The sequence below is a fragment of the Zosterops lateralis genome (genome assembly GCF_965231275.1).
Source record: "Zosterops lateralis genome assembly, chromosome: 6".
NCBI classification, from domain to species: domain Eukaryota; kingdom Metazoa; phylum Chordata; class Aves; order Passeriformes; family Zosteropidae; genus Zosterops; species Zosterops lateralis.
The window spans coordinates 34,359,136-34,645,409 of record NC_139761.1 but is presented as its reverse complement, the minus strand read 5'-3'; the positions used below and the strand labels follow the sequence as shown (position 1 = coordinate 34,645,409).

At 43.6% G+C, this 286,274-nt stretch overlaps 2 protein-coding genes and 1 long non-coding RNA gene across 7 annotated transcripts; 1 reads left to right on the top strand and 2 right to left on the bottom strand.

The window, feature by feature from the left end:
• Nucleotides 1-52,774: 52,774 nt before the first annotated feature.
• SLC8A3 (solute carrier family 8 member A3) lies at nucleotides 52,775-142,178 on the top strand (the record flags this gene model as incomplete). Of its 5 annotated transcripts, none has more annotated exons than XM_083864018.1 (7): nucleotides 52,775-54,540; nucleotides 118,608-118,711; nucleotides 128,005-128,022; nucleotides 136,689-136,813; nucleotides 137,355-137,454; nucleotides 138,527-138,799; nucleotides 139,121-142,178. In XM_083864018.1, 7 exons carry the CDS (start codon nucleotides 52,775-52,777, stop codon nucleotides 139,495-139,497), a joined length of 2,763 nt encoding a protein of 920 aa, XP_083720144.1. In that variant the 3' UTR covers nucleotides 139,498-142,178. The 5 variants fall into 5 exon arrangements, with proteins under 5 accessions (XP_083720144.1, XP_083720142.1, XP_083720143.1 ...); XM_083864016.1 differs by having other exon boundaries at nucleotides 138,524-138,799; XM_083864017.1 differs by lacking the exon at nucleotides 118,608-118,711 and adding an exon at nucleotides 117,167-117,273.
• Nucleotides 75,290-104,886, bottom strand: LOC310910938. The gene is made up of 3 exons (XR_014590429.1): nucleotides 104,777-104,886; nucleotides 79,861-79,962; nucleotides 75,290-77,448 (listed from the first exon to the last, which is right to left on the bottom strand). It is a non-coding gene; the product is annotated as an uncharacterized lncRNA (long non-coding RNA).
• Nucleotides 142,179-150,347: 8,169 nt separating the features above from the next.
• Nucleotides 150,348-281,027, bottom strand: SMOC1 (SPARC related modular calcium binding 1; the record flags this gene model as incomplete). The annotated part of the gene is made up of 13 exons (XM_083862605.1): nucleotides 150,348-153,307; nucleotides 155,016-155,066; nucleotides 161,598-161,845; nucleotides 172,349-172,454; nucleotides 176,824-176,906; nucleotides 177,805-177,997; nucleotides 194,082-194,162; nucleotides 199,019-199,075; nucleotides 218,465-218,512; nucleotides 221,052-221,151; nucleotides 231,130-231,242; nucleotides 239,181-239,352; nucleotides 280,926-281,027. The coding sequence occupies 13 exons, from the start codon at nucleotides 281,025-281,027 to the stop codon at nucleotides 153,291-153,293; spliced, it is 1,371 nt and encodes a 456-aa protein (XP_083718731.1). The 3' UTR covers nucleotides 150,348-153,290.
• Nucleotides 281,028-286,274: the final 5,247 nt, after the last annotated feature.

The following is a 286,274-nucleotide window of genomic DNA, read 5'->3' as shown; positions in this document are numbered from 1 at the left end:
CACTGGAAGCTCTCAGTTTAAACTGGATGAACTCTTCCTCGCAAAGAGCTGTGCTGCTTCTCTGTGAGTAAATATTGTAGCGGAATCTTCTTGAACTGCTACAAAGTGGCAAAGCTCATCTTACATGTATTATTACATGTATATTTGTGCATGTGCATAGAAATGTTTTATGTTCCAGTCAATTCTTCTGAAATGCTTGTCTTTTTATATTCGTCTGTGTGCTAAATATTTGCTGTTAGAGGACGTTGTGCCAACATTCAGGACCCTTCTGCTGAGAGAATTCAATGATGAAGCATCTACTCAATTTTTCAAATGAAATGACACTTTTGATAGGTGTTGCAACAGACTTGTGAAACTCTTCATCAGAGGAATGGAGCAGTAAAGTGCACATTAACAGCAGATTGTTGTTTCAAAACTCTCAGTGATACCTAGATGCAAATCCTTTTGGAACTGTCTTTGGAAAAGGTGTGGCCTTACTCCCCTCTGCAGGATGTGTCAAATGTAATCTGAATGTCCTTTTGGACACTTTTTTAAGGTAGCCTCCTTGCCCTCATGAAATCCTCTCTCAGCACTTCATTTTCTTTAGACTGTCAGTGGTGAGCCCCAGTCTTTCACTCAGGAGAAAGAATTAACATTGATTTTTAGGGAGTTATAGAGGAATTCATAAAGCATCACATGAAATATCTTAGGCATGTTTTGTGCATGTTTTCTTCTGATAGAGTTGTGAGAACCATCAGAAAGTGATGGTTGAAATCTGGAACAAAGTTGGAGCTGTGTATTTGTGTATTTCCCTGTTCAATATCATAGATATCTCTGCTTCTAAGTCAAAGTACGAACAAATTAAACCATCCAGGAGAGCAATAAGAGGAACAATGCAAGAGTAGGTAATAATAAATGCTATAGGGAAACCAGTGAAAAACTAGAATACAGAGGCATTAAGTTGTACTAGACCTACACAAGAAGGAAATTGGTTTATTTGTTTTGTCATAGGCTAATAAAATATAAAAATTACAAATAAGGAGTAATTAGTACTGCATAACTTGTTAAGGACTTTTTCAACTCAAATTCAGGTCCAGGTGCAGTTGCACTGACTTCAAGATTGATCAGTCAAAGGACATCAGAGCTTTGGCTACACTGACAGTGTTCTCAGTTAGGACTCTTGCTGCATCACGGCTACTATTACAGTGAGAACTGGACCATTGGAAATTTTTACATTCCCCATTGGTGTGGACTCTACAAATTCACTGCCTTTTTGAGAGAATGCATATCTTCCTTTTCCCTGCTTTGATTGAAGGAGATGGGAAGCTGCCATTGCTTTGCATATGGAGAGGCGTGCTCAGCTCCCAGGCTGGTGTGATGGCTCACAATATGGACTAGCGCTGCTCCTGAAATAAACACATGGCTTTCTAAGAACAGTATGTGTAGGAGAAGCAGCCCCTTCCCCCAGGGGAAGAAGCAAAGATATTTCTCTAGCATGAAGCCCTTAAGCTTATCAGTTTTCTTGATGAACAAAACACTCACTGAAATATCCTGTGTATTTTAGTAATTTGATATTCTGCAAAAACTGTTTTGGCAATGGTCATCTTATTTCAGCAGGTTTGGAATGTAGTTGTAAATAATTACTTATATGGAGCAATTTCTTATGTCCTAACTTAGGACCCAGTCTTAGTTCATTGTTTGCTGGTTGTGGGGTCCCCTGCCTTTCCCTTTTTCTTAGGCACTAAATCCTGTCATTTCTGAGGGCATATTTGTAACTGCCTTTGAAGTGGCCTCTCTGGAAAGTAATGGATTTATCTAAGCATCTCTGAGAAAAAATGATATGCAGTTGGAAAACTTTCCAACTTGCCTTCTCTTCAACTTCTATTTTAGCAGACAGCCTGTGTCTATTCGTTGTCCATTAAAATAAAAACCCCGCATATTTTCTAATGCTGACTTATTTTAATTATTTTTAAAATGTTGACTCATTTATGAATTATAAAAAAGCTCTGAACCAACAATAGCTGGTACAGAAGCTGTACTTTTCTATGTTATGTACTTCCATAAAATGGGAAGAGCCATTTAAGCAATTCATCTTTATTGCCATGCACTTGAACAATGGCTTGATGTTTTATGCTGTGCTTTTCTTACCCATTGAGTTGGAAGTAATACTTTTGAAAGGCGTGTTGAGAGCCAATTAAGTCTCTTAAGTTGTTATGCAACCTAGAGTAGAAGGCACTCCAGAAATGTGGAGAATTGTAGTGCATAACAGTAGCAGGAGAGGCAACCTTCAATTAGTTCAGAATTCATGCTCAGTTTGGCTGCTTATTTGAACTATCCTTTTGAAAGCCAGTTAGTCCTCTTCTAGTTATCTCTAAGGCTCCTGAAGACAACTTTGTTCAGCTCCCGAATCATAATTCCAAGTATCTGTGAGTGGAGGGGATCAGAGGTGATTAAGTACAATTGTCCATCTGAGACACTGATTGACATGAGAATCAGAATGCAGAGAGCAATCTTGCTCATAGTGATCTTCCAAGGTCTTGAAAAGGGTCCAGTACCCAAAAAAGATAAGTCATGGTGTACTAAGACATGAGTGATGGGAGTTTTAGATCAGAATATAGAACGCAGAAACTTCTGAAAAGCAACTTAAGTCTATTCCCATCATCAGCTGGTGATCAGTCCCAAAAAGCAGAGGAGGAAATCCATTTCTTCACAAAGAAGCAGCAATTTAGAGAAATTTGAAGGTTCGTTCAAATTGGGTGTTTGACATGGACACTTCAGTTTCACTGTGCTTTCCTGTGTATAGGTGAAACTCAAAACAGTAGTTTTCACTGTGTCAAATAACTACACAGACCCTTGTACTTCTTGATGATCTTGCATTTGCTCTGACTTGCTATGTTTGCATTTCCAGCTTGAATCCAGGGCAAGTTTCATTTTATATTCTGTATTTTCCAGAGGCACTTACTTCTGCAAAAAAATGGGAAAGGCTAATATTATCCTTTGCTACTAACTATGCCCACTTGAAAAAAATACTTTAAAACAAATAAGGAAAGAAGGGCATGATTTGAATTCTTAGGAAAGCAGAATAACTATTTTTACATGAAGTTGGTCAAAGAATTTTCCTTAAAGCTTTTATGGTTAGAAGGGCTGCTTATTGCCAGTGTTTTCAGTGGAAAACCACCTTTCATCCTTCAGTGGAGTAAGGTTCACAAAAAATTTCCACTCTTATTTTAGACTAGTTAAGTAGAAGCCTTTAATCGAAGGAAGGCAATTGCTTAGTTTTAGGTCTTCATTTCTTACAAGGGCTTACCAGACTCAGCCAACACATAAACAGTCTCTAGACTTAGAAACAAAAGCTCCATACAGATGTTTTTCTTAAAACTTGTACTCTCCCCAGCCAAAAGCAGTCTTTCATACCACAGGAATCAGACCCGACCATATTTTCATGTTAAACATGTGTTTTAACCACATGTATAACTGTCTTGCTTAACACAGGCAAAGAAGGTTTCACCCTCACTGTTTCCATGCTGCTTGGGATGTGTTAAAAATCAAATGCAACCAAAGCAGCAGGTGGTAGTGCTGCAGAAAGAACATGTGAAATATGCTTATACATGGCAAATGTGAATAGTATATGTGTCATAGTCATAGGTTCCTTAAGAAAGGAAAAAAAACACATCCAAAAATTTCCCCAGAAATAAGGGCGTATTATACATTGCCAGTGCCTCTGTAGAAGAAATTCACGCCCTTTCACCTGGCATATATGGAGCCTGGCATGATGGGCCTCAGCTGGTGGAAAAAATGACTATAGGTTTTTAGCATGTCTATTTCAAGGTAGTCGATGAGGTCCTTGATGTTCAATCCCAACTCTATTGTGTGTGTTCAGTATCAAATCCATTGTGGTATCACCCTCAAGGAGGCCTGGTGGCTCCCAGGATGATCCCTTGAGGATCAGGGGCAAACCCATCTCTCTGCCTTACAGATCCATTCTCTCTCCTTTCTGCCTTGTCTTCCAGTGTTCCTCCCAAAAGGTAACAAGCCATTCTCTGAGCTGCTTTTTCCTAATGGAACTGGCTGTAAAATGTCACCCTCTTTTTTTAAAGTTCAGTGTCTACCATGAATTGAAGAATAGTTGTTTCTAAATTAATTTGAATTTAAAGCTCAATGTAAGCTCAGAACACAGCCAAGTATTATATCTCTGTAAGGACAGCACCCAGCATACACTGAGATCTCTTTTTATCTTCAGATACACAATGCTGTGCTCTCTATTTTATGTACAAAGGAAATTAAATGTACTTTTTTCTTTAAAAGATGAGATCTTCATCTATCTCCAGCTGTCAGTTCCTAATAATGTTGCCCAGAGAAGTGTTATCTGTGATTTAGTGGCTTTAGTGGACTAGCTTTTGTTCAACAGAGAACAGCAGAATAAAATTTCAGCTTAATATAGCTCTTTTCTTACTCCTTCTGAATAAACACAGGGAAAGAGGAGAGCAAGAGCAAAGAATCTTGGGTTCCAGACTCATTTTTTTTCAGCTTTTTAGTAGATAGGACATTTTAAGAAAGAAAAGAAAAGAAAGTAGAAAAAAAAAAACCCCAAAAAACCCGCAGAAAGCAAAAATGCTTAGGGACAAAAATAGTAATAGAAAACAGTATTTTATTTTTTTTTCTGACTGGTCCCTCTGGATAGAATAGAAAGGAAAATTATTTTTGTCTCAGGAAAAACATGTAAGCTCAGAAAATACTCAGGTTCAAGTGAAAAGTCAGATATAGTATTTTGCAAGTTAGTAGTTTTAGAAATACTTTTATTTGGGTGAAGTACAATGTTTTATTTTGTTTTTCATGTTTTTCCATTCTTAATTCTTCTTTGTCGGGTACCTTAGCTCTGGAAATTAAAAACCACCACTGATCTTAAAAATGTAGTTTTGACTTAAAAGATTGACAGCACAAAATGCTTCAACAGTTTTCAGAACTTTTCACAAAAAATGTTCTCAATAAGAGTAAATCCATCAAAAATAGGTCTTTCTCAATGAACAGACTGCAAAATGTCAATCAACCAGATTTTTTAAAAAATTGTAAAAGATCTTTTTTCAGAGTTAACCAGTCAGTTCCTCTGTTAGTTGGTGAGTGCTGATGCTCTTTACTGACGAGGATGTGACTGCACAGCACCGTGGTTGGGCATGCCAGCCTTCTCCCCACCAGACGTGCACACCTGCCTTCAGAAAGCGGCACTCTTGCAATTCAACAAAGCACTTCTCTGCTCAGTAACTCTTAAGAAAAGACCTCCCCTATATTGCATTCAATATCCTGCTATGGCAGGTAAGGACAATGTAAGTTTTAAAGTTTTACACCAACTGATGAAGTTTCCTCGAAGACCAGTTCCTTTTCCTCCCTGCTTTTGTTAATTCCACAGCCTAAATTTATTTGTTCAGTTCCTGTTAAATTATGTCACTTTTAGATACTCAAACAGCATGCTCATATGTCATGATACATTAAGAAGAAACCGAAGATTTTTCCCAGTGTAAAAAAAGACATCACTGCTGCTTACATGCTTGGTTCAGGGTTTCCATAATTTTAAGTTACCTGTCTAGCAACAAATTGGCAATCAAAGATGGAAATACTTCAGTCCTACTCATGTTCATGTGTATTTGAAGTCCATACAGTTCCAGACTCATGTCTCAACATTACCTGGTTATCCACCCTGCCACCACAGACTGCTCTTTTGCCTTTCAAACATCCCAACTTAGATATAATTAAAGATGTGATTAAAGATAAATGCATATTTTCAGCACAAAAATCCGAGATTGCACATTCCCTATAACAGGCCTTTTGGGCTGAAACATCATAATTGGCTATGCTGGAATCATAGCAAAAATTGTAGGTTTTGTTTTTATCATTCCTTAAATCAAGTTGAACTTGAATACAGTTTGATCAAATTTTTTAAAGTTCACTTTAGCCCTGATACAGGTTTCTTGGGAAGATTTAAAAGAGAGTTGTGACAAGACAGTGTTTTGCAACTTAGCTAAGAGAAGTCATTGCTGAGAAACAGCTGGGAATATTCACAATATGTTTCTGTTAATGTAAAACACCTGGTATTTTAAATAATCAGAAATTGAAACGTCTTAAATATTTCTTTGAATGTTTGAATTTTAGTGTATCTTCCAGGATCAGTGGGCGGAAGTTTCTGACTTTGCAAGAAAAAGCTGGATATGTATATGGATACTTGTACTTTGTATGGACAGACCCAGTTAGCTGGGCAGTGATTTGGAATATGAATAGGAGAAGGAGACCTTTATCTCCTATCTTTCATCTATTCAAGAAGATTTCTTACCCCTGTAATGAATTATTCACAACAGAAATTAAAAATTGAGCAGTCTTTGTCCCTTGAAGCTACACAGGGTTGTGCAGTGTTACCTGACAGGTCCATTTTTCTCATACATACAGCAGTATGATCTTAAAAGTTCTGTCACTGATGTGCACTCTCCACTTTAACAGCCACATACTCCATACAGTTTTTATCTATTTCCCTTTCTGTGTGTTCAAGTAGGTACCAAGAAACTAGGAGGAGAACAGGTGTTAGTTCTGTGCTCTGTGCCTGGAGATGATGTGATCTAGGAACTGCTGCAGCAGTCAATGAAGGTGTTTCTGTGCCTTGTTCTTTTGCCCTTGGAGAAGTTTCTTTTGCCCCTAGAGGATACATGACTCTGCTTTCTTTGCATAAGCGGTGTAGCAGAATATCTGAAATTTGGAAAATACATTATACCCTAAAGTCTCCTATGGGTTGCCATATGACTGTAAACCTGTTTTTTAGAGGGCCTGCCTTATATATCAAATATATGTGTAGATAGAAACACACATATTTAGGCAGTCCCAAAGAATGTATGTTCCTCTCTGTACATGTACATTCGAGGAGGAGGGCTGGAGAATATTATCCCATCAATGCCCTGCCAAGGTGGGGGCTTGCAGGGATCACCTCTGAGGGATGAGGATGGTTGCCTTATCAGAGCTGGCTCTGTGCAGTGATTGCCTGCCCAGGTTACACAGAAGGGACTTCATTTTCCCACTGACATGTGGTAGCTTCATAGAAGTCACATACCTATGCAAACATTTACATTGTTATGTGCAGTGATCACCTCATTCAGGGGTAGATGTCTCACAGGATGGATGTTGAACTGTGCTCTGCTGCTTCCCCCCTTCCACTGATCTTGGAAAGCACTTGAATGATGAGTTTTGATCACTTTGCCTTTATAAGTCTTGTTTTGAGTGAGCTGAATCCCAAGAAGTCTCCTTGTTTGCCATTCGTGGATGTTAAAGACCAAACTTTGGGATGAGTGCTTTACAAAACAGCAAAGGCCTGTGTATCTCTCCAAGTGCTTTTGGCCTGTCTCCCTTGACTCTCTGGTAACAGGATTACCAGCTCTGAAAAAGTCACTTAAAAAAAAAAATATTCTTCTTTTTCTTGAAATTTTGATATGTTTCTTGATAGCTTAAAAAAAGATTCTCTCAGCAAATTCTTATTACAATGATCAATAAATATCTTAGTATGTCACACTGGTGTTTAGATAGAAATTGCAATCCTAGCATTGCCTAGTACAGAGGCAGGGTATGTAAGCTACCTTTCTGACAATAACTGGAAAAACATGGTATGGACAAGAGTAAGTCATATTATAGGCTGGACTGAATGCAGTCCTGTCTGTGGGGTGAAATAAGATAAGGAAATACATCTTTCCTACTTCAAAAGCAAAGTTTTTCTTAGACCATCCTTCAGCCAAAGCTCATGTTGTATGGGCAATAAGGTCAGAGGATCCAAAGCCTCCTCTAAGTCATCAGGGAGCACTAAAAAAATACTTTTTGTCATTAAAAATAACCTTGTGTACAGCAGAGACACAGAGTGTCAGCAAACTGGCCCTGTGAGACTACTTTATTGATGCTCCTTCAGGTTTCTTGTAACATGCAAAACAGCATTATTATTACAGTAGATAACTGCAACAGACCTTTCAGGATTATGTATTAAGAGCAGCAAGTCAAATACCATCTGCTTAACATGATAAATTCTAAGCATTATTCCAGAGAGGTGTGCCTGCATCTCCTCTGCAGAGCACATAGAGACAGCTCTAAGTCACTTTTGTCCTCAGCCCCTTCCCTATCATCACTTATTGACCCTTGGCTAAGATCAATTGTAATATCAGTTGGAGTCTTGGCTTGAACTGTCTTTGGGGATTCTACCTGGCCTGGCAGCCGGCTGGGCTCAGACCTCCTAACTTGTACCCATCTGTAACTGCTATCATTCCCGCTCTTTAAGAGACCTGTCAGCTTTTAGAAGTCAAGTCCCGTTTAACATGCTTTACAAGTACAGCTGAAATGCATTGCCCTGAATTATTTCTGTTTCAAAAGGCAGGTGGGTCTCAGTGTTCTGGGAGTGGGAGAAATTGTAGTGTAGCTTGATTCCCTTCTGTTGAAAGTCACTAAAAATATTTATCTGCAACAGCAGATTCTTTACTTTTTAAAGATTGCTTTAATGCTTTGAGGACATAAAACCCCAACATTTTTTGGATGATAACCACAGGTAAGTCCTTTGAGAGCTTTTTACCCTTGCATGAATGGGGTTCTGGGGCTAGGCAAAAACATCTCTGATGTAGGAAGACCTTAAAATACTGTGATAATATGTTTGTATCTGTCTAGGTTTGTAAACTTCCTAAATCCAGAGCTAAGTATCCACAAGGAACACAGTAATTGCCAGCCAGACTTAGTGCCTGAAAACCTTATCTAATCTTGGCTTTTATACACAGATCTATTAACTTGATATGGGTGGTTTTGTGTTTTTCCCCAACTCACTTGTGGAACCAGAAATATGTATTATCTCCAGAAGAGACCATAAAATGATATACTGGAACCTCGTGTGTAACTCAATTAAAGGTATTTCTCTCCAGCATTCCTACATCAAACGCTATGGTAACTACAGGACATCTTCCAGTCTTTGTGTCAGCAGAGATCACTAAAAACTCTACCTCTGTCTCTGCAGCTGTCCTTTGTAGAGGAGGTACATGTAGGATGCTGTAAATTTGCCTTTCACCTAAGGAGGGCTGGCCATGTGCCCTTCAAAGCCACTTTCTGGGGCAGCACCAGCCAGCTCCTTGCATAGAGAGGGATGTAGAGGATTTCTGCTGCAAAAACCTCTACTGCAGCCCCTCTGGCTGGCTTTTGTATCTGCAATGTCTTCCACAGTGTTGGTCTCTCAGCTGATTTTATCTCAAAGATCTGTCTAGTCTAATGACACAAATTGTGGGAAGCCAGGTTTTTTTCACTGTCTCTTGCTATTTTTGGGATGTGATTTTTCTATTTTGGTTGCCTGGGTGTGGAGGGAGTGTTGCTATGCTTTAGGGAACACTGCAATTAGATTCCCTCAAAACAATCATGATTAATCAATTATGACTGGTTTGTTACTAAAAAAGGAAAAGGTAGAAACAAATAATAAGCCCCAGTTAATTTGAAGACAATCTCTGTCTCTTTGAAGAGCTTTGAGCAGACCTAGGAGCACTTGGGCTCTCCTTAGGGGATAGGAAAGCCCTCATTTCTGTATGTGGCAGTGAGCCTTGCTCCAGTGTAAGTAATTCGACGAGTTCTCTAATGGAAGAGCCTCATTTACCAGTCGGTGACTCTTGTTAGGTGAGTCCCAGTTAACTGCAGCATCTGGGCAAATCTTAGCTGCGTTTCAAATAATGAGCAGAAGTATTTGACTCCTTAATGGCAGGGAAGCCCATGAAACAGCTTTCCCAAAACAAATCGGTGAGCAAACACTGCAGATTTTCAGTCCAAGTGAAATCTGTTTACGAGGATAGCTTCTTTCTTCTGTGAGTACATGGCCTCAGGCCTGCGATGTGGAGTAGGAGCTGTTACTACCTGAAATCGCACTTCATTTTCCCATTAGAAGCTGAATAGAGAAGTGTCACAGTAGCCTGCGGTCGCTTGCCCCTCCTGATGTCGAGGCCAGAGGATAGCTCCCTGTCAGGGAATAGAGCTGAGCTGGAAAACTGCTGCCTTGGTGCAGAGCCTGGGGCAGGAGCGGGTAAGCGATGGAGGCAGAACAGTGACTGCCGGCTGCTCGGTGGCGGGGGAACACGGCATTTCTGTAGAAATGGGAAATAGCATGCAGCAAGGGCCTGGCAGCGTTGCTGTCAGCCCCACAGATGCTGCAGCTGGGTCTTGGCAGCACTCGGACAAGCAGGCTGTTCAGGGGATGGAGGTGCAGGCTGTGCTGTTCTTGTGGCAGCAGCCCCGCAGGATGTCTTTGGAGCTTTTTGAAACTATCTTAGTTTTTATTTATATATGCACACACACGTATTATTATATAGTTGCTTCACTTTTGACTTTGTTTCATAGGAGCTGAAAAACTGTTTCGGTTGGTTCAAGCACATGTGAAAGTTCTTTAAATAAAGTAATCCCTTAAAGTAATGAATTCTTCTTCATTATCATTCTTACTCATTACCATTCTTTCTGCTTGATTTTTCTGTAGAGAGAATTTTTGCTTCTGATTTTACTAAGGAACTTGCTTCTGTGTTCCCAAAGGAGTGATTCTTTAACCCTTGATACAAATTCTATACTTAAACGATCTCTTGATCAATAACTACAACATAAAATGAATGTGCTGGGTTTGTACATAAAGATGTCTTTACTATGAAGTTGTTATATGAGGCTTACGTGCTGCTACAAAATGTCCACCTCAAAAAGCTTTTCTCATGTGTAAGAGTAAATGTCTGATTTTAAGATAATCAAAAACTTGGGGACAAGTAAAAATACTTTCAGTCACGTTTTTCTTCTATGACATTTTGAAAATTTTGGAGTGTGTATTTAAACAAGTACCTTTGAATATTCCTGTGCTTTTGTCTGTACAAATCAAAGACATAAAGACATTTTCTTTTGAAAAGACAACATAAAGCCAATGTCAGTCTCTGAGTTGTGGGATACTGACAGTGATTCTGAGTAGAAATGTTTGTATTTTCTTAATTGTCCTAATACAGAAGTATTTAATAAAATCTGTCACTTGAGGGGAAAATATTCTCTCTAACAACTGAGGTTTTGTACCAGACTCATGTGTCCTGGTTTTAGATAAAACCAACAGTATTACTGGGTATTCTTTCTTTTTGATCCCCTGTTGAGATTTATTGCCTGCCATTTATAGCATTTGCAGCTTGCAATTAAGGCTTCTATTTTAAATACCTAATGCATAAGCAGGAATTACCATAACTTAGTATTTTGATATGTCTTTCAAACCACAGCAAAAAACCCCCCACATGTTTCTGATGCTACATAAAAGCATTTAAAGCTAGATAAAGTTTTTAGTGACCTACTGTTATATGAATAAACTGTAATTTTATTAAATTCTTTCCTAGCCTTTAGAAGATTTCCCCTGCAAAAAAAAAAATCTGTCTGATATCATCCATAGGCTGGTTTTAATTTTTTTTTTCCCCAAAGAATTGCAAATGCATTGAGCATTTGCAGCAAGTGAAGTTTAATGTTGGTATAGTTAACTATTTCCTAAACCCTCTTGGTTTTAAATGCTTAGCTGGCTTTGTGAAGCTGGGAATTCATCTCTGGTCTGGAATGAATCTTGGTGCATCTGATCTGTGCATCCATGTGCCCTATTCCATCAGGAAGGGCAACTTACCCAGCCTGTGAACCAGCCCCCAGGGCCTCCTAGGGGTGTTGGGCAGCTGGCAGGACTTCCGTGGTGCCCAGCTACTGGGAGTAGCTGTGTTCTGGGGGAGTGTCTGGCTGCTGCACCTGTGATGAGCCTGGGCTCTGTGTGTCTGCTGTATCCTCAGCCTTATAGCAAGGAAAGGGCTGTGAGAACCTTGGAGAGCAGCAGAAGTGGACAATAGCAAGGGCAATTTGGATACTACTGGGCTAGAGTACCCTTTAATCACGCTGAAGGGCTGGAAGATTGAAGGATGGGGAGGAGGAAGGTTTTCTCCCCTTTGGCTGGACTGAGAGAGAGTGCTAACTAATGATCATCCAAACAACTTGACTGGGCTCCTAAGTCTGAGCCTTGGCTGATGGTGTTGCATAAAAGGAGGAGATAATGAAAATAAAGCAAAAAGTCTTGTTCCCTCACATGCCTTTCAGATTAAATCGCTGTTTGTGGCTAACAGGAAAGCTGGAAGTTATGTTCCACCAGCGACGGGGGTGTGGAATGAAAGCCCATGTGTATTTTTAGCATTCCTTGTTATCATGTCACCTTTTGAAATGAAAGCATCAGTGCATTAGAGCGGAGAAAGTGGGGAGAGGACATCTCCTACCAAGAGAAATGTCAAGCCCAGGGTGGATTGACTGAGTCACACATTGACTGAGTGATATTTGTGCTGGCCAGGACAGACCCATTTCCTTGCTGCTGCACGCTTCCTCCCCCTTCCAGCTCCTCAGTTTTGTGTGGCTTCCTCCTTCATGCTTCTCTGCTGGTTTTCTCCTCATGCATCTCTTTCTGGGTGATTCTACCCACCGAATTGTATCCAGCTGGAATAAAAACCAGCACATGGAACATGCTTTGGGATGTTCACCCAGTTTCCTGCCTAAAGGGTCAGCAGTCCTGGCAAGGTGATGTTACATGCCTTAATGGAAGCTACTTAGCAATGTCTTTTTCTTTTATTTTTTTTTTTTTCTTTTGCCTATGAAAAAAGTCATATCTAACACAAGGAAGAGAACAGGGTATCTGCTCAGCTATGAATGTTTACTTGCTGTTCACCTCTGAAATGCCAATGAGCATTTGTGCTGTCTAGTTTGAACTGACTGTTGGCCTTGGAGAAATTACTGATGTTGCTCTTGAATGAAATTGTTTCTTACTTTCTAAGGAGGTAGAAAAAGTCTGTCAGTGTCTCCATTTGTAATTAGACACATCATCTCTTTGCTCTGCTACATCCAGGAAAAGGAAGTAACTCCTTCTTATTCCTAACCTTTGCCTAGCCTTCATGCACTGGTAAGAAGACAAAACTTAATTCACACTACCCAGAACAACAATCCTCTGCAGTGGATAAATTCCTTGGTGCTGTTAGCAGGCAGCTCAAGTGGTTAGAGGTCTCTTGTAGCTGTTCGCTCTCTGCCCCCTGACTCAGCTTTGGCAGGGAAATGGGGACACCAGCTGTGATAATTAGAGGAGTGGTTGGCACTAGCTTTTAGCACATTATTCAGTGCTGGGTATTTGCCCCTGCAAGATAAAGAAGCTTGAGGAGGGTGGCTGCCACATGCCCAGGCCATTTACTGCACTTCTCTGTGCTTTGGTGAATGTGTCATCTGTGGTTCAGGTGACCTTCCTTACTGAACAATGTGGATGTGCAATTAGTGCTGTAATCCTTTAAGCAGGCCCTGTTGTTACAGAGCTTCCTGTAGATGCCCAAAAGTGCCAGGCAATCCTGATCTCTTCCCCCTTCCTCCCTCCACTTCTTCCCTTGTGTATTGTATTAAGTCCCTTCTCCAATGTATTGGCAACAGAAATGTGTTGTTTCTGCAGTGTGCCAACACTTTGGTCTCATGTTTACACTTCTTCCTGCTGCATGGCAGCCACACATAAGATTAATTAAGCCATGATACTGGCTTTCTCCTCTTTCTTGTATATTTTCATGTGATATCCAGCTTCATGACTTGACTGAAGGTAGAAATGGAAACTTCATGCTAAGAGTATGGAGACTCCCTGAGAGCAGCCAGGCCATGAGTCCAGCACTCAGGCACCAGTGAAGGGGGCTGGGCTGGGAAGCAGCATGGTCCCCCAATCTCTGTGCTGCCCCTGGAGCTGCTGCTGGAACCATGCTAGCAAGTGGAGAGTGCAGAGTTGGTGGGGAGGCTTTAGGGCTACCCTCTGCAGTGTATGAATGGGACTGGATAACTTTCCTCAGCCTGCATCTGACCCCCACCTCCCTTCTTCCAGTAAAAGTGGGTTATTTTCACCCTGAGTTGCTCTCTTGGTGACTTGGGTTCATGGTACAAATTTGGGGCATGGTTTTGTGTACTTGTGTGCACATCAGTTTGGTAGCCCACTAAAGCATCCCCAGTGCCACCCAAGCGAGGCCTCTCTGGCTCCCCAGTGAGTCTTGGCTGAGTTAGGGAGCAGTCCTGTGTACACATAAGCATTTGCTTTAGGGACACACCCACGAGTTAAAGTGGAATTACATGCTTAACTTACTAAATTACTCTAGGCCTTGCTTAAGTATATAATTAAGAATTATGCACTCAAAGATAACTATTGCAGGGTTGGGGTTTGCTGTCCTGCTTCCATTTCCCTAAAACCACAGGCAAGTTACTTGTGTTCTTGTCTTGTTCTGCCTGGGCGATGTTTCCAGCTGCTGGGATTGGAGTGTTATGGAGACAGGAGGAGAGACAGAGCATACAGACTCACAGGAACACTTCATTGTTCTGGGAAGCCATCTTAAAACATGGAAGTATTTCAGAGGTCCAAATATAGCCGAAGAAATTTATTTAAATTATGCACACGGCCAAATCCCAGCTATCCTCCAATTCAAAGTCTTTATTCGAGGCATCTTTCCCTCTGTGGGTGGGTTGGGAAGGAACTGGCAGGCATGGTTGCCCTCAGCCAAGCTGCTGGCAGGGCTGTGTCCCAGCACTGCCACCTGCCCAAGGACTCTGTGGTTTTTAGCAAGCTCAGCTTTGCAGACCCAAGCCCTTGTGCACCTCCCCTGCCAGTGGTTTCTCCCACTTCTGTCAGCATCCCAGGGGACAGCACTGGGACAGGGCAAGCTGCTCCTCCCTTGTGGTTAAACCAACATTGAAGACTCTGAACAAAGAGGGCTGACTGGGCACTGTGACCACAGCCTCCTCCTGGAGACACCCATCTGCAGAATGAGCCCAGGAAGGCCATTTTGCTTGGGCACCCAGACAGCAGCCAGCAAAGAGCTCCCGAGTAAGAACGGGTCTGAACCAGTAACCGTCACAAGCAATGCCCTGTAGCCATCAGCTCCTACATGCTGCTGTCTCCCAACAGTGCTTTTCAGAGGGAGAGGTTCCCTAGTCCCTCTGATTTTTGGCAAGCTTTGGGTATGGCATGATACTTGTCAGAGGAAAGCTATATTGCCTCCTCAGGAAAGGAGTGTACTTTGGTGATGCCCACTGCTGTCCTTCTTTGTCACTCTTCTCATCTTTCTCATTTTATCTGCATGATCTGTATTTGTAAAGATGGAGAATGCAGATTAAGGAGCTAAAACCCATCTAGTGTTAATGTGATTTTTAAATACAGGAGGCAGTTTGGAGGGTAGTTTTTCCTTATCTTCTAATCGTTTGCACTGCTTTTCCAGGGCCAATTTACCACAGGTCAGAAATTGTCTGCTTTGCTTTTTTTGTTGTTGTTTGTTTGTGGGTTTGCTTTTGGGTTTTAAACCCCTTCAATTATATTTGCTTGCTCTCTGCTTTTTTTCTCCATTGCCCAGACTGGACCTGATACTTCGTGGTGCCTCTTGCACCATCATCTTCCCCTTTGGGCTCCTCAAGGTGTTACTGCAGGTGGGATGTGGTGGTAGGCAAGCACTACTGCATGGTTTCTGTGGGCAGCTCTTCCTCTGCTGACACTGCAGGAGCAGAAAGATGTGCAACCACCTGAGCAGAGCTGAAAGAGGTATCTTCCTGTGCATGTGCTGTGCAAACAAATAGCAGGAGTTGTCAGAAGTTGTTTCTTCTGAAGTCCTCTCTTCTAATATTGGCATTGTCACAAAACCTTGGCAAAGTGTTGTACCTCCTCCAGGCTGCCTCCTTATACAAGCCACACTATCTAAACACATTGAGTAATCCCTGCCTCAGGCTCAAAAATTTCTGCTTGAAATAGTGTAGATCAGTTAAAAATATAAGATATTAATTTTAACATGTTAAGTTACTCAAAGCTAGCCATGTTCCAGAATGCACTGTATCACAGGGTGGTTGCTCACATAACTCAACATTTGGGACCTAACTCTATCCAGTTCTTGCTGTCAAATGTCACTTGTCTATGCAGATGCTTCCAGGTTTAAAATCCCATGGTTCCCTAGAAGCTTTCCCCATGACAACTCCAGTGATGGTGACTTCCCTTTATCTGCAGAAACATATTCCCCAGAGGTATTTGAATGCTGCCTTCTCTGTGGTGGCATGTCTATGGCTAATGAAGTCTTTGCTGTGCTCCTTCAGACCTCTTAATTTCTGTGGTGGAAGAACTGATTCTGCGTGGTTTGTGTAGTTTTATGAAGCTTTTTCTTTGACTCTTGGACTGCATCATGGCTGGTGTCTTGTTTCTGCAGCAACAAGCTGTTTACAGTTTATTTTCTCTGTACTAAAGTGCTAACCAGCTTGAACAATAATTAAATGGTGTAATCTACAATATGTCTGGTATCTAAGGAGAATCAAACCATCTATCTAAAAATATGTCTTTGGAGCAGGCACTCACTAAAGCCTAAATTGGAAGGAAAGATCCTGGCCCACAAATGAGTGCTATGTTCAGTGCCATTGGACTAATCTGGTTCTCAAAGTAAATCTAAAAATGCAGCTTCCACTATTAAAAGAGGATTACCTGCCCACATGGAGTAATTTCCACTTTTTTTTTTTTCAGTACAGAGATCTCAGTGACAAACTTTGTGTTGCTTCATTGTTATTTTTCATCCTATGCACTCAATTCAGTCTTCCACAGCTTTTAGCAGTGCTGTTTGAACGCTGCTTCATCCCACATCTCCTTCCTGCATAACTCCTCTGTGAAAAAAAGCCAGGGAAAGGCAGGTTTGTGTGTCTTTGAATGAGAAGCAGCTTTTTCCAAATTCCTGCCCATCACACAGCTGTTCAGCAGCCATTCAAGTGTTGTTTTTTTTTCCAGAGGCGCCTCCTTGTCTCTGATCTGATAGCAAATGTCTCCTTTCATGTCCTACATCAAGGCTGCTACTTTGGCCTCCTATTCCATTTACTCCTCTTTTTTTAATGTCGTGCCAAACATATTAATATCAGGCAGAGCTATCCTGGATCCCTCGGCATAATTCCAAATGCAAAGCCCTCCTTTTGCCCACACGGCCAGGGCTGCACAGGGCCGGCTCCCCCCCAGCCCCCCGTGTGGGCGGTAATGGTGGCACCATCCAAAGCACGGCCTGTGCATTGTCCTGTTTATTGCTCTCAGGCATCCCGAGGGCCGGATGCCTTTTGGCAGCATCCATCTCTAAATGCATCCTGCTGCCCTCTAGTGAGGGCTGCCCGAGGGCCGGGCCCGGCGGGTGGGAGCAGGAGGAGAAGGGGCTGCGGGGCCGGGCCTGTGGGGCGGACATGTCGGGCGGTGCTGTCAGGGCAGGGCGCTGAGGCGGCTCCCGCTGCTCCGCTCCTCTGGGTGTCCCTGCCGCCTCCTGCTCCAGCCTCTGTGGGGACTGCTGCCTCCAGTTCACCTCCCCAGCTCTATCCCCAGGCTAAACAGCCTGCACACCCTCCGAAATTCAAGAGCGGGCTGACAGGGAGTGGGGGGAAGGGGTGAGATATTTGACAGGCGATTATGGTTAGGGATTTTCTTCCTATTTATCCGGGTGTAGCTGCATGCGAGCCAGTTGGAACGCTCACTACGCGCCCTGGTGAAACCGAATTTTGCTGCATTGCCCCACTGCAATACAGGAGAAGCTCCACATCACCCACACTTGTAGTGCACAGGAGGGGTTTATCCACCCTGCACACACGGGCGATGCCCCAGTTGTTGAGGCAGGGGAGGATCCGGTCACTGCTTTACTGACAGTCCCCCTGGGCAGCCGGAGCCCTGCGCACTGTGACAGCTCTTGCTGGCTCCGGCTTAGCTGGGGATGAGTCACCTTGAGTGCCTGACTTCTTGATAAATCCTGGGGAAAACAGGGCAGTTAAATGTCAGCCAATGGGGAAAATTTCAGCTGGGATAAGTTAAACTAGCTCTTTAGCTGACAGGGACCCTTGGCCACCAACCACCCACCTGCAGACGTGGCTGGCTCTACAGCACTCATCTGCCATGAGTCTGCTGGGAGGAGGCTGGTTCTCGGGTTTTCTCACCGGAGATTCAAGTTGTTTAAAGTCCTTGCCCTCTAAAAGCCCCGAGTCGCGTTGGTACAAAGAAGCGGAGTCTTCAAGGCCTTGTTTTCTGGTTTCTTGAGTTGTTTATTATTTGATATCACAGAGTTTTTCTCTGCTCCCAGCCGAGGTCCGGACAGCGGCTGGGACACGAGGCGACTGCCCACCGATGGGACGTCACCTCACATTTATACAGATAATTACGTATAGGATATTTACTATTTCACACCAATGCCTAGTGCTTACACTAAGAGGGTCACTTCTGCTTTGACCCAATCCACTCTCACTACCTTATATCATCACCACCCCAGAAGATGGAGGACGAGAAAGTAGGAGAGGGACACGAGGTACCACCCAAATTCCACCATCTTGTCCCCCATTTACCTCTATTCTAAGAATCCTAAAACTACTAAATTTTGCATGTTTTACTGTGCTAAACTACTATTTTCACTTCCTGGTGATTTGCAATTCCTCTCCTTGTGCTGGAAGTTTCTCCCATGGGCTAAGATCAAACTCAGTGTCTTCCTGGGCTCTGTGCCAAGGTCTCCAATCCCCCTGGACCAGCTCCACACCCCCCTGTCCAGGGCTCAAATTCTCTTTCCCGGGTCCCAGGTCATCCAAAGGGATGTCCTGGACTCCAACAGCTGGTCAGGTGTCAGGTGGGCCACAATTTTTAAGGAAACCCTGAGATGCTGCTGTGGTTTTCACTCTCCTGAGGCAACAGTTTGTCTTATTTTTGAGGCTGTGTAGGTAAAGAAAGATGCTTTGTCTTACCTTCCTTCTCAGGAATGTAGACAAAGGTAAAAGGAGAAAATGTCTCTGTTTTTGCCTAATGTATGGTTCTTTCCAGGTTCTCAGCTGTCTTTTAGTCACTTTGAAAGCTGATGGGAATTATTGACTCATTTACCCTCCTTAGAGCTTGACTGTTTCTTTATTTGGAAACTGGAGTCTTGAGATACAAAGAAAAAGCAAAGCTCATCTGGTGGACTGGAACAAAAATGCACTTTAGAGTATCTGAAATCTGTCAGGTGGTTTTGTGTTTCTATGGGTTGTGTTGAAATACCGAGTTCCAAGAAGCAAGGGGACCGTGACCCACTTCTGTGCTGTGGAGAGGACTCTGACCTCCTGGTCCTCTAGAGAGAGGCTCTTTTGCTACTGCCCTTGTGTGCTTTTCCTCAGCTTCCCTGAACTCGCATCTCTGGGGAATGACAGCTTATGCTAGGAGAAAAGGAGGAAAGCTGCAGCACCCTTCCTGCCTCTGCCCAGACAGCTCTTGCCCTTTAGGGTTGGTGTTCTTTGGTGTAGGAGACCGACCTAGCCCTTCATTCCCTTTCTTTCTGCAAAGTTAGCTTTGCACAAGTTTTCCTCAGAGCTGTAGCTCTCATTTTTAGGTCTTTTAAGTGGGCTTGATGGTCAGTCATAAGAGCACTGTGGGAAAGCTCAATAAAGAATATGGTTGATTCTTTAATGCTAGGAGAAGTGAGAGCCACCTTTTCCAAAAGCTGTGCTCAACACCGAGAAGTTTCAGATGACTCACCTGCTGGAAAGAAAAAAAAAAAAAAAGTAAAGTAATTCTTAATTCTGGACACTTCTTGACCTACTTCCAAGCCATGTTCCTTCCCCACCACCACCCACTGTGAGAGCACAAGCTTTGCAAGGAATATTGCTGTGTGACTGTTAATGGTTAAATGCAATTTTGTTTATTGGATGTTTTGGAAAACATAAAAATGGCTAAGTGCACAGACAGACTGTTGCATCCAAAATGATTTACTGCTTTGCCTTTTATAGCTCTTGATTGCATCAGGTTGCTGCATCAATATCTTGTCTGTACAGTCCAGCCTGGTGGGGCAGCAAGGCAAAGAATATTGTTGCTGGGTAGTTTTCCAGGTGGTGTGACATTAAAATAGCTTTCCTGGGGAACATGGGGCAAATCACCCAAAGCTGGGAAGCAATTTAAACTTATGCATGTTCAGATGCTTGTCCAGCCCATAGACCTAAAATAAAAATAGTAGTTTAATGAAATATTTTGGCCTTTTGCTTTGGATTGCCTGGCTGTACTTGAGCAAAAACCTTGCCTGGGTATTAACTCTCTCTTTGTTCAGGTTGCAGTCTAGAAGTACAAAAAAGCTGTCCATAGCAAGGGATGAGTGAAGGCTATGAACCCAGCTTTGCACTTTGAAGCCTCTACAATATAAAGCTGTTTCAATCTAATTCAGAAATAGGCACCAGTAGCAATATCTTCCCCCAGTCTGGGATTCACAGGCTTTATCTCCTTCAAAGTATCAGTAGGGTAGGATCCAGAACTTAGTGCCCAATGCCATGTCATGGCTGTCTTTGCACCTGCAAGTCTCATGGTCCTTGTAGAAAAGTGTCCTCCTCACTGCACAACAACTGAGGAAGCAAGGGAGGGGATTTGACTTTGAGGATCCAGCAAAGCCCACAACAGGAACAGATTCCCCGTGTTCTCATCTCTCTTGCAAGGCCAGATCTGAATCTAAAGGAGATTTTTTTCCCCTTTTATTAGAAAATCCCCCCCTGCTCTGTTGTGGTCCACTCCCTTCAGCAGACAAACCGGCTTTTCCTTTAGGATCCAGGAGGCAGCAGAGTAAAGGTGACTAAGGTGGTGTGCTCAGTCTATTACCTCCACAGTGGCCCAGAGCAGCTGGGACAGGAGGGAAGAGGGAGTGAAAGGGGCTCAGTGCACTGAAAGAGCTTTCCTCACACTGGACAGAAAAAGTAGGGCTAGAAAACCAAATACTAGAGCAGTTCTCTTGGTGAAAGAGACAGTAGTTGTGATCTTAAGCCCCAGACAATACAGAATGGAGAAGGCTGTGAGAGGACAAGGAGACTCCCTGGTGAAAACCATTTTCATCAAGAGTTCAATTTCCTACTGTAGCCAGAGCTTGTGCCTGATGAGTGTGTGTCTTAAAATCAGATACACTTCATACTCCTGTTCTTTGGCTGTGCACTAGACACAAGGAGTGATGGCAGGAAATTGAACACAGGGACTGCATGTCTGCAGCTGTGGGGAATGTGATGGCATTAGCAAGCCGACCAAGGGTCTCTTTCTGGTGGCTCCAGAACTCACGGAAATACAGTACAGAGCTTCAAATCCAATTTCCTGCTCCTCTTTATCCTGGGTGTCCATGTCAGTCAGAGTGACCTCCTGTCATTATCAAGTGATCCATCATATTAAAAACAAGGGGGAAGGAAAAACCACAGCAGAAAGGAAAATTAATGTGTTGCAGACTTTGAAGTACTTCTCCTTTCATCCTAGCCCATAAAACTTTGATTTAGTTTTGTATCCTGCCTCAAGGGTTTCTCTCTGTCCCAGTGTTCTGATCTGATCACTCTGATTTGAACACTGGTGAAAACCAAGCACTACCTGCACCTGCATGTGCTAACCTGGCCCAAGCTACCCTTCACTTCTGGACTGGGTCAAGGCAAGTGCCCTGGGGGACTGTCACTTCATTCATGCTGGCTAACACCATTGCATGCCAGGGAAGCAGGTTCATTGTTGCTGCCCCAGGTTTGTGTCCCTTCCCCTCCAGGTTTATTAAACAACTAACTGTCAGAATAATGCCAGGGAGGACAGTGACTGTGTGCCAGGCTGTTGTGTCAAGGAGAAGGACCTGCAGCATACAAGGGGGATGTAGGCTGTGTCAGGAAATCTCCATGCATGTTGCACTCTTCTTGTTGAGAGGGTCAGGCACTGCTAGTGAGACTGCAATAATTTCCAGTCCAGTTCAAGGTCAGGAGCAAACCAATGACCTCTTTGTCTATGACCTTGCCTTTTAGTAGCAGGTATCAACTAAGCAGTTGTTATTGAAGGTCTGTTATGCACCATGAGGAGACTGGTGGCTGACATTCTGATCAGAGTACAAATTTCAGTCTGCTTCTGTGAATTCCCCTTGGAAGGTGTTGGATGCAGCATGCTTTGCTTTCTGCCCTTCACCATTCTGCACTGCTTCTCCTGGCTCTTCAGCAGCTCTCATAGAGTGGTGTGGACTATACTTCTCACAGTGAAAAAGTTCCAGCTGATTTCCTTAGGATCAGGATTTGGCTTGATCTCATATGTACTCTGCTTCAGGGACTAGAAGCTCCCTGCACCACCCTCCATGCACTGCAGTAGCACCAAGCTGGTTGGAACCTTGTTGCACTTGTCCCTGTAAATGCGGAGGGTGACAGAGAGGTCTCACATTGGCAGCTGTGGATGTGGGTGAGGATGGATTAGCTGCAGATCCTCCAGCTGCCCAAAGTTCATGAGTTTGTGTTTCCTGAATTGGTCTTATAGGATGTGGGGACCCTTGACCTAGCCAAGAGCAGTGAATGCTCAGACAATTCAGACAGTACCTGGAGGCTGAGTCTGGGTGCTTAATGCTCCACAGCTGGAGCACCCAGACTCAGAGCTCTGCCCTCACTCTTGCTGAGAGGTGCAAGAGACAGAGGAAATGTGAATGTGTCTTATTTACTGTGTGCTGTTGAGAAATCTGTGAACAAAACTTCCTCTGTTCAGTATCTCAAGCACCCTGAGACATTTCTATAGCCAGGACTTGTCTGCCTGTTTCCATCAAAGAAAAACAGTGACCTGGTTTGGACAGCTGGATACCCCAGTGGTAACGGAGAACACTTGGTAGCTGAGGATGAACCCACAGCTGCAATTGCATTCAGAAGGTGGTTTCACATCCCCACCTTCTGTGATGAAAACCTAAGTCATAAAATTAATCGGTGATTTCACACTTCCCGATATACTATGAAAATGATTAGACACAGCAGCAGCTGGGGAAGTGATGGGACTCATTGAGGCATTGCTCCTTTTAATAACATCATCGCTTCTATTTTTTCCCTTTTTTGAGCACACATTCATTGTTCATGGAAACTGACAAAGGACTTAAAATCACAATATACCTACCAAACAAGTCCAACAAGGGAGCTGCTCCTGCAGCCTGTCCATACCACATGGCAACAGCTCTGTCTCATCAAGGCAATAAAGAACTGTAAAGCCACCAATAAAGAAATGAGGAGGAAGCTGTCTATGCAGGGGCTAGACAAAAGGTGTTTTCTGGTTTTTGCCTTTCTGAAGGTGTGATGAAATAAGTGTCATCTCATGGCTCCATGAGATGCTTTTGTCACTGCTTGCTGTAACAGGGATGGGATTGTAATCCTTACAGCATGTGAAGTGGAGGCTATGCCCCTCACCTCCCCTTGAGAGCACAGTGGGTCTGTCACTGACCTGAGCCAGTAAGCTGCTGCCAGGCTTCTGAGGGTAGCAGGTGACAGGTGGCAGCCTGGATGCCTAGAGGCATGGTGATCCATGGGATAGTGTTGGGCAAAGGGGAGATGCCAAGGGGAAGATGCTCTCCCAGGCAGTGGAGAAGAGGGGAATATTGGTTTTTCCCCAGGGATGGCTGTGGCAGCTGATGGCTTTTCTTTCCCTAGTTCCCCAGCAGCAGTCACACTACTGTCTGTGCCCTGAAGGACATGGAGCCATCCCTACACTCTCCTTCTCAAGGAAGTACTTAAGGCAGCCCTAGAAAGATATTCAATAGAATACCATAGGAATATAGCCATATAGAGTACGTGAGGGCTCAGTCCATTTCTAGATACAGCTGAAACCAGTGAGATGATGACAGTAGGCTCAGCAGCTGAAAGGGGGAGTACAGTGGCTCATAGCAGAACCAAATGAAAGGGAATCTAAGCACTGCAGGGTTTACTGGTCTTGCAGTGTGACCAAAATCACACAATGCTGGGGAAGAAGGCTGCTTGGTAATGCTGCCACTCCTGGGATGCCATTTCCCTTGCCAGTAAATACTGTTTCTGGAATAATGAGTGTGGCTGAACCACACCTTCATCTCCTGGACAGCATTGCAACAAGAGTCAAGCAATCAGCCCTTGTAGTGCCTTTGGGCGATCAGTAATGCCTCCCCTTGCACTTGAGGAGTTGCCTGGTGCTGCTGAAGCTCCTCGAGTAAGCCAGGGCAGGGCTGGGACCAGCAGGTCCCTCCCATAGCTCTGGGACTTGCTAACCTACGGCAGGGAAATTTGGTAGCCAGGTAGCAGTTTCAAAATTCCTGGTTTCCCAGTTGTGAGCAATTAGGCAGGTGGAAGGAGAGGCTTAGAATTCCCAGTCTGTGGGAAGTACATGGTGTGTTAGGGCTCTACTCTAAGACAGTCAGTGCTGCTAACTGGGTCTTGTCTGCTGTCAGCTTTGCTGAGTGATGCTGGGTCACTCCTGTTGTGTGTGGCTCAGGTGGCTGGTGCAGTGGTGAGCCCTGACAAACCTCTTAGTGGCATGTAGAGATGAGGTGGGTTTTTCTACCTTGTTTCTGCTCCTGGCCTTTGGGGTGAGGTTGGTGTATTTGGTAAACAGTGCTATGAACTACTAGTGTGACTAGGATTTCTGGAAGCTGTTGCTCTGTAGCTGCAAGATGGTCAGCAGTGCAAAAATGAATGTGAGAAACCACACAGACCAGAGCCTGTACAAAATGGCCACAGCCAGAGATAGGCAGCCCAAGACTCTCCAGGCTGAAGTGCTTCAGCCATTCCAAGTTATTCCCCCTGTTATCTCCAGAGCAAAGCTTGTTCTGCACATTCTGGGATGCAAATCAGTTATCAGGGAGAGTCATTCCAAGTTTGGAGTTTATGTGAAGTGTTGGCAAAGAGCAACAGCTCTTTGTCCCCACAGGAAGCACATAAAGAGGGACTTAAAAAGGGTGTTTAGTGAGAGGAGCACGGGCAGGAAATACGTGTAGGTGGGAGACAGTGCACAGAATGGGACAGAGGAGAGGGTAGAGGCTGAATGTAGGACTCTGTGCAAAGTACAGGACAAAATACACATTGTGTGTACAAGAAACCTCTTTAGAAAGAAACCTCAGGTTATGAAAGACCACCCTATTTTTTTGCACACATTTGTGTCTTTCTCCACAAATTAACTTCTTTCTATCTGAATTCTTTTGACTCTTCTGAAGGTGGGATCCTGTTGTTGGAGCAATCCTGTGGCACTCCTTCAGGTTGTGGTGGCATGTGTAGGGCAGGTGGACTGTGTTCAGCAGGATGTAAGCATGTATAGGTATACAGATGTTCTAGAAGAATCACCCTGCTTGAGCAGGGAGGTTGGACCAAATAACCCACTGTGGTCCCTTCCAATCTGACCCGTTCTGTGATAGGTGTATGTTGCATGTGCCAAAGTCCTTTTATGGCTGTGCAGTTTTTAAAAATAAGAGATAATATTCTTGTAAATTCAACTTTTAGGAGAGTCTGAATAAATTAATATTTAAAGGGATAACCAGTGTTTTATCACTCACTTAATCCCAAAACATGACACACATCAGAAGGATGATCTTGCAACACAACTAGATATTTAAAGTCAAGTCTTCAGTGCTGAGGGAGGTGGCAGGCCTTGTGTGGTGTCATGATGACAGGCCTCTTCCCAGGGAGACTGTCTGTCTTATCACTACTGTCAGAGAAGTCTGGGGTCAGACTTTGCACCAGAAGCACTCATCCCATATGTGTTTCCTGGATCCTGCCAGATCTGGACAGAAGCCACATGTATCCTAGAGACGGATGCATCTCTCCATGCACAAGCTGCTCACTCTTTTAATTAAACTGCTGACTTTCATTAACGGCTGATCTTAATTTACTTTATAGTTCTTTTTCACACATACACCTTTCCCTCCCTGCCCCCAATTTTTATAAACCAGGATCAGATTCTCCTGGAGGGAAGCACAGCTTTCTTCTAACTGCTCAGGGGGAAGAGACAATCTGGCACTCTTCACTTTGTCCCAGATTTGTAAAGGAGGAGACACTATTCCACAAGAGACTTTATTTTAAGTAGATCTCAGCTGTTTTGCTAAGAAAACTATCACTCAGACCTTAGGGGAATTGTAGAATTTTTGCCGTGGAAGGCCCTTATAAAGTGAAAGCCAATACAGGGGATTGATTACATGCTCCTGCTACTGATGTGCTATCCACAATGTAACAGAACCCCAAACACTTCTCATTACAGCACAGCTTTAACCTGTTAGCAAACACACTGATCAGGGAGTAACTTACCCAGAATGTGAAGGCAAAGGATTCAGAAGTAAGGGTTTGAAAGAGGTGTAAGAAAAATAGCCTGTGTGCAGTGCATGGCTGAAGCATCAGCTACTGCTCTAGAATCACTGTGAATCGTCCTCTCCATGAAGCACCTGCTTAGTTTCAGAAATATGGATTTTTTTTCTTTTCATGCAACTAGCCAGCACATGGTGCAGGAAGCTGAAAAAAACCACCTTGGTACCAGTGTTTAACAGGGAAACCAGAGTGGTGGTGGTACAATTGATTTTTGTCTTTGTTGGTTTTCAAAATCAATGAAATATGAACTTTTCCCATCGATTTTGTTTGAATTCAAAATTATTTTGGGAAGCTGTTAAATGAATTGACAACTTTGTGAGCTAAATCCTCTTCTACGCTTTGTAAGATGCGTGTGGGAATCCATCAAAACGTGCTGATGTGCTTACAGGCCTCTTGCCACGTTACTATTTGTTGCTGTCTTCTGTCATACCAAACCTCTTTCTCTGAGGCCGTGGTCCTTGATCAGCATCTTCTCGCCCAGGCACCACGGCAATCGAGGTGTGATTCAGTGTCCTGGGACACCTGCACAACCCTGGGCGTCTTGGCTCGTCAGGAAGCAGAGCGCAACCGTGGCAGGAATGAAGAGGAGACTCCGGAGAGGGTGCAACCAACTGAGTTTATTGGAACCCCTGACCAGGGAGACCTCAACCTCAGAGTGCAGGCACTCTCACCAGAGACCAGGAGCACCCCATTACAGTGACTTTTATGGGGTGGTGGGACAAGGCGATGGGTTCTGCTCTGGACCAGTTGGGAACAACGGGGGAATGGCTCAGAACATAATGGGCATACACAATGATAAATCACAAGGGAGTGAGAGGAGGATGCTAGGATCCTGCCCAGTCACTCGAGGCTCTGCCTGGAACTTTCCAGATGCAGGGAGAGGCCCCGGAGTGACAGACAGGACCCAGGGGTTACATAACACAAGATTGACAGATAACTGTAACTAGGGTAGAACCAAGTAGGGGAGGAACACAGGAGGTACATGGAATGAACCATTTTACATACAACAATATAAAGGTAAATCATGAATACAAACATTAAACTGATGGAATCAAAAATGCACCGCCACACTTGGTCCTCAGTGAGAGTGGGGTAGGAGCAGATCCAACCCACTACTGTAATCTGAGCCTCGGGTTCTTGTTCTGCAGCTGAGAAAATGGGTGTATCTTTAGCAGTGTTGGTGCTGGTCGCTCATTAGTAGTCACTGCAGTTGAAATGGCCTTTTTGAATGTGCCCCTTGTCCTGGCACAGAGCCTGGTGCTGTAAGCCCCAGAGTCCCATTGGTCCTTCCTGGAAAAAAAAGCCCTTAAAAAAAACATATAACCTAGCTTATAATAGAATTGCTATTAAGCTATTGCTCTAAGACACCAAAACTAAGGAAAGTCTTAGGGCTCCTCAACTTGGGAAGGTCTCCCAACCACCACCCAGGCATTCCAGTTAAGATGCTTAAAAAAATCCCCTTTGAATGAGTCTTGTTTCCTGCCCCAAGACACACTGGCTTGCCAGACCAAGCCCCAGAGTGTTTGCCCTGAGCAGAGGGTGTGTTCCACTACAGATGTCCATGTCTCTGTAACATGCAGTGGTCAATCCATGGACCATGGATCAACACAGTTTTGAAGCCAATGCTAAAATGGAAAACTTTGGAATTAGCATGTGTCCTGCATTCCTCCATGATCAAAATCTGGTTGTGGGGTGTATCCATTTTCCATGGGATAGATAGATCAGGTAGATTCTTTGGAAGACATCACTTCTCATCAGAAGTTTCCAAGGGTTTGACTTGCCCTGAACTTCCAGTAACTGGTTGCTGTACTTAGTTAGGTTTTTTATTTTTTGAGGGTTTCTTCATGGTGTCTGATTGCTGCCTAAAGTTTCTTTGCACAGAAAACCCTTGGCAAGCCCAGGCCAGGACATGTTTGTGTTATCAGTCACCGGCATGCGGGCTTGTCTCTACATTACTCTGAAATAATTAGTGAAGATGACCACACAAAGAATTGCCCTTCCTTATAAGCCAGACCTAAGGAAGGTGGCCTCTGACCTCAGATGTAACTTCTTGGCAAGCTCTGCAATGAGACCAGAGGATCTTATTGCATTCTACAGCTATCACAGACACATCTGTGAGTCAGAAAGTTTAAACGCATAATTTGCTCCTTTCTGAGCAGTGTACAAAGGATACACAAAGAATCCTTACCCATCTGTGGCAAGTCCTCTGTCTGCTAGGACCTGTGGAGGAATCCCCTGGTTATGGGGAAGTGCCATGAAAAGTGCATGGACTGTCCCAGGTGTCTCATGAGTTGTTTGATAAGAATTTGCACACTGTTGTGTGTGTAAAGCCTAGCTTGGCTTTCAGAGCTCTAACTATGTTTGCAAAACAGGCTTTAATGGGAGGAAAAAATAAAAACCAGAATTTTACATTTGAACTGGGCTCATTTGCTCTGTAATCATGGATAGGCTTGAACTTCCTTCTACATTGTGGCTCCTTTCCTCCTTTGCCTAGAAAGTAATTTTTTCACAGATTTAAAACTTCATTTCAAGGCTCTGCAAATGCATCATACTAATAAAATGTCACATTATCTCATCCCTTCTGACACAAATGTGAGCAGGCACCTGATGAAAGCTGATGAGGGAGGAAAAGCAAAGCTATGGAAAAAAACCCCAGAATATAACACAGGTTCAACAAGATGAGATCTTGAATGCAAAGGGGGCTGTGCCAGGCTCTTTCATACAAACTTGAGGTCAGGAGCAGTCAGTCTGCTTGTATTCAAGGAAAAAGGGCTGATATGGTGTTTGTTTCTTTCTTATATCTAGTCTAAATCAAATTCTTGGGTCATTAGGCCAAGGGTCAAAAGGTTGCAGGAGGACAGCAATAGCCTAAAGTCTTGCTTAGCTAGAAATTTTTCAAGGAGGAGTCAAACCTACAGCTCATCCTGTCTGTCATAATAAAACAATAATCTGGGCCTATCCAGCTGATATCTTGGGTGGTAATTGTGTGAAATTTTTATCTGTATGTTGAAGTGTATAGCTGGTGAATTAAGAGGAAAGAACAGGTCCTTTCAGACTCAGTTAACACACTCCCAGAGTTTTCTCTGGAACTTGTAGGACACTGGCAAGTTTTTATGTCAATAGATGCGGTTGGCCTGGCAGAGCAAGTCAATGCCTGTTATGCACATTGTCTTTAACAACAGCACTGCTGTTGAGTACATTCTGCTGTCAGCATCTTTATTATCAGCATGGTTGCCAGCAGAAGGCTGAAGTCATGGGATGTCGAATCTATGGATTAAGTAAAAAAACCTTCTCTAGTTATAGGTGGACAAGGAAAGGAAGAGCAAAGCCTCCATTTCTTGTTCTGCTTCAAATCTCAAGAGCTTGGAGACAGGTTTGAGAGAAGTATCAAGGTCCTGATTTTTCATGGGAAAAGTCCCCACACTTTTATGAAGAACTTCTTTACTGTGCAGGTGACTGATCACTGGATCAGTTTCCCGGAGAGTTTGTGGAGATATCCAAAAGCCATCTGTACTCAGTCTTGAGTAATGTGCTCTAAGGGACCAGATGACCTCCAGTGATCCATTCATACCCTACTCATTCTGTGTTCTTTTAATATGTTTGGTAGAATTGCAGTGATTTTGGGTTAGAATCATACAATAGTTTAAGTTGGAAGGGATCTTTCATCTTGTTCCAGCCCTCTGCAATGAGCAAGGACATCTTCAACTAGATCAGGTTGCTCAGAGCTCCATCCAACCTGACCTTTAATGTTTTCAGGGATGGGAGGCCTACCATCTCTCTGGGCAACTTGGGCTAGTATTTCACTACCCTCTTTGTAAATTACTTCTTTCTTATATCTAATCGAAATCTGCCCTCTGTCAATTTAAAACTATTAGCTCTGGTCCTTAGGTGAGGTAACACTTGAAACATCAAACAATCTTGGTAGTTGTTAAAAACTAGTATCTATGCTTGTTAGTAAGATTGTGCTAAACAGGCCAGGAATTTGAACACCCTGTATTTTAATTGTTAAACCTAATATAAACAAGAAGTGGTTGTTTTTTTGTGAAGTTTGGGGGGTTTTTTTTAAAAAAAATTAAATAGTATTTTTATATAAACAGTTTGGTTGCTTTCATCTCAGGTTAGTACTTTGCAAGCACACCTTTCAGACTAAGGAGATAAAAAAATTCCATATACTCCCTCTTGTGATGAAAAATTTCTGCCTGAGCTGAGCAACCCAAGATCAGGCCCATATGGAAGGGAACGAAAGAGAGAAATGCCTGGGAGCATTTCTTAAATGTATTAGGCATGATTTTATGTACTGGGATGAGGTGAAATGAAACATCTGTGTACCATAAAGAGCTCTGTCTATCTTTAGTTATTGTCAACTCTAAATTTGTGTATTGCCCCCAGGGCTTGCTCCTGCTGACGAGCATTTTGTACTGCACTTCCTCAGCTCCAGACCCACTCTTGCTGAGCCTTAAACCACAAGCATTTGTTTGGAAATGCATGATGATGAACCGTGGGTTGGGAGAGTTTCCCTGTGCCAACTGGGGCAATTTCCTTTGCTTGGGGGAGGTGACTGGAGAGCTGCCACCCTTTGAGTGGTGGCATCTGCCAGGGGTGTGAGGTTTGGAGGTGGCCACCTGGAGATCGGGTGACACTGGCCAGTGCCAGAGTCCCTGCATCCACACAGTCTTGGGTTTCAGCCACTGATGCTGTGCTGCTGATTTTGTATTCATGTCAGTAAGGGTTCTTCTGCAGCTTGGGTGAGACTGCTGGGCCCTTAAATGCTATGGGCTGCATATGCACACTTGCCTGTGTTCCCCCAAGCACTGGGAAGCCCCTTCCCTCCCTGACATCATTCAGGAGCATCATTCAGGGTTGCAGCCCTGTGCAGGGCTGGCCAGCTCCCTGAGGTAAGGCACTTCCACATATGTTGGATCTTGCCATGTCTCCTGGCCCATGTGCATCTCGTACCATGTTCCTACCTGGTAAGCTGCTTTGCTGGGTTATTTGAGGACACCAGGAGTGGCGGGTGGCATTTGGGAAGATAAAAGGCTGAGTCTGGGACCCACAAAGTGTTCTGCCACCATCTTTTGTACTGCCATCTTGTACTTACTTGCAGCAACTCTGTCCCCTTGTGGCCTCCTCCTGCTGTCCATCCATCCTGGACTTCCATGCCCTGCTCTCACTAATAACAGTGATGAGAATGGATAATTGCTCTTACAGGTCTATGTGTTTTTCTTGTGCTGAGGTGTAGGGCCTGGGGCTGCTCTTATTATGGAGCCATAACTAGAATGTACCAGCTGACTTTCAGGGCCTTAGTGGTCTGTACTGTCCTGCAGGGGACCACAGCTCATTTGCAGATTTTCTTACCCACTTCTGGCAGCCTGAAGCCTGTGCAACTCTCTGACATGTCACCCTCCCAGTAACTGTTCTGCCCTTTCCTCATCCATCTTTGTATGTCTGCTGCCTGTGCCTGGCTGAGGTAAAAGTTCTTGCCCAGCGCAGGACTTGGGCTCAGGTTTCTCGTGGCAGTTTATTCAGCTGCTTTTGACAGGGATGGTTTGCACTTGCACTTGTGCTTGGGTCTCACCAGAAAGCTTCTGGGCCTTCATCACCTCAGGGGGTGTTGGAAGTCACTGGGGACAAACAGACTGGGGACTGCTTCTCTCTTTGGCAGGATAGCCTGGTGTCAGGGATTGTTACCTTGTAGTACCTGGGCTTTAAAGAAGTGAGAAGCCATGCCAGAAGGTAAATCTCCTGGAGGCACACGTCTGCCCATAGCTGCTGGGGCAAAGACAGAGGGATCCTAAGGGGAGACAAACATGTGTGGAAATACCATGGTGTGTCTTGTGTGAGGCATAAATGTACTGCTTTGTTCCATGGTCCTGGAAACCAGACCCCAGCAGTCTTCTGCCAAAGTCAAATAGCAACTTTGAAGGCAATGTGTATTTTTAACCTTAAAATGCCTTGCTGTCTCACAACTTATTTGACTTTGGTTAAAAAAAAAAAAATAACTGGGTGGTTTCTGCAAGCACAAACTAAAGCATGCAGCTTCAAATGGATACCAGGACCAACTCTGGCTGTGTAATTATATTGCCTGTATTTAATCTCTCAGAAGTGTTTGGCAGATGCTTTAAATTTCAGATATGCAATCAATACCTTTTTCTCTGAGGCTCAGCTACCGTGTTTTTCCCCTCATTTGCTTGAAATACACAAAATCAAGTGTATTTGGATGGCACAGGACTGATCTCCACACAGTGAGTGTATATCTCTATCTGTATATATCGAAGGAGACCTCGTAGAGGTGTATGTGCTCGTGTTACATGCAAGACGTGCTCTGCCTTTATTTATTTTGGAAAGGGTTTGCCTTGTTTTCACCGTGCCTCGCTTTAAACGATCCGAAAATCCCCCCCTGGATCCAGAGGAATAAATATGCATGGCTTGTAATTCTGTTGCAGCGCTCGCTCCCAGCTGATAGGTGACGTGGAGTTTGGAGGCTCGCAGATTGGCTTTTTGATTTGGCTTCTTGCTGCAGTTGTGCAAACCTCGCTGGCTCCCAGGAATCAGGCTCAGCGCTTTGCCGTGCGCCGTAATGCCAGGAGAGCTGCACCGAGCCCCGGCGGTGTGAGCGCGGGAGCGGGGGAAGCCCGGCACATTCACTGCCAATCTGGGGTACAGTCCATTTTCTCTTCCCCTCTCCCTCGACCCCCATTCATCTCCGTCCTCCTCGCCCTCCTCCTTCTCTGCCAGACCTCCCTTCCCTCCCCAAACTCCACCGCACGGAGCTGAAGATCAAGGCTGGTGGATTTATCAACATTTTACCTCCACCCCCCACCCCCTTTTCCAGATGCACCTCCCCGCTCTCCCTGACAGCTGCAAAAGGGAGCACAGGTTTTGTAGCGAGAGAGGCAACTTGGACTGACATGCCAAGGCGAACCCCCCCGTACCCGCACACACCGTCGGTGAATCACCGGGAGATGCCATGAGCTCCCTTTAGGAACCGGAAGGATTTGTCTTGGGGAGCCGGTGGAGCCCCCCCTCCCCATCCCCCCAGCCCGACCCTCCAAAAAAAAGTCAGGAAAGCCGCCAGAAAGGGTAAGTAAGGGGGTGGGAGAGGCGAGGCTGGCGGGCAGGTGTCCTGCTGCCCATGGGGCTCCATGCCTTGCACGGGAATGGCCGTGGGGCGGGGGGTGCTGGGGCTGGGGGGACTGGAGCTCTTTGCAGGCTCATCTCCCGGGATAGCGGGGGAATCAGCATTGCCCAGGCGCGGGGAGCTCGCTCCATTCCCGCTGTCGCCGTGGCGGCTGGGTGCTCGTTTCTGTGTGTGTGTGTGTGTGTGTGTGTGTGTGTGTGTGCGCGCTGCGGAGGGAGGGCTCTGCCCACGGCGCGGAGCGGGCGCTGCGGGGGGATGCGCGCCGGGGAGGGGGCGCCGGGCCGGGCCGGGCTGAGCCGGGCGCTGCGGGGCCGTGGCCGGGGCCTGCCCGAGCGGGGTCCCGCGGCCGCCCCGGGATCCCTCCCGCCGCCGGGCGGGCGGGGGTGCCCCGGTTCGGCGGCGCGGCGCGGCCCGCAGGGATGCCGGGGAGCCCGGGGCGGGGGGGGGTGGCTCTGCCCGGGGCTGGCAGGCGGGGGAAGCGGCTCTTATGCAGTGCTATAAATTTCGGTTTTTAAAATCCATCCCCCCCACCCCCTCCTTTAAATTTCCTTTTTATTTTTAATTTTTTTTTTTTTTTTTTCTTCCGCCGGGAGAGGCCGGGCCGGGCCATCCCCGGTCCTGGGCAGCTGTCGCGCTCCGTCCGCCGGGCCGGGGCCGCCTTGTTTACCCCGGGTGTCAAATATCGCCGCCGCTGCGCCAGGCGCTGCCCTAAATAGGGCACGGGGCCGCCGGCAGCCCCGCAGCCCCCCATGGCAGGAAGACTCTGCACACGCACAGAGAGAGCTGACCTAAATGTGGGCTAGTGTTGTACTCTACCCTTCTCCCAGCCTTGCCTCAGGGCTTTGTGTTTTTTCACCTGTGTCTGAAGTATTGATCACCCTGGGTGAGGGGGGAAACCATTGCAGCTGGTTTGGGGGTTTTTTGCTGTTATTCTGACATGTGAGCCCATGGCCGTTTCCCCCTTTGCCCCCTCCAGTGGAGCTGTAGTTTAAGGGTTGGGTTCCTGACTTCTTGGCTTGTTCTGGGGATTTCACTCTAAAAATCTGTTTCAGATTTAGGGGGAAATGCTGTAGGGACAGTCCAGGTGAGAAGGGGTGTCTTACACACATCTCCCCTCTCTTCGTGCTTATATGTATATGTATCTTTAATTCCACAGATCTCTTTATAAAGCAAAAAGGGTGATTTTGTTCAGCTGTTTTTTTATTTTTATTTCTGGAGGTGGCAGGACTGAAAGACTTAGGTAACAGTCAGTAGCACCTTCCCATTCAGTAGCACTCATCCCGTGGTCCCTGGGACACTGGTGGGAGGCCCAGGACAGCAGAGCTGCCTTGGGGGGACACAAGACACAGAGTGGGGACACACAGGCCTTGAAGGTGCTCTGTAGATTCAGTGCAGTGAGGAGAGGAATCACTCCCCTCGTGGCACAAACATTTCTAGGGAGTCCCTAATCCTGCTCCATCCACTGCTGTTGGAAGCATTTGTTTACCCTGATCGTGGTTTAGCTGAGAAAGTCACGTTTGGTGCTCGTGTTCGTGCTTCTGTGTTCAACTGGAACGAGACTTGCTTCCTAAACAGAAGTAGTGATGTTGGAAAAGAGCATGTCCAGCTACTGCCGAGGACTGGCTGGGAGGAGTGGGAGCAGCCCAGGAGCCCTCAGTTCTGCCATGAGTGTGCAACCTGAGGCAAATTGGCTACCCTGTGTTGTAAATAGAAACGTGTAGCATCAACCAGTGTGGGGAAGAAGATGGCTGGTGGATATAGAGAGTCTTAGGCAAAAGTGCAGAACAACAGTCTGGTTTCTTTTCCTTAAAGCCAAATATGGGTCCTGCTCTAATAAGTGGGTAGTTTAAGCATTGCTCAAATGCCCAAGGTAGGACAGACTGTAGTAATCCCACTGCTGAGGTCTTAAGTGAGGGCAGTGGAAATGCAGGTAAGCTTCTGGTGTTTTGCATACCTCCAGTGTGCTGCTAGGCACATTTCAGGCCCTGGGTCTCATTTGTATCATTAATGGTATTTTTCTTCCTGGATGGGGATTTGGTAAGGATATAGTTGCAGTAACTAGTGGGTGACGGTGTGAGAGGGAAGGCAGATATAACACCCCTCTGCACTGCACTTGTTTTTGCAGAGATCCTGCTCTTGCTCTGCAAAGTTGCCACCTGACAGGTGCACGTGATGATGGCAGATGCCATCATCAGGTGGGCTAGTCCTTTCCATTGCCCTGGGCAGTGTGGGAAGCAGTCTTCAACACCAGCACCCAGAACAGGAGAGCACATGTGGAGCAGTACCAAGCACAGCCTGGGTCATGCATCATTCTGTGCTCCATAGGCTCTTGCTGGGCCAGTGTAGGGCAGGAGCTGCCCTGTCTGATCCAGTCAGACTGGAGCACATCTCTGTTGTTGGGAATCATGGGCAGTTGTTCTGCATGGCAATCTTAGGATACTCAAGGCACTGCTGCTCAACTTGGCTGGCTTGGAGGAAGGAAAGAGGTACCCACAGTTGAATCCACCCTTCCTGCTCCCTCTGCTTTCCTCTGAAACTGGTGGATTTGAAGTCAGAGAAGACTGGTCCAAGCTTTGCAGATGCTGTGATGTTGCAGACTGGACGGGTAGAGAGATTGCTAAGGGCCTAGGCTGACCTGCTGCTGTGTTGTGCCTGATCCCTTATTTTTGAAGAGTCTTTCCTGTGAGAGGCATCCTCTATCCCCAAAGCAGGGCAAGGCCACGACAGCGTGTGTCAGCACTTTTATTAGAAACCAAGTGAAGATGTATTCCCTTCGCCAATATTTTCAAGTGAAGCACCATACAGATAAATGGTCTGTCTGTCAGGGTTTTGTTTGCTTGTTTTAAACAAACAGCATCAGTCTCCTCCCCTAAGCTTCCCCAATGACCAAGTGGCGTTGACAAATAGTTCCTTGTTCTTTGTTGCTGTCATGTTTCAGATGCCTTTCATGTGCATCACAGTTAAAAAGATGGCTTTGATTGCTGGCCAGTTTTTTTTTTTATAAACCAGGCAGTAATATCTAATTCTATATTTAAAAAAAAAGAAAGTGAAGGAAATTAAATTACAATGACAAAACCATCTCCTTAATATGGGAAAAAAGTCTCTGAAGCCAGGAAATTGATAGTTGTGATGCTCTATCTACCATCACCCACTGTGTTGAGGTATTGTGGCACAGATTAATGCTATTGTTGATTTACTGTTTAGATAATGGTAACTCCTAAAGGCATCAGCCTGGTTGGGGGCCCATGTTTCCAAGCACCATACAGATGTCTAGTAAATTACAGTCTTTGTCCTGAAGAGTTTCATGCATTGAGAGATACATGAGATGATAAGCTGTTCTTGGGGAACGCTTAAAACACCTGTGTTGCTGAGCTCATGGTCCTGAATCTGCTGATTTCAGTTGCATGGGGCTGTGGGGTTTGGGGCTAAAGAGGAGCTCCAGGTCATGTCCCTGCTTACCTTCAAAATGAGATCCAGGAACCACCTTAAGTCTCCTGCAGCTTCAGTGGACTTCTGGGCTGCTTGAAGACTAACATGGTGTAGACTGTAGCTGGCTTCTCTTGTTCCCCTCTGCCTTAATGCTTTAAGCTGCAAGCTGTGGTTGAGGACCTCACAGATGTGAGTGGGTGAATTTCAGCATGATGGCCTCCCAACCTCCCCATGAGGTACTTCTGTCACAGGGTTTTGCATGAGGTGGCAGGGATGTGTCATGCCATTCTGAAGTTTGCACCACCACTCCGTCTTGGCAGTGTCACAGTGAGACCCAGGTGCCATTGTTCCTGCAGTACAGCATCACAAAATAATTAGTTCACCCCATAGGGCACATTTATAAATAGGTGACGATCATGCCCCCATGCTCCTTCAACTCTCGATTTTCTGGTAATTCTGTCTTTAAATCTGCTTGCTGGAGCCTTTGATCACACAGCTGAGCTGTCATTGATGTCTCTGACAGTTGACATCATGGGAGAAAAGGGAGCTTAGGGCTCTTAACATTTCTTTTATGATAGCTTGTTTTCTAACGAAACACTCCAATGAGGATTTTCCATCATAATAAAACAGGGAGCTCTTCCAGAGCATTCAGATTTAGGGAGAAGCTTCTGTTTCCATTCACTAGCAGATTATTTCAAGGCTACAAAACGGAGCTTGCTCTATTTGCTGCCTTCCTGTACTCTGCTGTCTTTTTACCTAAGCTTCCTAACTCAGGACAGCAGCAGAGACAGCCAGGTCAAGAGCAATCAGAAATACTAAATATCCTATGCTGCTGGGCATGTTTTGCAACCAGTGAGGTGCCAAAGAGTTTTAGGAACTATAAGCAGATGAGACTGCATTGCCATTTCTTTTGTCTCCCTTCTCCTAGGCTGGTACTTGGAGGCTGTCTCAAAGCAAACAACAGCATCACAGAATACAGTTTTAATCAAAAGAAGTGTAGTGATGCAGGGATGTACCTGCGAAAGGGCACTTAGATCTGACTGCTGAGGTTGTGTTGAAGGTGACATGTCCAGGAGTGAACGTGGGACTCCAATGCTGACAACACAAGGTGCCCTGCCAGTGTGTTCATGTGCTGCATGCTGGTGAGAGCTGGTTTCCCTCCCCAGAGTAGGGGCAGGAAGCAGGAAGGGTTAGAGCATATCTGCACCTCACTCTGCAGTCAGACTGCAGCTCACTCTGGATGTGTCCTATCACCCCTCAATGTGAGTAGTGCTAGGAGAGAGTGTGTCACCAGAGTCCAGGCAGGCTGGGAAATCCACCACTGCCCCAGAGCCACAGCTCCCCAGACATGAATTAGCAAAGGCAGCACTGCTCTGCCATGCACAGGTGAGGGTACTTGGAATAATGCTCTCTGTGAAGAACCTGTCCTTTTGTGCTCTATACTGTTTACTGTCAGGAAAATTTGTCTTGGGTGATTAAGATGTGGATGTCTTGTTTTACCATTTTCAGGGAGGCCTTCCTTGGTGGGAAGCAGTATCTTGATATTGAGCTTCAAGTTCACCTTAATAAGAACCTTTATCCTCTTCTCTGGTTTTGGTTGGGATTATGCAGTGACTCTTGAACATGCGTTAGTTGGGAAAATGGAGATAGAGATATGTCAGGACAAGGCTATTCCGTGATCCAGGAGGTGTTACAGGATGCACTGCTGCAAAGAGACAAACCTGCCTCTGCCCATACAGCTAATGCATTTGCTATGCTTGTCATCTGGACCTTGTTTTCTACAGCTTTCCCACCCTGGCTGCTTGTTTCTGCTCCTGTCCCACCCCTGCAGGATACTGGCTCAGTGGCACATATCCCCAGGTGGTGGGTTCTGCTTGCTTTTCTGCCAGACAGGTTCCTAGTCCTTATTCATGTCCTAGCCATGCAAACAGTTATGCCAATAAAAAGGGCTAGAGCAGAGTGGTAACAAATGACCAGAGGTGGAAAATGTTCAGGTTGGCTTAAGAAGCCCTGCTTCCACCTGTGAAGCTTCTGCCTGAATTGCCTGCAGCAGTTAAGGCTTGGAGTTGGTTCAGCCTTGAAGTCTGTGCTTGTTGAAATGGATAGTACTGAATGCAAATTAGTTGCAAAGAATCTAAGAGTGATGGGGTCTGCAAAGTACTTCTTAAGCTGTTAAGAGGCACAAAAAACAGGAAAAAAAAGACAAAATAATTTTTAATATAAAATCTTCCCAAGAACATGTACAGGGGTTGATCCTGATTAAAAAAAAACAACAAACCAACCAAAACCAAACACAAACAAACAAACAACCCAAAAAAACCCCAAACAAACAAAAAGCAAACAAACAACCAAACAAAACCCCAGAGAGTTTAGGCCAAGCTATTTCTCAGATGCAACATGCCGAATGGACTCTGGTTTTTAAAGAAGAGAGTAAAATGAGAACTTCCCCTGTGCTCTCAATTCTTTCAAGTCCCTTGAAAGCTTCACACTAGCACTCAGCACTTCATCAGCAGCAGTCTCTCCATGTTGAAGCCTCCAGACTGCATTCCCTGGCAGTGGAAGTGGGAGCAGTGCCAACTGCTTTATTAGGTTTGCACCCACGAAACCCACTAGCAGGGGAGGACCTGCCTCCTTGTCCTCATGGGACTGGGGCAGGCTCGGTTTGCGCTGCTGCAGGTGCTGAACTTGGCCAGTGTGAGTCCTGGGGAGGCTGCTGGCCTCGGTGCTAACCGAGGACCCAGGGACCAGGGTGAGGTGGAGCTCTGTGTTACCATCTTCGAGGTGTAAGGTAAGGTGAGTCCCTGTGTACTTTTCCTTGTGAAGGATCCTGATGGGGATAATGACTTCCTGCTGCTTTTGTTTTGGCAGCTCCTAGGCAAGAATGAGCCGTTCAAAGCGTGCGTCATAGGAGGCAAGCAGAGGGAATGCTGCTGGAGTTACCCATGATGGGGTGTTCTTCTGTATGGAGCAATGGGTGGACCAGACATTGGCCTCACATAAATTACCACCCACTCTGACTCTTTAAGCCTCATTTTTTCCATTCCTTTTAACCTTCCAGAGTAGTTTCAGGTTCACTTCTTCTAATAAATGTTTCTTCTTCTCTTAACTTAAATAATCCATCTCCCCAAAGCTGACCTGACAGATGTTTCCCCTGCAGTGACCCTGCACACACAGCACACTTCATGAAACCCTGGCTTCCATGGGGAAATGCAGCACCAGCAGTGACCCTGCTGGTGTCCCAGCTAAAAATAAAGCCTGTCCCTCCTGGCAGTGTTGGGGTTTGCTTTTAAGTAGGTAGGCAGTTTTACCCATTGGCTGCAATGTGCTCTTGTGCCAGGCAGAAGGCACAGCTTAACCTTCAGAGCATGATGGAGCTGCCTCCCCTCTGGGGAATCACACCAGGAGATTGAAGGTGAGAAGATGCTCCGCTGCACTTGGTGCACCTACGTCACTCCCAAAAATCTGCTGGCTTGCCTGCTGCCTGTCTAGTTCCATCTCTTTGCTGTTTGTGCGTACTAGTGAGTCACAAACATCCCTCCTTCCCCCAGCTGTGGTCTTTTCCTGCCTCGGCTTTTCCTTCTTAAATATATAGATTTTCTTCATGATTCTCAGTAACTGCCCCAGCTCCTGACTTCCCTCAAAAACTCCATGCCTTCTAGCTTCCCAGTGTTCTAACAGCATTGGTTGACCACCTCTATCTGTCAGACCAAAGCTAATTTCCCAGTGAAGGCTGAGGGAGAGGATGTGGGAGCTATGTTGGGTTGTGCAGTATTCCAGAAACCTCATCTACTTACTGTTGAAAAGAGAGCACAAAGAGCTGGTCTGGTCATAATTTGCAAGTATCTGTATGGGAGCCAACATCTACTAGGTATGATGGGCTTGGTGCAACCCAGATGAAGGGTCAGTGGTCTTGGTAGCTGGGTTTGGGAAGAAGCACAAGGGTGCTGTGGGAGGAGGGGTCAGGGGGATGATCCAGAAGTGTTTCTATGTCTGGAGAATGGAGGGTTGTTTTGATACAGGTCTCAAATTCCTTGAGTACCCATTTTGTTCATTTGTCTGCTCCTTGAACTCCTACTGCAAAATTTCAAGGCTTCGTTTGTTTTGAAAAGTGACCATCATTTTGCCAAAGATCTTTTGTGCTTGTTCTTTTACCTGTTTGTGTCACTGACCTGAATGCAACACTAACAGTGGCTCTGCCTGGGATAACAGTCTTCTTATCCCATTGCTCCTCACTTGTTGGTGTTGGGGGACTGTTGCTTCTGTTTTGGCAGAGCATTTGCCTGTGACTTGTGACAGGTTTCCCAGATGACAGGAGTTGCTGTCATCAGCAATGTCAGTAAGAGCTGGGTTCAGGACACCACCACAGAAGTATGGCTGGGCAGGAGAGACTTTCTGGGCTGAGGCAGGAGGGGTAGGGAGTGAGTGTTGAGTAAGGGTGTGAAAATAGGCTGTTTATTCCTGCCTCAGCTGTTGTTCAAGTCAGTCCTTCACTGAATCTTGAAGCAAGAGTGGGACCCTGCAATTTTATTCCTGTAGCAGGGTCTTAGGAGAGATTTGCACTTGAAAGCAAGTTAAATACATCTCAGTTTTAATCTCCTCTTTGCAGAAAAGGATGAAAAAATAATTTCTACTGTCCCTGAAGGGGACTCAAACTCCAGTGTAGAATTGATGGAGATATTAGACTACTAGGATCTGTAATGGAGGCTGTGCCCCTCAGTGGCAGGACAGAAGCTGTCCTCTCTTTTTACCCTGGTGGCTTAAATAGATTATGCAGTGAGTACTGCATGGGATGAGTACGTTGTCCTAACACACGCATTAAGCCAAATTACTTACAAATGGCACACAAATGACTTCTGTCATTTGGCTTCCAGGATGAGGCACTTCAGGTGCTGATCCAAGGTGACACTGGGCACATGATGGAGGGCAGAGACTCCCAGCCTTGTGTGCCAGTCTGGGACTGTGGGGAGAAAGAGGATTTTCTCTTTCTCTTGTCTGGTTTCAGTGCATTTGGCTAAAGTGGTCATCTCCCATGACTCAGCTGCTGCTCCTGTTGGCAGGACTAGTTGTAGCAGATTTGGGGCCAACATGGAATATTGAGAGGAGACAGGAACCCGGACAGGAATATAATTGTATGGAGGAAGTAGGAAGATGGCCCCCAGCTGCTGTGTGTGATGTGGGTTATGAAAAAGAAATAGATGAAGTTTTCCTTTTGGAGGTTTCTGTTGTATGAAACATTGCCAAAGTTCCTCAGGCATCTCTTTCAGTAGAATAAGCTGGCTCTGCTGACTTGGGCTCACTGGACCTATGCTGATTTACACCAGAGAAAATCTAGTCCTAAGTCCTCTGTCTCTCTTCTCTCTCACCAGTCCTCTTCTGATGGTATGCAGATTGACTAGACTGGAAAGACAGTTTTGATTTTTTTAAGATGACTTTGTGTAAAAACAAAGGAGGGGAGGGTCAAGGGGAGGAAGCTGGTGAAAATAAGTGCTCTGAATACCAGGAGAATGCTGTTTCTTAACTTCGGAGATAAACAGCAGTATGATTATTACATATGTTGCTAGAAAATTCTTCTGATGCACAATGTCCGGCATCCAGTTTTCAAATGTTCTGCACTGGTATCAAAGTTCAGACTTGCTGACTGCTGGGAATTGGGAGAGTATCATTGCAGGTATGTTTGAAATGACAGGGGAGAAGTCCCCTTCTTTTCAAACAAAGTGCTTTGTTGTATGCATTGCCCCCAAGCTGGCAAATGCGTGTAAGTAATCTTGATTTTTTGAATCTTCTTAATGCACCAAGTCATGTATTTACCTGGCTTAGCCCTGTGACATCTGGGTATGGAATCTGCGTGATACTCTTGATAGGAATCAAGAAATAAACTCATGTCTTTCATTGGAGAAAACAGCAGTAGCCTCTCATAATCATCTATTTGTTTTTCTGCAGGAATTTTGAATCATGTTTAGGTGTCCAGTGGAAGGTCTGTGAGTTCAGTGGGTTCCAGTTGTCCAAGTGGGTTAAAAGGAGCTGCTCCATTAAGCTTCTAACCACCCTTCGAAATATGGTCCTTTGCAACTCCTTCAGGGGAAATTCTGACGCACACTGAGACTATGGATGAGCCAGAGGAGGAAGTAAGTGAGGCTGTAATGGTGAGAAAGAAGATGTGGGTATTGAGAGTGTCTAGCTCCACACAATATTTCAGATTACCTGCCCTTGGCAGGACAGAGTGGGGCAGCCAGCCAGTGAGGGCAGACCTGCAGTGGGAACACAAACTGAAAGGAAAAAGGTGAATCAACCTGTCTGGTAGTTCTGTAGTGAAGAACAAATTTCTGCCTGTCTTTGCCTTAGAGATCAGAGTGGCATATGGCTTTACACAGCCCACAGGGAAAGCCGTCAGAGAGTGGGGAGAGAAGAAATGGAGATGGGGCAGCAGATAGCCTGGAGACTGCTGCCACTTACTGTAATTGCTGTAACAGCTCAGCTTCCACTGTTTGTTGTCCATGTCATCTCTGCAATTACCATATGGTAAATATGACTCGAGTCTCTAGCAAATAACAGAGCTAATATTAAAAGCGAATCTGTAAACAGCTAGTGCATAAATGAACAAAGAGCAATAAACAGCCTGGACTTATGAAGAATGAATTAATCATGGTGGATGCGAGGGCTAATTTTTTTAAGCAGTTGCAGAATTAGCAGCTGAAAAAAACACCAAAGGATTAAGATATCTAAATTGTCAATAAGAGAGATGTGGGGATATATGACAGTAAAAAGGGTGAGGGTGCTGTGTGGAATCTTATTTGATAACTGTATTCAAATTGAGTGAATTTACAGGTTTTGGCACCTTCCAAGTGAAGTGGGAGGTATTTTGAGGATAACCCATAGCTCAGTGCATTTTTCATGCCTCCTGCTGTGCTCAGATCTGCGGAAGCAGTGGGCGTGTTACAGTGTATTTCCCTCATCTCAGCTGGAGACCTTGACTTTTTGGTTGAAACTCTGGAAATCTCAGCTTTCATTCTGCACATGGCAGTCAGCACTGTGCTCCTTGTGCCAGCCCCACTGTGCTGGGGGCGCACAGCAAACAGGTAGAGAGACCTTAAAAAGTGAGCAACACAATGAGTTTCTGTATATCAGTCTTGATTTAACCTTTCTAACCATCCTGAAAACCTGCTATACAGCAGAACTGAGAGGCAAGTTTTCACTGCCCAGGCACAGCTTTCCTGCTCCAAAGATGGCAGATTGGCCGCTGGTTTTGGTGAGAGCAGGCACTGAGCTATGGCTCTCCTAGATACCCATCTATTTCTGATTGACTCGAAGATGGAGAATCAAGAAGAGATGAAGATAAATGATTAAAGGGCAGCTTGGGCTAATTTATAAAGATTAAAATAAATTTGTGTCCTTTGGTCAAAGAAAAGCTGTGGAGGAGAACAGCTATTTACAAGTATCTGAAGCATGTAAATCTCAGACCGGGAGGAGAATGGTTGAGAGTGCTCCAAGGACATGATAATGAGAACTAGCAGCATAAATTTTCTTAATTTCTTCCTAAATATAAGGAAGGTGGCTAAAGCCTCCAAGATAAATTACATCACGGCGGAGTCTCTATGGGAAGTTGTGGAAATGCCATCACTTGTGTAATTTAAAACTCAGCTAGACAAAGTACTAGGAAATAATGGTCACAAGGGGAACAATGCAGTGGAAGTCCCTGCGGCATGGACGAGGCAACTCTTCTGTCTCTGGTCTAGCTAACTCTGTAAAAAGTGAAATCTGTGCTAATTAGGCTGAGGGCTTTTCCCATCTAATATGACAAACAACAACCACTTGTTTTTGCTACTGTAGTAAAGATGCTTTCTGAAGTGTAACCTTCTTCTCCTCTCCCCTCCTGGTTTTCTGCCCAGTCTCCCACTTCCCCATTTGCTGCTTCTGCCTCCATTCACTTTTAAAATATTTTCTTTCCTGATGAGCCAGGAACAGGCCCTTCTGAACAGACTTGTGGAGGGCTTATAATTTCTCTTGTGTGTGGTGTGGCATTTTTGGTAAAAACTTTTTTGTTTTGCTGCATTTAGAAAAAAAGTCATAAATTTAATTTTTATTTTTCCTTGAAGGGGAAGTAAAGAAATAAACAGGCTGTTCCAGAGGATGGGAACAGTGTGTGCCCCGGCTCCTGGGATTAGCACTCAGCATGGCTTGCTGGTGGCTGTCCCAAGAGCCCAAAAGCCAGGCAGGGAAGGACTCCCTGCCTGCCTACTTGTTGCACCAAATCCAGCACATCATATAGTTTGTTCTGTTTGAAAAAATAGGTGTTTTCTGGCAGAAAACTTGTGTTTTTCTTAACTAAGTCTGGATCTAAAGATGAGATATGACTACAACACCTCTTCTCTCCTTATGTACCATTTAGCCCTCCTCTGTGTGCAAATAACTGTGGGCTCTGTGGCACAAATGCACTGTTGACAACAAATCCTAGAGTCTTTAATTGTAACAGTTGCAGATCTGCCACCAGAATGCTAAAGAAATGTCAGAGTTGCCGCTGTCATCTGTAGGATGCTGTGAGTCACTAGGTGATAAGTTGCACTCTGATGGTGGCACCTGAACCAGCAGCATAATATGTCTATGAAGCAGGAGCAGTAAATAACACACCCTGTGTGCTGCCACGGGCAGTACAAAAAATATCTTTCACTGACAAGAAGTTTTCCTCACACTGCTGAAATGTTTTTCCCCTTCTCCTACTGCTCCCCAAATGGTCTTCAGTACTCTTTATAAAGCAGCAAGGCAGTGTGATGAAAACCAGCACCTTGAAGGCTGCAGCAGAGGAGCCAGTGCCTGGTGCAACCCCATGTGTTGTCAGGGCATCCACATTGTCGCCTTAAGCTGCAGACCATGGAAGAGGCAGAGGGACCACCGAGTGGGTGACCAAGTAGCTCCACTTATTTACTTCCCTCAGCCTCCTAAACCTAAAAGAGAAAATTTTCAGCGTCTTCACTGGGCCTTTCACATCATGACAATGTGGCTGAACCTGCCCTCTCAATTTGGGGCCATTCATACTGGGAAGAATGGAGTGTTCACCTGCAGTGGGATACAAGCACCTAAAGGCTTTAAAAGTGTTTAGAAACTCCTCTAAAAGCATTGAAAAGACTGATCCTTGAAGATCTGCCTCTGAATGTGCAATGGAGGCTTCCCAGTGACTTCTGAAAGGTCATGACAGTGACTTTTTGCCAAATGCACCTGTCACTGAGGCACTGCAGTTAGCTCCAGGTGCAGTTTGTACACAGGCTGAGTTTGCTCTGGGTCTCTGTGCACTAACACTGGCATGTGGTGGTCACAACCAGGCCTGGACCCCAGAGCTGTGCTTCTTACTTTCTTACTGTGCAGGTGACTGAGCATGGACACAGGCTGACTAGAAATGTTGTGTTTGAGTATCCTCAAATCTGTTTTTGAATATGTTTTGAATATGTTCAAAAAGCCAGCTGGATGTGGTCTTGGGCACCTGGCTCTAGGTAGCCCTACATGAGCCAAGGGGTTGAACTAGATGGCCTCCAGAGATCCCTGCTACCTCCTATGTGAACTACCTGCTTGAAAGTCCTGGAAAAACAACAATGAGACTCTGTAATATTCATGAAAAGAGAAGACCCTCATCTGTATCTGAGCAGATAATTCTGCCTTTTAAGCAGGAGGGTGCCCACTGCTAATGTGTATGTCAGCCTAAATTCTAGGTTTTGGTTTTTGAATGTAAAAAAGGCTACGGTTCTGGGGGAAAAAAGAGTAACTCTTGCTGTCTCTCAGACTGAGGATTCCCAGACATGGATGTGTATGGGGAGTGGAAGAGCAAACACACCGTGGCTCTGAAGGAGGCTGTGCTACCCCACGTCATAAATAAGGATGGTTGTTAAAGTGTGGCTGTGGCTGCCCACTGAAGGTTTTCTGCAGTGTTTGCTACCTCCAATGCATGGCCGTGTACAGAGCATAAACTGCAGCTCTGCTATCCGTATATCCATCTGTTCTATGCAGATGTTTTTCAGGTCAGGTGTGAGCAAGGAAATAAAATGCCTGGCCAGTCAAGTGCAGTCAGTGGGGTGTTGGAAGGGGACAGTTAAATACAGGCATCTTTATGGGTTAGCTATTTATGCCCCTGCTTTTCCAGTGGATACTAAAATACAGAAAAAACAGCATGGACTGGTTCCCCAGGGCATGTTGAGTGTTGGGAGGTTGCTCCTAGCTGTACACAGACTCTGCTTGGGCCAGTCCCTGGTATCACCAAATGTAACTGGATCTCATCACTGCAGCATTTCTATAAGGAATTAGTAGACTTGAGTTATGTCAATTAACACCCATTTACCACGCTAGAATGATGGGTACTGCTCAAATTAGTAGACACACCAGCTTGTAAATACTAAAGACTTGCTAAGAGAGCTGGTAGCTTTTTGCACCATCTTGAGCAAAAAGAAAGGCTGCTTTTGACACATACCAAGGGGATTAATCCATAGGCAGCTAATTCTGGGCTTTGGCATGTTTACTGTGAAGTGCAAAGCAACAAGCACCTCCGGCTCTCTGCCATAACTTTTCCATCGAGCCAAACTGTGGGGATCTGTCATAGCCTAGACATGAGTTATGGTGCCGTTTCCCTCATAAAACCTAGCTGGTGTGGTACTGCAGAGGTAAACTACCTATTTGCTGTGTCATAACCTGTGTAAAGTCAGCTTGGGCTCCTTGGTTTGCTCGTTTCAGATAGGCAGGCATGTGCCATCAGTTTGACTGTTTAAGGTCTGGTCTGTTTTGGAAATTTGAATTTGTCAGACAAAATGGATCTGATTACACTGCTGTGCTTTTGGCTTGCAGGTAAACCTTAACTTGCATTCTGGATACTACTCTCACAGTGATGAGCAAAGGGCTCAATAGCATTTCAATGGAGACAATTGAAAAATAGGCTTTTGTTTTGTGTTGAATATTTTGCTCTGCTTTTATTTTGGGGGCGGGAGGACCATGCATTAGGTATAATACCTCCTCTGCGAAAACTCAGTTATTTGTGTTCTTTGGCAGAAAGGCTATAATTTCAATTTTTGCTCATGGTTATAAAAACCCCTGTGTGTTCAATCAAAAAGCTTTTATGTGCTTTGGAACTGAGGAATGTGAAGTCATGTTATTAAGCTGAGTCTTATTTCTGTCTCCCCCAGCTTTGGAGCAGGGCTGTGAGATGATGCTGATAGCAGTGCTGTATCTGCTCTGTGCCAGGACAGATGCTTCCCAAGTGCATCTTGAACTGTCTCTGCCTGGCCCCAGTGCAGCACCCACGCCTGAATGGGGCTCACTCTGTGCTGAGATCTAATCAGCCGCCTTTCCTGGCTAGTCTCGAGGCAGGAAGAGAGGATGTATGGCCACAGATGTACTCATGTGTCTCATTTATTTGGGAGGTGGGAGGAAGAGGGGAAGGAGAGGGAGGTGCCAGAAAACCTAATCTTATTTGCAGGTCAAATCCAAAGGCTTTTGTGATGGTTTAAGGGGCACTTTGCCTAAATAAGAAATTAATAGGGACTTAGAGGGTTGCCTTTGGTTTTGTATTTAATGAGCAGTGATGTTAGGAACTTGGTATGTAGAGGTTGCATATCATCAGGCATCACTGTGTTATGTTGCCTCTTGATTTAATATCTTGTGAATGCTTCCTTTTGCAAATATCCTTACCTTTAGAGTCACGTGAGAAGTTGTATACAAAAAACTATATTATTATAAGGGATCAGTATAGCCTTGCTAGCTTTATGCCAAATACAAATCCACAGCAGACAAACCATCAGTCTTCTGAAACTCAGCTATTATCAAGTATCATAGAATTGTCTCACAGAACCATAAAGTGGTTTGGGTTGGAAGGGACCTTAATTGTGACAAGCATGCTCCATACTACCCTCTGAACTGTCTTCAGAAGTGTTTCAAGACTCATCTTTTTATTTATGTATTCTATTTATGCATTTATAGAAGATGTGGCCATTGTTAACCCTTGTAGAAGGAGCTCCTTCCGCTAAAATAACAATTATGTGTCTTTCCATAGCCTTGCTGTTGAATGTTTGCTCATCCTGGTGCAGTGATGCTCACAGCACTTTGTCTCTCTTTTGCGTTGATTGATTTGCTTTGAACTTACCCTACCAGACAGGGGACACTTTTCTCGTCTCATCACTGCCAATGCCCTTATTTGCACGTATTCAGTTTGGAAGCAGAGACTTATGGGAGAAAATGATGTCTGATAGCAAAGAGGTAGTGGAAATTATGATCCTTGTGATCACCCAGTACCAACTAACTTTCTGCTGTTGTTGTATTCTCCTGCTGTTTACATCCCGTAGGGCCAGGGCAGTGACAGTGCTGGAATGACACCTCTCTACACCAGATGTGGATGTGTTTTGTCACACTGGTGTCAGAGGGATGACACCATGATGCCTCCTGAGTGCCTGGGAGTGACTCAGGATTGTGCTGCAATCCCACCTGGATGCCTAGTGCTCAGAGTGGGTCTCACAGTGAAGATTGGCTCCTGTCATAGTGAGCCCTGCTGAGAAGAATGCTGTTGCTGCACTCTGGGCAGGACTGTTTTTTTCCCCTCCGCTGGTTTTTGGAATGAGTTTAGCTATATCTGAGGGAGAACTTGTACCTTGTGTAAGCAATCTTGTTGACCTGGAGCTAGAGAGTGAGTTTTAACTCTTCTGTCTTTTGTTACCTGACTGTCAAACCAATACCTCAATGTTTTCTTAAGATCAGTTTTAAAATCTAATGCTTTTATTCTCTTCTAAAGCATCTTTACAGCAGTTCTCAATAGGAGAATGAACATAAGAATGATTCACTGTTTTTTTCAGAATGGTTAGGTTACTTTTTTTCATGTTAAGGAACATATATTGAGACCTTATTAGACAGCATGGCTGTGAGCAAAGTTCCTGTTGATCCCACTGGGAAGTTTTATCTATGACGAAGAATTGCAGGATCGGGTCATTATCGTTTCATTTTAGAAAAATAATTGTGACCTCCACTTGATGTCAAAGCAAATGAAAATCAGTGAAGAAAAATGTTCCAAATTTCTGTGATTTTAGTCTGCAACACATAGCTGAGTCTGGAGATCCTAACACATAAACTGAGGCTACCCTGGTAGAGATTGAGATAACATACTATAAGTTTGATAAATAATAGTAAAATCACCTTCTGCTTAAAATCAAATTAAAAATTTAAGCAGAGCTGGCAAGGTCCTGGAGTGTGTCAAGGAATGCCTAGCAATAGAAACCATCATGGCATTACAGAAGGTAGACAGTGTTAATTACAGAAGCTTTGTCCCACAGAGAAGGAGGTTGGTGGTAGCAGTGATTTATTTCAGAGGGCATTTAGTCATTGCACTATTCCTAGACAAGGCTCTGAATTTAAGTGATACTTAGACTCCTAAATAATTTTTGAAACCAAATTTAGGTGTTTGAGTCACATATATATTTTTGAAATTACTCCTGTCTTTCTGTCAGCCATTTCTACATGGCTGATCTTGGAAGTCACAACACCTACTGGATGTGGTACTGTTAAGTAGGAGCTGGGAGCTGAAAGTGTCAAGAGGTTGGTGGATACCTGCCAGCATCTGCAGTATGGAAAAGGATGATCTGATGTGCCTGGGGTGTTTCTGGAGCTGCTGTGCTCGTGCAGCTGGTCTCTGTGTGCACCTGGCCTCAGAGGCCCTTGGAATGTGTCATTTTGCTGTCATGTGCACATCTACCTTGCAGCCCAGAGATCTTGGGCTTACAGCTCATGGTTACCCTGCACATGTTCACTGGCTCTTTCTCAAGGGTTTCCCAACACCCTGCAGCCAGAAATCTAGGCAAACAAATACTGTGCAGAGAGAGAAGGAGAACAAAATGAGAGCATCAAACTGAATTTGAGCTGTATTTGCTGGGCAGTTCAGCCCTCCCTGTGACCCTGAGCTGTCCAGGCAGTGTGGTGTTTTAGTGAGATTTCAAGGCTGGGGCTGTCTGACAGTTGTCACTGGGGCTGAGGTCCCTCCCATCCCTGGGAGCCCTATCAGACACCAGGGCTGGGGGAGACAGGAGGACAGATAAGTAGGCATTGGAATGGGACGGTATGTAGGCGAACGTGGGGGAATCTCAGTCTTCTGAATTAGTCCACATAGCGTGAAGAACTGTATTGTTTTTTAATATCAAGGGTGTCAGATATGGATTTGTGATCCTGATACTGCATAATCAATTTTCTCCCCTCTGCTGTGCTTTGTCAGGAACAGTTTTGTTCATTTGCAGTCTGTGTTCACGCTTTGCTTCCTGTTTTGCTGTCTTTATAGATTTTTATCTGAAAGTTGAAAATGTTTTTTGTTGATATTGGGAAGATTGCACCCGCTTTTGGAAATAGGCAAGCGACACAACATGATGATAAAATAGCCGTTTGAGATGCATTTATTACTGCTGATAACACAATAATGTTGTCTGGAATATTTACAGTTCAGAGAGGAGGGTGGATCTCCTCAAGTGTTCAGGAGCCAGTTCATCTCTTTGAACTGCTGTCATGTGAAGTTCAGGCATTTTACTCTAAACTGCCTGACTGGGCACTCTCTTGAGACAGCAGAGAGAGGTGTGAAGGGACATAATCCCATGTGGAGATGTAGATCTTAAATACATCTTTTGTGTCAACACGGTGGGACAGGAAAGATCGTTCCCTGGAAATGAGTGCCTGTTTCCTCTGACTACAAAGAGAGCCTAAGAGACTTCGTTTGACTTGCTGCCCAAGATTTGGGTAGTTACAGTAGGGGAAATGAATCCCAGGCCTGCTCATTTGGCAGTACAAACCTCAATGAAAGTTAGTGGGAGTTAAGGCTTTTGAACCTTCCAAGTGCTGTAGATAATGCCGCTATTAAGTTTGATGTTTCCTGTGGGATACTTGCCTGTGTCTGGACTCACAAATGTGATTTGTCAGTTAAGCCTGAGATCAAATTCTTCCAGAGGCCTGTTACGAAGGAAGGAGAATAGTGTGATCCATGATAATGTGAAGGGTTCAGAATCCAATTTTAAGTGGTGCAAGCCCTACAGCAATGTCATCTGTAAGTAATAGAAGATATTATTGGGCAGTGATATGACAACTCTCTGTGCTACATTGATCAGCTCCATTGTTTTTGTATAGTATTTTAGGTTAGAGATTACTTTCATTTTAGAAGATATTTGAAAATATATTAATTTTTTAGGGCTGCAAAGGAAACATTGGTGGGTACCTACGTTTTGCTCTGTCTTCTGAGTTTTATGAGCACAACTTTTCCTAAATGCGACATTTTTGTAGGTTTCTGTGACCATTTAAAAGCACGATTATTGATGCAAAATATGACTGTCCAGATGGCAAAGGAGAGGCTAGTGATAAATAGCCTTTGGCACTTTGTTGAGCATGAGTCTTCTGGCCTATTTCTGAATTGATATCTTTACCTTCTAACATGGATGCCCTGTGCATCAAAATCTTTGGGGAGCCCTAGGACCCTTCTGCAGACTCTGCACCCTATTAGGAGAGGCTCTTTGTGGGGATAATTTGGCTACTAAGGTACTCCTTGATTTATAACTGAATTACATCCTACAAACGGACTTAATTTGGAGACTGGTCACTGGCCTTAAATGGTACTTTTTGTGTTGCTAGAGACTGCTTAACTTGTTTTATTCCCTGGGTTCTGAGACGGGGAGGGGTCCTTAGGTTTGACAGCTTATGCTGAGTTGAAGTGCTGTGTGCTGGGGATCACCATGGCATCACTAGGTGAGTGGCAGCTGAGCACTCAGTTCTCCTGTTGCACATGCTGTAGTTCAGGAATGAGCTATTTTTTAAATATATATATATATATATACATACACACAAACTTTTCCTCTGAATTACTTTTCTAGCAATTGATCTTCATCTGCAGGGCATGTAAATGCTGCTCTTTGTTAGAGTCCCTGCTAAATACCTTCTTCAAAGGGGCAGAGAGACAACCCATACGTCTGTACCAGTACTCTTCAGTGGCGAGACACTGAAGTGTGTTTAGGTAAATGTTGCATCTTCCTTCTCTCTCATGCTTCCTTCCCCCTTCTCTGTTTTGTTTGTTTCAGGTTCTCCGCCTTTTTGGATCTACACAGTGGAAGTTGCATCTTGTGTATGGCGTGGTTAAGCTTGCAACCTGTCACCTCAGCCTTCCTCCATTTTGGGCTGGTTACTTTTGTGCTGTTTTTGCATGGTTTGCAGGTGAATGCTGGCCTGACGGGCGACTCAACCAGTACAGTACAAAACAGCTCGTGTTCAGGATCTTTTGACTGCAAGGAGGGTGTTATTCTGCCAATATGGTACCCAGAAAACCCATCTCTTGGGGACAAAATTGCCCGTGTTATCGTATACTTTGTAGCACTGATCTACATGTTCCTTGGAGTCTCCATCATTGCAGATCGTTTCATGGCATCTATAGAGGTCATTACATCACAGGAGAAAGAAATAACAATTAAGAAACCTAATGGAGAGACCACAACGACTACCATTCGGATTTGGAATGAAACTGTTTCCAACTTGACCCTCATGGCTCTGGGCTCCTCTGCTCCTGAGATCCTCTTGTCTCTGATAGAAGTGTGTGGGCATGGATTCATAGCTGGAGACCTAGGGCCATCTACAATTGTTGGCAGCGCTGCTTTCAATATGTTTATCATCATTGCCATCTGTGTCTACGTGATCCCTGATGGGGAAACCAGGAAGATAAAACACCTGAGGGTTTTCTTTGTCACAGCTGCATGGAGCATCTTTGCTTACATCTGGTTGTACATGATCCTTGCTGTCTTCTCTCCAGGTGTGGTTCAGGTTTGGGAAGGCCTGCTCACACTTTTCTTCTTTCCACTTTGTGTTGTTCTGGCTTGGATAGCAGATAGACGTCTGCTTTTCTATAAGTATATGCACAAAAAGTACCGTACTGATAAGCACAGGGGCATTATCATAGAATCAGAAGGTGATCACCCTAAGGGAATTGAGATGGATGGCAAGATGATGAACTCTCACTTTCTAGATGGGAACTTAGTGACTGTGGAGGGGAAGGAGGTAGATGAATCTCGCAAAGAGATGATCCGGATCCTAAAGGACCTGAAGCAAAAGCACCCAGAAAAAGACTTGGACCAGCTAGTGGAGATGGCCAACTACTACGCCTTGTCTCATCAGCAGAAGAGCAGAGCCTTTTATCGCATTCAAGCAACCAGAATGATGACGGGAGCTGGCAATATTCTGAAGAAGCACGCAGCTGAGCAAGCCAAGAGAGCTACTAGCTTGCATGAGGTACGGCCAGAGGAACCCGAGGAATTCATCTCCAAAATTTATTTTGACCCATGCTCCTACCAGTGTCTGGAGAACTGTGGTGCCGTTCTCCTGACAGTGGTGCGGAAAGGAGGGGACATGTCCAAGACCATCTATGTGGACTATAAAACAGAGGATGGCTCTGCCAATGCTGGTGCTGACTATGAGTTTACAGAGGGGACTGTTGTCTTGAAATCTGGGGAGACCCAGAAGGAGTTCTCGGTGGGAATTATTGATGATGACATATTTGAGGAAGATGAGCATTTCTTTGTGCGGCTCAGTAACCTCCGTGTGGTGGAGAGTGAGGAACCTCCAGAGCTCAGTAACTCCCCATACCCAAAGGCCATATTGGCTTCTCCTTGTGTGGCCACAGTGACTATCCTGGATGATGACCATGCTGGCATCTTCACATTTGAGTGTGACATTATACATGTCAGTGAGAGCATTGGTGTGATGGAAGTCAAAGTCCTAAGGACATCAGGTGCACGGGGTACAGTCATAGTGCCATTTAGGACAGTAGAAGGGACAGCAAAAGGAGGTGGAGAAGACTTTGAAGACACTTATGGGGAGTTGGAGTTCAAGAATGATGAAACTGTGTAAGTACCCCATTCATTTCTGTTCTTGGGTCTAGTTATGGTATTTAACCCCACATTTTGAGTCCATTACAGGTGAATGCTGACAAGGGACAGGCTCCTTTCTTCAGTTTTCCCTCAGTTTCCCTACTTACCTCTTTCAGGCAAGAGCCGACAGCAGGATTTAAGAGCTCAAAGCTCTTGTCCCTTCCCTCTTGGGAATGACAAATTGAGGCTTAGAAATACTGGGGGCCAGGGGATAGGAAGAAAATATATCATTCTCTGAGGTCCTGTACTAAAGCTAAAGGTTAATGGAGAGTTAAGGCAGAGAGAAAAGGAAAAAGATGAGGTTTCACATGGCTGGGCAAATAGGGGAAAGCCTCTTTTTGAATACCAAACATAGGGAACATAGGACTTTGTTGCAATCCCTAGATTAAAGGTTCATAACAATTATTCCCAGGCATGCAAGAGCTGCTCAGTAGTCCTGGGGTTTTATTTTCACAGGAGCAATACTTCATACCTATGTTCCCAGGCTTGCCTGTGCAACTGGCAGGTCTCCGTGGCAGCTAGTTCACAGCACAGGCACAGCTGCAAAGCTATTCTGCTGGACCTGAAATCCTTGCAGCCTTTATGACTCTATGGTCTACCCATATTCCCTACATCACCTTCTCTATGATCGCTTCTGTCTGTTCATTTGCTACCTGTGGTTTTTCCCCTTATAAAATACTGTGGCAAATGGCAATAATGGTCTAAAGCATTGCAGATCACAGTCTGCCCATGTGGCTCCATGACCCAGTGTTTTCATACAGAATAAAGAAGGGAAGCAGCACCCATCCCATTAATTCAGCTTGCCTTTTTTTTTTTTTTTTTTTTTTTTTTTTTTGGATACTAAGTAGTTGATGCTAAGCTAGGAAGTAATAAAAACCAGAGAGGCAATAATGTCTAATTGCTCTAAGTACCTGTTTTTAATGTTAGTGAAGAATGAGAAAAATTGCTTAGCTGAGTGGGGAGAAGGACAGACATGTGAGCCTGGTGCTCCCAAGTACAAAGTGCTTAGTTCCTTTTGCTAAAACCTAATCACTTGACCTATCACAGGAAGAATTGTGCAGGCCTGCATCTGACATCACAGAAAGGAAATATTTGTACCAAGCCTCCCAAGGATGTTGATATATTAAATTCTCTGAAGTAGGGATGTCCTAATTTGATAGGACCTTCTGTCTTAGCCCACTAAACCATTTAATCCAGCTAATATCCATAGTCTTGATACTTGCTTATAAGTATGTGCTCCTCCTATTAAATGAAGAGAAGCTCCTGTTGTCTGGCTTCAGCCACTGTCAGAGCTGGAAGGGGATCAGCTGTCCTAATTGGACCTTTTTGGGAAGATGGGCCATGCAGGTCAATCTCATTAATTGAGCCACGAGCTGATTTCTGTGGAGGAAATGAAGAATGTTAGGTTTGTGGATACAGTCTCCTGTGAGCAGGCTACCTAAAATATGATAGGCACTGCTTTGCTTCAACCAGCTCTTGAAGCCGAGAGACTTTCCTTGCTTGAAGACCCATCAGTGAAAGGCCAGCAGATTTGGGGTACCAGAGATTACTCTGGGCTATAGTCCCTTTCTCTCATGCTCTGGCTAATGGAAGACTTCTTTCTGTCTTTGAAAAGTGTGACAGAAGGTCAGAGCATACCTATATAGTTGCTTCACTTGGGTTAAAACAAATCACTTTCAGCAGGACCAGGTGCATCCTTGTGGCACCAACCCTAATAAAAAAAAAAGGCAGTCCAGGAAACAAGTATGTGTAGGTTGCTTAAATGCTGTAGTTTTTGACCCAGCAATGGCCTAGAACATAGGCAAGACATAGTGTATTTTAAATGGTGGCCACACTTGATGCATTAATGAGACTTTCACTTCTGCATCAGAAGCCTGCTGGGAACAAACCCCACTAGCCACAGTGGCCATGGAGATCGTGTAGCTAGCAGATTTTAATTTCTTTTGAAGATAGAATTAGTGTAGTGGCTCAACATAGCATTTAATCAAACTAATAAGCCTAACAAGGAGGGGGATCATATCAGCCAGCACATATCTTTATTCACTCCCTATTTACTCCTTTATTCACACTTACAGGAATTACTGGAATGGAATTTTATTCTGGAAACGTGGAGGTAATGTTCAGTAATCAGTCTTTGACCTTTAAATTCAGTGAACACAGGTCAGTTGCTGCATTTTGCTACCTCCTCTCTGAGGTGCAGGTTGTAGCAGCTGTAGAAACCTGGAAGCAGTAGTAGGTGGCTTTAATGTTTTCTTCCTTCTCTGCTTTCTAAATCTGAATGCAGAAAATAATTTTGAGTAAATTATTAGGCTGCAAGCAAATTTGAAGTGACTTAGATCTGAATTTGGCCTTCAGACGCATAATGCTGCTATTCCAGCAAACAGTTTGCTCAGCCCAGTTTGGGAAGATGGGTGGATAGGAGGGTGTATTGGTACAGTTTTGCTGACCCAGAGGGCAGTGTGTGAGTCACAGAATTGCTTGGTACAAGGCTGTCTGAAGACACTGGGTCACCAAACAGCCAGAACGTTGTCTTGCTGAATATTTGAGTCTCTGCCTCTTAGATGCCTTGCCACTGAGGGAGATCCACCATGAGGTACTGACATCCCCTGTGCACTGAAGGGGGAACCAAGAGTCCACCATGCCCAGTACAGAATAGAGAGGAGAGCAAAGAGACTAAGATGATCAGTAGGCAATACAAAGGGAGTCAGAAAGCAGTGAGACATTAACATGCTCCCCGCTTCAGCCTACTGTTTAGATCCTTGCCTAGGAAAAGTGGAACTTTAGCTGTAGTTTCCACGCTGGTGTAAAACTCCTACACCAGTATGCCACCTCACTGCCTTAAACTTTCTCAGTCTTCTCATGGAGTCACTTTGATAAGATTTTTTGATTCACAGAGGAGAGGAATTATTTAACAGCATCTTGGAAACATACAAGACAGTGCTGAGCTTTGCCGTGGCTATGCATGTATGCTAAGGATCTGCAGAACTGCAGCCACTGAGAAGCACTGATCTGTATAAACTGAAAGAGAGCAAAGCTTTAGTTCATGCTTTCAGCTTGTTCTCCATCACATGAACTGAAAAACTCACTCTTGCATTGTGCAGCAGCAGGCAATCTGTAAGCAGTTTGTAGGTTGGCCTCCTGAAGTGTAGCAATGGGTAAATTAATCTAGGGGGAACTGGATTACACAGCATCCCTGAGATCAAACTATAGGAGAGGCGCTGCCACCTACCAGCTCCTGAGGGCCAAGGAAAATTCCAGGTTTCTCTGGAAACTAAATGGAGAACAGGTCTTCACTTAGATATAACAAGATAAAATAAATTGTCTCAGGGTTGTTTTTGAGAGGCTTTCCCTAAAATGTATGGGACCAAAAAAATCTGAGTTGATGTGAACTTTACAGAACAAGAGGGAAATGGGTCCTGCCAGCGGGTCTTGCTTATTGCCTCTGTGATTCTTTCTAGACTAACACAGTCAAAGTTTCCTTACTCACTTTTGGGTGAGAGTACCAGAGAAAGCAGGCTGACATGAGGGGGGTTGACACAATGCCATTATTACTGAAATATGGTCTATGTAGGCTGTGGATGTGTGTTATGTATGGGTGTGTTTGAGAGTTGGACAGATGTGAATCAAGCCATATAATATTGAATGCTGTCATCTGTTGAGGGGGGAATTGGTCAAGTCTCAAATATTTGATTATGCTGCCTCCTTTTCAATACATTTGTTATTTCTGAAATCCTGCCCCAATGATGGCAGCTGAAGTGGAATCCAAGCTCTCTTGTTGACTAAAAGGATTAATCAAATCAAAAGCTTTTTTTTTTTTTTTTTTTTTTTTTTTTTTTTTTTTTTTTAAGATGACCAAATACTTTTCTTTTAAATGATTTTTTTATGGAAATAAATGTTAGGTTCTTGAAGGTATGAAAATGTAGAAGAATGATTGACCCTGCTGCTTTATCATGTCTAAGCAATAAAGAAATCATTAAGAGCCAGAAGCAAAAAATGAATTGAGTTTTAAAGGATTTTCTTTTTATATTAGAAAGAGAACTCCTATCAAGTCATTAAATTTAATTTAAATTTTCTCTGTTTAAATTGTTTCTTCTGTTTAAAACTGTTCAAATTCATATGAGAATTTGTCTGTCTTGTTTTAGAAGGTTTAGAAAGATGCACAAGTACCAATAGCTAGTAAATATGCCAGCTAGACACTGAAGTTCTGCTGTGGCCCTGCCACTTGCAGCAGCTCTATTGAGTTAAGGCATAGCCTAAGATATCTTTGGTAGGTGCCTTTGTTGCTTGCTAAGTTACTTGCAGGACCTGCAGACTACTTGAATTACAGCGATTTGAGCCTCCACAGTGTTGCGTGTGGCTCAGGAAGGAGCTGGCTGTTGAGAGATGCTGTGGTGTTGAAATGGTATTCAATGGGCTGCAAAGCCTCTTCCCAAAGTCAGCATGGCTAAACCTTGGTAACACATGGAAACCTAAAGTCCCTTATCTATGTGTGTGTTAGGCAGAGTACTTAATATCATAAGGGTTGTCTACTCCTTTCATATAGACACTTCTGGAGACAAACATATTAAGCCTGCCTTGACAGGCAGTGAGATACTGTTCCTTCCCTTCAGGACTTGCCAGGATGTTGTGCATGTTGCATGTTGCCTCTCCTTGTCTGCTTCTCCCCAGAGAATCCCACGCGCTGCTGTGTGCCTGGCTGTGTCTGCACTGTGGAGTCACTGTGAGCCTTGGGCTGTCTCCCAGTATGTGCTTAGTTTGGTAACACTGGTCTTCCAGAAGGCAGCCACGGCACTGTGCAGTGAAAAATCACCCTCCTGGTAGGGGCTTCAGACACTTTTTGACAGGGGGCTCATGAAATGCGTGTCTTTGTGTGCATGGGGTGGCTAGAGGCGATCCTGTCTGGGCCAAGGTCGTGTTGGTGCAGTGCTCCAAGGCTGCTGGTTACCAGTTGCCCCAAGCCAGAGAGCACATGCTAGTGTGGCTACCCTCTCTCCTGTATGTTGTGCCACTGTTGTTTAGTAGGAAGGTCAGCATCCCTTCCCTCTCCTTTTCTCCTCCAGTGCTTGGACACAGAGACCCTGGGCCCTAACCCCTTGCTCATTCGCCTGCTGTGATGGCTGTCGACTTCTTCCAGCAGATCTGGTGAAGGTGATAGAGGAGAAAAGGGAGCGGCAGTTTTCTGGTTGGAGGATGTCATGCTGAGGCTTAGTGCCACTAATTGGCCTTCCTTTTTGCCATGCAGCACTTGAGAAACTGTCAACTTAATTTTTTAATCTGATCATCTACACAGTCGTAGTTTTGTCATTTTGAGGGGAATGCTTTTATTGATACTCAGCTATTTTGCTTGGTGTTTGTTTCATCAGTACATCTCATAGCACTTTTCACAGGAGATTGAGAGACAGTATTCCCCTTTTGCAGATATGGAAAAAATACAGAGAAAATGATTTCTCTTTCTTCTGGATTACCCAGCAGATCAAAGGCAAGGACATGAATAAAAACTGATCTCCCTGAATTGCTGACCTGTGCTCTATCCAGAGAAGGTCTCTGTACATCAAGCTTATAGTTTCCCATTACTCAGGACCACATTGAATTTTTGCAGATTCACTGACCTCTCTCCAGCTGCTAAGAGTTGGGATGGTACAGGTATAGGGAGTAACTGGAATATCTCACTATTCCCCCAAGCTGACAGCAGGAGCTGCAGTTTTGGATGTTCATTTTCCTAAATTAAATTTTGGCTACATGATATAGAGTTCTGCTGCATCAGCAGACTTTGCTTTATTTATATCAGCTGTGATGACTCCAATTAATGACCAATGTAGTAACAAAATTATTTTGGTACTCTTGTCTGAAATCTTGTTCAATAGCTCTCATACACCATACACTGACCCTAAGGCTCTGGGCTCTGAGAAGACAGCCTTCAGAAAATTAAGTCTTATTAGTGGGACTCCAGGCAATGAGAATTCGTTGTGTGAGGCTGAAGCTTTCCTTCTCTCAGGAGGAAATCCTGTTGGGATTGAATCCTCCGAACTTTTCTCTAGTTTGTCTCTATTAGTGGCTAAGCACCTTCTGGCTTTCTTTTCCTGCTTCTACACTTAAATTAGAAGTTCTTGATCCCTATTTTAATTCCCATTAAGGGAAAACAATAGCAGCTGCCCTCCAGTTAAACAAACTCAACCCCGCTATTTTGCCAGTGGTGAAAGGCTGTTGTATTTGCTTTTTTGCTGTGAAATTCTCCTGTCTGTTTTCTTAGCAGTATCTCAGCAGTATCTAATTTAACTGAATTCCTTTACATTCATGCACAGATGCTTTAATTTCTGCTACAGTTCATCCCACTGTGAGGTCTAGGTGATGTGACCTGCAGGGGATTAGTGTAAGGCGTCAGGGGACTGTTTCTGGAGTGTGTGTAAAACCAGCCTGCAGAAATGTGAGACCTTGACACCACACTGGGAAGAGGAGAAGCCCTGAGCTGACCTTTACCCTCCCAGATAGTCCTGTTGGCAGGTGTCAGGGGGATTGCCCTCTGGTCACTTGCCCTCTGTTCATGACGGACAAAAATCCTGTCTCAGGCACTGTGACTTCCTGCCCATCAAAGGAGGCACTGTGTGACAGCGTTAAATAGGGGAGGCCTGGGACCCCAGCTCAAAAATGAGGTGCATGGCAGAGATCAGCTCTTCAGCAGCTCTTGGGAAGCTTATGGATTCTTCAAGTAGAAAGGCCCTTCAAAGGGACATTCTGGGATGTATAGGAGAGGGCAGTGATATTCCTAGTTTAGGGCAAACACAGGGAAATTCACCCTGATAAATGACACAACCAGGTTTTGGGTTTAAAAACAAACAGAAAATTAAAACTGGTCCAAGACAGAGCAAGTTTACTGTGGTTTTGCCTGCTTAGCTCATACTGACTCATGCCTTACTGAGTGGAGCACCTTTGCAAAATTAGTAACTTTAGAAGTCATGTCCTTGACACACAGGGTTAGAGGTTGTATTTGTTTCCCACATGTAGAGAAGAAGGAGAAAGCACAGTTTGAATGATGCAGCTTCAGGGGATAAGAAGAGATGCTGGTGGCAAGCTTGATGGACCATGTATCATCCCATCATATGTGCTGGGATTGTTTTTGAAAGCCAGCAGTGGGAGTGCTACTTACAGCATCATTATAACGTGTCTGTGACTTCTAACAAATCAGAGTGCTAGTAAAGTTTGTGTTAAGTATGGGCTCATCCTTTGTAAATGAGAGGAAGAGAACAACAGAGTCTAAAGTATCCCCACCCAGAGGTCCTTCAGCACGTTTTTGATGTGATTAAAGAGAAGCAGCTCATGCTGGTACAAGATGGCAGCTGTTTCAAATAAGAGCTGATTTACCTGTTGCTAGCAGTGTGATTTGGTTTTTATTTTCCTCATGTCGAGGAAAAAAGGTGATAAAAGAATTTGCTATGCTAGCTGATCGAAGCACCAGGGACCAAGTTCATCCTCCATTTAGTTTCAGTGAAAACAGCAGATTAAAGCTGGGAGGAATGTGGACTCATACATATTTACAGCTGTCTTAGCAGATGGGCTGTTGACAGATGAGGCCCCTCAAGTCTTTGCCTGGGTGCTGGGTGCCAGCATGTATAGCTGTGAGCATTTCAGCTAAAGTCAGTCCTGGTGTTGAGCAGGCACCGGCAGCTTCCTGGGTTGGACTCCTTGGGTGGATTGTGCTGGAAGAGCAGTGAGGTGGAAGTCTGAATATCAGATAGGACCAGTTCTTCCTGCCAGAGTTTGCAGGAACTGTCCTTAGGAGGCCAGTGGAGGCATCTGCTGAGGTGCCACAAAGCCTGAGCAGCTTCATGTGAGGCATGGTGCAGCCCCAGAGCTGGACTGCAGGGAACTCTCCTCTGAACAGCACATTCCTGACAGCCTCTGCTTGTCCTGCCTCTCTCCTTCCACATCCTCATGTGGAGACCTTCTGGGTGTTAAAAGCAGACCAGTACTTAATGCTCTAGTTCATGTGAGCAAAAGCCATGGCTCTGTTCTCCTGCTTCTTCTGTTAGATGGTGGGAAATCTCCTTTGGTGTTTTCAGGTGCTGGAGAAGAAAGAAACCTCTTCTCTCTACCCTGTTCACCCCTCCAAAGAGTTTCCAGGAATGGTTGCTCCTTCCTGTGCTATGGCTGTTTGGCTGAGCAGGTCACTGATGGTTTATCTCCTGCTGTACCTCTTTAGTGCTCTATGTAAAAGTATGTTGTTAAAGTGAAATGGGCTAGGGATTACCTTTTGTGCTTCTGTTTTTCTTTCTATGAGATAAACAAGTCAAATGTGTCCTACCCTCACAAAATTACCTACCTGAGCACTGTGTGGCTTTGCTTTTTATCCTTGGAAGAAAAAAGGGCGATAAAACTATCAATATTTAATGTAGAAATTTTGCTCCACTTATCTGTGCTTTACCTGTCTTCCCTCCTGGGCTGGTCTCTCCTTTACCTCATCTGCTTGAGAGTTTTGGGTTAATACTGCTATCTCCATTTCCCTCAGTAAAGATAACTAGATCACAATGCTATTTAGGAAGGATGCACTGGCTTTGCAAGATGTCAAATATGCTGTTTTCTAAGGCATTGGAAATGGTTACTTTTGGTGGGGGCTGTGGTGGGCTTTGGTAGCTCACAGTAGTTTTCACATTCTGTGGTGAAGCTGGGAGGAGGGAACAAGTGAATTGACAGTTTTTCCTAGTGGTGTCCTGTTAGCTGACACTACCAGAGGTGGGCAAAACTCTGAATAATGCAGAAAGAAGCACAGTGAGCAGACTATGTATGAGTAATAATTGCTTGCCTAGTAGCTGGGCTCCCAGGGTTTCATTGACCAGTACTTGAAAGCTGTGGCAGGGTGGAGGAGCCTACCTACTGCTGATGTGAGAGGCTGTAGCACTGGGAAAGCGTGAGGAGCTGAGCACACTGTCTCAGTGGCAACCATGGTGCCTGTTCTATTGAAAAGTCTTAATTTTCTATGATTAGCAAATTCTTGACATAATTGTCTTTCTTGCTCTTTTTGTGGCCTTGAGAAGTGGAGTAGTGCTAGACATGGTCTGTGGGCGTCAGAGCTGATGGCAAGCAGCTTCATTAGGTCATTAGACTTTGTGGTGGGCAGCTGGTGCTGGCTTTCCTTTGAGATATGGAAAAAAGAAAAGTCAGAGGCCCTGATTAACCCATCCTTTATATGGTATGGTGCAGCAAAAAAACCCAGTGAAACAGATGTGACATCTCCCCTGGCTTGACAGTAAGTTGTAGACAGCAGTGGCAGAGCAAAAGAGAAGTGCAGTGGTTTCCTTGGAGCACAGTGCCCAGGGAAGAGGGTAAAGAGCAAAGCATCTGCTGCCCATAATGCTGGGAGAACATCAGTAAGTGGCAGATGGGTTTTTTTCTCCTCTAAGCTCTGTGGGGAGTAGTAGATCCCCTCTATGTTCCTGTGCAGTGCTTTTGGCCATCCAGGAACTGGAGGAGGTGAGGTACCTTGGTGCAGAGACAGCAGGGCAGCTGGGTTTGCAAACCTGCTGCTGCAGCTCCCCTGGAAAGATCTGGTTCCTGAGAGAAAGACTTGAGTAAGTCCAGACTAAAACGGAGAGCAAAATCCAAGGGTGAAATAGGCCACTGGCTTTGCGTGCCCAGGCAGTGGAAGCATGGCTAGCCTCAGGGGAAAAAGTTGCTTTGTGCTGGGGTCGCTCTGTCTGTCTCTGAGGGACCAGGGTGGCCATTCACACCTCTGGGGCATTTGAAGGCAGGACAAATGGATGAGCAGGCTGAGGGAGGACCCTTCCTAGCATGTGCTGTATTGACTGGAGCCTGGGACAAGGCCAAATGCCTTTGGAGACAGCTTCTTGGGATCTTTTTGGAGAAGGCTGAGATTCCCTTGTACACGTAGCCTGACATATCATACCTCGTGTGGTGCCATATTTCCTCTCCCTACTCTGGGAATGGAGCCCAGCAGTTACCTGGGAGAGGAAGGTGACTGACCTTGGCAAGGGATTTCTCCCTTGTGCTGTCGGGCTGTCCTGATGGCAAGTAAAGGAGTTTCTCAAGGCTGTGAGGTTGTGGAGGAGAGGAACGAGTATGCAGCATCAACAAACTTCTGCTAAGGGTACCTTTCTTCCAATTTGATGGAGGGAGATGATTTTTTAAAGTGAATTGCTGTATAAGGTAATGGCCTGCTCCCTGAAGTGAACATCTAATGGAATGAAAGGGTATCTCTATCTTGTTTTGGGCGGTGAGAGCTTCCTCAAACTGCTGCCCAGAATACTTGTGAGACACCCTATAATTCAATTAGAAGTACCCTCCAGGGAGCATATAATTATATCATATCTATGAAACATAATGACAGCCCCCTCCTATCACATGGTGAGCAACTGCCTGCTGCTGCCCAGAACCTTTCACCGGTAAGGAACTAATCTGCTTAGCACAGATTGAACTCGGTGGTGTACAGTACTTACCCAAATGCTTTTGACGGGAATCCCTGCCAGCAGAATAAACCTGTTAGCAGCATGTGAGCATCACTGCACCCTCATTTCTTTTCCCACCTTCAGGCCACTCCATCCAGGGCTGCTCACCTCCACCTTTGCCATCTTCTCTAAAGCTTCTTGGGAGTTTTAAAGATTGGGAAGTTTTCTTTATGCCTTTAAACTTGTCTTTTTGCCCCTTATCGTTTAGTAACAGCCAGCAATACAGAGTGTGCTGCAGGGATTGAGGTCCATAATAGGCAGTGTCCTACCTTTCTGCTGATAGTTTGTAAGATTTTAGTACTAGTTGGGATGTTCTGGTAAGAGGATAAATTGTACTACCAGTTGAAATGCAGACCCCCTGGTATGAACCAGAGCATTGCAGCATCTGAAAGGGTTTTAGACTAGAAGTGAGGAACACTGACCACCATGTAGAGGGCTTCCATGGGATACTGTAATTCCAGTTAACTCTCACAAGAGGCATCAGCTTCAATCAATCTGCAGAAAACTGTAGAGGGAGAGCAGGGTGGGGTGTTGGTGTGACTTTTGAGTACCTAAAGAAATCCTGTGGAGGAATTTCCTGACCCACAGTAGAAGTCAGCTGGGAAACAACGTTGTCTGCCTTGTAATTGAAGAATTCCCCTAGTCCAGAGAGGACTGACGATGCTCTGCCAAGATTGGGCTGCCCCCAATCCTGCTGTAGTTCAGCAGCCTCAGATGGCTCTCAAAGAAAGTTCATCCACCCACATGAGTAAATTAACCTACCTGTCACTGGCTTGTAGTTGCTGTAGGTACTGTTGAGTTGCTGTCTGTCAACCTCAAAGTGTCTTTTTGCCCCCAGATCCCAGAGCAGGACAACTCTGGAATATGAGACAAGGACTTTTGAGAGATGATGGCGACAGATGAAGCAGAACATCCTGCTGAACTTGAAGACAATAGATCTGAATCCCGGTGTGTGTCCTTGACTTGTATTTTGGTGGTGAATCACCAAAGGTGGAGCCAAATTTTGTTTAGGTGGCACTAGGGTGAAGCATCTTTTTTAGGAAGGAATTCTTCACAGAAATGGTGGTTGGATAGTGAAAAGGGCAGGAAGGTGCTGGTGTAGTCAGAGTCCCTAGAGGTGTTTAAGGAAAAGCCAGTGGAGCTCAGTGCTCTGGTCCAGGTGACAAGGTGATGTTCGGTCACAGGTTAGACTTGATGATCTCAGAGGTGTTTTCCAACCTAATTGATTCTGTGATCTGTGTGTGATTCTCTCCTTGGGGACAGTTCCATGGGGAATCACTGGTCATCAGGGCCCTGGTGGGAGTATGTCCAGGGCTCAGAGAAGCTCTGCTGTGAATTGCTAAGTAATCTGGAGAAAGGCAGACAGAGGGCACCGTGGTTGGAATGAGAAATGAATGAGAGTTCCTTGCTAAGAACCATGAGGCTTTGGTCTTCTCTAATGTGGGGCTGCTTTTCCTTCTGCAAGGCCAGTACTTCAGCAGGGCTCTTTGGTCTGTGGGAATGTCTTGGAGATGAATTCATCTCTTATTTTTTTCTCCACTAACTGGTAGGAAAGGAAAATTCAGTCTTTCTGAGGCAAGACAAGGGAAAGAAGAGCTGATCTCTGCTCTTTCTGCTGCCTCTACTCCCCCACCCCAGAAAAAAATCTAGCACTTTGGAACTTACCGTCTTCCACTACCTATTGCCAGTGAATGCTTCAGCAAGCTGGGAGGATGTCTGTTCTTTTTCAGGCAGCACTGCTGTTGAGCATGGCTTGGAGTGAAGAGAAAAACCAACATTCTTCCCCATGTTTATCTTCTTTCTTCTTGGTATCTAGGTATCTGTAATGAAGATCCCCAACTCCAAACATTGCAGCAAAGCAAGAGTTTTGGCATGAAAGAAAATGCTGAATTGTTGTATAAATCCTGGTGGCTCTTGAGCACCATATCCTTGTCCAGCACAGGAGATGTAGACAAACACTTGGGGCAGGCTCTCACTGGCTGCATTTGACTTGTGTTTTCACCACAGCTCTGGAGTAACGCTCACTGCTCATGTGCATTTGTTGTGGTGTAACACCTTGGCTTTCTGTTCCTGGGGAAACTCCTTTTACCAGCTGGCTCATGCTTCACTTGGCCCTAGGAGCAGTTGCATGCTTTTTTTGTAACAAGGCAGTAGCACAGTTAAGGTTATCTGACCTCCTGTAGGCAGAGCACTGAGAAGCCCTGAGGAATATTGAGGTAATATTATTTGGTTCCCTGGGCAGTTTCTCATAGCAATTAAAGATATTTGTGTTTTTATTTCTGCTTTTGTATGGAGGGAATCCAAAATTACTCAACAAATTGAGCAGCAGATTCATTTTATCCACTGATAAAAAGTGAGTGCCCATAGGCATGCTGTGTTTGGCAGCTGGTGGTCTTGTGAGGTGACATATGGCAAGGGGTTATCAGGACTAGGAGATGCCTGTGCTGGGCAGGTTTAGGGGCTGGCATGGTCAGCAGTGGCGTGCCTGTTCCCCAAGGAGGGGTGTGCTGCTCTTGGGGAGCATGCAGTGAGCCAAGTGTGAGCACCTGGATGCTGAGCATCCTTCAGTGCTGGATGGGTGACCAGAGAGTTTGTGTGGTGCTCTCTTGAAAGCACAGGCTCGGGAGAGCAGAGTGGTTGACATGGCTGGGATGCAGGGAATAGAAACCAGACAGTTTCTTCATCAGGAACACAGATCTGCTGCAAAAATCACATTCCTACGTGGGTACCAGGCACTGGTGACAAAGCCTTCCTGGGATGGCCTGCTCCATGTCGCCTCTGAGATGCTTCTGTTGCCATGCCTAGATGGGCTACATTGATCCTCTTTGGGAACAGTGATAGGTTGGTGGGCTTTGTGGCATGCTGTGGCACTGCTGACCCTGGCTCCTACAGCCCTCTCCAAGGAGCCTGCTTGGATCTGAATGTCAGCTATTGCTGCAAGGCTCCTGCAGGGATGTAGTGTCTCACTAGAGCCCTACCATTTAAAGCATCAACCTCTTGCTAACCCCTTAGCAGCTCTGGAACTGCTGAGCTGTTTCTGCCTTTTTGCAGCAACTGGGCACGCCATTCCCTCCTCTCACATGCACATCGCATTTTGTGCACAGAAGGTGATGCCGCTGTTTACTCTGCTCATGCTGCCTATACTGACCCAATAAGAACTGGTTGCCAGACTCTGGTGAGCACCTCTGAGAACTGTGGAAACTGAAGTCCCATCTATGAAGGTGGCAGGGTCTCCCAGCCTGTTTGTTAGCTGATGTCAGGGTATGTGAGGTGGGTACATGCCAGTCTTGTGCTGTAAGCCCTTACTCACTCAGTCCTTTCACCAGAGACTGTTGGGGTACTTTAGCAACTTTAAATTGCCTTTAGCCTTGACTAAACTGAGAACCTACAAGGAAAAGCTTTTTTACGGTGAAAGAAAACCAGCTGGGAGTGGATATATGCTAGATTGTGCTCTTTCTAGCTGCAGAAGGTGACTGGGAACAGTCAGCATGGGTTTACTATAGCAGATCATGCCTCGCTAACCTGATGGCTCTTGTGGTGAGACGTCTGAGATGGTGGCCATGGAGGGAGCACTGGGTGACATTTATCTTGGCTTTTGGTTTTTGATGTGTTCTCCTATAGCATTATTATAGGCAGACTGGGAAGATGCAGCCTTCATAGGTGATACAAGATGGATTAACAGGCTGTCTGGTCTATCAGGCTGAAAAAGGTAGTGGTCAGTGCTGTGAGATTTAATGGGTAGCTAGTTCCTAATCACAGCCTTGAGAAGCCAGCATAAGACCTGAACAGTTCAGCATCCTAATCCATGCCAGGGATGATAGGGATGATAATGCAGCCCTGTCCTGGTGAGCCCATATGCCTGGTGGTCCAAGGGGAAGGTTGGTATGCTGAAGTGCAAGTGCTGGCCAAAAGGACCTTGGTGTACAACAGAAAGGGACCAATGGGCCTTGGGCATCTGGGAGAGAGAAACACAGATCTTGTACCTCGGATGGGGTCAGCCATTGCCCTGGTGCAGGCTGGGGACTGGCTGGCTGGGAATGGCTCTGCAGGGAAGGAGCTGTGCTGCAGGGAGAAACTGCTTGGTTCATGTAGTTTAAAGCAAATCAAGATTGAAGCAGTGCATTGATTTATCAGCAACATATAATTAAGCAGCAATCAGTGAACTATATAAGAAGGATCAATATCAGCAACACAGGGAAGAAACTACAGTGCTGGACACCTATGCAATGCTGGTGTTCAACTGCAAATTTTTAAGACTCTTTCTGTAACTGACTCCCAGAAGTTAGGCTTACACACAGATATGTGCCTCCTGGGTGTTCCTGTCTCAATGGCAACTGGGGCCTAGGGTGAGCTCTCTGAGACCCTGGTGGTCCCTGTGGACATCAGTCAGTAGCACAGCATGTCTTAAATACTAGCCAGAGTTGTCACTACTACTGACTTGGGATTTTGCAGGCAGTGGCAGAGGTTTATTCCCTGTAGAAGATTGAAGCATCTCTGGCCCTCATTCAGATGTCAAGGGAAGGTCTCCCTGGGCTGCCCACCTTCTCCCCTGGTCTGGGGAATGTTCAGGCAAAGCTGATTAGCTTGAATTTCCCACCCAATGCCCATTTTGTGATTTTTCTCCCATCTGAAGTAGGTGAGTGCTCTTACATGCTCAGCAGCTGAGGTGCTGATTACTAGACATGTAGCAGAGCTGGAAGAGCTAAAGACAAGGAGGGAAGAAGCACCATCTTCTTGGTACCTCAGATAAAATGTATTTCATGTGAAGTACACAACAGCCAGCCTGGCTGTCTTTGAACCCTGATGTCTGGTTGAATTTTTTTTTTTTCCTGTTAACATTCAATTTTAAATAGAGTAGTCCTCTGAGGGCCTGAGCTCAAGCATCTCAAATGTAGTAGAAAGACTCCTGCAGTTAGAGCAGGTGGAGGGAGTTGCATTAACCATCTCTTTGCTGGTATTTGCTGTTTTGTTGGCAAGTTACTTCCATGTTATTTGGACTTGATTGGTTGGAAGAGCACAAACCATGCAGTCATGACAGCTTATTTAAAGCTTCCTTTCTCAGGCAGTCCAGGTGTCCTTAGATGGCTGTGTGCCATGAGGACATGTCAGTAAATAGCCATGAAATTGGGCTATTTACATGAGATTTTAACCAAGGTCTGCCAGGACTGGAGTGCAAGTAGGAACTGAAATATTTAAATCCCCTATGGAGTGGAAGGACTTTATTTTCGTAGCTGAAAGGGTATGGAAATTTCACAGGCCCAGAAGAGCAGTCTGTGAAATATTCTTTGAGAACCTCAGTTTTTAGAACTGTTTCTCTGTGAAAAAAATGAGTAAAAGGGCAGTTCATACTCTTTAGGCTGCACAGCATTTTTATTCCTTGTGGTGACATGGAAGCACAATAGGAAGTCATAAGATGATGCAGTAATTCCTACTATTGGGGGCCTTTTCTGCAATTGTGCTCTCCTTGGATTTCAGTCAGAGCAAGAATTTTGCTTTTCCATTGGCTTTCTTGACCTGGATGGAGATCAGGAAATTTTCTCTCAAGTAGCTGTGGCTACATGCTTGTTATTGAGAGGGTTAAATCTCAGTGATTTGGGTTGAAAATGTGACATAAGAGATTAGATCTAGAATCCCATTTTGCTGGTGCACTGATAACAGGATCTTATCAGCCTGCCACTCTTATTTGATTACTAACACTTGCTACTGCAGAAACTGAGAGGGAGAAATGGGAAGTGGTTATTGATTGGCAATCAATAGGGACTGAGGTGCTTTCATCAGCCCCAGGGAAAGTGGCACATTCACCTGCTAATTGCAGCCTGCAAATCCGAGGGGGGATGCTCTGGCATGGCATAGCAGCATGTTGTACTACCAGACCAAGGCTTTAAGGGATCAGTCTTGAAATTAGTACTTTTTGGCACTGTCCCTGTGTAAGCTGTGCCATCCAGTGACAGAGCCACCCACAGTCCAGCCTAAGGTTAGGAGTATTGACTGAATTCATCAAACATGCCCTGAGAGGATGCAGAACAACTGGATATTGTACAATGGGGCTGACTGTGATTATTGCTTGAATACTGATTCTTCATTAAACAATAGGGGCTTGTGCAGTTGGGAATAGGACCAAGCCTCCATTTTTCTTGATAGAAGCCAGATGGAATTTCATAATCTTCCTCTTCTCTCTATAATCTTCTTTCTCTTATTCTCTGTGTATGCTTCTATATCCGTCTTTTATCTCCTCTTCCTCTCTAACCCTCTGTTTTTCAATCCATGTGTATCTTACCTTCAAGTGCACCTTTGCTTCATATGCTTTTAAATGTCCATGGAGAAAGAAGTCTGGATTGGCAAGAAATGCAAATATAAGAAAAGTTGAGGAAAATCCTAGATAATGGTGGTGTCCCATTCGGTAGGTGAGCTTTAAGGTTTTAGAAAGGGCAGTCTCTCACAGGAGTGACTGTCCGTGTTCAGCACGCTCTGGTGGATACAGACTGGGCCACAGGTGGTCCCTAATTCCTCATGACTGGGAGCCAAAATACAGAGTGGAAACCATCTCACTCCCTTTGGCTCATTCCTGAATTAGACTTGATGCTGGACAGGGCCAAGGTACCTCATGCCTTTGCTAGTTATCCATACAGACCTAAACAGGGACATTGCTGGGCCCAGATAAATGACTTTTAATGTTCTGTACATGTAAGCAGGATGGACATTTGATGGCACTTCTGGCATCATGCAGGGATCATAACTTTGTTTGGTGCAAAACACAGACTTTGGGCATAGCTTATTTCTTTTTTAGAGGTTCATGAACACCAGTGCATTGTTGCAGCCACCTCTGCTTTGCTTCTCCTTAGCCTGCCTCTCCACTGTTAGCATGACTTTTGGCCTGTAGTAAACTCCATGGAGCTGAGCATGGCTATGCTCTACCCCAGTTATCCACTCTTGGCAGGCTGCCTGAAGTGGGAGCTGGAGCAGGAGGCTTGCTAAGGAGATCTTCAGGGGTGCACCTCTGTCCAGTGAGTGCAGTTGTCCAGGCCAAGGGTGGGGCATGTCCAGTGAAAGCTGTTTTTGTGTGAAAGCCTTCTCTGGGATGGAGGGGAATACCCTTTGTCGTGCACAATCTCCATTTAAACTCAAGAGGGGCAGTTAAAAAAAAATCTAGTTAAGAGAGTGTCCCATTTGCATTATTAAGTCCTAGAAGTCAATAATGCCAAGCAGAACATCAATACTGCCCCCAGTGTGTGTCATTATAAAATGATATTTAATGACACAATTATAAACTGTTTATCTGATAATGAAATATACTCTGTGTCTTCTACATGCAGAACTTTATATGTGAAACATCTTGTTGGATTTTTGCAATCCACTGTACTCTCACTAGATTAATTATCCTGATTCTGCCATCTGCAGCTGAATTGACCTGTGCCTAATTCTCTCTTAATTTTTACTGAGCCACTGGTGTACATCAGAAGAGGCTTCCTTCACATTAAGAGAGTTACACCAGTGTAAACCAGGCAAAATAAAATAAGGAGTTTGTCCCTCATATAGGGATTGTCAGCCTTTCTCAATTTTTGCCGCCTTCAAAATATTCTAGGGGGATATAGAAGCCCCTTTAGAGACATCTGACTTTGTCTTATAGAGTACAGCAGTCTTATTTTTTCCAGTAACCTTTTGTGAATCCCTCAGGAGCAGTCCACAGTCTGCCATCAAAATGGCAGGCTGAAAGCCACTGCTCGAAGCCTTTTAGGCAAAAATTCCCTTCCAAGTCAATGGCTGTGTATTATGCCATTCACTGTCCATTAGCACTTCACTGTGGAGGGTGAAACAGTTAACTTCGGAGCTATTTTAGCTGCAAAACTTTGGTGGCCTAAATAAGCCTGCAGCGGTTCTCTCATTATGTGCTGTTATATTTAATTTCTCGTATGTTGTGTAAGAGTAGTGTACTAAGCTCTTTTCTCATTAGGGAGTCTGGGAAGTTTGTTCTGTAGTACACAGAGATGCGCTGTACTGAGCAGTATTGCACTGACTGATAGATTATGGCTTCATGGGATTTAAATAATGAGATGTGGCTGCGTTGTTGATGTCTGCACTCTGTGTGAAGAGTAAGAATTACTTTTGGGAAAGCATCTCTGTCATGCCATGGGACAAAGAAATAATTCTGCCATCACGGTGTTCTCCTTGATATTGCCCTTTAATTTGGATGATGTAGTTGCATGTGCCAGAATGCTGCTGTGCTAATGCCACAGGCTCAAGCTTCATTTTCCCTGGCAAAACCAAATCATGCTTTTAAGTGGGGATCCTTTTTTTTTTTAAATGGTTGAGTGCAGATGTCTTTCTCTTGATTTACTGTTGCAATCAAGAAACAAGCACTTATCCTGTCACTACAAAATAATAAAATAACATTTAAATGATAGCAATAGCCTGGCATTGACCAGAGCTGGTTGGCAGAGGTGAGTGCAGTGGTTAATTGCTATTTAAACACCCTCTAGCTGTATTGGTACCAACTGTGTGTTTGGAGTGGTAGAGCACCGGCTATGGTGATGCTGCTCTTCCAGAAGCATGTGGTGGCTCTGTAGAGATGGTGATATGACCAGAACAGTGGAATATTTTGAAAAGGAATGAAACCACAGTGGGATGGTTCTGGTGTCTAGGTTGGTGGCTGTACCATGAGAGACTTGAGTCTCTCAAAACCAGGCTGAACAAGTTCTAGTTCCTCTACTGAGGAGCTGTCTGCAAACATTAGTTAAAGTCTGTTAACTCCTTGTGTGTGTGAGCTCCTTCCCAGGACCTTGCTCAAGCTTAATTGCCTTTACAGGAAGATTAAGTTAAACTGAACTGAGGTTGTGTTACTTCAGAGCACGAGCATCAACACAGGGCTTTCTAATGCCTTAACTTTCCATTCCTAATTAATTCAGCTTAATTTTCCAGAGCATCCCCAGGCAGATGAGGGCTTCCAGTGTTGCTAGATTATATTTTTCTTACATGATGTTGGAAGCATGTGTACCTCCTCGTGCTAAATGTAGAAGATGGGGATAGAAGACAGCCTGCGGTAGGTCCCAATTTCTCAAAGACTCCAGCAAAGACCACTTGGAACTGCTGTCTAGGACTGTGCCGTTATGCTGGGGCATCCAGTAGCACCCCCAAGCTCTGGCAACAGTGGAGCTTCATGACACTGCTGGCTGTGGAGCAGCCAGTACTGGCACAGCTTGGATTTTGCATTTTGGATTTAAGGCTGACCTGAGTCTGTTGCACTGCACTCCCAACATCCACCCCTTGCTGCCAGAAAGAAATCACCTTTATTATGGCTTCCTTTGCCATAACTGAGTAGACTAGGATTAGATTAGACATAATTTGTTGGGTTTTTTTCCCAGTAGTGATGCAGCTGAGCATCTTTTCTCATTCTGGCCATGTTTAATAGTCTTATATGATGCAGCTCTAAGGGGATTAATTGAGGAAGCATCTCTGCTCACTTACTAGTAAGTCCTTGCAGCAAAATGGTAAAAGGGTGTATGAAGGGCATATGTATCTAGTCCAGCCCAAGACCAAGGTTTGCAGTTTAACTTGAAAGACTGCAGTGGTGGTTTGACTGGCCAGACTGTTGAGCTGGGAGCACTTGTAGGGCAGCTAAGGCAGCTAGGAGCAGGAAAGTCTGTTTCAGTTTGTTTCTAAAATGCTTGTGGCTGCTTTACATCTGTCTGGCTGATTCTCTTTTTCAACCACTGCTGTGTAACATAAGATGAGGGAAACTGTGGTTTCCTGGACCTGCCTCTGATTTTGCTGCATTACTGCTCCGTGCCTCAGTTTCCCCACAAAGAAAGTTCGGGTAATGTAACAGCCATTACCTTTTCTAATGCTGCAATATCATGGTGTGCTTCCTGAGCTGTGCTGCACACAAGGACACAGGCAACATGATGCATACCACGCTTAAAAAATAGTATCTGTTCCCTTCTTTTACCAACTTCTCAGCTTTAATGTTTTCCAAGGCCTGGTCTTCTCTGTGTGAATTGCTTCTGTTTGTGCGGGCAGTGTGGGTAAACTATTCCCAACCCTCCACAAACAAAATAGCTGTGGAAAAACAGACTGGGATGTCTTCTGGCTTTTCCATCAGAACCAGGCTTCCCTCTATAATTTCCTCTATAATACAAGGTCTTTATTTCCAGGGAAAGCAGACAAGGTCATGTCTGACTCTCAGATCCTCGGCTGGGTTTGCAGAAGTGACAGTTAGAAGTAAATAAATAAAAAGTTGGAATCTTTTGACTTGATTCATTCAATCTTGTTTCATATGGGAACCATTGCAGGGGGAAACCCAAACATGCAAATAAATACCAGCAACAGTAGCAACAACAAAAAAATTACAGAGTCCCTCTGATACTGACCATGCTCTGGGTAGCTTAATGTGTCTCCCTTTAATACTCGAGTACTTAAAGCATCTGATTAGCAAAGGATCTGAAATTACAAAGGATTCCACCATGGAATTACAAAGGATGACCAGTCATCTCTGAGCCCGATGCCTGTGACTTGCTGGCAGATCCTGCATCCTGTTTTGCAGATGAAACTAAGGCAGAAAGATAGTTTTGTGAAGTTAAACCATGAAGCTCTGCAGAGGGGAAGAATGGGACTTAAATCTCTGAGGCCACAAGGGATTTTCTCTGCTACACTACATTGCCTTCTTCTTCCTCCTGAAGGAATAAATTTTCTCTCCTTCTCAGGCCTAAAGGGTTTCTCTCCCTTCTCCTTAGATGCAAAAGCACAGCCCTTAACCTGACATTACACCACGCATGGCATCTGTCCAGGAAGGAGGTTGGTGGGTGCCAGACTGGCCATGAGGAGCCAGTCTGAGTGCTGAGGGTGATGGAAATATGTGGGGAGTGTTTTCCAGGGAATTTCAGACTTCCAGTGTGTAGGTCTCTGTGTGGACCTGGAGCATGTGGACCTGGAGGGGCTGTGTGAAGGAAAGCAATGAGTTGCAAGGCCATGTTGCATGTTTCCTGCCACAAGCCAGATAGACATGATCTCTTGCTCCATGTATCTAGGGGCCTTAGTATGGAAACTGGGGAGCTGGGAAGGAGGGACTACAGTTTGTAAGAGCAGAGTTGAGCAAAAGGCTCCTGCAGAGGATCTCCTCCAGAGATCTGCCTGCAGCAATGCAAGGCACATAGTGATGTGGGAACCATTCAGACTCCCCGAGACACCCTGTACCAGGAGAGCAAGCAGTGCCATGTCACGAGTGAAGTGCCTTGGTAGGAGTATGTGAAGTTCTGGGACCAAAGTAATGGTTATCACTATGGCCTGGGCCTGAGATATACAGTGATGGGAGTAGGAGGATGGGAGTGCTCTCATGTGGCTGCCTCTTGGCTCCCCTGCTTGAGCATCTCCCTTTCCATCTGGTTTCTCTTCCACTCAGGGATGTGAAAAGCCCAGAGCCCAGTATTCCCTTCTGTTTGAATTATCTCTCCTAGCCTTCTGCTGGGATATCACATGAGCGTGGGCTGACATTTCCCTTTCCAGTGGATGAATTGCTTACTGCTGTTTGGTGTGGTCTCTCCCAGAAATCAGCATCCCCCCAAGAGCCTGCTTGGGCTTTAATGAAGCACTGCCTGCCTTGGAGACTCCCCCAGAGCTTTCTGTCTCTTTTGTTTTTATTGCTGCAATAAATCTTCCTAGATTTCTCTAGCTGGAAGGGTGGGAGGGTTGAAGAGGGGAGGTTTCCTGCCTAGTGCATTGCAAGCTTTTATTGACTGCCAGAAGCAGCAGTAAATCTGAAGTGAGAGGTGGACTGGCATCGATGAGCATTGAGTCCCCGATGGTGATCCAGCCTAGTCCCCATGGGATCACTGCTGCTCCATGGTCCCCACCAGCAGACAGAACTCAGCTTCAAGATGGAGCTAGGCTTACAGCCATGGTGCAGCCGACTGAGACAGGTCATCCACTTCTCCAGGGCTCGGGCCAGTGTGTCTTTGCAGATCTTCAGCAATCTGGGAGCGATACAAATCTGACCAAAAAAACCCTGCCCTGAAGTGTCCTGACTGGCACTGATGGAATGCTTGACCACCTGGCTTTCCAGAAGGTTAGCAGCTAGCTGTGTCATTTTAGCCAATTTTTTTTTTCTAAAACCTACAGCCCTAAAGCCAAATATATTTGTTTTTAAGATTACTGACTTTTTTTCTGTTACATTTTTTTCTATGTGTTTCTCAAAAGCAGTGTGAAGGACTGGCACTGGTAAAATTTGTGTTGCCTTGAGGAGGTGGCTGCCAGCACTGCTGAGGGGGTCTTCCAAATTTCCCCAGTGAGATTCCTGCCTTTAGGCTTCAGCACTTCCTGCAACAGGGAGAGGGGACTGTTTTGGCTGGAGCATCAGTGTTAGCAGCATCAGTGGTTGTGTGTTCTGGAAGGGTGCAGGCTGTCACTCTGAGAGCATGGCAGGATCCAGGCTGGGCAGCTGGAGGGATAGGAGAGAGGGAATGTTGAGTTATTTGTAGGTCTGCACCCTGCCTGTCCTGCACCACGCCTGGAGCAAAGGCCCTGGATGTGTTTTCAGAAAGCAGTAATGCAGTCAAACCTTGGGATCATCACGTGGGTGTGAGCTCTGAGCATAGGTGTCAACAGTCCTTCCCAGCAGGATGCAGAGAGGAAACTCTATTCTGTAGTAAATAAGTATTTAATACCCACCAAAACATTGTTACTAGTATTTTAAATACTTATGAATAGTTTTTTCTCAAAAAAGCTATTAAGATAAATCTAGCAGGGTTCTCTGTGCAGATCTTCCCACTTTGTCAGGTTTATACATGAAGCTGCAGTGTAACACTTGCACTTCTTAGCTTAGCACGTGCATACATAATTACATACTCCTCTGATTTTATTTCAGAGATGCTTTCTGATAAGGACTGAATGGAGGATGTGTGTCACCTGGATTTCTCTAGGCTGGGAAGAATGACAGTGTCTCATCTCTCATTTTTGCCATGGCCAATTAGTACTGTGTCAACCAGGTCCCTACAGGTCCAGGGATCCCTGCAGCTAGCAACATTCTGCTGTTTGGGTAGGGCTAAAATGCTGTCTTTGGCTGCTGGTAAATCACAAAACGTCTGGGTCAGACAAGTAAAAGAGAAGTCTGTCTGTAAGAGATCCTTTGCTTGGATTTCTCAACACATGACATTTTCCACCCACCCCCCATTAAGTCCAGCAGGTTAGATGAGAATCTGCATCTCTCTGCTTCTGTGATCTCTTTGCTGCTTTCTTTTAAAGGCAGAAGAATCACAGCTCAATGTGATGACAGAAGTGGTTGTGGCCCCTCTAGCAATGACAGTCACTTCTTCCTCTGATGTCATTCAAATGAGCATTAGAGGCAAAATGTAACTCATTTAAGCTAGAAAGCCCAGCTTTTATAAGTCATGGCATGAAAGGTATTGATGTGGCTTGTAGCTCATCCTTCTGGCTTTAATGTCCTTTAATTACCACCCCAAGGAACTCTCCAGAATGTGGCTCTGCACCGATTAGGAAGCATCCTTGCAGTCTGGCATCTTCATCCTTGGACAGGAAAGATGCACACAGAGGTCTGTGTCCTCCCCCTATGTTGCTCTCATTTCTTCTCCCCTACAGATAAATGCTGGGCTATGAAGCCTCTATGCAGGCTCCACACCTAGAAGGGATGTTCCTGTCTTTCTTGTGAAATTTGGATACTTCTTATAGCAATTCAGCTCGAAGCAAGACTATCTTTTCAAATTAGATTTCAGCACACTGACTGAATTTCTAGCCAGGATCTGGCAGTTTGTTGGCAAGAGAACATGGAAAGAAATAGGGGGGAAGTTTAAAAAATGCCAGATTCTTAATGATGTTTCTAAAACCGGTGATGCTACAAAAATGGACATGGATCTTAACTCTGTAAAACCAATTCTCACATCCTTAATTCATAGTCTGTTTCACCCAAACAGTGGGGCCAAATGTTTCAGCAGGGCAGGTGATTGATAGCATCTCTACCACAGTGCATGCAGTGTACTGCTCTGGCATTCTGAGGTCGAACTGGGTAAGCAAAGGGCTTTTTCATCTCCCAGCTAGCCAGCTCTCAAATTAGCCTTGTTGCTCATCCTTTGTTGGCTCTGGTATTTATAGAAAATGCCTCTACTCTGCTCTTGTAGTTTGCCATCAACAGTCACCATTAATGCCTGCTTTAACTTGGAAGAGAATTCTGGCTTCCCTGCTGCCAGCCTCCTCCCCAGAAACAGCAGTCAATGCAGTGCCTGTCTTGTGGAGGGAGTGGACAGGCAAGGAGACAGCTCTTGGTGAAATCCCGCTGGACAAGCAGCTCAGTTTGTGGAGTGTTACAAGGATGGCCAACAGTTGACAGAATTCAAGGGATGATCCTTCTGAAGAGAGGAGTATCCCTCCTTTGCTGTTCCAGTTAAGCACAATGACTGTTGGTTGCTCAGCTGAGAGCATGGGCATAAAACAGCCATCTAAAAAAGGTGCAACATCATCTCAGCTTGGGGCAGAGCCACTTGCGCCTTTGTGTTTTCTGACAGATATTTTCCCAGTCTCTTCTTGAAAATCTTTGGTGCAGAGGCATGTACAATACCCTCTAAGAAATTCACTACCCTACCACATTAGAAAGAGGTTTCTGATTTTTGAGCTAAATTTGCTTTGCTCCAAATCCAGCCTCTTACTGTTTATTCTCTCCATCAGGGACATGGAAATTACATTTTTGCCAGATCCTTTCTTTCTTTATTTCTTCCTGAATAAGTCTTTCACGTCTTTGAATGCTGTGCCTGAAAGTTGCACTTCCTCTTTCGTGTTTTCCTCCTCTGTATGGTAATCCCAGTTCCCTTAACCTTTCTTCAAGTAAACCAGCTCTACTTACCATCCAGTTGTTCTCCTTGTTTCTCCATGGAGTTGGTCCACATTGCTCTGGAAGTACAGCACCCTGAACTGGACCTGTACTCCAGTGGAGGCCTTTTAAGTTCTAGGTAGCATGGAGAGATGGATTTAATCCCAGGATAGTTGGTCCATATCTGCTGCCTTCTGTAGGTCCTGCCAGCTCATGCTGGTAGATCATTCTTTCCAACCCTTATTTTTGTTTCCTTTCCTAGGCAATTAAAGTGAGTCTCATCTGTCTCAGTAATTACCACTGTGGTCAGCAAACCTTCCCCTTGTTTCATGAGGTATACCTGCTATGGCTGCTCTTCCTGCTCTCATCACTCCCTCTCAGCTCTGTCCACTGTAATTCCTCCTCTTCCTCTTTTAATGCCCTCCAGGATATCTGCTTTCCTGTCTCTGCTGGGCTGCACTGGCTGCTGAACACAAACCACTATTCACTTCACACCTTGCCTACGAGAAGGTGTCTGTTTATCATACTTTATAACCCATGGTCTATTATGAAGCTGCTGGAGTCTCATCTGTCTTTATAAACCTCAGTCCAGCCTTAACTGGTGGGGTAGGGTGAGAAGAAAAGGCCTTGACACTGTGTGAGCTCTGCTTGGAAGTAATGAAAAGATCCCTGTATTATTATTGTTTTCAGCACAAAACATAGCCCCATACTAGCTACTGTGAAGAAAATTAACTCTATCCCTGCAAAAACCAACAACTTTCTATTGCATCTTAGGTGTCTCTGCGAGCCCTCTGGATGTGGGAGAAAGGACTTTCCTAGTGCCCATCTAGCTCTCCAAATTTATTGAAGAACTGTGAAGTCTAACATTCTAAAAACATCCTTTTTCATACCTAGATAATATTTGAAATATTCTGCTGGTCTGGGGCAGACATCTTAGTTCTATTTTTTGAATGTCATTTGCCTAATTAAGAAGCCTCCTGGTTGTGTCTGAGGGGACACAGTATTCCTACCAAGCCTTAGTTTGAAGATGAAGCAAGGAGAGAGGTTTGCCCTTCCCTGGACAGAGGACAAGTGGGCACAGTAGACAGGATGTGCCCTCCATTGCTGTCACATATTCTGTCTTGGCAGTGGTCCCCTTACAGACCCAGGAGGCCTCAGGGTGGGGGACAGGGGTATTTGCACATTCACAATGAGTTTCTCCCAAGGGGGATGGGAGACACTGTGTGTTTACAGATCTCTTGGTGTCTTCCCACTGAGGGGTAATGCTGTACATCACTCAGCCCTGCTCACAAGGGTTGGCAGAGTCCATTCCTTCCTAGTGCCTCCCCTTGCTGTGGGATCTTGTCCATTCATATAAGACAGGCTCATGCCTGAGCCCACAGCTCACAGAATCAAAGGAGTTTGTTTCCACAGTGGTGAGTGTCTGTGAAGCTAGGCCAGCGTCACCTATCTTCTTTTTCTGTGTCTTTCCTCCCAGTGTAACATAGGCCTGGACAAATGTGATACTCCCTTCAGTGAACCCCACAAAGCAAATCCCTAAATTCTCCTGGGTCTCATCCATCATTATTGCTGCCTCCTACTACTTTTCCTTTCACTCTGTTTCACCCTTGTTTGTCCGTGTCCATGTCCTTGAATGTTTTGGAGAAGACAAAATTTAGAGAAGACAGCCAAATTCTCACCTCTGATTTAGCTGAGCTACTGACACAGCCTGGACTTAGCTGTGTTGGCCTTCTGAGAACTCAGATAGACATGCCATCCCTTAGCCACATCCTCCATCCCCAAAAAGCTATCTGTAGGAAGAATTCCTGGAGTAGCAGATATAACTGATCTGTTCCAAAAATGCTCCCTTCTGCCAGAGGGCTAACAAATCTTACAAGGAAAGGAGCGAGAGCCTCTTGTTTTCTTCTGTGGTCACTCACCTGAGTGAGGTGGTGTCACTGAGTATTTCTTGGAGGATACTTTTGTTGCCAAATCTGAATTCAGGATTGAACAACACCAGTAAGCAGACGGTTGAAGAGCCACTGAGGTAATTGGAAAGAGACTGAAGAGAGTATTGGGACCTTGGGGAGAGGAGTTAGGGAGAAGATTTTTTTTTTTCTCAAATGAAATGTCTTAGATTGGTCTGTGGATCTGGTTGAGGACTGGAGGTAGCCCAAGGAAAAAGACTAATGAAAAAGGATGCGAAGGAGGGAATAGGTGGATATGGTCTGTCAGATAATGCTGTCAGGGTAGCAAAGCTGGGGCAGATGGGGCTGCAGCAGGAAGAGACAGCACGAGCTCTGCTGCAACCTGTGTTTGGTAAGAGTTTTTCCTCCAGTGCACAAGGCTTTTTGCTCCCATTTGTGAACAGTGTTTCTATGAGTTAGACATTTAGCTGAATAAGAATAGTATCCCAGTTGTACAAATTAGGATGAACGGAGTCTTCAAGCTTTCAGACAGGAGCTGAATGCTTGCTGGGGCCAGGAGAAAGCAAAGACTGTTTAGAGACCTCTGATACAGGTTGGCATGCTGCAAACACCATGCCCAAACCAGCTGGAGTTGGGCACTGCCAGGATGTTGAGGTGGATCAAACAGGTCCCCTGCTTGATGTGGCAGAAGTCTGCTATTCTTTTATGGGAGGTAGGGTAAGGACAGGGTCTGTCTATCACTCTCTGGGAAGTAAGGAATTCCAGCTGGCTTTTGATCATGGAAAAGCAGGCACAGCTGTTGGTGACAACTGCAGATGAAGAGGTAGAGGGATTGCCTGGGATGCCTTCACTTTCTGCCTTTTTGAAGATCTCAGGAGGTGCTTCTAGGAGACTGCCTGAACAGCAAATATCAGGCAGAGAACTCTGAGTTGTTCCCACCCCTCTGAGACATAAGGAACTGCACAAAACTTCACTGTGGCTGTATATACCAGATTCCTTCCGTGATTATCTTCTAAAAGGTAACTCTTGTACTTTGGCTTACATGTTTGCTTTACACAGCATTTCTAGCATTAGTTATTTTTAACTGCACATCTTTGATACACTCAGTGGTTCTGAAGCTTGCTCTTTTTTTCTGGGATGTCACAGTTGTTTATTGTATGTGAAACAAAGACCAGGTCGGCCATCAGCTATTAATCTGCCTTCCTAGGGAGACCGTGTAGGAACCAGCCACTTCAAGATTAAAGTCCCCCAGATCTGCTGGCAAATCCCTGAATTTCCCAGGCCCTGAAAACTGTCCTGAAAACACTGTTGTCTCCATTCTCATGGTGGGTTCTTAAGTGGTCTGTGCCTGAAGTTCAAAGGAGACGATGTTGTGGTTCGTGTCATAAGGTCATGATGGCCCCAGTCAGACCAGGAACTGCACGTAGGAGAGATGCTGTAATGGATCTGTAACTATTTGGTCCCCAAATTGCAAATGGTGGGGAATGGTCCCAGCTTTTCTGCCATTCATTCCCTCAACAGGTCCTGCTTGGACTGTGTATTTCTAGCTTTTGGGTGGATCCACTCTCAGCTGTTTCATGCAAAAGAGGAATGCTGATGCCACTCACCTTAGTGCCTCCTAGCCAGGCACAAGCTGTATGTTAGGGTTCCCTTTTCTCCCTCAGGAAGTCAGGATTGGGTCACAAAAATTTCATGTTACCATTCAGATGTACACACTGACCTGAGCCTGCTGCTTCAAACCTGTGTGCTTCCTCACCTTCTGGAAGAGCGTTAACCACAACACAAATACAATGCAAGATGCTTTAGTTGTCAACACTAGAGAAAATGTGATGGAAAAGGAATTTTAGCTTCCTTGGTAGGAAGCTATACATCTAGATGTGATCTTTTTAACTCTAATTTTCTAGGTAGCTTAAATTCATTCCTCTTCATTCCACCATATCCCCACTGGCCCCTTCCTCTTCCCACAGACATGGCTTTTGTCGTGTAGAGTGTTTTTTGTTCTGGGGCATCTCCTGTGCCTGCTTTCCTCAATGGACACTGATGTGACATGCAGAGCTGAGCTGTCAGAGCTCGGGGGTGTTTTTTTCTCCACCCTGTGATGAGCTGTGACACTCCAGCATCCCAGCTCTACAGGCCACTTCTCTATGCTTTTGTTAATGTTTCACTGTGGATGCAGCAAGCGTGCGAAGGCAAAATGCAGTGGCTAGAGGTGTGCCCAGTTCAGGGGGGATTTTTGAAGTACATTATTTTTCAGTTTTGCTTGAAGAATCCATAAGGTAGCATTGAAGATTATTCCTGCTCCTTTTCTTCATGATTATTCTCCTTGTGGATTTTTCCCTATTTCTCTAGATTGTCCCGGCCATTATTTTCTTCCCTCTGCTTCTCTTCGGTCTGGCTCAGGGGAGAGTTTTGTGGGTGGATCATGGGCTCTTTGGGGCAAACTTACATCCCTTGGTGATGCAAATGAGGAAACACATTACTGGAGTTGGTAGTAGTGAGCAGCATAAATGAAATGATCCCTGCAGGCTTATTTCCATGAAGTAAAATAAGGCTGAATATGAGAAAAAAAGAAATGCGAGTGCAGTTTCTTTATTGGATCTTGTTTAACCATTGCAATGAAGGAAATTTCACTTGTGCCCCATCTTAAGGTTAGCTGGTAGGCTGGGCAGTGTGAAGGCAAGATCTGGGTGTCCATCCAGGCTGTGGAGCAGGGAAAGCCAGGAGCCTGTGAGCAGCTACCTGGGTGCTGCTGAGAAAGAGCAGGTCAGAGAGCTCCCCAAGGATGAGATGGGGCAGCCTGGTGCAGGGAGGCCATCCAGCCCATTTGCTAGCTGATACATAGGCACTGACCTTTGAATGGGAGTGAATCCTGTAGGCTGATCCTATTAAGATTTTCAGCAAAACCCCCCCTGAGGCCTTTGCCCTCCAATGTATTAAAGCTAAGCTCTGCTCCATATCATATTGCCTTTGCAATAGCCTCTCTGACTTTAACCCTTTGGTAGCTTAGTGCTGTTTAACCCTGATGACTTGACATGTTAGAGTTTTTCACAAGGGACACATGGTGCCCCACTCTGGTGCCTGGAGATGTAGGATCCATCTGTCCTGGCAGGTGGTCTTCAGTCAACACTGGCAGAAGTCCTTCCTGGGAAGAGGCCAAGCATGCACTGTGTCTATAGGATGCTAACAGGACTGGGGTGGAGAGGATGTGAGGATGTCTTCGGGACAGCCTCTGAGGGGATCTAATATGCAGGGGAGGTTTGATTTTAGAAATCCTGCTGAATGCTTATACTAAACAGGTGTTTGCATGGTTTCAGCCAGTCATCAATTTTGCCTGGGACTATTTGTCCCTTTGCCAGACAATCCTCAGAGTATTTTTTTAGAGTACTGGTGTGCACTGGCACTGTTTCCCCTTGCTGCAGTGACACTTGCATTGCAGGGGGCAATGTTTCCAGTGGGAAACATCGGGGTCTCACAGGGAGGTATGTGGTTATAGAAGAGGCAGGGTTTCTGGCCAGAAACATCCATCCAGCTCGTTGGTTCCCAGTGATCCCAGCTGTGCATCAAGGCCAGGAAAGCAGTGAGCTGCAGACAGCATCACAAGTTGCTCTCCCCTTGAGTTGCAGCTTCTAAATTTGAATTTCTTTTGGCTGTGGGCAAGGTTGGAAAGTGTGACTGGTGCCCTGGTCAGTGGGAGCTGTGGAAAGAAGTAGCCCTGTACAGGGAGGAGGGCAGTGCAGGGGGAGACTTTGCTTTTGTCACATAGCTTTGGCAGAACAGGAGAGAGAGGAGAGGGAAGCCAGGCTGTGCAGTCAGATGGGAAAGCAGGATTCACATTGGAATACCCTCAGCAGGCTGCTGGAAAGAGCAGGCAGGAAAGAGGGCCTTTCCTTGCTCCAAAATCCATAATTTTTACCTGTTTTCCAACCGTGTTCCCCACTCAGAAGTCCCAGGCAAGGACTTGATTGAAGAAACTATGCATCTCAACCAGGTTCCTAAAGGGGGTAATATTGAACAGGATCAAATACTGCCAAGTGTCAGTTGTCATCTAGGAGATGCCGTGGCAGGGAAGCAAACTGGAAATCCTCAGAGAGATTATCCTGATCTCCTCACAAACACTGAAGCATGGAATAGAATAACTTACTTTAAATATTAATGCTAATTTAACATTAATTTTGTTACTGGTGGGAGGTACTGCTGTGACACTCCTAATAAAACAAAATCTTCTTAGGGTTACAAAATTGTGATGGGAAGGACACAGCGCAGCTTTGCTGTGCTCTTCTGCAAACTCATGGAAAATCTGCCGTTCAGTTGACTATTCATCCACTTGGGTGATTCTCTGAGTAGCACAGAAAAGCTTTTGAAAAAAACCCTACCCACCACTTTCTTCTAGTGGTGGCCTTTTATTTTTTTTTTCACTTTAGGAAAAAAAGGTGTAATCATTCCAGAGGTAAGAGATTAATTTCTTCATACAGCATCTCAGGGAGTTTTCTGCAGGTTTTTTTCCAGAGTAGGTTGATGTTGTTGGCAGACAGACTCTCCATAAACAGCAGTTTGCACAGTAGCACAGATAACAGGAGACAGAAATGGATACTAAGATGCCTAAAGATCTTCTGAGACCTGAACACTGAGTTTTGCACTGTTGTAATTATGTTGAAAATATTGCTGAATTTGGAAAAGTAGTCTGTAAATTAGATTTGTTGCTGCAGACCCACTGCCAATGATGGGACTTGTGCTGTGTCTGCAGAAGTTTGGGCTAACTTTAGCATTCCTTTCAGTGCACCTTGGGTTGAGCTTGGACTCTGATAAACTTTGAGACTTTTTGGTGGATGTTTGTTGATAAAGCAGGATTGCAGTGCTGTGGCCAGATATTGAGAAGGGCCAAGCCTTTTCCTCTGCAAGACTCATTACTAGTTTTGCTGGGACACTGCAAAGCTGGTTGACCAAACTCATCAGAGGTTCTCCCAGCAACAGAGCAGGGATCTGCTCAGGTTGAGGCATGCAGTTAAAAGAAATCATTACCCTTTTCGGCTCCATAAGAAAAATTTCAGGAGATGTAAAAATACCACTCTTCCCAATCCGTTGCCTCTACATCCTAACTGTGCTGGAAATTCATCCAGGTATGTATTATATCAAAGTATTGTGCACCCTTGACTTTAGAACAGCACCTCTCTCTGTCTTGTAGCAGTTGAGAGTTTCTTCAAAGCAGTTAGCAGCAAGCAGAACTGATACAGCCATATCAGCATCCGTGACTGGGCAGTTTGTGCATCTCTCCTGGATGCAGTAATATCTGTTTGCCACTGTGAATATATTGTGGGATCCTTTTTGTCCCAATTCCATGAATTTTGCAGATTTGCTGATAGAGATAGTTGAAATACAACCAAACAAACGCATATTTGTTAGGATGTTTCCTGAGCAGCACTGAAATATCAGGGTATTATCTTTATGTCCTGGCTATGTGGAGAAAACAAATTTGGAGATACAGCCCTTGGCTCCCCCGAGCCTTGTGTCAATGCGCGTATGCCTGTATTTAGGGATCATTTTTTCCGGATGCTGTTTATCTCACAGCTGTTTATCTGCTGTTTACTTCAGCTGATAAGACTTTACAGACCTGCTGTTTACAACATGCATTATAGACAAAAAGGTGATGATACAGCCGATGGGGATCAGACCTTACCCTTGGTCTTGTGAGGTGTGAGGGCAGAACTGAGCACAACGCTATCCACAGAATACTGAGGCTGAGCTGCCTTCCAAAGTAAGATGTGTCAGATTGTTCTGGTGAAAATAATGAAAAGTCAAAGAAAAATAGAAGGTGACTCCAGGGGTTTCTTTTCCATGCTCAACCAAACCAGGCCTTTGGCTTTGAAGCTGGGGGCTGTATAACCTCTTCTGCCTCAACCCAGCTATCATGCTGTTGGGGTGGTTGCTGATGACCCTGTTTCATTTTGGCAGGGATGAATCATGCCTGTGCATATGTCATACTGCAAGAAACAGCAAAGGAGGGAATGAAGGAAGAGAGGACAGGTCTCTCTATTGTAGGGCACGTCCCCACTTGGTTTGTTCTGTCCCCTTCTGCTGGCATCCTATCTGGATGCACCTGATAAAATAAAGCTTAAAAAAAAACCCCAAAAAACAAAACAAAAACCCCTGGGACGTGTGTCCTTCATTTGGGGCCAGTGTCTGGGGTAGAAGTAACAAGGTGCAGTGCCTTTTCAAGAGAAGTCCTGTGCCTGCCACTATTCATGAGCTACAAGGGTTAAGTAGATTAGCTGTTTCAGTGGATTAGCAAGGGGCTGTGAGATCTGTTCGTCTCTGTGTGGCTAGCTGTCTTGCAAGTGGATGTGTTGAGCATCTAAAAATAATTCAATTATTTGTGCAAAATATCTGTCAGGCTTGTTTCCCTCAGGCAGGCGCTCACTTCCAGAGCAGTGCTCTTGCAGAGCAAGGTCCCACCCGAAGAGAGATGGGAGCAGATCCCTGCCGTGGCTGTGGAATCTCAAGCTGCTCCTTCCCCTCTCCTCCTCCTCATCCCTACAAACCAGACTCTGCCCCTGATGCTGAGTCAAGTGGTGGCCTTCCCCCTTTCCCCTCTGCCCCTCAGCCACCCCCTTCTGTTCCTCAGTGCTGATGGCTGGGCAGGGTCACTGCCAACAGCCTCCCCAGGTCTGGTGCCCCCCTTGCACTGGCTTGACCATGGGGAGCACATGTGGGAGCTCTCCCAGGGACAGAGCAGACAGGCTGGGGAGACCAAGCTGGGTCTCCCTTCTTCTCCTCTAGCTGCTGGGGATGCTTCTCTATTGGAATAACTGTGCCAAGATTCCCAGTATTAGTCTTCTCTAAAGTGAGTGCAATAAAATTCAGTGGCCTTGGGTGGTGTGAAATGAACTTTGGAGGCATTCTGAAGCCTTGGCTGTAGATTCTCCAGCTGTTTCAATATATGAAAAATAATAAAAATTTTATAGATTCCTGAGGCATCTCTTAGGCAGAACAGAACATTTCAGCTTTCTGTGCCAGTGTTACTCATACCCACATGTAGCTGCTTGAGCTTAGAGGTCCCTGTGGTGGTATCTGATCAAGGTTAGAGCTGTGGGGTAGCATGCAGGGTGGGGAGTAGCAGCTAGGGAATGCAGTTGGAAGGCAGTGGGGTCTAGGATTCTGTCCTAATTTTTCCACTGAGCTCCTGGCAAGTCTCTTAGTTCACTATGTTTCATTTTTGCTGTTTGTAAATGGGAGCACGTTTCACCTCACAGAGCTGCTGTGAAGCATAATTAAGATTTGCAAAGTGCTTTGGTGCTGTATAAATGCCAGTCACTTTAATTAATAAAATGAAATGGCTGCGCACTCTTGGCTTCTTTGTTTACCTAGGTGTGAGCAAGTTAGTGCAATGATGTGCAATACAGCTGATATCCCACACAGTTCTGTTTTATAAAATGTCCTGTTTTCTTGAAGGCACCTTGGGATACCTTACTGACCTTTTAGACTTGACCACTCCCAGACTAGACATTACCTTTGGAAATAAGGGATGAGTAACATCAAGCCTACGTTGCGAGGACTCCCTCACCACTGCAGGTGGTCGTCTGGCAGGGCATGTAGAAGAATGCAGCAGAAGGCACGTGTGTCTGTATGTGCTTTAGTGTCCTGCTTTCTGGTGTCCAGAAGGCAGAACAAGCTGCCTGTATGTGTCTGGAGCCAGAAGGCTCTGTGATATGTGGTGTCAGTGGTAAACAGCAGCTGCACAGGTTGAGCACAGCCTGGTGATGGAAAAGTTGGGATGTGCAGGAGGAGAGGCCTGTGGTGATGAGACAGGGATGGTGAGTGGGTCAGGGTCTGAATGGGGTACGAGCAGCCAAGCATAGCCGTGATAGACACACACCTGCAGCAAAGCTCAGGCAGGGACTGTGAGCAAGAGCTGAAAAGCAGCTCCCCTCTGAAGGAGAGTGTGAAGGTCTCGGGTGAAGTTCTGGGGAAGAGCTGGTTTGGGTGGTCTGCTGAGGCTGCTTCGGGTTTGCTCCTTCACAGCAGGTCGCATCGTCTGGAGCTTGGGGAAGTGGGAAATGTGGCAGCTCACTCCAGGTCCTATGCTGTGAGAGATGCAAAGAGAACCAAAGCAGCCCACAGAAACATCTTTCTTTAGTTTTCCCTGACCATGTTCAAGGAAAGATTTTGCTAGCTGTGTCATCAGCATCTTTATAGAAGAGGCTTATTTTACATTCATGAGAGCCAAAAATGTCCATGAGGAAGAAACTAACAAGAAGCTTGTTAAGAGGTCTTTTTCTTAGGCTTCCAGGTGCCAAATGCTCCAAAGAGTGTTCTTAGGTCTGCCCATCAGTACCTGGCCCAGATCTCCAGCAGTTGCTTTGTCCAGTGCTGCAGAAGCACTGGTTGCTTCATTGCAGTGAATGCCCAGTATTGTCACATGCTGGTCCAGTAAGAGCAACCTAGAGACCAACAGCCCTACATTTCTGGCTACTCTAGATACAGATCTGAGCATTCTTGCTCTGAAATCAGGAATCAAAACGTGACATCTGTAGTCTCTTTGAGACTCCAGTAGGTTTGGCTCTGCACTTGGAAGATGTATTGTGGTGATTTCTATGAGATTGCTACTCTTTGTTGTTCAGAGAAGAGTCTAAAATTAACAACTGTAGGAGAGAAGAAGAACCTGCATGAGTGCTGTCTGTTCCTGGGCAGGCATCCCAGATAAAAGCTGGTGAAAAGAACCCTCTGTGAGACTTTTATTGGAGTTAATAGTCTGACTTTGCCCAAACTCCCTTCTGCTGTAGATTCTGAGGACACAGCTTCATCTTTATTATTTTTTTGTGGAAATTGAGTGGTGTTCCCCTTGTAATGTTGTCATGTTTAAATCCTAGCCAACAACTAAGCATCACCCAGCTGTTCTCTTTCTCTCCCCTCAGTGAGACTGGGGAGAGAATCAGAAGGGTAAAAGTGAGAAAACTGATGAGTTGAGATAAAGACATTTAATAGGAAAAGGAAAAGCTGTGGGTGCAAACAAAACAGAACAAATAATTAATTTGCCACTTCCCATGATGGGCAGGCAGGTTTTTGGCCGTCCCCAGGAGAGCAGGGCTCCATCACACCTAAGGGTTACTTAGGAGGAAAAATACCATCACTGTGATTGTACTCCCTTCCTTCCTTCTTCCCCTAGCTTGACATTCTGAGCATACTGCCATATGCTGTGGGACATGCTTGTGGCCACCTCTCCAGGCTGTGTCCCCTCACAACCTTTCATGCCCTTCCCCAGTCTACTGGCAAATAGAGTGATACAAGACAAAGAAAAGGTCTAGTTTTGGCACAAATCCAAAACAGCCCCATCCTAGCTACTGTGAAGAAAGTGAACTCTATAACTGAACCAGCAAAGAAGTACAGTTCCTTTTCTGTCACTCAGATGTGTCCCTCTCCTCCACAGTCAGAAGGGTGGGGCAACAGCAAAGCTCCGTCTGTGTGGTGGTATCGCGCTGCTGTCTCTCAGCCCTTCCATCTAACTGTAGCATGGGTGGGTCTAAACCATAAAGACCTCAGACTCCTTAAGATTTCTCTCCTGCTGTTGATTCTGTTCATAAGATTTAGGCCAAATGGATGGTTTTCTGAATATCCAGATTTCCTGATACTCTGTCCAAGGCCAGGTCAGTGGAGACCATTTGGTTTGATGGATCCATTGTCTTTCTGCCTCCTCCTCCTCCTCTTTCGTCCTCACTCTCCTCTCCTGGGCACCAAGGAGGAAAGAGGATGCTCTGCCCAATGTTCATTTCCCCACCCCAGGACAGTTGCCATCCTTCACCCATCAGTAGGTGATGCTGCTGCCAAAGGCACTGCAGTCTGGCACAGCAGCACATCCTCTCCTGGAGGAAACAGTGTGGGCAGGCAGGAGATCCCGTGTCTCCCGGTGAGGATGATGTTTAAGCATGTAGGTATCAGTGTTGGTACACTCTGTTAACATGCATTGCTTTGTGTATCTCCACACCTATCATTTGTACTGTAGAGAAGCACTACCTCTTATCTGAAAGTCTGCACCACAGGGATGAGTGTAGGCGTATGTGTAGATGACTGCTTTTTATGAGCTGCCAAAGGTTTGTACATGCAACCTGCTGAGCCACTTGTAGCTGAAAACCCAGTGCACCTCTCTCTCTCTTTTCCACCCTGACCCTCTGGGTTAGAGTTTTCTTGGTTTCTGAACAGTCACCTCTAGTGATAGAGCTGACCTTTGGCTTCTGATTATTGCACCATGATTCAGGCTTCTAAGCAGAAATCCATATCATCTTTCTGCCCTTGCAGACTATGAGTAACTTAGAGCACAGGCAGCATTGAAGGATCAGGGTGCTTATGGGCTCTCATATTGCTTCTTACCCATGTCTGTGTAACCCTGCTGTTATGTCACAGCTTAATATGTTGTCCAGAATGTAATGGGTTAGCTTAGTAGCAAGTACTGGAGAGAGTCACAAGATCAAATTAAACTTCGTGCCACTGACAGATTTGATTTCAGGAGTGAATTTACAGCAGGGGGTGGATATGCAGTGTCAAAGTCTAAGACCAAGATAAATTTAAAAAATATAATTGTGATCTTTAAAGATTGATGGGAATATTTTAATATTTTTATGTTTTACATAGCCATTTCTAGTAATAGTGATCATAGAGCTGTAGAATGAGTTGGAAAGGTTTTTAAGTCTCATTCCTGATGCTCAAAGCCCCATCCAATGTGGCCTCAAATGCTTCCAGGGATGGGACATCTCCTACTTCTCTGGGCAACCTGTTCTAGTGTTTTGCCACCATCACACCAGAATTTCTTCCTAATATCTTATCTAAATCTCTTCTTTTTTAGTTTAAAAATATTCCCCATTGTGCTATTGCTATCTGCCTGTGTAAAAAGTCACTCTTCCTCTTTTTTCAAAGCCTCATCTAAGTACTACAAGGCAGCAATAAGGTCTCCCCAGAGCCACCTCTTCTCCAGTCTGAGCAACCCCAGCTTTCTCAGCCTGTCATAATATGCTGTTGTTTAAATTGAAAAGGGTGATTAACAGTCAGATCTAGCACAGATAGCCCTTTAACAGGTTATTGCTTTTTGCAAATCTGAATGCTAATACTAGATTAACCTTATAGCTTGAACACCAAGGAAAAATCATGTTATTTCTTAAAAATATATATGTAAGCTATCCATCTACTTGATGTCTCTACTGTGGTTTGCACCAGATTGTAACCCCATTTAAATTAAAGCACTACAATTTCTTACATGGTCAAAGTCAGTAAGAATGAGTACAAACTACTTGGAATTAGTAACTGGAATTCTGTGGTGAATATTTCCTTAAATCAGTATTACAAGGCTGTCAGCCATTCCTATGCAAGATACAAAGGAGTATGCTTCCCTGGTGATATCAGATATCTCTGTTGGTGAGAAGGTGAGTGGCCAGTAAAGGATTCTGTCTGGGTGCCAGCCCAGAAGGGGGGTGAAATGATAGAAGTTCAGTGGGAGGAGTTAACTCTCTTTAGAGACAACCAGACCTCATAGGGGACGTCCTGAGAGTCAGGCAAAAAGCCAGACCACCTTTGTCATCGATGGTTCAGAGTTCAGCCCCTCTTATCTCAGAAATATCCTCATTAGAGGACCAGTGATGCACAGTGACTGAGCTGTGATGGAAATGCAGTGGGGGCCTCATTATTGCAGGACAGGCTGGTACCATACAAATCAAACACAGAAGCCTTGGGTTTGGTCCTTACTGGTTAGTGCTACTCAGTCTGAAAAGAGCCACTGACTTTGGCTGAAGTCAGAGCAGCATAAAGGTGTGGGACGTGCTCTTGGCTGCAGAACAAAAACATTGCGCCCCAAAGGTGATCTCAAAGGATTTGATTAAAAGCACAGGCAGAATTGGAGTGTTTAAATGAGTTCAGGTCTCTTCACAGAAGCTGAGGCTAGAACTTCAAGAGGCCTGGCATTGCCAGGATGATGCTGAACAGGATCCACACACTGTGAAAACAGCATTAGTCTACTTAGCCTTTTCACTGTCCAGGCATGGAAATGCAAAGAGCAGTGAAAAGTTAAAAGCTAAAGAAACTGCTTTGAAATCTCAGGAGTGGGCTTCAGGTCAGATGCTAGCAACAAAAATTCAGAGACTATTTTTTTCCTAGCTATAATAACATTTCACTCATGGGAACATTGGCTGAGAAACTCAAAACATTCATTCACTGATTGTTTTGACTTCTCAGAAATACATCATGACCATCCCTGTAGGAGCATCCCCATTCCACCATTAGCTGGAATGCCCTGCAGGCCCTGAGAACAAGAGGAAGGTGGTTCCTCTCTCTGTAAAGCAGAGCAGCAGCAAGGCTCCTGCAGGCTGCTTGTGCTCAGGACCAACTTTCTGCATATACCCTGGCCCAGACAGAGCATTTTTGATGGGTGTGTTGACTGCATTGGAGGACCTGCCTTCTTTTTTTCTTCATTTTTTTGGTCACAAACTGGGCTGTCCCATCTTAGTTTCAAAGCTGTGAGCAAGCCATGGGAATGGGAACATTTCCATGATCGGGGAGTTGCGGGGCTGCTGACTCACTGTGCATGCCAGCGGCACTGCTCTGCCATCCCCAGCATGGAGGGGGAGGGAGATGGAGGCACTGCAAAGATTGGTTGAGAGATAAGGTCACCTACTGCCTCAGGTCACCAAAGCAAAGTAGCTGGGATTTTCACTGCTCACACCGAGAGGAAAGAAACAAAATTCTCTATGCGTTACCCATGAACAGATTCCCTTTGTAACAGCCCTAACTTCATTGAGATGCCTGATTTAAAACTACTTGTATCATGAAGGAGTTTCAACAATTGATTAATGTTTAGCTGGCCTGTTTTGGTGTGCCAGGTGAGATCAGCCCACTGCCAGTTATGTTCAGGCATGTGAGGTGCTTTGCAATGTTGTCAGGTTTGTTAGGTGTATGTGTGCTCTCCTCCTCTAATCCCATGCTCAGGATCAATAATTGTGATGTTTGTGGTTGAATTCAACACAGGCTCGAGCTGTACCTGTCTCAGTGCTGTGTAGTTTGCTCTGCCAGGTGCAGCCCCGTGACAGGCAGTGGAGTCACTTCTCACTGGAGCAAGGGACCTCCCCAGACATTGCCCCCTCCCTCTCTAAATGTGAGGCACCCTCCTGTGGCCAATAGGACCACACAGAAGCAGGTACCCTGAAAAGATGAAAACCACTGAACCCCATAAAGGCAAAACCATGTGCTGTATCCAGAGCCTTCTGCACCCAGAGCCTGTGGGGAGGAAGGGAGTGTTAATAAAGCACGCGTGACAAGCGTTAGTCATGTTGCTTAACGAAGGGCTGGAAGGCACTTGCAGACCCTGAATAGATGAAGACTGCTATGTGGATTTTCTGGCCCTGAAGTTAAAGAAACATGAGAGACCTTGTTTTTACAAGATTTCAGGTCAGATTTTTCTATCAGAGATGCATCTATTCAAGATAACCCTGTAAGGGAGCTCTTCAGAGTGAGCTGAAAATGAAGGGGGTTTGGGAATTCCTGTTCTTTTGCTTTTGAAAATCTACTAGGGTGGCAATTGAGGATTTCCTTTAGTTGATCTATTGACATTTTTAGCTTCCCCATCGTCTTCCTTCCCTCTTCCAGATTCTCAGTTCTTGACCCCATTTCTTCCCTGAGGTAAACACTATGCCATGGCTAATTGTCCAAAAGGAAAACAGTGAAAATCATAGGTAGAGTATAAGCTGAAAATCTCAGAGCAGTGGGCCCAGCTGGCTGGTTAGGGCACCCTGCCCAACATGACACATTGTTTGCTTGCTTTCTTTACAGACCCTTTGATGAACAAGTTGCAGTGCTCCTGAGATGGTTTGTCGTCCTCTCCTTGGCATTTTTGTGTCTCCCTCTACCATTTCAAGTTTGCCATCAAAAGGAGTGTCAGGACAGCCTGGTGCAGAGAGACAGGCTCTCTTTTAGCCCAGCTGGTCAAAAATAGTCTTGGGAAAGTCTGTGAATCTTGGACAGGAGTAGAAAGAGCAGGTCCCTGTTTAAAAAGTGATGGATACTTGGTTATTGCAACAGCAGCTGGTCTGATGACCATGTAGGGATGCTCTGCAGGCCACTAGTGCCCCACAGACCATGGTCTAAGCACTACTGGCTACCACATGGATTTTTAATAAGTTGACTTCTGTGTTCTTTCAGTCACTGAAACATTTAACATCCTTTTACCACTTTGCATTGGCTCTTCTAGTTCAAGATCCCAGGAGTGCAAGGTTTGACTTTCCTCTCAACAATTTTCAGCCTTCATAATGATCGGGGTGAATTTTCCTTTCAGAACAGAGGGATAGGCAGTTATTTCCCTTAATCTGCTTTTGGAAGTCCAGCCAGTGGTTTAATCCGTCTCAGAACAAGGGTCACCAATCCTCTTTCCTCTGTGGACATGTCACTGAATCAGGGGAGCAGAGAGGAAATTGTTCCCTTTGTTAATCCAGTGGGACAGCAAGCATTTTCAGGACAGAAGGAGGTAGGTACCAGTGTGTTAATTAAAACATGCAGGCCAGTGCAGTGGAACAGCAGAAACATTATTGCTACCATCAGCTTACCAGCCCTTGCACAAGTCCCAGACAGACCATCAGCTTGGGCATACTCTGCCTGTGATAGTTTTCTCATAGTACTCCCAGCACATGGTAGCATATTTGGGCCATTTCTGGTTTGCTGTGCTCTTTGAAGAATATTTATTCCATTGGAGGGAGGAATCTCACACTGATAATTTCACATTTTGTCGTCCTGGTTATTCAGTTTTCACAGAATAAGAAAGTAGCTGAGGCTGGAAGGGACCCCCACAGGTCATCTGTTCCAATACCCCTGCTCAAGCAAGGTCATCTAGAGCTAGTTACACAGGAACTTGTCCAGGTGTATTTTGACTGTCTCCAAGGATGTAAACTACACAACCTTCCAGTCACCCTTGTAGAAAAGTGTTTCCTGATGTTCACAAGGAATCTTCCCTGTTTTGGTTTGTGCTCATCACTTCAGGTACACTTACTGGGTGTCACTTACAAGAACCTGGCTTCATCCTCTTTGCAACTTCACTGTAGGTATTTATACCCATTGATAAGAGCCTTTTCTTCTCTAGGCTGAACTGTCCTGGCTCACTTAGCTTTTCCACATAGGAAAGATGTTCCAGTCCCTCAGCGGGGGTGAGATCAAGAGCTGCCTGCTTCAGCCTTTGCTTCCCCTGCCACAGGGGTAACAGAGGCAACCATGGTGGTGTAGGCAGCAGCTGTGTCTTGACATCAGGGTGGTCCTCCATCCAGGGTTGGCAGGAGCTTTGTATATGCTAGTGAGCAGTCTGGAGAAGCTAAAGCCAAAGTTCTCAAGCAGTGGTAACAAGACTAATGTAAATGTGAAGAGGAAGCAGGACCACGTAGCGTCTTGGGGGGTGGCTGTGGTGCAGAAAGGATAAAACCTCTACTTTTGCCCTCTGATTCTGGAGACATTTGTGTAGTGACTGCAGCTTAAACACAGTTTGAAACAGTTTCAGCAACCTCGAGAGCAATAGTGTCCATTTTTTTTTTTCCCTAGACTTGCAGCCTGTGAGGAGCCCTGCACTGCTGTGACTATGTTGCTAGCAGCTGGTGATAGCCAACACAAGGAGCTTGACACCACCTATAGCTACAGCAGCCATTGCAGTACAGATGCAGCCCTCAGCATGCAAGCCTGAAAATATTGGCCTGTCTACCCATATGTAAATCTCAGTGCATTTCTGTCAAGAACTAAATTGAATAGAAATGGATGGTTTGCCAGGGCTATAAAAATGTCAGGTCTTCAGAAGAGCCTCATCTCTGCAAGAGCATTTGAAATATTGCATATATATTGGAGAGGATTAGAACCAAATGAGAAGATACCAGATACAGCAATAAACTCAGCCTTGCAGCCTGCTTTGCTGGGTCTTAAGAGTAAAGAGACTGCAGATCCACCTTGCATTAAACAAGGTGGCAGCATGGCAGGCCTCCTGTGTGTATGGAGGAGTTGACACACCTTCACTGCATTTATGTGATGTTTTCTTCCTTCCCATTGAGCTTAACAGACAGGGTCTCTTTCATGAATTCATGCTCAGGTTTTTCAGAAAATGAGGTTGAAGCAGGTGGTTGGTTTCTGGTATGGGGCAGGAAGTGAGTGTGGCATGCTAGCAGTCATGTGGGAGCTGGTACAGGCCCTCAGACATGTCTTCTTTAGGGCTTCAAGCTAATGATTTTCCTTTTGACAATATAGATTCATGGAGCCCCTTTTAACTTGAGCAGTTATATTGAATAACAAAACCCAAAAGAACAAAAGCAAACCCTCCCCTGGTCCCTAGCTCCAGGATTGAGCTGGCTGAGATAAGAGAGCATGGTGAGAGCCAGATATTTGCATAGACTGAATCCTGTTTCTCACTCAGACTGTAGTTTTTCTGCTTTAGTCTTTGTCTTACAGTCCCTCCTCTTCCCTCACAGAAGTTATTTTTTCTTCCCTTTCACAAAGCAATAGCTGCCTATAAATGTCTTCATTTTGGGTAATAAGGCAAGGCTCAGTTTAGGCATCATCTCTTAGCTACCTTATGCAGATGATAGGCTGTTATCCAAAACACACACTACACATCTGTCACCTTTGGTGCTTCTGGCAGGCTGTTCCCCAGAGCTGATCAGGACTCAGATTGAGAGAATCACTTATGCATGAGCTGCAGACCAGAGCTGCTTGTTAAATGTGCTTTAAGAGGAACTTCATCTCTAGCTCGTTCTCTAAAATCCAGAGTATGGGAAGGGGAAAAAAAGAAGTGTGATGATTTTATTCTCTCTCTTTCCTCTCCTGTTGCCTGACCCAAACGCAACAAAAGCCTGCAAGGAGGGTGTGATCTACTACAGGCTTCCCTTTACAGCCAGCACTCCAGATTGTATACCTATTCTTAAGACAAAATAGCAAAGAAAACCCCAGCCTTTCCTTCTTTGTGTGTAGCCTTGTCTTATGAGCTCTTGTAAATCAAGCGAAATACAAGGCAACATTTGACTCCTTCTTGGCCACATGTTACTAATGTTTGAAAAGCAGTACAAGGGGTTCAAAACTGCACATTCTCCAAGCCTTGGGCCCAGCTCTGAGTGTTCCAAACAAGAAGCAAGCTGCCCAGTTCTCAGCTGATAAGTGTAAAAAAAGGCCTGTTCAATAAGTTCAGCTCTAACTCAGGTGGTCCTGGCTATCACATTTCTGCCTGGGACCCAGCCTGGCTGACTTGAGAGGAATTCACTCCTGGAGCAGCCACAGGGAGCTACATGTGCCTCTGATTCATGGGGTGATAGCTTCAGCCAGCAAAATCTCTCTGGACAATCTGGTTGAGGGCATCTGGTTGAAAACCAGACCAAAGTCTCTGTGAGTGTTCAGGCATCCTTTTCCATCCCTAGCTGCCACCTATAGCAACTTATTTCTGAGAAGGGTCTTCTCCCCAGACAGGAGCCAGGAGTTCTGCGGTGCCAGCTGGACACTGTATCCTACCTTATTTCTTCCTTTGGTTCCCATCTCATTGGCATGCTGCAAGGGTAAATGCATGAAAGTGTGTGAGACATTAAGACATAAGGGGTCCTGTAAGAGACCAGATTGCTAGAAATGACTGTGGCCTTCCTACTCACAGCAAGCCTTTAAATGCTGCCAGCAAGCCTCATAATTGATAACAAGCAGAGGTCTGAGGGTCTGTGGCTAGGTTTTATCATTCTTGACAGATCTGCTGACTTTTTGGTTTGTGAGAGCTGAGGACGCAGCAGGGCTCCTGAAATGGACTGAGGAGCTGAGCCGACCACAGCCTTCATTCAGGTTATGTGCCACGTATCCCTGTCTCAGTATCATGCTGCTGGACACCCTCCTGCCAGCAGAGAGAAGGTCCATGGAAGCCAAGTTTGTCCCATCTTGACAGCTTCATCTCCCTTACAGGCAGCTCCCTGCCTGTCTCTAGGCACCATTGCCTAGTCCCATGTTTTTTTTTTTTTTTCCTGGGGATCCAGAGAATCTTGCACAGGGATTCCTGGGTGTGGAGCCAGGAAGGGTGGGAAGAGAAAGAAAATGGGGCCAGTCCAGGAAGACTGCCCTGCTAAGAGCATCTGTAAGGAAAAATCCTAGAAAGGGAGAGAACACAAAAAGGCATGGAGGATGTCTGAGGCCAGGTGGCTGAGCTGCCTGGTGAGATGGAAACCTGCCAGAGTTCTCTGCCTCACAGTGAGGTGTGAAAACAACCCATGTGCAAAGCCTGTGAGAGTTGCTTTGGGGCCAAAAAAGGTGTTATCTCATTTTGCATATGTAGTAAAGCAAGATTTCCAGTCTGTCTGGGAATGACAGTGTGACTGGAGGAAGGGGGGCAGGAGAGATGGTGCTTTGGGATGTCCTCTCTGGATTATCTTTTCTGCTCCCATTCTCCAGAGCAGAGCCCTGGGCTCTGAAGGGGAGTCTCTGGGACAGCTTACATGGTTCCAGTTCCTGCAGCGTGACTCCTCATCTCCAGACATACTGTGCTTTTCAGATGTGCTTGGTAGACTCACCTGGGCTCTTGCTCTTTACAAGAGACCAGGAGCACCTTTGTATTTCTTAAAAGCTAGTAACTTTTCTTGCTGTGAGACTGAGTTCAGTCTTACAGGAGCTTGTGTCAGGCAGGCTCTTCTCAGTCTTGATGAGGACTGAACAGACATTCAAGAGCCTTCTCTAAGGGCTTGACCTGTTAAGTTCCATGTCTTGCCATTTTATGAGAGTTAGCATTTGTTCCACCAGGTTGTGTGAACTTGTTTCAGAAGGTGGGTAGTTATAGGACAAATCATCCCTCTGTGTGACTCCTTTCCCATGACTGGAGCAGCAAATATAGTGTGATAATGGTGGAATATATTGTTGCAGCAAATATTGTAGGTTTCATCTTAGGTCCTCTGAAATCAGAGCTGTGGTGGAGAGCTCAAGTGCTTCCAGAAGAAATTGGAGATGCCTTCTTATTGCTTTCTTACTTTTAAGTAAGACTTTAATTAGCTATTTATGTTGTTGCAAACTGTAATGGCCTAAGGATGTAAGTCTCTAGGGAGAGGAAACTTAAGCCCAGCTGATAGGTATGAGTTCCATGGAAAAGACAATTTAAGGCAATACAAACTTTTTATACAGGCTCAAACAGAAATCCCAGTTTTGAAACTGAGTACATTTCGGGCACAAATCCCATGTGTTAAGAAGCTCATAGAGCAATATTAGTCGAGCCAGTAAAGCATATTACCTCTCCTTAAAAACTTTGCTTCTATTTATTTATGCATTTCAAGTGTTCTCTCTCCCTTATATTGAAGTCTTCTGAAATATTAATGCACTCATGCTTGTGGCATGCTTCAGAGGCAAAGAAGCTCTTATTCTCATTTTACAGGTGGGAAAAGTGACTTTTTCAGAGTCACAATGGAAGACACTGTCAGAGGCGCAACAAGGACTGTACAGTGGCATTCCCAGTGCTGTGGTTCCTTTCATTAGGAAATCTAGGTTAAGCTAAGGAGCTTGAGGTGGAAGAGGCCTCTTCTCTCCCTGTGTGCCACTTATAATTTAACTCCATGTTATGGGGAATGATAGTGGATCATTCTGTAATTTTAAATGAAAATTGGCCTTCATGTAAATAAATGTATGGATATGGCTGACTTCCCCATGCCCCAGTAGTGCTGTGCTCCTGCATCACAGGAACCTCCTTGATCAAGAAGATGCTGCACTAGCATCTCCTTTGCACTGTCATCTGTCAATGCAGGGAAGAGAGTATACAACTTTGATGTCTGCTCATTAATTTCAGAACACAGTGGGGTAATGAGACTGGGTTTTGAACTGCATCACTGTACAAAGCAAAATGACTGTCCAGACCTATTTCATGTCAAAAGTTATTTTTAATAGAGCTCTCAAGGGAAATGAGAAAAATCTTGGCATGTGACTACTGAGGTTCAGACTACAATATCCTGAGAGCAGGTTTATATGGTCTAACCTGTGTATCCATCACCTTTGCAAAGAGGAGCTGGCACAGAGAACAGAATGAGCTCCAGTGAGCAGCTGTACTGGATTGGCATGAGCCATGGTGCCACAGAGGAGGGGAGATCTCTGTGTGCAGCTCGGGGGGAGACTGATGATGAGGTGACAGCCTAGCTGCCTTGTGTCAAGAGGAGCAGGAAGGAAGGAAGGAAGGAAGGAGGATACCTGAACAGACAATATTTTCATTCCAGCTTGGTTGGCCACAGATGGTCCAGACTGGGACTGCTGCAGTGCTGGAGATGTCTCTGCCTTAACAAGCAGCTGTGGACAGTTTTCTGCATGTGTCCCTTAAATTTTCCTGGTGCTGTTGACATCTTAGTTTGTGGCAACAATTTTAGTGCTATGTGTGGTTTAGCATGAGTCATGTTTCATGCTAGCAGTAGACCCTTTCCATGAGGCAGAGAGATGATTTTCTGTTACAGTTTGTGAAATGCCTCTCGTGTTTTGGTAGGCTTATAGCAGGGCACGAACCTGGTTTAGCATGAGAGATGTAACAGATGGGAGTTAATGTATACAAAATCAGCTTGTATAAGGGTTCAGTGCCTCCAAGTGATGACTTTTCACGTCAACAGGAATGGCTTCTTCTAGACAGAAGGGTACTGGGCAGATTGCTTTGAGTTGAAGGATGCCTGAATACAAGGACTTGAGTAGAAAGAAGTAAAAACCAAGGATTTTTGATTTTAACGTTCAGATATACTGAGTTCAAACTGTGTTTGGGTGCCTGACTGGGCACCCAGTTGATTTTAGGGTTGCCTTCATTTAGAGGCACCTGATTTTGCCAGAATTTTCAATAATAAGCAGCAATTCTAAGGGCCTTGATTTATAAGTTCCTAGTGCCAAATATTTATATTTGAGCAGAGGTTGGGCATTCCTTTTTCCCACGATATTTATCAGGCCTCAGTTTCTCATGATTGAAGTAAAGATGTTACTATTTACCTTTATTTTTTGAGTTGCTTTTATTCTTATTAGTCCTTAGATAGGAAGTTGTGTCACAGGACAAGGAGAAATATCACTGTGTGAAGAAAATAAGAAATTTCTGGGGGGAAAAAAAATCTACATTTTGGAAAAGTATTGTGTCTTTATAATGGAAACAGAGACTTTGGTCTCTGACGCTCCAGCAAAGGTGTCACCTTATGGATAGCAAATTTAATCTGACTAATTATAGGCTAGCTTGTCCAAGGTATTTTCCACATTTCACAAAAATAATCCATGGATGCACAAACACCTGTGATCCACAGGACACCAGCTGCTAATCTAGTACTTAGAGCTATGCACACCAGAGTGTTTTTTTGGCTGGCATACATCCTTACTCTTGCACACAACGTAGGAGGATCAGTATGGAGGATAGGAGGAATAATCTCAGTTTTATTCTTCTTTGAAAAGCCATGCTTGCAACATTTTTTTATCCCAGATTTTTCATCAACCATGTTGATGTTTTACTGGGTTCCCTTCCCCCTCTTCCCCCCCCCTCCCCCATACTGGCACAGAAGATGTCACCCATGAAACATAAACCAATACCACTTCCTCTGTGACCTTAGCTGTCTCCAGGTCTCCTGACTGTACTGGGCAGTTCTACAGCTACATTTTATCGACTCTGTGAGAAAACCTTTATACCAAGAAAGTTGTTTATAGTATTGTAGTATTGGTAGACGGAAACAGCCACCTTGATTTATCCCTATTTTAACATTTTTGCCTGTGGGTGATGGAGTTTAATTAAGGCTGACTAGTAAATATTTATTCTCTTGGCAGAAATAGGTCCAGGTTTGTCTGTTAAAAATACTACACAGCTTGCCTCTTTGACTGCAGTTAACCGAACCAAACACTCCACAATTTTTATTAAAATCAGTAAGGAAAAAACCCTCAAAACCCCACTGCTACAAGCTTTTAACTGCGCAGCTTTCCCTTAGCCAAGGAGCACCTCTCCCCCCAAGCATCGCTGTCCCCTGAATCCCGGTCCCTGCCGAAGTGAAGCCCGTTGCCATGGAAGCCTCATTAAATCTGCATCTCGCCTGGCCGGGGCTGCAGGGGCTGCGGCTGTATTTTTAGCCGGCGGTGGTTGCATAAGGGGGGCGGGAAGGGACCGGGATGTGCCTTGTATCTTGCCTTGATGGAAGTCTGCCAGGAACCACCACCAGCCAAAAGACATGTCCTGCTCAGGAAAGCTCTCTCAGGCCAGGCAGCCTTTGGCAGTGTTGCTAGAGGTGAGCACGGGGAAGATGCAGCGCACGGAGTTTGGCTTAATGGCCAAGCAAGCTTTAGGGTGGTGGCAGGGTTCTGCCAGGGGCTCCAGAGAATGAGGGTCTCTTTAGATTACACTAAAGATAATAAATCTCTCTTGACTTCAGCAAAACCTTAACACCTGGAGGGGTAGGAAGAAACTCATCAGAGTGTAGCTGAAGAACAGCACTGCACTCCTGGCCATGTACATTTTGGGGAAAACAATGTCACATCTAAGTGCACAACCCCCAAAAGAAGAAAATAGACCTAGATAGTGTCAGAGATGCTCAGGGTGAATCCAACCTTGGGTGTTGCCTAAATCCATTTTTAGAAGGACTGGATTTAAGCCCATCTCCGTGTTTGACAATACATATCACTGAATGATCTGAAATCTACTCTTACTGTAAAAGCAATGTACAAAAACACACAAAAAAACCAAACCAAACAGACCCCTCCATTAAAAAAAAAAAAAATCAACAGAGTGGCTGGAAGTAAAGACAAAAAAAGAGGTTTATCATCTCTGCACTATCAGGCTTTCTTGGCTCAACACATGGAGTTAGGCCTTCTCTCTCAGTACTCAATCCCAGCAGTGCTAAATGTTCCAAAAATCAGATTTTTATCCTGAATTACACCTGGGCAGAGCCAACTTTTGCTACTGCAGGCTGTCTCTGGCTGTAGACCATCTCTAAGTCCTTCATGAGGAGTTATTTTCAGGTTCAAAGCTGACTCCACAGACCTTTCTCAACATTAGGACTTGAAAAGGGTTTGCAGGGGATCACAGGGACTCCTTTACAGTTGTAGGAGATGCAACTCACCTTCAGTCTTGCCATGAGATCAGGCAAAGTGATTTTTTGCCCAGGCAGCCTCATTCCTCTTGATTCAATATCATGATTGCGAGTCTTGCATAGCTGAAGTGAAAGTGGACTTTTCAGACTACAGAAAGCCCTTAATGATTTCCTCTGACCCTTGCTCAGAGCCCGTCTCTGTTTTCAAAGACCCAGCCTGGTAAACTCCTGTTTGGCAGCACCCACTGTCCCAGGAGGGCACACATGGGTAACCAGAGGGCCGAGGGCACTCCTTGTTGGGCCCTTGCAGCAGTGATCCTGCAGATAGACAGAAATAGCTGCTGTGCTGCAGCCCAGAGCCAGTGCCACTCCAGCTGCAGCCCTGGTTGTGAGGGGTGTCCCCTAGTGGCAGAAGGCTGGGCAAGTGCCTGGGGAGCCAGTAGTGGAGGGAGAATCTCACTTGTGTGTTTCATTCCCATCTGCACTAGCTGATTGCTGCCTGTGAAGCCAAGCAAGTCTTAGATATTCTCTCTGCTTCAGCTCTGCTTCTGGAGAGCAAAGATAAGTGCAGTCTATCCACAGGTGAGAAGGCAGGGGAAAACCTCAGATGAATGAAGTGCACATTCAGGCCTGGTTTATGGCTGATTGGCATCAGTTTGAAGGGCTTTTAACATGTGCAGTTTATTTCTCAGCATATATTTTACTCCACTGCCTTTTCTAGGGTGGCATGGGGCAATGTGATGGCAAGGAGCAAGGGACAGCCTCTGAAAAATAGAATAAGCCACTGATAAACACAGACAGACACCCTGGTAAACAGACAGAGCAGAAGGCTCCTGCTCCTGACAGTCTCCCTGGCGTATAGCAGTTTCCTTGTAAGAGCACTGACACTCACTGCAGGGCACATGTGAAACGAGCTGGAAGGAGGCAGAGGCTGGAGCATGGAGGAAACCATGCTTAGGCATTGCAATTCAATTATGGTCTGGCTGGGCAGAGAGCTGGGATGGGACCTCCTTTCAGAAAAAAATCAAATCGGCTCAAAAAAACCTCAGATGCACCTTTTCCTTTCTCTAGATCTTGGGATTTCAAGTCCTAAAAAGTTTTCAAGGTCCCATAATGGGCAAAACTCCTTACTGAGTCATGGCATTACTTTTACAAAATAAATAGGCTGGGAGGGCAAAAGAAGGAGCTCATTAAAAAAAGCCCTTCCTTTGACACCACAAGGGGTTCACCCTGGAGCTCTTTATGAGGTTTTAGCCTTCAGAACAGTTGTGTCACATTGCTGAAACACTGAGGACATGTTTACTGATGCTGGGGTGAAGGTGCTGCACCTGCCACCAAGCTATGTATCAGACCAGGGCTGAGAATCATTTTTTTCTTATTAGTTGCAGTTCCAACTGCAGATGGAGACAAGTATGTGAGACCAGCCTACAAACCCAACATTTTGTTGTGTTTGATAAATGCCAGAAGGCATCAGGGTTGTGACTGGTCTTTGACGGGCCAGTTAAGTCATATAGTTGTTCAGTGGTGTTATCAAAACATGGAAGGGAGAGCATCATTTATGAAGTTCCGAGGTATTGAAAGTATTGTAGTGGGAGGGCTTAAACAGCAAGAACAGGAAGAAGAGTTGGGGGGGATGTTGCAATGAGGGTAGACTAAATTTTTAGGATGGGTGAAGGGCCTTGGTGCTAACTCTTGCCACAAGGTAGGGAAGACAGGAGGAGATTCTTGCTTGTCAGCCAGGGATGCCAGGAGGAGTTGAAGCTGTCTCTCATGTGGGCCATTTAGCAGCTTAGCCAAAAACAGATCGAGAGCAGCCCTGCCGAGGACTGGGTGGTGCTGGTGCATGAGAGGCAATTTGCACTTCCAGCCCAGAAAGCCAGTTGTATCCTGGGCTGCATCCGAAGCAGCAGGGCCAGCAGGGCCAGGGAGGGGATTCTGCCCCTCTGCTCAGACCCCACCTGCAGTGCTGCATCCAGCTCTGGGGTCCCAGCACAGGAAGGACAAGGACCTGCTGGAGTGAGTCTGGAGGAGGGATGTGAGATCATTAGAGGGATGGAGCACCTCTGCTGTGAGGAAAGGCTGAGAGAATAGGGATTGTTCGTCAAGGAAAAGAGAAGACTTTGAGGTGACCTAATGGTGGTCTTCCAGTACCAGTACCTGAAGGGAACCTGCAAGAAAGATGAGAGGGACTTTTTACCAAGAGCACAGAGCGACAGGACAAAGGCAAATGGATTCAAACTGAAATAGAGTAGGTTTAGAGTAGGTGTTAGGAGGAAGTTCTTTGTTATGAGGGTCATGAGGCACTGGAACAGGTTGCCCAGAGAATTGTCCCATCCCTGGAGGTGTTCAAGGACAGACTGGAGCTCTGAGCAACCTGGTCTAGTAAAAGCTGTCCCTTTCCATGGCAAGAAGGCTGAAACTAGATGATCCTTAAAGCTGTGGCAAGGCAGAGAGGCAGTGCAGCAGCCCATCTCACTGTGAACTGAAGCTGGGTCATTAATCAAGGTTTGAGGGTTGTGCTGCTCCTGGATTTAACCCTTCTGAATCACTCTGGTTCACTCCAAAGCTGGCTGATGATGTGTTTTTTGTTCAGTTTATGAATAAGGAATGGTTTTTTAATGGTGCAAAGCTCTAGATTCTGAAAGTAAAAGCCCAGCAGGGCTGGCCTCCTTTTGGGAATCTGCAGGTTCTCCAAAGGCATGAGCTCCTGGAAATTCAGCAAATAGCCCTGTTTGGTTTTCCCAGTGTGTTTTTACTCTATAAGAAACAGAAGTAAAACAGCCCCAAAGAGCAAAATGAAATGGTGTAATTGAGTATCCTTTGCCCTATTTTCAGTGCTACAGAAGAGAACTGTGAGTCCCATCAAACACACAGAGCCTTGGATAAAGATGCAGTATCTTGGCTCTTTGTAAATGGTTGGATATGCAACTTTGATTTGGCTGTGGCAATTCATTGTGCTGCCCCTTATCTTGGTCACAAGAAGTCCGTGACCAGAGCCAAAGCACCCAGCTCCGGCTCTAGCTCCTTTTGTTCACATATAATAATTGTATCTGCAGTGTGCAGAGCAGGCTCGTTTCAGGCTGGCAGCTGCACAGCGTTGTTTGCAGCTCATTAATTTCCTACAGATTGCTGCCTTGCTATATTGGATGTAGTGCAACTCCAGTGGCTGGGCTGAGTGCTGTCCTGCAGAGCTGAAAGCACCGTCTGTGTGGGAAGAGCAGGGTGAGGGAGGGGACAGAGGGACATCCGAGGCTGGTATCCGGAGGCATTTGTGATGGGAAAGTTGGCTTTGCTCTCCACCCTTTTTGATGTGCTTTGAGCACTGAAATCTGTGAATGCTGTCACATTCAAGAGCCAGAAAAGTGTGGGGTGTTGAGATATGCCAGCTTCCATGCTGGGACCTGGGGGGACTACCCTGACCTTCCCTGAAAAGCTAAATTTCATTGCCATTGTTGTCCCAAAACATGTTCTTTCACCTGGTGCGCAAGAGGCTGATCCACACACGGAGTCGAGGTATTTGACTGATTTACAGCTCTGTGCAGAAAGGAGTGCTGAGTGACAAATCCACAAAGTTAGCACAAGGACTATCAAAACTTTTCACTATTAATATGTTTTAGCAAACAAAGGCATTAATGTTCATTTGCTAAAAGTTCCATAGTGCTCTTATTAATTAGTATTCTATAGTCTATTGGTTAAATTATTTCAGTCCTCTGCTCTACCAGCTTTTCATCCCTTCTCATGTTAATTAGTCCACATGTTCAGTCTTTCTCTTCTTTTGAGTCCATTGGTTTCCTGAGTTGGTACTTCATGAGTAATGGCCACAATCTCCTCTTGTCAAAATGATCTTTTGCCTAGTCAGAGCTGATTTCAGCACAGTTGCTGAGTTGGCTTTATTAGTTTCTTCCTTGTCTTGGGATTTCTGCCAAATATCCTTGTGGCCTAGAAATCCTGCATTCTTTGTGTCCACTATCAATTGTAAATGCTTTTCCCCAAGCTTTGTTAACCTCCCCCTAGGTCTGAGATCACTGAAGCGCATCAAGCCCTAAACTTTTAACAAGGAAATTCTATCAACAAGTAATTTCTAACACCTGGACATGAGCAGCATAGTAACTGTAGGACAGTGAATCTTGAACAGCCGTGTTAGGAGGAGCCCTTAATCTCATCTATGTTGTCTCTGCTGGGAAGAGGAATGTTGTAGATAGTAGGTATGAATCTGCACATTTATCTGTGCCTGCAGCTGGTGTCAGCCCAGGGAATGTGGATGTGCCTGGCAGGCAGAGATCAAGGACCTTAATCCCTGCCTGTAGTCCACCTTCACTCCCACCACAGCCTGGCTCTTGTGCTGGCTTGTTTGCCCTCAGTGTGCCAGCACGTCCCTGCCCATGCTTCTGGGTTGACCTGAGCAGCTCTGTCCCCAGGTGCAGCACCCTGTCTGCCTCTACTGTTGGCAGCAGAGGCAATGTCACCCCAGCTATGGCAGGAACTGAGTATGGAGTCAGTATGAACTTGTGAAGCAGCATGTCAGCAGCAGGCCATTCATGGTGTTCCCAGAGTTCTGTTTTTGGCAAGCTCAGGTCAAGGGGGCTACACTCTCCCAAAGGAGCAGTGCTTGAAGGCCAGCCTCTTGTGTCTCTTCAAACCTGCCATGACAAAGCATTGAGAAATGCATGGCAGGGTCACACTGTCAGGCAATGCCAGGGGCTCATTTCAGCTAACAAGCTTCAGCAGTTTTTGCCCTAGGAGGGATTTAAAGTCTTTCCAGGCTGCTGAGGGTTGTTTTGAATCTAGTATTTCTCATTCCTCAACTTCCTCTCCCCCTCCATCCCCACCTTCTTGTCCTCACCAGCATCTCCATGGCAACCCTGTTGCTGAAGAATAGAGAAGACATCTAAATATAGCTTCCAAATCTACATGCCTTCAGCAAAAAGTCTAAAACCAAGGGCGACAGCTTGAAGCACTGATCTGCCAGTACCAGCCAATGACAAGTGTCTGTCTCGCAGGTGGAATTCAGGAGCACCGTGATGGGATGGGGTCACTTCCAGATGAATTCCCATTTTATGTTTGCTCAGGACATCTCAAGAGGCTTTGAAGTAGTCGAGCCTACCCTGTCCTGTCCAAGGCACTCCCAGTCCTGCACCCTGTCAAGCTTTGGAGCCATTCTCTAGAGCAAACAAAAGATCTCTAGTACTTTTTTTTTTTTGGCCATTGATACCTGTGATCCATTTTGATATCACGAGCATTTACTGTGGTGCATTAGACTCAGATGGAAGCAGTATTCAAAGACCTTTAGTAAGGAATAGGTGTCCTTACTTCCTGCTCTTCTCTTCTTCTCTTCCTTCTTCCATCCTTCCTTATGTCCATCCCTCCATTCCTCCCTTCCTTCCTCCCCACAGTACGGTTGTGTCGATGTTTTGCTCCTTCTGAAATTCCTTTCTAAGAGAAAAAGGGCACAGAATCTCCTCACTGAAGCTGTTCCACTGGGAATCTTCCCAAGGTATGGAGGGGAGAAATGTCAGTGCCCAGGGCCCTGGCTCTGCTTTGCACCTATACCAGGCTGATACCCACCTCAGTTGTCTGTTTTCATGGGCTGCCAAGTTGAATTATTGCTTGTACAAGGCATGTATTTACTGTACAGACCTCAACAAATAGCTCCACAGGCTGCTGAAATTTTGTCTGCTCTCCTCTGGCCCTGAAGCATTAAGTCTCATAGGGTCAGCAAGAAGAATCTGACTTGGAGCAGGCCAGACAAGGGCCTGCATGTGTCTGTACACAAAGCTTCAATATTCAAACCCAAGTAGCTTCATTAAACTGAATAAAGAAAAGAAAACCTGTGGAGCTGGGCTGTTATGCTTGTACAGCCTAACTTAAATAGCTCAGCTGGTCAGCAGCATGGACTCAGCTGAGAGAAAGGCGGTTTAACAAACTCTGATTTTCCCAACTATGGCATCTTTCCCTTAAGAACATTGTATATTAGAGCATTTTATCACGTTTGAACAAAGTGAAATATAGAGTGCTTCGGATATCTTGTCTGGCAGGGCTGACTGCATTATGGAACCTCATGGAGCATTTTTTGGTGCTTCAGGGCTTCCAAGTTGAGTATGAGACTTGAGAGTGAATTTGCCATTCACTAGCTGCAGTGGTGATTCCCATGGCTGATACATGAATATGCCACACCTCTTGAGTTGCCCTGAATAGCATATTAGACACTTAAGGGGTTTTTTGCATGGCATGGAAGTGCTTCATGGACTCACTTGCAACTTAGCAGCTCTGATTTTTCATTGCTGGTATAGTTATTTGCACTAGTACAAAGCAGGTGTGAAACACTGTCATGTGAATTTGGCAGCATTTCATGTCTCTTGTCAGTCTTGGGTGGCAGTGGGAAGTAAGGGCTGGGCTCCTGTGCACACAACAGGCACAAATTGAAAAATGAAGATGACCAGAAAGAGAAAGAAATCCCTTCAGTGTTGTCATCTGGGATGGAGAAACCGTAACAGGCAATATTTTTTTTTTTTTTTTTTTAAATTTGGATTTATTTTTTTTAACAGCTATCACTATAAATATTTTACTGGTAACACTTAAAAGTTTTCTTATACAAGTAAAGACTAAAAAATACAGCTCATAGTCTTAGCTATGTCCCTTTAATTATCATGTGTCAGCTACTAAAGCATTTTCAATAGTTCTAATTGAAGCATGAGGCAATTTGCTAATTAGCCAAGATTATGTGAGGAATACACAAAGGGTAGATGTCTTTCTGTGTCGATATTTCCTCCTTTATGCCTTAGGGGATCTGGTGTGATGTGAACAAACTACACTGCTAACAGCCAGCCAGGCAGAGCCCCATAGCTCCTGGTGGTCCTGTACACTGTCCCACACAGTCCAGGGGGTGGACATGAAGGGTCACACAACTCTGCTCTTCACTGGGTGGCATCCCCTTGAGTCCTGTGGCAGTTTTGGACACCACAATATAAAAAAGGCATTAAGCAATTAGAGAGTGTCTGAAGGAGGGCCATGAGGATGGTGAAGGGTCTGGAGGGGAGGCTGCCTGAGGAGTGGCTGAGGTCACTCAGTCTGTTCAGCCTGCAGGAGACTGAGGGGAGACCTCTTTGTGGTGTTCAGCATCCTCATGAGGGGAAGAGTCGGGTATTATTTCTTCACTCTTGTGACCAGTGGCAGGACTTGAGGAAAAAAAACATGAAACTGAGTCAGGGGAGGTTTCGGTTGGATATCAGGAAAAAGTTCTTTACCCAGAGGGTGTCTGGGCACTGGAACAGGCTCCCCAGGGAAGTGGTCACAGCACCAAGCCTGACAGAGTTCAAGAAGTATTTGGACAATGCTCTCAGGCACATGGTGTGATTGTTGGGGTATCCTGCCCAGGGCCAGGAATTGGACTCAATGAGCCTGGTGGGTCCCTTCCAATTCAGCATATTCTATAATTCTATGACTGCTCTATGAGGTCTTCTAGCATAGTAGCTGGGCCCTATCTGTAGCTTCACAGTGAAATCCCAACCAGTGCAGAGCTCTGGGGACGAATCAGACGAGTACTACATGCTTTGAACTTCATGCTGTAGGAACCTGCACCCACAGCAAATCAGATGAAGATTTTGGGTATATCAAGATGTGTCAAGAACACAATGGTTTGACCCAAGATGTATGTACTAATGATTCACATAAATGAGTTGCTGAACATCTCCTGGTACATCTCACTGCCCCAGGGTTGTTTACCTTGCTGTCCTGGCTGCTTTTCATTCTGGCTAACAGCGTCTCTAAACTGTGCCCTTACACAGCCCTGCTTGTTTCAGTGGTATACACTATGTGACATCTCCTGACTTGCATTGTTTTTAGAGTTGTTTCAGACTCCAAAGTCACACAGACAGAGAGACACATCCTCTTAACCTTCTCAGCAATAATTCCTGCAAATGAGTGTCCACACCAAGAAATACTCAGTGTTTTCTAGCACATTAATCAAATAACCATTCAGTTGTTGCTTTATGTGTTGGAACTGGACGTGTTGTCAAATAAAATGATTTTATAGATTATCCTCTGTACTTCCCAGATGGGAAATTTAGCAACATCATGTGCACAAAGTCCTTTAGGAGAAGATCGATGTCTATTCATTTCATCTTCTGTTGCTTACTCAGGGAAATCTCATTCTTAATGTTGCTCCCCAGAGGAGCTTTTCCATCCCTGACTTTTAAAACTAGTGATTGTTTTTAAGTGTGTGTTGAAAGCAGAGCCTGGACTGCATTCATCTGAAGGCTATTGGGTGGCAGCTTGCAATGGCCTCAGAGAAAGAGAAGCAAGTAAGCAGCTGTCCTGACTTCTGTATGGTCAAGTGTTCCCTGGGAATGCTGGCTTTTGGCTTGCCCTGCTGTGTCACAGGCCAAATTGAAAGCATTGCTCAGTTTGCTGAAAGCTGCACTGAGCCCTGAATTAAAGAGCCCTTCCCATCACTGTGCTCATGCCTGTGTTGAGATTGGACTATGCTGTGGCTTGGTGTTGGCAGTGGGGCTTTGTGTTTTGCAGAGTGGCTCCTTGCTGCCAGGAGAGGCTTTTGGATGATCTCTGTTGTTCTCTGCTTTTGAGCTGTCTGAGGTGTGTCTTGGCCCCAGTCAAATTGTCAGGGAGAATGGGGAAGGCTGGAAAATGTCCTGCTTTCCCCATGTGAAGTGGCCAGAGGCTGGGGAATGAAAGCTGCTCATCTGAGTAAGGTAGGCTTCAGATCCCTTGCTTCCCATCGTGGTGAGCACGCCCATCAGGGCTGATGCACAGCCTGCCCCTCTCGTGCCTGCCTCTGCCTCCATTAATTTCAAGAAGCTGTCATGATGTTCTTGCAGCAAAATGTTCCCAGGCCTCCTGCTCCCACGCGCTCTCTGCCTCTCGGTGTCCTTCTGTCACATCTCTCACATTAACGTGATGTCTTCCTGGGGCAGTGTTACACTCCAGCCCTTCTCTCCATCCATCTCCTCCACTCTCCATGCCTTCGGAGGAGGCAGCTCTCAGTGTGGCTGTAGGTGAGAGATGAGATTGTGTGGGAGCAATCTGTGTTTTGGCCTCCAGACGATTTATGACAGCTCAGGATGCAGCTGTATTTATGGTTGCTTTCATAGGCCTGGAGATAAGTGAAATGCTCACAGAGGTAGGGAAGCTGCAGAGCAGGGGAAAGGGCAGCCCTCACCAGCCACAGTGGACTGGGAGGGGTGGCCTGATGGGCCACCACAACCCCCCTCCATCAGCACTGACCTTTTTGTGGTGACAGTCACGGGAGCAGCCAGCTGAGAGAAGGGCACTTCCCCTTAAGGGAGCAAACCCAGTGCTGTGCCCCCATCTGTGCAGGCTGCAGAGTGGCCCGGTAGCAGGGATGCTGCTCTTCCCTTTCCTGCAAAATCCCAGGGGAAGGTTAACTGCTCCCCATATGGGGCACTGGGTCTGTGAGCCCTCGCCCACCTCCCTGTGTCACTGCACAGTCCTTGCCAACTTCTGCCCTGTTCCTTTCCTTCTTGCACAGAGAGGTGTGGCAACACACTGTCTCTGGAGCAAGAGCTGGCACTGGCTGCAGTTTGGCTCCCATCATCCCCATCCCACCCCACCTGGGTCCCCAGGCATCACCTCTGGGCTCCTGCTGTGTCCCCAAGGCTTTAATGGGTGTAGGGCCTGCTGCTCAGCAAAGCTGGAGAGGTTGGGCATCACCTCCTTTGGGATTCAGTCAGATGGGGAGGGAGGTGCAAGGCCCAGCCTGGATCCATTTAGGGCACGTGTGGCTTTGGCCTGTTGCTTTGATCTGTCCTTCACCTGTTGTTTCAGGGCCGGGTAAAAGGTTCTTTTCTCCTTAAAAGCTTGTAGCCAAGGAGGAGATGAGGAAGTTACTGGATTGGTCACCAAATTCAGACTCTGTTTTTGGAAGAGCCACCTGATGCTTGAGTGTGTGCTAATAGTCCAGTTTGCAGCAGAGCTGAGTTGGTCTAGGAGCCTAGAAGATTTGTGTTCCTGACTGGAGGGGACCTGCTTTTGCAAAGCCAGCACTTTGCCATGCTGGCCTCTAGGGATCCCCAATAACTCCTCTTTCTCGAACTGATTTTTTTTTTTTTACATTAAAAAAAAGGGCTACCCTAAGGAAGACTCAGCACTGTGGAACTACTTGGTAGGGAATATAGAGCTTCTTGTGCTTGAAGGAAGGAAGGAAGGAAAGGAAGGAAGGAAGGAAGGTCAAATGGTTTGCATGCATAATATTAACTGTACAAAGCCTTAGAATAACTTTGTTGCAGTACATAAGCTGACCCCCAGGAAACAGGGTTTATAGTGTTTTTTCCAAAATTTTGCAGACAAGCAATACTGAGTATTTTGAAGGTCCTAGAATGGAAAAACTGTAAGCAATGGTACTTATGAAAAGGATTTTTAAAAGCAACCCATGTCCAGGAAGCACTGGCTGCTTTTGAAAACCCCACCTTCTGTTTTGTAGTAATGAGCAAGGAAAAGATCAGAGCTATGAATCAGCTGTGATTTAACTCAGCAAATTGAACAAGCTTGGCAAACTATCAGGGGCCCAGATAACATCTGGTTCAAAAGCCAAATTCAACATCTCCAACAAAAATGCTACAAAAAACCATCATGATGAGGTCTTAGCAGAGCAGCAACATTGACACCAGAGATAGACCTTTTAATATTTTTCAGGCTGGATTATCAGAGATTGAAGGAGTCCAGAGAAGGGAAAGGAGGCTTGCTGGCATTGGTGCAGGGTATGGGTAGAGCAAAAATAAAGCTGATTTAGCTCAGAAAGAAGAATTGGAGGTGATGTTTCTTGCATATTCCTGCACCGATGGATAGGCAGACATTGTCCAAACTCTTCTCCTACCCCTGTGCCATCCTTTGAAAGAGAAGAGTTGGGATCAAGATCAAGACCAGAATCAGAATAGGGAACAGGATTTCCACAGCTGGAGTGCTGGAGCAATTATAACTTGAGGGTCAAATTGTAGGATGACCAAATAATTTTGTGATCATTAATAATATCTGTAGGAATGCAAGCTGCAGTGATGATTCTTCTATTCTGTGCTGAAATGGTGATTTTCCAGAGGCTGCAGGCTGTGGCAACATCCCCAGGGTGGGGAATCACAGCATCCCCAGGGTGCAGGGCTGGACTTCTTGTTCTCTAAAGTTCTGTGAGATCAAAGATACAGGGTATATTTAATGCCAAAGGCTACAGGCTGAAGCACATAGAGATTTGAATTTAGGTCTACCTTTCCAGATTGCCAGTGATTGTGATTGTCAGTCCTGCTTTTCTCTTCCCTCCCATTGCCAGTCAAGACTGATTGTGCACAACATGCACCTGGGCCTGATCTGACTGCTGAGAATGGGCAGGAAGAAAGAGGAAGTTGTTGCTACGGGGCCATGTGTGGGTACAGAGCTGTGGGAAGTAGGGGATCTTTTACTGGCAGGAGGGGTAACTTGTGTGGTGGCTCTTGGGGCAATTATTTTGAGGTAAGGGAAACACTTTTTATGTGGAAGCAACTTCTGATTTAAAAATGCAGTTCCAGCGTGGGGTTGAGGTCGACTAGAAGTCCAGGAGCCCCAAGATGGCAAGCAGATGCCCATTCAGAGGAGTTACATGTGCAGACAATGTTGTAGTTAAGAGGGTGTTATACCAGCTTGGAACCAAAGCACCAATCTCTTCAGTCACAAGTGAGGGATGGGACTGCATAAACCTTTGCAGCCACTGGGAGAATGAGGGGAGTGCAGGGGTCATTTTGAGCTTGCAACAGTCAGTGCAACCTGGCTGTCAGGAAGCAGTGGGTTGGCAGAGTCTTTTACTTGTTTCTCTTGTTCTCTTTGGGTGTGAAAATAGTGGGACAGTAACCTCTGCACAAGGCATGTATTTGCTGTGAAGGAAACCATGGCACAGTGAGCTCTTCTTTTCCTACAAAATGGTACAAGAACTTGTAAGAGATTTGCTAAAGAAGAGACAGGATTTGCTGCCCAGCTGCTTCAGCAGCCAGCACTTCTCAGAGCAGGCCAATGAAGCTGAGGCAGCATCCTGGTGCCAGCGGGGTGTGTCTGTTTGTGTGGCTGCTGTTGTACATGTGTGTGTGTGTGCACAGGGGTAACAGGGTGAGGGAAGCCTGCTTCTCTGCTGGCCATCAGCCTCACTGCCCACAGGCTGAGCCCTGAGCCAGTTTGCTGGGGGATCTTTTTTGTCTAACTTCACTTTGTAGTTTGGCCTGCCATTCTGCCTTTGGGTTAAACAGAAAATTGGCCAGCACCACTTGCAGAAGGGGGTCTTTAGGCTTTCTCAAGGGGCCATGTTGAGTTTGTTCAGTGGGTGAGAAAACTTTGACTCTCTAATGTACCCATTTAACTCCGTTCTTCCTTGACTTTTGCTTCTCTGTTCCCCTCTCCCCTTTATGACCCTTATTATTTTTCCGTCCACAGCAAAACAGTTCACATCAAGGTAATTGATGATGAGGAGTATGAAAAAACCAAGAATTTCTTCATTGAGCTGATGAGCCCCCGCATGGTGGATATGAGTTTACAGAAAGGTGTAGTACTGGCCCTGCAGACTAACATTAACGTTCTTTCCTCCTCTCTTCCATCTCCTTCCTCCTCTTATCTTCCTCTTCCTCTAATGTCTCTCTGTCTCCAACTGCTCTGCCCTAAACACTGCTGTGCGCGCACACTGTGTCACATGGTACCCGTGGGGTGGCATGGGGAGAGGTGCTAGGGCTGCTGAGAGGCAAAATGGTGAGGGAAGGAGAGAGAGAAGGATGGAGAGCAGTCCTGCTTGTTCATATTTCTGTGATGACTTGAGAGGAACCTTCTGCTACCCCCACTGGAGGGCCCAAGCAAATTTTGTAGTGTCAGTGGGAAGATGCTGACTAGAACACATCCAACATCTCAGGAGATCCTCACCCAGCCCTGGTCCTATGGGTTGTTTCAGTCAGACCCATCTTAGAAAAAACACAGGAATTGAGGCCTGGCAGAGATGCAGCTCTGTGATTTTGAGAAGTAGTGGGCAAAGGCTGTGCAACCCCTGGTCTGGTTGTCACAGAGCAACTCTGGGAGCAGGAGCTGAGGGCAAAGAAGAGCTGGTGCCTGCTTTGGTTTGCCTGGGGGCTCACAGCAGCTGTGTGCATTGCAGGGGTACTGGAGGGAGCCAGATAAGCTGGCCTCAGGGGGAAAAACCTGCTCCAGTGCCCAGGGAATTTCCTTTTGAGCCTTGGAGATGTTGTCCCATTGTGTCCCCTGTGAGGTCCCAGCAAAGCTGTTCATCCCCTGGGTAGACTGCATCCTCATTTGAGGAACAGGACAGGAGGATGGGAGTTAGAACCATCAGCCTTCTTAGCAGCTGGTGGAGCTGGAGCCACTGGTAGAGACCTACCTCACCCCACTGGGGAATGTGTCTCTCTCTTCTCCTCGGGTTCCCAGCCCAGAGTCCTTGCAGTTTTATTATTAATCGTGAGGGTATTATTACTGCATTTATTATTAATGGTAAGAAGAAATTGGTCTTCCAGCTAAAACACAGTGGGTAGCTCAGGGTGGTGGTCCCTGGTGCTTTTCAGGCAACCGATACCCTTTCCATTACCATCTGACACTGAAAAAAAATGCGCTGCAGGAGTCGCCTTCCACTAACCATCAGCAAGGTCCTCCTCCCACTTTTCCCTCCCTCCTCACTCCTTGCCAGCCCCGTCTGCCCCTCACACCCCTGCTCCCAAGGATGCTCGAGGATGCTGTGTCCGACAGGCAGGCCAACGCACACCGCCCCAGTGGGGATGGGCTGTGTGCCCGGAGCCCGCGCTGCTGCTGCCGCCGCTGCCGCCTCGCCTCCAGCCAGCTGACCCGCTGTACACGGTTGTCTCTCTTGTTGTCCCTACAGGAAGACCATAAGGGTTAAAATAGTAGATGAGGAGGAATACGAAAGGCAGGAGAATTTCTTCATTGCCCTTGGTGAACCGCAATGGATGGAACGTGGAATATCAGGTGTGAGATCTTTTATGAAAAAAAAATGCAAAAAAAGAAAAAAAAAATCAGAATCAAGTATCCAAACCCCAAATCCAGAAAATATCACCTTCTTTCTCCTCCTTACCCTTCCTCCTTTTCTCCTTCTCCTGTAGAGGGATCGACTTTTACTCTTTGCCCTCCTATATTCTTGCTCTTACCCTGTTTCGGTGTCATCTCTGCCTTTAAGAGCCCAGCTTACTTCTGATCCTCCTTTTGTGCAATGCTTGAGTCTCAGAGGCTGTGTTATTTTGATTGGGTTTCCTTGTCTTGATCTGTTTTTTGTTCTGAGCACACCTTTGCTGTTCTCCCTGCTCCTGCTTCTTTGCCAGGACCTTGGGGAATGTGAAAGGCAAGAGAAGGGTGTAATGCATGGCTGCCCCCTTCAGCTCCTCCTGTACTCCCCCTGTCCTTCCCTCTGTTGTTGCTTCCAGTGGCACTGCTTTGGTGCTCTTGGGTCCCTATGAAGTACGGTGAAAAGTCCATAGGAGAAGAGAGAAGATGTGAAGTAACTTGGCTTGCTTTTTTTTTTTTTTAAATGGTTCTTCATGTCTTTCATTTAAAAACCCTTTAATGTGTCACAGACAATCACAGTCTGTCATGCAGAGGGTGTGAAGCTCTACTGAGGTCCTGTTTCATCAGCAGTGAGACCCAGGATCTCCCCAGCAGACCAGGATTCATTTCATAGCTGGAATAAACCCAGACTTACAGTTGTGTCTTGCCTACATCTATCTTTGTCCTTGTCCTATATGTGTTTGACCCCTTTCTCACAGAGTCTTGCCACTGGCTTCACTAGCTTTGGGGTGGCCTGGGAGGGCCAAGATTTAAACAGAGGCACTTTACAAAAGGGAATTCAAATCCACCTTCTGGGTGCTTGTTACAGAGCAGAGCCAGATGTGTGTGCCCACAGGCTTATTTCTGCTCTCAGATGCTGCTGTCAGTGGTGGGACACCTGGCTGCTGCCCGTGCACTCCACAGCACAGTTCTTCCTTGCTGAAATGTCTTCTATTTCTTACCTCACCAGCACAGCAGCTGCCTTCTGGCCAGTCCAAGCTCCCATAGACTGCTCCCTAGGATGTTCAGGATAGACACAGGTTACGTTAGCATTTCAGTATTGTACAGCATCTGTGGACTTGTAAAATGTAAACCCATATTTTAATACTGTCAGACTGCCTCCTGCAGCCCACGGGCAGTGAGAGATATCAGGTTTCACTTTGTCCAGCACAGGCCCTCAATCTTCACTGAATTCTGACTGCCCTTGAGGAGAAGCAGTGATCAACCTTGCCATATCCCATGGGAGTATGTCCCAGCAACCAACTGCCCTTCAGGGTAAAGACGTGAGCATGGCTTCTAGGTAAAAGTGGCCTGGCCTCAGCTTGTAGCCACTAGCTATTTTACTACTTTTTTTCCATCATGTAAAAGAACTGTATGCCACAGCTTCCATGTAGGTGTCTGTTCACTACACCCACAGTATGCTCAGATTTCTTCTTGGGCGTTGTAAAGACCAAATGTGCAGTCCTGGATCGACATCTTCAGTCCTAGAACCACACTGGGGTCTCCTCTCCACAGGTGTCCCTTCCCATCTATGGGTCTCTCACCTTCATTTCAGCAGGTCGAGGAAGAAAATCACAGCCCCTGGCTTTCTCCTGCTTATGCACTTGGCAGCTTGGAGCAACACAGTGAATTTTTTTCTCAGCTGTCTGTTCTCTGCAAATCCTGCATCCTTTTCTAAACAATGAGCAGAATCAAAATACAGAGTCAGAAATGGGCTGTTTTTATGAAGTCCCACATTTCTTATTCCTATACAGGTCACGTTGCACCTGGCTGAATAAGAACAAGTGTTTGAAAAAAATCCAAATGGCCCCTGAAATGGACAGTTGTAAACTGTCCTTTACAGTTGTAAAATGTCCTCATTATTACTAGGACTACAAAGCCAGTTTTCTGTATCCTATGTCTCTTATTTACATCTATATCAGCTCTAGTCAGTGTGATTATCTGATTTGCAACAGGCAGATAAGAGGTCAGAGCTGGACTAAATTGACCTGCAGCACAGAGCCTGCAGGCCAGGAGGTGAGGGCAACCCTTGGACAGACCTTCTTTTGCCTGGAGGAAGTAGAGGACTGTGCCAGGGTGGAGACCCAGGACCCTGGTTGGCCTCATTAGAGAACAGTCAGAGTGAGAGCACCGTGGTTTTAAAATCTAAGAGGCAGGAGATTAAACTGCATTTGTAAATGTTGCTGGCACAAGGTGGCACAGTCGCTACACTAAATCCAGGGCATCTGGAAAGATCCCCAGCTCCGTAGTGCTGCACTTTGCAGCATCTCCAATGAGCCTACCTTGTGCCTGGCATGAAGAGTAAGGAGCTACGTGAGGCTTTCCCACAGAGAGCATTGTGAGCCATCAAGAGCAGATGCTGTGGCCAGCAGCTTCACAGAATTCATGCATGAGCAGCTGGCTCCCGGCAGAGAGGAGGCAGCCTGGGCCGTGCACAGCCTTGCATATACTCGGGCATCGTGTGACTTTGGGAAGGGATGCTCATGCTGACTCCAGCACACGTGTTCCTGCCAGCATTGTGCAGGTGCTGCCATTGCCCCGTGCCCACAGACAGGGAAAATCCCACACCACAGTCACCTAGTTGGGGCTTTGCTGGGTTTCGTTGTGGTGATGGATGTACCCCCATGTGTCTCACATGGCAAGGGCAAAGCACAGCTGTTGCCTCTCCTTGGGGGCCCAGGCCCGGTAGCTTTTGAGGTAGAGTCTCTCTGGGTTTTGACATTTGTTCTCAGTGCTGCAAAAGATGCCGTTTTCTTGACAGTGTGTCCTTGTTTTGTTGTTACTCCTCACTTAGCTGTGTCACTCTGAGCCTGTGCCTCAGTGCTGTAGGAGGATTGATGCTCTCAGCTATTTGCAGCATCTTCAAAACCTCTCCTGGCTCCTCTGGAAGCAGGGTGGTGTTGGGCACTTCAGATGAATGGCAGTCATGTTTGGAAGTAATCTGGAGTCCGGGTCATGCAGAGACAGCCAGTTGTGCCTGCACTACCATAGCTTTCTGCTGAGGGCCCAGGACTTCTCTGTGCAAAGGGCAGCTCCTAGCTTACCTTAGGGATACAAACTAGGTGGCAGTGATGGAATCAGGGGTGAAATGTTCCCTGAAGTGATGGTAGAACTGATGACAGGGAGAAGTAGTATGTACTTTTCAAAGCAGCCTGGGGCAGAGTTTGAGTGGTTTATTTTGGGATGCAGAACTTAGTCCAGAGCCTGGTGCTATTCAGACCCAGTGTGCTGTCCCTGAGGGTACCTACACTACTGCAGGCTGCGGTGGCAGTGGTTCCTGACAGACATGCAGTGGAGGAGGATGACAGGTGGGAGCAGGGCTTGCTGCCACACAGTTGATTTGCATTACTGTCTCTGCTGTCCTGTACACCTGCCAATACAAAGCAGTCACCTCCAGTCAAGGGAGCTTCTCCTTGACCCTGATCAGAGTTGTGGAGTACAGGGGTCTCCAGGAGGGTCTGTGTGAGGGCCAAAACTCAGCATGAAATTCGTCCTATTCCTCTTGCTCTCTGCATCTGCTAGCACCTTACTTGAGGAAAAATCATCTCTACTTAGAAGTGTTCCTTTGGTGGTCCAAACACAAATGCCTGTCTTCAGGTTGACCAGGGCTTGCAAAATGCAGAACAGCCACTGATACAGCCTTTGAACTGGAACATTTTGCATCATCTGCAGATGCTGCTCCTCACTGTTCATCCCCCGTTACATCAGTTCCATCAGTCGTGCTGCTTTGAGCATTGGGATACTCAGTTGTTAACCCTTGCTGTAAAGAGAGCTGACCACTTACTCCTGCTCCATAGATGCTATATCTACTTTGTCTCACAGGACATCTGTTCTTTTTCACCAATCACATTCTCTAGCTGGAGCTTTTCAAAGTCTTTCTGATCATCCAAACAAGTCACATCGAGTAGTTTTACTATAGCAGCTCTTTTTGTTGATGTGTTCCAATAATTCAAAGAGATGAGAACAGATCTAAGATTGGTATCTTGCCAGCCTGGCCTGTGATGACGACCAGTACTGACTCAGTAGCAGCATATCAGATGCACAGAACACTGGCAAAGATGATGCTTGCTGCAAGCTTGTTATATAAAAGTGGATGAATGTGAGTAAAAAGAAATCAAAAAGAGAGACTCACATTCTTCGCTTGGCCAGGATGGTAAATGTTGCTTTTCTCTATCCTCCTGGCCATTTCCCAGATTTCCTGACTTTTTTTGTCCTCTCCATTTCTAAGAAATTAATCGTCAAATCCTGGTCTCACCTTTCCTCCATATGCAAAGTCATGTAAACTGAATCCCTGTTTACTTAGTGTTGCAGGGTTTTGAAACTTCCCTGCACCTTGAACCACATTTCTAGGCATCCTTTTGTCAGCATCTTTTTAAAGGGTTTCTGCAGGGAAATGAGTCTCTTCCTTTATGATGAGACGCTGGCTGTTGGTTTGACTCTTGCTCTCATAGCAGCTCTGCTATCATGTCAGCTCACAACTCAGAATGAGGATTTTGCTGCTATCCCCGCAAGATTTTGGAGTAATACTTTCTTCACACATCAGCTTTCACACTTCTTCCACAGCCCTGGATTACAGGAGAAGAACTTGTTTTGCATTCCCTGGACGAAGTTGCTCTTCTGCTTAAATTGTGGCTAATCTTAGTGTTGATACAGCCTGAATGGCAAGTGAGGCTACTTTGGAAGATGTCACTTGATTGCAGATAATGGTGCAAATGGCATTTGGAAAAATATGTTACATGAGGGCTACTGGGAATCAGCTTGTGAGAATTCAGCTCATGGCACAGTGGTGGAAGAAGATTGAACCTCAGGACTGATGCTTGAAGCCTGAGTCTTGAGGGTCATATTTTGTAAAAAGGACTGCCCAACGTTCATACGAAGTTTTGCTTCAGAGAGCATGTCTCCCGAAAGATACAGCTTTTCTGGAAATGGGAGTACAGATGGCTGGCATTCCCTGGCTTGGGAGGATTTTGTCTGAAGTCTTCTCAGCCCTCCCAGCACAGAGTCAATTGGTGCAGACAAATCTCATAGCACATCTCCTTCTAATCAAGTGTCAGCACCTCTGATGGGAAAGCTTTGTGCCCAGAGGGAGGATTTAACTGGGAGTCACAGAGGAAGGATTAAGCTGCAAAGAAGGAAGGATTCCCAGCTTGGATTGATCCATCAAGTTATCTATATCAAGATATTGATGAAATTATTTGGCTTGGTACAATGATCCATACCTGTTTAAGATAAGCTGTATTGATACATGTGCTGCAGTTTTCTGAAGTGTGGACAGATGCTGAGAAACTCCTTCTTCATCAACTCCATCAGTCGCTGATGAGAATAGCAAAAAAATGTTAGATTGCTGTTACCGCATTCCCTCAAGGTTTAATAATTTGCTCACAGCTCTGTGATTAGGCTGAATGCAGCTGATTCTCCTGATGGAGAGGAGTTTCTTGCAGTCTGCAAGAGCTTTGCTATTGACTTCAATAATAATAGCATTCAGGTTAATCCTGCAAAATCTCTGCCTTGTTTAACCTATAAAACACCCCATGCTTACATCCGTTCACAATCTTATTAGGGAAACAGTTTACTCACCTCAGTGAGCAAATCTGGAGGCAGAGCCTGTGGACAGTTACATCTGGAAGATGGAAAATCATTATCTCTTTGGGGAAGCGGGCCTGTGTTTCATATGGTCACTTCTTAGTTATCTTTGAGTGTGCATGGGGTGGAGGCAACATGTTCTCTTTGCCTTTGGCATCCTGTGACTGCCCTGCTGTGTGACTGAGAGTCTTCTCAAAATTCATCCTCTCCTCCCTCATTTCAACTCTCTCTCTAAATCCCAGGCCTTTAACAAGGATCTTCCTACCTACACAGTGGCTTCTCTGAGTCTTTAGGGATACTGATTAGAAAAGATTTATGTTAATGAAGAATGAGTCCAGAATAAAGCAAGCAGCATAGTCATCTCTCTCAGTAAGGTAAACAGTGGAGCAAAGTATTTCACTGTTTAGAAAAGGGCTGGAACACATATTCAGCACATCAGGTTGCTGTAAACACAAGATTGCTGTATTGCTGGTCTGCTTCAATCCCAAACCTGGTTCCTCTTGCTTTAAGCTTTTTGGAGTTAACACAGGTAATGTAGATAATGAAAATCCTGACCTGTAACCCGCACCAACATGCATGTCCCAGCAGAATTTGACCTCAAAGTATACCAAAAACATGCAGATTACATGGCTTATTTTCAGCAGCTTTTTAAAATTCAGGTGTAAATTTTCAGGGTTGGCAAAGGAAGCAGAGTTCATGCATGCAATTTTGACTTCACCTAGTCAAAACCAACCTTCAGGGCAGAGAAACCCCAGTGGAGGAGGAACAGAGCTAAAGGCTTTGGGTCCTCCTGGGTGACTCAGCGTCACAGCCCCCTTATCTGCAGGCACACGTGGTTGTCCACAATCACACCATGCAAGGGTTAGGTAAGGGATACTTGGGACTGATATTTTGGATTTGGCTGCAGAGCTAATTTTAGCAGTTCCCTGTACAAGTACACATGTTAAGCCTCTGAGACTACCTGAGATGCCAAGAGTAGTGAGGTGGCCTGGCTTGGCCCCATAAGGAGCATGATGTGCAGAGCAGCAGTGCAGGAGACAGAGGGGTGCCCTGGGGAGGACTGGAGGGATGCAGCCCAGGCTGGGGAGAGTGGAGGGAGGCTTGTGGGATGGGAACAGCGTGGAGGCCATCAGTGAAGCTGGTACAGGTACAGCATCCCCAGATGGGCTGTCAGGAAACATTACAGGTCAGGGCTAAGGGCACATTAGCAGATGTGTGTGCAGGAAGAAAGCTTTAGTCCGTGAAATCATTTTCTTGCTTGCATGCACAGCATTCACTCAGAAATATAAAGATAAAATAATCCCTTGGCTTTCTGCATGCTGTATTCTTGATGTTTCATTCATAGCTTTATAGGCTTCTTCAAATATTCATGTATCATATTATAAGTGAAAGGGAGAAAAATTGTTCTTTTTCAGGCTCACAAGCAAATGGGGAAAAAAATAAACTCAAATCCCAGAGCAGTATAATAACAGTTTTAAAAAACATGAGCCAATGGGTTTTTTTAATAGCTGCAGTAGCTTAGGGTCCAAGTAATATGTCATCATATTACATTTGAACACCAGATCGACCCATTGTACTAATGCTTGTAATTGCAAAAGGCAAATTAAATTTCTGCACATTGTCTGGAGAACCAGAAGACCATTAAGGAGGTCACATGACAGCATGAACTGCAGCAGGACAGAGCTGCAAGGAAACTCCAGATTCATTCTACCAGGGGTACTGATGAACCTGTCTTCAGGGAGAGGTGTGCGTGACAGGAGGTGGTGCAGGCAAGAGCAAACATCCCATTGTATCTTGTGGCTCAGTGGCACTGTACTTAATGCAGAATGTACTCACAAATAGTTTCCCCAAAGTTTCTGATTTTCAAAAGGAGTTGACCCTGAAACAGAAGGGATGCTCAGCAAGAAGCCTCTTCATTTCACCTTTCACTGTGTCTCTACCTGCCCACATGGACAAGGGAGATCTCTTGGATTGCCCACAGTCCATCACCTGAGGAGATGGATCAGTGGATGAAGATCTTGACTGGGTCAGTGTCTCTCTGCAGACTGTTGGGAAAGCTGTGCCCATGGTTGCTGCTCAACAGAGCAAGGAACTGTCAGGACTCAGGATTAGTTTCCCTGGCTTTGCCATGGATGTGCTGTGCAACCTTTGATAAATTGCTTAGGAAATCATTTTCAAATGGCACAGATACAATTGGGTGCATCTATATAAAAGTGCCTGCTTTTCAGAGGCCCGAACCAGCAAGTCTGGGAAAATTAGCACTTTTGGACTCCAGCCCACTTCTGAGTTTGCAAAATGTTCCCTTTAGCTTCTTTTTGCTTGCTTCACCATCTGTCAAATAGGGCTGTTAATACTGACTCTGTACAGAGTTTTAAGCTTCTGAGACTAAAAGTGCATGATAATAAGTGTTAGTAATTACAATACTATCATCACATGCAACCAAGTCTTCGGGGATTGGTTTGCTGTTCGAAAAACAAATAGAAGTTAAAGCTAAGGCACAGACTTGGTGCTTGGCCCCTCTCAAAGAGCATTTGAGGTTTTTTGCTATAGGGACTCTGCTGTAGCTGGTTTGATACCTGGATGTAAGCGGTGGCTGTCTGAGTTAGACTTAAGAGGGACACAGCCAGATGTTTCTTTCCCCAGACAGCTCTGGGGAGTGGGGAAATCAAGAGCAGAGAGGGTCAGGGGTCACTGGCCAAGGGGGCTGGGCTGTGTCTGTATGGAAAGCCAGAGTAAGGTCATCCCTTGCTAGGACCTAAGCCCCCTTCTCTTTTCCTCACATCTCAAATCTCAGGGCACCAGGCAGTCACATTTCCTGAGACCACAGTCTCATTTCCTAACAGGCAGTTGCATCCCACAATGGTGACATTTCATGGCCTGTGTCCATGCAGCACTGTCAGGCAGACCAGCAATTTGGAACAAAGAAATCTAGGAGGACTCAAACAGTGCTGCTCTACATGTGCCTATGCTTCTCTAGGCACCCTGACCCTCTGAAAGTGGTACCTGTGGGGTGTGGGATAGGTCTAGGTGAGCCAGGGCATCCTCCTGAGGGATGATGCATGGCTGTGTTACCCTCTGACCCTTTTGACATTGGAGGCCATCTGTTTTATCAATGCCTCCCTCTGCTGCTGCTCTTCTCAATGAGATGCCCATCACCTTTTCTTCTCGATACCTACAAGTTTATTGGGGCTCCTCAGCTGTGCCAAGCCCTGCCACAACCACACATACCTGGCTTAAGTGGGGGCACCTCCCACACCTTTGGGTCAGTTTGGGTTGTGTCAGGCCCCAGTGGCAAGTGTAACTGCCCTCCTTCTCCCCTTCCCCTTTCCCTCCTTGCCACTTCCCCCCAGCTGCATCCCATCCCTTTGCCTTTGTTGAGGGGGAAGGGTGACTTTGGGGAGCCAGTGCCATGGTGCTCACTGGAGCACTGCAGTCTCCTCTCCATCTTGCTGCTGTGGTGTCTGCTCCCCAGCCCGTGCCCAACATGCAGCCCTGGTGAACTCGCATGCTGCCTTGCACCATGTCCATTGTTCACTGACAGCCTTCATCTGCAAAACAGCTTTTTCCTGATGGATATTAACTTTTCCCCTCTTTTTCTTTTCTCTCTCTGTCTTTCTCATGTTCTTCTCTCACCACAGCCCTACTGCTCACGCAAGGTAAGTGCTTTTTCTCCTTTCCTCTGGCTGTTCTGGCTCTGTTTTTGTCCCTTTTGGTGTTTGTTGTGTTGTAGAGAACCCCAGCTCGTGGTGTTTGTGTCTAGCATGAACTAGTTAAGAGCAGTACAATTAAGAAAATAACAGTGATTGATTGACATCTTAGGAGGATTTCCCATATTCCAGATTTTTCCTTGCAGTTTGGGGGAAATGACCGAGACAGAGTTGCAAAGCAACACATGCAGTGTGCTTGGTCTGAAACTCTGACTCAAGCCTCTCTTTAGGCAGCTCTGGTGCTTTGGTTGTGCTGATGCTCTGGAGAAGAGAGAGATTTCTGCCGGGAGGTGGCATTTCTGCAGTGTGGGACAGTGTTGCCTGGGGTGGGCAAGGGTACAAGGTTGTGCAGATGCCCCCTTCCTATGGAGGGTCACATGTCACCCCTCAGTGCTTTCACCCCTCAGTGCCTTCACCCCTGTGCTCTCCACCTCCCATCCTAGGGGGTCCCCAGGGTGTGTCCAGTGCCAGAGCAGTACTGCCACAGTACAATCAGCACCAGCACCATTTCCCTCCTCACCCTCAGCTCTGGTTCTGCGCTCTGCATCTCCTGTCCCTGTGTCAGGAATTCATGTGTATTAATACAGAGCCCCTCTTCCTTGGCTGAAATCCCCATTACACTGGTCTGTCTTTATTCCACTGTGGTGCAATGTATGCCTGCTGTACTCTTGTTATTCCTTCAATTCCAGGTGTGATTACTGTTGAATTTCCACTAAAGAAGCATTTCTTGTAAGATAAGGGTAGGCATGCAGGGTGCAGAGAGGAGCTTGAAATCCCATAGGTTTGTTAGCAGAGCTGAAAACCAAAGCATTCATGGTAGCTGAGCTGTGCTGCAAATCAAAGTAGCAGCATCTGCAACAAAGTCTTCAGTCCAGCCCCTTTTTGGAGGATGCCAAATCTGCTGCACAGGGGATGTCCTGAGCCCATTGGACTAATTAGAAAATTGCTAGTGGCAGGCAGAAATCCCCAGTTCCCCAAATACCAGCTTAGGGTGTTTATGGAAAACTCCTTGGAATGGTTTGGATGGTTTCCTTTGTTACCTCTTCAGATCTGGGAGGAATGGAAATAAGTTGAGCATAGTGTCGTTCCCAGTAATTTCATTGCTTTAATTCAGTAGCTGCCTAATTTGATCAGAACCCCAGGAACCAAATAATTTCTATTAAAATAACGTAACTTTCCTCCCTCTGTTTTGATCCAGCCTGATTGCTTTTGGCAGCTGTTATTGGAGACCTTGGTCATCAGCTATGAAAAGTTACTTTTCGGTTCATAAGGGAGAGGCTCCTCTCTCTCTGGTGAGGGGTCCCTGGGGTCTCCCTTGCCAAGCAGCCTCGGGTGCCCTCTGAGTATGTGACATGTGTTGGGCTGGTGGTGCTTGGCCCCCACACGTGCTTCAATCCAGCAGCAGGCACGTGCTGCAGTGTCACTCAGCAGCAATCATGGCTAATCAGTGGGGAGAGAAGCGACGTCCTCGTTTAGTCCATGTCATGTTAGATTTAGGTTACACAGGCGCACAGGAATCTTTGTTTAAAAACTGCATTGTTGAATGTTTCAGTGGAATCCATCAGTCCTGCACCTCATCCATTGCCTCCTGGAGCAGCTGGCACAGCTCTTCCTGGGCAGCATCCCATTTCTGGGGATGTGTCCATGGGACTGCTGGGTGTTCTGGCTCTCCTCTGCAACCCTGGAGCATTCTCCTTCCCATGGCACCACTTTGGCAGCCCCTGCAGGGCCAGCAGCTGCACAAGAGTGATCCCTTCTCTTCATAGAAAGTGTGGGTGCCCTGATGGATGGGCCCAAGTGACAATGCTTTTCTTGTCCCAGGAGCCCTTACCTGGGGAGAAATGAGGAATCCTGACTTTGGCTCCCTGGCCTTGCAGGGCCCTCCAGGCCCAAACAGGGCAGTGAATTTTACACAAGGTAAAGTAACTGGGCAGGGCGCCAGTTCTGTTCAGCATTTATTTCTTCCAGATTTCTTCTTTCTCTGAGCCAGACTTGCAAGGCCATGCAACACTTGGCCGTGTGTCCAGCACCAACTGTTCAGGCTTCAGAGTAGTATGGGATAGCTGTGGAGAGACTTGGGAGTCTGGGAGATTTTTTAACCTTCTGTTCGGTGCCATACTCTAGTTGAGGTGTTAGGGCTGGACTTGATGATCTTGGAGGTCTCTTCCAACCTAGTCATTCTGTGATTCTGTGATACTGTGACACTGGCAATGATCTTTCTGTATTTTGTTTATACAGGAAATACTTGATACCAAAGTGCAAAGGTACTCCAGTTTTCCCTGCTGCCTTTGCCAGCAGTGGAAGAGCTGCTGCCAAGGTCTTTCCAGCCTTTGCAGAAGTCACTGAAACCTTGAGCACAGCCTTCATTTGACAGTTCTTGGGCTAAAATGATCTAGAACTTTAAAGGGCTGTGGAATTATCTAAATGGTAGATACTTCTATATCATAATTTCTATATATTCATCCAGTTCATAGAAAATACTTCTAAATATATTTCTTTGTTTATGCATTAAAACTGCCATGACCACTTTGCAGTGGGAAAGTCTGAGGAGCAGAGATGCCAGTTGTCTGGCCAGTCGGGGACAGTCATGTCAGCAGCAATCTTAAGGCAGAGCCAGGAGTGGAATAATGCTCAGTTCCCAGCCCTGTGCCTTGGCCTTCCTCAAATGAATGTGCAGCATTTCCCAGTTAGCATTAAGGAACGCTGGGGTATGTGTATGGGATGTATCATGTCTCAAAAATAGCTTTCAGGGCTAAGTAAGCAGATTCCTTACATTTTAGAAGGCAGCCTAGGCTGACAGTGCTTGTATGTCTGCATGTGCTTCCATAAAGGGCATATCTGTATGCTAATCTCTAAAGCCAGGGTGTCTTTTAGCCAGAAGTCTTCCCCACTTGTGACTGACAGCTTGACAGTGCTCTGGGGAGGGGAACTCATTCATGCTCACTATTTACTTTGTTTAGCCAGGATTATATCTTATTAAGCAACAACAAAAAAAAGATCCCATTTTAATTGTTGTTTTAATTTCTTCCTAGCAGCATAGTCCCCAGAAGAGGTGACCTTCATGCAGATACATGCCCTCTCCAGAAATGGATGGAGACAAGATAGGTCAAGGAGTGTGAAATGGCCTTCATAGCAATCTTTCATGAATACATTGCTGGTTTTAATCCAATTTATTCAGCAAGTGTCAGGGAATACAAGCTGGTCCTTGGTTGTTTGGTAGTCTTGCAGCATTGCCTAGGTGATGAGTATCTGCCTCTCTGATAGTGTTACAGGGCCTTCCCATTGCCTGCTTCAGCTCAGAAGATGCAGTGGCCAGATTACACCATGGAAATGGACTTTATCTAACTTTGATTTATAATGTGTCCAGGAGGCCACAGGCAATGTCTAGTTTCCATCTGATCCCCCCCAGTCTGAAGGACGTTGAGTAGGCAAGCAGTGCACAATGTGGGAACACAGCTCAGTGCTCCCCTTTCCCTGGGAGAAATACAAGGAGGACAGGTTATGCTTACAGTATTTTGAGCCTAAGAAATGGCCTGTCATGTGCAGGTCTGAAAGTGCTTTGCAGATCACTGCAGCTCAAGTCCTGGGATGGCCCTTCAGACATGAGGTGAGAGAGACAGACTGAGACAGACGTGGGGTGAAAGCTGAACAGTTGAGCATGGCAGGGACGTGCCCAGGGCTGCAGAGCACAGCAGTGGCAAGACCATAACCAGGAGCTGCTCAGCCCCCTTGTCTGTCATAGCTTTAAGGGTCTGAACAAAGCAGAATTAGGGCATGGAGTGATTTATCCAAGAACCTCACCTTTCTTCCTGCACCATCCAGCACCTAGTGGGGATCAGCTGTGGCTGTTGCTACAGCCCAAGCAAAAGCATAATTCATCCTCATTCCTCCCACTCAGCCTTTGATTTTACCAGACCTGTTGTCTCACCTGCTTGTACCATATTCTAACTCATCCCTGGTACCAGGAACAGGGTACCTTGGTGCAGCAGCTGGCACAGCAGCCCCAGCTTGCCTGGCCTCAGCAGCCTCTGTGTGCTCCTGCAGCATGGAGAGGTTCTTAACACTCCATGGTAGCACATATCTAGGTACCAGAGCAGACAGGGTCTAGGACCCCTTTCTGGCCTTTCTTCTCATTCCCAGGGAGGAGGTGAAGGCAGCCCAGAAGGTCCTGGCAAGCACTGTTCTTGATAGGCACAGCCAGACCTTATCAGGCTTAATTGGAGTTGACAGCAGGGAGTCCAGAGTGCAATCCACATTGAAAAGTAGGTACTGATGCAGATACAAACAGAAATCAGGCTAGTTAATAATTAAGCTGCAGCTTGGCAGCATTCACCTTGACAGACTTGACCTTCCAAATTAAAATCTCTCTCCCAACGCACAACCCCCTCCATCCTCACTCCCCCTTACTTTGTCTTTTATTTATCTCAGCCCTTGGTGGTCTTCTTTTCAGGCTTCCACAGTGGGGTCCTGTGTGACACACCTCACAGATGTCCTGTCTCTGCTTTCTGGAGGAGCCCTCCAAGACCCCAGCCCGACACCAGACTGTGTGGGAGCATGTTCCATGCTTGCTGCAGGGTTAGCAACCTCCTGCAGCTCTACAGGCAGGCTGGTGCACCCTGTGCTGGCTGAAGTACTTCCCTAAAATGCAAGAGCATTGGGATTGTTCTCTGCCACTGGGTTGTTGCAAGAGTTTATTCCCTCTCAGCTGTTGGGTCAGTACACACAGGCTCAGCTCAGCCCTCAGCATCCCATTGAAACAGGCAGACCCACCAGGCCTGGAGCAGGCTTAGGATGGGATCATGTGTCCTAAACAGTAGGTGGGCAGAATTGGTGGAATTATGTAGGTGCTTCATATCGCTCTTTGAAGGTGCTTAGCTGCCCGCCTTAACTTTATGGCAAGTATAGGTTTGGGAAAAAAAATATCAGCTGCGCTCCTAAATTTGTCCTTCCTGCCACTGCCTTAATTTCAGAGGACAGTCAGCAGCCTGGTATTTAGGACCTATGGGTCACTTGCATGAATGCATTGACCAAGAAGATCCAGCACAGTACTGACATGAAAGTCTTGTGGTTTTCTCCTATATTTGGATGAAGCCTCGGTGAAAGTAAATGGCAGCATAAATGTTTTCAAATGCACCCTTGAAATTTATTAGGTTTCTGTGCTTTGTTTTCCTGTTACAAGTTCACAAATGCATCTTAATGAGACATTAAGGAATTACCTCCTTTCTTCCTTATCCAAAAGCTTCCACTATTAGGATTTCTATGAGGTACACATTTGGACATGCTCCCTTTGCCTGTTCTGTGGTTTGCTTACAGCTGGCATTGAAAGTCTCAGCTTTGCAGTCAATCATCTGTCCCCACAGGATGCCCTTGATGTGCCTTCTTGAGTACCCATGTTCTTCTGTCTGCACCCCAGTTCACCATACACACGGCAGAGGAAGTGGCCTCCATTATTCATGTCTCCCTGGATGTGCTGTCAGTAGGCTGAAGGTCTCCAGAGCTGGTCAGCTTGTCTCTTCACTCCAAGTGCCTTACCTAGGGCTTGAAGGTGTCTCTGGTGGCACTTAGTCTGCTGGCAAGGTGCCTTCTGGAATAGCAGAACTCCCACCACCTTCACCTTGTGGGGTGTCTGGTCCCAAGCTGATGCTAGCACCCAGCCTGTAGGCTGGCAAATACTCTTGGACGTGGTTGTATTGCTTGATTTACTCTAAGAGCTGCCTGGCAAGTGATTGCCTTGCTTGTTGTATCAGTTGATGATCCACAGGTGGCTTGCAGAGACAACAAAGCCACATGCTAGAAGGTGCAAGGTTCTGTGAACACAGGCATTCCCATGCAGCCTTCCCAACAGCCCTGCACTGAGAAGAGATGCAGGAGATTTTTCTCCTCAGGGAGGGATTCACATTTTGCACTGTCCTGCCTGGTGTACATAAACCAGCATAAGCAAGATGTCAAGTTCTGGGATGACACTGTGCTGAATACCATTTCCTATGGAGATAAGAAAGTTTGCTGCACTGCATGTGCCTGCAGACCTGCCTGCAGTTCAGCCTTGCCTTGAGGCATAACATTTGTGTGAGGCTCTGTGTTCTCTTACCATGCCAAAGGCTTTTGTTAAATCAGTTAGATTGGGGACTGAAGTTTCATTGCATCCTTTCTCTTGGAGTTAAGCTGAGGAAATTCTGTCTGATATTCCCTATTTTCAGAGTATTTCCTCAGATTCTAGACATTTTCTTTCTACACTCTGCAACTTAGGCAGGAGCCTAAAGGACTACACTGCCAACTGTGACCACAGCTTTTTAGATGTAGTTATTCCAGGGAGAGTTTTAGTGGGTCAGACTGTCACCAAGTCTGGGCTTTGCAACCCTGCTGGGATGGCTGTAGTGCTTTTTCTCAGTTCTATATTATCAGCACATGTCAGCATGTACTCAGCTCATCTGCCAAGTTGGGCTTTGTGGAGTTAAGGGTGCCTTTGCCCCTGACCTTCATGTTATATGGAGCTCAGACAGAAGCAAAGTCACATCATATGTGCTGTGGCAACTGATGTGTGAGCACCTGCATTTTCATTGATGGACACATCTTCACACACTCCCAACTAGAGCAAGAGACTGGACTTTCTTGTTCTGTGTCTTAGAAAAAGAGATGTACATTACATCTGATTCCTTGTTCCAGTGAATATTAGTACCTTGAATCTTGTTCCTGATAATAATCAGTTCATGCCTCCAAGTGTAGTATAAAGCAGAACATTTTCTTATAATCATGGAATTATAGAATCATTAAGGTTGGAAAAGACCTTCAAGATCATTGAGTCTAACCTTTGACCAAACAGCACTATGTCAGTTGAACCACAGCACTAAGTGCCACATCCAGTTGTTTCTTGGTATCTTCCAGGGATGTGACTCCACCACCTTCCTGGGCAGCCCATTCCAATGCTTAACTACCCTTTAACTTAATTACAGTGAAAAGATGTACCCCCTGCATCCTCCAGCATCCTGCATTGCCCTCTTCTTCTCCAGGTGCTGTGCTCCTCTGTCTCTGTAACTTTTTTCTAAACTTATGGGTATTCCTAAATCCAGACAATGCTGCCTTGGAGCTAGGCAGTGATGGTTTTGATGTACATCATTGATTTCAAATGATAGATGCAACTTTTCTGTTTCTGTGATGGGTTATAATAATGTCACCTGCCACAGGAGTTATGTTTTATAAACTCTGAAGGTCTTGCAAGGCTTACAGTCTTTGCAGTCAATCTAGCAAGGCAGATGAAGAGAGAAGTCAGAGTTTATAAATAGATTTCACTGGGACTGCATAATTTCTGTGTGAGTTTTAGTGTGAAGTATGAGATCCACATGGGATTAATCACATCCGAGGCATTACCTGGGCATTTGTAACCTCTGCAGGAAACCTCAGGTAAAATCTGACCCACTGCTTAGCCAGAACAAGATGCTCTGACTTTGTGATACACCCTCCCAGGTTCTAAAGAGCTCTATCTCCCACTCCCAGGCTCAGCTGGGCCCTGTATTGCAGCTTGTACATCCTGACTGGTCAGGCACAGGAAAGCCAAGGGGAACTCAGCCCCTTTCTTGACATGTTGGTTTTACAGAGAGCCCATCAGCATGTCCCTGCACTTAGGCATGTGGGTGGAAGAGGAGACCTAGGACAGGACTAGGGACACTGCCAGGGAACCCTTCCATCTGGTTGGGATGCTCCTTCCCATCTGGGCAACCAGAACCCTCTTGAGACCCCTTGCTGGATTAGCTCAGTCATCAGCGAGATTGAGCCTGACACAGGGTCATCTCAGCATGCTGCTGACCCAGGTCCTGGTTTAGTTTCCTTCAGCAGAAGCTAAATGTAGAATTACAGGATGGAATATGTTGGAAGGAACCTTGGAAATCATCTGGTTTCAACCCCACTCCCATGAGACACCTTTCCCTAGGTTGCTCAAACACCACATCCAACCTGGTTCTGAACTTCCAGGGACAGGGCATTCAGGTCTTCCCTGGACAACATGTTCCAGTGTTTTAGCATCCTCACAGCATTATGAAAGGAAAAAACTACTTGTTTCATTACTTTCTTCTTGTTGATTTTTCCAATTCATGTGTGGTTTACATGTGGTTGTGACTGTGTGTGTCTGAGTGTTACATCAAGCACTGAGAGGCACAAGGAGCCAACCATGATTTCCTACTAAAAGGGAAAATAAAAGGCTCTGCCTCTTGTTCATTCAAATCAGGGAGCACATCAGGGTGTTTGTTAGAAGTGTCTTAAAGGGCACTTCTCCCAAATGGCAGAATGGTTTGGTACCTTGATCTCCCTAGAACTGTGGCAGCTGCAGGGGTGATCGAAGAGTCTGTGTCAACCAAGAGCACCAATGCAGACTGAAGAAACATTAAAGGGGTTTTTTTTTGTTAATAAATTAAAGACATGTTGCCTGTGTTCTTGGTGACTGATATTCAGAAATCTTGGTCCTTTGTTTCTGTGGTCCAACATCCCCCCAAACTGCTGTGTGAACTTAGAAAGCTGTGAGGGGGCTGCAGGAGCCCATGCTCAGGCCCTGCATACAAGCCCCCATGGTGCCCTGGAGGTGCAGGGCTGCTGCCCACAGCTTGGTGTTGGCCTTGCTTTCACAGAGGTGGCTGAGAGGAAGATGACAGTTGAAGAGGAGGAAGCCAAGAGAATTGCAGAGATGGGCAAACCAATACTCGGCGAGCACCCCAAACTGGAAGTCATCATTGAGGAGTCCTATGAGTTCAAGGTCAGTAGGTGTCCCAGGGGTCCTCCAGGAGGGGAAAGCCATGTGGCACTGTCAAGCACCCTTGGAGAGCAGAACTGAGGGGACAGCGTGTGCAGGGAAAGGGCTGTTGAGAGAGGAAAAGAAGTATGTAATGCATACTTCTAGTAAAGGGTGGGTGAAGTCTACAACAAATGTCAAAAGTAGCAGCTGCTGCTGGTTGGGGTGGGGGGAGAAAAGTAAGAAGGTCCTGCTGGAAGCAGAAGAAGCCAGGGGGCAGGAGGATGCAGGAGCAAAGCTGTCTATGATGAGGCAGGGTTGAGGAAAGAAGGAACTTTATCAGGATTAAGATGTGGCAAACAAGCTGGTTCTTGTGAGGTTTGGATCAGCCAGTCCTGGGAGAAGGTAGGCTCAACCCTAGTCATGGTGTAATCTAGCTGGTAGGAGAGTGCTTGTTACACTTCCACAAGTTTAGAAAGGGTCTGTGAGACCACAGTGCACTGCAAGATCATCCTTGCCTACTAGCAGCTGGTTTAATTGCTGTGTATCTTTATTCCCACAACAGAGCACCGTGGACAAGCTGATTAGGAAGACAAACCTGGCTTTGGTTGTAGGGACACATTCCTGGAGGGACCAGTTCATGGAGGCCATTACTGTGAGCGCAGGTGAGGGGGACATCCGAAAATCCATATGAACATCCACAGGATTCATGCAGCCTGGAGTGACAGCATCTCCCTGGTCAATGATGCTCAGCTGTGGTAACCCATCAGCAAAGCCAGTTCAAAGAACTCCTCTGCTCCAAAAATAGTGGGCTTTTGCAGGTACATTAGTGAAGAGCCCAGGAGATCCATCTTCTGGTTCAGAGCCCTCCAGAAGGCCAGTTTTCAAAGGCTGCATCAGCTGGCAGTGCTCCTGCTGCTTCGGTGATCTGATGAGCAGTGTATAGGCAGCAAAATCCCATCCTGGCTGAGATCCTGGCGAGTGCAGGTAGCTCCTACTGGGAGATGTCCTGCCATAGCCAGTAGAGTTCCTGGGAGTAGGGAGGGTTATCACATAAAGACTGGAGATGTTGCCTCCTGAGGCAGCAGCTGGTAAAGGAAAAGGCTCAGAGACCTGCCAGCTGTTGCCTGATGAGAGATCTCACTGCTTTCAGAGCCAGGGAGCTGGGGGGAAGGTATTTTAGGCACATCTATGCTGTTAATGGCAGTTGGCATCTTTCTGAACCTTTCCTTGATGGTTGGTTTGGCTTCTGCCCCAAAGGGGTGTTTTCCACCTTGCTGTAGAGGAGGCAGTGGATAGCTCAGCCTGTGCCCTGAAGCAGGAGGATCAAAAAGATCTCTCCAGATTCCCAATTCTATTACTTTCTGCTATTTTTGGCCCAAAACATCACTTGCTTTTGTAATTTCTTCATGCCACTCAACAGTGATCTCCACAGGCTGACTACCTCTTATGTCACTGCCTATGGATGGGGACAGGGCTTCCCCTCTTGTGGGTACAACACCCCTCTACATCAATCCCCATCCCTGAGGGCTCTGAGGTTGCTGGGAGACATTCTTTTTGACAAGCCTCACCCATCACTGAAGGACCTGGCGTCCCTTGAATTCACTGTCATGGCCAGCACCACACAACCTTGTCCCAGCAGAGCAGAATCCCTGGAGCCTTGGGGTGGAGGAGACAAGCACAAGCTGCCCCAATGGAATGAATGCTGGACCTCTCCTTCCATGTTGTTTGCAGCAGGTGATGAGGACGAGGACGAGTCTGGTGAGGAGCGCCTGCCGTCGTGCTTTGACTACGTGATGCACTTCCTGACAGTGTTCTGGAAGGTGCTGTTTGCCTGTGTGCCCCCCACTGAGTACTGCAATGGCTGGGCCTGCTTCGTGGTCTCCATCCTCATCATTGGCATGCTCACGGCCGTCATCGGGGACCTCGCCTCCCACTTCGGCTGCACCATCGGCCTCAAGGACTCAGTGACCGCCGTCATCTTCGTCGCCTTTGGCACTTCTGTACCAGGTGGGGTGGCCGTGGGGAGGGGACGGGGTGGGAGGTATGGCCTCTGGAGATGCTCCTCATTTCAGGGGAGAAGCTCTGTCATGGCATGGGGTTCAGGCTGGGAAGGTTGTCCTCAAAGCCCTGTCCCCAGGCAAGGTCTGCCACCCTGCTTTGTGGCAGCATGGGATCTCTGAATCTGGGAGGGGATTGTGCACCTCTTGGTCCATGTCCTGACCTGGTTGGGGCCACACCTGAGCCTCCCTTGCCCCCAGACATGAAGGATTGTCTGTTTCTCCTGTTGGACTCCCAGTGATTTCTCCTTCCCTCCTCCCTCAACCCCAGACACCTTCGCCAGCAAAGCCGCAGCCATCCAGGACATGTATGCTGACGCCTCCATCACCAATGTCACAGGCAGCAACGCTGTCAACGTCTTCCTGGGCATCGGGCTGGCATGGTCAGTGGCAGCAATCTACTGGGCGTCACAGGGGCAGGAGTTCCAGGTGTCAGCAGGCACCCTGGCATTCTCCGTCACCCTCTTCACCATCTTCGCCTTCATCTGCATCAGCGTCCTCCTCTACCGCCGGCGACCCCACCTTGGCGGGGAGCTGGGCGGCCCCCGGGGCTGCAAATTGGCCACGACATTGCTCTTCGTCAGCCTCTGGCTGCTCTACATCCTCTTCGCCACCCTGGAGGCCTATTGCTACATCAAGGGGTTTTAGGCGGTGGAGGGACGGTGCTGCCGGGGGAGGAGCCGCCTCCTCTGTTACCTCACCGGACACCAGTCCTGGGATGGCGGATTCACCGGAGGGTACGGCTGTCTGTCAGGGGCTGCCGCTGCCCAGACGGACGGACAGCTGCGTGCCACAAGGGCAAAACCATCACAGAGTGAAAAAAACAAAGAGACAAAACCTATCCAAAAATGGTACGAAAGAAAGCAACAATGACAAATGTCGAAATAAAACACAATAAACCCAGGCACTGACCCTATTCAGTGAAATTATGAAGTTTCAACCATCTCCAAAGGCCACCTCTCCCACAGGGAGTCATCTCCTTTCCTGCCGAGCACCCCTCCACTGTAAGGAGATGTTTCCTTGTTTTTACTAGTTGAGAATTGCAGAAGTCTGGTTCAGGAATTTGTGGGATTTTTTTCTTTTTTTTTTTCTGTTTGCTTGGGTTTTTTTTTGTTCTGGGGAGCACGCTGATTCTTTTTTTTTTCTTTTTTACTCCTTAATCTGAAAAATGTTAAAAAGTTAAACTTAAAGCTTCAAGCTGCCATCAGTGCTGGAATTGAATATGTGTATTTCTGAAGCCACAAAAGACTGTGACACAGTCAAAAAACTTTTTCACTGTTATCCGTTTCCTCCCCTGCCACCTTCCATTTCTTTCTTTTTTAAGAACATCACAAGACTGATATATTTTTAATACAAACACAGACACACAGTCACACATATTTAGTGACAAAAGCTGGAGCATGTAGCATCTCAATCACCTGCCTGGGCTAAGGAAAAAAGAAGGAAAAAAACCCCTGACCCTCTAATACAATATGTGTCATGTATATTTTGACTATGACATTTCTCTTTGTATAATTAACTTTGAGCTCGTGGTACTGCAGGGAGAGAAAATTATGTTAAATTACATCTGTTAAAGAAATAAAACATCCTGCCCTGGGAGGAGCAAGGGGGACAGGGAAAGCAGCACAGGCTCCTTGGGATGGTGGTGGTGGCAGGTTTGCTGCGTGGTCCTCCTGCTCAGAGGTGGAAATGAATTCAGGAAAACCTGGATATCGTGCCCATATGTTCCCAGCACCATCCCACCCAGAGCTGTGGTGTGGCTGCCCTTCCATTCCGTCGCTACCCCATTTTTCACAGCACCCACACCTCGCTGGTGGTCTCCAGGCCATTGACAGGTACGGGCTTAAAAACTGCCACCCACGTCAGGACTCCTACATCATCTCAAGTACCTTTTAGGAACACCAGACAGACAAAAAAAAAGCATCATTTTAATTTGAAATGCATTTCTTTTTAAGGATAAAGAAGAAAAAACCCCACCACTATGAGAGTATGTCATGAGTTACATCAACAGCTGCAAATTGAAATGTTGGGTTGGTAATAAAATAAATAAAAATTATACCTATGTCTATATAAACAGTGCTATCTAGAAATATATTTCTTAATGAGAGCCCTGAAAGAGATTGTTAAAATCCTACTCTTTGTGAAGTGTTTTTGAGATGAAGATAATTTATTTTATCATGAAACAGGTGCTGTAAAAGGGAACCATTTTAATCAAGTTCCCTAAAATAAGCTAAACTTTGGGAGGCAGCAAGTAAGAGAGGGGCTGCCAAAAGTACATTTCTGCTTGCTGTAGTGCTTCTGGCTGCCCCAGGAGGCAGGGAGGAGATGCCCGTGGGTTAGGGAAAAAGCAATGGGAACAAAATTGTCATGGACAAAAAGAAATGTAACATTATAGCAGATGACTAGATGGGGCAAGGATGGTTCTTAAAACACAGATGCAGTATTTATTTTCATACAAAATATTTATCAGATATCTATACATAAATGTGTATACATGAGGCAGAGAAGAGGGATCCTTCTCAGATGAGCAGCCAGAGCTTTGTTGCTGGGGGCCCACAATGAGTGAAAGCCATTGGATTTGAAGCTAAAAAGCATCCAACACCTTGCATCCAAAAGATGGGCAAGAGACCCCAATGCCAGGCTCCCACTGAGCTCACTGGTCCTTCTGGCTCCAGTAGTGCCAGCAGCCACCAAGACCAGCTGCTGCCACTGCTACCCAGCCCATCCACCCAAGAGCTCCTATGTGTGACACAAAAAGAAAAATTACAAGAATCTCCAAATGTTCTTTGTGGGGGTTTAAAGTGCAGCTCTCAAGGGGAGATTGTTGTTGTTGTTGCTGGTTTTAATTGGGACGTACAGAGTCTGTTGAGCTTTTATTTTACCTGTGCCAGCGTAGCCATCCCTGGCTAAAGCCCAGCCTGGGGCGCTGCTGTGCTCTTCTTTTGTGCTTGTGCTGTATCCACCATGTGCTTTTCATCCACTTCCTTCTCCAGCTGACAGCAGGGAAGGGGTATAGGGGTAGGACTGGCTGCCATGAGGGAACTGTATGGGGCCCCTGGTGCCCTCCATGCAGAAGGACGATCTGCACCAGGCTGACATCTGTGGCATGTTCCTTTTAATTATTTTTTTTACTCCATTAAAAAATATGCAAGCTAAAAAAAACCACAACAGGTTTGGTGCCTTTGGGAATTTTTTGTGTGGCTTTTTTTTTTTTTTTTTTAAGCTGTTGTTTTATTTAAGGTCTAGCTATCTGCTTGCTTCTGTTTTCCTTGGGGCAGCTGCCTGCACTTGGTTGCAATGGCTCTGGCTGGTTTGCTCCCCCACCTCACTGCTCCAGCCCTCTGGTTTGGTACTGCTGGGAGGACTTTGCAGCCCTTGCCCCTGTCTAGCTGGCAGAGAGGAGGTTTTGCTGCTGTTTTTGTTGCTGATGATCTTTCCCCTTTGTTTCTCCCATCAACTTCCCATGGCAGCCTGCAATAACAGGTGCTGGCCCCTCCCAGCAGTCCTTGTGCTTTGGGCTGCACATCTTCCCTAGTGAAGGGTGTCCTAGTGATGCTGCACTGCATGGGTGCTGGTCAAAAATCAGCCTTTGGGTGAAGAAGAGTTTTGCTGAGACACTAACCTGTCCCCCAAAAGCTCTCCAGGAACTGTGTCCCAGTTTTGGCCAGTACCATGCTGCCTTCTCACCCAGTATCATCACTGACTAATTTATTCCACTTGTATTTGGACACCTGACCCTCAAAATGACCTTTACACTGGCCCTTGAGCTAGAACTGTTCCTACCTGCCCTCTGAAGCATTAGGGCAGCTGGTATGGCCCATAACCCCAGTCTTCTATCTTTGCCTGACAGCATGGGGCCCACGTATGAGGTTCCAGGGGAGACTGGGGCTTGGGCTCCTCACAGTGCAATGCAAAAGGACCAAGTGGGGTGGAAGAATTCCCGGTTGCGCGCTCGTGCAGTAGAAACGGCAGTCTTGGCAGAACAGACATGGCAAGGCTGCCCTTGACAGCCAGAGCTTGGCAAAGCCACAATGATACCACTGTCCTACTGGGTACTGTACACTCCCACACTCTTCCACAGGCATGTGGGGTCATTTCCCACCTCTTGTCCCGCTGGACAGCTCCTGCCCAAAGAGAGTACACCTGCTTCTGACCTAAGGGGATACACAAGTTCCAGCTCTGGCTCTGGTTCATTTGACTCCAGTGATGGGACCAAGAGAGGTTTTGGGGGAGTGTTGGTGTGGGAACATAGATGGAGATGGTGCTGAAGGCAATCTTGCTTCTGATATATTGCAGCTGTGTTAATTATCCAGGAGTGGGAACAGCCCTGCCCTCCCAGCTATGGGTGTGATAAAGAGTGAATTAGCTGGTAGAGTGTCAGCTGGAGTCTGCTGGCTGTGCTGGTAGGAGGAAGGGACAGGACGGGATGGGACATTGTGTGAGGAACAGGAAGGGTCAGATGCCTCACAAGGGACAGACAGGGTTAGGTGGCCATGCTAGGGACAGGAAGGATTGAGCTGGAACTGCAGAAAGAACAGAGAAGGAGGAGAGAAAGAGTCAGAGCTGTGTGGAGCTGCCCATGGAAGACTACATAGAAAAGGTATGAAAGACTTCTAGATAATAAGGTGCTGATGATTGAAGCCTTCTGAAGTTTTACCAAAGCACTCTGAGTGTCATGGCTGTCCCTACTATGACATGTTGGGGCCCTTTGGGGCTGGATTGCTGCCACTGCTGCACAGAAGTATCCTGCTCCCCACAGGTTCTGAGGCTTAGATCCAGAACCAAAAGGGGCCAAGCCAGAGAAAGCTGGAATGAGTAAGAGGAGTGTGTAAGCATCAGTAATCTGTTGTGGTACAATACAGTGAGAAGTGGAAGTGTTTGTTAGAGACATTGAGCAAAGCTTCTAAGTTAGGAAGGAGGCAATTGCAGCATGTGGATTAGGCTTTGTCACCTTTCTGGCAATTACTGTGGTGTTGGTGTGATCAGGACTCTTATGGACAAGCTCAAACAAACCACAAAAATGTTTTGTGATGCGTTTTTCCTCTGGTTTCTGTGTCTGGGGCTGCTGGACTGGTTTGTGAGTCAGTTGTCCCTGGCATGGAAGCTCCCCTCCACTACTCTCCATCCCCAAGTACCAACAAGATATCTCTTCATAGCACCAGCTGCAAGGAGAAGCCCCCGTTCAGCTCCATGTGGCTCTTCAGGCTTCAGCTGCTTTAGTGGGATGATGCCTACCTGCATGTCTCCACCAGCATAGCCCTTTACTTTGGAAAAACATTTTGGAGGACACCCAGTATTGTTGTACCTGGACACTGGTGCGATAAACTGGAGGAGAACAAAGGTGCCTCTAGTTTACCTCATCCACCTCTTGACAGCACAATAGGACACAGGTATAGATCTAGATGGTAACAGAAGGGCATCCAAGAGATCTGGTCATGCTTGAATATGTCCTCAGTGTAGGAGCCAGCCTGCACAAATGGGAGCTGCAGTTGCTCAGCCCTGGTCACAAGCTGGAAAGCACTTGTCACCAAGAATAACCTTTGGAGTATTAGACGGAAAAAATGTTTTTAATGACGTTGTCACCCGTGTGCATGTGCCAGCAGCAGCCAGCTTGCTAATGATGGAGCTGTGTGTGCCAGTGCCACTTAGCACCCAGCAGAGCACACAGTGCTCCCAATCTGCCTCTGTCCCAGGAGGGGATTAAGTACCTCCTGGTATTTAAATGAGTAATTTAAAATAGATTGATAATTAACACCATGAGTAGATTTATCCCTCCTCCCTGCCTTCCCTTCATGCAGGAGGTTTGGGCTTTGCCCAGAGGTAGGTGGCAGGGACAGACCAGCCCCAAGGCCCCCAGGGCATCCCTGCAGGTGGCTGGTGGGATTTGCTCATACTTTGGCATCACTGCCAACAGCAGATACCCTTGCTGCCTTTTCCACACTGCACTTACCCACATGTAGCCTTGGGTGATAGTTTGAGCTTAGACATGGAGTCTAAAGGCATGATGTGAGGTGGATGAGCTCAGCAGATGCTCCCACTGCATTTAAATGTAAGCACTCACCTATGTCCCAGGTTGTACCATTGCTGTTGCCATGTAAATGGCAAGCTCAGTGGGAGCTGTGGCTAAAAGAATAATCGTGACCCACCTAGTACTCATTCCTGGGCATGCACTCAGAATTTGGCCCAGTTTCAAGAATGCAATAAAAAACTTCACAGGTCTAGGAAGTACTTTGAAAAACGTGTGAAATTTGGGTGAATTAAGGAAATAAACTCTTCAAACAAAGATATATTTTTTTTTAGGGTGAAAGTTGTGATGTTACGAATACCTTCCCAGGAAGATGCCTCTAATGTTGAAAAAAATAAGCTAAATAACCTTCCATTACAGAAACACTGGTCCCATTCCATGGGAATTATGAGTCCAACCTAGGTGCATGAAAAAGCTGTAGGGGGAATAACAACACAAAAGCTCCAAAGGTATTCTCAGAAAGTCCCCGTGGCACATCCTTGGCACTAAGGATGTACATATTGTACAGAGCACCTTTGTATCTCTATTAACACAAGGAGTGCCCAAATAAGCTCTTAAAACTACCAAAAGAGATTTGTCTCCTCTTCTTATGGAGCATCGTGGGCAGAAACTAAAAGCAAAGCCAAGTGTGGAGTTTCCGTTGGCATCGCTAATTTTTTTCCTTCTTGTTTTATTGACAAGGGCATAGAAAACAGCTCATTGCTATCCTTATGGTAAAAGGATTTTGTATGTGGCACAGTCCTTCAGGTTCTCCACTTCCTCTTTTTCCAGCCTCCAAGAAACCATTTCTACAGGACTGCTGCCCAGTGGGTCTCACTTTGTGTTTGCTCATTCTCACAGCTGCCTCATGGCAGATCATCCCATGCCTCTGCTGAAACTCAGCCTGTTGACTGGGATTGGTTCTTCAAATTATCAACCGTTCACGTGCTACCCTCTATAGGTGCTGATAGACACCTTCCCCAGGTCCCCCAGTACCCCACCCCATGTTGGGTATCACCAGGAAAATTTATAGCAAAGCAATTTCCAAAAGTTACTAGTGAAAATACAGAGTAGATCTGGCCTATGGGCCATCACTGGGAAGATTTCCCCAGAAAGCTCTCTGACTTTGACACTGAATTCAATGTATTGTGAATCTAAATAGGCTGTGGTTCCTCGGTTTGCTTTGAGAATGTGTTCTGGGACAGTGCCAGAAGCCTCTCCAAAGTCAAGACATATCACATCCAGCGCTGTTCCCCCCTAGCCACGAGGCAAGTTATCCTGTCAAAGAATGGAATCAAATTACTTTGAAGTGATTTGTCCTTAGTGAAACCTCAACAAACCCATTCCTGCCATTTATTTACAAATTTATAAATCTTTAAAGGATTGGAGGATAACTGGTCAGTAGCTTGCCTCTTTAGGTTTTCACAGAGAGATATCAGACCTGTAATTCTCTAGGTTCTCCTTCATCACCAGTTAGGTGATGCTGCTGTGCTCTCTTTAAGTCCCCTAGCAGCTCACGTGTAGTCTCCAATGCTCCAACACCCATCCCACATTTCATATTTTTTTCTTCTCATGCTTCAGACTGTTGAAGAGCTCTTGATCCATCCACTTTATTGATCTCTACTTACACTCCCTTCATTTCTCTTGCAGCAGGATATTTTCTTATTTGGACTATGACTCCTTTTATTAGTGCCCAGATCTCTTTTATCATTTAGGACATCTCTTCTCAGCTCCTGCCTATGAGTTTTCTGAATTCATTTATATTTGATGTTTTGGTTTTTTGGAGTCTAAGTACTTTGAGATTAACTCATTTTACAAAGGACTGGTACCCAAGTGCATGTTGAGGAGAAAAAGCTTGCAGTAGACATCTCAACTCTTGCATTAGAACCCAGTGCAGAAGGCAAGGGTAATGCAGGTTCTTGCTAATAGATCCCTTGGGGCGAACTGGAGTGAAATGACACTGAATGAGTGGTGTTGGTAAATATACACGTATAGGGTTTATTGTAGAACCATTTGGTTGCACTGTAAAACAGCCATTTTTGTTATTGTTATGTATAATAACATGGCAATACAAAAGGATAAAAATACCACTTAAGAAAATGGGTAAGAAAGACAAGGAAAGGATAAGAGTAGAAAGGTCACCTCACAATGAGCCTTGGTTGTTGCAATTTTCATGTCTCTTGGTCAAAGTGATGGTTTCAGACTGGATCCATCGTGTGGTGGGGAGAAATCCCCAAAACACAACATCTGGTGGGTTTGTATTCACTCTGGTTCAGGTAGGAACAACCAGGTACTTCCCCTGGGGCAGGGAGTTTCAGCTGGATGATGTAATGTTGTGGATCAGTTCAGGAATCTTTGACACCTTCTAAGACAATATAGCTGCTAATAAGACAATACAGCTGCCAGTAACATGAGGGATTTGAGTCTATTATGGCCCATCAGCAGAGATGAAAACCTTCAGGCTATGTCTGAATGTCCTGGTACTTCCCCAGCTGGGGAGTTACCACAGCTGAATTCATTTGAGTAAGGACAAAGAGACAGTACCCTCCTCACAGGGTTTGCCTCTTTCCTTATCAGAAAAGAGCTGACACAGTATCTGGCTGAAGAGAGAGAGCTATTTCTGAAGTGACTTGGATGTTCCCACTCTGAGCTGGCAGGTTGTCTCAGGGGAAGTTGTATGAAGGTGGCTGAGGCTGGACTGCTTAGCTGCAGCTTGACCCATGAATGCTGGAGCCATCAGCATTCCAGTCTCTCTTCCAGTATCACTGGTGAACACAGTTTTCTCCCCAGACCTGGGATGACTGGACAATAGCATCCTTTTTATCTTAAGTTCCTGTCACAGTCCAAATTCCAGTTAGCAGGCATATTTGGAGAGGGGTGAATTTCCGTGGTCACAGAAGGACAATGAGGTTTCTTTGCAGTCTCCTAGAGTGGGCAAAAGTCCTCTGATAATTTTTGCAATCTTAAAGCCATTAACTTGAAACAATTTTAACAGCTCCAGAGATGCAAAAATTAACTTTCATGTTGGGCTGCAGGTGAACAAATCCAACCTCATCCACCTTCATACAGCTTTCTCTGAGACAACCTGCCAGCTCAGAGTGGGAACATCCAAGTCACTTCAAAAATAGCTCTCTCTCTCTCTTCAGCCAGATGCTGTGTCAGCTCTTTTCTGACATGGTGAAGCCAGCAGGAATTACTTCAGTGTTCCTAGCCAAAATCATGACTGAGGGAGATAGCAGTGGCACTTAGTGCTATGCAAGGCCAGACCTGTGCTGCAAAATGGGACACTGGACACTCAAACTGCAGTTTTTAAGTGCTTGAAGCACAGCATAGAGATGCTACAGAAAAACTTGTTTCACCGGAGTCATTTGTTCTCACACCATAAAGCAATGAGTTAAGGATCTGTTTTGTACTGGGACTGAATTTACTTTAATAAGGTGAGCTGAATTAATCTACTTCAGCCTCCTAGATCTTGCACCAAGAAACTACTCTGAAGTCCAAACTAGAGCCACCTAGTTATAAGTTGTATGCAGGAGACTATGCTGGCACCAGAGAGGCAAGGTGTGAAAATCTCAGTCTCCACTGGAGCCACAAAGAGTTGCCCCCCTGTGGCCTGGTGTACACCCTGTGCCTGCAGCACAGTGCAGGTCTAGCTCAGCTGGGGGCAGAGAGCCACCCACCACCACTGCCTGGGCTGTGGGTGTGGGCTGGCTGAGCACACAGTGAGTCTGTGGTTCCTCTTCCTCAGCTGAAGACCTCAGCCTAGTCCCCATGTGCTGAAAGAAAACATAATGTGAAATAAATGCTCATTTATGCTTTTGCAGGAGATGCAGATATAGGTTTGTGCTACAACACATAGCGTAGAGTTTGTGGTGTTTTCTGAAAGAAAGCTAGACAACTTCTGGAGTGCATAGGCAAGGCTCCTTTGAAAAACAAAACTCACCATTAAAATCAGTTAGAAGGCCCTCAGCAGAATTACAGAAAGCATAATTGCTTCCCAAAGTTGCCAGTTTTGGGTTTTCTGGCAAACACTCCATACAAAACACTCACTGTTAAGACTCCTGATTCCTAAGCTGGCTTTTTTAAAACCCATTTCCTATTCAAGGTGTTTTCCAAAGTAAGGAGCATCAACTTCTGCACATCATTCTGTCCAATTTAATACCAGCTTTTGAACAGTTTCCAAGGTATTTTGCCTGAAATGGCTTGTAAGGGCTGGCTGCTGAGAAGTCAGAAGGTCAGCATTCTGCATGTCGATTGTGTTAGTTGTGTTACAGATAAGAGGAAAAAATGGGAGGAGGCAGGGAATGGCAGTATCACTGTTGGAAGCAGAGGCAGAAGCAAGCCCTTTCATGTCCTTTTGACTTGCTTACAGAATGGCAGCACTGCCAGGGAAAGGGTGAAGGTGTCTTGGGGTACATGTCGACTCCAGAACTAGGAGTATGGTCAAGGAATTTGTCTTTTCTTTTTCAAAATACCCTTTTCCTGGTTTTAGTTAAGTTTTGCCAAACCCCAGAGATAACAACTACTGGTCTTCCCTTAACCCAATAACTTGTTACCCTTTGTAATACAAGGAAATTCACTTGGTTTGCTAGTTCATTCTTGACAGATGCACAATGGCTGTCACACCTCTGCATTTCCTTCTTTTATTGTTGAATTTGTACCTAAAGGCTTAGCAAAGCCCTCTCTGACCACCTACAAACGTCCAGCCTGTGACCACCACACAAGCAAGAACCCCTCCCCTGGGACTGCAATTGCCTTGCCTTCCATGTGCAATGAATGAGCTGGCTCCTTATTCATTGCAAGAGATTTACATGTGATCAAGTGAAATTACAGTGATGACAAAGCTGATCAAATGCACTTGAAGGGATCAGTGTGTGGCCACCTCTGCCATGGACCTGGCGTTGCAACTTCTGATGAATGCCACTTCCTTGTAGCCTAGAACAACCTGTTTTACATCAGCAGCAGCTTTCCAGCATGGCTTGTTCCTTAAGATCTTTGAGGATTAAAAGGTTTTGGACAACAGCTAGAAGATACTATTTCAGGCTGCCATGGAGTGAGGCATGACCTGCAAAGTCTGAAGGCTTCCATGTGAAAGGGAGGTGTGAGGACACGCACGGTGCAGTGCCCATCTCCTACCTGTGCTGTGGGGAGATTGTGCTACAAGATCCCATGCCCCACCTTCTACAGTCATTGTACACTCCTGCTGAAGCTTCACAGCCTTTCTAAGCAGGCTGGGCAGATTCAGACAACATCAAACCAGACATGCACTCTGGAGCTTGTCTTAATTCAGCCTGGAGGCTTACACATGGGAGAAACATCACAGACCTCCAAAGCCAACCACAGACTGACACCTGACTCTGCATGGAGGAAAGTCCCAATCCATCTCCTACAGCACTGCAGGAATAACTGGAACTCAAGATTCAGTAAGTAATCACCACAAGACACTGGAGCAAAAGTTATCTATTTTATTACAAAACTGAAACCAAACAGATGCCTTTCAGTTTAACAAATTTGCCACAGGCGGAAATGTGCTGGGGCAGGGTAAGTTCAATATAAACTCAGGCCATGGAAAGCAGTACCTTTACACAAATGAATCCCACTGTAATGCAATTTCCTGCAACACACTATGCCCTTGGAAGATCAGCAAGAAAAGAAAGGTTTTTTTACTTCTGGCAGGACAGATGACTTGCACTGTTGAGTCCTGGTTCTCTTCTCTGTCCCAGCCATTTTCAGCTGTCATTCAAAGTAGAACTGGAGAGGCCCAGGAGGACTTGAAGGACGAGGAGACACATGCCCAAGGTCTGCTTTCAGACACAACACTGTCCCAGCTTCAGAAAGATTCTACTACTGATGCAAGCCACCCCTTGTTTGCCTTCCTTGAAGAACTGACCCAATTTTAGTTGCAAGCTACATGTGAATGCATACCTTTTGGAGGGGAAGGACACAAGGATGAGAAAAAGGAGGTCAGCAGAAGGATTTATGTAAGAAACAGGAGTGGTGGCTGGCTGGTTTATTTCCAGAAGATGCAGTGAGTTTTAGCAGCCCTGCAGTTCCCCCACAATCTTGTGGGGCATTGCCCAGCCCCAGTGCTTGGCTGATAGAATTCCTAGAGGCATCCAATTGTCTGTTTCTGATGGATATAACTATACATTAAAAAAAACCCGACCAAACAAAGAAAAATCCCACCCCTAAATAACCCCACACCACCAAACCCCAACCAACCCAGCAGCCAGAACTTTCAATTCTGAAAACTAAAATATTAAAATGGAGAGGGGTTTTTTTTAATACAGTTGGTTTCATTCTTTACTCCCTACAATAGGATTAGTGAGTGTGACACGGACATTTCTAACTATACACTAAATCAAATTATTTCAACACAAAAAAGATGTGCCCAGGGCATTAAAAAACAACAACAAAACAACCCAAACCAAACACACACACACACACACACACAAAAAAGGCAGTCAAGAAGGTGGGAGCTTGCAGGCCAAAAAAGCACATACATTGTGTGAGAAACCATGAAGATTCAGCACAATCTGCTATTGCTAAGGGATGACTTGTTTATATTATGATGGTATGATGTATATTTCGGCTATTGCCAGAGGTGTTTCCAACCATGCCATATATTTTAATTAGCTTCAATATCCTTCCCAGAAGGAGAGTTATTACTATTCTTAAAAAGTTATTTATAGAAAGGCTTGTTAGTTTTTCTTTTAACTTTCCATTTTGTCAACAAGCACTAACAATGCATCAGGACACTTTTTGGTGATGCATTTATCTCATGCTATTGTCATGATGACATAACGGAGTGAAGATGCTGTATTTATCATCTTTTACCAAAGCAACAGAGCCTTGAGGGATGAGTCCAGTCTCTACAGCAACCTCTTGCTGTTTCAAGTAATTGTTGGTGTGATCTCAAATTAGCATGCCATTTCATCATCTTCACTACAGTTTCTTCAAACAGGTCCAGAGATAAGTGGCAGAAGGATCACCAGGTCTGAAGTGGGAGGCTGCTCAGAAGAGATGAGTGCTGCTAGTGGTTGGAAATACACAAGGCAAAACACTGTGTCCCGTCACACCCTGCTCAAATCTAGGATTCCTATTATGGGCACCCCTGCCAAAGAAACAACTTTGGTAAAACTGCTTGTGGCTGACAGCCCCTGTGGCTTCCAAGAACACCAAACTCCTCACTCCAAGCCTTCACTGTTACTGCTACCCAGTGTCACAGTAGCCAGGAGGTACTGGCAACAGCAAATCAGGCAAGTGGGCAGGCACACCACTCTGCAGGGGGAGAGCTTGGATTCACAACCATCAAGGCTTAGAAAAGTCACTGCTGACAGACCTTCACCAGTGAGCATGGCCCAAGCTGTACTGTTGAAACACAAGTAAAGCAGACTCTTGGGGACTAGCAACACGACTGTGTCTGTCTGCACTGACAAGTATGTCCTTTGCTCTTCAGCAAAGCACAAGGCAGGCTAATGCTGCTTTCAGCAGGCTTCTCAAAATGTTTATTGCTCTACAACATACAGATGAACACTTTGTCAGAGCAGATGATGCAAGACTTCACTCCACTGACTCTGCTAGGCCTATGGCTCCTACATCCTTCCTACAGCTTTAGATTCCAGACGCATGGCACATCTTTGCTAAGCATGTTATCTGAGCATGAATAGCAATGCATGTGTATTTCATTTCTGCCCAACTTGCAACAGGTCCACAAACTACTTCTGTACATCTCTAATACAACCCTTTTCTATCCCTACTTTAAGCAGCTTTGCACCAATACTTACATGAAATCTGTGCTCTCAAAAGCCCAATTGCCTGAGTTGCAGAGAGCTTTATGGTAAGAAAAAGGGGTCCAGCTGCTCTCAAGAAGCATTTGGTATCTGGGGCACTGTGTGCCCATCTGCAAGAAGAATTCATGCTGATACACTGGTTCTTTTCTGCATGGAGTTGCTGTTAAGGCCAGCCACTGAATGATGGTTGGGTGGCAGAAATGAATGCATTACTATAAGCCATTAAATGCAAAGTGTCCCTCTAACCCTAACAGCCTTCAAAAGCAAAGGGAGGAACAGAACAGTGACTCCAACCCCTGTACAAGACAACTGTACAATTTACATATATATTTATATACAGTATATAAAATTCTTTGAGTCCCAGTGAACTCAATTTTACATCATCAGTAGCTGTTCCCATTTTAAAAAGTCATGATACTTCTTCCCTCCACTTCCCAAAGTATTAGATAATGGTGTTGAAAAGCAATTAAAAACAAACCCAAACCAATTTTTTCAAAGTGCAAACGTTCTGGGTGCCACTTCTGCTACACTGGATGTTGCTGATGCTGCATGCTTGCTCACAAGCAGCAAGGTGTCTGTCCGTCTGTCACTGGATCTTTTCTTCCTTTGGGTCAGCTCCTGCCTTCCCTTCTTGTCTTCTGCTGCTACACCAGGCGACCTACTGAGAGAGTAGGGTGGGGTGGGCAAGGAGGGAAAAACAAAACAGAAGTAGAACAAGTAAGGGAAAATGGCAAATTAAAGCAAAAAGAAACCTGACTGATATAGATCCAGCCTCTGCTGAAGCCATGGCCGCAGAAAGCTGAGATCCCAGAGTAAGTGTGAGGCTGAAAACAACCAGAGGCTAATGAAACAGCCTTGCTGGAAAAAGCATTGAATGAGTCACATGGAGCCTTAGGGACTGACATATTTTTAAACACAAAACACCACTTTCCTCCCCCTCCTTGGAAATGGGCATGCAGTCTAGGGAAACAACTGGTCCAACATCCCTTGCTCTGCTCTTCTGCATGGCACAGCTGATGCAGAAACCCGCTGCTGCCATCTCCCCATCACAGCCACAGCCAGCTGCCTCCTTCTCTAGTAGACAAGCAGGTCTTGGAGGAGGGCTTTCTTCAGAAAGCTTTTGTTAAGCCCCTTACCAAAGGTTCTTAAAGAACCAAAGCTGTTATGGGATCAGAACTAGAGCTCTGTGGATTAATTACAGGGGAAAACGTGATGAAGAGAAAGCAAAATAGGGATTTGATTTTCAAAGAGGGGAATGGTTACCTCATTGAGAGGAAAGGCCTCACTGGGATCAGTGCTGATCAACATGCCCTGTCACAGAGGGCAAATATTGTCAAATGCAAAATTATTTCAGGTAGCCATATTTGCAATCAATTGCACAGCTCTGCAAAAGGTGCCCACAGTGCTCAGTGACCAGGACATAAACACAACAGATCATTTTCCATGTCTGTAAGTGCAGTGCAGCGCTGGAGTGCAGATGAGCTGTCCTACACTGAGCGCTCTGAATGACAAGGAAGGGGCCACAGCAATTGTTCAAATGCCTCTGTTCAGCTTCTAGCAGCAGGCAAAAATCAAGTACATACTAGAATGGAGGACACACCAGGAAACATAACATCATCAATGTACAAGGTGTAGTTGATCTTTATCTTCAGCTCTCTGTTCACCCCATGTCACCAGGACCAGCTACATTCCCCAGAAAGATAAGGAAGACAGCAAGAGGTATAGGAAGACTTCTGGCATTAAACAAATACATAGCCCAGGTCTCCTCAACACAAATAGTAGTCTAACCAGACATACATAGGACAGCTATAGAACAAGTGGCGAAAGATATAGGCAGGGGGGACTTCTCACTGCTTCCTACAATCCAAAATGAGAAGTACCAAACAAATCCATGAGGCAGCAAGTCTAAAAGCAAAGCAAATGATGTTGTTCATGCCTGATGAAAGGGTCTGTGTGATTCAATGCCACAAAATACAGGGGAGAGCAGACCTTTACCATGAAAGAGAAGAGTCTTCATGGAAACTTTTCCACAGAGTAATGTAATATAAACACAACAAATCACCTAAATTATTAGATAGAAGCTTGACAGAGGAAGGAAGAGTAGGATAGGAGAGTAGTCATCCCATAGCTGCTTTACCCTATTCCAATTCCTTAGCAACATTTTGTCTATTCCAGCAAAAGACATAGAGCTGGACTTTGAAATGACGCAATGGAGCTGCATGTTGGTTTATTTAAATCTCTTAAGAACAACTTTGGTTTCCAGCTGTTTCTATATTGCTGTTCATGAACATAGGAGAACCAGGGGAGAATGAATTCTGAAATACATGCTTATCACAGGAAAAAAGAAAACATTTTTACAAGATACTCACTGAAAGGGTTAAGGCCTTGTCTTTTTCCATTGGGCAAACTGCTCAGGCTACCTGTAAAATCCAAGAACCACATTAAAGGGAGTAAATTCCATGGCATGACAAAGGAGTCTTAGTCTGTTGCCAGAGTTCAAAGCACCTCCTCTGAGCATGCTCACAGCAAATCCTGCCAACAGGATTCACATGGAAGAGTCTAACCAATGTGAGAGATGAGAGATGTTAAATACCTGGTGTTATAGCAGCTGCGTATCATGAAATCCAGAGGTTTTGCTTGGGTAAGAAACAACACTTACAAGGTTAAACTGAACAGTGGTAGGAGAAATAAGAAAGAAAGGATGCATGTAGTATCATGAAGTTTCCCCAAGCAAGCAAAATAATGCCTTGTAGAAAGGAGGCAGAGAGTAAAGGTACAGGCAATACAGACAGCCCAGGTTTATTAAATCTTTCACTTGAATCAAACAAACGAGTGCCTAAAATCAAAGACCTGAACTTATACCTGGCAGAAGGGCAGAGCTGTGACTGTGTTATGAGGTAACAGGCAGACACCCTACACCAGATGGAGCTCATGGCAAGGGCCTCTGCACTGGGTACAGACAGCTCAGGGATTATAGGAGCTGTCAAAAGCATGTCACACTTCCTGTCAGCTACTTCCTCTGATTTCAGAGGAGGGATTAACTGAAAATGGGAGCTCCTGCTTCCAGCCAGCAGTAGTAAGCCTGTTGTCACCCTCCACTCCAGTCTATGACTTTGATTTGTGCATGCACATGACCTGACTGCACAGCTCACTCTGCACATCAAGTACTTTATTGCACATGCAGGAACAAGACAGGCAGAAGCTCAGAGGGCAGGGGCGAGGTGCAGGAAGCCCCAAGGGCCAGGAGCCTGGGCTGCAAGATGGGAATGGAGCTGATGGGAAGAAAAAGCCAGGGGGAGAAACAGGTGGTAGTGGCAAGGCTGAAATGGGTCACAAAGCACAGCCTATTGGCTTTAGAGAACATTTATAAGAGAAACTGTGAAAGCACAGTAAGTTATTCCAAGACCCCGAACACCAGCCCAGTACCAGCCACGCGCCCTGCTGGGATCAGCAGAACCACGGCCCACTGATGCCCATGTGTCAAACCCAGCTCTGCTGCCATGGGCAGAGGCTCCACTGCCAGGGCCAGAGGATCTGCCCAGGCTGACTGGCATTCACAGCCTGGGCCCTTCATGCGCTACTGACACAACAGGGAGGAAGGAATATGGCAGGCAGTGACTGTGGGTTACTAACATATAGCTGGGAAGTCCTTGGGAATTGTGGGGTAACATCCCATCATTTGGCAGGTTTCATAAAGCAGAGTATTTGCTCATCCTCACACTGTCTTGAATAACAGTTCTAGTCACACTGGATTAGGCCAGGTGTCTTTCAAAAGAAAAAGCCCCAAGGAAACCCCAGAAGCTTTTTATAGGAAATTATTAATTCTCAGACATACTGAGAAAACCTTTCACCCTCTGGGGAGAGAAACAACCTTGTGTTCTCAATACAATACTGATGTCCTGATCCATACTATCACTAACTTTAGTCAAAATTAAAGGCAAATTATAGCACCTCTACAAAGCTCCAAAGGTGAGTATCTGAACAAGACAAACAAAACCAAACACTGAACCAGTGCAGCTCATTTGATTCTAATCTAATAAGAATTCAATTCCTTTTTAGTTCAGTCATTACCTGGTTACAGTTATCTCATGACCACTCAGATTGTTATTTTCTATCATCATTGATCCAGAGGCCTTTCCCTTTGCCACCTTCTCCCACACAGTAGCTTGTCCAGTAATGATATAGAGCAAGTCATTCCCAGCCTCCCAAGCATGCAGTTACTTCTGAAGATAGCAATAAGAAAGATCCAAAACATCACTGAATGAAATCTGCTGTTCAGATTGTCTGTCTGCTTTTCCTTCTTCCTGTAACATTTCCTCAGATTCAGTAGAAAGTGACATTCTGTTTAATTACACACACATACACCTTTTTAATTAAGATATTTCAATCCTGTTTCTGGACTGCACTCTTGGTGGCTGGGTTCCACCTCAGACGTCCTCATGGCCTGTGAAGCACGCCCAACACCTACCATCTGACAAGCTCTTGGATAGCACAGCAATCACAGGATCTGAGCTGGCAGAAGGGAACTTCCCGTCAGCTGGCAGAGGGACATTTCTTTGCTGCTTATTCCCTTAGCTCCTCTTTGGGCAGGCACAAAATGCTGACTTTGTCTTCTAAACTTGGAAGAATATAGAAGTAAAACTCAACTCCAACATTTTGCAGCCAGCACAAGCCTCACTCAGATCTACAGCCCTCCTCTCCAAAATCACTGGACTCCAATTAATCTTGGGTGCAGTAACTTTCCAGCAAAGCTGTACAATGTGTGTCTATCTCCTCTCAAGGATCCTGCCTTTTGACTAAGGCAGAGAGATAAATTTGTTCTTTGATCACAGATGATTCCTCCCTTAACTCAGGCTGTGCAGACTACGCTGAGGAATGCTAACTTTTAACAGGCTGTAAATCAGTCTGTTTTCCTTCCACAATTCCTCAAACAATCCTAGGTCAAGTGATGGCAGACTCTTTCTGGCATACCCCAAGCTAAAAGCCCTGCCTGCCTGTTCTGCACCAATTTAAAAAGCCATTTGCAGGCTTCTGCAAACACTCAAGGGCTGACTCTTATGTGGCTACTCCATTCCGAGATCCAAGAATGGCATTTTTCCATGTAAATGGCCCCTGATAAAAACAAGTCTGGTTTAAGGAGAGGGACAAAAACTGTGCAAAGTGGCCAGCAGACCTGGCAGATTTGCCAGCAGCTTTTTGGGTCACCATAAGAATGGAAAAGAAGAAGGGTTTCTGACAGACTGGGAAGCTATTGTCCTCACTGGAGAACCACTGGTTGGCAGTACCCACATATTGAGTTACCACAGATATGAAGAGACTGCTGAGGAAGGGAAGACAGACAATTATGCATCTCAAACAGATTTAATTCTAAGCTGAAAAGAGCTCAGATTCAGGTTTGTCCTTACAAATATCCCAGCTAAATCCCCACATATAAATCTTATTTGGATTCTCTAGGTCCCAAGAGGCACATAACAGTAGTGTCAGTAGTGTGTTATCTATGCTCTATGCTTTCTTTAAGCTCGATTTCCATATTTGGATGGAACTGCCCACCAAAAAAAAAAAAAAAAAAAAAGGAGAAAAAAAATAAAAACACTGACAAAAATGCACAATGCCCAAATACTACAAAATTTGTATTATGTTTGATTTTCAAAACCATTAGAAGTGTTCAATTGGCCTAGAAATAGGCATACTCATCTAGATTGATGACCCACTTTTAGTCCTTATGCTACTGGACACTCAAACAGGATTTGGAACATCTGAGCTAAGTTCACTTGTAATGAAGTCTAAAAAGGGGAAATTATAACCTTCCTTGCTTCCCTGCAACCCCTCCTCATCCAAGCTAGACTAGAAGAACTTTTCAAACAAAGCTTTTGTTGAAACAGAAACATTTCCATGAAAAGTTTTGTTTTCATCTGACATCATCAGTTTACAACTGAAAGTACATCATCAAAAAGGTTTCCAGCTAGCTCTTGGCTTGAACCCACAGTGACCTCAACCCCAGCAGATCTTCGGAGGCCATGGTACAGAGAAAGACAGCAAAATACAGGGACTGGCTACATGCACCTATGATCAGGATAAAGGAAAGTTAGAGAAGGGGTAAGATCCCAGAATCATAGAATGATTTGGGTTGGGAGGTCTCTAAAAGTTCATTTCGTTCCGACTCCCCTGACATGGGCAAGGACACCTTTCACTAAACCAGGCTACTGAGAGCTCCATCCAACTTGGCCTTGAACAATTCCAGTAATGGGATATCCACAGCTTCTCTGGGCAACCTGTTCCACTGCCTCAGCATGCTCACAATCAAGATTTTTTTTCCTCATATCTAATCTAAACCTACTCTCTTTCAGTTTGAAGTTACTCCCCCCTGTCCTGTCACTCTGTGCTCTTGTAAAAAGTTCCTCTCCCTCTTTCTTATAGGCTCCCTTCAGGTACTGGAAGGCCACAATTACGTGACCCCAAGCTTTCTCTTCCAGGATAAACAATTCCAGTTCCCTCAGCCTTTCCTCACAGCAAAGGTGCTCTATCCCTCTGATCTTCATGGCCCTCCTCTGGACTCACTCCAGCAGGTCCTTGTCCTTCCTGTGCTGGCACCCCAGAGCTGGGTGCAGTGTTCCAGGTGTGGTCTCAGCCGAGCAGAGGGGCAGAATCCCCTCCCTGGCCTTCTGCCCACATTGTTTTGGATACAGCCCAGGACACGTTTGGCTCTCTGGGCTGGAAGTGCCCATGGCTGGGTCATGTCCAACCTCTCACCCTCCAGCACCCCCAAGTCCCTCTGGGAGGGCTGCTCTGATCTGCTCACCCATAGCCTGTGCTGTTATTGGAGATTGCACTGAACCAGGTGCAGGACCTTGCCCTGATTGTTTTAAAACTCATAAGATTCCCTTGGGGCCACTTCTCGAGCTTGCCCAGGTCTCTCTGGATGGCATCTCATCATTTAGGCATGGCAACTGCACCACTCAGCTTGGTGTCATCTGCTAATTTGCTGAGGGTGCACTCAATCCCACTATGTCATTAATGAAGATATTAAATAACACTGGTCCAGTATGAACCCCAAGGGACACCACTTGTCCCTGATGTCCATCAGGACTCTGAGCTCTGGATGTGACCATCCAACCAATTCCTTATCCACCTAATAATCCAACCACCTCTCTCCAGTCTAGAGAGGATTTGTGGGGGACCATGTCAAAGGCAAAGATACTGACTGTTTCTAAATTTAGCAGTTCTTATAAGTAGGAAGCATAGAAAACATGCCATCTACCAACTCACAACTTCACGAATTCTTAAAAAAGATCCATTACAAACTTGCTTACTGCACCTCTGGAGCACTCTCCCTCAGTTCTTCCATGTTCGTACCTGCTCTCTGCACTGCCCCCTGCACTGCTTTTTAGTCCTCAACATCCTTTAACTTATCCCTTAATCTTTCATCCTCAAGGCTTGTCAGGTCTATAGTAGGTATGTGGAGCTGTATGACAGAACAAGATCAGAGCCCCTTTTTGATCACAGTCCTGTCCTCCTCATACAACAGGAGAAACTATGAAAGGTTAGGGCTCTGTTCTCAGCAATCAGTTGGACAATCAGGCACTCACAACAATGTCTTGCTGCCTTCTTTCCCCTTCACATGGGCTCAAAGTTTCACATTTTCTTTCTTCTCTCCCTTTGATTTTTTTCCCCTTCCATAAACTAAATTTTTAACAGTCAGTTGGCCAGGGCAGCAGATTCCAGAGAGTCTTATTCCAGGCCAAATAGCAATAAAATCCATTTGGCATATTCGTCTTATTGGGAAGGTAATAAAATTAAGGATTGCTATTTTGGTATGTCATTCCTCAGTAAGGTACTGATGACTAAAAAAACACCTCCTCAGAGCTAGGAAGCTGAATGCTTCTTACAGCTGACTAGTAATGCTATATGCTTATTATGGTAACTAAGATGCTTGCAAAACACCGAGAAAATGCAACTTCCCAACACCTAATTGTACTGACTCCCTTTCCACTTGTGCTAAACCTGAGAAAAGGACTAAGGAAAGATTATGATGGGAGAAAAAAAAGCCACCCTTCCCAACTACCATGACACTTATAACAACAGCTGTCTGCACAGCCAAAACACCTGCACAGGAAATTAGTCCCCTGGAATCTCCCTGTATGTCTTCTGCCAAGCAAGTCTACCCACTGTCAAGAATGACTGATAATTACTGAATTTGTGTTGAACAGTTTCAATTCCTAAAATTTCCAAAAATATCAATTTGGTTTGGGTCCCAACAGATGATGAAGTGAAGATGAAAGAAGGAAGAAAAGGCAGGAGGGTGGGTTGACTGCTCAGACACTAAACAGAATGGAAAATAGGTTATTCACATGCCTTATTTCTCCCCCAATCTCAAAGTACAATTTAAGTCTGAAAAAGGGCAACAGTACAGCTCTGTGCTTTCTTTCTGAGTTGTTCTCTTTGCATCATCCACTCTCCTGCATGCTGAATTTAGCAATGAAAATAAGTATTATTTCTGTTAGTAAACAGGGTCTCCTGAGAAGGACTGAGTCTGTGCTGGCTCATACATCATCTAACCTGCATGGCTGAGACAACAGAATCTTGTTAGCAGGGTATTACTCAGAGGGGACCTGGTCTTAACTACAGGTTCCAAGGACTTTAACAGTACAAGCAGAGTGCTGGCCAAGAACTCTCATCTGTTTATGTACAGAAACTCTCTCATCTGTCCTGTTCATGTATATTGCTTAACACAGAGGTCTGGGATAAAGCATAGAAGATGGAGCCATAACACAAGTAACAAGCTACATTTGCATGGCAGTGTATGAATCCCACTCATTTGCACACACAAACTGTGACATTTTCAAAACAGCTGAGAGAAAACAAATTTCTGAATTTGCTGTAACTCAGTTTTTATTTGTCATGTTTGTTTGTCAGTTTTTACTGTCATGCCATCAGGAAGAAAAGGCACTCACCTCCTTCCTTGCTGACTCCCAAACACCCTTTCAGCTCCTGAAGCGAGATTGACTTGTCCTTGTTGAGGTCACAGTAGTCAGTGAAACGCCGGGCACATTTCTTGGGCTTGGCTTTCTTCTTCACATAACGTTTGAAAGGCTTTAGCTCCCGCTTGTTGATGTCATTGCTGCTGTTGTTGTCCAGCTGGCTGAAATACCAGTGTACCACTCGCTCCTCTAATGTGTGGCTGGGGTCTGGCTCAGAGAACCTGGAACAGAGGAAGCACAGGCCCCCAACAAGGGGGTGCTCTCACCAACACTGTCAAGCACATGCTGAGGAGCAAGAGCTGCTCATCAAATTGGGCAAGTGCTATGCCATGTTCAAAGTAAGTAAAAACCACAGGTCTTCCAATCTCTTCCTTTTAGCTGGGCTCTTCTGAGACAGATGAACTTTTCCTAAAAATGTCCTTTAGCATTAACAAGTGAATTGCCAAGAGAATCTTGGAGTCTGATAACCCTCAATAGCTCTGGTTCTCCTTACACCTGTTGCTGAAACTCTGCCTAATCCCAGAACAATCATTGTTAGAGGGCAAGAGACAATCTCTCTGGTCCTGTTGACCTTGGGCTCCCATTCAAATTACCAGCAAGAGAGCCATGAGTGTCAGCTGTCATGGTAGTTTCGGTGACAGTAACATCTAGACTTCAGAAAGGTAACAAATCAATTTAATGCAAGACAACAAATTAATTTAATGCAAGACACATGCATTATTTGAAAATGTCCTTAGCCAGACACAATATTCTCTCTGTATCTGTTTATGTAATCTGAGCTCTTCTGCTGTATTTTCAGCATTTTTCATGCTTTTCATATAGCTGATTGACACGTAAGAGTTCCATAGCAGATAAACATCACAAATCCATTAAAAGCAGTACTACAGAATGGCAACTTCAGTTTGTTTCATTTCTTAATAATTATGGTATTACCAATTTGATGCTATTTGACTCACATTTTCTTTCTGTGGACAACAACAATATCAGAGAGGAAGAGGAAAAAAAAAAAGCAGGAACAGCAACAGCTACAGACACTCAAATATGGAACGCTGCCTTTCAACATCATGCCATCACTGAACAGGCACTGTTATGTCATACCATTTAAGCAGTATCTGGTGCTCTGCAGCAGCAGTGGGAAAGGGGGTTCTTCCTCAGGGATACTGAGATCCAAGGAAGAAACTCTTTCTAAGCTAGTCTGTCCTTTCTCCATATGATGAGCATGCCAACAGAGAAAGCTGAAAAGATGCTGAAATGAGGCTAAGACCTGAACCTTTTTTTCCTTCCAAGAATAAAGCATTTTAGTGCATGGAAATTAGTGGATAGGTAGTCAGACATGCTACACTGGCACTGATTGTTCTGACTTATTCCAGGAGACACATCCAGCTGCTGCATAAATTCCTTCCCCAGGAAGGAGAGAGGAACAGTTGCCTGCTGCAGGCAGCCAGATTCTGGTGTGAGTTTGGGGCATTCTAGCTGATGGAGAAATATGAACCCAAGTACCCTATAAAATGCTCTCAAAGACTGCCATTGATCTTGTTTCAGAAACTAGGAGAATCTATACTTATATGGTCCCTGATTTGTTGTTGTTGGGAACTAGGACAGAAGAAATTCTTTTTGACTTTCTGGTGTGATCAGTTTTGCCTTTAAAAATGCAGCTACAGAGCCTGAAAATACCCCCTCACACACACTACCCCTATGGTAAATTAAATAATTTGTGAGAGGGAATCTGCAGCATGCAGGAAACGAGAACTGGAGTTTAGGTGGAGAATTGAGATGCTCGTTAACCTTTTCTGATGGCTTTTACAAATGAGGATAGACATTAGAAAGGTAGCCCCTACCCAGAGATACATGAATCCTTGCAACAAGTAAACACACACAGTACAGAGAGGCAGAGAAACTGCATAACATTTTTCCCAAGGTTTTACTTGAAACTATTTCCTTTATTTAATTTTTAACTGAGAGGCAGGCTGGCATTCAGTCGCAGCATCTGGTCAATGTACAATGGGATAAACGCTGTGCAGGAGGAAGAAGGGGTTAGCAATAAGTCTGGCTTAGTTTGGGGAGCCAAAATACCAGGTAAGCACCTGCAATCACCTATAGACCAGCAAAAATTGCAAAATTCCCCCCAGGAAGTTAAAGGAGTGTTCTGATTTTTTTAAACTGTATGCAATTACCAGGATGGCAGGAGAGAACAGAAACACACCCTGTGTCTTGTTTTTATGACATTTATTAACGTAGCTATTGGCCTCTCACCCTTTTGGAAAGAAGCTGGCTATCATTTGAAGACTAGCATTTTTCCAACAGCCTCAGAGGACTTCTGTATTGCCAGGGACAATACTCTGCCTTTGCTGAGATAGAATAATAAAACCTGAGCTTTTGCATGTGAGATTCCCCTTGTTCACCCTCCTTTACTGAAGGCCCACAGCTAGAGAGACAGAAATGGAGAAAATAGCAGAGCATCTTAGAACCAACATCAGAAAGACAACAGACAAGAGCTTCTCACTACCTACTGAAGAGGCACTCAGAAGCAGGATTTTAAAGTGCCTCTTTTCCAGGGACACAACAAAGAGAAGCTCTTATGAGTTATCAAGAAAGGCAACATGGCTCTCTTCAGCACTTCCACAAAGAGAATGAGGGACATTCACAGGCTAATACAAATACATTGACTCATGAGGTGACAATAAATCATTCTTTGCCATTACAAACATGCTGAGAGCTCATGCTGAAAACTGCAGCATGCTAATAGAGCTAAAAGGAATTACTTTAATGGCTTTGACTTTAGGAAAAAGGAAGATACAGCCATTTCTGAGTTTTTACCACTTTCTGTTGGCTGGCTTAGCAGGACTGCAGTTCCTGAGAAGGTTGGTTGCCTGCCATCTCTGGTTATCATCCAAAATCCCAGGACAGGAAGCATCCCCATCATTTCAGGGCAGCCGTATCTCCCTGGCTCATGAAATTCCATGATACACTACAGAAGGGTGAAGTTACAATACCATATATAACTACCTTGATTTTGACCACTGCCAGTGCAAGGCACTTAGGCACCGCCCATGAAACATGAATTAATGCAACTCCACAGCACTGCTAGGCCACCTAGCTTTGCTGATGTGCCATGACACCAGCCGTGCCTGCTGGGTCAGCTCAGAGGAGTCTGGGGCTCTCATTGCCCTGCCAGCACAGACTTGCAGTATGCCAGGGGATTGTCCCTCCATTTCTGCCCTATATTGTTTCAAGAGAAGTAAATCAGCCCTTAGATATAAACTTCATTTTTTTGGGCCACTTCTCATTCAGACCATAAAGGAATCAGAAAAACCAACACAGAACATGTTCAGCTGTCCTGTACATTCTCAATTTCCAACGTCTCTTGCTCTAACACCAATCACACTAAAATCCACTGAATTCCAGTGCCTCACTTCAGTGCTGTAGCAGCTTTGTAAGACACAGTAAGAACAGACACTACCAAAATGAAGACAGCCTTCTTAGCCTTCTTATGTTGACTGCATTACACTTCTCTTCCTAATTGTTCCTCTTTAGCACTCTGTGGGGAAACAATCAGTCCTAAAGAATGAACAGTAGGGGAGAAAGCAGGTCTGTGCAAGCTGATTTTCCAAATGTAACCTGCTGTTGCTGGACTGCTTTTGTACACAAGCCAGCGAGTTTAGCTCAATTATGTAGCATAAGCCTACCAATATTCCAACAATGAAGAAAAGCATGGTCTGTCATTAACAGCCTAAGACAGCAAACCAGCTCTCAGCTTTCTTAAAAGTTTGTTGGCATCAAGTATAGTCTTCTCCAAGTAGGTTCTTACTCCTCCTTCTGTACAATGCTCTAAGAGCTCCCTCATAGCAGAACATTTATTTCTTAGGTGGTTTATGCTTGGAGATATGTGTTAAGGTACTACAACTTTTAACAATTCTATCTTCCAGATGGAGGCACATTTCCGCAGAATACCTTCACATCATCTGGTGCCACTGAAGAACATAAAAAGAGGCTGTGAAAAACCATGGACATACACTTTTGTAAGCTGCACTAAATGCCGGATCAGAGAATGACTGCCAAAATATCAAATATGCAGCCTGAATATGCACTGCGCATGCAATCTGTAATGTTTTGCATCCCTCGAGGCCCCTTGTGAGAAAGGAACTGTTAGCTCAGTGAGAAGAAGCAGGGAAGAGGGGGAGGAATATAGGCTAAAGTATACAAGACCAGCAAATGTGAGACATGACTCCCATACAGAACTATGAACAGTGTGCAATCACATTATGCTCCATAGAAGTGTGCAGTCAAAGTATAATACATGCCACTAAATTTTACTAAATGAACTAAAGTCCATTCCTACCAAAGTTGGTCCTTTGCTCCCTTAACACTTGCAGCCCCACTGCACAGGCTGCAATGGATCCACAGAAGTGTTGCAGTGACAAAGAATCCTAATACAAACTACTGCTTGGACAGAAAACAAGGCTGCAAGGCTGCAACCTGAAGTACCCATCAGGTTCCCGTTTGAAGGCTTAGAAAATCTATTATTTTGTACTACAAACTTTATGTAGCAACATCAGCAGCTGAGGCAGAAGGATGGAAGGGCACTAAGACAGCCCATCATCTAGCTGGACTGCAGAGCCTATAAACCAGAGGGACCTATTCCAGGATGAAAGAACACTGATGGACAAGCAAATGCTACAGAGTAAAAAAAATAGATAATTCCAGCTTTCATTCCCAACACACACACAAGGTTTTCATTCCCAACACACACACAAAGTATGTTTGTGTTCAGGATGTCTAAAGGAGTTAAAGTTGTAAGTTTCTATGGCCTGTAAATATTTTGCAAGGATATATATACCTTGCTTGGTGCTGTTGCTGAATGAAGAAGAGATGGAGAGTGACTCACTCGTCCAGTCAAGGCCCATGACAGCACTGATGATATCCACCAAAGTGCCAGCACTACACAGTGGAAAGCAATGAGTTTAACAAACTGAAGTAAAATTCAAAATTGTTCTTGCTCTGCTTCCACTTCTTACTCCCATTTTGTTATTCTTTGCAGTTGCCTAAAGTTAAAGTCTGTAACAGTGGAGCATGGTTTGAATCAGAGGGGATTACTATAATGGAATTGCAAAAGGATCCTGTATTTGCTTTATTGTTCCTCCTTTCCTGTAGCCAAGGAATCAAGAAACCAACAAAAAACTAAGCTGTGTTCAGACTAAACAAAAGGGTACTACACAGTCCAAATTCATTATGGGAAATGCATAAAGCTTATGTCCCCTATTACAGGCCAGTTTCTTTCTCTCTTCAGGCTAAGTTGTATATGAAACATTATTCTGACCACATTTTTTTTTTTTTAATTGTAGGATAAATACTTTAGACAGTTAAAAAATCACCTCTCTTCACTCCTCATTAACTGTTCAAAGACCCTCCTCTTACATGAACTCTTCTGTATCTTTAATTAGGCTAGAACTTCCATTAGAGGACAAAGAGAAGTTGGGATCCAACTTCAATTGAAATGCAAAAGGAGTTGAGCATCAACTTCCCTGCACTGTTTAAAAGTGTCAATCTTTATTAAAACGTGGATTGGCTTCAGAACACCCTGGAGATGTGCTGAGCTGTGCTTGCCTGCTTCAAACTGCTCAACTAGAGCATGAAAAGGAACCTCAGGACCATTTTCTGGAGTACTTTTTGGGGATATTACATAGGGAATAATTGGCAACTTTAAATTAAGGGACTGATAGCTGCTGTGTTACGTGATAAAGGCGGCTGTTGTAAATTGCCCATTTACCTTGAATTCCACAGGGCAGTGATATTTTTGCTGATAATGTAGCAAGCCATAATGCACACAATTTGGCAACTAAAACTCATTTCTGAGTTTTAGTGCATTGGCAAGGACCAAAGAGAATTTCTCAGATAAGAGAAACCCAGGCTGGGATTCCCTTTGATCTAGTTTAGTTTAGGCCCTGTGTAATATGACTATATCAGAATTAGAAAAGAGACTCAAATGTAGTAAAGCTAAGTCTAAATTTTTAAGTGTTGTTCCTATTATATATAGTACTTATGAACAATTTCAACAATGATTTTCTTTCAGTAAGGATACCAAGTACTGGCTAATAAACAAATTCCTTACAAATGTTCCCTTAATTACTTTGAAAACAGAGTAACAAGATGTGCCTTGGAGTTATTGCATAAACTTAAAATTAAGAATGCATTTTACTGGAGATTTTTTGTTTCAAAACTCCAAATGAAGTCTATTTGGCTATTATGTTGTAATATAAACCAGGGCCATGATGAAGGGAAGTTCTCATATCATTCACATTACTGTAAAGCAAGAGTAACTCAATTAAAGTCAATAGCTTTGAACTTCCTTAAACAAGACAAGACCTATAAGGGATTACAAGGTTGTTTTAAGCATGCCCAGTTAAAAAAAAAAAAAAAAAAAAAAAAAAAAAAAAAGGTCTGATCAAGCTTTGCTTACATGGCCTGCAACAATCCAAGCTACTGCCTCACTTTGCTGCTACTAGATTGTTTAGATTGTTTTGGGGGGCAACTAAGCACAGATGTATGTAGTATTTCAAGTGCCAGTCTCTAATTCCTCCTCATGCTTCTCCCTCATCACCCTACTTTCTCCTCTCTCCGCCCCCCCCACCAAAAAAAACCCAGCTAAAATGGATATTAATTGCAAAGACACTCAGAAACACAGAAGTTTTCATTCAAATATCCAGATTCAGACTGAAGGCAGTAGGATAATCTAATCTGATTTCCTGTATATCATACCCACAGAATGTGAATCAAATTATTCTTGGGACTATAACTCAGGTTTGACTAAAAGAAGTCTTTCTGAAACACATCAGCCTAAGATGAAAGCCTTAGAGAGAAGGAATCAGTCACATCCCCCATGACTTCACTCTGGCTTAGAACTGCCCTCGCTTTAAAGAAATTTTGATCACAAATTTGTTTATATTGAGTTAATCATGTTCTTCCCTGCTAGACTTAAAAGCCTGCAGAGCCTTTATCCCTGTAGAGATACTCAGATTTTACAAAATCAACTTCTAACCTTTTTTTTTTCTTTCAATGCCCTAAGGAAGTCTGAGCTCCTTAAGACTCTCACTGTTAAGCATTTTTAGTCCTTGACACTTTGGAAAAGGCTCTTCTCTGCCTTTGCTCCTTTATTTTAATATTGATACAAAAGATGCATACTGTATGCCTGTATCATCTCTCTGCTGCCACAGAGAAACAGGAATACTTCATACATGTAGCTCCCCTCTTTGTTTAAAATATATAGAACAATATACAGTTTACATGGGGGTACAGCTGGCTGTTTACCTGGCCTGCCTCCTGCATCAGGCATAAGCTTTGCTGGGGATATGTTAAAAATTTAGCTTGGATAATGGGATGCATTTGCCCAAAATCTAAAAAAGGCCCAGAAGCATGAAATGCTGAACACTGAAAGGAGCAAAAAGAGGAAGGCTACAGTGTGTGTTTGAATACAGAACCTGTTCTGCCATCACGATGGCATCAAGATGAAGAAGAGTCTGCAAAAGTGACACTTGCCTCACAAACAAGAAAACTGACATTAAAACTGACATGACTGACATTAAGAAATATCAGATAGCCAGATATCTAGCTTTTCTTTACAACATGAGCTTCTCAGCAGATCTGGGCCAGAGAGATACAGGATAAACACTGTTATAAATACAGTTATTTTGTTAGTTGTTAAGGCTGAAAATTAATTAAGCATTTAACTAACCCAATAGCTAAAATATTCCTTCATCTTGGAAAAGAGGTTTCATTGACAGTGCCAAAGTCAACTTAGACCACCTAGACAATTTCAGATATACATAGAATCATAAAATCATTAATTGGAAGAGACTTCCCATAGAATTGGAAAAGACCTCCAAGATTATCAAGCCTACCTGTCAACCCACCATGTTCACCACTAAACCAGGTCTTCGAGTTCCACATCTGCATGTTTTTTGAACACTTCCAAGGATGGTGATTCTACCACTTCTCTGGGCAGTCTGTTACTATGCCTGATAACCATTTCTGTGGAAAAGTTTTCCCTAATATCTAACCTAAATCTACCTTGGCACAACTTGAGGCCATTTCCTTTCATCCTGTCACTTGTTACCTGGGAGAAGAGACCAACTTCCACCTCACTAGAGCCTTCTTTCAGGTGGTTGTAGGGAGAAATAAGGTCTCCCCTGAGCTTCCTTTTTTCCCAGGCTAAATACCCCCAGCTCCTTCAGGTGCTCCTCATAGGACTTACTCTCCAGACCCTTCATCTGCTCCACCTGCCCCTCTCTAGACCCACTCCAGCCCTCAGTGTCTTCCTTGTACAGATGGGCCCAGACAGAACACAGGATTTGAGGTGTGCCCTCATCAGTGCTGAGTGCAGGGGGACAATCACTGCCCTGGTTCTGCTGGCCACACCATTGCTGATACAGGCCAGGATGCCATTGGCCTTCTTGGCCACCTGGGCACACACTGGATCATGTTCAGCTGCTGTAGACTAGCACCCCCAGGTCCTTTCCTGCGGGGCAGCCACTCATTCCCCAGCCTGTAGCACTGCATGGGGCTGTTGTGACTCAAGTGTGGGATCTGGCACTTCACTCTACTGAACCTCATACAATGGCCTTGGCCCATTGATCCAGCCTGTCCAGATCCCTCTTGCCCTTCCACAGGTCAAGGCTCTCACACAACATGGTGTCATTTGCAAACTTGATAAAGGACACTCAATCCCCTGTCCAGGTTGTTGAAGATGATATTAATTAAACAGGGCTGGCTCCAGTACTGAGCCCTGGGGAACACCACTTGTGACTAGCAGCCAGCCACTGTCTGAGTCTCAAGAATACACCTGTTCACACCAGCAGAACTCAGGATATTCCTCACCCTGGGATTCTTGGAAAGCAGGATTCACTGCACAGAGACACCTTCCCAAGTGCACAAACCCATATGAAATATGTATTGATAAAATTTTGATATAAATATCAAAAATTCTCTGAAATGACTTTTTAAAAAACATGGTCCCATCATGGCCTGTTGGGTTGGAAAAGCTTGACACATGTTCTTTGGGGTACACACTTAGTCTAGCTGAGGCTTATGGAAAATTAAGCTAGAGCAGTTATCTGAATTTAATCATGGCTCTGGGCAAGCAGAGTATTTGGGTGGTAGCAGTCTTTTGCCTTACCAAGGACAGCTTGCTAAAAGATTTAATTTTCCCCTCGCAATTGGGCTGCTGACATTGGAGTGAAAAATAAATCAATGTGACGACTGTGTGAAGAGCTGGGCAGTGAAAAATTCCACCAGAAAGGCCTCTATTGAAAGCTGAGAAATACACAAAGCTTGGGGAACATTAAGAAGCAAGCCTGCTGGTTTATAGAAGTGCAGTGGGGGCATACATCTCTGGTCTCTACAACATTGGTTTATATTAAGCTTTATTTTAAGAGTGATGATTACATTGGCTGTGTTTCAGTCTCAGTGCCAAAGATGCCAAATAAATATCAAATACTCTCCAGGGCTTCCCACCACTCCTACCCACTGCATTTGAACCATGCAAATTAGACAGAATTGACATTGGAATGCTTAAGTCTGGGAGAGAACTATGTATTTCCCATCCTTGGGGCATTTTTCATCCTGTTTATATGAATACAGACATGCCAGGCATATAGTGCTAATTCAAAGGGTTACAGAATATTCAGCATGCAGGCACACATACAAGTCACTGGCCTGATTTGTAAGGTCTACATGAGAAGTTAAAACTGTAGGAATTCACAAGTAGTCCATACTGAAGCCAAGGGACACAGCCATGCCACTCAGGACCTTGAATAGTCTTGAATAGTTAAAAGATGGCACTGATTCCTTCTCCATCATGGAAGAGGAAAGCAGGGGATCAACATTACTGTCAACACAGTGGAGGAATACCCATAGAAGTAACGTATGTGCACAGGCATTTCCATCTCCAGACCCCTGTGAACACGAGCACATCAGTCATTGTGCCATCCCTGCAAGCTGCCCCAGCACTGACTCCTTTTATAGTCAGGCAAATCCAGAACCACAGAAGCCTTGCTTAGCTGAGGCACTGTAGCACTTTTTTAATCCATCGCGGTTCATTTGCAATGGCCTGTCCCGAGGTAGTGCAGCAGGGATCTGCTGTTATCAAGCAGGAGGGGGAGACACAACCTCAGCTTTCCTCCAGTTCCCCAGGAACACAGACTTCAGCCCACCTCTTGCAACAGGCCTGACCTGTTGCTCCTTCCAAAAGGGGTGAACACATAGCTGGTCAGAAGGGAGGGCCATGAAAAACAGCTCCTCTCCTCATCAGCAGGCTGGCTGCAGCTTCACAGCAAAGCCACAGTGCCGGTCCTGCCAAGAATTTGGTTCACATTCTTCACTCCCTGTGGTAGCCACTAGGCCACACGGTCTCCTTCAATCCATTTGCATTTTATTAGGTCTTTTCATGCATCAAGGGACAAAAGAACAAGCCACTTCCTCCCACTGAGCTCTCATTTCACACTTCAAATGGGCTATACTAACCTTTATGGTGGAGCAGCTGCCAGGGAGGAGGGGTGGGAGGAGGCAAGCAGCACTAGGATGACAGGACAAAGCAGCCTCAGATCCTCTCCCAGCAACCCAGAGGAACCCAAATCAGTCAGAGCAACACCTTTCCCGCCTGTCCCCACCTCAGGGGCACCCAGAGCTCTGCAGCCACCTGGGTGGCATTCAGCTGTGCTTTCTGGACTCACCTCCCACCCCCAGTAGGTGCTGCTGAGTTAATAGCCTGTACCATGTCCGTAGTCAGAGCATCAAGTAAGCTGGTAATAAATTCAACTTTCTTCCCTTCTGGGCAGCCTGCAGAAAGAAAAGAGGAGGTTTAATGCAAGAACACACAGGCTTAGTCTCCTACCCCAATTCAGCAAGGATCAGTCAGAACCTCCTTTGTTTTTAAGACAGCAACAACCATCAACACAGCCCCTAAGGAAAGGCAGAAGAATCCCTCAGTGGGTTTCTCTGCATGGCAATTTGTCCTGCAGCTTCTGTCCAGGCACATGCAGGGTCATCAACAATATCTGGCAGGAAGACTGTGTGGTTAGCTTTATGGTCTCACCCAGTTCTCTACCAGCAAAACCGCAGGGATGCGCTGGAAGTGCCTGGCAGGCAAGAGTTCCCATGGTGACACTTGCAGAGAAGTTTACAAAACAATTCATTACCTCCTGGATCATCTTCTGAGGGAAATGTGGCTGATCTGAGGCCTTAATTGACAGATTAAAGTATCCCAGAGCACAAGGCAAGGTCTGCTGCTTGCACTCTCCTCTTCAGGCACAGAAAGCATTGTCTGCCAGCACCTACCACAATAATTCATTGTTCGCAGATCGCTCTACGCAGGAAATACGTCAAACTGAGTTGGTATGTGGTAGTCATCCCCAGCCACTGCTGGCTTAAGCAGGACAAAGTGGGTTGAAGATGAGCTTGGTAACCATTTCCATTACTTAGTGCTGAGGCCATCTAGTTCCCCACTATCATAACCACAGACTGACAGAGCCTCCTATCCTAAACATTGGCAGACTGTTACAATGAAACTCTCCATCTTCTCACCTTTAAAAGGCAATCTATACAGTTTCCTTGTTGTCTAAAGTAAGCTTCATTTACTACCCCATTAACATTGTGACAACTGTTCTAGCCTGGAACAAGCTAAGGAACAAGGAACCAAGAACAGGTGTGCTTAACTTCAAAACACTACCATCAAAACTGTTGTCCAAAACCCATCACCTCCCATCCAATTGTGTTCTCTTGAAGTGACAGAGAGCCATCACCACATCCCTCACCTCCTTCGCCAAACCACCATGCACAACCAATTATTCAGCTGATTAGGGCAGCATATGTCAGCAAACAGCATCCCACAGCAACACAGAGCAATGTCAACACTTTCTGCTTTTCTTAAACAAGCAAAGAAGAATACATACCACAAACAGAGCACCGGAAACTTACTGTAATCCCTTGACAGCTGAAAGCAGCTTGCAAATTGATCTGACAAAAGTCCCTCCTTTGCAGTATTACAGGCTCTGTCCTCTGCAATTGCTAACCAACACTCCCTAGTCTGTCTCCATATAATGCACACTACACACATGAACACTCCTCAGCACTCATTTGGCATATGGTCCAGAAAATGTCAGCATTGTAATGGGTAAGCTGCTACTGCAGCCAGAGTAGACCACTTGTAGTGGTGTGTTTTAGTTTTATCAGTTCTTTGTATGTATTTGTTCCTTGTTTTATACTGTATTATGTAAGTTGTAATGGTTTGTTCTTTGTAGCCCCCTGAGTCTCCCCCATGGTTTACCCCAGTGACCATTACCCGTCAATCATTTGTTTTGTAACCCCTGGGTCCTGTCTGTCACTTCGAGGCCTCACCCTGGGTCTAGAAAGTTCCAGTGAGGCCGTCAAGTGATTGGACAGGAACCCAACTGTTCCTTCCTTCCTTCCCCCTCCTTGATTTGTCCCTCAGTTTGTCTATCTCATGCAGAGTCACTCCTTATCCTCACCTGACTGGTTCCTCGCTGTACCCTTCCCCTTACTCCTCCCCCAGTTAAAAGTTGCTGTATCGGGGTGATGTGTGCTCTGCCAGGCAGATCACTCAGGAGCTAAGGTGTGCTCTTGCGAGGCACCAATAAACTTCTGCAGCTGACCCCTTGACATAGTCCTTCCTTATCTCCTCATCATTGCTCATGCTGCACAGGAAAGAACCCACAGGGTTGGCTGGGTATCTCAGCGGACTGAACCGCTGATAAGTTCCCGTGGACACCACGACCACTGAAACCACTCACTTAAAGGAGCTTTTTGTTGAGGTAATGAAAAGGCTGAAAAACTATTTGCTAGAAGTCATCTCCCTGGGCTCTCGGCATCTCACCATCTGCAGGAATCAGCAGTTTGACATTTGCTATGTACAAGCAACATTTTCCTTCCTTCTTTTTTACTTTTGGCCACAGTCATGACAGGTTGTGAAGAGAGTATGTGTAGGTGTGCAAGGATTTGAACTTATGTCTTTTCCACCTGGGCCTCTGCAGGGTCTCTTCACACAGGCCAAGAAGCACACTGCCTGCAGCACTGAGAGTCTAAAGAATGGGCAAACCTCTACAGGAGGAATAAAGTAAGGGGTCCTCCTGACAGAACTGAGTGCAAATGATGCAATCAGTCTTAAATTAAAGCAGAAACCTTTCTTGACATTCAGTTCTGCTAAGAAATGAGAGCAGGAAGAAAAAAAATTAAAAAGAAACATTCTCTCTCACCCCCTGCAGTTCTGGCTCATTAGTACATTTTTGCATACAAGAGCAGCTAATCAAACAAACCTCAAGACTGCATAAGTTCATGTAGCACAGAATTTCTCAAGTAAGACAAACCAGGACCAGATCCTCTGTCTCCCCATCGCTCCATGGACAGGGGTATTTTCAGTGATAGGAGTCATAGAATCATAGAATGTGGCTAGGGTTGAAAGGGACCTTAAAGATCATCCAGTTCCAGCCCTCTTGCTAGGAGAAGGATGCCATTCACTAGGATCAGGCTGCTCAGGATCCCATCCAAACTGGCCTTGAGCACTTCCAGGGATGGGGCATTCAAAACCTTTCTGAGCAACAATCATACCAACCAATGCAGCCAAACACAGAGCTTGAAGTTTATACAGGCACAGAAAACTGGCTTGAGCTGAGAGGGCAACTCTCTTGGAGTTTGATATTGGGACCAGACCTCTAAGCTACAGAACATCCTGTGTCCTCTTCTGCATCAAGTAGTTCCTGTCCCCTTGTCTGGCTTCAGTGGAGAAGGGAAGGGAGAAGGGAAACAAAACCAGTCTGTCTTCTTGAGATCAGAAATAGAATCTCAAAGAAAAAGGCAAAGAGCAAAGGATTTTCAAAGAGGATTTCTGGAGAGATAGGGGAGAAGTGCAAAGATAGGTGGTAAAGGAATGGGAAAGGGGGATAGGGAATCAAGGAAGTAAGGTTATTCTGTTTTAGTGTGATTTCCTAAGGAAATGAGCCTTAATGTAATCCATTTAGCAGGCTTCCCTCCCCTTACCCCACAATGTAACATTTGACCCAACTATTCAAATTTCCTTTGAATGTGAAAGGGAGGCAATAGAAAAATTTTATATGACTCATAAAAATGAGGAGCTGCATGGAAGAGAGCCCTGCTGAGGGCAGAGCTGCTATGCAGAAAGGTCTGGGGTCTGAAGTCAGGAGCCAGCAGGATAAAAATTAGGAGACACACAAGGCAGATCTGGAACAAATCTCATTTCCTTTGCTAACCTGCTCAGGAACAACTCACTCCATGCTACTCACAGAATGTTAAGCTGATGCAGAGTCACCAGCTATTTCTGCAGAATTAATGGTGTCCACCACTCCCTCATGGTGCAGAGGGACCCATTGTAGCTTGTGTTTTCAAGCAGTCCTCACCCAGAGGAGCAATGGTTGACCTGTCAGTGAAGGCCCCTCACTCTGCTCCTTAGAAGGGAGCCAGAAGGTTAAAACAGAGCATAGGCTGGTGGGATAGCATTTTTAAGAGCTGCACCAACACCAATGCCCAGCACGTGTTCCTAGCAGAAAAAAAGGTAGGCAAACAGCAAATTATGCTTGTCACTCTGTTAAGAGGGAAAAGCAGAATATAAAGCAAAGAGCAGTGGGAAATAAAACGTATCCCAAGGAGAAAATAAGGAATAAAGTCCAGCTAAGTGAGAAGCCACCATTAGGTAAGAGACCTTAGTACACTGTGAGTGCTGTCCTGTCTGGTCCATGCAGTCAGTGTAAAGGAGCAAATCAGTCCACTGACAATTGGCAATTGTGTCTCCTTTTGTGACTCAGGGAACACCAAGCTGCTGAAAAGCCCCACTAAACACAAAGAATCTTGTCTTGGTCAGGCTTTAAGGAATATTTAATGTTGAGACCATTCTTCCCCCAGGGTATCTCCAGGCATCCCTGTGTCTCTCCTGAAAATTCTAATCCCAGAAATGTTTTCAAAGGGCAGACAGGCAATAAACACACCCAGAACACACCCAGCCTTTTCCAGTTCACTGCTGAAACTGGAGGTGATCTTAAAAAAACCCACAGAATAAACCACATAGTAAAGCATGCAATGTGAGGAAAATGCCCAAACTCCTCAACAATATTCTTGGCTTCTTAAGAGGCCCAAGGTGAGACAAGTTAAGAAGGCAGAGACAGGATCTTGTTCCTCTAACCTGGAAGTTCTCTGTCCTTGAAGGGATCATCAATCTCTGTGCTCTTTGATCTGGCATCGCTTTCACACACTGGGGTCTCATACCTGAAAAAGGAGAACAGCAGAAGCTAAACTATGTAACACAGGTTTAGTGTCATCACATGGTCACTAATCACATTCTATTCTGAGCTGGAAGGAACCAGCAAGGATCATTGAGTCCAACTTTTAAGTGAGTGGCCCATATAGGGACCAAATCCACAACCAGGGCATTATTAGCACTATGCTTTGACCAGCTGAGCTAATCTCGGGGTCAATGGGTTGTGCCTTGTGTGCTTACTGCAGGGGAAACCAATAAACCTCCAGAAGAAATAGCACTCTCAAGCATCTGTTTATGGACAGTCAGCAACAGCAGCACAAGTAGAAAGAGAAGGAAGAATGTACTTTGAAGTCTAGTACCAGCTATCAACTGAAACCCACAAACAACACAGGGCCTTCTTCCACTTAAAAGATTCCTCAGGTAGTTTCAAGATAGAAAGTAACTGGGAAAAAAAAATTGATCTCTGGTTTAAAATCTACCCATGTACAACAAGCAGTCTTCTAACTCCCTACAGGTCAAGATTCAAGCGGCTGCAAGATGGAAGTATAAAGCAGATAAAGCAACAAAGACACTTACCTTTTCACTGCTCATGCCCATGATCTATATTCTTAAGCAAAGCCCCCATTCCTCTGACCTCACGAAAGCAAGCCAGAGGAGAAAAAGGCTGCTTTGCATGAATACTTATCACAGAGAAAAATATGGCCCGTAATGTCCACCAACTCCTATAGAAAGGGAGTTGCATAGTAACACTCAACAGGAAACATAACATACAGCATTGCTTGCTCTAGGGAAAGCAGTGTAGAGCTGACTGCTCTAGAGTGAGGACCTGAGTTCATATTGCAGTAGTATTTTTACATCTCATCTTCTCCAGCCAGGCACCTTCCCAGGCCTGCCTATAGCTCTCACCGAGTGGAAGTACCAGGCAGGGGACGTCCCGTGTCCACCAGGACACACCAGCAGTACCCAGTGGACTGGTGGCATTGCACTGGTTTGTAGAGTCCTCCAGGAGCACACTCAGGGATGACGATTCCCTCCCGGGGGTTCTGCCTGGCCTCCTCCAAGGCGCTCTGCCTCTCCTGGTCACAGGAGTGAACTTTTTCTGGAAGACAGAAGGGAGGATGGAGGGGGTAGAAAAAGAATCACATCGATATCACTCTCCTCAGGTCAGCAGGATATGGGTATCCTTCACACCAAAAGTCCTTTGTTTCTGTTTCCTTCTCATCAAACGTCAGTGCACCTACATCCTCAGGGGCTGAGGGACTTCTGGGTTGAGAGCTTTCTCCTACATTTAGCTGTGACACAAGATTATGGACTATAGACATTGACTGCCAGGTGCTCAGGATGCCAGAAACAGCAGGGAAAACTCTTCTTCATCACTTGGGTTTTGGAAATGAACTACCAGGTAAAAATAATTCACTATTAATGCAGCCATGAGGTAAGCATTTCCCAGATTATGTTTTTGCAAGCTGAGAGATCCTAAACTGTGAGTTGTATTTTCCAGTTAAACAAAGGAGGCAAACACCCTGCCCTGCCCCTCTGTCTCTTTCTCCAGACTGCAAAACACTCTGCTTTCTCAACAGCACCTCTCCAACATGATCTCAAGAGGAGCAGGCTATGTTTTAACACAGCCTTACCCAGTGCGGACAGCAACTGCACACACCTCAGCAGGGAACAGAACAGGATATCCCATTCGACCCCCACTGCCATCACCTCTCCAGCACTCTCCACTGCTGCCCTCACCTGGAAAACAACTTTCTACTGAGCAGCAGGTAAGGCCCTGTCCCTTAAAAACCTATTACACAGGAAAGGCTATTTCCAAAGGTATTGTCAAAGAGAACAGTAGTGGCCTGCACCAAAGAACAGGAAGAAGCCCAGAAGTGGTTCCTGCAGCCAGCCTGGCACACAGAGCCCAAGCACTGCCCACAAAGGAGTGCTGGGTGCATGGACAGTGCCAGGCCGCTGCCTCTCACATGGACCAGCCATCTAGGGGGGAGGAGAAGCACAGAGTACCTGCAAGATGGTAAGACTTATTTGTCTCAATGGCCAGAAATTCTCAATTATAACTCCTCAAGTATTCTGGCCCTTTGACAAGTAGAAAAATTATTTCAACTTTGTAAACTATTGAAAGTATCACAGTGAGGAAAAGAAAGCAGTCAAGACAGCTGAAAACCCATCTAAGTCTAGGGTAACAAAATACAACAATCTAACTCCTAACTTTTATCCTTAGGAGAGTGATGAAAAACAGAAGCAGGAAAACCAGCTGTCTTTCCATAGCCTTTCTCTCCCCTGAAGTTTACTGTGTTTTTAATTTTATTTTTATAAATAGGCCAGAATACCTGTAATTCCTTGCCACAGCCAAGAGCCACCTCAAGCCTTCAATACATAAAATGCTTCCACTGACCAGAAATGACACCATAGGTTCCCCTCCAAATCTGTAGATGTTTACATCAACAGCCAGAAGACACAGCAAAACCTCAGCATCCTGCTCCTGGGACTGGCTCAGCACACAACTAACACATGCCCAGGTTCCTTGTATTTTGCCTACCTGTTGGTACACTATTAGTTATATCTTGTATTTTGGTGATAAATTATGTTGTAGAGAGTAAGTTTTGTTCCATATTTGGGGAACAGAAGGGGTGCTGATTCACAGCTTGGGAACAGCAGATGCATCAAGAAACTCCAGCAGGTCTGCAAAGCATCACCTGAGTACAGCATGCCTGGGTACCACAAGCATTTTAACTGGTTTCCAGTTGAACTGTAGCAGCTGAAAGAGTCTCAGAGACCCCAAAACTCTTACTCTCCTCAGCATTTCAGATCACTGAAAGGCACCTGAACTTTGCCACAGACAAACCTACACAATAGAAACACAGAATAAAAACTTTTAAGTGTTGATAAGTCTGACTCAAGCAGAGAGAAACTTGACCGTGAAGGAGCAGGAGGGGATAAAGTCAACAAAACTGAAAGGGAACTCAAACCTCAGCTGATATTCAAGCTGGCTTCACTTTGCTGACAGATTTCACATCTGAAAAAGGAAAAGGAGAAGGAAAAAAAAAAGAAAAAAAAAAAAGAGGAAAAAAAAAAAAAAAAAAGAAAAAAAGTAGAAAGGAAAAAAACTTCTGTTCCCAAGATGTACATGGATAGAAAAGTCATCAAGCCAGGGCTCCCTAACAAACCACTTACATCAAAGGGCTCCACTTACCCAGTCTGCTGAAGGCAATTCACCTCTTGGCCATCAGGTGAGGCAAATCACTCAGGCAGTTTGAGGGAAGCAAAAGAGCAGGGGCAAACTTCTCTATCATCATTATATTATAAGCAAAAGGAATAAAAGCTTCTGCTAAAGAGAACTACATTCCAGGAATTTTTCAATCTAAATCCCAAAAGCTTCCTGAGTGCACAAAGTCAAACCAAGATTTCTCAAGTCCTCTGAGTCTTGCAAAACTCTCAGTAAAATTACTCTGAAAAAAAGTAAAGTGTGTTTTCTTTGTGTGTTAAAACGAAGAAATATGCCACTTTTATTGAAATCAAGAGAAAAAAAAGAATTAATTTCTTTAATGAATTAGTATCTTATTTTACATACATTTGAAGTTAGGTATGCAAATTACAGAATAAATCTACATATTTACACATTTATGCTATGCCATAAAGAAATGGAAAAAATTCTCTGCACATATTAACAGAAATTTGTGGGAATTGAATAGTCATATTTACTACCAGAATAAGTAAGTAATTGGTAATTGTTTCTGTTAGAAGGCTGTTTAAAGGCTGAGCAAAACAAATTTTACAGGCTTTGTTCAGATATCAGATAGATGTAACAATGCAAACTCTGCCTTTGTCACCGGCATTCAACAGCCCATCATTAGCAATGACAGCAGTACAACCGAAACCACAGGGAGATCACACTTTACTCAGTTCTAACGTACATCGAGACGTAGCTGCTATGGAAGTTCCTCCCTGCTTTACAGATTCCTACTTTGTCTCATTTACATGCTGAAGAGTTCTCATTTACATGGCACAGTTCTTTTCTGAACCCCTTCCAGATCCACCATGCCTTCTCTGAGCTGAAGGAGATCAGAACAGCAAACACATTGACTCTGACAACAGCCTTGTGGAAATTTCCTTCAGTGACATCTGTCTACTAAGCAGAATGTATTAACTAGCACTAGTCCCTGAAGAGACTCTTTCCTCCAGGCTACCATTCTAACAGCTCTTAATTCCCTTAAAAAAAATAAACATCGATATTAACAGTTGGGTATTCAAAAGCCAGCAAAATCAGCTGGGAAATCCATACCATAAGCTTCCCTAGTTGGGGACTTGGCATGAACTGTATGCAGTGTCACCATAAAAGATTGTCTCATGGGTAACAAAAGGACCATCAAATGTTATCCCAGCTCCAGGACACTGAAGCCCTCCTGTTCCAGTCAAACTGCTTACTGGAAACTTTGCTGTTGTTGCCAAGGCCAGGTTAATGGAGAATAGTGAAAGCCTATGGCAAAGCTAGAAAGTTTAATGCCAGGTATGAAATTAAGCTGTCATCTTAGAAACCAGCATACATTTATTATACATGCAGGGTACTTAAAAGCCTATTCCCTGTTAATGGGAGTTGCAGGCACAGAAAGAAAGGTTTTCCTTCTTTTCCTAAACTAAACTTTTCTTAGAGAAAAAACATTTAAGACAGCAAGTCATGGGACACAGTCTTCCCAGAACAAACAACAAGCAATAACATTATACCCATTTATTTATTTATTTTAATAGTCTACTGTTTTCTGCCATCTCTGCTTTGACTTGACCATCAGCAAAGAAACCAAGTAACATTTGCCAGCTTGCTGCTGCTGGGGAGTGAAACCTTTGTGAGACAGCAAATCTAGATTACAGAAAACCAAATTACAGAAAAAAAACCCCAGGGAATGCATACAGACACAACGAGAAGAGTCATTGGCAGATATATCCATTTTACCTCAACTGCTCATCTCTAAAATGCTGTTTGTTCCTTCTTACTCTTGACTGCTTCTACCACTCATTAAAACATATTTTTAAACTAGTGTCTCTGAAGCCATGAGCTAAGGTAGGAAAACAGGGCTTGGACATCTGCAGTTGCACATTATTTATGCAACAATTTTCCCCTAGTAATGGCCTTCTGAGGAATACATGGTCAGATTCATATAAAGGCCTCTCCTCTCTGGTCCCTTAAGTACACACATGCAAACATACCTGTGTGCTTGCACAATAAAAATAAAAATGATGGATGAAGTAAAGGACTCGTCTGACTGTCTAATAAACTACATGGTTATTAAAGAGATGGGGAGCTTGTTCACCCCACAAAGCTGAGAAGAGAGGGCGTCTAGTAGCATCTAGCCAAAGGTTTGTGCTTAACAGTTCTCATGTTCATCTTGCAGGGCTATGTGTAGCCACTGGGGATGAGGCAGCCTCCCCCAGCTGCTCTCCTGACACAGAACAACTCTCATTGCCACCAGAGCCAAAGCACCAAGCATTATTCACCGTGGCTGTAAAAATGCTGTGGATGATTATGGTGAGACATAGGAAACATATGCCATCCAACCACAGCAGATTATTTTTTGATCTTTGCTCTTCTGCACCCAAACCTTTTCTTATTAAAAGAAGAGGGATACTGTGGCATCAAAACCAACCACCTTGGAGAGATTCCTACACTCTCAAGAGACAGGATTCTTTCTTCCAAATCAGGCAGAAGAGAGGGTCTAACCTCCATCTATGTTTCTGCCCAGCCTCAATGAACCCATGAGAACAGACTAACCCCAGAGCTACAGGCTGTACCAGGCAGGGCAGATTTCCTTCTCTTTCTCTCTCTCTCCCTCATTTCTTTTGACCAGAAATTCTGTCTGGACCAGCAAAACTTTTCCCATGGAATTCCCACAAAAAGCTTCAGTTTCAATGAACAAGCATTCATCACAAGGGGAGGAAAAGGTCTTTTACCAAAGAATTCTTGACCAATCCCCATTGTTAGTGCTGCAACAGGGACCTAATTTCAAAAAAACATTAAAAAAAAACCAAAAACAAACACATCTCCCCCAAAGTTTTTTTGTTCAACTTTCCTCTCAGTGAGACATTAGTGCAGACAGAACAAAGGGGGAGCAGCATGGATATCTAGTGCCAAGTTCCTACTGATCTCCTGTGCCAACTCAAACATGAGGACTATCTTTGTGCCTCAGTTTTCCTTTCAGTGAGGAAAAGTGTTTGCCTGTATCCCAAGGGAGCTTAATTCAGACAGAATCAATTTCTCTGTGTCTTTACACTGCTGTGGCAGAGAACAAGAGCTTTAAACTGGTTATTTTACCATAGCATGTACATCAGCTTAAAGCTGCTTTTACATTGCATAAGGAAGCCCTAATGTGAACAGAACCCAGGTCCACCCCAGGAGAACAGGTACCTCATCCTAGGACAGAGTTTACAAAAGCTGTGGGCAGAAGGCAAGTTCAGCACAGGTTACATCAGTAGCCTAAATCTGCATCCTTTCCTCCTCAGACGGGAAAGAGCATTTGAAAAGTCTTAAGTATGCACATGCACACTTAAGTGCTGGCAGACTAGAAAAGCACAGAGTAAATAGGCCCTTACTGCCTGTCCCCTGAGCAGGGCTGTGGGTGGAGGGAGAGAAACAACCCCTTCTGTGTTTACTGGGAGCACAATAACAGCTGAGCAAATACGGCTCATGGGGATAGCATAAATCTCTCCACACCTCTGTTAGTCATCAGTACTGATACCCACTCCACCCTGTTCTGTCTGGGATCGTGGTCCCTCCAGAGTTTTCTGGCTAACATGAAGGTAAAAAGAAAAACAAACGCTGCAGGTGTTCCCATACTATACCAGTTGAACAGTCTTTGCTTTACCTTGGTACTCACTCAATTTCATTTCTCAAGGCATAGGCTACAGAGGAAGCAGATGTTACTACATGTTCCAGTGCTGAACAAGTACAATGCAAAGGTTTAACAGGTGGGTTATAATTTTCAAAAATGCATTATTCCAAGCGGCTCATTAAACTTCAGCTATCCAGGAACACATGCTTCCCCTGCCATTTTCCTTCTGCTCTAAGAGATAAGGCTGCACTGCATTCCCACCAGTGTTATACGATGAGAAGCCTATTCAATATCTACCCTCTAGCTTGAAATAAGGAGGACTAGCTGAAGGAAGCACCATCTCATGGATTAGACCAAACTTAGTGAGGGACTTTCTGATACAAAACTTATGCTCATTTTGCAGAACCTGTGGGCATTGTGTCCTGCCCAGCTAAGAATAGAGTGTGCTCCACAGGGTTCCCAACCCACACAGGAATAAAGATCCACACCTGCACATCTTGAAACCTGTCAGTTGAAAGCTACCTGTCCTTGCAATTCTAACTGAACTGCCTTTCAGGCAGGCCTTGGACTCTTTGTACCATCCCATCTCACAAGCAGTCAGTCACATAGTCCTTAGCCTTCCTACAGCTATAGCCAGACTAGCTAAAACATAGCAGAAAAAGAAAAATGCCTTTTTTATGGCTGTGGTACATCAACCTGGAAAAAACTCTGCAAATATTTTCACATTAACATACAATGCATTAGAGCTCTGAATAAAGTCTGGTTCATTAGAGGATATTTTAAGTTGTGTCATTCTTGTAACCAAATGAGGAAAATGCAAGCTACATACAATTACTATGAGATAATTACCTAACACAGCAGGTTAAGAAAAAAGATGCTCTCCAAGACAGCAGATCTTAAAAGTTCTCTATTTTGAAAGTGACCGTGAGACTTGTACCAAATTAAATGACCACTCTGGCCAATGGAACAGAGCATCCAATTTACAGACTGAACTTCAGGAAAGATTTCAAAGTCACATTGATAAATGCTTTTAAATCAGTGTAATCACAACTTACAAGTATAAACCATAACAACCAGGAAGGAGAAACCCAGCACATGGGGAGGAAATACTGACGAGACAGCGAGACTTGGAAAAAACAGTCAGCAGCTTAGGCAGATCACAAAAAAAGTCTGCAACTTCATGGTATTGCAAACAACAACAAAAAATCAAAACAGGTAAATCCAGCTGTGGAATGTAATGATGTGGGCTTCACATAAGGAATGGGCACTAAGTACTGATGATCCTTTAAATCAGCCCTGTGTACAAGCACTGGGCACTGCACTTTGAGGGACAGAAGGACTGTTTGGCAAGAGGGTATGAGAGAGCAAGGGGAACAGGCAAAGGTCTATGAAACTTGACCTATGAGAAACAGCTAAAAGAATTCAATTTGTTTAGTCTAGGGATGATATTCAGTCTTCTGAGACATAAAAGCTGTCCTATTAAAAAAAAAAAAAAAAAAAAAAAAAAGATAGCCATAGATTTTTTTTTCCTTTCCCATGTGTTGTTCAAGTAGCAGACAGCTTACTTGGAGAAAGGAGATTTAGATTTGGTATAAAAAAGCCCTGGTGATTAACATGTTCACTAACTGGAAGAGGCAGTGGGATCTCTGTCGTGACATTAGGAACAGGTTACGTGTGTCAGAGCTGCTATTGATTTGATATGATCCTGGCTTAAAACAGGGAGGAAAAAACATGTGAATGTCTTTAGGTCTTTTTTGCTCTCCACACACAGGCTGAGAAGCTCCAGCAGATCCTCAATGATTGAGGCAACCTCTTTGCTAACACAGACTAAAATCTTGAAGATATTTTATCTGGTGTAAGTTTCCAGATTCTGGGGTCTGATCACCTCTAATGCACCTGGCCTCCATATCCTTTATGACAGCTGCACCTGTGCAGTACCTTCACAATGACAACAGCTTCCATAGTCTGAGCAGAGAAAGTTTGGCATCAAAATGCAGCCTCTTCGCTTCTTGACATCAGGATGGCTCCTCAGCAGTAGAAAAATCTTTCAACCTTAGACACTGCCTTTGTCATTTTGAGACAAAGCTACACAGTCTATGTTTTTTCTTCACTTATGCCTCTTTTCCATTTCACATAGTTTCTAAGCGCTGTGAGCTTGTGGCATACCCAACTTTGACATAAGCCACCTGTCTCTGAACACATTCATTTTCCCTATACTCCTTTTTCACTGCACTCTTTCCACACTGGGGAATTCTGTTCAATAAAACAAAAAACAATAGGTCTCCACTGGAGCCTTAGCACTATTGGGAAACTTTTCACTTCCACACCTGTTTTTAATAGTCCTTGGAACAACTAGTACAGCAATTATTGGAGAACTTGCCTACCTCTTCTAGCTAGAGTATACAAGGACACTATTTTTACAGTATTGTTACTCTGCAATTATAGGACACCAAACCAAGTCTTTGAAAGCTGTCACATGCAGGTAAAACGTGGTTCAGACTGGTCTTCCTACCTACAGCAACATTATATTTAATGCTACTACTGGTGAGGCACAGAAGGCAAGAGAGACAGGTTTATAGTGTGATGCACCTTTTCATGTAGTGACAGATGAGCTTTTTCCTGTAATATTTCACACTTTACAAGGAGGCAGAGGGAATTACCTCTGACAGGAAGCTAGCATTCATTTTCGGATATTTACCTAGACTCAGCTGTCTCTGCATAGAATATCTGGGCTTTGGACGTTCAATGGCATAACATGGGATTCAGACATCAGCCATGGGACAGAGAAACTGCTCCCACTTTGTCAGTGTCATGAGATGGATGTACAACAGACACCCCCATGCAGGGGCAGGGTTTTCCAAAGCTCTGGAATACAGCTTTTCTTCTTCACAGCTTTATGCTGTACTCGGCAATATTCATGGCCTTCTTGGACAGCTCTGTGAGCAGCAGATGCTCATAGGGAGACACCGACCTGCGTTTTGAACACTTTTTTTTCTTCACTTGTCTTTTGCAAATTACTTGCAAGCCCCAGGGCTTTTGATTTCAGGAGAAGCCTACTAGGTCTAAAATTTTCCTAGAGGTTACCTAGGAGCTAGTAATGACAGTTGCTTTGAAACAGCTCCTCCTTAATTGTGGTAGCTCAGAAATGTGATGAATTTGACAGGAACATTTCAAGAGAAGTGGGAAGGTGAGTCAATATGTGCAGCCTTTCTGCAGGCATCAACATACATTCAAATGGATGTTTGAAGTGCAGATCCACAAATGAGCCTGTGCCGAACGCTGCTACTACAAACAGCAAGGAGCACTGTGCTGCCAAGGAACTACTTCAGCAAATCAATGCAGTTCCTTCAATCTGAACCAGCTTCTGATAAAAAGCAAAACAAACTCCACAAAATCGACCACTCTCAGTTTTGTCCTGTATGTCCAGGTAATGCCTGGTGCTGGAGCTTATTTCCTTTCCCTACCTCACCAAATCTCCCTTGGTTTTAAATGCGGGGTTGTTTTCTATTTCCCCTTTTACCCCAGCTTCTTATATCTTTGCTCCTTTCTTCTACTGCTCCTTTTCCACTTGCTTTAACTGGCAGCTGCAGAGTAGTAGTTATGACTCCACATCTAAAGTAATTTGTTTTCTTTCTTTGGGGGATAAGGAGGGGGGAGTGACTGAATTCTTTGGGAATGATTTACCGCACAGCTCTCAGGGGGAGGTTCATTTATTTGCCTAGCTGCATATGGTTTAACACCTATGGTTGCATGCTGATTATTATACAATGTTATTTTTCCCACTTGTATACTTTGCACCTTTTCATAGAGCAGATTAACTGGTCTCCAATGGCATGTTATTTATGACTTTGTTTGCTGGCTGTCTGGAAGGGTCCTGGTCCTAGATGCTTCCATTCCCCCTGCTTCTGCTCTCTCCTCCATACTCCCTTCTTCACCACACACACCTGTCAGACTGAGACCGTGGGAGAATCACCCTTGGGCATCACACATATCATCCTTCTCAGAACTTCCAGGAGGGAAGAAGAGACAGAGGCCTCCCAAGCAGCAGCCAAGACAGGAAAGAATGCCTGCACCACAGATGGAGCCAGAGGGAAGGGAGGGATAATAAGTAAAGAAGAAACATCACATTTTGGCTTGCAAGGAAGCAGGAACTCAGCAAATAAGAGCATATATACTTGTTGTGAAAATGTAATGAAATTAGTAAGTTTTCATTTCATACTCAACAGGAGCTTCTCTTGAAATTTCATTATTTGATATCGAGCCAGAATCTAAACTAAAATTAATTCAAAACAAAACCAAAACGAATCCTCACAAAAAGAAGGGTTGGGAGGACTAATACAAAGGCCTAAAGATAAATAGTTGTGCCAGATGGAACAATAGTCACAGACTTTTAGCCCAATAGTTCTGACAGGTTAGAGGAGCACTTTGCTGGGAGGTACTGGCTCAAGATGCAGGAAAAGAACCAAGGAGGATACATTAATAGAGGACAGTAGAAAAGACAAAAAATTTCTGACACACTGGTTCCCTCCCATGAACTCTTGTTCTTGACAGCATCAATGACACTTTTTTTTTCTCTTCAGCTAGGGAGAAATTCAAAAGCCTTTAACTAATCCCAGGTGTTTTGCCCAGAGGAGACAGAAGCACAAAGTATCTACCAAGGAGGATTGTAGTCAGTATTAGAATGTCATCCATAGGCACCAAAATTTTCCAATTCAAATGCCACCATAACATCTTATTCAGACATCCCTAAAGCACAATTATTCCTGACAGCCCCATTAAAACCAACCTACTTTCCTGACAAAGTGATAGCTATCTCCTTTTCTCAGTATCCTGACACTGATCAGTCACAAATCTTGGAGAAGAGGCTACAATCCTGTATTAGACATTTGGACAGCAACGTTAACAGAACTGGCATTGAGAGAGAGACAGTTTCAAACTAACACAAATAGTTTAGTAACAGTGGAAAATAGGAAAAAAACAGCAGAAGAAGCAGAAGTCCATAGTCTCATTTCTTTAAATTACAAGGTCAAAAGTGTTGTGCCCCAAGAGTAGGACAAGACACCTAAGGAATAAGGCTGAGAAGACAGGATAGAGACAGGTGTGGAATTAACCCTGTTAATAACATTGTTTTGCTTTTCAAGAACTTCATCTGAATCTACCTATGGCTCCCTGTTCTCTGCAGCATTCCACATTTCCAAGGCATGAAGAAATTTCCTCCAATTCCACATAACTGTACATTCAACACATAGATGCAAGGTCTCCTCACTCTGGAAAATAATATAAGCATTCAAGCTCTTTGTGTTTATCCTCACTCCTGAAAAGGAAACTCCTAATAAAGAATTAAACTCTCATCTAACCTTGGCTATTTCTAGGGTATCCCACTAAAACCTGAAAAGATCTTCCTTCTCAAGCTCTGTCTCATTACATGTTCATCTCACCTGATCAAGAGAAAACTACACTGATTCTCAATATAGTCTCAAGAAGACTCATTTTTAATGTACATGATCACAAAAAGTGAAAGCCATAAGAAGGAAAGAAACTGTCCATATGGATATGGTGCAGAAAGCCATATCCATATGGATAGGGCAACATACCCGTGAGTACATTAACCCTTGCAGCAATTACTACCCCTGATCAATAAGAAAGGCATGCATGAATATGGTGCAACTTGCTAACTGAGTACGAGAGAGAATGTTTTTGGGGGTGCCATGGGTGTTTTCTTATCTTTTTTCCCTGCAAGTGGGAAAAAAGACCCCTTAAGGAACACAGAAAAACCAAGGAACCCAGGCCCTGGTAATAACACTTCATATAATCACATGCCACGTCACTGTGCAGATCTCTGGATACAAACTGCACTGAAGAATTAAGATACTCCCTTTCAGGTGGATGGGGGAATATGCAGATACAAAGTTTTCAAGTTGTTTCCCTCTTTGAAAAGCCCTAAAGTTTGGGCTCCAAGTTGACTCAATTAAGAAAAATAAATGTGAATTCCACCATTCTTGTTTTCAAGGTTCATTCAGTTATACTCTGTCCACTAAGAACTCCTGACAGGAGAAAAGCCTATCACTGGAATGCCATCATGAGATGCCAGCACGATCTCTGGGTGCCAGAGCTGAACAGAACAGGCCACATGGAATTGGTTCCCATTCACCAAGCAAGATTTTGAAACAAACAGCTATAGGTTTTCTCTCTTTTTTTTTCTAAACTAGGCACAGCACACACAAACCTGTCTTCAGCTGCTAACCTTAATATATTACTCATTCTTTCTTTCAAATAACGTCATTTTCAAAACCCCAGTGACTGAAGAATATTTACTTGAGGCTGCTACTGCTGGTTTCTCCAGAGCTGTTTATTTTTCCATGCAGGGGCTCATTACATCATTCTGTGGTTTTCTTAAAGGTTGTCACGGTAAGCTGGATACAGGCTGGAAACTCTTGCTAACTAAAACCAAATCACTAAGTAGCACAAATGAATTTGGAGATAACCCAACTCTGGAAGTGAGGAAAATCCCTGGATTCCTCAGTGGAGATGGGGTGCTCCTAACAAGCAGCCATTAGATTTCTTGGAAGTGGAAAACATTATCAAATGCTTCCCTAGATTAAGAGCTTAAGAAAAAATAATCACTCGTATTGTTGCAGGCTGAAATAGGTTGGGCATGAGGAGAGGAGGCTGAAACAGTAAAAGTAGAATGAAAAGACAGTTGCCAACCATGCTGATTAGAGAACAGCCATTGCAAGAACCCCACCTTAATCACCTCCTGCTCAGGCATTGTTAAAAACAACACATCACAGAGAGCAGCGCTAGGTAACCGTCTTAGTCAGCTTAAGGTATCCATGTGCGTGCACATGTGGATGTGCATGTTTGGGAAAGGAGAGAAAGAGAAAAAAACATTTTTGTCATCTTGCCATAACAATATTGTGTTGATCTAGACCTTTTACCTGCCCCAAAAAGAAAAATTTGGAACTTGCAGGATACAGACAAACAGAAAATGTAGTTTTTAAGTGTAGAAAAACAACTTTTCTGCTGTGCAACAGTTCAGATGCTCGTATTTTGGTTTCTGCCTCTGGCTGAGAAGGTTTGAACCTGCATCTCACTCTACTGAGGAAAGGGTGCCATTTAATTCTTTAAGATGGGCTGGGGTAACAGCACTAGCAATCCCTCCTAGCAATGTTTTTTTCCTGAGCATAGAAAACTCACTGGCAAAATGCCTGGAGACATATAGATTCTCAGTCAAGTACTCTAATCACTAGGCTGGAGTCATTCTGCTTTTCCTGATCCTTAGCTTAATTAGGATTTACACATGCCAAACAAAATGTAAGTGCTCCAAAAAAAAAGGAGATCAGTTTCAGAAGAACCTCTTCTGTTTGTCAACACTAAACAGAAGACAGAATACTCAGATTTCAAATGCAGCTCTTACAGGATACAGGCAGCATATATTACATGGAGTGTCACCAGCTCTGCAACACTCAGTTGCCTGGTGCGTGGCTCACCTAACATTGACCAGAGACAATGACAGGGAATTAAAGAGTCTATTTCACTCCATACAGAAATTCTGAAATTCTCCTCATGGCTGACATAGTGATGGTGCTTGCTTTCCAAGATGTCCAGTGTCAGTGCTGATTAGAGAACAACACATGTCCTCTGACAGCAGTATCTGGACCACTCTTCTCTGGAAAGGACAGGGCCTTATAATCATCACAGGGAGAAAAGATATCAGAGCTAAGTGTTTCACTATACAAACTCCAAGGAATAGGAAGTAAAAGAAGAGTTAGGCTGGGTATTACAGAAAGAAAAAAAAATCTGAGATTGAATTCAGAGAGCAGAGCAGCTTCCTTTGGGAAGAAATAAAATCTTTATTATCTAAGGCATTTATGATACAGTAGAAAATGCTGCTCTCTGTACAGTATAAACTTTCACTAGCCCTAAGGCAGTAGATTAGATGACCTACTAGGTCTTTGCTCTTTTCCCACTTTCAATTTCAGCGAACCCATTAAGCTGCTGCAAAAGTATACAAGGTTGTATCTGTTCCAAGGCTGCAAAGTGTAAGCTTGGATAGACAACACAGCTGAGGCAACAACAAACTGAAGAATCCAAATCTTGTGCTAGCAAAACTTATCTTAATGCTTTAAAAATAAATTTTAAAAATGGAAATGCTAATGCTTAGCACATTTCAATTTGGGCCAAAGGCAATTAAAAACATCCCCCAGTTTTGCATGCCCATCTCATGACAGCTGTTTCATCATCTACAGCCAAGACAGACTCAAAGACACTTGAAGAAACATGATTCTAAATGATAATTATCACCCCCAGTTTTCTGCAGTTTGATCCCACCTACTGTACATTGCCTTTAACATATATTACAAGGGATGAAAAGAATGAAAGATACCAAACAAGGTGACTGGCTTCACTATTTGTAAGAAAAAAGCTGAAGGAACCCACACTTTGTAACACCTAAACCACAGCTCTTAGCAGCATTTCTTAATAATTTGTGAGAAACTGAAATGGCTGTGTATTTGTATGACCCAGTGGGGAAATTTGGGGATAAAAGTTGGCAACCCAGTCTTTTAACAAGACCCTACAGCAAGTGAGCATCAGAGCAATCAGTAAGGTTGAGTCAGATTAACCATATGTCTCCTTTTAGCTTGCTGTACAAACCACCTCTTACACAGCTCTTGAATTTCCCTCAAGATAATTTCTTTTTCATTTGTAGCATGCATTCACAACAATTTTGTTTGAGTATAAGAATTGACATCAGAAACAATTGAAAAAAGTGGACAAAAGTAAACTCACACAAGGAACGCTTCTGCGGACAAAATTCCAGTTCACATCAGGCAGCCTCCTGACTAAATAATCAAAGTGATTGCCTTTACAACATGAAAGCCAGCCTACTTTGGCTCTGTCAGCCCAAGAAAGGGTGGAAGACAGACCCTCCTGCTCCCAAGACCCTTTGCAACCTCTTAGCATTCACTCTTCTTTCTACTACAGCTATGAGGTTTGCTGTATAAGAAGGAAAGTCGGACTCCAAGATAGGTAGGACCCATTACAAAGGATTTTAATATTGCACTGTCACGTTCAGTTGTACTGCCAGTTGCTGCCAAGTCCCAGAAGCTGACAAAAAAGAGAAGCTGTGTTAGCTCTCCCCTGAAAGACATCCTTAAAGAAGGATGCTGATACTCACACATCATCTGAAGCTTCTGGATGACTCCCACTGGCAGATCCTACACAGACCACCCTGCTACAAAAACAGCCAAGAGGTGAAGCTCAAGAGACTTGTTAAAACTGTGGTCTGGGCAATGCTGGCCATCCTCCTGCAAAGAGGTCTTCATTCTGCAGCAAGAGAGTTTCACCCAACCTAGCACTGATTTCACCCTGCAGCTTGGAAGTGGCAGAGGAAGGTAAAGGAACTGTCATGAATACTCTCTAGCTAATCCACAAATACCAGATGATGAGGACTTCAAGATACCACAATTTATCTGTTTAGGTGACTGGAATTATTCCAACAGCCATTCTAGGCATATATGTTTCGTAAAATATATGTTGTAGTAGCATCTATTAAAATCTTAAAGTATACCTATTGCTTTTTAAAACAATTTTGTTCTCTTATATTTCCTTTAATTTCTTCATTTCTCCCACCTGAGTAAAAATATTAGACAGAAACCATTCTTACTAGGAATCCCTAACCTTCCTCTTCAGATTCTCCAGATTCTTCTCATTTCAATGATTCCACTCCACCATTTCACTCGCATCTCCAATCTCAAGTTTTACACCCTAACTTCATATCTTCCTGCTTCCCCTTTTTCCACTCATGTTCATGATCTCCTCTTTGCTGTTTTTTAGGCTTGGGTTTTCCCCCATCCACTCCACTACCCACAAAACAATCTCAGCATTTTCTTAGGCCCACAGATAATTAAACCACTTTTAGTTATGAAATAATCCACTCATTTCTCCACCAAAAAAATCTCCTGCAGAGAAGAATCTTGAATTCACTAGAAAAGACGCCCCTTTTTGTATTTTTTGCAACTGCTTAGACCAAAACCACAGCACAGAGCTTTCAGCCAAATGCTGAAATCAGTTCATATATCCATGCTGAACACCAAACAGAACAAAGATGACAGATGAATTAAGAGATTAAGAAATTAAGAGATTCCCTAGTTACGGTTTGTGGAAACAAACATCCTTCATCACACACTGATTATGGCCCTTTGGGCACAAAAAAGGACCTTATGGGAAATTACTTTATAGCCTGGGCTGCAAGTGTCCCTAGCAGCTTGATAGCTACAATGAAGAATGAACAAGAATAGATGATGAGGAGCTACAGACTAGTTAAAATAATTTTTTTTTAAGATGGAACATTACCTGAATTCCTTATATTGGAGCTGTTCATTTTGGAATCTTTGATGACCAAGTGTTTAATCCAAAGGGTGGGTGCTGTGATTTCTGAAAGAATAAAAATAACAGCCTTCAACAAACTGCAGTAACTAGTAAAAATACACTTGATAGTAACTCAGAATCATAGAATGGTTTGGGTTGGAAGGGACCTTAAAAAGCATCTTATTCCCATTTTCCTGCCATGGGCAGGGACACCTTCCACTAGACCAGGCTGCTCCAAGCCCAATCCAACCTGGTCTTGAACACTTCCAATGATGGGGCAGTCACAGCTTCTCTGGGCAACCTGTTCCACTGCCTGACCACCCTCACAGTAAAGAATTTTTTCCTCATACCTAATCCAAACCTACTCTCAGTTTGAAGCTGTTACCCCTTGTCCTGTCACTACATGCTCAAGTCCCTCTCCAGCTCTCTTGTAGGCTGGCTTCAGGGACTGGAAGGTGCTAGGTGTCTTCTGAAAAACCTCAACTCTATCAGTCTCTCTTCACAGAAAACAAGATGTTGGTTACATTCGTGCCTTAACTGATCCATCATCTTTGTACAGACAGATTCACCCCCTGCTGAGGTCTTCCAACTCTTATGAACCACCATTTGTAAATCTTCCACAAGGTTCTCTCATTATCTTCCTGTTCCAGAAAGTGTATCTCTGCTGGCAAACATTTTTTTCCTCTCTCTAACCCCTACTTCCTAAATTCTCAAAAAGCCTTTTCCTCAAGACTCAGAGATCATAAACATTGCATTGGGTGCTATAGGATATGCTGTTTCCCCCAAAAGTACATATGAAATCCAGATTTTAAACAGTCAATCCAGATCTTAAATATTGCTTTCCCAGCCCAAGAAGGTCTGGCCACAGTCAGTTCCCTAAAACAAGCAACAACAAAATCCGAAATAAATAGGCAGAGACATGAAGATATTTCTGGAAAGACTTGAAAGGAAGTCTGTTAAAGAAATAGGTTCTGGTTAGAAAAGCATGTCTGATGCACTAAGCAAGACATGCAAACATAAATTTGTGGAAAAAAGGGGCTTAGAGCACCTCCTCTGAGGTGTTATAATCAACTTGAAAACATATCTGAACCTGCCCTAAGCCACAGAAATGACATAACCTCAGCATTTGATTAGAACTGAGCAAAGCAGTACTTGCTACCATGGGCTAGAGCACCTCGGGTGATGTTTTTAGGACTGATATTTTCTGAAAAAAATCTGTTTCCACAAGGGCACAACTTAAATAGTACATCCTGAGGTTTGTCTTAAGTTCCTCTAAGAGCTTTTCACATGAGTTTTATGCTTTCTTGTTGACATTTACATGGATCTGCTCAGCAGAGGGAGAAGCTGGCTGAGTAAAGAGAAACTGATTATAAATTATAAGAACATGGAAAAAAAAAAGAAAATTAAATTCTCCTTCCTAATTATTTTCAGCCACATTGAGTGGAGGCATTATAGTTATCGTGTTCAGGACAATTTTTCACAAGGAAGTATAGGTTGAACACTGTTAAACAACCTTTTACTCCTGCTGGAATATCAAAATTTATCTTATATGCCAGTTTCACTACACTATTTTATCAATATTCAGACATCATCTATAAATACAGATATCTACATGCTTTGGTTTATGGGCTATTTCTACTTTTGTGCTTGTCCTCTTCCCAGCTCTTACCCAATGTTTAATTTGAGGTAGTTCTACCAAAAGAGGCTTAAAATCCTAAATCTGGGATGGAATTTAGATCGGAATCTGCACCATAAGAACCAGGTATGTCTACAGCTGAAAACTGAGGGACAATCAAAGTCAATGCATGCTGAAGAATGGATAAAGGCCTTTAGAAACTCAATACTGTAAATCTTTCAGTGAGGTTGAAAAATGCACAAAAATGAGTTTTCTGAAAAAAGAGAAAGAAAAGAAAAGAAAATTAATTCCTTGGAATCTACCATAAAAATGTACTTTCAATCCAGGTAGCCTGGACATCTTTTTGGATTACAGATGCCTCTGAACAACAGATCTGTGGAAAGAGTAGATGCCCACTGAATTAAGAGGTGAAGTTTACCAAAAAGAAGAGATGTTTAAAGAAGATATCTTTAGGAAATTATTACACCTTGCACATGGGAACTAAATAGATGGTGAAAACAAAATAACACAGCCTAGAAGTGTAGGAGTGAATATAACTTTATAAAACCATAGCAAGGACATTAATAAAATACTTTTTGTCCTAAAAAAAGATTCACTATAAACATCTCTAAGATTGGCATTATAATAATATGAAATAATTTTTAGAGAGATGGCTGTGTTATGATTCAAACCTTGGATGGAAGAGTTTAAGTTATCTGATTTACATTATCTCTGGCACCACTCTGTTATGCCCTCAGGAAAGATGGTAGGGAGTGGGAGGGGAACTTATACATGAAATGTGAATTTTCATTATTTTCTAATGTCGATGAAAACATAAGAAAGGTGAACTTTCATCTTAGAGATGTTGAAGTCCAAGAGGTGCTACACATTTCAAGGGCAGCTGAGTGTATGTAATGCCCTCTGAAAAAAGTCAGCCCCTTGTGTATGGAAGGTAGGCAACCAAAGGCAAAACATGAAAAAAAAAAAATTCTACATTGTTATTGTCCATTTATGTTGTTACCAGCTTCACCATGGCCACCTGACTTCGAATATACTGGTTTACAGGAACCCATCAGTTCTCCAATTCAGTGAAGTGGAATGGGATCTGAACATTAATGCCTTTGAACATCTATGAAGATTTCAGACCTGACAGGTGAATGTTTTGCTCTTTTCTGTCATTTGTGTCAGACATCAAGTACAAGTCATTACTCAGGAAGACCTACCCAAGACACTGGGAGAATCTTCTAGTGAAGTATCACAACATGTTTGCTCAGATAGGATCAAGGGATTCAGGATGACATCCTGGGGTGCCTAGTCCAGCCTTCTGCTCGAGACAGGGTCAGCTTCAAGAACAGACCAGGCTGCTCAGGATTTTAGAATCACAGAATACCCTGAGCTGGAAGGAACTGCAAGAATCATTGAAGTCCAACTCCTGGTGCTGCACAGGACATCATATTTTTTTATTGTTACAGCCACCACTGAAATCTACTTAGTCCTATTTTACTAATAGAGATGACAAAATATAGAGTAACAAATTTAGAACTATCCATCAATGCATAGCCTGATTAGCCTGCCTGTCTGTTCTCCAGAGTCATAAGGGACACTGCTAATACAACAGAAGGCCATTGCACTAGTCATTTTCTCTCGAAGTCTAAGAGATAAGGTCTTGAATAATATATTGCAATGTTTTTGAGAGCCAATCTTTTATCATTCAGTCCAAGCCCATTTATCAGACTGGCGTTTACCTACAAATCAATGTGAAGGTTTTTGATTGAAAATGTTTTTCATAGAAGGTAGAATAACAGTTTTGTTCAGATTCTGCCCATCACCAGAAGAACCAGAAAAAGAGTGTTCACTACACCACTTCAAGAATTTTGTCCAGTTCTATTTGAATGACAAATATTGAAACTCTTCTAGAAGGAGTTTCTGAGCAGGCTGTATTAACCACATCAACTCACTCCTGCATTCTACGAGTACATTCTTTCCTTTAAGTATCTATGGGTACCCTCTCAGGGGAAAACTTAAAGGTCAGAAGTTTGTGATTGTCAACAGTAATTTAATACAGTACCAGCTTGCTGCCACGAGGAACCTTCTTTTGATATAAACAAGGGAGAGCCAGCATGGCTTCAGTCTCCTTTGTTTATCCGAGAGTGTTTTTTCTCTGAGAGCTTTGCTGTTTCTTAAAGCTCACAAGAAGATCGTTACAAATCTACGATCACTAAATATAAAGTGATAGGACTACAGCATCTTGCCATTAAATATGTTTATTTTAGCAACAATAAAACCCTACCACAGCACCCATTCCTACAAGAAGGCAGGAACTATCAACAGAAAAGTACCTCCTACTCTTGCTCAGTAGTCTCCATTTCTGCCTTTGATCCAGTTTAAAAAATGCATGAAGTACAGCAGTCCCCTATGAAAATGCATAGGTTTTCCCTCACTGCCTTTATGCTCTGCAGTTTCAGATGGGTCACAGAGTGGTTCATACTTCTACCCATAGCTTCACTATAATGTTTGTGGGTTTAAACCTGTAGAAAACAGGCAGTACTTCCAAGCAACATGCAAGATATAAGCAGCTGCTATTAGGTCCATTAACTACCGAAGAAGAACTATTCCCACTGGTATTTATGTTTGTATGTATAAGAAGCTTGAACCCTCTGTGATGACAGCCATTTTATCCTTGTTTAAAGGCTTCCAATAGACTAAGGTCCAATATTCTCTCTCCAAGATAATGCAATTGCAAGATTGCCTGTTTGAGAAGGAAACTGCCTGGGTGGGCCATGAATTAAGTGGGCCCAAGACAATGACTTCACTTGCTTAAATAGTATGTGCGTCAATGAAAGCATTTGCTAAATAAAGAAACCTCCCAGCAATTTTCTTCCAAGTCAACATTCACAAGCTGTGGTTTAGCATTACCCTTCCTTTTGTGAAGCTGTAACACACTGCAGAGGTTATGAAATTCCCAGTATTAGTATCACAAGAGTGGAGATAGTAAGGGAGTAAGGACAGTCTAAAGGAAGTAGCCACTTCTGATTTGATGCACTTTTTACTTGCTGGGACACGGTTTTTCCTCCAAGATTCCACCAGGAGTCTGATCAACTGGTGTTATTGTTGGATTCCAGAAAAGTGGGGAGGATGTAAAAAGATTAGGGAAAATGCCTGAGGTCCCAAGGGCACTCTAAAATTTGGATAACTTAGGAGATTCACTGGCTTGTCTGCTTTGCAGGATAAAGAAAGCATTTGAACCATAAATCCTAGAGAAAAGGGAGAAGGAAGTAGCTTTTTTGTGGTTAAGAGATGTTCTTACCTTCTCCATCGAAAATAGGCTGGGTTTCCATGGTAGGCGTTGGCTTCGAACCATCATCTGAATTGAGGGTTAGAAAAAATCGAAAAGAAACTACCATTATTGAGGTAAATACTATCTACTCTCCAGTACTGTTGAATGATTGGGATTTGTACATGGCCCGGCCAAGTCCGGAAGAGAGAGAAGACAGACAGAACAAAATTGTTTTATGCTAAAAGCAATAACATTTTACATAAAATATGCATCAAGTCTTTTTGGTACACTTAAAAAGCCTCCCCCCTCAAACCACTGGTGTTTATCACCTGGTAGCCTCCCCAGAAGGCAATTAATTGCCTTTTAGTTTCAGGTCAGTTTAGTTTTACACAGGCTATTTCCCAAGGCAGCAAAGCTTCTGGATATTGCTGTCCTATTGGGCCTTCCTTCTCATTCCTTTTGTTCAAAAGAAAAATTATTCTTCTGAAACTTACCTGTGTAGAATTGGCACTAGCATTTACTGCAGAGCTGTTAGAAAGGGACGGTCAATAGCAAATCTTTTTTGCACAATGACTGCATCAAGGTGTTCTCTAATTGCAATGTAGTGGCAATGTCCTCCAATGGCAAAATTGTGGAAAAATATTTTTTCTTACATTAGGTTTAGGTTTAGTCAAGTCTGTTTTGCCCATGACAGTATTTGGCGAGTGATCTCTCCTGGACCTTATCTCAACCCACAAACCTTCGATACATATTCTCCCCTATCCAGTTCCAGAGCAGAGTGATAGAGCAGCTTTGGTGGGTGCCTAGCATCTAGCCAGGATCAGCCTACTTCACCTAGAATTGGCCTTTTTTTTTTTTCTTCTGTTTGAAATATAGTGACTCAAACCCTTCAATTTCTAGTAACTACTCTTTGCATGAGGTATTGGCAAGAATGACACTAGGCAGCAAAGTGAGTAGTAACCTAAAATGTCAAGTTGCACAATGAAAATCTGTTGGAGGAAGGAGTCCATGCCAGACAAGCCAGGCTTGCCTCTATCTCCATGACCATCAGATGCACAGGGCAAACATGCTTTAGAGGAAACACACATGGGGGAGTCCTTCCTAGAGGAAGAAATAACTGCCCTTAGCCTTCTCTTCTATCAGCTCCACTTACAAAAGAAAAAGACCACTGGAAGGAGAGGGGAACGGTAGTGTTATAAATGCAAAGGCAAATTTCAGGTTAATAAATGACAATTTATTAATAACAGAATATCGAGCACCTGAAAAAGAGAAAAACCACAATAATAGGAAATTGTCAGCGCGCGCTGGGTGGATAGAGGTCCGCACCGATGTGCCAGACGCCCTAGTCCACGCCAGTGCAGCTCTCAGTCCACCGTTTTATAGGAATTTTCTGCCCTTAGGCAGTCCAGGTGTCCAAGGTGGGTTGAATAGTCCGGATTTCTTTTCGATGGTCCTCCCGGACCTCATTAAGTCTAGTTGTCTCATTCCGGGAAGGCTCCTTTCTTATGTCAATTCCAAAAGTCCGTCTTATGTTGATTTCATTCCGCTTGTGGCACCAGAAGGTTGGTGAAATTGGCATCGACGTCAGGAAGGAATTTCTCCTTGCCTTGGCGAGGAAGCGATTCTTATCAGGGTTGGCCAGTGTCTTTTGTCTAAGTTGATGACCTTCGTCCTGTCTTTTCAACTGAGATTAGCAGGCTGAGAGAGAACAGTTACCCTTCTATTGGATTTTACAATTTTACTTTAGCTTTGTTTCATTATACATCGAATTATTATTTTATACACGAATTTTTACCCTATTTTTATCACAGTAGAGATGGAAAACAAAAGCTTGTAGACTTTTTCCACCCATACCTGTATTGGCAGTTTTTTAAAGTGAGGAAAAGCTTGAACACCTCTTCCACAGTTCATTTATTTTATGCATTTCCACACAAAGTAATCTAGTACACAGAAAGCAAAGAAATGCTGATAATTCCATTTTGACCTCAGAAATTCACTGAAGTAAAGGACATTGACAGAAATGCCCTGTTGTCTTTTTCCTCTTCATCACTGTATCTGGTTTTATGCTAAACTACAAGTGTAACAAAAATTACTTGGAAGAAAAAATACTTACCATTCTTCAGTCAGCTCTTGTTTTGAGCTTTCCTCTTATTAGGCATTACCAGTAACCTGGATAAGCAGTATTTATTATTTTTTTAAATAACTAACTTGGAAAAAATTCCTGAATATTGCCTGAATTACAAGGAGGGAGGTTTTGCCCTTTAAAGGCTCTTTGGATTAAAGTAAATAGCTGATCTTCTCTTTTTATGTTAGAATAGGTTTCTCTGCTTCTGCAAGACTCCAAGAGCCACAGCTATGCCTTGTTATTTATTTAGGATGGCACTTTACACTGTAACAAAGCAGTGAACAGAATGAAATTAGCATGACTGGCTTTCCATATTGAGAAACCAACCCAAAACTGCTGAAGACACTCACAGAACAACTAGAAATGTAAATAATTCTCAAGTTACACAAAATAGGAAGAGACTTGGTGTTAAAAAAGACCAGTGCAACAACAAGTTTCTTGTCATTGCTCTCATGAATGCTTCTGCACCGAGTAATTACAGAACTGCTTTTCAGACTTAAAGCAGCAACCTGGAAGCCAACAATGGGGGAAAATGAGAAGTGGATCTGAGTCACAGCACTTGATCCAAATCATTATTTGAAATTTGGCAGAACACAGGATGTTTCAGGTTCAGGGGTATTCTTTTACATTCATGTATGTGCAAGGAACATAGCATCAATTACAATTTGTCAAATACATTCTTCTTAAAGAAAGAGAATTTTGCAGCAGCTTTTGTATGAAGTTAGCCATTAAACTATCGGACAGTATTAAACAAACCCCTCAGTTCAAAGCTACTGTTTAAGATAATCTCAGTAAAATGGCTCAATGAATTATACGATCATTTCCTTACTGGATTACTAATGCCAAATTGTCCCTAAGTCCACATTGTAGCAGCACCCAGAACAGTATTAAGGGTTTTGCAAATAGAAGTATAATTACTCCCCTGTTGTTCAAGCAAGTACAGTTCTTTCATCACACATACAAGAAAAAATGCAACAGACAAGAGGCCTGTAATTACATTCACCATATTTCAAAAATCAAAAGCCAGGGATATTTCTGATTATTTCTTAAAGGTCATGAAATAATCACATAAAAGACAAAAATTACACTTCATTAAAAACACCATGCTCACTTCCCAGCTGCCAGCTTCTTACTCTGTAACTACCAAATTTTTTTCTTAAACTGGAGAATTCTCAGTAAGTCTCAGTGTTCCAAATTAGCTTACATCAAGTTTCACTGCTGTTCCCTTTCAGCAGAAAAACCACCCTAGTACTTGCCTGCTCTTATTTGATTTTTCCTCTCACTCAATACTCCATTTGTTACACTGAACATTTGTTCCACTGGCCTGTTTGCTCCTCACAAACAAGGCATTAGTTTTATTTTACATACCTGAAAGTTTTGAAAAAACATTTTGTATTCCTTAAATAAATATTTCAACAGAGAACAAAACCCTGAACTATTCCAGAGGCCTAAGGTCTGCTGTGATATTACATCAGAAGTACAGAATATTGTTACTTTGGGTACAAAGGCAATGAAGTACATTCACTGAGTACAGTCTCTTCCTTTATTCAAAGAGCTGTTAAATTCCACACTTTCAAAAGAGGCATGCTGCTGCAATAGTTCCTTATACACAGCATGTCACAGAGATTAAAGAGATCAAGTGTTACTTCCTAATCCCTCTAGATAGCAATGCTTCCACCAGATCAGGAACTCATGTAATTCAGAACCACATGCCTTGGTTGCAGAGTATTTTCAGAGCCTTGAGGAGTTGTTCACTGACATACTTCCCTTCTAAGTTTTACAACCCAGCATGAATACCCACTTTCTTTTTCCAAGACCACTGACTACAGACAGTATCACTCAGCAGAATACCTCTTCATGGGACATTTTAAAGCTATAAAACTCCTCCACCAGTAAGAGTCCTTTACCTGGAGTACACTTGGAAAAGTTAAGCAGCTTTTTCTGGCTCAACTGCTGTCAACTTTTAAATGGTATTTTTTTTATCTTGCCACAGGATAAGAGTGAAACAGGCAGGTCTAATTGAGACTACCTAAGCCATTTTCACATTCAGATACCTTGGATATAAACCAGAATTCTACTTGCTCTACTACTGTCAGAAACTTATAAGCAAGAATGTTTTTTATTGCATTTGACTGACAATGACTCAAAACAGGGACAATTACTTGCACATCCTGATCTACTGCTAGTGCTAGGGAAGAACTCTTTATGCTCTCACTAGAATACCACTCCCCCTGTCTTATCCTTGCAACACATCTAGCAAGCATCCACATCTGCAATGACTGTAGTGTACACTGGGGTTGAGGGAGGAGATCCAGTTCATGCAAAGGACACCTGTTAAAGTGATCATTTTACTCTGAATGACAAGCACTAAGGCCATGAGCAACTTAAATTACATCAGGAGAAAAGTAAGTTCCTTGACATAAAAATGCATTAATTACTATGGAAAAATGTGAAGTAACTGCCTGCTGCTGTGAACTAACATTCTAGCTCAAGCCACCTAATGGAAGCTGTAGAAAGAAGAAAAGTTTGGAGATCGAAGTGATGTCCTGAAGGCTGATGTTGCTGGGGAAGCACATATGTCTTAGTCTGCTAATGTGATGATGCAAGTATTCAGATGACTTGTGCAGTGAGTATATTTTTCCTGGTAGGAGATGTGATGTGGGAGGCTAATATTGTGCTCTGACTGGAATCCATGAGGCAGTTGGTCAACATTTCTTCCATTTTGAAGAGCACAGGTGTTTATAGAGTCAATCATCCAGGCTTTATACAAAATCTACTCTCTTTTGCACGTCTATAGCTTGAAAAATCAATGGTTCCAAGACTTGAGTCAGACTGATAGAATAAGCAGATACAAATTTAAGTGCATAGCTCTGCTCTGGGAAGAGGCAGCCTTCTACCAGTGTCAAGTGGTTCCTTCACTTACCATCATCTGGTTTTGGCTGAGTCATTAGAGAGCACAGCTGAAGCTAAACAGGCAACTTAGAGCAAAGAGAGCCAGAACAATGAGTGAACTCTCAGCAGGTCCCGTTCCAAGCAGCAAAGTCCACCTTTAGCAAATCTGTGAAGCCAACAGCAAGGGAGAAGAGCTTTCCTAGGCTCCAGTACCCCTGAGGGACTTAAGTCACACACACTCGTTTCTGAGGCTTTAGTAACTCTGATCAGACGAACAAAGACCTACCAGGTCAATTAGGCTCCTTTATATCCACGTACTTCTTGAATCTTGAAGATGCAGTTTTGACTTGGACATTTCTATGTATTACCCCCAGATCCAGAGTTATTTTAAGTATTAAGGAAAAAAAAAAGAAAATAAAAAAGACAACAAAACTTGTGTTCTATGTTTGCATTACATGGGGTCTTAGACAAAAATACATGTCCTTTCTAGTATTGAAGGGGAGGACCAAATTGTTGCCTTAACCACAATCTTTCCCTATGTTAAATAAAAACTATTTCAGTAAGTCATAATTAATTTAATAGTCTATACAACTTTTATGTACAGACATATATTGCCAATATAAATGCAGAGTGTTAGCATTCATGCAAAAAAAAAAAAAAAAATCCTGCAATTTGGCCAATCAAGGTAAATTTTTGCAAGCAGCTGAAATGGAAACACAACAGTGCAGATAGACTTCCCTGCCAAGTTTTCACACTCCTGTCCATAGAACCATTCTAGTTGAAAAAGACCTCTAAGATCATGAAGTCCAACCACTTCTATGCATGGAGATCCCAGAGCTGTTAAGCAAAAAACCCCCAACTTTTTAAACCAAATCAGCAAAAGCCATGTTCTCACTCTTTATTGCTTTAATTTTAAGAAACAGCAGCAATGTGCTGCCTTTGGATATAACAATCCCCAAACACTTAGACATGGACAAGTGAAGTAAAGTTTTGCTTAAAAGGGGGAAATATGCCTAAGTGCTAAACATGCAAGAGTTCTGTGGGGCTTAATGAGCTCCTAACTGCAAAGATTGACTTGCACTGTCACTGCAGTAATTGTTCTTTTTCTATATCAACTATTCTGTATGCCATATGGATGCAGGCAGCCTTAACTTCAGCACTGCATTCCAGATACCAACCAGATAGGATAAGGAGCCTTTCCCCGTGCCTTCTGGAAGGCATTAGTTCCCCCTACTTCCTTCTCACATCTCCCTTGCAGGTGCATCAACATGAAAAAAAGCCACTCAAGCCCCAAGGACTTTGTGGTCCAATGTACTCAGTGTTTGTTTGGCAGCACAATTCTTTGCCCTGCAAGAAAGCCTATCCCATGCACAGACAGCTGGAAGTAACTCTGACCCCTGTGACACAATTCAAAGCCTCTTCTGTTTGGCTTTTTGATTCCTGATTGACACACTCACTGCCAGGCGGAGATAAATGCTGCTGGGAGGACAATGTTGATCTGCTCCGACTATTCTTGTGAAGGACTTTTTCAGAATAATAAACAAAAAACACTGGTGTGCTTAAGTGTATGAATAGAACTGGAGGTAGACAGAGAGGGGAGTGGAGTGCTTTACAGAGGCTGGCAAGTCGATTGAAGAGTTAATTGTCTGGGTGTACAATGAGTTTATTCTGACCACAAACAAAGAGCTCCCTCTTCCTGGGCCTGGTCCTTCAAAAGCAAACGTGTCAAAAGCAGTCTGGAGCAGCACTCATTAATAGCAATGCTCTAGTCTCTGGGGTTCAGTGGCTTTAAAACTATTGAATCTTGAGATTCAGACAAAATCTCTCTAAAATCCAAAGTCCTTATTTACTGCCTATGTTCTAAAGGCATTTCTTCAGTAATTAGCCAAAAGAAACCTCCCATCTAACCTCTCATTCTTTGCAGCCTCTAAACAGCTTCTTTTGAAAAATAAAGACATAGCAAGGTACTATCCTTCAAACATAATGCTGTAGACACCTTCCCCAGAGGTGATCCAGTTTTATCTTATTTCAATTATGCGTCAGGTAAAAGTGACTCTTAATTTCTCATACTTGAGAAGATACAAAAATCCCAGCCCACATCTGGACCTGCATTTTAGAGCTTGCACTATAATAGGTCAAACCAACACAATGTCCAAAACTACCCCCTGCCTCTGGGAAAGTTCAGATCCAGATTCAGATTTGAACTTCGCAGGTTGAACCAAGCCCTTATGGTAATTACCACTTAAAATACCTGACTCCCTTCAGTAAGTTGTGCAAACCTTTCTGGGGAGAAAAAACATCTTCCTAGTATTCCTGCATGGAACACAAGGCAGTTGAAAACTGAGCCATTATACTTTACCACTTTGACGGCAAAACCCCCAGGGATTTTAGTGTCAGCGCAGAAACACTACATGCAATTTGAACAAGAGACAGCTATAAAGATCAGAGAATTAAGCTGAACTGTTACTGAACTTTCTCATCATGTAAATTTGCTTCACTACTTGTGAAAAGTCATTGTTTTAACACACTTACAGAAATGTAGCATTCCAAAGAACATTTTTCTCAACTCTATCGGCATGCTTCCAAGCAGAAGACAAGCTACCTTAAGATTATTAAAGCCATTATTTAAGAGCACTCACCTAATTCAAACTTGAGACTCACCCTTTGCTCTCCCCTTTCTCAAGCTAAAATCCCCAATATAGTGCAATCAACTAATTTAGGAGGGCAGCAGGGAGCCACAAGTTCATGTAATCTCTCTTTTGTTCTAGTGAGTAATAAGTGAGGGATTCAAAACCTCAAAACCTGTGAAATAAGACTTCTTAGTTTACAGCCAGTTTCTCTCCAAATTGTAAACAGTAAACCACAGTCTTAACCAATTTTGCAAGCTTGGAGTTTTGGACAAGAAGCAGCAGTATCCCACAGGTAGCCTGAGTACAGATGTAACTCAGAATAAAGAACCTGTACACAGTCTTGTTGTTTAGAACTAGAATTCTCAGTTCATTTTTGGGCCAAACTCCAACACAGAGATGATCTTCTCCATAAAAGCAATTTGTACATAAGATATGGGTTAAAGAAGCATACGATCAGATTTTAATTTGGTTATCAGGGCATTTCTGAGGTCAAATGCAAAGAAGCTTAAATGGAGAAGACCTGTCACTGCACACAGATTTACCTTATTGCAGTTTTACAGTTTTCAGACTTCACAGCCAAACTCCTTCCCAAAAGGCAAAACAGGTCTCTTCAAAGATTTGGAAGTAATAGGAAAAAAATAAATGCCCAAGGCCAGATTTGAACCTTAGCTGTTAAGAAGGTGAAGCAGGTAATAAAGGTCAGGTTACTTTTGAGACCATCTTCAGATTCGCACAAAAAGCTTTATTTTTGATCAATGTGGAATCACTGTCAAGCTGTAAAGACATTGTCCCCACGGTTCCCTCCCCCACCTTCAGAGACTTAATATTCTCACCCTCCTGTAACAATCCCAGCAGCAGTTTTATTCCTTAAGCTAGACAGAAATCATTCTGTGACTTAGAAATACATGCTCTTGTCATTAGCTCTGACCTACAGAGATAATTGTTTTTGGTTTTGGGGGGTTTGTTTGTTTGGTTTGTTGGGGGTTTTTTGTTTCGGTTGGTTTGTTTGTTTGTTCTTGATGACTGTGTAAGTTATACAATACTTTTACCTTGAAAGATGACCATATTCTCAATCCCATGGTTTTGGAATTCATTCTTTTACTTTGTTAATATATCTCCTGAAATAAGCTAAGCAGCAGCAGGGACCACACTAAAATCCCTCTTTGGACTAGAGTCCATCAGCCCCACTGAACACCTTGCCTAGAAATGCTACATGTAAGTGTCATATATTGACTTGTATGCTTATTTCACAATAATAATGACTAATTAAGATAATTTCAGAGCATAGCATCTAGCAGCAGACAAGCTATGAGCTCATCCTCACCAGCAATGTAAGAATGTTTAAAACAGTCTATTTCAACTACTTGTTGAGAAAGGAGAAGGAGAACAAAGCTCAGAGTCCCGGCTCAGCTTCCAGGCTCTGCTTCCGTCATCTGGTAAGTTTTCAGACAGGACCTCAGCCTGCCTGTCATTGCAGACTGATGTTTCACAGCTGCTAGCAGGCTAAAGAAATGAATATCGACCACCATGGAGAGTGGCTCTTCTCCTCATGCACCAATAACAATTTCAGTGTGTAAAAAATCAGCTATGACAACACCTGGGAAGGCTATTGGAATGCCTTCAAAACTAAAAAACACATACAGACTGCAGAAAGAGGCTCCCAATGGGAGCAAAGAATATTTTTTCATTCAGCTGTGTACTTAAGCTGTTCTTCAAGAGTCTAATGTCATCTCCCTGCTGAGACACATACCTGAGGGAAAATGGAGACACAGCTAAAAGAATCAGGGACTAAATGGTTTTTGGTCTGGTCAGAATACACAGCACCAAAAACTACCTGCTACAAAAAAATCATGACTACTTCCCATATTTGCTGAAGAATGATGACATATTTACTAAATACCAATGGCAGCTGGTGGTAGGGATGGCGTTCAGTTTCAAAACAGAGTCTCCAATGCTCATTTTAACCAGCAGACACCTTCACAGGTCAAATGGCATAGAAAAGCTTTGCTGTGGTAAATACAACCCAGCAATTATACAGCTGTAAATCCAGCACTTCCTCTTTTTTTCCCCACAGAAAAGGACCAAGGTAATGAAGACGAGATGAAGAATTGAAATAACCTTATTCTTCAGGGAAATTAACAATTGAAAGGAAATAAGCCGTAATAAACACCGAATAAAGAAGAATTAGGCTCTTTATCTGTGTAATAAAAACTGTATCCAAGTGCATACCAATATAGGCTACAACCAAGTTATTTGGAAAAACTATTGCCAATCCATAGAATGGATGTTAGGCCATCTTCTTATAAGGAGTACTGTCTGTAGTAATAAACTGGGCAAAGGGAGGTGAGTTAGAAAAGGCAATGTCATACATGGCTGCTCCAGACTGTCCTGGCACTAAGCTTCACAGGGAAACTGGAGAGAAGAGACACAACACAAAAAAAACAGAGTAGCAATATTATACAGGCTGGGTAAATCAGAGTCAGAAAAAGCTGGAATATAGACTGTTAGGAATGTTTGTTGGTGGCTTTTTTTTTTTTTTATCCAAAGCAGAAGCACCTCCAAAGTGTCAGCATTACTTACACTGCAGAGTGAGTGATGAGATCAAGAAATCAGCAATAGCTAGCACCGAGAATGTTTAAAAACAGATTGAAAGAGGGGAAGTAGAGGAAGAGATGCTTAACTTTTTAATAGCTTTGTACTTGGTAGAAGAACTCATTTTTATCTCACCCTGTAAACACTACAAGTATAGATACTGCAGAATTTTAAGCTACAGTATCTTGTAGCTTAAAATTTTGAACCATCTTCCATTTGGCTCACTGCCTTGAGTGACATTTGAAACAAAACAGGGAGCAAGAAAGTTTCCACACAATGAAATATTTTGCTTAAGGCACCATATGTCATAGCAAGATTTTCAGCACTTGACATTGCCCCAGTCTTTGAGCAAAGTTTGCAAAAAGCTCTATAGCACTGTCAACAGCTGCCTGATCACTGCTGGCAAAAGCAACAACCACCTTATGATTGTTTAGTTTAGCCTCTCTGGTTTTATTCTACCTACAATATATAACTTTTTTTTCAGGAGCCTCTACTTTGATGTGAAGTATTCTCTGTTTCCACACAGCCCAATAGACACCCCCCCTCAACTATCTCTCCTGAAATGGTGCTCAAAGTCCACCACCTTGTCACTTCTAGGCTGTGCAAGGGCCAGGATATCTGCAGCTGTGGAAAACGGAGCATATCTGAAATGCCCACAAGAACACTGTGATTCTGATCTTGGATTGCTTTGCTGAACAAGGAAAAAAAATTAAATTTTTTTATGCAAGCTTTATATAGTAATAACAAGATCCTTAGCTTTGGAAACACTTCAGAAGCTACGTGATAATATATGGTGAGCTGGGGCAAGGGGCATAGAAGAGTGTGATTACAATACCACTCTTTCTTCCTTCTCCCCAATATCACTCACATTCCCTTTCACTCCTCTCCTTCCAGCTCTGGTCTCTTCAAGCTAAAGACTCTATAAATTCTCCCACATCTTCAAGGCCTCTAAGTGGGGGGTTGGAGACGGCAGCAAATTTGCCAGATCAATGGCCATTTGAAATTCAGACATATGGCTGAAGCCCTACAGCTGCATGTGTTAATTACCACACGTGTCCCCTGTAAAGCAGTCTGTTAAACACAAAAAGAAAACAGAAGAGAAAAAAGCCTTTCCAAGGGATTAAGTAAATAGCCTAAATTTTTGACCCTGCTCCCCCAGACACATGCCTGTGTACAAGCTGCCTTCCTTTCTCCCAACACCTGCATACTTAGGAAGCACAAGACCCCTTCCACCTCTGGCCATGTGCAGTCAACCTATCTCAGAGTGTATTTTCCCCCTTCTGGCTCCTCATTTCCAGCGTCTTCTCTCGCCAGCCCCTCTCCCTTTCTCCTTTAGAGAAGTAATTCCTGGCTGACAACCAGACTAGCCTTGGGCTTACAATACGCCTTTTCATTTCCTTGCAGGCAAAGAGAATGGATACCTCACTGTTATATCTGTATTGCATGTGTGAAAATGAAGAAAAAGGGGAAGGGGCTGGGAAATACATGTTTTTCCATTGCTTGATTCCACAGATTTTTTTCCTCCCTGGATCATTAAAGAGGAGTGTCAGAGCTTTAGTGAGTGAGCACAGCTTTCCTCTCTAACTACATAGCCCTAGTTTTTCACCCCAGGATCTAAATTTTGTCTAAAGGACATTTTCTTTTTGATTATGAAGCTAAAGGAACAGTTATTCTCTATGAGGGAAGGAATGGAGAACAGAGGGAATTAGATACAATAACAGTACTGCTGGAAGTACCTCCAAAGGATTTAATGTGTTTCATAAGGAAGTGTGTATTTACAGAAAAAAGCACTGCAGTGTACACAGGGTATAAGTGACAACACATTCTCAACATTAAAATATTTTTATTTTAAGGTGAAGGTCAACCCTCAAGTTACAGACTGCCAGACACCTACAGATGCATTATTCAAAATGAACCAGAGACAACTGATTTTAAGAATCATCTCATTTAATGGCATATTTGTGAGAAGCTGAACAGTCAAAATGAAACCTGTCAAGTCCTTACACAAATTGCTTTGCTGCAGCACCTAAAGGTCCCATCGGAAACTGAGCACCAAGCTGAGCACAGGAACATGTAATAAAAGACACAGACACCACCCAGAAAACTTCAGTCTGTGGGGAAGAAATCTCCTATCTTTAGCCTTTATCAAAGCATTTTGCAGTACAGCTCCCTTGCTGTCAACATAGAACAAAAGTCCAGATGAGCACACAGAGAAAAGCTATTATTCCAGATAGATCTGTTGTAAAGAAGCTTTAATTCCCCCAGGTGCCATCTCAGGAACTTGGAACAAACACTGGGGCTGTCTGTCCAGCTCCTCCCTGCCTTATTTAAGGGCACACATGGTTTGCATGCATTCAAGCTTTCTCATCACAATTTCATAGTTTATCTCTCTTATAGAGGAACTTTGACAGAGCTCATGGGGCAAAGGAGTTGAAAGGAAAGCACTTCCAACCCCTTGACCAAACACCTGCACCACGACAAAACACATTTCCTGGTGCATTACTCTGATTTGACAGAAAACAACACTAACATTCATATCCCCTAGATTCTGTAGAGCAGGAGAAGAATAATGTCAACAACTCTTTAAAAGAGAAAAGGTTTTGAGCCTACATAAAATATTTTAACAACAAAACCAACTGTCAGACCCCAAATTTATTCCATTTCTCTACAAGCTGTAATGATCAGACACCAGAAATCCATGTATAGCATATAAACAGTTAATAATACCTTAACAGATGTTGTTTAATCAATTGTTAGTCTACTTATTAGATCTACTCACTAGGTTGCTCAATACTATGACTAAATAATTTAAAAGCTTTTACAGCTGTTCTTAAGACATTACAGAGAGGAGTTGTCTGTAGATTGCTATAATAACACTTGTAAACTACAATTTTATTAAGTCATATTATATAGACTAAGCTACCGATTGGAACTGCTACTTTATAGATGAAAGCAGAATTCTTGCATTGCATCAAACAAAATGCACGTTAAAACAGAATTTGCCTTCTTTTTATACTTGCCAATGAAACTTTCTTCAGTCTCAAATTTGATACATATGTTCTGAGGCCCACAAAAAAGTCTTGATGAAAACTAAACAATTACAGACAAGGCAGTGATGTGGGGAACCAAAAGGATTGTTTTTAGTTCTACTGTTTATGTAACAAATTTGAGGTTTTACTTCTAGACTTCAATATTTCAAAAATCTGTTTACTTCATGTGATATATCTATGTGTTTTTTAGAACATGCTCTGCTTCGAAAAAGTGATCCAATAAACACAGTATTGTAAAATTACATTCCTCTGTTCTCAAAAAATTGATCACAATTCCCATTTAAAATCTGACTTCTTGCTATCTAATAAAATCTGTCATGTAGACAAACTACCATACCTGTGACATTGACTTGCCTGCTACAGTTACCTTTAACTGGAACTTATTAAATAATTTTGTAGACGATACACAGTACAGAGATAGCAATAGGAACCAGAGAGAATTCAGACTATTTACAAGCTGACAAACCTACTGATTAACTTAATAGTATTTTTTACAGAACTATTCTTATAATAGGGAAGCAAACTTCCATTCCACTGCTAAGTTTGCTTGGAAATACAAATATCTTATGTGCTACAAATTCCACCTACAGAAATTTTGCCCAAAGCCCACTTGAGCTATTGCAGGACAGGTTTTGTTACACTAATCTCACTGAATTGAGTTTTTATCCTAGTTTCATAAAAAGCAGCACATATTCATGTTCTTCCCATAGACTGTTTCCTAACTCCATCGGGTTTTAACAGGATAGACTGAGAAACTGTCACCGTCAGTGTATGGTAGTACAAATCAGTCTGAATTTCCACATAGCTACGCTACACACCCAGCTCCATCCATAAGCATCAAGTTGTTTGTGCACATTTTCAGCACACAGTGTACATTTTACCCATAAAAGACCTGACAAACATCAGTCCTGGTCTAGGAACATTACATGATGAAGTCAATGAGTTCATAAAATGATACTTGCATGAAAATTCTCATTCATCTGGATTTCTGAATTAGTATATATTCTTTTATTTAAATATATACACTTAACATAAGAGATCCAGATGAATTGTCTGTGTAACACTGCAGACTTGCTACCTGCTAATGTTCTGCAAAAAACCAAATATAAGATGGTGTTCACCAACTAGAACTATCACTTGACTTCATACTGCCTCAGTAAACTTGTATTTACTTCATCTTACGGATGAAGGCCCCACAATATTTCTCTTTCTTTCCTGTATTCTCCACAAACTGCTAAAGACAAAGCATTTTCTCAGTGTTTATGAGGCTGGAGACACAGTTGAAGCTCGATTTGTGTAACAACACAGTTGTGTTTCAACTGTGATTTGATCAGTACCTAGCTGAATCCAGAAAGAGCTGGAGGAGGTGAAGAAGCAGGTCCCAGTCTGACATTTTAGTCACATTTCAACTTGTTGGCTTTTGTTAAGGTGTTTATCTGTCTTCTGTGAGACACTGGAGCCCCTATGGAGGCTATGTGCTCCTCTCCCTGCCAGCTGAGGGCAGGTGAATTAGGGGCCAGCTGCACCTGACTTCTCACCACCAGCAGACAAAGCTTCCAGGTCCCCAGGTACAAGCGGCTTCATTTATTTTCATCAGCACAAGCCTCCTTCACTTGGGTTTGCCTGAGGAGAGTGTTCGCCCTTTACCACTCAGACTAATTACTGACTCACACTAATGGCTCATTACTGATTCAAATTGCTCAGTCTGTTGGCTGCATAACTGGGCCATTAGCATTTTCTAGAGGTAAGACTCTTGAAAACAGCACAAAAAAAGCCACAGAATGGGCCACAACTGCAGCCCAGAATTTTCCTGCCAACAAAGTCTGCCTTTAAACTCATTTCTGACTGTTAAACCCACAAAAAGGAACCCAATTCTACATGTTTAATTGTCAGGAATTTCAAATTGCTCATCTTAGGTTTCTCAAACTGCTTCAATGTTTTCTTGTAGGCTGCAAAACTTATTGAGGAAAGCTTTTTGCAGCTCCATACAAGAGTCATGTCTACACATAAGATAGTAAGTGTACAACAAGCTCAGCTTCGGCTTTGCTTTCTGCAGGGCCATCAGAGCTTACATTTCACCAACAACTATTCAGGGAATTGCAGATGCTATTGTCAGCTTTTGCAATAGGGAAACAAGACAAGTCAAAACAGGCCTGGAACTTCTTGCACTGCTAAAGACTTTATAAAAGAAAAAGGGAGTTCAAACACTCAAGACTCTTCATGACTGACACTGAAATTTACCAAAATTTACCAGCCCAAATTTACCCTGCAGTTGCATCATGTTTAAATCCCAGATTACTGAGCCAACCATCCTGTTCCACTTCCTTCATTCAGCTGGTTCAAACTGGTATCAATACAGAGTCCAGAACAGTAAACAACCACTAATGAACCAGTATCCCCACTTCAATATATTTCCTCTTCACTCACTTTTAATTCACTCTGTTTCTAGTTTTAAGAAGGAAACCAAGTGACTTTACAGAGATAAGCAGTTACATGGCTGTTTTTTACATCCCTCTGATTCCTAACCAGAATACTTTTAAAACCTTCTTGTGACTGTAAAAGACATTACTTCTGATTGCAATATGCTAAATCTGAGCTAAAGCCGCAACACTTCCCAGATAAAGGAAATAAAACTTTATTTTGTTCCATGTTTACTTCTTTTGTCTCAAAGTATGGCACAATTTCCCTTTGGCTTGAAAGGAATGTTCTGCATTCTTTAGGCAGGGAAGAAATCCAGTACTGTTGGCTCCAAGGATGCCTTTCACTGCTTCTTAAAACATTAACAACATCCTAGTGGGAGAGACCAGGGAGATCCAGACCTCTAGAGGATAGTATGCATTTTCCAAGTGTCTCAGGACCTTCAAACTAAGCAGCAACTGGAGCAAATTACTGCAAGAAGCTCCTTATAAGAAAGGACTGTACAAAGGGCAACAGAAATCTGCAGGTTCTGAATATCCTAATCTCACAAAAGAGTAATTACATTCCTTGGCAAAGTTCTTGGAAACTTGTTCTTCACTTGTGGGACAAATTCAGCATAAAAAGAACAGCATAAGTGTCTGAGCTGCAAAGTCACAAAGCAAGCATGCCCTGGAGGGCCTGGGTTTCCCATTCCACCTCATGCAAACATGCCTCCATCTCCCCAGGCCCAGGTCTGCTCTGCCTTCCAGCAACTGAATGCTTCTCAAACACAGAATAAATCAATATGGCCTATTTTAAAGTTTTAAGTTTGATGCCAATTTAATTTGATTTAAATTACCTTATGGGGCAAATTGTATGACTAGCTGGCATTGCATCATACAGCAATAGCAGCAATGTAAATATAGATAACCAGAGCATGGAATTTAAAAATAAGAAGTATCTCTTGCCAGCATGCTTGCTTGTTCTCCGCAGAAAGCTCTACAGAACCACTTCTGCAACTACATGCCAAGCCACATGAACATACCACCATTTTGTTTTCTTCTCATCAGCAGTGAGAGAGCCTGTGAGTGGCATCATATGTTACCTTACATCTTCTGGTACCTCAACATACCTACTGAGCCCCAGAAATTAGAGCTAAACAGGAAGGTAAAGAGGGCAAAAGATCTGGAGAAGGAGTTATTACCAATAACCAGCCTTTTTCTCCTTCCAACATTAATTTACCTCTTCTAAAGGAGAGCTAATATGCTAATAAAGTCTTCATTTATTCCCCAGCAGTGTAAGCCTACCCATCCACACTGTTTCTAAGGCAGAGCAGCCTCCACCCTTTTGCCCTGAAGACTTGAAAGGCACAAAGTTTATTAGCTCATATTTTACATTCCTGTATGAATGAGAAAAAAGAAATCACTTTTGAGAGTCTTAGCTATTCTTTGTCTTCCTCAGAGTACCTATTCTGTGCCAGATATGCTCTTCAACTATACGACCCTCACTCAGGGATGGAGAGAGGGAGGAGTCTGCTGTGCAATGGGAAAATTCCAAAAGCTCCCAAATCAGATGGTAGTTGCCCAAAGAGATATCAGAAGCTTCCAGGCTGTGCCTCTACAACAGAAAAGTCATCACTGACCCAAGTTCCTGCTGGACTTCTCCTCATCCTGTCTATTTTGTCACCTTGCAAAGGACAATCTTTGCAACAGGTGTCTGAATACTTGGCTAGAATAAATGGTTTTGTGCATGCTGGCTTGCCATGAGTCTTCAGAGAAGTCAGACCAGCAGCAACCACCTTGCTTCAAGAAAGCCAGGCTGTTCTTGATTCCAGCTTCCTTCCAACAGGACCTGATACTGAAATTTTGAATCAACGTAACTTAAAGCAAGAAAAAAACATTGATAAGAAGGACGAATTCATTTTTAGATTAGTCATTTTCATTCATAGATGAAAAAGTAATGCTATGTCCATCAAATTTTAAAGCAAATTATTACAGCTTCTAAAAGCCCTCTTGACTTTAAAAGGCCCATTAAATAGCTGCTCATTAGTATTTTTCTAACATGATGGAATAGGGCCAGACTTGCTTCTGTGTGGGTTTCTAGCAGATAGGAACAGATTCAGAACTGCAGGAGACAAAGTTTACATGACTGCTTGAAGCTTGCTGGCCCAAAGGGAAACGTTTCCCCTTGGACACCTACTGCACAAGACGATCCCACAGCCACATGACCAAGCATACCATCCTTGAGACAGGATGCCACAGGCAGCACCAAGGAGAATCAATTTATATTACAAATTTTAAATTAACTCACACCATTTACAGTTTTCTTTTTGCACGTTCCAACCTCTGAGTTAATAAAGGGAGTGAAGAAGAAAAAATAAGTTCAGATGTTTTCCCTTTTTGCTCCTGTTTCTCATGAAATCCAATGTCAGCTGCTTTCAATTCTAGAACAGACCAGGACTACCCAGGTAAAAAGCCTACAAATAACTCAAAAATAATGCAGATTTCAAGAGCTATTTGATTTGCTTGTACTTCAGGCTAGACTGGCAATGACTGCATTAACAGAATTATAACCATGTGTTCAGGTGCCAATTACACATTAATGCATAATTACAGGTTTAAAGAGACATATCCTTATCTAAAATAAGAAACAGGCTTCAGCATTCAGTCTCAACAAAGTAATTTTCCTTGCATATTTCTTTTCCTTACCTTTTCTTAAGCTATTATATACAAGCAACAGGCTGGAGAGCAGACATGATCAAAATTCATCTCTGCTCTGAACAGAGCAATCAAATCCCTATCAAGTGCTTTCAGGACCTGATTGACATTCCCAGCATGGAAGATGTCCCTCAAAGTACTGGCATCAAAGTCAGTGTTTTCCTTGGTTTCAAAGTGTCAGGAATAACTGGTTTAGAGAGTTAGCACTAAAAATCGTGCTTCAGTTATCAAAACAGGAACTTCTCCCAGGGAAGAGCAATTAACCCTCACCAGCAGAAGGGAGGATTCATTCAGCACAGTTTTCCTGGAGTACGGAGGCAAACTCAAAAGTTGGCTCTCAACTGGGGCTAGAGGGGAAAAAGGCTGAAAATTAGGGTGTGGAGAAGGCCTAAAGACATACTTGACTTCTTCTCAATGTATACCTCAGTAGTCAACCCTCCCAAAACCATTTCAGTGAATGCAAACCAGAGGACATGGGAAGAGCTATGAATACTCACAGGAGAAGAACAATGATCCATTTAATGCTTTGCTCAGGAAAGGCAAGGACTGAAGACACGAGTGTAAAGAAGAAGAATCTGTGCCTGTGAGGTTTCCAAGCACTGCTAAGGTTTAATCCAGCACTGCTCCAGCTGGCTAGAGGGTTTCAAGCACTATTAAAAAAGCCCACCTTTCAATGCATACAAAGCCACAACCATGACATTGGCACTCCTGTTTCCTGGAGTACAAATCATACTGACAGCCTTCCTAATCTCTAGGGATTTTACTGAGAAATGCTCAATACGTTACTTCAAGGTGAACAAGCAGAGGTTGTTCTGGATCAGCCACTCCTTTGGGAAGCTCAGCTTTCTTGTTCTTCAACTCAGCTGAGAAGCACTGAGCAGAGCACACCCTTTTCTACTCCACAGGGAGCAGAACAGGCATCTTATTCCTCCTCCTGAAGCCGAGCTCTAGTGGCACATCCACCCCTGCACCCCGGGAGCTGGTTAGGAACCCATATTCTGAGCTATCTTAAGAGACTTGGCTGGGCAGCTGCTATTACAAAACAAGCTGGTAAAGCACAGGACTCCACTCACCTTTCCTTCCCGAATTACCCTGGCTTGATGGCTTATCAGTTACAGAACCTAAGGGGAGAAAAAAAAAAAAAAAAAAGAAGAAAAAGAGACTTCCATTTAGATGCTGCATGATCACACAGAGCATATAATGTCACATTAATGCAGTCAATATCTCAACCCATAAAGCATCTGTTTTACTTGTCAACAGCTGCAGAGAGCCTGTGGCTTCAACCAGTGTGAAAAGTGTAAGGAAGTTTTATGCATTAAGGCATTAAATTGGGATAAGGGTAAACAAGAAATCTTTAGTAGCTGGATCTGGTGATTTGAAAGACCTCAATAGAGCATCATGCTAGTAAGAAACCTGGAATAAATCCAAAGGCAAGAAAGAAAGATCAATAAGAGTCACTTCTTTCATTTGCAAATGTCAGGAAGAGCAAATCAAAAGCAGATGGGGAGAGTGTGCAGGGAATGCATGCACAGTATTCTAGAGGAAAGGGATTAAGTGAGACAATTTGCAGAAAATGGATTTCAACCAACCCCTGAACATCCCCAGCTGTTTGAAATGGGACACTGAATAAGATCCAGCATGTACTTGAACAGAACATATCTTGAGTTATTTACTATAATTTAGATCTTCACATAGTATGTATGATTCTACACTTGCTTCTGCACTCTGCTTTAGTGCTTCATCACAGTTTTCTACTAAAACTTGAACAGGCAATAAAAGCTTTTCAAATAAATCCATTACCAAAGTATAAAAATCTATGACAAGCTTTCTTTTTTTCTGTTTTTGTTGAAGTTTTTTGTTTGTTTGTTTGTTTTGGAGTTTTGTTTTTATTTTTGGCTTGGTTTTGTTTTGTTGCAATAGCTTTATTCACAGGAAACTGATTCTTCCATGCACCATTACTAAACAATTCCAGTGATTACTGAATGTTCAGGAAACATGGATCAAAAGTCAGCTTTAAAGAAGGCAGCTCTGACAGGCCCAAGGATCTGATCAAGACAAACTCTGAAGATAAACTATTGCCTGGACACTTTCACTTGCAGATTAGTTCATCACAGATCTACTGCTGAATTACAAGTAGTAAGCACAAACTCAGCATTTGTCATCATATGTCTAACATCTGTGTCCCACAGTACAACATGACTTTACTTTTCTGCAACACAATTTTATTAACAGCACAAGAGTAACTGAATAGATCAGTAAAAGTCTAAAACATCCCCTAACAAAATTATATACTGGAAATGGTGTCAAAGTTATATTCTAAAGCATTATGCCAAATTCCTGTAGGATTGCACCTTACACTACAATAGGATATTAATATTTTTTTTTCTTTCCATATGCCTGTGAAAAACCAAGCATCTCCTCAGGGTACTTTGGCTCACTGGTTCTCAGACAGCTCTCCCACTCAACTCAAACCCTTATGCAAGTCACTTATATTTGCTTATTATCACAGAACACCCTACAGCCAAGAGAACACTGGATAAGGTGAGAAAAATTCAAAATCCCAAAGGTTTGACTGCTGTCATGCTCCCACCTAAAGGGCAAACACTGCAAGGTATGAGAGGAGAACTATACTAAAAACCCCTGAGATGCAGATTGTAGAACATGAAGCCAGACACAGCAGCAGTGCTTATGTGGCATCACTGAACATGTTAGAAACACACTCCTATGCTTACTGCCTTTTCCTCCTCCTTTAATTTTTTTGGGGGGAGAGAGGAAAGTGAGAAGGGCAGCACAATTCTAGTGTTGCCCTTCAATTTTCCCCAAAAAGTACAGAACAGCTTCCCAACCCTGCCTGTGTTTACTGTGGTGTTGTCACAGTAGCACTGTTCCCCACAGCTCACAAAGCTAGACTACTATGGATCACAGTCATATGAAAATCTAGAGCCCAATCTCATTCCATTTGAGCCACGGACTACCATATTGAATGGTATGGAGAAGAAAGAAAAACATTACTCTGTTTTAAAGAAACTTGTGGATTTGGTCTCAATAAACTGCTGAGTGACAAAATAATGTCAGGCTGAGTGCTCAGAAACATATCACTTAATAAACATGAGTAACAGCCTGGGTCTGGACCTCCCTCTTGTGAGCTGTGGTGCAAGCCCAGTGCTGCCCACTCCATGACATAAACACAGGGATCCTAAACTAAGCAACGTGGTCAAAAGACCTAAATTCACTATAACAGGAGGACCCCAGAAACTGACAGTTTTGCAGAGAACCACCTTTGTGAATTAACTGAAATCACTCTGTACAAAAAAAATTACTCCATGTCCCGCAAAATACAGCCCAAGAACCATTTCTTTAAAATACAGCTCATGGAAAAAAGTTATCCCATCTGTTCAGCAAATCTTTGGTATTGATGTACACAGCAACACTGACTTTTGCCTTGGCTGCCACAGGTTGTCACCCTAGTGGTTTTTCTTACTGAGCCTTGCAGAAGTGTCTGTATCCTAATTGCAGGTGGACGTGCCAGAGTCCAAAGTGCTGTGTTGAGTGGGGTAAACTGGCCAAGTCACCTGAAAAGGTTAGGCTCTCTCAAAAGGATGCATTCACCCCAACCCTCTTTTATAAAGTTAGTAATTGTTGAAGCCACCCCTACAGTACCTGAACATACAGGAGTTTTGTTCTGTACAGAAGAGCCGCTAATAGGCTTGCCATCAGGTGTCACACACCAGCAGTATCCAGTGTAGGTATGGCACTGCACCTGTTTAATAAAACAAAGAGCAGGCATTTCATTTCTCACTCTATCACCAACCACTTATTATAATTCAGCATCTTATTGGAAGTCCCAACCCAGAGGTATCACAAACACATGCTTCAGAGTGAGGAGGTTTTACAGAAGACTACCTTTGATATCATTATCTTTTTTCCCCCTCACCTCCCCTCCACCTAAAGAAAGGTTATTTCTCCTACTCCAACTCTTGTAGCTGAAATTCAGGAGGCAAAAGAAGTTACAAGTAATCATCTGAGAGCACTTTAGTTGAAGGATGCAGCAGTTGTGTCTCAGCTCATTCCACCCTCTGCTACATCCCACTTACTGTTTACTATCAAAAACTTGTTCCACTGCATCCCAGCTGGGTTATGGAAAGGCCACCCTATCCCAAATTCCATAGCCACTGCTTGAGAGCAGCCTCTGTAGGCATTTCAAAAGCATTTTGTTCAGTAACATGGCTGAAAAAATGCAATACTGACTTGGTTAAGAAACCTTCTCCAGATAGATTTAAGCCCTATTCTGTTACTGTGTCAAACTACACAGCAGGAGCAAGATCCAACATGCTTTTTCCTCATACATTGACATGGACTTAAGAACATTTGATGAAGGTTCTAGTGAGTCAAAAGGCACACAGCGTAGGATTCATTTTGATTGACTTTGAAGTTCTACTTCTGAACTGAACATCTAGAGCTGCCCAGTTCCTGCCTTCACCACAGAAAGATACCAGAATAACTAATTCAGATACAGAACCTTTCAAGTAAGAATAGATAAGCCTGATGTAGCAGACTGAGCTTAGTAACATCTATAGAAATATTAATTCAGCAGCACTAAAATTTCATTTAGCCTAACAAATCTAATGACAGCCTTTGCATCAGCTTTCAGAGTAGCCAGCAACTGGATGAAATTCAGCATGCCTTTGACATCTTTGAGATAAAAGTAAACTATCATTGTACAGGTATCTGTATAAATACTAACAGGTCCTAAAATTCTTTCTAAGAAGCATACTTTCAGCTGTATTTAAATGTGCACATCAGTACCTTGAAATGGTATAGAAGTGCATCCTGTTACTATAAACTAGAGATGGCTCCTTCAATATATTTCTGAAAAAAGCCATTAAATGAGGCCATTTCAGAAACTGCCTTTTTATTTTACTTCTAAAATTAATTCTGTCCATTCTCTCTTTTTCCAAACAAGTTCATTGAAACCAATTTCCAATTCCAGTCCTCTTCACACAGAAGAGAAGTGCAATGGGGTATTTGTGCTGGTCCCCTCATTAGGGATCCCTCACAGCAAAACCAGTCATTCCCCCTCGCTGACAGCTGGCTTCAATGCCCTAAGGTAGCAAAGTTTGTTCAGAGACTTAATAACAGGTTTTTTAAAAGGCTTTGAATATCACATAAAACATGATCTAAGAGCAATTATAACACAGTACGTCGTGTTTATCTTGGGTTTTACTTGTTTATCTTGGGTTTTACTAAAGTGCAAATCAATCATTTTGCCTCAAGCATCTACTTTTAGTAGCCAAAATCAACAGTAATCTCATGTACCCACGTTACTGCAGTCACTGTCACTGCTATTTGCAGTTTCATTTTTCTTCTCTCAATATATTACAATATTGATTGCAAATTACTCAAAAGTACTATGACAAGCAATATTCAAGTTAGAAAATATTTGTTATTGCTCAATGTAATCAATTAAACACTCAAAACAAATGTGATGGAACTGCTCAGGTTTGTGTTTAGAGTTTATCTTTGCTATCACACACACACAAGACTGCACTCTCAACAGCACAAGAACCTGTCTTTACATCTGAGCATTAATTGTAAAAATCCTACCAAGGGATAGAGCTAAATGCCAGGATAGGGTCTTGAATTTGTAGAGCAAGACCATTCCATGTTAGGTTACATAAAAAAATGCAGTGTGCCCATCATTTAAAAACTCAAGTATTAGTCACTTTATAGTCCTTTAGCCAAGCCTTCAGAAAAATAACAAAGTACATGGCAGAGGAATCCAAAAAAAAGTATTGACACAAATTGAGCATAGATGCATTAACTAAGAGTATGTTGTGTAACTCACCTCAGTGGAGAACTACAAATTACATACACTCATTTATGCAAGCTAAGTACATTACATCCATAAAAAAGTGAAATAATTTTGTAAATAATTAGGCTAAGAAATGCTAGTCTTCCTTGGATTGGTATCCCATGACCTTTTCTTCCCCCACATTGCCATTAAAAAAAGGAAGGAATTGCCATTAAAAAAAGTAAGAAAAAAATCTGAGACTGACAGCACTCAGCACTTTCACAACAACCACAACCACATGTTTTACTGCAGTACCAAAGGACTTCCCTGCTACAGATAACAACTGCAAATAAATCTCAGCCATTATCCTAAAGGGCAGACAGCTACCCATGAAGAATGGGCACTTCAGAAACCTCAAGAATGAGTGCAGCTGTTTTTCCCTGAATATCTTTACAGTGAGACATGCTACCTTTCACCATGATACCTGACCAGGTCTCAGTACAATTTAGTCATAATAACAATGGCCTACAGCCTAGAGTTTGCAGCTTGAAGGCTAGGAGGGAAGGTATACTCTTCATCACCCACACAGGACTGGTACAACACCGAAAGAAGTGTCATACCAGTAAAGGCAATAGCTGATCCAGTACCCTTTTTAGCACTGTGTGTTAACAAACATAAAATGTCGACTATTTCAGAGCACTTATGGTAATGAATATCCAAAATGTGAGGGTTAACTTTAAAAAATTCCATTTATCTTACATTTGAGCTTTTATTTCTAAATAAAATTTCAATTGTCAACCTAAAATTAAACCTCATTCTCATCCTACTCCCAAAGTAGTGAAATTTTTAAACACTTGTCATCAGAAGAGTAAATATGCAAGCATGATAGATGTTTACTGCACAGATCTAATCTTCAGTTATTGAGTTAATTTTGATTCTATCAAAACCCATGTCAGGAAAAGTGTGTTTGACTTTTTTGGCTCTCGGTCTTCTAAAGCTAAGCATCGAGGCAGAGGAAATACAATCTAATATACTTAATAGGCTTGACTGTTAACCAAGTTGCAGCTACAGAATGCTTGTTACTGCTGGAAAGGCATATGACAGAATTTGGTATCTCAGATTAACATACACCTGTCCAGCAGGTGAACATTTTAAGTTACATAATAGGAAATCAGACAAATAAAACCTGTAAATCATTTGAGGTCTTCAACAGATTACCCAATAACACCTACATTTAAAAAAAAAATCCAATTGCATTTTGAAGCACTGAAAGCAGCCAAATCCCTGCTCATGCAGAAGGACACTGTCCCTATTTTTCATGCAGAGATAAGGTATCTTACCTGTGTCTCAGCTGACAGATGAAAAGCATGAGGGACAAACCCAAGAAAAATTTCTTCATATCACTACCCCCAAAATTAAAAGTGTAGCAGCAGCTTCTCTATTCCAACTTGCTGTTACAATGTGTGAAATCAAACAGTAGCCAATATACTAGCCACATGATTAAATACCTGCTTTCATAAAATTCCTTACAATATGTAAACATTAAAAGAGTAGTCACTGGGCGATGACTCTGCCCCTTACATTCCTCAGGGGAAAAAAGAAGACATTCTTTGGGTTTCTTCAGTATCTCACTGGCAAGGCCAGAATGGGATTCCCAAGTAAAGTTTCTAAAAAGCAAGCTTCCAAAGTAAAAGCTTCTAAACAAGCAAGCAGCTCTTTATAAGTATTTGACAAATGAAGATCAAGAAGATGTTGCTCAAATAGAAACTGGAAGTGAGAAAGAAATTGTATACATATATGACAGAGAACAGAGGCAGAGCAGCAATTCTGTGATGGCTGAAACCAGTTTCCATGCGGTTACAGAAAGAGGTACTTTGCTACAAGAGGCTTGAAAGCACCTTGGACAAGCACTGGGCTAACCACAGAACAGAACACTCAGACTAGCCTCTCGCTGCTGTTCAGGTGAAAAGTTTAGCAACCCATTCCTATCCCGTCACAGATCAAGCAAACATTTCTTGGCTCTTTCCACAACAGAGGGTAGAGATGAGAAGGGAAGAACATTTGTTCTGTATTAAAAGCTATACTTCTATGAGAAAAGAAAAAAACACATCCAGTTTTTAAATGGTACTGCTGAGACTAAGGGCAGGCAGCAGAGCTACTGATTGCACTCACAGCACCAGGCAAAGCTCCAAATCCTGGTTGCATCCAGGTGCTCCTTGTAAACGCTGTAAAAGCAGCTAAATAAATAGCTCCAAGCCAGCAGGTCATCTAATCTGACCCAGGGAGCAGAAGCCAGTGTGACTCAGCAATTCTTTAATCAAGTCTTTCCTTTGTTCAAGACACTGAGGCTCAGCTAGAAAGTCCCCTGAACCCAAGTTAGTGGGTACACAACTGGCACACTGGCCTGATGGCTATTTATCTAACTCTACATGGTGATGCCTCTGTTCTGGTTCACGTCTTGCTGCAATGCTTAGACCCTGCATCTCGTCATACTTTTTGCTACATTAAGAGTCAGCTGATTATTGTCAGAAGCCTGCCTTACCTTTATAGGCAATTTTAGGGGAGCTATGAACCAGTCTGCATCTTGTCTTTAAGCCTCTTTGGGACTGCAGCCCCTTAAACAACTTTTGTGACTTTTTCTGTTCTTCACTCACATTTAATTCTTCACAAATGGTGTTGTGCAAATATTCCCACCAGGGCTTTATGCAGCACTCCCCTCCCTCAAGTCTACACACTACTCAAGAAATGCTTGCTCCACAGGAATTTCACTCTTCATATAACCAGGGAAAGAAATGATCTGAAGTAAAAGAATCTTAATCATGATCAAGGGCATTCCCATCACACACACTGACACATATTATTTTTAGTTCAGGAAAAGGGTTCCCAAGAGAGGCTTTCTGCTTCTTACACAGAATGTGACACTTTGAAGCTAAGAATGACCTTACATTGTCACTTTCTTTAAGTATGTTCACTCCCACTTTAGGAACCTGTTCTTTGCTATCTCAACTGGTGTTTCTTTGAAGAAATGCCACAGATAACCAAAGTTCTTACCTCCTTTCCCACTCACAGTTTATCTTTAGCACAACATACAAATGAGAAACACAATGAAAGCCACAGAAAGAAAGAAAGTATTTAAGTAGCAAGCCTGCAGAGCAGTACTCACAGAAAGCTACAGCTACCATCTTTCATAGAAGAGATGTCTTTTAACTTAAAAAAAAAAAAAAAAAAAAAAAAAAAAAAGCCAGAACTAACTTCAATTTAAAAACCTGATTCTTTATAAAGACTTTTTTCAACCTAGCAAGATAGACTGTGTTCTTCTGAAAGGAGAAGTGAATTCATTGAAAGCTTAGTGTTGCTGGAATCGGAGCACTGAATAATGGAGTAACAGACAGCATCCAGGGAATGAAAGACATGTCTATACAGTACCTTGCTGCATTAAGGAGTGAGTTTGTAATTCTGCCTAGCATCATGCTATACTAGACAATACAAAGGAACAGATTTGGATCATGAAGTCACACTGAAGGCTGAAAGAGCTGTTGGGGGAACCTGGGAGAAAACAGAACTTTATATGTGCATTAGCATAGTGTGGAGTGAAACTACTGGTATGGACCATAATACAGATCACTCTTTCCAGGCAGACTTTTATGACAAAATGTGGGAATGCTCTGGAAGCTATCTGATAATGCAGAACTGCTCTGACAGTCAGCCCCTCACTGATCCTGTCATAAGACCACAGGTTTGACCGATGCACTCACTTTAGGAGAAATCGCAGTGCTGCATCGTAACTGCACCAGGAACCATATTTTAAGAACCCTAAACTCAAACTCTCCAAGGAGACTTGCCCTCAGACACTTGTATGCAGACTTGTGAGGAAAAGAAACCACAACTAGACAGTGGAAGGTGGCAGCAAATAGCAAGACATACCACAAAGTTCCACAAAACTACACCCCCAAGGCAGGATTAACATTATTCATGTTCATATTAATCTGTCTGAAACAGATCCCATTTACAATCTCAGCAACCTTTTCTGAAAAACTGCTTGGGGGAAAACTATGAAGAATGTAGGTCTCCCTCAGCCCATGGCAACAAGCCCAATGGCACTAGGCAGCAAAAGAAAGTGTGCAGATTACTCACTAGTGCCTGTTGTTTATGAAGAACAGATCACAGCAGGTTAAGTGCCCCATAGAAAAGGAATGGTATTTATGGAAAATTCAGCATAACACCAAAAAGGCAAAAGTCTTGGGAACAGAAACTGGTTTTAGTCATGTTCAATTCTGCACAACAGTACGTGACCTTGGTTTTCTACAATTAATCAAATTAGTCATATCTAACAAACATTCTAAATGTTGTGAATAATTCAAGTTTTATCTGCCTGCTTATATTCCTGTGGACTAAGTGTAGAGAGATTTTGTTATAGGAAGTAATATTTCCCACAGAGACTGAAATATAAAGACAGCAATTCCAGAGGAATTAATCAGGTCTGCTACCCCATTTACAGTCATCCCATCATGCCTGCAGTGGCACCGCTTTTTCATGCTGCAAATCCATGTCACATTTTTAAGTGCTTAAGTAGCACTGAAAGGGAATTTGATAAGATCATTGCAAAACACATATTCAGCAATAATGGCAGCAGCACACATGTTGCATAGAAACAGTTGTGACAACCAGTGAATTGACAAGTGCCAGCTCCTCTTGATGCAGTGCACAAACCCCATTGCACCTAGTCATGGAAGGAAAACTGTAAAACTGATCAGCTGAGCAACAGAATTGGTGGCAACACTGGTTTTGGTCTAAATTTTATAGGCAATGAAAACCAGAAAGATCATACAAATTTTAAGACATGCGTGATGTCTCTCTATGAAAGGATTTAAATGCAAGCCAAACTAAAGCCTTTGCGTTTAGGCCCTTCTCCCTTTCACCCTTGCTGCTGTTGTAGTAGATCCAACCCTGCAGGGAAGCAGGGGGAAGGTAGGTGAATGTGGTCTTCCTCCTGCAGTGGCTGCCCATGCGGCACATGCTCCCACTCACACAGCAGCAGAGGAGCTGCGTTCTCATCACCACCTTACAGCCCCATCCAATCTGCAGAGGACCCAGCCTCAAATTCAGTATTGAACTGGGTACAACTACAGCAAACTTGAGCTGCTTTCAGAGGAACAGCCCCACTTTCAGTGTTTACCCAGACTGATTGCAATTTAGTTTCTAATAAAGATAATTACGATGAGCTACAAGAGCAACAGTTCAAGCTAGTTAAGGCCAAGCAGGTTCTCTGAACATAGTTAGTACTGCCAAATTCCCCCACATCTGTACTGCTCTTGTTTTTCAGTCCTACAAAAATTCCAAGAATTTCCAATGATTAATTAATTAGTTAAATTAAAAATGAGACTCTTTCGAAGTCTGATGGCAAGGATAACAATGTGGGCCTGAACATCTATCTACTGTGTTCAATAGGCTCGACAAGATGACCTGAAAGCAAGTTATCTACCTCTTGAATGAGTGCTGTAACAATTCAGACATTTGATATTCTAAATATATGCATGCATCTTTGTTTCCTCTCTGATCAGAATTTTTCTTCTACATAAAACTCTCTTTCAATAACGATTACACAGAAAGGGGGAAGTTGTTGAAAAAGTCTCCCTAGCCGACTTTACATACAGACTATATACCCTGAAACATGTGCATCTGCTTAGACTCTCGTTGGGATGGGGATTCCATGTTGAAGAGCACAGTGGGTATTTTTCCTAGAAACTTCACTGAGAGATGCTGCTCTGTTGTAGACTTCCCAACTGAGATTTTGGAGTCCAGAAGGAGCAACACTCTAGGTACAGAACCAGAATAAACTACAACAGTCCAGAGCTGACTTCAGCAAGGCCTCAGGGACTTCACAAGAACACAGCCTCCCTCTAGAGTAGAACCCAGAAGCATCAATTCTCTACACAACAGATGCAGTATCAAAAATACCTCCACCAGATGGGATCTATTCATGAGTTGCTGGAAGCAAAACTGTTTAGGTTGTTCACCAAAATTCTAGTTTTTATACAACTTCTTAAAAATCAAAATTTAATTCATTTTTACCAGAAGCTAAAGGAAATATTTGTCTCAAATGCAGGTTGAAACTAGTTAGCTTTCCTGGACATTATTTTCCACTTAAATCTTATGCAGGGACAATTCCTTAAATGCTACAATATAACTGATGAAGCTGGTTCATGAGGTTTGTGGAACACAGGGTATTTTTATGAACCAAGGAATTATATGAATTTCAGTGTATTCCAGATACAAAGAGATCAGAGGCTTCTTTCATCATGCCAGGTAAAACAAAAGCACTTTAGTGTTCACAGATAGAACTGAACGGAGGAAGAATGTGGAATATCACTTGGCTGCCAACTGACACCACACAATTTTTGTAAGCAGTTTCATGCTGCCCCTCAACTGGCAACCAACACTGGCTGAGGAATGTGCCAAAGAAAAGTCCAGCAACTTCTCCACAATGCAGACACTGGTACCTACCTTCAAAATAAACCTGTCTGAAACAAAGCTTTATCAACTATACTATCAGTCCAGCTCATAAGGATAAAAATTTCGCCTACTTTCCTCTCCAAGAGGTTGATGGACAGGTGATAAACATTTCAAAGTTTGCTTTCCTTACCCTTTTCTTTCTTGAACTGTGAAGTTTAACATGGAACACTTTGGCCCATGTTGGCCCACTGTGCCAGCTTTTATAAGCATTAGCCTCCAGTGCCAACACAATCTGAGAGGCTCTACACAAATCAAATTTCAACAACTGAAAGTGCAGTTAAACTGCAAGAAATTGCAGCCATCTTCTCTCATCCCAACCTTCAAATGATGGTCCACACAGTACAGAAATATAATGATGCTCTAAAGAAGTATGCAAAGTTTGCAAGATTTTTCCACTTCGCCATCAAAAAACAGAAACAAAACAAAAATCCTCCCACACAGCAGATAATGGGAGGGTAAGGCTGAGGATGGGAATAAAATTTTTGGTGGGTTATCACAGAAAAAAAATCTTTCCTTTCCTATTCCCCCAGGCACCACAAAATGCTTGAACCAAATCCAAAGTGCTCTGCCTTTCTCATCTTTTTTAAACCAATATTGATTCTGCTTTGGAGTTTCTTTTACCTTCAGATGACCTTGCAAACAACCAATGTTACCCTAAAATTTCTCCGAGGAAGAAGGTATCTAGAGCAGTATTAGATGTATGGAAGGTTAGGCAAAAACATACTGTGATTCACCTAAATCCACAAAGGTCACATGGTTCCAGGGTTTGGGCTTTTTAGATGTATGCAAAACTGAGCAGAGAGCATGCAACTGTGTCAGGAAACTGTGCATGAGCCATTTTTAACAGCCAGTTCAGTCAGCACTAGGACATTACTCAATATGCTAGTGGTAACAGAACCAGGTATCATTCTTCATTTCTACTCTGCTTTGGCAAACTTCAACAACTCAACAGTGAAGAATCAAAACCACAAACAAAGCAGTCTCATCTCCTCTCTGCCAGTTCTCCAAATCACTACAGGACAGAGTACAAGAAGTACCTTGCAGAAGGAACAGGATGAATAGATTGCTTTTTTCAGATGAAGCAGAGGTAATCCACCCTGCTCTGTACAAGCCACAGCTCTCTTCACAGCTCCTCTTCAGGGAAAAACTGACCTCCCATGAAACTGTTTTTCTTTCTATGCAATGCTGAAGATAAATGCCATTTTTTTCTGTACTACACTGGTACTAATGCTATTGCATATATGTATGTCTTTTAAGGTATTGTGACTGAATCAAAATTTCATTTGGTTAAAGAAGTTCCCAGCTTTCAAAATTTTACCCAAGTAACTGAGTCAGAGTGTGCACCCACTCTGCTATCATCACTTGGCTCATGCCTTAACACAATCTCCCACAGACACCTGAAGCCTGGCTGAATGAAGCAAATAGAAATTTTACCTGCATGAATGATCCATCCTCATTGCATTCTGGGATGAAGACTGCTTCCTGGGGCTTCTTTGCCTGTTCCAGTGCTTGAGCCCTCTCTAATCGACACTTGCTTTGGCCAGCATCTACAAAGAGAAAAGCAAAACTCACTTACATTGCAATTTGGCCTCTCCAAAAGCTACCAGATGACCCATGCATCTGCAAGGGAAAAACCCCCAAAACAAATAAATATAAAGCAGAAAACTCCCACACATTCATACAGTAGATATGGAGTTACCACTCATGAGCTTAAAGACGAATATGAACCTAGATAATCAAACTACAAGCCAGTTAATTAAGAGCTGTCTAATTTCCTAGTCAATAGTTTTTATGGTCATCTAAAGATTCTGGAAGCTTCTTTCAACCAGCACTGGAGCACAATGTCCACACAATGAAAGGCCATTAATACTAACAGCCTGAAACTGGATGGCTGAGTATAAACCAAATAATTCAGGCTGAGCAGTGAGCTATGCGGAAAAGAAGTGGTGACCCCCTCTTCTCTGAGCAACTCTCCCAGGAAAATATTAAAATAGCCAGTCATCCATATGAACTTCCACCTTTGTGTGGTTCAGATGAGGCAGGTATGCCACTTCCTGTGCTTTCCTGAAACTCAGCTTTTACCTCTAGTCCCAGAGCTTACAGCCAGGTGTGCATTACAACTTTCTCATACCAGTTACTCACTTTGGAGACAAGAAAAAAACTTGCTGTGCAAGCAGAGTTTGAAGGGGTTAAGATCTCAGTTCTTATTTCAGATGATGGCAAAGTGTAGCATGACCTTAACCCCCTCTAGGCTGAGCTCACTGCTACAGAGTATACCCAGATATGTCTAAGTCTAATTAATGACTGATGAGTCAAAAGAGGAAAGTTCTGCTCTTCAGAGATCCAGACTGACTTGGTGTTTACATTTAAAAACATCAGGTCTAACAATACTGCTGTTCAGTCTAGAAAGAAAATGAAAACAGTGAACACCTGTTTCCATGGCACTCTGACACCAGAACTAGCACCTTCTTTCTTCTCCCATGAATCCACTCACTGAAGATTTTCAGTACAGAAAACTTCAAGCAGCACCATACAGAGTGAACAAGTTTCAATCTCCATTGTACCAGGCATGCAAATCATATTGGTTAACAAAAAATTACACTGGATCCCTGAAGATCACATTCTGTTTCATACATCACATGAACTTTGACAACAGAATCACTAATACCAACATTAAATTACAAAGTCAGTCTGGATTCTTAGAGCAAATGAATTCACATTCTGTGGCAATAGAAGTAACTTCCATCTAGGCATCTCTAGACACAGAAATCAATGACAATGTTGTAAATAGTTTTGATAAAGACAGACCAAAGCTTTCAGGCTGAGTATTTTATTTATACAACTGATGACTCAAGAGATTAAGTTTCCAGTTTGCCAACACAGTTTCATTTTAAACATATCACATTACTTCCCAGGAAGGATTTCACAAGGCTTCTGAAAGTATGAAAATCAAACCACTCTCTGGAAAAAGAATGATTCATAGCAATAGTATACAGTACAGATGCCAGCTGCTTAGGCACTGGGTTAGAAAGCAACAGTACTTGTTTCAATTCTGCCAATGACCACTAAGTGATTACAAGTTGGTCACCTCACCCCTCTGTGACCTCGTGTCACTTCTGATCCTCTGTCTCTTATCCTTAGACTAATTTGTTTGTTGGGTGTTTGCACAATACCAAAGCACATGGAGCTTTGATCTCAGGTGGGCCCATTATGCACCTGTATAAAGAATGAAATTGTTACAGAATAAAAAAGATTTGAATAAAATTTACATTGTTGGGGTTTTTTCCTAGTTATCAATAAGCTTTGACATGGAATTTCCTTTTCACCTGCTTGCCAGCATGACCAGACGATCAGACTTGTTTGCATATCTCCAGTGGAGGACAGTCCTCCCAACTGATCCTTCCAAACATGTGCTCACTCCTTCAGCTGAAAAGGAAGCACTGGCAATGCTTTTAACTGGAACACCTATAATCTGCATATCTCCTGTTCAAGCTTAAGAGTCTAATCCTGCTTGGCATGACAGAGGACATTACTACAAAAACAGATGGCTTGCCTGCACTTTGTTTCATAGCCGCTTGACTGAAAACACTTTTAACTTCGGCATCACAGGAGACAACTAAGTAGGAAAAAAAAATCAGCATAGATAAGGGAGATGTGCACTTGCAAGGAAAAAAAAACAGGTGTGAATTTCTTATGTGACAATCAAAGCACAAGTTCCCAAATGAAAGTGTTTTCTAGTCCCTATATATGAGGACACAAGACTGCAGACAGTAATTTCTGGTTCCTCTCCTGAACATAAAACAGAAGCATAAAGCACTTCAACATAGCATCTGCTTTAGTGCTGGCACACTCACACCCACACAATTGAAACTGGATGCCTCAGCACAGAGCTGGTAGAAACAAACATTTTACAATATCCCCTGCAGAACAAATACATGAGAAGCCCAGGCAGAAGGGAAAGTAACCCAGATCTTTGTCCAGTTTGTCTAATGAACAAAGAAACATGCACAAGATCAAGCCCTCACTTTAAGAAGATAATATAAACACTGCTAAGGCTACCACGTCCCTCCCGGCAATTTTAACTGGCCGTTATAGATTGAACTCTCTACTCCCACCCAGCAGAGCACACCACTACACCACGGTGTTCGAGAGCTCATCCTTGTTGCAGCATCTTTTGCACTTCATTTATTGGCTCAAGTGGTGACTCTTCAGAAATTGCTGCTGAAGTACAGAGAAGATAGAGTTTTTCTCCTGTTCATGAACACTCAGGACTGATTACTTCTCCCATCCTTCCTCATTGATTTCCAAAGGTCATACCAGTCCTTTTACAGCCTTGATTTGGAACAAACACCTACATACCATGCTGGGTGGAAAGGTCCATGCATATTGCTATCTTTTTTGTCAGTCTTCCACAGATCAGTTCCAGTAAAAACAGTGCCTTTAAGATCAACATTTACCAGATTGTTTTTAAAAGGACTGTCAATCCTTCTCTTCCTCACTCCACAGGCTGGTATTTTTATAATGTTTGCATCAACATGTGATTTCAGTGGGATGACTTCACCTTGCTATTTTTGCTTTGTTAATTAGAAAATGTAAGGTATTACATAAGTGCCAAGTGTTTAAAAAGTAGCTGTCAAATAGCTCACCCCAAATAAGATGCATTACAAATTTTACTAAAGCCTGATCTTATGATTGCAGGTTCATATACACTATTCTGCATTTTGATTGCTTACCCAAATGTTTCAGCACTTTCTTCCCTGTTTTTAGAAATGTTCTCTGGAATATCAAACACCATGTTTATAAACCAGAATGGCATTAATGCATTCCAGTTTCATGGTTCAAGCAGCCTAAATTGGACACTTTTCCCTCCATCACATTAGGTGAAAAATTAAAACAGCGTAACTTCTTTTGAAAGTAGATCTGCTTTATTTTACTTTAAATATCTTCAAACTTGGGACAGATTTACTGTAGCTCAGAAAGCTGCCTTTTAAAGAAAACTAATTCTCAAGCTGGCAGCTGGCAACCAGAAGATTGTTAACTACAAGTGATGTTTTTGACATCCCTGGCCTAATCAGCACAATGCAGGTGCACATAATTTTGGATTTTGCAATGAAATTGGCTACCATGGCTGATCTTATCCATGAATAGTTTATTCAAACAAGACCACCGTGTCCCTCATAATATACACACTGCACTCCTGAACAGGCTCCAAGAATTCCAGCATCCTCCCTTCAACAGGCAGAGGCAGTATTGTCACCACACAACATCATAGTATAAAGACCCAAGCTTTCCTAATACACAAAGTAAAACATCTCCAGGATTCACATAACACTAGCAGCAAATCAATAGAATGCAACCACCAAAATCTATTAAAGCTACTTAATTTTAATTATCCTATGTTTGTATCCAAAGTTTAAATAGCAAAAATTGATCCAAGCAGCTTTTTAACTATTTCAGTTCCATTAGGTACTCACATACAGGCCAGATCTCCACCAGACATGAAGCAGTTCAGCTGCACTAAAATCAGCAGATTCATACCTATTTACTCAATTATCTGTGCATTTGCATACAGGCAAAAATAGATCCCAGCAAACTACAAAAACATGCCTATCTATTGTACAGGATATCAATCATTATTCACTCTCCTCATGGTTTTCCTCTTCATTTGGGTACAGGAGGTTACTCCTTCTCAGATGCAGGACCCAATACTCTGTTGAATTTCAGTAAGGTTCCATTCTCCTCATCCCTCCAACCCTCAGATCTTTCTGAAGAGTTCCGCAGCCCTCCCAGCTTTGAATTATCAACAAACTTGCTGAAGAGGAATCTGTCCCTTCATCCAAGTCACCGATGAACAAGTTAAATGATAATGGACCCGATATTGAACCTTGTAGGACACCACTAGTGACAGGCCTCCAACCACACCTGTCCCACTGTCCCACCTGTCCCCAATGCCCTGAGACCTGTCATTCACACAACTCTCAAACCACTTCACTGTCCACATGTCCAGTCTGCACTCCCTGAGCTTTCCTGTGAGCAGATCATGGGAGAGAGTGTCAAAAGGCTTCCTGAAGTCCAGGTGAAAACACCCACTACTCTTCCCTCATCTATCCAGCCAGTTGTCCCACCATAGAAGGCAATCTGGTTGATTAAGCATGACTTCCCCATCCACACAGACTGCTTCTGATCACCTACTTGTCTTCTTTTCACATCAATATACTTTGTTCCTTTTTTGATATCTACATTGCATTTTTACTCCAGAGCTCCCTAATTTATTCAGAACATGCTTAGATTTGCAAAGTGATTGAAAGCGACATTTTAGGTTTTACTAACTGCTGCCAAGGAAGGACATTCTTATTCACAGTCAAGGGAGAATAAAGCAAGTTTGAAGACAAAACATGGATCTAGTGAGCAGACAAAGTGGTTTCAAAATATCATCTCCTGTCCAGCAAAAATAGTAGGTAGAGAAGATTATCTTCAAATAACCCATCAGTCAGAAGACCTGCCTTTCTAGCACATTAGCCAAAAGCTGTGTTCATTTCCTGTGTCCCAGGAGAAAGGCTGAAGGTCCTGTTACAATCTACACCAGAAACTTACAGATAGGTACACCCTACACAGCGACGTGTGATCTAAGAACAAAATCTGTGCCAGCAGACTTATTAATCTAATTAATAAATCTAACGAGAACTTTTAGAACACTCCCACATTGTAATTAAATAAGCCAAAGAAGTTCCTAGAAATCAACTAGTTAACACAGAACTTAAATGTGTTCTAAGGCACAGATAGATACCAATAAGACAATCTTATTGTCTTACATACCAGTAAGACACTGCATAAATGACTCTTGGCAAGCTGTCAAGATTAATAAGTATTTGTCCTCCACCCCTGTGAAGTTTTGAGGTATAACTCTGATTTAACATCAGATATTATGATGCCTCCTGAGAAAAGACCCAGGTAGCATTGCTTGGCTGTGTATTTTAGACACAGCTATAGCATCTGGATCTATTCCCTAGAATCTCATCAGTGACGCTCCATTTGTCAGGGATGCCATAATTTGATCATTTTAAGCTACTCCTGACTTTTAACCCTTTGTGATGTGTGGGGGTTTGGAGGGAATTCAGATAATTTAGCACTGAAGGAATTTCATTGAAAAGCACATGAGGAAGCTAGTAACAAACAAGAGCTGAATAAGGGTTATAGCTTCCAAAGGGCTGGCAAGATTTCATCTTTAAAGGTCCTTAGTTTCTTGAGAGAGAACAGAGCATTAAGTTGAATCAAAAAGGTTCTGTTCTCACTATGGAAACCATTCTGTTTTCCTTGGCACAAGCACAGTTCAAGTCATCAGCATATACACTGGAAGCCTATGGTAATCTGGGCTGCAGAACTATGCCTTGCTGTCCACAATATACTTTCTCTTTTACTTATTTTAGTCGCCTGTTTTTTTCCCCCCTTCAGAGAGTGAAGTGCAAGTTAAAACTTCTCATTCCAAAAGGATAAGTTCTTGGGTACAGCATCTGTCACAACTGCATATGTGACTGAGCTCAATGGCCCAAGGGATGCCAGTTTCATGTGAGGTCTTCTGCAGAGCATCTGTCATGCAGGAGAAGTGAAGGCTGTTCAGGGCATACCCAGTGTCCTGCTGCAGTACAAGGTGCTCAGACACTGTCAGCAATACCTTCCTTTTTTGCAAGTACCCAATACAGACCTGGCCAACAGCCTGTAGCTCAGCACAGCTGTCTCACAACTGCCCGGATTTGCCAACAACTGTGATCTTTATGCACTAAAGGTCACATTCCTTATGCAGCTAGAAAAACAAAGTACCCTTCAAGAGCAGCATGTATGGAAATCACCAGCTAGGTTAAATTTGCATGTGATAGTTGAAAGAATATTCCTACCTCACAGGGATTGGCAGGAGTGTCAGTGGGTTAAAAGCAAGACTTGCAGTTTACAAACACTCTTAGGTTGTTAGGTACTGTATAGTACCACAGGGTAAGAGGAAAAAGGAAAGGAGAGTGTAATTTAGCTTCAACTAAGCATTTCAGTTGCATCAGAGAGCAGAAAAAGTGTACTTTACCTGTGCCCAAGACAAAAAAGTTTCAGCTACTTCTTTGGGACTCTGGAATCACAACATGCAGTAGAGACCATGTAGTTTGGGAAGCAAATTTTGTCAACTTCCAGAAACAGACAGTTTAGTATATGGATGTACTGCATTTCAGATCTCATGTTTTAAGCAACTGAACAGTGCCAGTTAATATGCCAAAATCAGCGGCTTGAGCTGCTATCTAAGACACCCTGCTCAAGGGATGAAAGCAAACACAGGACTCTCGCCATACTGCTTATTATTATGATACTCAAAAATGCATCACTTGCACGAACAATCCAAGTGCTTCTTAAGATCTGCAAAGAAATATTCTGGGTTTCCAGTTTTTAGAAAGAAGCCTGATTCAAAGGCATCTTCTATGCTATGGGAGAAGCTGCCATAAATCAACCCAGCAGCAGTGAAAAACAAACAAACAAACAAAAATCATAGAAGTAAATTTTTTCCATTGAGAAACCGTTTAAAAGAGATCAATATTTGAAGTCAGGCTCATAATTCACCTAAACCATAAAGTCTGTTAATACACTGAAAAGGGATTCCCATTTTATATCAAGTAATTCTAACAAAGGTAATTTTTTACTGTAGTAAAAAAGGCTTTATAAACAAATGCCAGGCTTAAATGAATTATTTTTATTCTGTCACATGGATTTTAATGAGTTTCTTCTGTCACTTTAATCCACTGCCAAAAACACCTGTGCCATCTGCCCTCTGAGCTAATTGTGCTCTCAGAAAATGGACTCCACTTAATTTTTCACTTCATTGCAAATGCAAACCATTTGTGTGACAAGATACCCATAGTACTTTAACAAATTTCAACTTCATCTTTAGACTATGCCAAAGAGCTGAATTGAGAGACAGTATTTACACTTCTAAGTATATAGGTAACAGCAAACGGGAAAAAAGAGCATGTAAAGCCTTGCTTGCACTGTCTTCTTAATTAGCTCAGCACAGAAAGGCTGTGTATGTCTGAAAAGAGACTAGACATCTAGTGTGCATCATATTCTTCCCCACTCCAAATTCCTGTCAGTCAAAGGGTCAAAGGTGTCTTGATTCCTCATCAGCACAGGTAGCAAGGAAGAAGTCTGCTATCAGGATTTGGTTTTGTACTTCCACAGGGCCAGTAGTTTCTCTCTGCAGACATATATTTCAGCCCTTTTTCAGGGGCTGTGGCTGTGATGTCTGTGGCTCCTTTGCCTTCTTTCATTGATAATTCAGTCAGCTCATACTCTACTGCCTAAACTGAGACTCAGACACCCACGCTTGCAGGAATGCACAATTCCAAATCAGATGACTCTCAGAGCATGGTACTAAACTCAAAGGTCTAAGGATTCTGTCTCTGACAAGGTAGGCCTCCCGTTCCTCCTCTCAGAGGCATGTGAAACCCACCTACCTTTGCAGCGGCCGCGGTGTGTGACGCTCAGGCTCGGCTCGCGACACTTGGCTCTCTGGTAGTCGCACATGGATTCGTAGGTTCTGCCGTCAGAGGCACACAGCGGCTTGGACTGGGACCTGGAGCAATGCAGGTTACACTGCGGGTCTCTGTCACGGTCGCTGATTAAAAACTGAAGGAAGTGAGAAAAGGAGGGAGGAAAAAAACAGTGGTTTTGTTGTGTTTCCCAAAACAACTGAGCATGGTGTATTTTTTTCTTTATGACAATAACAATATGACTATAATGCATTTTAAGCTGCCTAACAAAGCTGACTTTGCCTGAAGGGAACTTTAAATGAAACACGTACATCTTTAAAAAAATTAAACAGTCTTTGCCATTCCATTCTCTTTAATAAAATGGAAACATTACTCACTCTGCCTCACCGCTAAAAAAGTAAGATGTGCAAAGCCAAACACAACCCACACGGGAAGGGCAATACTGAGTCACGACAGCCTAGCTTGCCCAGTGCTGTGCCACAAACAGTATCTGGTACTAGACAATTTTAGTCAGAGACACAAAAAATTTATTACCAAAGACAGAGGAATACAAATAAACTATCAAGATTGGCCTTGGTAGTTGAATCATGCATGTGACCAGTTTTATATCACCAGTGATGTTTTTGAAAGCACTGTTTATATCATCTGTAAATACCACCTGCAAGAGCATAGCTGCACACTCCTAAAGTCACCTTTTGTTCCATCCTGATGGCACCCAGCACAGCTGGCAACTGCATTCCATGCATCCCACAGTCTAATTGCACACTAAGTGAAAATCTATTTCCTTTCAGAAGTTTGAATTTATATCATCTTTCTGCATACTTCTTCTTCCTGAGCATTCCATTATGATCAAGCCCATTTTGTACAAATATGGCATTCCTTATCAGCCTTCTGTAGTTCTAATAATCTCAATCTTCAAATTTCTCACCCAGACCACTTCTCTCCATATCATGATCACTACTGTTTCCCTTGGTATTCTGCCTTATTTTTGGTGATGGGGAAACCCATAATGCACATGAGTCCCCATCTTCTATTTGTTCCCTGCAAATCCCAACATCTGGGAGTAGTTTATTGCTGTACCCTCAACTCTACTCTAGGCTGCCTATAGGGACACCCAGGTCTCTTTCCCAAGTTCATATTGTTTTCCTGAGGATCCAAACTGACGGTCATCTTTCCATAACTACTTGCAGAAATTTTTGGCAAGTCATGATAGTAGCAGTCTTTTTCTCTTCCCGTACTACTCCACTTAGTGGTTTGTCAGACTTTTAATTATTACCCAAACCCAATCACCTGCTCACAGGAAGATTTCAGAGGACTTTTCAAACAAGTTCCATGAGGATTAAGCAAAGAAAAGGCAAGTCAAACCTGCCTTGCACTTCCATCGCTACCTCCCATTTCTACAGCCTCTTGCAAGCCTGGGGGCACCAGAGCTGCTCTCTAACACAGTGATATCCCAGCTCGCTGTCAAAGCAGTTCTGAGCTCAGCAGTTCAGAGCTGGCTGGCAAATGGGTACTGACTGACACCCTGTCTGTATGCACAAAGCCACAGCTCTCCAAGTGTGTTGATAGCTGGATGCCTTACAGGGAAGTGTGAGTCACTGCCATAATCACCTTGGTGTTACAGTTTCCTACAAAGCTGTCTACTCTATGCTTTGAGGTTAAAGCTGTTGAAAAAACATTGCCTGAAGCCTAGTTTAGGTTGGTTTTTAACCACTCACAGAACATGCATCTCTGAAATTTGGTTGTTGGTGGGTTTTTTCATTACAAAAAAATCTTTTCTCCCCAGTTAAATAAAAAACAATTAAGAACTTTCATATTTTCATACTGTACTGCTGGATCTTCTGAAGACTAATGCCTTACTAAACCCCCTATTAAAAATGACAGCTGGGAAAAGCAAGCAAATTTTACTTTTGGTAGGGCAAACTTTTTTTAAAATCTCATCTGTCACAGACTTGACATATTTGTTACAGCACAGTGTTTTTGAAATGTTTTTGTTCCTTTTCTGCAACACATTCTATAACCTGGCAACACCTGCTCCAAATGGGAAATTGGAAAATTTAAACCTGAAGGCAATTTTAAATTGTTTATAGAGACTTGGACTAGACTATAAAAACACTGTAAAACTGGACCAGATTTTTTTTCTTTTCAGTGGTTGGACTATCACAGCTTAACTTGGAATTGCTCTGGCTACAGTAATGTCTTTCTGTCACCCCCAAAATGCAAAGATCAGTAGTGACTCTAAGCATACAGCCAAAAGCAACAGACTGAAGATGCTGAAGCCTCCTCCCAGCATGTGATGTCAGACACTGACAGACTTGCAAGGCTTTTCAGGTTTCCGTATGTATAAACAAACTTTCAAAGCAGAGCTACCTGACAGCATGGTGTACATGCAGCAATTAAATATTCAGTTCAACACAGGAGCCATTCTGGTTTAGAAGGAACACACAGATCTCTCCTATTTATCACGACTGGAGACTTGAGCTACTAGCATGAAACTTTTTGCAAATTCTTTGTCAGAAGCTGAGTTCCACAGGTATGAGCTATCCAGAGGTTTGACAAAAACTCTAGAATACTGGTTCTCAGCATCAAATCATATTACCAACTTACTGAAAGTCATCTTGTATCATGACAACTCACTTAAGCCTTCTGCAGCCTGTACCAAAATACTTAGTATAGAGGGGGCTTATACATCAAGAACATCCCTTCTTTATTCTAAAGAATAAAAAGTTGTTTTCAAGGCTGACAAACCTAAGGCTGTAGAAGAGTTTTCCTCAGGTGCCTCCTTGCAGACAGAGAAACAACTTGACATTGATTAATTATGGGGGCCTGAGGAAACATGCAGAGCACCCCAATGCAGTCTGTGAAGTTCTTGCCTACCCAAATTAAGCCAAGAACCATGTTATTAGAAAAAAAAAATAATTTAAAAAAAAAAAATCAAAAGCCTTTTTAGCATATGTAATTTGGATTACAGTAGGGCGCCCACACAGCATGTTCGGTGCTTTCCAGACACTAAAGATGCCACACCTGCCTTGCCAAAAAGTTTATGGTTTACGTAGTTGCACAAGATGGTGCTTGTTTTGTTCAGGTAGATTTTAACTGTGTAAGTCTGCATTAAATTCAAGAAAGATTCAGGATCCCACCTGTCTGATCAGAACTCTTCTCACGCAAGCAAACTGTGCTGCCAGAAAGGCCAGCAGTATCTCCAGGAGATCCAAAGAGCTTCAAAAACTCCCCCCCCCTAAGAGCAAGGTGCCTGCTCCACTGTAGCTCACAGCCCATATCTTTGCTCAGCAGCCCTGACACCCATCAGGTATAAAATGGTCATTCTTTGTCCCTTTTCTAGCCGGTAAGCATTCATGCTACAGAAGTGATGGTCAATACAGAGCACTCACAGACATTTAATATACTAAATGTTTTGAGAGTACATCCCCTCCCACCCAGCACAAAAAGTCTTCCTTTAGCATTTTGCCAGTCTCAGAGCATGACCTCCTCTGTAAGCAACCTCAGCTGCACGAAGAAAAAGAATGGATGAATGCTAAAGCGTGTCTACCATGGTTGTCATGCCCTTGGCTCTGTAATTTTAACAGCTAGGACCACAATCCATATGTAGTCAGTTTTATTTTATAATTCCTACTTTGAGGAAGCAGGCACTGCTTTCCCAAGGGCACAGCTCTGCTCCGGAAGAGTGCCTTGGTTACTGCTGGAGATACTGCTGATCTAGGCTGAGGGCTGTGAGCAATGTGCCCTAATATCTGGTACCCACCCTCCCCAGACACAGCCAAGACAGGAATGTGATTGTCTGGTCCTTCCAGAGGAAGAGCAGCAAGGTAAATATTCTGCCTTTAATGCCAAATGTCCTGTGATGACCTTCAAAGCTCAAATCAAAGCTTGATGTCCCAATAGCTCCAGGATGCATACACAAACAGACTTTGCAAACAACAGAATCACTACTCACAGAGCAGCGCTTGGTGCTCTACACACAGACACACAATGCAAGCAAACCTGGACTCAGGGAAAAAGCAGACCTGCAAACATGTGCAGCACCAGCAGGTTTCCAAGCTTCATCTAGAAAGAAGAGGAAAATAATTATCTTAGCTCTGAAATTTCTCAAAGCATCTTTTTGATTTCTGTGCTCCCATTTGTTTCAGAACAGGCTTCATCCAAAGCAAACGTGATTGGAGACGGCTTATCAGTTCTTTATCTCCTCTCTTCTCCTTCACAAAAAGAAAGCTATTAAAAGTAGAACTAAAAGGAAAACAAACAAATCACCACAAACACAAAACCCCAGCTAAAAAAGAAAAACAAAAAACAAACAAAAAATCCCCAAACAAACTCCCTTCCAAAACTAGAAGGAATAATCTATTTTACAGGAAAAAGTTAAAATTGACCAGATTGCAAATGGGATCTGTTGAATATAGACTCAATACTAAGATAAGTAACACTCGTATTAAGCAATAGTATCTGTATTTATGTAACATTTATTTACACTAAGAGAGTCTGCAAAGTGCCTATTCCAGCCAGTTTGAGTCCCTGCCCTAAAGAGTTTCCAGCTCAATGCAGCTCTCAGAGCATCTTTTTATGTCAAATGTTCTGTCTGTGTAAGGACACAAACCTCCTCCTTTAGCAAATACATTTACACAGGTGCTTGCAGAAACCACTTCCCAAACTGCTTTCTGCTTCTTCAGACTTGAAAAGAAAAAGGAAAGATAAGAGGTCAGAATGAAGTTAACTTTGCCAACAAAGCATATCTGTTCTTTTTCTCCACACCTCAACACCACTGCTGACAAACAACAAACACTGATTAAAGGGTTTTTAATGCCTGTGAAGGAAAGCAGACTCCCTGCAGCTGCACAGCAGCTGGGAACACTTGTGTTATTTAGCAGAAAAAGGTCTGACCCCACAAGTGAAAATGAGCTTGGTGGTCACTCATTCTATTCACCATCTGGGTACATTATAAGCCCAAACAGAACAGCACAGCCTTTTGTGATGGAGGTAACGAGAAATGGCCAAGGCATTGTAGTACCACAGTAACATGCCTTAGCAAGGCTTCAGGGAAAAGAGGGAGCAAGGGACGCAAATGACATGAACGTGAGAAAGTGGAAATCTATTGAGAAACAAATCTAGAGTTCCCTACAGATCAAAACAGAGGTGCCTCTGCTACTTAGCAGCTTCACTTCAGATTAGTACCGCAGAGTGCTGCCGCCAAACAGAACTGAGATAGACAAAACAGCACTTGCAATATTTTACTCCTGTTTTGACAGATTTCAAGTTTGAAGACCCTTAGAACACATCTTGGGAAAGTGTGATTCATCTAGGTACATTCACATGGCACAGATCATCCACTCATTAGTTAACGTACTCAGACTGGCCTGACTTAAGTACAAATGAGCAAGTCCTTCCCAGAGAGAATTCCTCAGGAAAACCATACCATTTTACACATTAAGGGAGACTATAAACTTCTCGACATTTTTGTTGCTGTTGGAAAGACTCATTTCACATTTTTATGCCTTGATTTCAGCTCCAAACTGGTGCAACCAGCCATTCTGAAGGCACAACTGGAGCCAAGTTCCAGTTTTAATCATGGCTAGACTCTCAGCCCCATGGCAGGTTGCCTACAGGGCACAAGCACTTCAATTTCAACCACTGGTTTTGGACTTCAGCCAAGCTTCTTGCCACGGAACCATAAGCCTAGCAGGTTTCACAGGGGTCAGAGATCCTGTTCTGAGCCAGAGACCCAAAATGCCTCGCTTCTAGGAATACAAAGAGGAAAATTTGAAGTCTTAAAAACTGTCTCAGGGTTTGCAGTCCTACACATGCAGAAAGATATCAACCAGCCAGAACCACCAAACTCCCAACAGCTGACTAGGCTGTCCAGCCTCTGTCCTGAAAGTGCCCACACAGCCTCAGAAACTGGCAAGTGAAAAAAGGCTTTTAAAGTGAGCTTCCTGGGAAGTCACTCCTGTGTTTTGGGGCAGGGGAAGGAAGACATTGATTTAAATATATCCTTTTTGGAAATGCTCACAAATTTGTACTTTGCTGGCACCTGGATAACTTTTTTTAAGACAAAGGTTCTCAAAATCCTGCATCTAAAGATGTTCCAGTCCTTGGGTGGATTTTTTTAGCATCCTACAGTTTTATACCAAGACTTAAGGCTTTCCCAACAAATTTCAGAAGGGCACTTCCCCCAGGCAGAAGGTACTTACAAGAAAGATATTGTAATATTTTTATTCCTTCAGTCACCCCTCCTGCAAAGTGAAAAGTCTAGCCTAACTTAAAGCACCACTTACATTTCAACCCCAAGCCTCCAGCTGTGCAAATAAGAATGGGTTCAAAGCACAGAGCCCGTGCTTGAGGATGGTAAAGGCTGAGCAAATGTATGGGATCACACTGCAAAGCTAGCAAACTCTAGATTTATTTGCATGAGTTGAATTCAAGACAGTTTTTTGCCTCTTACAAGCTATAAACCTCATTCTTCTACAGTGATTTTTCCTTCCCTCATACTAACCTCCCTCAATCCTTGTTTTTTGTAAGCCACTGAAATGAAGGGCAGCACTTAAGTATTATGCTTCATCTGTTAGATGACTTTTAGCTAAGAAATAATATTTTCATTTTCTTCGCAAACTGATCCCCAAATATAATACAGCAGCCGCATTCTATTTTTAGAAGATGAGGTACCAGATCCAGAGAAACTGCCTAATAGAGTATTTGAAGAACCCACCAAAAGTTTGGGAAAAAAAGCCCACCAAGGGTTTAGGAGAAACCCTTAGAATTGCACTTCATCTCAGAGCAGCTCTCTAGGTTTTTACTTGTTGTGATTTTGTTGTTCATAGGAAAAAAAAAGACTTGCGGTCAAGGAGTGAACTTCTAAAATTTTCTCTTTTTGCTTTGACATACAGGCTAATGAAAGTGCTTAACTACATTTACTTGTCAGAAAGAAAATGCCAGAGACACCAGGGACAAGAAATTCATTTCATGTTTTAAAATAATTCCTTCTCCCACACAATTTTAATATCAACATGCCTGTATCATATTAAGAAAATCCAACTTCAGTTTTATAAGTCACAAGTTTAAGCACTCATAAGTTCAGTACACCAATCATTCGAACAGAGGAAGAAACCAAAACTTAAATAGAAACTTCATCTTAAGTCTACAACTTCTAAATCTTTCTAGTGAGTCTGGCAGTATTAAGGTAGACTGATTCAATTTATTTGAAGTAATCACTTCAATTTCTGTCAAAACTCACTCCCCTACTCAGAGTATTCTTGCTGCCAAGGTAACATGTAAGCCTAGAATAAATTTAAGATTAAATTTAATTTGTCAAACACATTGACAAGAAAAGGTATGTTTAAGTTGGACTATTTATTCTCTTTACCTTTGCAACGATACATGTTGAACCAAATAGAAAATCCAAATGTTTGAACAGTCAGGCTATGAATTTCTTGTTCCAAGACAATAACAGCAAAACTTCCATTAACATAAGATGTGGAATCTTCTCTTCACTAAATTGTATTGTTTAATAATATGATCCAGTCTTTTGAGTTTAAGGAGTCCTGTGCTTATTCAGCATAACTCAGAAAACAAACTCAAAACATCCTACTATATACCGTACGTATGTAGCAGGATTACAACTTTGTGCTGTCACTAGGTGAGAAGTCAGCTATTCCATTGTAATGGGATATGTTTTTCTCAAAAGAAGCTCTCAGAAAAGCAGAAGGGTTGAAGTAATACCAGGTGTATACTTCAACAAAGGACAGTAACTCAAGCAAGATTTCCATGAAGAGTGATCCCCACGCTTACCCAAACATTAGAATACTGAATGCTTCAAACCATTGCATAGACTCTTCCCTCTTGGACCCAGTTCTCTCGAATCATGGAGACTTAAGTATGTACTTTCTTACCCTCCGCTGTACAAACCACTAAAAGTCAGTTCCGGGACTTGTAGAGTTCTGTGTACTGGCATGGGAAGTCTAGCCACTTACAGAAAGTGGCTGTGAAATAATAGTTTCTTGAGTCTATTTTCCCTCTTGTATTACTTTTAGAAGGACTGGCTATGCAGTCAGCCTAGGAATCCTTCTTCCCCATTTGCAAGAGCTTGGAGTACTGAAACAGCCTTTATATAGGCTTTTCACATGCATCTTTGGTACGTTCTGTGGAGTTACACATACATTGCAAGCATGTCTGATGACAACTAAGTTTTGCTGAAGCATTTTAAATGTATAATCTGTTTGATGAAGTACAAATTCTCTGCTGATTTTCCATCAGTAGCCTGATAGGTATAAAGGGCTTCCTTTTAAATCCCTTTTAAAGCCCTTAAAATTTGTCTTCCTCACCTGACATCAATTCATCCGGACCCCATTCTCTTAAGCACCTTCTCATGCTGTCTTTCTCTCAACAACTCAAAGTACTTTGCCCTTTACTTGCACAGTGCTATTGCTGAAGAGTGGGCACCTACTCTAAGTGGAGTCTCCAAGTTAGTTGATAAGCTTTCTAAATACCCCAAACTAGCAAGATAAAAATGACATTCTCCTCTCATAAGAATATTCTCCTCCCAGTCCTTCCTCTCAATAAGACAAAAGTTTCTAGCCACATCAGAGACTGTGCACTGCAAAAAGCAGATATCAAGTCTTACCAAAGATGGCTCATAACCTCCCGAACACTGCCTACTACATAAGTACCACTCCCTCTAGCATGCACACAAGGCACATTATATAAGTACACACAGCAAGGCAGATACAACTGAGTTTACCTCAAGCCAGATACCCTTTTCCCACTTTCTAGGCTACACCATAACCATTGTCACCCGTCAGCCATATGTATTAGACACTATTACTGTAGACAAAGCAGGTGTATGAAGACCACCACCACCTCTGGAACTGCTCTGTTCTGCTAGAAGATAATCTCCTAAGGAGACAAAATGACTGAATATAGTTTACAGAGTTTGGCAGCCATATCTTCAGGGTTGAGCTCCAATGGAAATAAAACTATACAAAGGCATTTCTTCCATCACAAATTATTTGTCCTTGTAGATCTTCCAGGATGGAGAATGCCACCCATTATAACTCAATAGCTCTACAAACTTTGGTCCCTAAATCAATTCCTCAAAAATGCTGCAAGAGGCATTCAAATTGAAGCTGGCATCCAGCCTTCATTATGTTTGGTGTAACTGCTGCCAACAGCAGAACCAAGAAGTAGATATTAGAAAGAGCTGATCTCATTAGTTCAAAACCGATCAAGGGCTGGCTGCCCATCAGGAGACGCATACTAAACAAATGCCAAGTCTGAAATTCCATTGCACAGAAGGGATATTAAAAAAGGAGGTACTGAGAACACTCAAGGTTTCACCTTCCTTAACTATATTCTTACCCCTTTATGATCCAAAGATAATGCTTAACCGAAGATGATTGCATCAGGAGCTTCTCCCCATTTCATGCAGCTTTACATGTACTATTGTCCTAGGGTGACTGCGATGCCTGTATCCCCAGTTGTCTGTTCTGTACCTTTAAGACTGGTTCTGAGAGTGAGCAAGGAAAGAAGAAGCGCACAGTTTGTTTTGAAAACTGTTCACTCCTCTGCATCTTCTTCTTCCTTGGGACGGTGTGTTCATCGGATGCACAGACAGCGGCCAGAGAGGTTTTTTTTCCTTTTAGTTAGTCTACCTAGCTGAGGCAAAAAAGCTTCCTGGACTGTTTTTTTTTTTTTTCCTTTTTCTTGGGACTGTTTAAGTCTGCTCTGGACTGAAAAACCCAGAGGAGCACCAGGAGCTGCCCCTGTGGCCCACCAGGGCCTGGACCTTGGCATTTTCTAGCTCTGAAGGGACTGGGACTGATAAGAGACTGAGAGACACAAGCTACTCATGGCAAGGGCTTCTCTCAGTTCTGCCATCTCTCTTCGGAGCAGCGAGAGGTTTTATTGTTTCATATTATTCATTTCTTATGCTTGTAGGCAGTTTGTTAAATAAATCGTTTTTTCCACTTTTCTCTGAGAAAGTTGTTTTCCCAGACCAGCTGGGGGAGAGGGGCCATTTGGGTTTGCTTTCCAGAGGAACCCCATTTGGAGGTTTCCTCCCAAATTTGCCCTAAACAAGGACAACTATCATCAGCACTCCAGTGCCAAAGCTTCTGAAGAACTGTCTGAGGATAGAAGTGATATGTCTCCTTCTACAGGCCTACCTTGCCATCTCCAGAGAGATGGTCAGAGTTGGGTTCTGGCCTAGTCAGCTATACAGAGTAATGGCCTTCACAGCCCCCATAGGCCTCAAAGCTATAGAGAGGAATAAAGGAAGTTGTCCCTATTGCTCTATTACTCCTCTGAAGTGTCAGAGACAGCAAAACTGAAGAGAAGACTGGAATTTCACCTTGTTCATACATAATATCATGTACTCTTATTAAATACAGAGTAGCTTGCGAAAGCAGCCAGCAGCTCTCTTACATTTATTACTAATGCTATTCCAGTACTGTTAAAAAGAAAGGGTTTTCCTAACATCATAGAGGATGTGTTACCCCTGGACTCCTAGTCTATAGATTAACAGGCAACAATAAAGACATATTCTCCTTACCAGAAGAGAATTGTTCAGTTAATAGATAAATTAACTATTCAGTTAATTGCCATGAGGTACTATTCACTCCCCCTACAAATCATTGCAGTAGTGATGCACACCTACCGATACATGTACTTATTTGACATTAAGTTTGTATGCATCTGATCTACAGACAAATAGCTTCAGAGACCCAGCTTTATACAAGTCAGATGATAACTTTTAAAAACACCATTTAGAAATCTGAACTCTTGCTTCAGCAGGCCAGCAGAGAGTCTTCTGAATAGCCCTTCAGTAGGATGCTATTGACATCATAAGGATCTCAGGCCTGGCTTAATACTCACTGCTTCAAGTGCCAAACCCACCTTGGTGTATTCCACAGACACAGACAGACACATTAAATGCAAGGCAAGTTCTAAACTCAGTGAAATAACCCAATCCTGCTAACCAAGAAAAAAGTGTGCCAGCCAGGAATTTAGACCAAGAGGGAAAGAATCAGGAAAAGAACTACAAAACAGAAATGAAACTCCTGTCAAAAGTCAGAAAAAACAAACTTTTCCTCCCAACTCCCTAATGGAAAGATTAATTGTTTCATTACATTGTTCTGTAGTTCTGTTTGCATTGTATTTTACAGTGTTTAACAGTCATTCTCATATTTTTACTTACATTTAAACTAAATGCTTCCCTCAGTTTTGTAGGCATAACCATCCAGAGTTTGATCCTGTGAAGAAAGTGCTGGACAATGTTTTCTTGGACCGTCAGGCAGTTATAGCCTTTTGGGACAGCACAGGCAGTAGTAGAGTTTTCCTTGCTACCAAAATCTTTCTGGATCACAAATTGAAGAAGCTGCTGTGCACAAAAGCTTCAGGACAGGAACTTCCGTTCTGCTGGTATGAAAGTAATTCTCTGCTCTCCTACTCTTGCCTCAAAAAAATAATCAGTTAATATGACAGTCTAAATATATGATTAAAACCTTTCCATAACAAGATGCAAGAACTGGTTGCTTCAGGAGTTGGAACTGCTACAGAGAAACACTTCTAAGATAAAATGCTTGTGTGAGGAAAGAAGGAAGGACCCTTGTTAGTGGCACCATGGTTAGCTCTAATGCTATCATCTTCTGTCACTGACAGACAACATTCAGAAGAGTAAATATACTTTCCAATTTCTGCAGACAGGATTTGTTTACAGTAATTACTTGTGCCTTTCTTAAAAATTGAAGCAGTAACCTAGATGCTGACTGCTGAACTTTGAGAGGAAGGAAAAACATGTCAAGCATCTCTACAGATCTGCCATTCACCAAAGAGCCAAACTAGGCAACACCACTTCAAACTAGTAAGTTGTTAGTGTGCAAGGTTTTCCAGACTGTTCAAGTACAGTTCACATGCCTTCCAATAGCTTGGGAGTAGAATCATTACTGCTGAACTACCCAGCAATATTACTACATACTAGCATGAAAACCTGCTTTTGCATGAAAATCTGTTTACACAGGTCTGGCATATTTTCCATACTGAAGTGACAGATGTGGTCTGTATGATGTTCCCAGCAGAACCTCTCCTGCTGAGCTCTACAAGGATTCATAGAATAGAATAATTTTTTTTGGAAAAGACCTCTATAATCAAGTCCAACCATTAATCCAGCACTGCCAACTTCTCCACTAAACCATGTCCCTAAACACCATATCTACCTATCTTTAAAATGCCTCCAGGAATGGTGACTCAACCACTTTCCTGGGCAGCCTGTTACAATACTTGGCAACAATTTCAGTGAAAAAAAATTTCCTAATATCCAATCTAAGCCTCCCCTGGTGCAACTTTAGACCATTTCCTTCTTTTGCTGTCACTTGTTACCTGAAAGAAGAGACCAACCACCACCTGGCTACAACCTCCTTTCAGGGAGTTGTAGAGAGCAATAAGGTCACCCCGAGCCTCCTTTTCTCCAGACTGAAAAACCCCAGTTCCCTCAGCTTCTCCTCAGACTTGTGCTCAAGACCCTTCACCAGCTTCATTGCCCTTCTCTGGACACACTTCAGGTTGCTGCTATGAGGTCTGCATTTTTATTATGCAGAATGGGAAGCAAGGACAGTGGTATCTTCAAAAGAAGAAATATTTACAGGTATCTTAATTCTGCCCCAGACTGTTGATATGAGTTTCCCCAGCAAGATACAAAATCTCTTTTCCACCGAAGCACTTCCCTTCCTCCCCACAGTGTTATACATATATTTAACCCCCATACCCAAGAAGAAAGATGTTAGTGACTGATCTTCATACAGGCTGCTCAGTCTCAGGTTGACACCTTTTTCACAACATTTTGTACTATAGAACTGTTTATTTTAGTGTGTTTACTTTCAAGCTGCAGAAAGGGAGATTCTAGCTACACTGAACTATTTTTCACACTTTTGTGAGGGGCTGCAGAATACTCACACTGCTTCCTTCTTGCAAAAAGCAGATATGCTTTCCTTGTTTTCTCCAGAAATAAGTTTTGAGTATTTCCAGTTCTACAGTATTTCACTTTAAACACAAGTGAAGTTAACTCTCACTGTCACCAAGCCCCTTGCAGTTAAAAGCTATCCAAGCCAGTGGGCTTGGATATCTTCGGTTATCTTGGGTATCTTTTTTGATATTTTCAAACATGAAACATGTTCTGTCTAGGAATGACAGTATTCCAGACAAGTAGCCATCTCTAGTCCAAATTCATACAGCATTCACCAGGTTAACTTCCCTCCAGTTGCACTTCACTGGGGTTCTGGAAGTGCCCAGCCAACTTTGTGCTGCAATTTGTGCATCTCTCTAGTGGAAACTAAAAAAATTTCGAATATACATATCAGTCTATTTTTGCTGTCTCCTCCCTGACGGGAGCAGGATATCAGTCTTAATATAAGCAAATATGAGACCTTTGCACAATAAATCTTTGACACAGATAATTGGCAAGATTATTGCAGTCTCTCATCTTCCTTTTCAGGGCATGTTATTGAAAAAGCTATGGGAAAACATCTGCGGTTTTATCTGGATTCCTCAGATTTTCTGGATCTCTTTCTGTCTGGTCTAAGATCTGGCCTCAGTACAAACACATATTCGGGCTTACTGGTCAGACTTCTCATAGCGGACAAAGAACAAACGGACATTCTTAGTTGACAGACTTGAAGCAGGCTGTGATAGCAACTTCCACATACAGCTTTGTGACTGCTTCAAACTATGAAGAGTAAGTAGTTACTCACACTATCACCACATCTAGGAGAGTACATCGAGCTTCTGTAAAGGGTTAAGCAGTTTTATTTCTTCATGCGTTCTATAGCATAAGATGCTACTGGGTCAATTTCATCTGAAGATATTTGCTTTTCTGACCCAAATAATTGAGGTTCCTCTTCTCACTGGAGGATATTGACCACCATCACAGCAGCCTGGACTGTGGCCAATAAGAAGATGATCATAGGAAGAAGTAACACCAGCAGAAAGGATCAGGAGAAGGACTTGCTTTATCACTGAATACCACAACTGATCAGTAGACTGCTTATTGCTCATGCAATACTATACTGACTGCTTGAGAGGATAGCAGGCAAGCATTGGCATAGAACAAGGGAGATGAAGTATTCGTAATCACTTCTCCCCATTCACCTGCAGCTATCCATGCAAGAATTACACCATATACTTTTCCTCGTGCAAATAAGACAACAACAGCAAATTACATGCCCTCACTATGCTCAAATGTAAGCCTCAGGACAGCCCTAGTTACTATAGCTATAAAGTGCTGCATGCCCCAGTTGAGGTTTCTTTAAAAATAGGTAGGTAGATGGCAATAATAAAGGCCTAGATTGTGATGATTGGCATGCACTGCCCAAAAAGCAGCTCAGAACTGACTGTTTTCAGCAGTCTGTTCTGGCTGAGGAGGAGCCTGTTCAGGTGTAAAGGGCCTCTCTTCTCTTCTCCCCTGAGTTTGGGAACCTCTTTAACCTGAAGAGTTATCCCAGGCACTAGTTGTCTTAGCAAACATTGCTAAATCCTAGTTTCACCTGAAAAAAATCTTGACACGCTGAATCAGATATCATTCCACTTTTTACAAGCTTTTTGGTCTATACCAGAAGGAGAGTAATCAACTTAAAGAAATTTAAGGAAATCCAGCTGTACAAACAGGAAGGGAAGAGTTAAGAAAAAATGATTTTATGTTGTTTGATAGGACTCCAGGCAGATACTAGGTCAGTTTAGGTCAACTCTGACCCAAGAAAAAAATAACTAGGTTTAAGAACTTGAAGTGACAGTTTCATTAAAATTGGTTTAATGGGTGCATGAGAAATGGCTGTGTGTCTGGCCCTGCTATAAGGTTTCCCAGACCTTAAAGATGCAGGCACCAGTAAAGATTCCAGACTGAATCAAGTTGCTTATCCTTGCCAATCCTGATTTTGCCATGACTGCTTGCTCCTCACGTTTCTCCACTCAAATCTTCTTGTAACTAGACACTCCCCTTTTCTCTCTCTTACTTGTTCATGCTTTGCCTTTGCTTCTTTTTAATTCCAATCCTTTTAAGATTCAGATAGGTCTTATACCTTTTATCTGCTCTCTTTCAGTGCCTAATTGGAAAACACTGAAATCTTTGAGGAAACTATTAAAATAAAGAGTCATCTCTGATCCTTACAGCTGAAGTCTGCCGCTTTCACACAGAAAGACCACTCTGTACCTGAGTCTGGAAAGACATTTTCCCCTTAGCAGTTACATTAACATCCTACATATACAAATGTTGTTACCAGCTCCTGCACCAAGCATCTTCTCCCCAGGGTTATTTGCATGCCAGGCTGCCAGTTGACTTCTATCCCTCATCACTGTTCTAGGTCCTCCATGTTCATCTGAACTACTCAGGTTCCCTAGGCCTTTCTCTCCTCCTAGGTACAGTTACAAACCCAAACAATTTCACTGGCCAGCTTCTCATTTAGAGTTCAAGTAGAATGAGGATGTTATTAACCAGTCCCTCAAAAACCCTAATTACACTCAATAATTCAGCTCTGTCACTGGATACTATTTTGATCCCCAACTCTCTGTTACTGGTTACAGCTGAAGTACCATCATATTCCTTTGTTTTCCAGCAATTCTGACTCCAGGCTACAGAGAAATAAGTCAGTTCAATGCTGGTGTGGTTTTGATCAATCAAGCCAGATGACAAATTTTACATCTTGAAATTTGTGGTTTTATTCCTGTTTAATAATCTGAGTTTTAATAATCTAATTTAAATTCCTATTTAACTAATCTGAATTTTCAGTGAGAGAGAAAGGTAAGTGTAGCCTAGTTTCCTATTACTAACAAGCCTCTGGATGACACAGAGTTGTTTGCCACAGGGCAGTGAATCAGCAGCTGCGTTTCTTGCAAAGATATTTAGAAGCACCCCACTACAGTTACACCTGGATATCAAGACAGTGTCAAGAAAGCATGAGAATTACCCAAAATAAAAGCAGAATGGAAAAAGAACATGAAAAAACCTTGCAAACTTGAATTATCCTTGAGAAAATACAAACCATTGGAAAACAATATTAAGCTACCTGCAGAGACTCCACTCTCTGGATTCAGTTGGCTTCATCCTGTGTCACCAGAGCCTGCTAAGAGCACAAGTACGTTAGGGCTCACACAGGACTAGGATTTATTGCAATTTCCATGTTTGTCTGAATGCTCGGCCAAGGAGCTTCCTTCTTCCCTCTCCCTCTCTCACTGGAATTCCCTCATTAGTAATCAGAGCCCAACACAAACTTCTTAGAAAAAAGTTTGCAAGAAAATTTAGTCATCATTAACCCCTAGGTAAAAGGGAGGGAAGACTTTAGGAGGTAAAACCAGAGCCAGATTTTGAACATTTGTGAGCAAGGTGTAAGGGAGGAAAGTCTGAAGTTTGCACGCAAGGAGGTTGACAGCAGCTTTTGGCTACAATATAGATTTATACCCCTTGCTTTTTTCACCATGCTCCATGCTCATACTCAGAAGTAGATTCCATTACAGACTGTGAGGACTGCATCAGAGAGGTACCTTCATCTGAGAATTTTTCTTAAAACTGAATCACTTAAAGTTCTCTAAATTAGATAAACCCCAGGTTTGCACACAACAAATGGACTATTTCTGTGAATTAACCTTCATGAGAAAGCCTGAAGAAGAACCTGCATATATTCTTGAGCATAGAAAGAAGCTTTTACAGAAGTGCCAGAAGGGAAGTATGAATACTTAAAAGCCTGTTACTGAATGAATTGCTAAAGAGCACAAAGCAAAGCTGGAGTGCCTGGTCACCCCAAAACACAGTCACATTGTGATAACACTTGCTCCAAACATTTTTCTTCAAGTCAGCTCTCTGAACAGGCATGCTCTGAAGATGTGTAATGCTTCAGGTGACTAACTACTAATAAAAAGAGGCTTAGCTTGAACTGGGAAGAGATCAAACGAAGGAATGAAAACAGCATTCTCACAGAAACTCAGTATAATGTGAATTTAGAGATGCGATTTTTGTTAGAAGATGATTACTGTTGCTTTCCCAGGAAAGTTCAAAGACCTGACAATTCTGTGAAATGGCAGCAGCTCTTATTTTAATATTTCTATATAGAAAAGAGCTCTTATCCAGCATTTATGTCAACTCAAAGAAGCAGAAATAGTGTACATTCACCAAAACAGCACTCTGCAAGGAAAATGAGCCAAAAGAATCCTTTTCAGCTCAAAACCAGGAGATTGCTCTTATAGGAGGATGCATAAATTACCTGGCCTTGGCAAAATTTTAAAATTAGCATAATTTGGGTAGCAATTAACCCGAATTATTGGTCAAATTTATTAGACACATAGTAAGTATGTATGAAAGACAACCCCATCCTATTCTTTACTCATCTTTTTTCTACAAGGATAAGTCATCTTCTTTAGCAGCAGAGGCAGCCCGCAACAAACATTATTTTCAGTCAAAATTCTTCCCACTAGTATTAAATAGTCCAGGCAGAAAGAGATTCTTACTGGTTTGGAGTAGCACTATTCCTCATAGCAGTGCCACATGATAGATTCATAACTAGATACTGGAACTGCTCATCTTCTCAGTACTTAGCCAGGATTCCTCAAAAAACGGGAGTGAACATCCATAGCAAATGTCCAAATGGACTTGTGCCATAATGGATTAATGCAGGCAATCTATAATTAGGGACCTGCCTGGCAGGTTTACTCTAGCTAGTTTGTTGACTTAAGACTTGTGACCTTGTCCCTGAGCATCTCACATCATTATCTACTTAAAATCATTTCCCCAGCATAACAGTATTTTCTGATAAAGTTTACCTCTTTCAGGCTTACACCAATCACTCTTCTCACCATGAGCACCAAAAATCAGATATTCTTCCACCTCTTTGATCAGTAACAGCCCAACAAAAGCAGCAACACCACAATCCTGAACACACTGCTTTTCGCATTCACACAGTTTCACTAACTGGAACACAGGATGCTAGAGCCACAGAAAACTGTCTCCCACAAATATATACCACACTTCCACTGCAGAAATATCACTTAAGGTCTGTTTTGAGGTACCTAATAAGCACTTGATATGCTCCTACAATAACTTTTTTCACAGATGTCCTGACTACTCAGCTACTTATTTCTATTACCTTTATGCAATGTCTATGGATGCAAAGGATATTTCTCCAAGTGCAGAAGTCACTTTCATTTTTGTAGAGTCAGATATCAAAGAATTAAACTAGCAGTCAGAAGACAGTAGGTAGTTGAATGGGACAATTCCCTAGGCTTCTTGTTGCTGTGTGCCTTTTTAATAAAGACATCAGCTTGAGGTTTTTTCAACAGCCTGCTTGTGATAGAACTTATTTTTACAGTCGTCATGAGCAGAACCATTCACTAACCTCTAGAATTCCTCCCACCATCTAAACTGTCTGCAATGGGTTCAGAAGAATATCTGTGTCCTAATCCCACGGGATTCTCAAATCCACGGACCTCTTCAGCTTGCTAAGTTTAAGTTCTCCTTCCCAAGAAGAATGGAGAAATGTTATCTGAGAAAGATAAGTTATTTATTCTTAGTGAAATTAAACTGTTAATAAATCAGAAACACCAAAGAAATCCTTTTTACTCTCTTAAGAACTGTTTTACATGATGATAATATGTGGCCCCAACTTGGTAACCAAGCCAAAAATGGCAAGGATCTTCAATTCAGCATTTAAGGAAAAAGTATCATACCTGCAAAAAGAACTTGCAGCAAAAACAAACTGAACATCCAGAAAGATACTGGGAGAGATTTAAAGGACAGCAAGCAAAATGGCAAAGGAAGGGGTCAAACGAAACCTCAGTAAAAGAGTCTCAGAATTCAACTAGGAAGATCTTTACAAAGACTGTATGAGGTTTTCCAAACAATGCCCACTGCAAAGGGTTTTTTAACAACTCATCTCTAGCCAACCCAAATATGGTTTATCAGCAGTGATCTCTATCTACTTGAGCCTCAGTCCAAGGCCTTGTCCACAATCTTTTAAGATTTAGCCTCCTGCATTTTACAATAAAGAGAAAACAAGGCCAAAAATAAGCCTTTTTCCTTCTGAGATGTTTTAGAAGCCGTGAGGACAGCACATGTAGTGCCAAGGCAGCTCACAGATAGTATCTCTCTTCTAGCTCTTAACTTCTTCCTTTCTGTAGTAATTCTTACAAAGCAAGCATGTCCTTCTGCAGCAAATCAATACATCAATTAGCATGAACTCTGTTTCAGACGCTTAATGTCTATAAATAGATAGCCCAAAATAACTGAGGATTACAGAAAACAGTGAGAGACCACTGCCATCCTAGGGATACTAACTTGTCAGGACTCTTCAGCTGGTAGTCCACAAGCTGCATCATCCAGACAAGATGGCCAAGTCATCTCCTGCCACTCAGCAAGCCTACTCCTTGCCCTGGTGCTCTGTGGCATGGAGGGAAGGGCAAGCTCTACAATATGAGCTTGCCCCTTGACTAACCAGCACCTCTGAGTGAATGAGCATTGCTGTATACTCATGCAATGGAAACTGTGTTTCCAGTAACATCCTCCAGAAGAAACAGGGAGGGACAGACATCTGTGATTCCACTCCAAGGCAATGCTATTTCAGAGGAAATACCAGTCTCAAGACACCAGTGTGGGATTGCCTGTTAGGCAATCAAAGCTTTATGCACCAGATATGCTCTCCTCATTCTTCTCACCCTCAGCCTGTCTCCCTTTCCCAATAGCCAGTGGCTTCAGTAGATACTAATCCTCCAGTTCTCTCAGACACCAGCCTTCACCCCCAACATACATTTCTAGCCTGTCTGAGCAAAAATCCTTGTTTTCTCTCTAAATTACAAAGGACCATGCTTACTTACATCAGCACCTTTATCAAGTTCAGATTTATCAGAAAGCATGAGATGCTTTTGTGATTATGGGGAGGAGCAGTTTTTCCTACTGAGAACATTCCCACTCCTAAATTTGAAGTGAGGACAAACCAGACTCCCTAGTATTTCTCATTCCAACTTTTACCAGACAGCAGGAATAAGACTGGAAGAGTTTCTCCTCTATAGTTCCCAAGCCAACACAGACACAAAAACACCCTAAACATTTTTGGCTCGTTTGAGCTTCCAGGCAGGATTTCTCTTAGGTACTGTGCATCACTTGAACCAGAATAATTTGAAGTCCTACTTAGGAACAGGAATGACTAGGATCCCATCAAATGCAACACGATACATACTTGGCTGCCTCTTATGAAATAAAGACGACTTGTAAAAAAACAGTTTAAAACATCCCTCATTAACTGGAAATTGCATTAGGCATTGCCAAACAGCTGTTTAATGGGGATATATTATATGCATGCTGTGCAGCTTCAGAGGTTTTGCACTTCTAAGACTTCTTTTATCTGTGGACTACAGCACACTTACTAGGAAAAGGGCTCTGACACATACCTGTAAGGCAGGCATTATCCCACTCTAGGTGAAAAGCTTTAGAGATGGTAACGCACTCAAATTCACAAAACAAGCTAGTAGAAAAGATAAAAGAGCACAATCTACTACCATTCTTCAGGCATTTAATGCTTGGAAAGCTATTCTCCTTCAGCCTCCAGTCATGTTCATAGTTACTCCCCAAAAGCACATCCAAGAAAAGAGTAGATAATGCAGCACTGTGGTCAGGTGTAGCATGTTGTTAACTCCTTACACCTCAGCCCTCTTTTCTCCTACCTCTGAGCAATTACAGCTGTGGCTTCATTTAGTGTAGTGTTTGAACTATAGGGAAACACTTGCTAATTCAGCCTGAGTGTCAAACACAGGAAATAAGAGGATAACACTGGACAGCAGGGAATGAGGCAGTGCTATTGCTTTAACTTAACCAGTACAGCCAACAGTCTTCAAGAGGGAGGGTTAACCAAAAACATACCACTGTTCTCTTCTACTCCCACACGAGTATTGCACTGTGAACAAGACAGATTACCACTGTGTGCTGTCCTCAATTTTTTATCTGTCAAGGAAAGGTTAGATAGAAATATGCTAAAAAGAACCAAAGGTACCAAAGCTAGAGTCAGTCCAGTTGAGTGACTATGTGGCACGCTTATTGTGGACTTGTCTGGGCTTTTAAAGAGGTTACATATGTAATAATCTAAATACAAGTGTAATAATCTAAATACAAGAATTAAGCTGCATGGATCCAAGTCTCAAATTTGACTTAAGAGTAACATGCCACTTATTGTTATAAAACTTATAATTTCATTAGTAGCTTACCCAAAAACCATAAAATACTGACTCTAGTTAGCAGAGGTAAGTTATTCCTTTACTGAGCTGCAACAGCCTGCTTGCCCTTCCAACAATAGTTGGTACCTTCCCCATCAAAGAGACTGCTCAAAACTAGAAATTCAACACTATCCTGATGCTCTGATTTTAACAAAAAGACTTAGAGCGCCCTTGTAACACTTTGGAGCTTTCCATCACATTTGACATGTTTACTCATTGTTTGAAAGACTTGGAAATCCTCTTAAGTTACCTAATCACATCCTCTGGCAAGTTGAAGATACTCGACATTCCTGCCTTCTCCTTCCTACCTTTGGGGCAAACTAAGTGTAAATAGGACACCAACACAACTACAGCAGAGCCAAGTACCATTTAGGATCTCAAAGGAGTACCCTTTGAGCTTAGCACAACACGGAAGGATCCAGCTGCTGTCCTTTCCTATCATCTAACTAACCTGTGGGATAGAGAGCATTGGGAGAGACAGTGAAGAATGAGTTTGGTTTTGGTTCCAGTGATGGCACTTCCACTCAGCTCTAAGCCTAGAAACACATGGTAACTCCTCTGCAAAAGAAAAAATAAACACTTATCCACTTAACTAGTAACAGAAATAGAGTAAGGCACCCCAAAACAAGCAACGAGGAAGCACATTCAAAAAGGCAAAGACCTCCTTCAAATTCTCAGTCTAAAAGGGGCAGACGAGAACAAAAAAATACCCAGTCTGATGTGGCATTTAATTCTCAAGACAGCACACAGCTTGCATAGGTTCTTCCTGAAAACTTTCAGGGCAATTCCATTGGATTGCTCCCATTGTACAAATCTGTGGCACAATATACACACTGTTGACAATCCAGCTTAGTATACTTATGCAGGAAGAGAAGATCAAGTAGGAGTACTGTTGACATCATTCCCTTTCACAAAGAAATCAACTCAGCTGCTGACAAGCCCAGAGTTAAAAATATCACATCAGGCATGTACCTTCGTGGGAGACCAGCAGTTATAGGCTTTAGCAGATGCACCCAAGCCAACTGTTCAAAGAGGCTACAGAAGCTAGACACCTGCTTTAGGAACTGTTTTGCCATCTCAGTATTGCTCTTCCCCATCCAGCCACAGGAATGTCCACCAAGTTCAGTATCAAACAAGGTTGGCTGGATAAATGCAGCTACACAACCCTAATCAAGTGTAGTATCCATGATAAAACCAGAAGCTGAACAGTTCCAATTCAACACTTAATTACTGGAGCAAAGATCTGCTGAAAGAGTGATTGAGAGCCTTAAAGGATTTCCTCACCTGCTAAATTCAGTTACTAGACTTGAGCAGAAGTCTGACTAATTTCTATCTTCACCTATTTCTTATTTGGACAAGCCCACATGGTACAGATTGATGCAGTAGTCAGCATTTGCTTTAACTCTCAGTCATCCAGCCCCATTGGTGCAGAAGTACTACATAGCAAGTTAATTTCAGATACTTTGTAACTGGGAAATGCAAAGCTGCAGTAAAAAAGATGCCACACTGAGTTTGTCCAACTTTATTCTCTTACTACTTAAGTAAACAAATCACTGAACAGAAAAAATAAGCATCAGGTGTGTATTTTGGCAATTAGACGCCTACTGTACTAGTATAGGACAAGGTACCCTTAAAACAATGTTCTTACTAAGCCTGTGATTTACTTTGTTGAAGAGTAAAGATCCTAGTGAATTTAAATCCTTCAGTTCTTGGTACAAAGCCTTAACACACTGGGGGAGCACCATTTCAAAGGACACAATCTAAAGAGGAAATACAAGTCTTACTGCATTTTAAGCTCAGTTTTTTACCATGTTGAAGCTATTTAGGAATTGTCCAACTTAAAACAACCTGAGCAAATCACCAGAACAGAGATCCTCCAATCCAAAAGCACACTCAGATGGGACTTGAGGCTGTCTTGAAAAGCCAGATGCATAACACAATCTTTGTTCATTCAATACTATCATCCAGCTACAACTTCCACTTGCCTTTTTTAGTTGCTTCCAGAGGTAATTGCTCAATTTCCAGTTCAGAGCACTTTATAACTAAGCATGCAAGAAGGCCATCTCTGAGATACCTTATCAGTCTGCTGCACACCAACGCCTACACCTCTAAATGGCACAAATGATCAATTAATTACATTATTGGTCAGGCAGCTTATTCACGTGGAATTGAAGCATCTAATTAACTTTCACCAACAGTATGCTGAGTGAAAGTTGAACTAATACATCAGTACTAGAAGTCACAGAAAATTTAAAGATTAGATTTAAAGGCAGAGTCTTGCAAGCAGTTTTGATCTTGGAAAGTCAAGGCACATACCAGTTTCCCTTCTTAGTAGTAAGCAAGTACAGACAGCCAATTATGCAACCAAACACCTTTTAACCTTCTATAGCCACACAAACACTGAACATCCTAAGTTTTATTCTTCAAAAGAACAAGAAAGTGTTAAAGAGCACACAGGCAACAGCACTCAAAGCTAAGCAGTTCCTTTAGGGGATTAACCTAAAGGTTAGGAAAGCACACCTGTAGCTAACTTGCACATACAGACCTCCAACTGCTCCAAGTTCCCAAGCCCATACAGTGTTCCATGGCAGTGTAAATAAAGTGATGTGTGTTTTATCTATACGTTTTGAGGTAAAACAGGTTTTACCACACTGCTGCACTGTGCGATTCTGAAATTCTGTCTTGGCTAGCCTTCCATTTTACCATCAAAGTATCTGATTCTCTGCTCAAACCTCCAGGCTCTTAGAGAAGGGAATACTGCCACTCTTCCACAGTGGGCTCCTCTCAGAAAGGGTTTATTCTCGGATTAAAAAGGTGTGAGTACCCCTAGATCTTGCTTCTGGATAGCATCCCATAATATTTAATAATTCAGCTTGGGAAGTGTTTCCTGAATGATTTCCATTGTTCCTGCTCACATCTCTCTCCCACTGCACATCACACAGCTGTGTGCTCAGCTCCCCAGCCCTGCCGAGCAGCACGCCCGAGGCTGGGGCTCCAGGTCACAAGGCAGCCACTCCCTGCACAGCCAGGGCCACGAGAGGGCAGGATTCCGGGGACACACCTGGCCCTCTGCCTTATAGGGAACTCTCACTTCCCTATCAGCTCCCTCTACACCAAGTTCCCTCTCCACAGGGATCACATCACCATTGGATGCTCCTTGCCCAGAATCACATGAAAAACATCCTATGGTTATCACTGCCTCCATGCAAGATTTCAGCCTTTAGCTTACATCAGCCAATTCACCTAATCAAGCCAGAAATCAACCCATATACTCCCGCCCTGACACATCGCTGTATGTATTGGTCAAGTTTTCACCATCTCATTTCAAGTTCTTTGGTAATTAAAACAGCAGAAAGGATTTCTGAGCATTCTCTGCCTCATATGCAGACAGCAACAATACCTTCTTTCTTTCCAGGCTAAATTCAACATTGCTACAAATTCCAGATCTACTTCCTTCATTTCCATCAAGGGCCTTGTTCACGTTTGCAGACAGTATTTTAACATACTGTGTTTACAGACACCCAGGACAGATTTCCACTTTCCCATGCTGCAAACGTAAACAAGAAGAACTGAAAGCAACTGACAATCCTCTATTCACATTTAACAAGCAACAGATGAACAGAGAAGCCCTGCACTCACCAGAATCATCTCACTATTCTATTTCGAGGAAGTACTTAAATATTGGACAATGGAAAATAAAAAGCAGCAGTCAAGAGCTTTGCACAAGTTGACCATAGGACTCAATAATAGCAGAGGGAATGTAGATGTTAAGGGCCTAAATTAATAGCATGCACTAGCTAGGCTAGATGTAGTTCATCACACCTGAGGGCTTGGTTTCCTTTTCCTGTTCAGACAGACTTTTCAGGATACATATGGGGCCAAAGTCATCCACCAACATCTCTTGAAAATTCAGTTCCTAGTGCACTGTGGATAACCCTTCCATGTTCTGAGGAGCCGCATCATCCCCTGAAGTGCTGCTCCACATTCAGTTTGAAACCTGCTTGCCCAGGGCAGCACACAGCAGTGTCATAACCAGTGTGATATAATCCCACCGTGCAGCTCAGTAAGTGGAACAACCAGGTATGCCAGTTCAAAGCATCTCCAGGTCATAACTCATCTTCATGAAGTCCAGGCAATACCCTTATCAGATCACAGATATGTCTTCTACAGTTGCTGGCAAAGGTGGGCATCCTTGCAGAGTTCAAAAGTACATATAAACGATCTGGATCACCCATCAACCACTATATTAGGTTTGCAGGGAAAGCTTCCAAACAAGTGACAGGATAAAACTAATTATAATGCCAAGGCTGGGACATACAAGTCACCCAAGACATCTTTAACTAGTCTCACATTGCACTGGTCTTCATCATTGCACATTAGCAAAGAAATCTGCTCTTGCTTTGAGACATAGACCCTATTCATGGGGGAGGAGGGGATAAATCCTCTCTATTCAACAAGTTCCATATAGAGACTTAGCCTACTCCAAAAGGCTAAAGAAATAGGTCTTACACTTCGCTGGAAGTAAAGCTACTTCTCACACATTTAACACTTGGCTGGAACATCGTAACAGAACACTGCAACTTTTAACACAAATCTGGGTCCATGAGGGGTCTACTGAGATTTTAGTAGATATTAACATTTGTTACTATTCTCAGCCATCAACTCATGGTGAGTATATACAAATTCTTTTTTCTCTGAGGAGCCAGATGAAGAACTTTTTATTACAAACAGGAAAAAAAAATGGAACTCATTACTCTAAATAGAGGGAAAGAAGCATAGTTACATCAGTATAGCTCCTAAGAGTATAGGAAAGGAAAGCAGTGTTTTATCTTTCACTTGTAGCAGAACCTCAGAGCTCTAAATCCTTTTTCCACAGGAGTTATATAATAGGGCAGCATTAAAGTTCATAACTAGCACTTCCAGACTTCAGCTGGTGCACTTAACTGTTCCTAAGTCACACCATCACCTCTTGCTTAGAGCCAAATACCAGGTACCATCACTGAACCAACATCTCTAATCCAGTGATGCACAAGCATATGGATGATGAATTAATACACTATCCTTTGAAATAAAAAAAGAAGCCGGCTTTCTGAAACAGGAGAAATGCACCTACTGTCACTAAGTTGAGTGTCCAGTCTCCCAAAGATAACAGCTACAAGCAGCCATGGATTTTTTAATTACTGTGCTTTTAGAAGCTATTTCAAATGTTAACTTTAGTTAATTCACTAGTATGTGACACAGAAGGAACACCTGAAGCACTTCCAAGTGTTTTAAATTGCCTGATAACTAGAGGTGCTAAGCCAGTAGAAACAAAGAGCGCTTTTTCAGCGTGGTCCATCCCTACTGCCAGCACAGGCTGGCTGTCAGCGACTGCAGTATCATAAGAGCTCTACACTCTAAAAGCTCCTCCACTTCCATAATACATGTCAGCACTTCCACCAGGAGGCTACAGCTGTCTAGACCATCTTCAGTAGCTGTTCTTCATCCAGACTTGACCACCAAGACAAGTGACTAAATCCAACTTCAGCCATACAACCGGCAGACAAAATTGGTCAGTCCAGTCACAGCACTTGTCTGGCTGTAAGTCACAGCAGGCCAAAGCAACATATTCAACAAAGCAACATAACCAGAGATCAGAAAACATGCCTGGACATGAGCTTGGAAACACAGACCACAGAATAGATGCAGCATAAATGACTGTTTATAGACATAAAAACGACCTGGAAACAGGAGGCTGTTACAGCTTGAGAGTACACAACTAAACTTGTTGCCTGTTGCACTTAAATGCCAACAATCTTAACTCAAGCAGTGGTACTTGCACAGCTGAGATAATTTATTTTTTTTTAATTACTACATTTTACTTGAAGTTTGTACTTTCCACTATATCCTGCCAAAAGAATGCACACAATGCAAGTAAAGTAAAAGAGTTTCATTAGTGCTTTAAAGTATAAGGTCAGTAAGTCTTTGTGAATTACTACAGTGGCTTAGTCTTCATAGGGCTTTGAGAAACTATTTGGTAAACGCTTAGACCCTCAGATTAAAATGCTAGGAATTGTCAGATTCTGGAAACTTAAAAAAAAAATTCCTATCCTGTTTGGAAATTGTTGGTGACCAAAATTACTAGCTTCTATAAGTTTCCCAGGTCAAAGTTTGTCAGGAGATACAATATTTGGCAGAACTTTTTCAGAATTTTTCAGTACCAGGACCAGTCATAGAACTTACCATTAACTGTGTGGTCTCTTCCCCTTCCAAATTGGGAAGGGGAAAAGCCAGTCCCTACGTTTGGATGTGACAGTCCTGCCATATCAAAATTTTCAGAGGCTCTTCATGAAACCAGAAATTAATAGCATGTAGGTGCTTGAACTCGTGTGGGATGTAGCACTCAACACACTGCCAGAGAATCTGCATCTATATCCATGATCTGAAACACCTGTAGTGTGTAGAAGTTAGAACCCCAAAGAACTTCTAAGTGATCAGGCTCTTCCCTTCCTTACTATGAAAGTCACCCCCCATAAGTCACACACATGCCTGCAAAGCAGCTGTTTGCAAACTGTACAGAACTGCAGTCCTTTGGAGGTAAAGGCATTCATATGGAAAAAACAGAGGAACACAATCAACCTGAAATCTACATTCATATGGGAACAAAACTTGAAAGTACTTAGAGAATTGAGGCTACATCTTAAAAAATTAAAAGCACAGAGTAGAACTTAGGCTAGACTACATCTTCTCTGATATTGCTTAGGTGTACTGTCACTTTTCACAGCAAAACCACACGGAGCCTCTCCTAGACATCCACACTGCCTTGACAAGGATAGAAATAGGTAACTTCAGGGCACAACCAGTTTGACTGACATGTGAACTCCATGTTGGTGGTACTTTCAGAAGCATGGCAAAACCATTGCTAACTCTGCTGGGAGCTTTGCAATCCAAGGCAGCATTGCAGAAAGCAGCAATGCTGACTCACAGTGTAGAAGAACCTTGTCTGACCAGTTTTATTGGGTTTACATGATAAAGTTTTGGTAGCAGCTGCAGAAGTGGTCTCTGTGAGAAGTCAGAAGCCCATGCTGTTTGGTCCTGTGGATAACTCGGTGCTTGCTCATCATTAACGGTACTGTAGCATCAGTGAGGCATAAGAAATACAGGGATGGTCTGAAATCTAAAAAGGCTACTGTCCCCAGCATAAGTTAATAAACCAGTAAATAAATCAACCAAGGGAAGGAATTGGGAATTAAGTGAAGGCAAGTGATTAATTACAGTTCTGTTTAATTTTGTCATTGTCTGACACCAACTCAGATTTTGAGCTATCCTGTCTTTCCTGAACTGTTGACCTTTTCTAGCCCAAGAGCTTATATTGCAATAACTGATGTGGATTACAAGCTTCAACTGAGACAGATATTACCAGGTATTCATTCAGCCCTTCACAATTGTCTCTTTAGTATCTTGTAGTGTTAGCTGAATCACTGCCATTTGAGCTTTAAAGTGGGATGACTTTATAATCTTACTCAATTTCCACAAAAACTTTCCCCAAACAGAAATTACATTTGAAGGAAAGCCTCCTACAAAGTCAAGCTCACTGTCTGAAAGCAGTAGGTCCAACTAAAACTGTTCACACAGACTCTGCATACAGCACTAGATATAACATAGATGTTGCCCTATAATACATCTAGAAAGATTTCCCAAGGGTCAGCTGTACATTCTAATAATCCCCAACTGAGAACAAGATGTCACTGGGTACCATCAACTTCCTCCCCAGACAATACCTAGGATAGAGGCATGTCACTCCCTAAAGTAAGGGGAAACTTCCTGGCGCTTTTCCTTCATTTCAGGGATCTGAAGCTCTAAGCCAAATGCTCAAGTTAAATGAGAAGCCAGGGCAGCAGCTTGATGTTTCAGTTAAAGAGCTGATACTGCAGCAGCTGCTTCATCAGAAAAAGATAAGGTCAGAGCTGGGGAAGTTAAAAGAAAATACTCCCTGCTCTTTGGGTAAGAAACGCTTCCTCAAACTCTGCCCCTTAAGAGGTTTTCTCTATTCAAATCCATCAAATCCTGATTGCAATTTCGTATAGGTCATCAACTAAACAAGCTTCATCAGTGTCACCATTTACAAATGCTGTCTTCACTTAGGATCTCGTTGAATCCAGTTGTGACTACATTCAGCTGTTTTGTGTAAACAACGCCTAGCACTAGTGTCAATCACCTCACAATAAAACAGATGCCAAGAGAGCCTTGTATTTTTACATCAACATCTGCTAATGAAACAAAAGCCACTAGCAAGTCCCACTAAAGCAATTTTAGATAAGTACAGTTCTACCCATCTGAACACTGGCATGAGATTTAACAAGATTATCTCTTCTTATTTGATCCTAATTGGTTGCCTTAGGAAATGCATGGATATGCATGAACATCAGTCTACCATACACTGAAGAACTGACATGCTTGGCTTAGGCTGTTTGTGGTAATCCCTAGGTTTGCTTTCTAATAAATACTAACCAGAGACAAGCCAAAGATAACACCCTATTTTGTCCTCTTAATCTGAGGTGACCTCATCAAGTCTCTAATCAGCCTTCTGGCACTTCCTGAATACAAGTACTTATATTGTCCACAGTTTCATGCAAGGTAAAGACAAGGGAAAAAGTGAAAGTCATTTTTAGTTTTTGCTCTGACATGCAACACTTAATCATTGCCCAGAAAGGCTGTTACACCTTCACAAGAGAGTTTATCAATGCTGAACAAACTGAAGAAAAACATGTCAAGTGGAACATATATGTCGTTTAACTTGATTTACTTGCCCCAGTGATTCCAAAGAAAAGCATGAATTCCTGAAATTGGACACACCTTTACCAGGAGGAAGGCTTCAGGCAGAGTTCAACAAAAACTACCAAGTTCAGAATTGTTCTCCCACTCCCGTTGTCCTGTCTGAACAGAGGCACACCCAGAGAGTATATATCTTACAGGGAATGAAGCAGATTTGACAGCAGTCTAGACAAAGGAAAAGCCAGTCAGAAGCTATTCTGTAGGGTGACACTATTAATGGCTAACTTGGAAGTAGTTATAGTAGAGGCTTTCCACTTAAGGTCAGATGTGGAAATTTCCTTACCAAAAGCAATAAAGAGCTAAGAGTTGCATGGGATACCTGAGAAAGTTTGAAGTTAAAAAACCAGTTACTATGGTAAGATATCTACCTTCTTGAAACATGGGGGGAAAAGAGCTATGCCTCTGTAGCTCACTATTCTTTGCCACAGAGAAAAACTAGACTAGAGCTAAAGTTAAACTTTTTATTTGGGACTATCATTCACAAGTACACTGTTGCATGATTTTTTTTTTTATTTTTTTTTAATCAAACCTTTCTCTTCATATTGCATGAGGTTCTACTACTGAACTCTTCCTAATTCTGAGACTTCAGCAGGAGCCAGGGAAAAAGTACTTCAATTATGTGAAGTAACTGTGGAAATATTTTTGGTTTTGTATGCCAGTAGAACTAGAAGTAAAACTTGAAGATTTTTAGGTAAATTCTTAGAATTCCAGCAGGAAACTTAAAATCTTAGTTTGCTTATGGCACCAGCTATTCAAGCCAGATCCAATTCTCAAATCTTTGGGCTCAAAATGTACTTTTCATACAATTGGGCCAAATCCAGAAATGTTGAGGGACCGACAGGTTTTAGGAATGCTAAAATTTATTCAAGTGTGGTAATTTTTTTCCTCCCACTCAGTTCCAGTTTCAGCACCAAAAAAACCCCTAGTGTTCTAGAAGATATACTGTGTTTCTCTTAAGTAAATTATAAAGGCAAAACTCAATTTGGAAGTTGGGACTGACTTTATTTTTTTTAATTACTTTCATGCAAGAACCACACACACATGAACCAGAATAGCTTCATCCTCCTAGGATAAAAGATAACAGCTACACATCATGCCTGTTTACACACCAACAGATTTTACAAAACAGTACAGATGAGTTAGGATGCTTCATCCTATGTGTGTGTTCAAATCCAGATTAGAAAACTGCAAAACATACACTGCAGTATGCTAATAAGCAACAGCTAGTTTCAGCTCCAATTCTGCTGCCAAAGTGCTTCAGGTGAAGAAGCACTTTTGTGGTAAAGAAAAGCTGAACTGCTCTTCACAACCCAGCTAGTTTGGAACTCCTTTAGGTATCTATTGTTCACAATAAAAATCCTAAAATTTATCTAGTCTCACTGACTCACAACTGAAGATGAAGACAAGAAAAGTCGAATTTTCACACTGATTGCTTTCCACTCCCTGTCCTATTCACCCTTAAGAGACACCCTATTTTAGTAACAAAATGGCAAATGTTTACCTTGTTCAGTTATTTAAAGCTCTATCAGCCACCTTAAATTTAATCCTGATTTTTCAGGGTATACATAACTAATAAGTGAGCTGGGAAGTTCAGGAGGGCAGAGCACAATTTTTTTCTCCTAATACTTTTGTTACTTCAGGGCAACTGAGAAGAGGTCAAAACCTGACAGCCTTGAAAAACTTAAGTACTCAACAGCTACAACTGGTAACATCCAGATTACTTGAGAGTCAACTAGACTACATCAATGTAAGTGTACTTAATTTAGAAAAAGAAAATCACCACCAAGTTGGAGTACAAAGTACTTTCTTAGTTCACTCAGCTCCCTGGAAACTCTTGAAGACAAGCACCCAAAACAAAAAATTTGGGCTGACATACTTCCCTGTACTTCTAGACAATGGATTTAATCATTAATACGCTACCACCAGCAAATTATGTCCATTTTGTAGAAGTCTGTAGAACTCCTTCTACAGTTCAAGCTTAAACTGGGAAAGTAAAGGGAGTCCAAGAGCAGTTATTGCCACTGTGAGAACATCCTGACTACAAAGCAGAGCATCCCTGGCTCTATAGAGCACCTAACAGGATAAAGCCCACCGAAGACAGCTTTGACTTTCAAACCCAGACCTCAGGGTATGATTCCTGCTCATAAAAATACCCTCTGCACCTATGCAATAATAAAGAAGCAAAGACAGCACACAGACACCAACAAAGTCAGGGGAATGCTAGTGTAGCAACCCTCATAAAAAATGATAGCAAAATTCTTCAGTGTTCACCCCCTTTATGGAAAGCATGAGACATGTCAGGTAGCACAGCTACCACTGAAATACCTTATTCCACCATGATGTATTACCTGTCTAGATAAGCAGTGTCACTTGGCCATCACTTCAGATTTTTACCTACAAAGCTGCAGGATAGCACCTCTAGAATAATCTGAGGCCTTCCGGTAGAGCAGCCAGAAGCACCATTCTCTTACAGTCAAAAACAAAACCCCTGGACTTCTACACATTTCTTCTACACATGCAGTCCATTTAAGAAATCTTATCCCATGGCAAGCACTTTCAGAAGTGCTTGTTTATGTTAAAGCTCTAGTCAGACAGATTTCTGCATCTAGCTTTATTTCCAGAAATACTTCAGATGCATTGCAGCTAATTGAGGGCAAATAACACCCCCAGCAGAAGCAGTGAGGATCCAGTTGGCTGTCTTTCACTACAACAGCAGGAAGATATGGCAGCACTCACACCCAATCCCTTACCTGACAGAACTCTAAAGCTTTGGCTGTAGATACTGGTATTGTTTTTAATTTGAAAAGGTGGATCAAGTTCTAGATTTACATATTTTGAGATTAAGATACAGAAAGGGAAATAAGTCAAGCTAATCTCTAGAACTGTGAAGCAAAAAAATTATTGCATTAACACCCCCATTCACATTGTACACATACCAGTCTCCCAGATTTTTATGTTAAAAGTAATTTTCTTCCACTAAGCCTGAGATGCACACATTAAAACTCACATTTCCATACAAGTTTGGATCCTCCAGCATTCCAGATGCATACATATTTTTAAAAGCTAATTTTGCACACAGCTTATCTACTTTTGCAACACTTGTCTGCTTACTTTTAAGGGCAAAGGAATAAGCCAAATGCAAAACTCCAGGCAGAAGCCAACAACAGTTACCACCATTCTGTATGGTAACTAGACCCAAATCAGAAGCAGCTTCTTGGCTCAGACAGAAACCCCTTTATCTGGCTGGTATCCACAAACTCCAACTTATTTAATATCCTCCACTTGGAAATTACACCCAAGAGCTTCTGGGTTTTTAGTTCTTAACTTGCATCTAGTTCTACCACGTATTTGTTTAAGCCCAAGTGCAGAATGCATATAAATCTGCTTCAAAGAAATGGGAAGGGAAGTGGTTTGATGTACTAGCTAGAGTAGGTTCTTTAATCTTCATGCTACTCAAGGGAGTCAATGCTGCAACAAAAGATTACCATACTACATGTTTCTGACTAGAATGTATATGGTACACACAGAAGCAAGATCTAGAGATAGTGTACATCTGGACATTAAAGGATACCACTACCTCTACCAGGTGTTTTCACCTAAGGATGCTTCCTTATCTATTTGATTCACTCCCCCTCCATACCAAGTATGGTCACACTGCTTCTTGTGCAACCCACAACAGCCATAGAATCTGAGACAGTTACCTTTACATTAAGGCTGTACTGTTTTAATTTGTTGGAGCATCAAACCCTAAAGTATTAGAATTACAACTGAAGGACCATATGATCCTATATTTTGGGTTCTCTATATAACCAAAGAAAATGTTGTTAATCAACTATTCATCTATTCTATGAAATTATAGAACAAGCAGTATTTCATGCATCATAAGCCTGCATACAGCAGCTAAGTTAGTGGACTTTGTTCATCAGAAGGCAGAATATGGCATCCCTGTGCAATTCAAGTGATAATTCTCAGTCATGGAACATGGAAGAGAACAGGGATGGACAACATTTTCCACATTCCTTCTAGTCTGTGACCCAAGTAATGGTAACAGAGAACTGGTGGCCAAGAGAAACTCTGAAACAGAATCTGCCCACTAAGTGTTTGGAACCTCTCCTCCCTATTTGAGGATCAGCACTTCCCTCTGGATATGATTCCAACTACCATTAACTGGACCAGTGGCCAAGAAAAACCTTAGAAAAACAAGTTATTTTATCTGTCCTACTTCCCCACCTTTCTTATCCCTACCCACCTTCCCTTCCACTTACTATAATTCTTTCTATCAGAGGCTCTCCCATAAGAAAGCCCTCACTTTTGTCAGCTCCTCAACACCAGCTTTAATCAGCATCTCAGTGGCACAGAAAGAGCACGCTTCTTCCACTCTGAATAGGGTAAAATTACATTATTTCAGTTTGTCATGAGACCCAGAATAGAGAAAAATTATATTAGGCCAATGCTCTTATAGCAGTGAATCAAATTTAACTTCAGACTGACAAGGGCTGCCATGTAGCCCACAGAGCCAATCTCAACACAATCTCAATAGTCTATGCCTTGTACAGAAGGAATGTTGCACACAAACAGTCTGCCTCCTTCCCCTTAGCCACTTCAAGTCAAAGTGCATGGGACAAGGTGACCCAGTTTACAGAACCCTGGCACATGTTTTGGCTCTGTACTCAAGCAGTGAGCAATATGGTCCTCTGTGGCAGTTACTCAGGTACAATCCTCTGCTCACATTCATTCATTTACTTCATCCAGAGGCAACAGAACTCCAGCTCCAGCCCGAGAGGGGAGTCTAGGTGTCCATGGCAGAGCAAGTTATCTGCCTACACACACCAGTTTCTGTATAACTTCCTCCACCTGCATGAAGAGTCTGCCAGCAGCACTGGTGGGTTGCTTGTCTAGGCTTTGCTGCCAGACTCTACTTGCCAAAACCCTGAGCCAACCTTTAATGATGCAGCCTCTGTTACTATAGTAACTAGTGTTATTTTCCTATCTCTAGGCACAGACCTTGAGGGAAGTACTTAAGTTAGTTCTCATTTCACACCTACCACTCACTTGCCCACTGCATAGCTACGTGCCACTCCAAATGAAAAACCTCTGTCAGTGGGCCCTCAAAAGCAGCTGGCCCAGCCACAACCCTGTGGGAGGCAAAAATGCACAAACCCAACATGCAGGCATATCCTTCTGAGCAGGCTACAGCTGGGAGACCACCAGCAAAGAGTCTGACAGCCCAGGCAGCTGGAGGTTTGTGGGGCCTTATAGACCACTGCTCTCAGGACAGAGGCACAACAGAAACATCTGACAGTTCCAGAGTGGGTCAGGTGGAAAGGGACCACCGTGGGTCATCTGGTCTCACCTCCCTGCTCAAGCAGGGTCATCCTAGAGCACATGGCACAGCATTGCATCCAGATGGCTCTTGAATATCTCCAGTGAGGTAGACAGGACAGCCTTCCACCAAGGGTGTTAGTCCAGGCTGCTGCTGATGCCTTGGCATCATCCAGCCAGGCTCAGGCCAGTCTTCAGAGTACCCTGAAAGTGCCACACAGATAGAGTGAATCCCTTCATAAACCAAAGCCAGTTTGCTCCATCATCACCTGTGACACTGAAGGGGCTGCACTTTCACCATGAAGGCCTTTTACTGAGATAGCACAGGCTTCCTTGGAGCAGTTCTTGTAGAAAACCGTAACAACCATATTTGTCACCTCAAAGAAATAGCACTGGTCAAAGGGTAGGCCCATTATATGAGGCAATGCTTTTCTTACCAAAAAAGCAGATTACTCTTTCCTAAAACCCACGTATATTAGTTAGCATGCTAATATTGTTACTGCAGCATCCCACAGGAACCTAAGTTGCATCAGAACCTACTTTAATAAAGAGAAAAAACATCCAGGATAGGAAGCATGAGGCTGGTTTCAAGGTAAGGCCTTATCCTGGGGAAGCTGCTGTCAGCCTGAAGAGCTGCTGATAGCCTGCATGAGGCCGTACACAAAGAACTCTTTTGTATGGTGGGTGGTTTTCACCGTCCTGAATAAAACTTTACACCCTGGTGTGACTAGCTATGCTTTCCTGTTGTTATTCTCTTAAAGCTGCAATGCCCTCTCCCCTCAAAACAAAACAAAACAAAGAAAAAAAAAGAAAAATAAAAAGAAATAAATGTTATTTAAAAAAAGGTGCAGAGTTGCATTCTCGGTCAGGGTTTTGGTGCCAGAATATTCCTTCCTCGTACCTATAAGCAGTAAAGTCATCACACACAGAAGGCTTCACATGGTTCACATATAAGCTGCTAAACACAAGTTGTAACTGCTCATGTGAGCCAGTCAGAAGAGACAGCCAGTTACATACCACTTCCATCACATACTGGTAGTTTATCTGCATAAGCAAACATCTCACACTGACCTCACAGCTTATCCAGAAAGCTCTAGCATGGAATGGATTCACCCACATCAATGGCAGCCTTGCTGACTTCACAAACAAGAGCTTCTCAGAAATAAGCATAGAAAACTTAGAGTCCTACCAATGTAATGACAGCACTTAAGCTTGTACATTTCATAGTTCAAGTCACAACAGCTGCTACCCTGCCAGAGTGTCCCTTGAGGACCAAAGCAGTAAACTACTCCCACTACACACCAAGCTTGGCTTTGCTGTGCCATGAACTCCCTGGATGGTACATCAGTACCAGAGACTCCGTGGCAGCTGCCAGGGGACTCTGACAGGAAGCCACCACACTGTCACACAGGATGCTTCAGTATGACAGTCAGCACAGCAGCCTTCAGGGATCAGCTTTAGTTCCACCTGTATTGTTTCCATGTTTAGCTTTTAATGTTAGCATAAAGCTTATTGTGTAACACTTAACTGCACTGACAGATGTGCCAGCACCAGAAGAACTGGAATTCACCAGCCAAGTAAGAGACAAATGGGGTTCTGTTTGTTTGGGGTTTTTTTGACATAGTAATGTCGCAATTAGTTTGAGATGGCAGGATAAGAACATCTAAGATATTTAAATAGCAGTATTAATATTTCAGAGCTACTACACTACTGAAATGAGTTTACAGTCATTTTACCAATTGCTTCAGGCCATCTGGAAATGAAAGAAGCCAAGAGAGCATCTGCTTTGCACTGTGAAGATTACCTTAGCACACTAGAGCTAGAAACTAGAAAACTAGTCCAAGAGGTTATCATTGTAGGTGTTCCACCAGCTACAGAGCTTGCTGCCACCACCAGCAAAAATACATGAGCAGTTTCTTTTTCTGTACCTAATCTTTTGCTGGCCAGAAATCTTTCATTAACAGCACAGCTCATTAACATGAGTAGAAATATTCTCCTAGCCAACTCTGAAGCTCAGACAGTTAAAACACCAACTCTAAGACTACACAGAGCAAGTGAGATCCTACAACACTTTTCTGCTTAGAAGAGGGCCTGCTGTTCCAATAGGAACATAATGTTTTAATACTTCTCTACACAAGAATTAATCCTGTTCTTCAACACAGTTGCATACTGTTTAAAAAACACAAGTCAGAGCAGTTCCTTTAGGACACATAAATGAATTCAGCTAACATTAAAGGTCTAAATAGAAGCAAGGAGAAGGAGAAATAAGCAATATAGCTCCATATATAATTAGAGTTTCCACTCAGGTAAAAAAACATCCCTCACCCAACCAAAACATGGTATCTGTTTGCCTTAGAGTAACAAATCTGTCCTATCTCTTTTCTAAAGACTTGTCCTTGGGTGCTTGTTTCTTCATTAAATCAATCTCTCCAATAGTAAAGAAATCTAAAAGAATTAAAGTGCTTCAGTCACTAGTTACCAGTGTAGACCTTTGCAATGCAGAGTGGTGATTAAGCTCAAGCAAGAAACGAAATTCAGTAACTGAAAACCTATCCTAACGTTCATTCTTCTGTTCTAGACCTCCTGTGTATGAAGCCCTCTGCCTTATATTCTTACTACACATACACGCTTTTGTATTTTCTTCCCACCATAAAGAACACAGACTCTCTAATTTTGGTTTGCATAAAGACACCTGCTTTGTGGAGCCCTTCCTGTGGGGCTGCAGTGAACACAGAGCAGTACACACTCCTTGTGCCACCCCTGCATAAGTTGCAACGCTGCTTCCTCCTCCCAGAGGGGACAACAAAGCTGCAGGAGCCTTTTCAGCACTTTTTAGCAGGATTCTTATCTGGTGTTCTAGATAGCAGCCAAATGCAGGAGGAAATTTCCAATGCTCCAATTTAGGCACTGGAATCTGTTGGTAGCTTCACAATTTTACTATCTACTATCTTCCCTTGCAACAGCACTGAACTGTAAGGTCCTCCTCCATCTCCAACCAGCATGCCTTTCAAGGAAGGATATGGCACATTTCCATGCATTAAACTAGGAAGAATGTTACAATGACTACCCTGTCCTCTCCTCTTATCATATTTTAGTGCTCTGAAGGTAGGGGTGCAGATTGTCAATCTTCCAGAAATCCAAGCCCATTCATAGGACAGCTTTTGACTGCTGCAGTCACATTGTGTGCCTTTTGCAAGCATCCACCATTTCTCTGTGCTAGTATTTGTCATTAATGTCACCAACAGTTCTCTGCCATAAAGTTCATAATGGTCAGGAGTTATACTCAGAAAGCAGAGGGCCAACACAGATCTCTCCCTGAACTAGAAAAAACAAAGGCCACACTTAACTGTCCAGATGGAGGAAAATGAAACTTAGTGGCACAATTTAATCTGCTATGAAAGAATACTGCTTGGATGCACCACACTGTAGGAGATGCAAGAGACAGCCTGGTAAAGCTCCCATCTATCATTTTGGGTTCAGGAAGGGGAGAAAGAGTAAGACCTGGCTTGTCACACACCCCAGATCTCATGCCAGCAGAGAGAAAGAGGTACACAGGAAGATAATATGACTAGAAAAGAAAGACTGATTATCTTTTTCCAGAAGGTAGCATCCTTCAAACAGGCCTTTTTCAAGTATAATCCCACAATGCTCTTTTGAGCTACAAAAGTTGAAGTGACCAGGTGATTGTGTAACACAGCAGAAGCTTTACTAGAGTCTGTCAAGTGAGGAAAAAAGTCACATAGCAGCCTTGGGCTTCCAAGTTATTTCTAGGACAAGATATTAGACTTCCTATGGGGCTTCACTTTGTACAGTTGTTATTAACTGTCATTGGGCAATAGCATATTTGCAAGAGCCAGATGTTTCCAACAAGTCACTGACACCAAGCCTAAGGAATTCATATCACTGCTCATAGTTTCACTGTAACAAGAAACAGCAAGCTTCGTACATCTTTTGAGAGCCAGAAGTTCCTCAACAGACCTGTAGGTACTAGCTGCACTTTTAATTTACCTTGGTATTCAAGTAATTATCCTGCACTCACTTCATCTGAAAGTTTCATTCCTTATTGGCACAAGGGATGTAGATACACCTATTTCTATTCAATATCTCTAGTTTTTCAACATTTTCAGCAAACAGTAGCAAGTCATTCTCTTCTGCTTATGTATTTAGTAACACTATTGGCTGCCTATCTTAGAACACTACAGTAGCAAGAGAAATGCAAGGAGGAAGATCTAGAATTTGATTCAAGCATTACTGCTGGCCATTTGAATTCTCTGAGTAGGACTAAAAACTGTTGTTCACTTTTAAAAAGAATTTCAGCTTGCAAATACTGTTGATCTAGCGCTTGCTGTACAGAAAGGATGCCAAAGAGCAGGTAGCACACTTAGCAATTGAACACCTACAAGATCAGATCCCCAGAACTGCAACACTGACACCTGGCCAGGGAGACTTCCTGACAGGAATACTCTTGATCACAAGTCCGCATGAGAAATACATACTCGTGTAACCTGCTACTCATTATTCAAGAAATTAATAATAAAGTGTTTTTATTGGAAACTAAAGTATGCCATATTTATGCTAATGGCAACTTTACTGGCAATGTCTAATCGGTGCAAGAGATGAAGCTCAGGGGCTTGTATCAATTGACCTGGTTGCAATCAAGCAAGCCAAATGTCTCATCTTCACATGCACTTAATCATGACACTTTGAGGGGGGAAAATGACAGATTTCATGAGTAAGACATCCTGGAAATATACAGCCTTCCATTTAAGAACTCATAAGATAAAACACTAAGTTCAAACTTTAAGGCACATCTTCCAACAGAACTGCAGTTATTAGTGTTCACAGCCGATATTCTCTCCAGTCATGAAGGAAGAAATGGCAAAGTCAGTTTACTTACTTCAAGCAAAAAGTAAATCAGTAGTCCTTTGTATTTGGTTTTCCACTCTCCTGAAGTAGCTCCCACTCCAAGACAACACAGCATAGGGAGCAATTAAACTGCCTTGTAAAGTACAGTATAAAAAATGGTATATATGAAAACTGTTTGGTATACAGGCTCATTGCATAGTCATGCACTACCATCAGGATTTTTTAATTTTGTTGTTTCAATTGTCCTCATTAAAGCAGCTAGATGCTGGTGCTGACGAAGACACTAGTCATCCTGCCAGACTCTTAAAGTTCCTCTCTATTGGAATCACTCTGATTTTGAGGTTTATGGTTGATATCAGATAATAAAGATATATGCATAACCCCCCCTGTGTTTCCTGATCTTTTAAAGCAGGTCTCAGTAATTTATGGCACAAACCAGTTCTGACTTAGAACTAGTGAGACCAGAACTAACAGTTGCTGCTACACATCTGGCAATAAAAGAGGCTACACAGCACAGCTGAACACAACAACATCAGTGCAGCCAATAGTACACTTTCCACAGCTCTGAGAAGCATTTAATAGCCATCATGCTCAAACAACACTTCCATTAGAAAAAATAAAAAAGAACATTTCACTGAAGTCCCTTCTTGTTATACTTTGGCCAAGTAGGGATTTTAAAGACTCCTGGTCTTGCCTAGCTATAGTCTAAGTTAATTAGGTACTACACTTCTAGCATTTTAGATGGCTGGGTCAAGACTGCATGTGGCCAATGCATCCAACATGCCTGCAAAGAGATAAGCTTTTTCCACTTACCCAGAGCTGTGCTTGCATTGCAGCATTGCCTGAAGAACAGCTACTGTTCTGCAGCTTTATAATTGAAAACTCTCATGCTACTCCACAGTGGTGCTGCAGTGGTAACACTCACTCACTGGGAGAACCATATTTAGAAAAATGTTGGGTTCTCCCCCAGAGCAATGTAATAGTTTGGTAAGTGAAATGAACAGCCCCACTACGAGTCAAACATTGTCAGATTAAAAAAAAACAGAACTAGGCTCCTACAGGGAGAAGTCTGGGCTGAAGGCATCTAGCTTTATTGCAAAGATTCATTTAACCCCTGCTCGGGAACATAAAAAAAAGAAAACTCCTAAAGCTATATGCTGGGAACGAGAGGCTACATTAAACGCAAGTCAAGCAATATAAAAACACAGCCTGCCGACCTCCCCCCTCCCGTGTTTTTCTGCAATAAATACCATCAAGTTAATATGGGTGTATGAACTTCTCGCAGGCAGGCGATACCCGGCTTTTAACAAGCGGGCGGGGAGGCCCTGGCTGGGTCTGCGCCGGGGGAGCGGGGCCGGGCCCGGGGCTCCACCTGCGGCGCTGACAGGGCGCGGGGGCGGCGGGCCGGGCCGGGCCGGGGCAGGGCAGGGCAGGGCAGGGCAGGGCAGGGTGCCGCAGCTCACTTACCCGGGGCCCCGTGGCCCGGTGGCCGCGACCCGGCGGCAGATGCACCAGCAGCAGCGCCAGCAGGAACGGGCGAGCCCCCGCGCTGCGCCAGGCCCGCGGCATCATCGTCCCTCTGCGGCCACCGGAGGCGGCTCTCCCGGGCGGTGCGGAGGCGCCGGTGCCGCGGCAGCAGCAGGTTCCCCGCCTCGGCCATGGGGATGCCCGTTATAAAGCCGCGGCGGGGCGGGGCCGGCCGGCACTGACCGCGCCGTGCGCCTATCGCCGGGCGGCCGCCGCTCCGCTGCCAATGGCGGGGCCGCGCCGCCCCTCGCCCGGCCCCCGCCACCGGGCGGCGCAGGTTGGCCGCGGGCGGAGGGCGCGGGGAGGCGGCGGCACCTGGAGCCCTCGGTGGCACCCGGAGCCCTCGGTGGCACCTGGAGGCCCCGGCGGGGCGGCGGGGTACGGCCGGCGCTCTCCTCTCCTGCACCGCCCCCCTCAGAGCCGGGGGGGGCAGTGACAGCTGGGCCGCGCCGGCGGGACGGGTTAGCGAGCAAGTGAAATGGGCATAGGAGATCACCGCAGGGTCCGCAGACCGCGTTCATTTGGTCCTGCGCTCTGGGGACAAGGCTTCTATAGAGGGGCAAGCTCTCGTCACAAGGAATGCAGGTCCTGGTGTCACCGCCTTGGCGAGGCTCGGGACATGGCTGACCCTCTGCCTCTCCCTGAAGATCTTCCTCTGCGCCCCCAGCTGCACAAGTAGCCCCAAAGCCCATCGCTTTGTATTGCCCAGCAGATCCTGCAGAACTCGTGCAGGTGATGTGTTCAGGGTCTTTTGTAATACGTGCTTTACACCTGGGAAAACAGCCAAAGTCCAAGTTTGGTACCTGTTGGGATGACAAGCTCTTAGAGACTGCATGTGGGTCCCAGCTCGTCCAAGCACCAGACATTCAGTAATGGAAGTTTGGGTAGAAAGTGACCATCATCATACAACAGGTGAGTTAGTGCAGCTGTGAGGCAGAAGCAGGAGAAGAGGGGAAAATGGAGATATCTCTACCAGCAAGGCCCAGTCTCTACAGGTATGTCTAAAGAGGGATCAGTACCATGGCATTGTAATGGCAGCAGGCTGTAGACCCTGAGCATTGGAGGCAGTGAGTAACACCAGGCCCTCTACCTAGCAGAGGGACTGAACAATGGAGATATCTTGTGTAAAGGCTTGCATTTACATCAAGTCCTTAATTTTTAAATTACTGGCTTGAGTTTGATGGAGGGCAGGGCAGAGGCCCAACATATTGCAGTGTAATATGCATGGGATTGCTGTGCATGCAATAGTGATAATAACCTTTAGGTAGGAACTGTTTTGTGATGCTTTTATGGAAACACACAAAACATGACTTTTTTCACACAATGTATTAACTTTCTTTACTCAGTGACCTTACAAGAGGCAATACTGGCACTTGCAAAAATTCCCTAGAGTGTATCCGCTAGGTATGGGGAGGGGCTGCTACGCCCACACAAAGAACCTTGTTACACAGTAGAAGTCATGTAATTCTGGCATCTTATCAGAGCAAAGCAGAGTGGTTAGGTATAGCGGTTGCTTTAATCTTTCTTTTCCTAAAAAAAAAAAAAAAAATTAAAAAAATTTAAAATATGCCAATATGTAACATTTTGTCATTAGCCTAGACAGGATAAGCCGTTTGTTACTCATATGGAGCTCTGCCAGTATTCATTATTCTTGGCTTACAGATTTCTCTGGGACTCCAAACACGGCACCCCATACAGGCATACCTTAGTCCTAACCCTCACCACTCTGCCAGCCTGGTTCTAAGCTTTGCCAGCTCTTCTCCAGTATGGCCTGTGGTATCCTCTGATTTTCCATTTCAAAGTCTCTCTGATCCACCTGAACATACACTATTCCACATGACACAAGCAAAGAGACCTTGAAGGGAAAAGGAGGGGAAGAGCTGGGAAATCTGAATATGAGTGTCCTTGTAAATATCAGGATCAACTTGGTTGAGGTTGGGCAAGTTATACCAGTGCACACCTGAATCTGTGAAAAGACAGGCAGATTCTAGTACAGTTTTGTTGAGGCAGCGATCCCACCACTGAAGTACCACATCACCTCATACTTGAGTCTTGATTAAATTCCAGTCCAGATAAGAATATTACACTTGCCTACATTCTCCTCTCCAATTTCATAGGGGGATTTTTGCGTCTGACCTATTTTGTGTTTTGCCTTCATGTATTCTTTATCACTTGTACTTTAAACATGAATGCCTTTCTTTGCTGTATTTTTCACACACAAACATAAGGATATGAGGATCTCTATGCTAGATAAATGTTTGTTACCACCATGAAAAAGTAATTGTTTTCTTAATCCCTAATAAAGAGTACCAGCTACACCAGATACCTACCCACCAATGCCTATGAGGCTCTGACACCAGCAGCGTCTGAACACCAAGCAGAAGTTCCAGAGAGGGTCAGAAATTCCCAGTAACAGAAACCTTTGACCCTTTCTTGGTGAAAGCATTCATAACCTTGCCACGAATACTCCCAGGTACGGCCAGGTATTTCTCTGCAGGGAGAAATATTTTCCCCTGTGGATGGTTACTGCCTTAGTGCAGAAGAGACTTCACAGCCTGGCCTATGTATCACCACTAAATTTTACTGAGCTGTTCCGAGCCCAAAAATCTCAGCAAGTTACCATTCAGGAGGCTGGAGGGACATCCAAGCTTCTGTTTAAAGACACTATTAAGAGAGAAAATACATGGATCTTTTCCAGTGGTCACTTTCACCTCTGAAAATGTGTGCCTAACTCTTTGGCACACTGGGCCTGGTGCTCTACTTGGTATAGGCACACTTTACTGGTGTGTCATCATCAAAGAAAAATCTAGGTGAATAGAATAAACTGCAGAAACAGAAAGCTTTAGGCCATCAAATTGACTTGTTTCTCTCAGGTTTCTGGCACGTAGAAAGTGCCTGCACTGGGCATCAGTGGCATTGCAAAGATGTTGATGAGCCAAGAGAAGACTATTGACCAAACATAAGAGGAATTGGGTACCTAATCTTCTCACTTGAACTCTTCTGACAAACCTTGCCATCAGTCAGAGTGCCAAATGCTGCTGGCACAGTACTTAACTCAGTGATGTCTCACTAGCAAAGAACTTGCCCAGAGTCTGTAACTGCAAACCACAAAGAGAGAGAGAGAGAGAGAGAGAGACACAGAACTGGAAGAGAAGTTATTCTTCAGATCCAGGCATTTGTATACCAGGCCCAACAGATGGATCCTTCAGAGGAAGAAGTAAGCCCAGCCATAATGAATTCAACTATGCAACACTGGTAAGGGAGCGCTGAAACTGGCACCGTTGGGGCTTGTTGTGTGCCTGAGATACAGCCTACGACTTGCACCTCTGAAGACTTACCCCAACCTGTGCCCATCTGTGCTGATGATTAATATCTTGTTGCTATGGTGCTTGCATATCATGTGCATCACCACAGACTCATGGCACAGGACGTGTATATTGGTGGTCTTGACAACTCTTCAGGGAGAACTATTTGATTGCTTTGATTATTTGACTCTGCTTCTACTTGTCTTGTCCTCAAACAAGTCTCAGAAGATCACTGTCCTCTTTTAAACAGCATTGGCACACGGAACCATCATGGGATTTGTCTGCCACAGCTTCCATCAGGGCACAAATCCTCTCTTGCACATGTTTAGTAGAAATGATTATTCAGCTTTCAATGGAGAATTATCTGCTGCCTCCAAATATTGTTTTATTACTTTTAGGGACTAATTTACTGTTAGAGGCTCTTTTTTAAGTCAGTAGATGCTACAATCACTCCTGCAAGAGGTTTAAATGTCACTTGTCACAATTTTAAAAAGAGATAATGAAGAACATGGGAAATTTGCTGTAAGATTTGGGTTTTGTGGGTTGTGACAAGGCAGAATTTAGAGCTTTTTTGATGGTGTTTCTTTGGTTGTGGTTGTGGGGTTTTGGGGGTTTTTTATGGTTTTTGGGTTGGTTTTTTTTGTAACTTTGTGCCCATTGAATCATTTGGACCATTTTAATCAGAGAATTATCCATTGCTGCCAGGTCTAAATAGCTGAGAACCTGCAGTAGCAGAAGAATCTTTTCTACTATGCTGACACGTGCAAATCTCCATCTAGAGGCAGGTTTGGGGCAGTCCAGAGTAAAAACTGAAAAGCCATAGCTGAGCACATTCATGACCCTATGAAGTTAAGAATAGCAAGCACAGGAAGAGAGAGACTGTTCAGTCACCTAAAATGACATGGAATACAATTTCCTGAGCTTCCTAGACATAGCTAGAGTAAGGGAAGTGTGGGGAGGAGTAAGTTTGACTCATTGATTATGAGGGTGGAAATCAGACATCATTGGGTTCAAAAAGATTCAAATCACAGCATACAGCAATTTTACAGTGTCATCCCACTGTCAACACAGCTTTTTACTACATCTTGCACTTCACTGCATTCCTTTCTTTTTTTTTGTTTTCATAATAATACTGGTGTATGGCAAACAACCTCTTCCCATGATGGAATAACAGTCAGTTGCTGCTAAGTACTAAGTATTCACACTTGTTAAGAAGCAGAAACACATTGCTTTGGGGTGTTCAGCATGTTTTGGGGCGTATTTGCTGGATTATGTCAAAAAAGAGTGTCTCAGCTTCTTATGGAAGCTAATTATATGTATGTATTTATATGCTTGAATGAAACAGAAATGCTGTTAGTAAAAAATAAGTGTCCTATTGGCCTTTTCTTCCTGAAGTTCTTTGCAGAATATTCACTTATACTTGAACTAAAAGCTTTGAGAAAAACATTACAGGATTTCAAGCCTTTTCCTATGCAATCCATTTAGAGTCTGCCATTTCATTCATTATACTTCATACAGAAATTCTGTTCAGACTTTTTCTCTATAAAGTATATTAAATTGTGTTGGTCCTGGCTGCACTACTTTGGTTTCCCAAAGAGTTGCTAGTGGTCCTGATTAGTTCCCACTACTGCCAGACCCTCACCCTTCACTAGTGCTCATCCATCTGATCTTAATACCCAGTCATACCTTCGTGGACCTATGTTGGTCCATCATGAGAAGGCACTGTTGGCAATACACCAGTATTATTATGAAAAAAGAACAAAATTAAACCAAAAAAGAAAGGAATGCAGTAAGTGCAAGATGTAGTAAAGAAGCAGTAATGTTCATTTGATCTTCAGTATATTTTTTCATGGTACTTCAGCACATACCTATTTTTAAGGGTGGAACCACTACAATGATATGACTGATGTTAGTCTGTAATCTGCCAGCTCTTTGAAAACAAGGATATTCTCATTTTTTGGCCTTTTTACTCTTACTTACGTTT